We start from the raw sequence: 288,358 nt of genomic DNA on the forward strand, positions 1-288,358 counted from the left end.
CTAAGAGATGCCTTTACCTACGTTGCAGTGAGTCAAAATATGCTGGGGCAATGCACTTGAGCTAATCATTTATCTGTAAAAAAAGGAAGATAAAGAGGTTAGTCTCATAGACTCAGTGATCATCGGTTCTGTGAGCAAGGCATAGATGGGAAACAAGCTAAGGATAAAAGATTTGAATATTAAAACATAAGAGTATATATAAAAAATTTAACTCAAAGGAAGATTTGTGTCTTATATGTAAAACCAAGAATTTTAATGCAAAGTAATCAGTTCAATCAATGTATCAAAACCAGTGTAAGTGAAAGATTTCTACCTTTGAAATTCATTTAACATCCTTACTCAAATCAAACCAGCGTAAGCACGCATGCTACTGTAAAATCAAGCATTATCAAAGCTTATACGTAAACTCATAAATCAACTCATCCTTAAGGAATTAAATATAAAATCATCGTATAATTAAAGGAGTTACGAAAAACTTATGATTCTCACCATGCGGAAGAATGCATGTTTGAAAACCCAAAGAGATATCACTATCGAGTAGGTAATCATAGTAATCGACTTGTGGATGCGTTTCCATGTAAAAACATCTGCCAAGCCCCTCTCCACCGGATTCCCACATCCATGGTAGTTTGAACGATGTTGGCAGGCATCGGAGAAATCATGTGGTCACAACCACGTATATCAACTAGTGGCCTAGCCATGTATATCATCATAGACCGTGGCCTAGCCACATCTAACAGCCCATCGGTGACCCAAAGGTTCTCTAGCTAGAGCTCACTGGTGCACAAGGGTCACATTATCCCGATGTGACATTCGACCTACTCTCGAATCTTTCGGTTTGACAAAACCATTTAAAAGCAAATTGTGTTCTCAAAAGCTTATTTTAAATCTATTTCCAAAATACCAATCATAGTGACATGATAAAACCCCTTTTTGTAAGACTTTATAATGTAAAACCTTTACATGAGGTTTAAATATCAAATTAGCATGGTGAACATATAATTTATTCATGAACGCACATCACACAAACATTAAGGCACATTTTGACATAAACAATGGTAAAGAGCTTGTTTCCTGATTTCTAAAACCCTTTACATATATTGTTTATATATATATATATACAAAACTTTTCTAAAAGAATGGCATTCATAAGCACATAGCCTTCTACCAACTTATGCTGTCCATAATGGCACTTAAAGAAAACCAACACGTCTATTAAATGCATATCGATATATATAGTTTATGGAATTTTTTTGAAATAGACACCCCCTACTCACCTCACAATAGTGGGACATTATGTCACTATCGGTTCGGGTGCGTCTCTAGCTAATTCTACATGCTGGTCACCCATTATCTCCTCTGGTACACCGCCACGGCAAACTTTCCTCACTTACACATTTCCTAACAACAAAATTAAACTCAATATACTTAATTGTACACATATATGGGCAACACTTCAATCAATGAATCTTTAATCTAGGTTCACGTTTTTCATCCTTGTTATTCATAGTAATTTAGCATGCAATCTATGAACTTTTAACCAACCAAGTCCAATATAACATAATGTACTCACATTGCATGCTTACCTTCCGATTTTTATCTTGAATTCCACATATAGCTCACAATCCCCTCACATCCTCAGTCACCATTACTGCCACAAGTATAAACAATTAATACACATCTCATTTTTCCTTTCCACTTATGATCTCAAGATTAAAACACCTACCCATCACTTATCTTGCTCAAAATCACCATACTTCTAAGTTCCACCTTATGCATGCACCCAGTTCATTTGAATCCTTAAAGATTCTTGCTATCATAAGCACAATCCCACATTACATTTGGTTCACAAGGCATGCATTCAAACAAAATGATAACTTTCACCTTTCTTACCTTAGAATCATCAAGCCAAACCTTCACTTTCTCCTTCAAGCTCCAACAATGGCATGCAAGAGAAAACCTTTTTATTTTTCTCCAATCTTTTCTAAAACTGAGCCTCCTCCAAGCCTTTTTCTTCTTTCTCCTTCCTTCCCTCTTTTCGCTTTCAAGGCCGATTCTCTCTTTTTTTCTCTCAAAGGTGAGGATCTCTCAAGGAAAACTCACTTTGTTTTCTTTTTCTTTGGTATGGGCTGATATAACAAGAAATGAGCTTGAAATGGCCTTATGAAAGTTCCCATTTCCTTTCCATTTCTTTCATAGGCGGATTGCCCAAGGCTTGGTAACTTTTGGTATTTTTCTTTTTCTTTTATGTGGCTAAATATCACAAGGCAAAAAGCTTTGAAACCTTACTTTTTCACTTGAATGGGTAGATTCTCCAAAGTTCCCCATCAACTTAAATTTCCTTATTTTGTTTTCTTTCCATTGAATGTTATGATTATGTCTTTTTCTTTTCAAGTCACATTGCCAATCTTGCTTTGTTTACCATGGGCTATCTTTGCCAAACCATGGTTTTCTTTCAATTAAATACTCTTTATTCTTTTTCTCTTTGTCATCTTCCACATGGTGGGGGGGTCTCACATGTTCCCACTCCCAAACTCTTAAATTGACTTCTTGTCACAGCTTAAAACCTAGGCCATGACTGGCTCATGGGCGCAATGGGCATAGCCCACTAAGCCCAAGCAAGCTTCTTTATATAATCGAGTTCATCATTTCATCAATCATACATCACCATTTCTAAACCACAATTCTTAACTATACATATTTCAGTAATATAACATAGCAACCGAATATTTATATTTGTAATATCCCAAAGTATTATCATTCATTGCCATCTCATAATGGCATCATCAATCAGAATATACATATATCGTTTGCAAAATGATCTTAGCACTTCACATATATCATTTGCAAAAAGACTCTTGACGACCAGCGGAGTGACTTTGGATGGGGGATATGGCTATTGAATGCCATGATACCTATCAAGGGTGAACACTAGTGGACCCCTCAGTCTATGACCCAACTACCTCTGGATCTGAAAACATGAAGTTAAAAAGAGTGAGTATAAACCTAGTGAGTGAGCATAGGAAGGGAACAAGCATATGATACGGAGAGTTTTCGAAAACATGATGCACCCGTTTTAAAACAATGCAATTTGTATATCATAAACCACTCGATGCCATGTTGACGGTTAACTTGTTTTAGAACATTTATGAAGCTAAACTTTCAACTTTCAATACAATCACATAATATTTTCTCTAACATTTTTATGGTATGTGTAAACATGTATACAATCACTGGTCATGTGTACTCCCACACCGCACATAGCTAGAATCATCATCCTCCGGTCATAAGCTCATGTGCACTCCCACACCGCACATAGATGGAATTATAACCCACAAGTCCTTAGCTCATGTGTACTCCCACTCTGCACATAGCTAGAATCATCTGTCATCACCAACATGTGCCCTCCCACACCGCATATGCGCAGTTACAATTATCACTCAACATTACATTTCAATGCATGGCACATGTAACAACATGCAACAAGAATCTTTGAATAACAATACATCACATGCCACAAATCAATTGTCAATTCAACATAATATTTCAAATACGTAATTCATCACATTATACGTATCGCATAATATAGGTACACATGAGTTAGTCACATTGCACAATTTCACAATGTAAAGACATACCAACAAGGGATTGTTCCCAGGCACATTTTTAAAGCAAGGACAAATAAAGTTTTCAAATGATTCATTCAAACACATGTGCATTTATTTCAAAACATTTTTTTTTTAATGCAAGTTCACTCACATTGGTAATGCCACCTTACAAAATTGACACCAACTTTTGTTTACTCCAAGTTAAGTCTTGAAGTGCCATTAAAACCTATATTTGCCAATAATCAATAGTAGCCTCAAATGCGTCATAAATTTGAACTTAATAATTCTAATAAGCATACGCTTGATAAACTACATTCTAGCCTAATTTTTAACCTAGAATTCTAATCTAATTCTCAAACCCATCATATCAGCTATTCCAATTTAAAGGTTCTTTACCTTGGTGAGCTTGGAGGCATAAAGATCAACAAAAACATAATATTTTCAAGAAAAAGAATTTGAAGAAATTAGGAAATAAAATCTGAAAATATAACCGATAAATTCATAAATTCCAAGAGTTGAAAATATATACCTTTTAGCCTTAAAATGGAGATTTTAAGTGAAAATTCAAGTGTTGGTGATGGTGGAGTAGAAATAGAAAAATAAAAGAAAGAAAGAGATATTTTTTCTTCTCTCTCCTAGGGTTTAGTTGTGCTGGAAAATGGAGTTAGAAGTTATAGGTTTGGTGCCCAAGAAGTTAGGAGAAGGAAGGAGTAAAAAAAGAAAGGAAAGGAAAAGAAAACATGGAAAAAAAAATGAAGAAAATTTGATTTTACATGGTGAAGTGAAAATGGCATTGGATGCATGAAGAAGAATAAGCTCCTGGAAGTGATGAGAAAGTGTTGAAACTTTAGCTATTTATCTCTAAAGTTAGTCAAAGTTTTACGTAATTTACAAAAATGATCGTTTTTGTTCTTTTGGTGCAGTGCTTTCACTTTAACAAGGATTTGGGCCACTTTTTGATTAGAACTGGGCAAAGTGGTAAACATCAAAGTTGTGGACCTACCTCTTGCTTTCTAATGGTCTAAAAGTAATGTCATTTGAACTTCTGTAGTGGGAGATATGCTTGAAAAATTGAAATATATGCAAATAGAGCAAGTGTCCATTATGCACCTTTCTTCACCAATTGAAATTAATTTTTGATCCTACTCCTATAAAACATGAAATAAATATAAATAACATAAAACTATCATTATTAACTTAAAATAAACATTTAAACACAAATTAGACTAAACTAATAAAATAAATAAAAATACATAAATTTGATCCTAAATCTAGTCTAACTTAGAATAATTAGGTATTTAATCTCCCATGAAATATGTGAATTTGATGTACTCATTAGTCTACCTCTAGTTATGCATCTACGAAGGTCGAGGTTTCACACCTCTATGGTCTTAATCTTGTTGTTATAGTCATATTAACCACCGTTTTAGGTCATGCGGCATTATAATTCATTTCAAGGGGATGATGAGTATCAATTCATCGAAATAGTTGACTTCGAGTAATGACACTATAACATGAACTAGAATATGTGAGAATCAAATTTGAGTTTTACTATTTCTTAAATCTTAATCTTACACTTATGCATTTGCTTGTAGTAGAACCGAAATCCTAATAAATAATGGACTTGTGTTTAATCTCCTTATAATCTTTGATTTACCATGAGTATGACTATCATAAAGCATTGATCTAGACTGCATATTTTGGCATTATAATCGAGATGAACATCTAGGAACATATATCTAGATAATGGAGTTCATAGCATTAACATCACTTCTAGTGATTTCAGAAAGATTGGTGATTAATCTCGACTTAGTGGATTGATGAGTTAGCTACCCATCACATTTGGATACTCAAAAGATTAGATCTAGAGTATTGAATCAGTAATTGGATGAAATTTAAGATTAGAGGACAAAATTGACATAAAACGTAAAATGGTAATTTCACTTTTAGTCATTGGATGGTTATAAGGGTTCACAATATAAGGTTTGTAATTGGACAACTAATAATTAATATCAAGTATTGAATTGTTTCTTGTAATTATAGTTAATGTGAGACCCAACCTCTGTAGGCCTGTAACTAAGCATAGATGTAATAATACGAGCCAATGGTAGTTTCGTCATTTTCTCTAATAAGCTCCTAAAGTAAGTTTTAAACAATATTATGGCATAAGTAGGCTTAAGGCATTAATGGATTGTGAAATTAGGGGCAAAATGGAAAGGAAACCAAAATTTTGACGATTTTCATGGTAGGGGCAAAATGGTCATTTTCCACCTTGGGTTACAATTTTATGTTTTCGTGACCCTGAGTATGTCTAGACCATTATGGACCTTGTCTCAGTGTCAAAAGAACAAAAAGATTGCATAAAAGATTGGAGGAGAATAAGTTAATTGGTGGAAGGGCATTTTCGTAATTTTATGGGAATGGATAAGTTTGGCCTATAAATATCTTGAAATTTCCAGCACCTTCTTGAATTTCCAGTAGCTGGTCTTTTTCTTCCCTTCTCCTCTCTCACGTTTCTTCAATTCCTCCATGGGAGTTTTCTTCAAGCTTCCATAAGTTTCTCTCTTTAGCTTCAATTTTCATGCTTTTAGCGCACCCTTCCATAAACCCTTGTGCTATTTCATCCTCTCACTTTAAAACCCTTGATAAATCTCATTTCTGTACTTTCTCTCACTACCTGAACATTTTAGAGAGAGAAAAAGAGAAAAACCCCATTGATTTGGAAACAATTGGAAGAGAATTTGACTACAAAGGAGCCCTAGGGTAAGTGACGAATTAAGCTTGGTTTTTTCTGCAGAAAATGGCTAGTAATTGGGATTTATGAGCTGTTTTGTTGTTGACTATGTTCATTACTTTTTAATGATTAAGATAGTGAACATAGATAGCCATTTAATGTGGCAATTGAAAGCTAGCTAAGAGATAGCTTTTAGGGTTCATAGTGTGTAAATTCATCTATTGCTTATGCTAATGTGATCATAAATTCTAAGGAAGCCCCATCATCTCATTTGGACAATTAGGGGAATTGGAGTCATCTCAAGGCTCTACAATCAATTGGTGAGTGGACTGCCTTCAAAACTTGTTTTGGGAAATATAATGTATTTGCCACCCATTTGAATGAATTATCAAGTTTTTCATAAAGACAAGTGCCTTGGGAACAAGCTTTTGCAAAATGGTTTTATATTGTGAGATGTGAATGCAATGGATTCATGGACTATTGTAGTATGATGATATATAAATGTGTGTTGTGCATGATGAATGATATTGTGTATAATGACTGTAACCGTGTGTGTGCACTATGTGGGGGGATGCACATGCCGATGATAATGGTGGCATGAGAGATGGATGATGACAGTGCCTGTGTGCACGATGTGGGGGGGTGTACACGATGGCACTGATTGTGCATGATGCGGGGGGATGTACATGAGCCGGGTGTGTTTATGATGATGTTGATGTTTATCTATGTAATTATGCACATCTAGACTTATGAATTGAAAACTTATGAATGTGATGTATGATTGATATATATATATGAGAAATTTGATACATTGCACTTTGCGAATTTTCATGTGTTGTATGTTTATTTTGTTGGTTTAGTAGGATGGCATTTTTGTTGAGGGAGGGGAAACTTTTCTCTTGTTATTCTGTTTTCACTACAGCGAAATTCATTCTCGCTATAGTGAGAAACTCTCAGGTTTGAAAAACTTCACTAAAACTGGTTCTCGCTGCAGCGAGATAGTCACTGTAGCTTATCGCTGCAGCGAAAAGAAATCTTGCTGTAGTGAAAAGCTCTTTGTTTCATCAGCTAAATTTCGCTGTAACGAAAAACCTTCTGTTTATGGGTTACAATTTTGCTGCAGCAAGATTTAATCTTGTTGCAGCGAAAAACCTTCTGTTTTGGTCTCCTATCTTGTTCAATTGTTGCCCTATCTTTCACTTCTTTGCTACCATATCGGAGTATGGACTTCCAACATTAAGGATTAAATGAGTTAAGTTTAAAATAGGGAGGTTTAGTGAGAAACCCTCGGCCAGTTGAGAAACCCTCGTTCAGCTAATAACTAAATCCTAACATCGCTACAGTGAAGATTCGTTGTCATATTTGACTTGCTTGTGTAATATTGAAGCTTTCATTCTTCAAATGGTTCATTATGTACGGGTTCATGATTTTCAAATGATTAATCATTTAAGGGCTTGATGAAGGGTTTTGAATAAGAATAGAAACAAATTGCATTGTTTTGAAAAAGAATGCATCATGATTTCATTAAAGATTCCTTATGGTATGCTTGTTTCTTTTCTTGTTCACTCACTGGGTTTATACTCACCATTTTCAACTTCATGTTTTCAGATCACGAGGCAGCCGGTAACTAGGACGAGGTGTCCTTGTAGACTTGTATCCATATTTTGGCAGGTGTCTCGGCATTCAGTAGCTATACATTCGTCCGAGTTCCTCCGCTGGAAGTCGAGTATTCTTTTGTTGTGTATAAACGAACCTAATGTAAATTATTAGAATACATGCTGTAAACAATGTATGTATATTTTAAATGAGTAATGCCAATACAAGTTGGCAATGTCTATCACCATTTTGATTTAAAGTTATAAATTGTGACTTAGCAATATTTGATGGAATGATGAGTGGGATAAATAGATAGGCTTGCTTGGGCTTAATGGACTACGTCTATTGGGCCCTTGCGCCAATCATGGTCAAAATTTGGGTCGTGACAGTTAATCCAAGAGTGCAACTATGAATCTATGGTGGATTGATTTCATGGTTAATAAGCTTGAATTATTTTCAATGAGATTAAAAATAATTCTAAGTTTATTGGAGCTTGGAATTTCTATGTCCAACTAGATTCCCCACTTAGCTTTGTGGAATTCAACTTGTTTAAGTTGGAATACATGTTTTAATTTGATTAATTAAATTAAGTACAAAAATGGTAGCTTTAACATGTTTGTCTTAATTTAGACAAGAAAATATATTTGGTCTCAATTTAGACAAAAAAATATGTTTGTCTTAATTTAAGACAAGAAAAATATTTTTTGCCTTAATCTAGACAAGAAAACATATTTGTCTCAATTTAGACAAGATAAAATATTTTTGTCTTAGTTAAAGACAAGAGTTGTCTTAAATTAAGATAATGTTAGGAGGATTCTTGCAAAATGAATCTAGACATCCATATCGATAGAAAGAGACTCCATGTTTGACTATCACTTTTTTATTCATTATTAATTCTTTTTAAATAAAGATGGATAATAATAAAATAAGAGTTATTATTCAATAAAGAGTTTTATTTTATCAAGAACTCTAAATGATAATTAAAGAATTAAATTATTTATTTTTTAATTTTAATTTTGATAATTATGGACCATGTTTGATGCTTCTATAACTCTAAATGGATGGTCAAGATTGATTCAAAGGTGTTTCATTTTTATTAAACCTTTAAGGCAAGAGTTTTAATAAAAAGAGAAGAAAAAGAATGTATTTTTTCTTAAAAAAGTTCAACCATCACTTCCCTTCACCTTTTCCAAACTTTTCCAAAGAAAAGAGAGACAAAATTGGTTGCCATCTTGTAGTCTTGCATTCCACATGTTGTCCACTCAAGGTTCAAGTTGAAAGTATTCTTGAAGAATAAGTGGTAAACTTGTTTGGTCGAGAAATCATTAATTGGTGTAGTGGTGTCTGAAAATAAGAATCTCTCACAGCCCAAATCCGGGGCCATGATTGAAGCAAGGCCCTAATGGGCTCAGCCCACTAAGCCCGAGCAAGTCTTTTTATGCAATCCCCTATCATCATTCCCAGCCATCATTTCTAAAACCACATATTGTAATTCTCAACTATAAATATTTTAGTAACATTTTATAGCAACCCAATATTCACATTTGTATTATGTTAAAATAATGTCACTTGTTTGCCAACGTATAATGACATCAGTAATCAAATATACATATTTGATTTTTAACATGAATCTTAGTGGTCTACATTACTTGTACGTATACACAAACATAAGACTCTTAACCATCAGCGGAGTGACTATGAGTGAAGGTACAACTACTGAGATGCCATAGTACCTACTAAAAAGGCGAGCATACGAAGACAACTTAATCTAAGTCCCAACTACTTCCAAATCTAAAAACATGAAGTTTAAAAGAGTGAGTATAAAACTCAATGAATGAACATAAGAAAGGAACAAGCAACCGATACGAAAAGATTTTGAAAACATGATGCACTTTTGTTAAAAACAGTGCAATTTAGTTTAATTTCTTGTACAACCCCATAATTCAACCTTTGATTATTAAATCCCTTAATGTTGAAAGATCCATGGTAAACCATGAAGTTGAAAAGAATGAAAGTTTCAGCAAATGTCCAAGCAAGACAAGCAAAATAAAGGGTTTTTCGCTGCAGCAAAAAGGCATTCTTGGTTTGCATATGTTTCAGTTTTTCAAGCATATCTTCCACTACAAAAGTCCAATTGACATAATTTTTGGGTCATTAGAAAGCTAAGAGGCTGGGATACAATTGCTGTTTAACATTTTTCCCAGTTCTGATCAGAAGGTGGTCAAAAACTTTGTCAAAGTGAAAGTACTACACTAGAATTTTGGAACCACCCGAGAGTTTATTGCATTCTCATTGCAATGAAATTTAGAGCATGGATTAAGGCTGCGTACTCGAGAGTTTCTTGCTTCAGTGAAAATGAATCTCGCTGTAGAGAGAAATAGAGCAATGTAGTTAAAGGGGTTTTCTTACATCAAAAATTCATTTTCTTGCTGAAATGAAAAGCAATTTGGGAGCAATTAACAATGCCAACATACAACACAATCACAAATATTTTTATGAACTTTCTATAACATATATATATATATATATATATATATATATACATAAACACGCATATCACCGCCACCTCACCCAGCTTATGTGCAACCCCTATATCACGCACATAGTTGGAGTCATCGTGTGCACCCCTACATCACACACAACTAATACCATTGTGTGCAACCCCCACATCGTGCACAACATTATCATCCTCCACACTCCCACACCTTGTCATCATCGCATGTGCATCCCCCACATCGCGTACAATTAATGCCATTGTGTGCAACCCCCACATTATGCACAACAATGTCATCCTCCACACTCCCACACCCTGTCATCACCGGCATATGCATCCCCCACATCATGCACATACACGGTTATATTCATTACAAAATATTATCTACCAATGTATAATACATATATATATATATATATATCAACATATAAAGGGATTTCACAAATCCATTACAATCACAGTTCATAACCGAAAAACGTTTCATCAAAGGCTTGTTCCTGTACGCATTTTAAAGAAAAGACAATTTAAACAATTTAAATGATTCGTTCAAATCTATATGCATCTACCCAAAGCATTTTAGTGTAGGTTCACTCATCGGTATTTGTTAAATCTTTACCCAACTTCAACTTCCTCTAATGGTCCAAATGGGGCTGTGGGGCTTCATTAGAACCTATCATCACAATTAACTTAATTCACATAACTATAAATTCTAAAAGCTATCTCCTAACTAGCTTCCAATTGCCATTAAGTGGTTATCTATTTTCACTATCCTAATCACTCTAAAATGAATAAACAACCTCAACTACAAAACACTCACAAGTTTAATCACTAGCCATTCTCAACACTTAAAAATCAACTCTACTTCATTACTCACCTTGGTAGCTTTGTAAGTGAATTCCTTTCCAAGAATTTTCAAGCTATTATAGAAGCTCTCTTTTTCTTTCTCTAAAACACCTAGCTAGTGAGAGAAAGTATGGGAGTAAGACTTTTTAAGGGTTTTAAGGTGAGAGAGTGAAAGAGCATGAAAAACCTTGTAACAAGGTGTGTAAACGCATGAAATTTAAGGTTCGTTTGAGAGGGTGAAGGAAACTTTGAGATAAGCTTTTATGGAGGATGAAAGAAACGTGAGATGAGAGGCATAAGAAGAAGAAGTTGCTGGAAAAATGAGGAAGCTGTTGGAGAAATGAGATATTTATGCTATGGTTGACTAAAGTTTCATTTATTTACAAAAATGCCATCCAATAGCTACCTTTGCCTTCTCTCTTTCCTTTGGTTCAGCTTTTTACTCTTTTGACACTGAGGCAAAGTCCATAATAGTCTAGAAATACTCAAGTTTACGAAAACTTAAAAATTTCTACTCGAGATGCAAAATGACCATTTTGCCCTTACCTTGGAAATCATCATTATTTTCATTTCCTTCATTTTTTTGTCCTCATTTTCATCATTGATTTATATCTTAGGCCTACTTAGGCCTTAATAATGTTTGAAAGCCCATTTCTAATGGCTCACTAAAGAAATGAAAAAATTACCCCTAGTCCGTGTTGTTGCGTCTACTTCTAGCTACGAGTCTATAAAGATCAAGGTCTCACAGTATACATATATAGCTTGACAAATGAGTCTTAGTATTTCACATCCAGTATTCATATATACATAGTTAGACTTTGACCATCAGCGAAGTGACTCTAGGCACGGTTGCCAACATTTAGTGTCACGGTAAACCTACCGAGCAGTGGATAGGGAAGAGCACCTTGTCCTAGGACCTAGTCACCTTTAACTCAGAAAACCTAGAACATGAACTTTAAAAATGTGAGTATAAACCTAGTGAGTGAACATAAGAAGGGAACAAACAACGTTAAGGAATGTTTAGAAATCATGATGCACTTAAGTTCAAAAACAATGCAATTTGGTTTAAGCTCTTGTTAAAACATCTCATTTCAAACTTGATTAATTAATCCCTTGATGTTGAAAATCCATGATTAACTGTGATGTTAAAGAAGTAGAAAATATGGCAAAAACCAAGCAAGGCAGCAAGCTTGACATGCAGCGAGAAGCAGAACCGTGGCCAACCTTGCAAAGCCGAGAGTTTCTGGCTGCTGCGAGAATCAGAACAACCAAGGAAAAGTTTCTTTTCATAACAAAAAGAGGCCATTTGCTGCAATACAATTCAATTTGAAAATACTTAGCAAAATTTCAAGGTTCAACATGCAAGTTCTGCATACATTACAACCACATCTATATTCATAACTTTCTCCAGCACATGCATATATGCATATATAAACACGAATACCACCACCTCACTCAGCCAATGTGCATTGCATACATGCACAAGGCAATATCATCATGTGCATTCCATACTCGCACATTTCTATATCATCGTGTACACTCCCTACTCGCACACTTCAATATCATTGTGTGCACTACCTACTCACACACTTCAATATCATCACACGCACTCCTGCCCACATCATTACTGGCATGTGCTCTCCCTCCTCGAACACGTGCGGTTATATTTATTACATGATATTACCTATCAAGGCACAACGCACATATATATGTATATCAACATAATAAAGGAGTACGTGGACTCAACGCAGTCACTGATAATTCTATTTTATAGAATTATTTTAGTCCAATTTTATTAGTAAATATTAGCTAAGTCCTCAATTTTCAATTATAATTTAATTATTTATAGTTTTTTATAATTAGCTTATTTTTTTTAGTGAGTTATTTTAATTTTATGTTATTACTTTTAATTTGGTTATTATTTATTAATTTTTATATTTTTCTTAGGATTAAAAGTAATTGGGCTTAATTTTGGAAAGTAAGTTGTTGAAAGACCCGAAATCTACTTGCATATGCTTCAGTATTTTGCTCATATCTCGAGCTACAGAACTCTAAATAATGTGATTCTTAGACCATTGGAAAATTGAGAGCTACAACTTTTATGAAGATTACTTTGCCCAGTTCTGCTACGAAGATAGATAAAATCGCGTAGGAAAATTACTGGGTGTATTGTGCCGAGAATGGACATTTGTAAAGACTGATAATTGATTTTTAGGCCTTTTATTACACTTTGAAGCCCAATTAAACCCTAGGTCAACTTAAGGAACTGTAGGTTAAGTCTATTAGTATAAATAGGATATGTTTAACAACTTTGGAAACAACTTTTGAGAGATTCAAGAAGCTAGAAGTTGAGGCTAAAATTTTGAGATCAAGACGGCAATTATTGTTTTGTTTTCTTCCTTGACTTTTAATTTTCTTGTTACTTTCAACAGTTGAATTTATTATAATGTTATTTGTTTTTGCAATTATGAGTGGCTAATTTTTTTTCTAGGATTGCAATTGAACTCACATGTAATCTAAGTTTTTAATCTCTTTCTTCCTTATTTTTAATGGGATATGAATTGTTTATTCCAATTTGTTCTTAATGCTTTTAATTGCTTGGCCACCAATTAAATTGATTTAGGAACCTAAAGAAACTTGGGAAAGGGAGTTTAGGGTAGACTAAAATTGGGATAGCATATGATCATATTAATTGATTTGCGTATAGGATAGGGATATACCTATAGGCCATATATAGCCTGATTAGAGCATGAACTTCATGAATCTGTTTTAATTTCAATTCACATAAGGATATAGTGTTTTGGTTAAAATGGATATTTTTATAAGATGAGTCAAGAGACCCTTATAAATAATTTAGGACTCTAGGTTAGTAATTCAACCCATTGAAATAAGTTAAGGAAGAGAGGTAAGATTTAAATGAAGTGTGAGGGATATTGTAATACTAGGCTTATTTGATTTGCTTTTTACCTAATTATTTTGTTGCTTTAATTTTTAATTGAATTAGTTTTAGTTAATTAATTTAGTCATTTGAGTTTGATTGTTTGGATAAGATTAAATTATTCTAATTTTAGTACTTAGTAAATTTTTAGATCAATTCCTTGTGGGATCGATACTCTGCTTGCTAATGTACTATCTATTTGATACGTATACTTGCGTAGTAGAATTTTAACTGACAAGTTTTTTGCACCATTGCCGGTGAATTGTTTTTAAAATTTTTACTAATACTAATACCAAGCAATTTGGTCTTACTTTGAATTTTATTTTCCTTGTTTTAATTTTAGATTTTGTTTGCTTGTAAATATCTTTGGTCATTGTATGCAAAGAAGAAACAACTTGAATCTTGCTCCTTTTGATCTTGAGATAGAAAGAACTTTTAGAAGACGTCGAAGGGAGAATTTGCAAGTTGCAGTTTTAAATCAGACAATGGCAGAGGATAACAATAACAATGGCAATAATGCCATAAATCTAATTCCCGAAGCAAATAGAGCACTGCGAGATTATGCTGTTCCTTTGTTGCAAGGTTTGCACCAAAGCATTAGGAGACCTTCCATCAATGTAAATAATTTCGAAATTAAACCAACTTATATTCAGATGATTTAGTCTTCAGTCTAGTTTAGTGGGTAACCTAGTGATGATCCTAATTCTCATTTGGTCAATTTCTTGGAGATTTGCGATACCTTTAAATACAATGGAGTAACTGATGATGCTATTAGATTGAGACTATTTCCATTTTCTCTAAGGGATAAAGCAAAAAGCTGGCTTAATTCACTGCCCAATGGGTCTATCACTACATGAGAGGATTTGGCTTAAAAGTCTCTTGCAAAGTTTTTCCCACTTGCAAAGACTGCAAAGATGAGGAACGATATCACCTCATTCACACAATTTGATGGTGAGTTCTTGTATGAAGCTTGAGAGAGGTTTAAAGAACTACTGAGAAGATGTCCACATCATGGGATTCCTAATTGGTTGCAATTTTAGACATTCTACAATGGGTTGGTTGTGTGAGATCTTGACCTTTATAGACTCGTAAATAGAAGTATACGCGATATCCCTGATCAGGGGTAATTTCATCATTTCCTTAGTGAGCTCATAAAAGTAAGATTTTAAGCAATATTATGGCCTAAGTAGGTCTAAGGTATAAATGAATGATGAAAATATGGGTAAAATGACAAGGAAACAATAATTTTGATGATTTTCACAACAAGGGCAAAATGGTCATCTTTCACCTCGAGTTAGAATTTTTAAGTTTTCATGAACCCGATTATTTCTAGACCATTATGGACCTTGTCCCAATGTCAAAAGAGTAAAAAGATTGCATAAAAGATTGGAGGAGAATAAGCTAATTTGTGGAGGGGCATTTTGGTAATTTAATTAGAGTGGATAAGCTTGGGCTATAAATATCTCTTTCTTTCAGCAGCTTCTTGAATTTCTAGCAACTTCTTCTTCTTCTCCTCTTCCCATCTCATGTTGCTTCCATCCTCCATGGAAGCTTGATATAAAGCTTGGATAATTTTCTCTCTCTAGCTTTACTTTTCATACCTTTATGCCCTTTTGACTAGAACCCTTATATTCTTTCACTCTCTCACTTTAAAACCCTTGAAAATCCTACTTACATGCTTTCTCTCACTAGTTAAGTGTTTAGAAAGAGAAACAGAAAGAAAACCCTATAATAAGCTTGGGAATTGTTGGAAAGAATTTCAAAGTCACAAAGCTATCAAGGTGAGTAGTAAATTAGAATTGAATTTTAAGTGTTGATAATGTTTAGTGATTGATTTGTGAGTTTATTGTTGAGATTGTGTATTGACTCTAATGTGATTAGGTAATGAACATAGATAGCCATTTAAAATGGCAATTGAAAGCTAGTTAAGATATAGCTTTTAGGCTTTATAGTGTCTAAATTAACATAATGCTAATGCTAATGTGATTTTAGGTTCTAACAAAGCCCCATTACCCCAATTAGATCATTAGGGGAATTAGAGTCAGCTAAAGGCTCAACAATATACCAGTGAGTGGACTTGCATTTCAAACTTGTTTTGGGGAATATGAATGATTTTATCCAACTTGTCTTTGAAAATGTACCTTGGGAACAAGCCTTTGGTGAAGTGATTTTATATTGTGAAAATGTGCTATACAATGGGTTATGTGTTATCAAAATAGATAATATGCATGATATGCATTGGGTGCTTATTTGTATGTTGATGTGGACCCCGCTATGTGCAAGTAGGAGTGCACATAAGTCGTTGCTAACCCAGCTATGTGCGAGTGGGAGTGCGCATAAGCCGTTGCATATGAGATGATGATGATGAGAGGGTGTACATGATGATTGATATATATATATATATATATATATATATATACATATTGGTATATGGTTGAAATGAAAAAATGTGAGCATTTGATTTGTTGAAATTAGGGAGTTTGCATGTGTAACATGTTGCTTTTGTTATTCAGTAGGATGGCTTTGTTTTAAGGGAAAAGAAAACTTTTTTCTTGATGTTCTGATTCCCGCTGCAGCGAGATTCATTTCGCTGCAGTAAGAAACTCTTGGGTTTTTAGAAAGTGGCTAGCTGAAAACTCACTACAGAGAGAAAATACTGTAGCATTCTCACTGCAGAGAGAAAGTTTCTGTCTTTGGGTAGAAATTTCACTACAGTGAGAATGAATCTCGTTGCAGCGAAAAACTTTCTGTTTTGTCTCACATTTTGATCAATTGTTGCCCTATTTTCCACTTCTTTGCTACCATATTTGAGCATGGATTTCCAACATTAAGGAATAAATGAATTAAGCTTAATATGAAAAGGTTTGGTGAGAAACCCTCGGCCAGTCAATAAACCCTCGGTTAGTTGATAATTTAAATCAAGTGTCGCTGCAGTGGAAAGGCATTCTCTCATGAATGCTATTAAAGTTTTCACTCTCCAAATCCTTGGTTGAATATGGACCCTTTCATAAAGTTATTTACTCATGTGGGGTTTACATAAGGGGTTTGAATAAGAACAAAAACAAATTGCATTGTTTTGAAAAAGAATGCATCATGATTTTGTTAAACATTCTTTATGGTATGTTTATTCCCTTTCTTGTTCCCTCACTAGGTTTATACTCACTGTTTTCAACTTCATGTTTTCAGATCATGAGGCAGCTGGTAACTAGAATGAGGTGTCCTCGTAGACTTGTATCCATATTTTGGTAGGTGTCTCAACATTTAGTAACTGTACATTCGTCCTAGTCCCTCTGCTGGAAGTCGAGTATTCTTTTGTTGTATATAGACAAACCTAATGTAAATTTTTAAGATACATGGTGTAGACAATGTATATACACTTGTTTGGTATGCCAGTATGAGGTGGCAATTGTTTAATATTATCTTGACCCTAAGTTATGAAACGTGACTTAGCAGTTTATGATGGAATGATGAACACGTTAGATTAATAAGCTTGCTTAGGCTTAGTGGACTACGTCCATTAGGACCATGCACCGGTTATGGCCCGAAATTTGGGTCGTAACAGGTTGGGTCAATTAAAACCACAATTGATGCTGCTGCTGGAAGGGCATTGATGAGTAAGAATGCTGCAGACGCTTATAATTTGTTGGAAGAGATGGCTTCAAATAATTATCAATGGCCTTCAAAAAGGTCAGGTTCGAGAAAAACTGTTGAAGCCTATGAGATTAATGCAATTGGTAACTTAGTTACGTAAGTGGCTGCACTACTCAAGAAATTTGTCAAGCCCAACCTTATAAAGTACTTGCCATGTCCTTTATGTGATTGACAATATGCTTGCATACTTCGAAAGCCCCGAAAGAAATCGTCAAAAGTCGATATTGTACCAAATGGTACTATTAAGTTGAATTAAGCCTCGAACTAGTCTAAATAGAGATCTTAAGATGAAATTGAGAATTTTAAAACCCCAGAATGACTTAAAATGATGATTTGGAATTCGAGGACTGAATTGGAGTCAATTTGGAATTTTCATGATCTAGAGGCAAAATGGTCATTTTGCCACTTGAGGTTAAGATGTGAGTGTTGGGGATATTTTTGACTAAGATCGATCATTTGGAGTATAATTTGAGTTTGAGAAGTGAAAAATTTTAATTTCGACATTTTTCCGAGCATAGGGGTAAAATAGTCATTTTGTTGCCGAAGGGTAAAATAGTCATTTTGTTGCCTAAGGGCAAAATCGTAATTTTACACCACCTAACACTTGTCCAGCACATGGATTTTACCCAATATTATCATGGATAATTGAGGAAATTTAAGTGGTGGAGAGAGATTGCTTAATGGCTAAGTATGACACATGGACCAATGGAATTGTGACATGTGTCAAAATCTCATCCATTTATTACTTTCCTTATAAATTAGCACAAAATCAGCCCATTTCTCACCCATATGGCCGCCCAAAGCATGAAGTGAAGAGGAAAGGAAAGAACACAAACCTAGGTGGGAAAATTGAAGAAAAAGTGTGGGATTTCAAGGGATTAAGCTAATAAAGGTAAAATTTTATGATTTTATCTTGTGATTTACACTACCCATGCTTTCTTTTTCATTTTCCATGCTTAGAACTCAAGTTTTCATGATGAACCCATGCTGGTTGAATTTGGGAGGAGAGGTTTTGAGCATTGATTTTGCTAGATTTCAAGCTAATTAAGTGTTTTTGGTTGTTTGGTAATGGAAAGTATGAAAATCTAGCAAGGAATCACTTTGTTCTTTACAAACCCACAAGAGGCCGAATTTTTTAGGGAGGATATTGATGCTGAAATTGATGATATTTCATGATATTTTGGTGGTATTTAATGATTGGTGAGGCTAGAAATTTAATGAGAAATTTTGGCATGAAAATTTGAATTTTTACCTAATGTATAGACATGTGCGATTTATGGTTCGGACTGATAAATTAAATCATATTCATAGTCATTGAGGTATTTTAAGTATAATTGGAGTGTAGAAAGTGAAAGAAATTGATTTGGAGTTAAATTGGAGGTTTTAGCTAATTACACCGAGAATAGTGCAAATTAGGTCGAATACCGTATTTAAACGGCTATTCGAACATTTTGCATCACATTTCGTGCATTCATATGGATTTATAGAGCCTAAAATAGTTTATGATAAATTGACACAATTTATTGAAATTCGTGTCACGTATGATGTATAGGTGGTGAGCCCTCGAACAAGGGTAAAGAGATTGTGCCCCGAAGATCGAAAATATGAGTATATCGAAGTCCTAGTACTGTGAGTAACCTTACTATCGTCTTAATTATCTAAAGTATGTTTTATCCGATTTTGTGAATTTTATGGAAAATGAATTAAATTATTAATTTTTTGGTTTTATAAATAAAATGTATTTAAATGAAATGATTTTATAAATTGTTTTCAAATTAAATGATGGCTTTGAAAGTAGAGTAATTGGAGACCACTTGATGTGTTGTAAATTGATTGTTTAAATTGATTGACTTATGATAAATCAGGCATGATTGGCTGGTTAGCAATTGTATTGAAATACGGATTGTTTGTTTGCCTTGAAAGGCTGTGAATTACAATAATTGCCATATCATGTTATTGAATTTTATTGATTGGTGGGATAATTATTAGCTTACTACAGTGGGCGGGTTTTCGTGGACCAGCCTATTAGAGGGGCACAGTAAACCTCGTTATATCTTACCTCAGTATGAGGTGTGGGTGGATAACTCCTAAGGCTAACACTTTTAGAGTTTACTTCACGTCAAACCACCACGTGAGGGGGAACTCAGCCAACGCCAAGGAACGACTATATTTTTAAAATAAAAACATGATTTATGAGTACATAACTTTTTAATAGCCTTGGCGAACTTGGTTTAGGATAGCCCACGGCCAAGGTATCCCTGATGACTGAGTATGATAGTGATTTTGGCAAGAGCCAAAGTTTTAAGAAATTCATAAGCCATGTTAATTACTCGATTTATATGAATTGATTTTATTTGGTTGAAACAAGTTGAAAGGTGATGAATTTCAGTATGTTAAATTGTTTTATCTATCTCCATTTACTCGACTTTAGATGGTTTAGATGGTATCTGTTTACTCACTGGGATTTTATAATCTCACCATCCTCCTTTCTAAGCATTTCAGGCTCGAGGTAGCCTATGGATAGCAGATATCGTCAAGGATTATAGTTGGCTCTACTACTCGAAAAACTGTAGGTTTATTGCCTTTGTGCACTTTTGTTCGTTGTGGGCCCACGAGTCACCGTAAAGTAAATTTCATATCCCGGTTATTTGCATTATAGTACATATGAATTTATTTAGCTTTTATATTACAAAAATTATTTACTGATGACTTTATAAACGTTGTTTTACAAGAAATTAGAATATTTTATTGAATATTTTTATTTTATTCAAATAGTTGCAATATCATTTTTAATAAATGTTTTAGACACCCAAATTTATTTTAAATCATGAAATATGTGTTTTCCACTCATCTACTACATTTTTAGTCGGGTTCAGAAAATTTTGAGGAAAAATGACAAAAATGCCCTTATGAGGCAAAAATTATTTTTTCACGGTTTTGAAAGGGAAAAAGCTTGAAATTCTTTAAAAAGAAGGTTTGGCGATGATTACTCACAGGGGAGATGAAAAAAATTGTACTAAAGCCTTGCGGGGTTCCAGTTGGCACTTCGGGTAACGAATGTCTACTAGGGACTTCACGACAGTTGTCACAAGCTCGAGGGGAGTACCGGGTCGTGACAAAATTTGACACATTAGGAGTTCATGCAGTTCAAAATTCATTTGTAGTTTGTGAGATGTGTGGGGATGGCCATTCATATAATCAATGTCCATACAATTCTGAATCAGTCCAATTTGTGGGGAACTTTAATAGGCAGCATAATAACCCTTATTCTAATACATACAATCCTGGTTGGAGAAACCACCTTAACTTTTCATAGAACAACAATGTCGGGCCTTCCAATTCAAACCCCAATGTGCCTCCTGGTTTTCAACAACAATCTAGACCATCGATTCTTGAAAAGAAGTCCCAAGTGGAAGAACTTATCTTGTAATATATGTCTAAGACTGATGCCATAATTCAGAGCTATGGAGCCTCTTTGAGAAATCTTGAGACCCAAATAGGATAGCTTGCAAACTCCATCAACAGTAAACCCCAAGGTGCCTTACCAAGTGATACACAAGTCAATCCCAAAGGTAAGGAATATTGTAATACAGTTACACTTAGGAATGGAAAAGAAGTGAGAGGGGTGAATGAAAAATCAATTGTATCTTCAAAGAAGCATATAGATAATGACAAGGCAATTGTTGAGAAAGAAGTTGAAGTGGAAAAGACAGATAATGGGCAAGCTAAGAATCAAGGGGATTCTCAAGCAATTTATCCTCCACCACCATTCCCACAAAGGTTGAAAAGGCAAAAGCTTGATAAACAATTTGAAAAATTTCTCAATGTTTTCAAGAAGCTCCACATAAACATCCCTTTTGCTGAAGTTTTAGAAAACATGCCAAGTTATGTTAAATTCTTGAAAGACATCTTAACCAAGAAGAGGAAACTAGAAGATTTTGAAATAGTGGCACTTACTAAAGAGTGCAGCATAATAATTCAGAACAAGCTTCCACCAAAACTTAAAGATCCAAGGAGTTGTTCTATACCTTGTACTATTGGTAGATTTAAATTTACTAAAGCTTTATGTGATTTGGGTGCAAGTGTTTCAATCATGCTTTTGTCAATTGCCAAGAAAATTAGACTTAATGAGATACAACCCACCACAGTTTTTTTTGCAATTAGCAGATAGAACAATCAGGTATCCTGTTGGGATTATTGAGGATGTATTGGTTAAAGTTGGGCATCTTTACATTCCGATGGACTTCATTGTGCTTGAAATGGAAGAGGATCTGGAAATTCTTTTAATCTTGGGCAGACCATTCTTGGCCCCTGCAAGTGCAATCATTGATGTAAGAGAAGGCAAGATAACTTTCAAAGTTAGAGAAGAGGAAGTTGAGTTTAACATTTTCAATGCAAATAAAAATCCTAGCTCTACAAGTTGTTGCTATAGAGTGGAGTTAATTGATGAAGGGAAAGGTGAACCTATTTCTCCACCTACAATTGAGCAAGCACCAATCTTTGAGTTTAAGCCACCACCTCCGCTTGTCAGACCCAAGCAGTTATCAATGGAGCATCCTCCACCACCATCTAATTATCCTTTCGTGATTGGACAACAAGTAATGATGCTTTCTCGATCATACTTCAAGCTTTTTTCATGGAAACGCAAAGAAATATGGTGGGGTCCTTTCAAAGTAGTAAAAGCTTATCCTTGTGGAATAATTGAGATTTATAGTGAGGATATGGGAACAATCATGGTTAATGGGTTGAGCCTTAGACCTTATTTGAAGGATGAAAAACTGAAAAAGAGGGTGCTATAGTCAAGCTAGTGACTATAAAACGAGCGCTTCTTGGGAGGCAACCCAAGCTCCTCAACCCTACTTGTTTTTATTTTATTTTATTTCATGCTTTTTACTTTATTTCTTTTAATCGATTTTTTTATGTTCCCTATTGCAAGTCATTGGATTCAAAAAAATCAAAAAAAGAAAAAAAATTTTGTTAAAAAAATAAGAGTCGCTGCCCTTATAAATGAGTGTCGCAGCCTTAAAATGAAGAAATTGGCCAACTAAAACAGAAGGTTTCAGCGTCGCACCCTCAAAAGCAGAGCCACGATGCTAAATAAAAGGTGGGCAAACAGAACAGCTGAGCACCGCGGTGCTCAACCCTGAGAGCGACGATGCTTAAACCCGAAGCGTAATGCTTTGGGTGAAAATTTTTATTTTATTTTATTTTTTTTCTTCTTCGGTCGCCATCCCCACTCCCATTCTTCCCCCTTTGGCCAATTGCTTGCCTTTCTCTGTTTTCTCTTTCTCACTCAAACTTTTTACATTTTTTTTACTTAGATTTTTTTTATTTTTTTTATTTTCCATTTGAAATTCTGCACTCCTAAGGTAAGTACTTCTCCAAACATTTGGTTTTCAATTATTTTGTGTAGAGAAAGGATGAGGTTTGTCTTAATGGCAAATTTTATAATTTTTTAACCTTGAATAAGTCCATTGTGCATGTTTGTTAATGAGTTTTTCAGACTTCCTCATGATTAATGCTTAGAATGCCAAAAACTTTGAAAATTAGTGCTAATTTCTTGTTACCCATATATTGAATTCATGGACTTTTTGTTTGCTGCATACATAATTGATGAATATTTTGTTGCTGAGAGTAGATGATGGGTGGTGACGATGCGGAGGACATGGAGACTGCAGCTTTAGAGTAGGGGAGTATTCTTGTCCTTTTTCTTTTATTTTCCTTTATCACATTGAGGACAATGTTTATTCCAAGTTTGGGGGAGTAGTTTAGCATTTTGTTAGTTTATTTATTTTAGTAGTTTTATTTTAAGATATATTTTGCATGTTTTATTTACGTCTTGCATGTTTTATTGTGTTTCAAAAAAAAATTTTGAGATAGTTGCACCTCATTGATGATTGTCCCAATCCTAGGATGATATTTTAATTATCTTTTGATTCTTAGCTTTTGGGAAGCACTTAGTTATGATTTTTTTTTGTGTGATATTCTTGTGTTAGCTTTATTTTAGAATGTGACTTCCAAGAATTTGAGCACTATACTCTTTTACTTAGAATTTTTGTGTGATTTAGAGAAATTTTATGTTGATGAAAAAGTATAGTGAAGTCAAGAATTCTAGAATTTGTTTGATTCTCTCTCGAGGCGAAATCTTAGATTAACACTTAGAATAGGAAGTGATTTACGCCATCTTTGGATCGTTTGAGCCTTTTTGAGCCTACCTTGTTATATTTATCCTTAGTCACCCTTTTTGAGCCTAATTTACCTTTTTTTTAATTACACAGTTATGTTAGCCTTGACTTGTCTATTTAAATCTAGCAATTTGAACCTTTCACCCTCTAAGTATTTTAATCTTTCTAAGGAATGGTTTGAGCTTAAAGATAAATTGAGGGAGAAAAGTGAAAAACAAAAGAGAAAAAAAAAGTGATGGCTGTTAGCAAAATTACCCCTTGTTTATAATTGTCAAAAATAAGTTTGGGGGTTGAAAAAAGGAAAAGAAAAGAAAAGAAATAAAGTGTGTTGTACAAAGGAAAGTTTACTTCAAGTTTGAAGGTGCCATACAAAAAAAAAACTTTTTTTGAGCTCTTTATATGATCTAGATTGATTAAGTGCTTAGAGTGAATTTGAGCCTAAATATATCTTTTGTCATACTTTGACCCTAGCCTTACATTACAAACTTGATAAAGACCTATTGATCCTTGAATAAGTGTTAATCTACATTAGTGGAGAGAGAGATGAAAAGTAAACTTATGGGATCTTAGTACTAATCTATGCTTAGATTTGGCATAAATTAATTTGAATTGCATGATATTCTTGGTAAGAGAGCATTCGCACACACATGAAAGTCCATTCAAAAAGTAAGTTTTCATTTGAATTGATGCATGAATTTAAGAATTAGTTGTATGTTACCTTAAGTTGGAATTTGAGTTAATTTCTGAGGAAAAATTGGGAAATCATGATTTGGTACTTCTATCTTTTGTTCAAGAATTTTTTTAAAGTTTAGTTTTCTTCTTGTGATTTTCTTTTGCTCGAGGACTAGCAAAATCTTAAGTTTGGGGGTGTGATAATTTTATTTTATAGAATTATTTTAGTCCAATTTTGTTAGTAAATATTACCTAAGTCCTCAATATTCAATTATAATTTAATTATTTTTAGTTGCTTTTATAAGTAGCTTATTTTTTTAGTGAGTTATTTTAATTTTGTGTTATTCCTTTTAATTTGGTTATTATTTATTAGTTTTTATATTTTTTTTAGGCTTAAAAGTGATTGGGCTTAATTTTGGAAAGTAAGTTGTTGAAAGACCCAAAATCTACTTGCATATGCTTCAGTATTTTGTCCATATCTCTAGTTATAGAACTCCAAATGATGCGATTCTTAGACCATTGGAAAGCTAAGAGACATAGATAGAACTTTCGTACAGATTACTTTGCCCTGTTCGGCTTTGAATATAGAGAAAATTGCGTCAGAAAATGACTAAATGTACTGTGCCGAGAATGGAAATTTGTAAAGACTGATAATTGATTTTTGGGCCTTTTATTACACTTTGAAGCCCAATTAAACCCTAGGTCAACTTAAGGAACTTTAGGTTAAGTCTATTAGTATAAATAGGATATGTTTAATAATTTTGGAGACAACATTTGAGAGATTGAAGAAGCTAGAAGTTGAGGCTGAAACTTGGAGATCAAGACGACAATTATTGTTTTGTTTTCTTCCTTAACTTTTAATTTTCTTGTTACTTTCAATTGTTGAATTTATTATAATGTTATTTGTTTTTGCAATTATAAGTGGCTACTTTTTTTTTCTAGGATTGCAATTGAACTCACATGTAATCTAAGTTTTTAATCTCTTTCTTACTTATTTTTAACGAGATTTGAATTGTTTATTCCAATTTGTTCTTAATGCTTTTAATTGCTTGGCCACCAATTAAATTGATTTAGGAATCTACACAAACTTGAAAATAGAGTTTATAGTAGACTAAAATTGGGATAGCATATGATCATATTAATTGATATGCGTGTAGGATAGTGATATACCTATAGGCCATATGTAGCCAGATTAGAGTATGAACTTAATAAATCTGTTTTAATTTCAATTCACATAGGGATATAGTGTTTTGGTTAACATAGATATTTTTATAAGATGAGTCGGGAGACCCTTATAAATAATTTAAGACTCTAGGTTATCAATTCAATCCATTGAAATAAGTTAAGAAAGAGAGGTAAGATTTAAATGAAGTGTGAGGGATATTGTAATCCTAGGCTTGTTTGATTTGCTTTTTACCCAATTATTTTGTTGCTTTAATTTTTAATTGAATTAGTTTTAGTTAATTAATTTAATTATTTGAGTTTGATTGTTTGGATGAGATTAAATTGTTCTAATTTTAGTACTTAGTAAATTTTTAGATCAATTCCCTTTGGGATTGATACTCTGCTTGCTAATATACTATCTATTTGATACGTATACTTGCATAGTAGAATTTTAACTGACAGTCACATTTTCACAACACAAAAATTTCATCAAGAGCTTGTTCCCATATACATTTTGAAGAAAAACACAATTAAAACTTTTCAAGTAAATCATTCAAACATATGTGCATTTACCCCAAACCATTTTAATAAAAGTTCACTCACCGGTCCTCGTTGATTCTTAAATCGACTCCAACTCCCCCTAATGGTCCGAATGGAGATGTGGGGTCTCGTTGGAACCTATCACACATAATAGCATCACAAATCAACTCAATTCACATAACCATAATTCTGAAAGCTATGTCCTAAATCATGTTCTACTAGTTATTCCTAGCTAGCTTCCAACTACCATCAAGTGGCTATCTATTTTCACTATTCTAGTCACACTAAAATGAATAAACCACCTTAACTACAAAACACTCACAAATCTAACCACTAGCCATTCTCAACAACTTAAAAATCAACTCAATTTTCATTACTCACCTTGGTAGCTTTGTAATTGAATTCCTTTTCAAAAGCTTTCAAACTATTGTAAAAAATCTTTCTTTCTCTCTTTAAATGTCCAACTAGTGAGAGAAAGTATTAAGGAAAGGCTTTTCAGGGTTTTAAGGTGAAAGAGTAAGAGAGCATAAAGAACTTTGTAAAAAGGTGCACAAAAGCATGAAAATTGGGGTTAACCTGAGAAAATTTATGGAGGTCTCAAAGCAAGCATCCATGGAGTGTGAGAAAACGTGAGAAGGGAAGAAGAAGAAGAAGAAGTTGTTGGAAATTAGAAGAAGTTGCTAGAAACTTAGATATTTATGCCTAATGTTTATCCCATTTCTTGAAAAAATTACCAAAATGCCCTTAACAAGGTCACTTTGTCTTCCCTTTACCTTTATACAATCTTTTCACTTCTTTGACACTGAGACAAAGTCCATAATAGTCTAGAAATACTCAGGTTCACGAAAACTTAAAAAGTTCGACTCGAGATGCAAAATGACCTTTTTGCCCTTACAGTGAAAATTATCAGTGTTTCTATCTTTTTATTTATTTTACCATTGTTCATTTATTCCTTAGATCTATTTAGACCTTAATAACATTTGAAAGCTACTTCTAGGAGCTCACCATGACAAATGACGAAATTACCCTTAGTCCGTGTTATCGCATCTACTGCTAGTTACGGGTCTATAAAAATTGAGGTCTCACAGTCCTCTTGTCTCCTTGGTGCCCAAAATTCCTTATTATGCCTCAATTCACTTCCAAATCATTTTTTTTATCTCGCAAATTCTTCCTCGATAAAAATATTATTATTTTATTATTATTTTTTCGCATGTAAAATATTTTATCCTAAATTATTCCTTTCATCTTTCATCACTTTTAAACATTATAAATAACCTCAATTGGCATCCAATAAGCTTTATTAGTCACCATATCAAAGTACAGGGTATTACAGAATCTCAAAATAAAAGGTATGGTTTTTGCTATTTAATAGATTCTTTATTTTTTTTAAGATGTGATTATATTACTTGCAATAATAATGATGTGTGTTTCTACTTGTGTAATTGGATTACTTGCTTCCTTTATAAAAGAAATTTTAGAAATCCATTCTTTATATGATCACATTAATCCACTAAGATCCAACTCCAACATTACATGCACCTTGATACACCCACACTAGCACGAAAGTCGAAGTGATCGAATGAGAGAGTTTAAAATCATTGAAAGGGTTTGTCCCCTATGTTGAAAACTAATGCATAGTAGAATATTTACATACATAGTAGATTCATAAACAATTTGAAAATGATTGTGTTATCTCATATCACAAATCATTATCAAATCAAGTTCTTGATCATATTCTTTGAAAACCTTGAAACTCAAATCCTTTGATAAATCATTTATGGAAATTACATTTCTGTCACAGCCCAATTTCTCGAGCCATGACCAGCGCATGGGCCCAACGGGCATAGCCCACTAAGCCCAAGCAAGCGTCTTTATGCAAATTCCAATTATCATTCCCATCCATCATCTTTAAAATGAAGTGCTGTAACTCTCAAAAGTAAATGTTCCAGTAATATTTTATAACAACTGAATATTCATATTTATATTATATCAAAGTACTGTCATCATCGATCCAACATATACATACTTCATTTATAACATGACTCTTAGTAGTTTACATTACATATACATGTTCACAAGTAATTGACTCGAGACCGTCAGCGGAGTGACTTTGGGTGAAGATACAGCTACTGAGATGCCATAGTACCTACCAAGAAGACAAGCATATGTGTGTGACTCAATCTAGGTCCCAACTGCCTCCAAATCTGAAAACATGAATTTTAAAAACGTGACTATAAAATTCAATAAGTGAACATAAGAAGGGAACAAACAATCAATAGGAAGAATTTGGAAATCATGATGCACTTGTTTCGAAAACAATGCAATTGATTTAATTTCTTACTAAAATCCCCTCATTTCAAACTTTGATTAATAACCTCATAGTGTTGCAACAGCCTATGATCAATCCATGAAGTTAAATGGGTGAAAAATATGTCAAAAACTGAATAGGCTAGCATGCAGGACAGAATGTTTCTAGCTGCAGCGAAGTTCATTCTCGTTGTACCGAGAAATAGTACTAGTTTGCATATGTTTCAGTTTTTCTACTATATCTCCTGTTACAAAAGTCCAATTGACCTGATTTTTAAACCATTAGAAAGATAAGAGGTAGGGCTACAACTTTTATGTTTATCACTTTTCCCATTTCGAAGAGAAAGGTGGTCAAAGTCTTCATCAAACTGAAAACACTGCATTAGAAATTGATTGTTTCTCACTGCAGCGAGATTTATTTTTGCTGCAGCGAGTTTTCTACTGCCAAAAAAGAATGTTTCTCGCTGCAACAAGAAGCAAGGCACCAAAGTGAAAAAGTGACCTTTTTTGCACTAAAAACCCATTTGGTGCTGTAATAAAGATCAATTTCCAAGAAAATGAAAATTTCTCAAGATTCATCATGCCAAATTTCACATGCATTACAACCATATACCGTTACTCATAAACTTCCTATAACACATATATTAACATATGTATATATATAACCATCATCATCATGCACACCATCCCATCATCATCAGCTCATGTGCACTCTCTACTCGCACATGGCTGTGTCATCACCAGTTTATGCGCACTTCCTACTCGCACATAACCGGTTCATCATTAGCTTATGCACACTCCCTACTTGCACATAGCCGAGTCAATATCATTACACAACAATATATTCATACGTATATATATATCAACATAATGTAGCAGTATATGAATCCATAATAGCCACATATCACAACACATAGATAATTTATCAAGGGCTTGTTCCCAAGGCACCCATTCTTAAGAAAAGTTTGATAAAATCATTTAATGTCTTGTGCAAACACATTCACATTCCCAAAAATACTTTGAAATGCAAGTTCACTAACCGGTCTTGTTGTTTCTTTTGCTTGACTCTAACCTCATCTAATACTCCAAATGGACATGTGAGGCCTTGTTGGAACCTATACACACACAACATCACAACCGATCCAATTTACATTAATATCACTCCAAAAGCTAGTTTCTAATTCAAATTCTAGTAGTCATTCCTAATTGGCTTCCAACTATATCAAATGGCTATTCCTTGCACTACTCTAATCACACTAAAAATGAGTAAACAACTCAACAATAAAATAGCTCATAATCTTAATTACTATCATTATCAACAACTTAAAACCAAGCCTAGTTCATCACTCACCTTAAGGTTTCTTTGTAGTTGAATTCTTTTCCAATAGCTTCCAAACAAATGTAGAAAATCTCTCTTTCTCTCTCTAAAACCTCCAATTAGTGAGAGAAAGTGCTGAACAAGGACTTTTTTTGAGGGTTTTAAAGTGAGAGAGTGAAAGAGCACAAAGGTTATAGTCAAAATGGCACAAAGGTATGAAAATTAGAGCTAGAGAGAGAAAGTTGTGATAGTTTCATATCAAGCTTCCATGGAGGATGGAAGCAATGTGAGATGGAAGAAGAAGAAGGAGAAGTAGCTGCTAGAGAATGAAGAAGCTACTGGAAGAAAAAATATTTATAGCTCAAGCTTATCTATTCCACTTGAAATTACGAAAATGCCCTACGCACATTAACTTGTTCTCCTTCACTCCTTGGTGCAATCTTTTTGCTCTTTTGACACTAAAACAAGTCCATAATGGTAAAGACATGCGCGGGTTTACGAAACTTAAAAATTTTCACTCGAGGTGAAAAATGACCATTTTCCCCCTGTGTTGAAAATGATTAAAACTTCTAGTTTTCTTCGTGTTTTCATCATTACACATTATTTATTCGGTCTTATGCCTATTTAGACCTTAAAATATCATAAAACCTTCTTCTAGGAGCTTTTTAAAAGAAATGACGAAACTCCCCCTAGCCCATGTTATTGCGTCTATGCGTAGTTATGAGCTTATAGGGGTTGAGGTCTCACAATTTCATCATGTATAAATATTCATTTCCATAGAAATCATACTCACTTTACATATTAAAATACTTGAAAATGTGTATCCACTCACCTAATTAGACATCTAACCTCTAACTCCAATCACAACTCCATTACGGCGAAATCGAGTTTTTAACCATTCTTAGCATACAACAATCATCACAATCATTATCTAGACTTAAAAATTCATAATAATCATTTCTAACATTTTCAAAACTATTCGAATTCAGCTAAATCTAAATTTCTAGCTTAAACCCATTACTAATTAACCATATAAATCTTTAAAAACCCATAAGTCCTTCATCCTTACCTTAAGTGAGCTTAGATATTTAGTAAAACCACAAAAACCTTGAGCTTTAGCAACCCACAAAAAAATCTAGCATCAAAATAACATTTTAGTACTAAAAGCTCAAGATCTAAAGATTTCAAAGTTAAAAACATCATCTTTTCCTTAAAAACTCAAAACTTGTAATGACCGCTCCTCGATCGCTACCAACGTTCGAGACTTTCGGGACAACCCGCCAAGTCTCTAGCAAGCCTTATTAGAAACTCTTGTAAGTTCATTATATTCGTTCCACCATTCTATGTAAATGCTTTGATCCCTATAACTCCTTGTGATATGATTTGGAAAAATAGTAATAATAGATTGACTTAACCTTTATTCGCATAGTTGTTAAAAAAAAATACATTGTAGTCTAAAATCTCAAATTTGTACGTTTATGTTGAGACTAGTGTCCATTTACAAAAATAAAATGCATTACAAATGACTTGACCTCTAATAGTGGAGCGACTTAGGATAAAGTGCTAAAAGATGCCTTTACCTATTCGCGGTGGACAAATAGTGCCGATGGATACATGCTAAGCTGATCACTTATTTGTAAAAAGGGAGATAAAAGGGTGAGTCTCAGAAACATAGTACTCATCGACTCCGTGAGCAAGGTGTAAATGGGAAACAAGGTAAGGACAGAAAATTTGAACATTAAAACATAAGAGTATACATAAACAATTTAACTCAAAAGGAAGATTTGTGCCTTACATGTAAAACCCAAAAATTTCAATGCAAAATAATCATATCAATCAACATATAAAAGCTAGTGCAAGTAAAAGATTTCTACCATCGAAGTCATTTAACATTCCTTATTCAAATCAAACCAACATATGTACACATGCCCTTGTAAATTCAAGCATATTCAAAGCTTATACACAAGCTCATAAATCATCTCACCTTCAAGGAATTAAATACAAAGTCATCGTATAAATAAAGGAGCTGTGGAAAAACTTGTATTTCTCACCATGCGAAAAAATTCATGTTTGAAAACCCAAAGAGATGTCACTCTTGAGTAGGCAATCGTAAACAACAACCTGTGGACCCACTTCCACATATTAACATCCTAGAGGCCCCCATCTATCGAATTCCCATAGCCAAGGCAGTCTCGATGTTGTTGGTGTACATCAGAGAAATCATGTGGTCATAACCACATATATCAACTTGTGTCCTAGCCACGTATATCATCCCATGGCCTTGCCACGTATATATATCATAGATTGTGGTCTAGCCATGTCTAACAGCCTATCGAAGACTCAAAGATTCTCTAGATAGAGCTCACTTGGGCATAAGGGTCACATTATTCTGATATGACATTTAACCTACTCTTCAATCTCTTGATTTGACATAACCATTTATAAGCAAGTTGAGTACTCAAAAGCTTATTTTAAATCTATTCCCAAAATACGAATCATGGTGACATGATAAATCCATTTGCAAGACTTTATAATGTAAAACCTTTGCATAAGGTTTAAATATCAAATCAGCATCGTGAACATAGACTTTATTCATGAACGCACATCACACAAACAAATAAGGCACATTTTGACATAAACCGTGGTAAAGAGCTTGTTTCCCAATTTCTACCTTTTACATATATAACTTATATATATATACAAAACATTTCTAAAAAGCATGGCATTCACAAGTGCCTAGCGTTCCACCAACTCGTTCTTTCCACAATAACAATATAACTCAATTGCAATCCATTTAAAAATTGCCTATTGAGACTAACAACACATGCTATCCACAATTGCACTTAAAGAAAACTGGCACGTTTATTAAACGTATATGAATATATAGTTTATGGAACTTTTGAAATAGACACCCCTTACTCACCTTACAATAGCAGGACGCTACATCGCTATTGATTTCGGTGTGTCTCTAGCTAATCTTACTTGCTGATCACTCGTTACCTCCTCTGGTACACCACCACGATAAACCTTCCTCACAGTAGTTCTCAATGTCATTGCAAGCATCCACTTTCAAACTTACATCTTCCTTTCTGTAACTATACAATTTAATGCTTTTTTTTATAAGATTCATAGCAGATTCCTCTTGAGTATTTCCTTGTGAATACCCACCTTAAGCTTATGTCTCCCAACATATGACCACATAACCCGTGGTTTAGCCATTAGGCTCCTTAGCAAGTTCCAAATACCACATTACATCAATATGCATATAAGATATTCCAAAGTAATATTAACTTTTATTCTTCCCACATATAGTTTGGTACATCCTTTTCCAAACTTTAATACATTTTCGAAACACTTAATTACTTATTTGTTCATTAACCTTTCATGCACATTCATTCCAAAAAGAATACACTTATTCTCCAAGTTATTTGAATGCATACTCATTTATTCATACCTCAATTTATGTTCATAGGTTTCTAGTATGGCACATAATTGGCCTTGCCTTGTTACTAATCTTTTTCTTCTAACTATGTCAAGATAAAATTTGTAAATCCTCATAGCAATGTTTTAGCTATATTAGCTCATTTGTTATGCCAACCTTATAATCTTTTATTCCCAATTTCTTCATTTAGTAGTGGCATTCCTTTATCAAGGTCTCATACTTTCATCTAAATTTCCATTTACTCTTGCCTTAGCCTTTGACAAGGCTTTATCTCTTGTCTCCTTTATTTCTTAGGATTTGACTTTAGTCAACATAGTGTTCATCTTAATACTTCACATTGCAACTTATCTCAATGTAGCCATCTTAAGAACTTTCAACTTCTCTTTTAATTGCATGCCAATATATAAGACAATAAAGAAACTTTTCTATTCATTCATATAAACATTCTCGAAAACACTTAAAACCCCAAATAACAAGCTCAACCATTTGGCTTTCCTCTAAACCTATACCAAAATTTCCATAACCAGTTGTATCTTCCCTTTTGCTTATCATATGTACTAAGCCAAGTCAATATTTTCAAACTCATATTATCCTTTAACACTTATCATCAATCAAATAGTCCTATTTTAGGACATCTTTTCCATATTTTATAATGAATTTACAATATATATAACACCACACTCATAATTATTCACCATTTATAACATCCCACAATTCTCATTACCTATAACCAATTGTCTTTCTTGTCTTGCAACTCAAATAGTTTACTGACTTTCAACTTAAAATTATTATGGAAATAGTTCATCTTGGTCAACACCGTATGCACACATTATTATTAATTCAAGAACTCATCTTCCTTATTTCCTTAATTACTTCCAATAATATATATTGTATCAATCATCATTTTATAATGTCTTGGCACTATATGCCTCCATTCTTGCCATCTATCGTACGCCACAAGGATCAATTAGAAGATTTTCATACTTCTAGCAATGCAAATCCCAATAAAAAATGCATGAAAAATTTCAAACACTCAACAAATCATTAGATTAGCTACTACATAACTTGTTCAAACCAAATGAAAATCAACCATGTTTCAAATCCTTCAAACACATAAATCACAACTACAATTCAATCCAACTACATCAACGTAGTCTCATAATCATACTACTTCCAAATAAACAATTTAACTTTACTAAGAACTATTGTTATCTAGAGCCGTACGCATTGATGGATCATATTCCAAATCGTCCTAGGCCTCTAAAGGATCCTCCTCATCCTCACCATTATCACCTTGCTGTTCATTCATATTTTCTTCCCTACTAATGGGTGCAGCATGTCAAGCCCAACCCTAAATTATCTACCATGTTACACACGAGACTGATAGAGTGATTGTATATTTGAACAGCCCTGGAAGAATATTTAAAAGTCGATATTGTGCTTAAAAGTACAAGTAAGTTGATTTATACCTCGAACTAATTAAAATAGGAATTTTAAGGTGAAATTAAGAGTTTCACAATCCAGGGATGACTCAAAATGGTAATTCGGAGTTCGAGAATCAATTTGAAGTCAAACTGAAATTTTCACTATCTAGGGGCAAAATGGTCATTTGCCACCTGAGGAAAAAATGGAAATTTTAGAAAAGATTTGTTTTGGTCCCATTTGACTTATTGGAGTATGATTTGAGTATTGGAGTATAATTTGAGGTTTAGAAGTGAAAAATTTTAATTTCGGTATAATTTGGAGTATAGCGACGAAATGGTAATTTTGCCACTCGGGGGCAAATCGGTAAATTTTCACCCTCGACACTTGTCAAGACCAAGGGATTTTATTCATTATGGAAATGGATAAACATGAGAAATGTGTGGTGGAGAATTAAAGAATTAAAAGTCAAATATTTAAAATTTGAACCAATAAGGAAATGCCATGTGTCATGCTTTTATTATTTTATTATTTTCTTATAAAAAAGGCATAAAAATCAGCCCATTTCTTTCATATGGCCGGCCAAACCAAGAGCAAAGAAAAACAAAAGCCCTAGGTGGAGAAATTCAAGGGAAAATTGGTGAAAATTCAAGGAAACAAGTGACAAAAGGTAAAATTTCTTGATTTTGACTTGTGATCGACCTTTCCCATGCATATCTCCTCATTTTCTATGGTTAAATTACATGTTTTCATGATGAATTCATGGCTGGTTGGAATAGGTACGGAGAGAGAATGATGTTAGATTGATTTGATTCTAAGTTATGTTAGTGTTTTTAGTTAGTTAAGCATGTTTAGAAACAAAACAACAAGAAAAGAATCCATTTTCCCCATGAACCTTCAATGGTCGAACCCTATTTGAAGTGTAGAAGTAATGAATTTATTTTGTAATCAAGTGACTTGGATGAAAAATTGATGAAATGATGATTTATGGTGAGAAAATGGAATGGGAAAATTTTTAGTGATAGTGCACCACAATGGCCGAAATTTTCAAGAAGAATTGTGAGGGTTGTTAGGCTGAATTTTAGATTATTGGAATTGTATTTGCTGAATTGAAATATTAGAAATGAAATGGAGCAATTTGAAGCCAAATCGGGCACAATTGTCATTTAATCGGGTAATAGGCCGAATTAGGTTAGCACCGCATTTAAGCGGTAGTCGGATAAGTTGCATATCATATCATGCATATACACCGAGCCTGAATTGATTTTATAATGGTCAAGCATTGACGTTGTGAATTATGTATTGTACATTGTGGATAGGTGGTGAGTAAATTACACTGGTAAAAGTACAGAGATTGTACTTGGAGACTGGGATTAGGAGTACATCGACTCTAAGAACTGTGAGTAAAGTTATTATTTTGTGGCATCCCCCTCGGGGCCCACCGTCCAGGTATTATATGGTCTGCATTTATTCTCTGGGCCCCGTTACAATAGTTCTGGCCCATGAACCTTTCAGATCCCGCGGATCGAACCCAATACCTTTTGCTTCCCCCAAAAGGGATGTATTTAACCATTTCAGTTGCCAGAACTTTTGCAGCGGGGCCTAGAGAATAAACCCATACCATATAATCCCTGGATGGTGGGCCCCGAGGGGGATGCCACACAGCACCTCTCCCACAACTAAGAGGAAAATCCCGAACAGCAGATACTTTCCTTGGACGATAACCTCTGACGGCTACTTCTTCCACTTTCTCCTTGTCTTTTTTTTTAGGATCATTTGTTTCATACACCATCCTTTCAAGGCTTCTCCATCTCTTAAATATTATTTCACCTCTCGAGGGAAACGATCCAATAGGAATTCGGGTGAAGTTGTTTACTAGGTTTTCACACTCTTGCACATAACGGCTTCGAGTAGTGGAATCCATTGATCCTTCTTTAGTACTATGGGAATCATTCTCTCTCTCCTCGTTGTTGCTTATGTTGTGTCACAGGGGCACCTCAAAACCTGTACATAATCATGCATTAATTCTTAACCTTTTACGTACTAAGACAAAGGTAGGCTTCTGAATGAATAAGAGTTTATGTAGCCTCTTTCCCTTGACTCGTGTTGTGCACCCACAATCCAAGGACAGGACTCTACACTAACTTTAACAACTCTGCTAACAGACATAGGAAATCCTAGGACTTAACTAAACCTAGGGCTATGATACCAAGTCTGTACTGATCGCTCCTTGATCACTACCGACGTCCGAGACTTTTGGGAGAACCCGCCAAGTCCTGAACAAGCCTTATTAAAATACCCTTTTGCCCCTTCTATTCTTTTGAAAATGACGAAATGTATCAATACTTTTGGTCCATGTAGCGATACATTTGGTTTTGGAAAAATTGTATCGGTACATAATGAATATGTATCGATATATGTTCATTAAAAACCCTTTCTGGGCTAAATGTATTGATACATATGAACATATATTGATACATTTGAGATGGAATGTAATTTCTGAGATAAATTACATATAAAACTCGTTGTTCGTTTATTTAGATTAAATACCATTTAAGTAATTGTCTTCAAATTGAGAGTAAAAAGCAAAGAAGGAAAAATGGACATTTACTTAAGTGGTATTTAATCTAAATAAGCAAACAACCCTGTTTCGATTCAATAAAAATATAAAAAAATAAAAATCCAAAATAATTAAACTCTAAATTTTGGTTTCAAGAATAAAATCGAAAAAAGTTCGACTGAAATTAAATTTTTAGCTCTCATTTACCATAGCTAACGTACTCCAAAAATTATGAAAAAATCATTTTTTATCATCTAAATATCAAGGGAATCATTACCATTAATTTCTTTTTAGTTCGAAAAGATTGTTCTATAAAATCACTTATCTTGACCTTTTTCAGACTTAGAAAAATTTCTACTTCAAAGGTGCTGACAACTAAGGTGACAATGAATTCTTTTTGAAAGTTAAAACTTAATTTGATGTTCAAAACATGAAATCTTTATACTCACTTGAGGGTTTCTTAACTTATCCTCTTACTTAGGGTGCGATTTCACAGATATAATCTCATTAAAAATAATATCAAGTTTAATAAAAAAGAAAATTTAAGTGATAATTAATGGTTTTAATCATGATATTTCTACAAAGAAACTCTATAAAATATTGGAATTTTTTTTTATCGAGGGGGAATTCAAACTTATCAAATAATCAAGTAATAAAATATTTATATATATTTCTTAACATCATAAATCTTTTACACTTAAACGTTTGGCTTATTAATATGTATATATATCATCTACTCAAAGCTTTGTAGTTTTTAATTTTTTTTTCAATTTATTTCCTAAACACCTCAATTTTATTCAATTTAGGCCACATACTATACATTTTTGTTCAATTGAGTCCCTATGATGTGGCACATATTTTTTTGGAAAATATTTTTTCTTGATCTACCATGCTAGCATGTCAGTGCCATGCCATCATTCAGTGCCACGTGACACTGCTACATCATCATGTTAATGCCACATGGCACTACCACGTGAACATTGATGTCATCACTTTTAATAGCAAAATTAAACACCATTAGAGGCAGGGACTAAATTGTTCCAATTCCCAAAATTGAGGGACTAAATTGATCAGAGTTTGAGTATGAGGACTAAATTGATGAAAATTCATGGGTATAGGGACTATTTTGGTAATTTGACCATAAATTAATTGTCACAACCCAAACCCGGGGGCCATGACCGATACACTAGCCCTGCAGGCAAGCCCACTAGACTAAAGCAAGCTTTAGAGTTCATATTCAAACATACATAGGCCAAGGGATTCAATCATCAAATATTCATAATAAATCTGAGTCAAATACAACATCCTTGGTTTAATTTCCATACAAATGTTTCTAGGGCCTTATGTTGGCCATCCGAATGGGTTCATACATATTAACCCTTAATACATAACATAACATGGCACTCAGTGCCTACACACATTATCCACAGCAGAAGATATTGACCGGCTTAGCGAAGTTATCAAAATAGAAGACCTATCAGGTGCCAAAATTGGTCTGTCTGCAGATGATCTTTGCCATACTTCTTCATGGTCTATTTATCTACACAAAGTATACAAATGGGTGGGTACTATAATATTTAGTGAGTAGTACAGATAATTAAAATCAATTTTATTCAGATATACATCAAATGTATAATAACTATATTGCACTCTCAGTGTGTCCATATAATCTTTCAATACATCTCTAAATATACGAGAATATAGTTGTCCCTAGGTTCACTAAATACGGGGGGTACATCATCCTCCCCAAAGTCATCATTATCATCACATATCGCGGGGTTTACCCTCGAAGCCAACCAACTCGTTTAAACCATTCTCCACGGCGCACTCTAGCTGCTAGAGCATCACATGAAAGTCATATCATATGTACATCAAGCCTCTCATGGTTATCTCCCGTCATACACAAATCAAATCAATGAGTGGTCCTCCCTTGAAAATAATCAAATCACGCTCGGTGGCCAGCTTTGAAAAATCAAATCACACTCAGGGCAAAGCCGTTAGAAAAGAAAGAGATCACACATGTGTCAAAGTAACAGACGAAAAACAAATCATCGATTGAAGTAAGCTTCTACAGCCAACATCCCTTGGAGCAATCTCAGCATATGGCATCACAATCATTATTCGGAGTAATCTCTAAACGAATGGCATCATACACTATAGGCGAGAATCAAAGGCGGGATATCAACCACTCTTCTACTTACCACCGCCCTTGAGGCATGGATATAGTCACACAGCATTGGACTCCACTCATCCACGAATCAGATCAACGTTCGAAATTCATCCCTCAGACAGAAACACAAATCCATAATTAAGGCCAACATGCCTTTATCATCCACATTTTCTATATAAAACCTTAATTCACATCTCTTAGGGTTCAATCATCTTAAGCTCGGTTAGATTCTTAATGCCTTTAAGTCTCCAAAGCCTCATTCAATCAAATCACCCCAACATAAGAATCCCCTAAGGTAATCCAGTCCAAGGGGTTCAATATAGCCTACAAGCTTCTTATTTTAGGCTTACACTATAGTACCTCGTATTTTGATACGATAGCTAATAAAGTTTACGGATGCCAATTTAGGTTGGTTACTGAGTTAAAAGGATAATTCAGAAGTGAACTCATGAAATCTAGATCTCTATAGACACATAACTAGAAGTAGACATGATAATGCAAACTAGGGGTAATTTCGTAATTTCTCTTGGTGAGCTCCTACGAGTGGGTTTTTTTTATGCTATTAAAGTCTAAATAGGCCTAAAGAATGAATAAATGATGTGTAATGATGAAAACACGAAGAACACTAGAAGTGACAATAATTTTCACAACAGGGGCAAAATGGTCATTTTGCACCCCGAGTAAAAAATTTAAGTTTTCATAAACCCGAGTAGTTTAGATCATTGTGGACCTTGTCCCAGTGTCAAAAGAATAAAAAGATTGCACAAAGGATTGGAGAAGAACAAGTTAACTTGCTAAAAGGCATTTTCGTAATTTATAAGGGAATTGGATCAATTTGAGCTATAAATATCTTCTCTTTCCAGCAACTTCTTCAATTTCCAATAGCTTATTCTTCTTCCTCTTTCCATCTCATGTTTGTTTCCCCCTCCATGGAAGCATGGTATGAAAACTTCATAACTTTCTCTCTCTAGTTCCAATTTTCATACCTTTGTGCACCTTTTCATGGAATCCTTATGCTCTTTCACTCTTTTACTTCAAAACCCTTGAAAAATCCCACTTTCATATTTTCTCTCACTAGTTAGGTGTTTAGAGGGAGAAAAAGAGAGAAAGCTCTCATAATAGCTTGGAAAATTTATTGGAAAGAATTTCAAAGCTACAAGCTACCAAGGTAAGTAGTGAATTAGAAATTATTTTTTTGTGTTGGGAATGATTAGTAAGTAGACTTGTGAATGTTGTAGTTGAGGTTATCCACTCATTTTAGAGTGATTAGGGTAGTGAAAATAGATAGCCATTTAAATGGCAATTGGAAACTAGCTAAGAGAAAGCTTTAGACTTTATAAGTATGTGAATTGACAAATTGGTGATGCTAATGTGATGATAGGTTCCAACGAAGCCCCATCATCCCATTTGGACAATTAGGGAAGTTAGGATCAGCTAAAGGCTCAAATAATGCCGGTGAGTGAACTGTATCTCAAAACTTGTTTTGGGAATGTGAATGAAATTGCACAAACATTTGAATGATTTATCCAGCTTTTCTTAAAAACAAATGCCTTGGGAATAAGCCTTTGGAAACTGTCTTTATGTTGTGACATGTGGTTGGTTATGGATTTATGCACTATTACATTTTGGTGGTGTATATATATATATATGTGGTGTGCATGATAATTGATATTGTGTATGATGATTATAACCGTGTGTGTGCACGATGTGAGGGGATGCACATGCTAGTGATGGCGTGGTGAGGGAAAAGGATGATGATAGTGCCCGTGTGCACGATGTGGGGGGATGTACACGATGGCACTGACTGTGCACGATGTGGGGCGATGCACATGATGACTCCGGCTATGTGCATGATGTGGGGGGATGTACATGAGATGGGTGTGATGATGGTGATATTGGTGTTTATCTATGTATTTATGCATATCTATGTTTATGAAATGAAAGCTCATGAATATGATATATGATTGAAATGCATGTGAAATTTGATATGTTAAACTTTGGGAATTTATATGTGTTTCATTTTGCATTTGTCCTGTGAACAGGGTGGTCTTTCCTTGAGGGAATGGGGAATTTTTACTGTTGCCCTATTTCTCGCTGCAGCAAGAAACTCTCGGGTTTCAAGGGTTTCACCAAACATGGTTCTCACTGTAGTGAGAAAGTTTATGTTTTATGGCATGAATCTCGCTGTAGCGAAAAACTTTCTATTTCGCTTAGTATCTTGATCGATTGCTGTGCTATTTTCCACTTCTTTGGTACCATTGTTGAGCATGGACTTCCAACATTAAGGAATAAACAAATTAAGTTTAAAATGAGGGGCTAAGAAACCCTTGGCCAGCTAAGAAACCTTCGGCCAGTTGATAATTTAAGTTAAATGTCACTGCAGCGAGAATGCCTTTCCACTGCAACGAGGACTCGTCATCTACTTGACTTGATTTGCATGAATGTTATTAAAGTTTTCATTCTTCAAATCTTTTGTTGAGCATGGACCCTTTCATTAAGTGATTTAATCAATTGGGATTTTCTTGAGGGGTTTTGATAAGCATTAAATTAAATTGCATTGTTTTTGAAACAAGTGCATCATGATTTTCAAATGCTTCCTATTGATTGCTTGTTCCCTTCTTATGTTCACTCACTGAGTTTCGTACTTACGTTTCTAAAATTCATGTTTTCAGATTTGGAGGCAGTTGTGACCTAGATTGAGTCGCACACATATGCTCGCCTTCTTGGTAGGTACTATGGCATCTTAGTAGCTGCACCTTCACTATGGTCACTCCGCTGGAAGTTTAGAGTCCTTTTCGTTGAACATATCTAACTTGATGTAAATTGTTAAGATATATATATATATATATCTTAAGTAATAGACGTTTATGTTGATTAATGTTGCCATTACGAGATGGCACGAATGGCATTATTTTGAATCATAAATATGAACTTATGGTTTCGATGGAAAAGTATTGGAATACTTGTTGATAAGAATTATGAAATACAGTTGTAAAAGCGAGTGATCAAATCGATGAATGTAGTCACATAAATAAGCTTGCTTGGGCTTAGTGGGCTATGCCCATTGGGCCTATACGTCGATCATGGCCCGAGATTTGGGCCGTGACATACACAACATAGGCCACCCATGTGGTTCACATCACAACGCAATCGCATGCAATTCACATATATACATATACACATATATTGTTCTCTAGCCTAGGTTCATTCATCTAGGACGATGTACAAAATCTAGTACTAGTGCAATGCACTTATAATGAGTTATGCATCACGTGCATTTAGCTCAAATCCCACTCACAAATGATAGTAAGAGGCACTTTCAACCAAGCTCTAATCCTTAGCCTTTGATCATCATCTAGCTTGCCAATGAGTCGATTTAACTCTGTTTTCCCCTTTCGAACACATCAGAACGTCAAAAGATTAATTATTCCTGGCTTTTGAAAAATGCCAACTTTTCACACAATGAACTAAATCTTAGCAATCCAACTATTCAAGCTCAAATTCTTCATTAATGAGCTAAACCCATACTTTGGAAGTTCGATCGCATGAGTCTTAGCTCACAAATTCCTTAATCCAAGCTAAAGAGGGAAAAATACAAAATCTGAAACAAAAGTCAGATTCGAAATTATTAATCAATTAAACTAGAAAATAATTGATAAAAACGTTAAACCTTATCCCCTAAAATGGTTTTCCAAGCTCCAAATAGCTTCAAACGGCTCAAAAATTCATCTTGCAAGGCTAGGGTTTTAGACTTTTTAGAGAGAAAGAGGGAAAGAAAGAGTTAAGAGAAAAATTTTGGTGAAATGGCTCGAAATCCCTTTTTTTTTTTTTTGCCTTTTCTCTCTAATGTATTGATAAATTGCCAAATTTGCCCTAATTTTGAATGAATGTATCAATACATTAGGGCAATGTATCGATACATGTCGAGTATAATGGCCTTGGGTGCTTTCTGCTTCATATGTATCGATGCATGTTCATCTTTGGCCAAATCTATCGATACATATGAGAATGTATTGATAGAATGTTTTACCCCAAGCCTTTGTTGTTCATCTTGCCAAGAATGTATCGATAGTTTCACCCTTGTAGGCTGTTCCAAGCTCCTTAAACTTCCAAAAATTCATGTTTAACACCCCAAAATCATTCCTTGTTAATATCACACCTCAAATTGTTCATTTAACTTAATCTCTTACACATATAAATCCACAAACACAACATCAAACTTGGATCAAAACCTCAAATTATGGGATTCATCACATATTCCCTCAAATTTGCCTAAGTGTCAATTTGTACACTCTTAAACACTAGACATACATATCCTACCATCAAAGTTCTCAAAACTCCACATATTTCATAAATCATTCTTAGTTTACATAAAAAATTGAGGGGTGTTACATTAATGTACCTATTATGGAATCAAGTAATCAAGTAAGAAATATTTATATATATTTCTTAACACCATAAATCTTTTACACTTAAACATTTGGCTTATTAATAAGCTTATGTATGATATACTCCAAGCTTTATATTTTTCAAATATATTTTTTTCAATTTAGTCCTTTAATATCTCAATTTTGTTCAATTTAGTCCCTATACTGTATATTTTTGTTCAATTTAGTCTTTATGACATGACACATATTTTTTCTTAAAATTTTTTTTCTCATTCTACCACGTCAGTGTTGCCACGTGGCACCACAATGTCATCATGTCAATGCCATGTGGCACTACCATGTCATCATGTTGGTGTCACATGGCACAACCATATTAGCAAATCTACCATATTAGCAATACATCAGCATTGACACCATCACCTCTAATGGCATATTGGGATGGAGTTAAACCAAGAACTAAATTGTTCCAATTCCCAAAATTGAGGGATTAATTTGATCAGATTTTAAGTACAAGAACTAAATTGACAAAAATCCATGTGAATAGGGACTATTTAAATACTTTGGCCATATATAAATATGTTAGTTCCATTCAAATTATGTTAAATAATGAAATCGAGTCATTCGAGGTTTATTTCATTTCAAATTCAAATAATTTTAAGTTCAGGTACAAGTTAAAACAAAATTAATAATTAAATTTTGCATTTTTAGTGTTGTCTTTAGATTATTATGACTTTTGATCAAATCAGTTTTGGGTTCAAATCATTTCAAGTTCAAATTCATTCAACTTCAAGTTTTCTTGAATTTGGGTTTCTTTAGAATATGGTCTTTGACTTTTTGATCCATTCGAGTTTGATGGAGTTCAAGTTTGGATTTTTTCAAGTGGATGTTTGTGACTAACAATTATGATGGGACTTCATATATTTATTCAATTTTTAGACCAAAATTAGTGACAACATTGTTACAATTCTTTTTCAAATTCCAATCAAATTTGTGACATGAATTGTGATAGTTTAGTTATTGTGATTGAATTTAGTGACGAAACAATTCAAACTTAATTTTTGTTATTTTGTAATAGAGTTTGGTGATGGAATGACCCTAAATTTAGGTCATGTTTTCTATTTGAGTCAATTTTACGTTCAAGTTATCTCAAGTTCAAGTTGTTGACTTTTTTAAAGTTAAATGGAATTAGATTAGGACAAGTTATCTAGAATTAAGTCATTTCAAGTTAATTATTCAAGTTGTTTGAATTTAAGTCAATTCAAGTTTAAGTTATTTTAGATTCGGGTTCCAATTCAGATTATTGACTTTTTTGAAGCGAAATTTTGCAAAGAAAAATTGAAAAAGCTAAAAGAGTCGAGAAAAATAAAGAAGAAGCTATGAACTAGAGAATCAATGGCAACTATACCATAACAGTTGCATTTTCATTTATATACTCTCCAAAATATTTGCAAAGCCCTTAAATTCATCCTTGGGAGACTAAATCGAGGTAAGTCAGTTAAGCATAGAAAACAATGTATTGTTTTCTATGCAATAGCAACGGTAACAAACTTAGAATAGCAAATATTGCTATTAAGCCTTTAACAGAAGCAACAAAACTACAGGATTAATGTGCGTATAGGAAAAATAAAAGAACATGACTTAAATGACACAAAAAAGTGTTGCATAACTAAACAAGACAACCACAATGGCTCAATTGTCTATCATTTTGCCACAACTAATTAGAAGAAAGAAAACGACATTACAACCAACGTTTACACACTTTAAACTTGACAAGGAAATAAATGACACCGTTTGCAAGAAAGCCTTCTTCAATCTTCAGTCATCATTTAATTCTCACCATATTTATCTGCTACTAAATTCCAAAAAAAGGGTCATTTATTCAATACAGCCCCATGATCCTTGATCAGGTGAACTCCCAAACATGTTCTCAAATACTCAAACCTCTTTCTTCCAAAGCCATTAGTGAAAATATCCGCTAGTTATTCATCAGTATGACAATCCTAGAAGTCAATACCATTCTCCATCACAACCTCTCTCAATGCGTGGTATTTAACCCTAATATGTTTTGTTTTACCATGTTGAATAGTGTTTCTAGCTATAGCAATTGTATATAAATTGTCAACATAAATTAGAGTACCTTTCTCTTGTTTGAACCCCAACTTCAGTAGTATCTTTCTCCACCACAAGGCATGATTTGCAACAGCAGCACAATCAACATATTTTGTTTCAACTAAAAACTGTGCTACCATAACTTGTTTTTTTGCATTACATGTAAAGATTGTTAGTAAGAGCCCTACAAGCCAATCTTTGGTCGTATGGGAATTACATTTTGAGTTATACATGCATAACATTTTATTAATTTATAATAATTATTAGGTAGTTTTTTATCCATAAGTTTGTGATTTAATTACTTTTTGTACTTATGTAGATAGAGCCCATGGAACTATATATGCCTTGTAAGGAAATTGTACTAAGATACAATTATGAAATCCTGATGCATCAAAGAATTGTTCATAAAAGTTCCTGATAACTATATTATTGAGATGGAGAATTAATAATGCTCAAAGATCAACACATGCTATGTTCATTTCATGAGAAGTAAGCCACCACTTTCATAGGTTGAAGTATGAAGATTCTTGGAACTAGCATGTGGGTGCTTGCCATTGGAGAGCGAGTTCACTGAACATGACCCTGTTGGGATGAGCCCTGCAGCCAATTGAGATTAGTTAAGGCTTGATTCTGATCATGCAATAGTTCATGTTGAATGATTAGAGGTTTTCCTTCATCAATAAGACATTAATTATAATGAGTTATAAGTCTAATTGGATGAAGTCCATGAGATTAATATGCCTTGCAAGGAAACTATAATGGGTTGCAGTTATGAGATTCCTATGCATCAAAGCATAATCTCAAAATGTTCCTGGTTAATGTATCATTGAGACTGGACATCAATTATGCTTAGAGACTGGTATATTCTATGTTTCTTACTTTGGAAGTAAGCAATCGATCTCATAGATTGAAGTATAACGATACTTGGAACTATAATATAGGTGCTTGCCTAGGAGAGCAAGTTCACTGAACATGACCCACCATGAGAAATGCATTTGGTAATACACTCTAGTGTCTATGCAACATTTCTCATGTGTTAGTTGTGTAAATACTCCCTAGACTTAAGACACCAGGTTGTCTTATGTGTGGAGTGCTATGCTTTGATTTCATCCTTATAGGTGCCTAACCAAGGATGCCAAAACATGATGCTTTTGAGTATAGTATGAAGCATGTGAAGGCAAATGAGTGGTCAAGATAGGAATCATCACCTTAAGTGTTTTAGAGGACATATCCTATCAATTCTTGGTTAACATTAGCTTATTGAAGTCCTTGGCCAATGCAACATGAGATTATGAAAAAGGTTTCATAACTTTCTATAAAGCTAATGCTATAATTGCAGGAACAAATATGGAGGTCAATAAGAGTAGACACTGTGCCAAGCTCTTATCATCTCCGGGATATATGATGAGGGAATGAATTACACTAATAGACTGTACACTGAAAGGTTGTCAAAGAACCCTTTGACTTTCCCAACAATTGGGTGGCCATGATGCAATGCTAGATGCCAATCTTGGTCTATGGAATTGATTATAAACTAATTGATTGAAATTTATATTAATCAACTAAGTCATTAATCAACTCCATTGCCAACATGTTGGGAACCTAATGGGTCACACACAATGATTGTATTTGAATTAAATTGGGAGAGTGACGATTTAAGTTAGACTTAAATCACATGCTAGGTAATTAACTTCTATAAACTTAATTAAAAGAGTTTAATTAAGTTTTTGGCATAATTATAAATAGTTATAACTATAAGGCCTTGATTGCAAAATATAAAGGAAATTAATTTTGATTTTAATTTCCAAGGACTTAATTAAAAGAGTTTAATTAAGTAATAGGCCCAATATTATAATGTGTTATAATATTGAGGGCTTAATTGCAAAATTGAAGTTATTTTAACCTAACTATATAAGTTATATTTTAACTATTTTTCCTTATGAGAGTTTTTCACAATTGAAGAAAACGTAGTTTTTGTCAGAAAAAGAAAAACGTTTTCTTTCTTTGCCACCAGTCTCTTTATGTGAAAGAGAAAATTGCTTATGAAGCAATTTTCAAGAGAGGATTAGCTAAGATTGTGAAAAAGAAGAAAAGGGCAATTGTTGTCCTCTTTGCTAGCACAAAGTATAGTTAAAAACTCATTCCTTGTTGAAGGTTCAAGTGCAATCGTGTGTACTACCATTGGAGGCCAAGCACTTGATTGGCTAGGGTTTTTGCTCCTTGTGGTGCTCGTGGGATTACTTCGAAAAGTGCCATCGTGATTACGAAATGACATGGCAAGGTAACTTTCTCAACAATAATTTATTTTGTGCTTTTATGTGTTAAATATCACCAAGGCGATCCATGGATGGAGGCATGTTTTGTTGTTTAGTTATAAAGTTTTTAATTTTCTTTCCGCTGCATATTTTGACCGTGCCATGTTGGTCCCTATAATATGTGCTAAGGAGGGGTGAATAGCACAATTTGGCTCTTGACAAGATTTGAAACTAATTTCCAGAACTTAAGAAAACAAAAAATAAAGTATAAAATGCATAGCAATTTAGAGTGGTTCGGTTCAAGACCTACATTCACCACCTTGATTATCCAACCAAGGACTTTCTTACAAACTCACTAACAACCGGTGAAATTCACAAGCTTCCACCAAGCTTTTACAATGGCTTTTACCAAGCTCAGTCAGAACCTTTTACACTAGTTTTTCACGAGTTTAACTAAAGTCCAAAGTGGTTTTCCAAGGCTCAACCACAACCTTTAACAATCAAGCTATCCTGAGCTTGAACAACCCCTTAGAGTGACTCCCTCACTCTAAGAATACAAGAGAAGTAGTAAAAGAAAGTACCTATGATCACTGGATGATCTGATTGGTACAAGATTGAGTGCTAAATACAAATGCAAAGAGTAGGAATTTAAGTGTAGACAAGTGCAGTGAAGCTTTTCTAGTTTTTCTAGTTTTTATAGCTCAAATCTCATTCAAGGCTTCTCAAAAACTTGTTTCTTATTGTTGGAAGACCCTTTTAGTCTACTAACTTGGTTGACTAAGTTGATTTTGTTTCTAGTTTACAGATTCTGGCAGAGGGCACTTAGTCGACTGACTTGGTTGACTAAGATGGTTCTATTTTTCAAACTCTTCAGCCCGCTATTTCTCCAATTTGAAATTTGGTCCACCAATGTTCTTCCTTGTTTCACCAATAAGCTTCCTCGTTGTTATTTAGTTACATCTTTGTTGATTTTATCCCTCTTTTTCCTTCAAAAATACTCTTTGAAGAGTTAATAAATTAATTTCATATATTAATTTCATATATTAATTTCCTACACACTCAAGTAAAGGTATTAGACACAAATAAATGGGAATGTTTTATTATCATCAAAAACTAATGGAGCCAACAATCTCCCCCTTTTTGTTGATGACAAAACACTCCTTGGTTAACAGCATAGTGTCATTTTAAATTTTTTATAATTTTCTGCAAGAATTGAAGATTGCTCCCCCTAAGTATAAACTCCCCCTTAGTGTGTGCATATTTTGCTTTTGCTTTTTATTTTTTTTACTTCAACCAATTTTATTCTCGTCATATAGAAAATGATATTGTATATTTAGAGTATACATATGTTCAACAACATGGACTGATTTGCAGCATCTAAGTATTAGCAGATCATCATTAAACTTTTAGCTTTAAGTGTTGACAGATTTTAATCACTATTCCAGTAGCTGTCAATCAGCTTATTGATTTCAGATTTTGTATACATTATCCATGTTTCAATTGATATGTTATCTACACCATCTATATCTACTTTCAAACAAAAATTATTCACAATGGCACAATAAAAATCAATTATCAGCATATAATTCAATATCAATGCAGTAGCAGATTTTGTCAACAGCAGTAAAAATACCAAAGATAGCAAAATATTAGCAGATTTCAATTTCCAGCAATCAAACATTATAATCATATCAACATCCATTTGTTAAACAACCATATAGATAACAAGATTAAAACCAAGTGTTCAAGTGCCACCATGGCACAAATAACAGTTAACCAACAAGTATTCTGAAACTGCCCTAGACTATTTTTGCTTCCTATTTCCTATTTTTCTAAGTTCATTCATCTTTGATTCTGTCTTCTTTCCTTTCCTAGGTTCCGTCCTGGTTCCTCTACCCTAACATTTTTTTTTAATTCTTCTGGTTTCTGGTTCCTACACCCATTCTATTCTACTCCCCCTTTTTGTCAGCATCAAAGGGAGGGGCTTTTATTCATCTGATGTGTCAAAGGGTGAGGATTCAATGTTGTAGAAAGGGTTGAGAGGAAACGGAGAGCGCTCTCAGAGAGGTGATGACTGTCTTGGGGAAGGTTCTGGGGAGGACTTGTCTGAGACAAGGATTGGAGAGGAGGCTGAAACTGGTTTGGATTTTTCTGCCAACCTGGAAGACTTTCTTCTTTTAAGAAAAGCTGTCTTGGTTGCCATTGTCTTCCTGCCTTTGGTTGGTAGTTTTGCCTCAGTTGGTGGTGCTGTAGTGGCTTTAGCTTTCCCTGCTTTTATCTTTACTCTAGCAGTTGATGCAGATTTCTTTCCTTTTCCTACACCTTCACCAGCCTTTCAAGATCTGTCCTGGCAGTGTCCTTTTCAGTTTCTTTCTCCTTAACCATTTGGTGGAAGAAATCCATGATGGAGACTTCCTCTGAGTTTGGGGGAAAGGCCTGATGTTTCTCTATCTTTGAATGATTTTTTGCTTTGAGGTTCAGGGAAGGTTGTCTTGGTTGGTTGATCAACCCCTTGGGGTGAGTCTTCAGTCTGTAGAGCAGGATTGGCAGATTTGTAAGTGGAACCTTCAGCCTGAATGCTAGAACTTCCAACAGAAGGCGCTAATTTTTCTACTAACTTAGCTAAACTTTCAGCACCTTGTTGAACAAGTGTAGTGCTGGATTGGGTAAAACTGTCTACAGCCACAGGTTCAGATGGCATGTTTTCCTTTTCCTTCAATTTGTTTTCCAACTCAGTGATTTTATCTTCCATTTTCTGTAGCTTCATTCCTTGGTCAGTCAGCTTACCATTAATCCTCATAAGTAAATTAAAAATCACTTCTTTCAAAAATCTAGAAGAAGCTTCTTCAGGTTGAGCAAGCAGACTATGATCTTTTCTTGGGTTTTCTCCATCGAGCACATACCCCATTTTAACCAAGCTGCCATACTGAGTAACTTGATCTCTGGTTTTTACTAGGTCCATATCATACCTCTTTGCCCATATTCCCTTCTTTTGCACAAGGGATGTAATCACATTCACATACGACAGATTTACCTTATCAAGTCTGCAGGCACTTCTCATTTTCTCAATCATAAATTTTCCCAAATTCAAAAACACCCCATTGAAAGCATGCTCCATCAGCCAAAGGTCATGGAGGCTGATGTAGCTAAGGCTTCCACTTCTACCTTGTATAGTTGCTGCTATGAAGTAGTGTAGAATTCTGATATGAGGGCTGATTATCAAACCAAATTTACTTTTTGAAGAATATTTTTCTTTTTTTCCAATGATGATCTCCCACAATGAGGAAGGATCATATTTTTCAGGCAGCTCAAATTCACCTTCTTCTCACTCTATTTTCAGCAGATTCTCTAAATCTTCAGTAGTCATAACAAACTCTTTCCCATTCAGATAAACAGTCAAACTATCTTGTGAGACCTTGACCTTTATAGACTTGTAAAGGGGAGTATACGCGATATCCCTAATCAGGGGTAATTTCGTCATTTCTTTACCAAACCCATAAAAGTAAGTTTTAAACAATATTAAGGCCTAAGTAGGCCTAAGGCATAAATGAATGATGAAAATATGGGTAAAATGACAAGGAAACAAAATTTTTGATGATTTTCATAACAGGGGCAAAATGGTCATTTTTCACCTAGAGTTAGAATTTTAAGTTTTCATGAACCCAAGCATGTCTAGACCATTATGGACCTTGTCGCAGTGTCAAAAGAACAAAAAGAGTGCACAAATGATTGGAGGAGAATAAGCTAATTTGTGGAGGGGCGATTTGGTAATTTCAAGGGAATGGATAAATTTGAGCTATAAATATCTTGTTTCCAGCAGCTTGTTCTCCCATTTTCCAGTAGCTTGTCTTCTTCTTCTTCTTCCATCTCATGTTGCTTCCAACCTCCGCGGAAGCTTGATATAGAGTTTGCATAATTTTCTCTCTCTAGCTCTAGCTTTCATACTTTTGAGCCCTTTTGACTACAACCCTTGTATTCTTTCACTCTCTCACTTCAAAACCCTTGATAAATCTTATTTCCATACTTTCTCTCACTAGTTAGGCATTCTAGAAGGAGAAAGAGAGAATTACACCATTTGTTTGAAAGCTATTGGAAGAGAATTCAACTATAAAGAAACCCTAGGGTGAGTGATGAACTAAGCTTGATTTTTAGCTGCGAATAATGGCTAGTAATTGGGATTATGAGTTGTTTTATTGTTGAGTATGTTCATTCCTTTTATAGTGATTAAGATAGTGAACATAGATAGCCATTTAAAGTGACAATTGAAAGCTAGTTGAGAGATAGCTTTTAGGGTTTATAGTATGTGAATTAACATAATGGTGATGTTAATGTGATGGTAAGTTTCAAGGAAGCCCCATCATCCCATTTAGACAAATAGGGGAATTGGAGTCATTTAAAGGCTCAACAATATACCGGTGAGTGGACTACCTATCAAAATTGTTTTGGGAATATAACCGTTTTGTACAAAGTATTTGAATGATTCTAAACAACTTTTGTTAAAACAAGTGCCTTGGGAACAAGCCTTTGATAAATCAATTTTATGTTATGACATGTGGTTATCATGAATCTCTATGCTGCAGCATTATATTGATATACATATATGTTTGAATATAGTGTTGTGTAATTATATTGACTCGGCTATGTGCGAGTAGGGAGTGCGCATAAGCTGGTGATGATGATGATGTGATGGTGTGTTTGATGATGATTGGTATACATATGCATATATACATATGTAAATATGTGTGTTGTAGGAAATTAATGAGCAATGGTATATGGTTGTAATGCATGTGAAACTTAACATGCTAAACTTTGGAAAATTGTCATGCGTTTCATGTTGGTTTGGACATTTCAGCAGAGTGGTTTTTCTTTGGGAAGAAGGGCAAATTTTTCATTGGTGCCTTGTTTCTCGCTGCAACGAGAATTATTTTCACTACAGCAAGAAACTCTCAAGGTTTGAAGGGGTAGACTGGCCGAAAACTCGCTGCAGTGAGAATGCATTTTTCCTGCAGCGAGAATGACACTATAGCTTCTTGCTATAGCAAAATTCATTCTTGCTGCAGCTAGAAACGTTTTGTTTCTGGGTCACAATTTCGTTGCAGCGAAATTCATTCTCGCTGCAACGAAAAACTTTCTATTTTGTCTTCTATCTTGTCCAATTACTGCCCAATTTTTCACTTTTTTGCTACCATACCTGAGCATGGACCTCCAACATTAAGGACTAAATGAGTTAAGTTTAAAATGAGGAGGTTTAGTGAGAAACCCTCAGCTAGTTGAGAAACCCTCGTTCGGCTAATAACTTAATCCCAACGTCGCTGCAGCGAAGATTCATTGTCGTATTTGACTTGCTTGCGTATCATTAAAGCTTTCATTCTTCAAATGGTTCGATATGTATAGGTTCATGATTTTCAAATGATCAATCATTTAAGGGCTTGATGAGGGGTTTTTAATATGAATGGAACTAAATTGCATTATTTTGAAACAAGTGCATCATGATTTTAAATTCTCCCTTGCTGTTGCTTGCTCCCTTCCTTGTTCACTCATTGGGTTTATACTCATCGTTTTCAACTTCATGTTTTCAGATCACGAGGCAGTCGGTAACTAGAACAAGGTGTTCTTGTAGACATGTATCCATTTTTTGGTAGGTATCTCGGCATTCAGTAGCTGTACATTCATCTGAGTCCCTCCGTTGGAAGTCGAGTATTCTTTTGTTGTGTATAGATGAACCTAATGTAAATTATTAGAATACATGCTGTAGACAATGTATGTATATTTTAAATGAGTAATGCCAGTACGAGTTGGCAATGTCTATCACTATTTTGATTTAAAGTTATAAAATGTGACTTAGCAATATTTGATGAAATGATGAGTAGGATAAATAGATAGGCTTGCTTGGGCTTAATGGACTACGTCTATTGGGCCCTTACGTCGGTCATGGCCTGGAATTTGGGTCGTGACATATCTTCTACATAATCATCGGAATCTATTAATTCCTTTCCTTTCAAAGAAATTCTAGAATAAAACTCTTTGACCAGACTTGGACTATAAGACCTATTCTTAAAGGTGATGTAACCTTTTAGTTTTAGTTCATCAAAGTATTCAGATAGACTGGTCTGGATTTCTACATTTTCCTTAAAACTCTTTTAGTCAATGAATTTTCCACGAGAGATTGATGCATTCTCGATATTTTTGAATCTATACTCATGCAGCTTATTCCTAAATTTCAAAGAAGAAGAACTGGTACCTTTGTGGAATGAGGGCTCTGTTTCTCTTTTTTTGCCAGTTTTTTACTTCTTTTTTCTAAGTTTCTCAAAGATTTCTTTCACTGAACCAGGCATGATTTTCAATTTCTTCTTTACACTTTCAGTTCCTATTTCTTCCTCCATTGGCCTTTTCCCTTTCTTCTTTTTTGATATCTCTTTGCTTCGAGATGTTCTAACCATGTTGGTTGCAAAAATTTCTGAGGGTTTGAGTCGGTTTCAGAGGCAAACATGGAGATTTAGGTTTTTGTCTCTAGAGTAGAGAGTTTTAGGGGAGAGAGGAAGAGAGGTAGTCTGCAGTTATTGCAAAGAAAGAAAACTACTCACCTTCCATTAAGTACTGCCTTATTTTATTTCTTCATAATTTCAAACTTCCCTCTAAAATTTGGTTAATTACCCTTGACAAGTTTTTTTCATTTTTTTTGCACCTGGTAAACACATATTTTTACCACATTTCACTCTTCTTTCCCAATACTCACTGAGTCTTGTTATTTAAGGCTGTCAAACCACTCTTAGTTGATTGAGAAATCGTTAGTCAACTGAAAGCATTTTGTTTCTTATGAGAAAGCCAAAGGTTTTCTTATAATTCCTTTACACTAATTATCCCTAAATTTCTTCTAATCTCACAAAATTTATCTTCACTCAGAGCTTTGGTAAAAATGTTTGTTAATTGATGTAAGGTATTCATAAATTCTATCTTAATATCATTTTTCAACACATGGTCTCTAATAAAATGATGTATAATTTCAATATGCTTTGTCTTAGAGTGCTGCACAGGACTTTTTGATATATTGATTGCACTTGTGTTATCACAATATACTTGTACATTATGCATAGTTATTCCATAGTCTTTCAATTGTTGCTTGATTCAAAGGATTTATGCACAGCAGCTACCTAATGATACATATTCAGCCTCTACTGTAGATAGTGCCGCTGAATTCTGCTTTTTGCTAGACCAAGACACAAGCATCCTTCCTAAAAATTGGCATGTTCCACTAGTGCTTTTTTTATCAATTCTACTACCAGCAAGGTCAGCATCAGAGTATCCAACTAAGTTAAGAGTTGAGTTTCTAAAGTACCATATTCCTAGTTCTTAAGTGTCTATGAGGTATCTAAAAATTCTCTTAACAACTGTTAGGTGTGATTCTTTAGGTTGTGACTGAAATCTAGCACACAGCCACACACTAAACTGAATATCTGGTCTGCTTGCTGTTAAGTAGAGAAGAGAGCCGATCATACCTCTATAGAGCTTTTGATCTACATCCTTACCTTTTTCATCTAAGTTGAGTTTAGTGGATGGACTCATTGGTGTGGAAATTGATTTCAACTTTAGCATATCAAATTTCTTAAGCATATCATTAGTATATCTTTCTTGGTTGATGAAGATTCCTTCCACACTTTGTTTGATTTTAAGACCAAGGAAGTACTTCAACTCTCCCATCATGCTCATCTCAAATTCACCTTGCATTTCCTTTGCAAAGTTCTCACATAAAGCTTCATTAATTGCACCAAATACAATATCATCCACATATATTTGCACAATAATTAAATCATTTAGATATCTCTTAATGAACAATGTAGTATTGATGCTGCCTCTATCATACCCTTTCTCAACTAGAAATTTTGAAAGCCTTTCCCACTAAGCTCTAGGAGCTTGTTTCAATCCATACAAGGCTTTATGAAGTTTGAAAACATGATCAGATTTTTCAAAGTCTTCAAAACTAGGTGGTTGTTCTACATATACTTCCTCTTGAATTAATCCATTTAAGAATGCACTTTTAACATCTATTTGGAACAATTTAAAATCCATGAAACATGCAAAAGCTAGCAACAACCTTAGAGCTTCAATCCTAGCAACCGGAGCAAAAGTTTCATCATGATCTATTCCTTCTTCTTGGTTGTATCCTTTTGCTAGCAACCTAGCTTTATTTCTAACTACATTTCCTTGCTCATCTACCTTATTTCTAAATACCCATTTTGTACCAACAATAGGGTGATTTGACGGTCTAGGTACCAATGACCATACATGACTACTTGTGAATTGGTCAAGTTCTTCTCGCATGGCCATTATCCAACTCTCCTCTTTTTCAGCTTCTTCAAAGTTTTTAGGTTCAATTCGAGATATAAAAGCTGAAAACTCACATGTTTCTCTAGTTGCTTTCCTAGTTTTAACTCCTTGTGAAATCTCACCAATTATTTGGTCTTTCGAGTGATCTCTCACATATCTCCAACTCATTGGTAGATCATCATGCTGATTTTCTGCTCTTTGCAGATTTTTTAGAGGTGGAGTTTCATTTTCTCTTCTAGGTGAGCTTTCTTCATTATGCTTGTTGTTGTCTAAGCACATTTCCTCCATTTGTTTTTCTAGTACTTTTACGTCGTCGTCGTCATCATGAACTTATTTTTGCAATGCATTTAACTCATCAAAAACTACATGAATTGATTCTTCAATGGTCAAGGTCCTTTTGTTAAAAACTTTATAGGCTTTTGAGTTTAAGGCATATCCTAAAAATATTGCTTCATCACTCTTTGCATCAAACTTCCCTAGGGGCTATTTTCCATTGTTCAATACAAAGCATTTACAGCCAAAACTCCTAAGATGAGAAATATTTAGTTTCCTACCTTTATAAAGTTCATATAGAGTCTTTGAAAACAAGGGTCTTATTGAGACTCTATTAAGGATATAAGCTGTTGTATTTACTGCCTCAACCCAAAGATATTTAGGTAGGTTATTCTCATATAGCATGGTCCTAGCCATTTCTTTTAAGCTTCAGTTCTTCCTCTCTACAACTTCATTTTACTAGGGTGTTCTAGGTGCAGAAAAATTGTGATCCAACCCCTTTTTATTGCAAAACTTTTCAAACTAATCATTTTCAAATTCTCCTCCATTATCACTCCTTATGCTAACTATGGCTAGTCCTTTTTCATTTTCAACTTCCGTACAATGACTTAAAAATGCTTGTAGAGCATCATTCTTATGAGCAAGAAAATACACCCAAGTATATCTAGAATAGTCATCAACTATTACAAAGTCATAAGATTTTCCTCCTAAGCTAGTTGTGCTTATTGGACCAAATAGATCAATATGAAGCAATTCAAGAGGTCTAGATGTTGACACAATTTTCTTAGACTTGAACGAATGTCCTAACTTGTTTTCCTAGTTAGCAAGCATCACATATCCTATCATTTTCAAATTTTAACTCAGGCAGTCTAGTGACAAGATTCTTCTTAATTAATTTTGACATACTATGCATGCTCACATGTCCTAATCTCCTATGCCACAGCCAACTATCATTTTCAGCATTTGCGACAAGACATACTTCACTATTCACTTCAAGATCTTCAAGAAAAATTACATACATATTCTTCAATCTATTTCCCATAAATGAGATTTTATTTGTGCTCATATCTATCACTTCACACTTAGTTGAATCAAAGCACACTCTAAATCCTTTATCACATAATTGACTAATATTTAGTAAATTATGCTTTAAGCCTTTAACCAACAACACATGACTAATTTGAGTTTGGGAATTCTTACTAACCGTACCTATACCATGTATTCTTCCTTTTGAATAATCTCCAAAGGATATGGTTCCTCCTTTTCTCTTATCCAATTGAGCAAACAACATTTCATGTCCTGTCATGTGCCATGAACAGGCACTGTCCAAGTACCAAGGCTATTTCTTCTTAAGTTTAGCTTTTGAACATGTCTCCTTTAGGTCCAGCTCAACCTATAAAACATAATTTCAGTTTTTCTTTATAGGTACCCATACTTTGATGGGTCCTTGCATGTTAGTTGCAACAAAGGATCCCTTAGGAACCTAGATTTTCTTAACTTTCTGCACTGTTCTTTTCTTAAAACACTCATGTGATAAATGACCATGTTTATCACAATTGTAACATATAGGTAATGCTTTAGCTGAATTTTTATTGTGGTATACATCTCTTTTTGAAGATTCATTTTTCAAACATTTAAAATGTGAGACCCTGTCAAGCTCGATTAAAGACGGTACTGTACCGAGTGGTACAACTAAGTTAAATCGAGCCTTGAACTAGTTCAAATAGAAATTCTAAGAGGAATTTGAAAATTTTAAAACCAACAGAATGGCTTAGAATAGTGATTTGGAGTTCAAGGTCCAATTTGGAGTCCATCAGAAAATTGACCAATTAGGGACAAAACGGTCATTTTACCATTTGATGATAAATTGAGATTTTTAGCCAAGATTTGATCACATTTGACCAAGAATAATTATATGAAATATAATTATGATTATTGGAGTATAAAATGATTTTTAGCAGTGAAAAATTATGATTCTCGGTATTTATGGAGCACAAGGGCAAAATGGTAATTTTGCCACTAAAGGACTAAACGAAAATTTTTTTAAAACAATTTTTGCCCCATTTGGTTAATATTGATCAATATTAGTGTTATTTTAGGTTGAAAAGTAGAAATAATGAGATTCCGGTACATTTCGGAGTAAAAGGGCAAAATAGTAATTTTTTCACCCCAGGGGCAAATCGGTAAATTTTTCACCCCAGCAATTGTCAAGATCAAGGGATTTTAATTGTGGTAGGATTGGATAAATACCAGAATATTTGTGGTGGAAAATTAAGAAGAAAAAGTCAAAAAGTTAAAAATTGGGCCAATAAGCATGTGACACATGGCATGCTTGATTATTTTATTATTTTCTATAGAAATCATCCCATTAAATCCCCAATTCCCTCACCATATTCGGCCTAGGCATCCAGCAACAAGAAAAAAGGAAGAACAAAAGGAAAAACAAGAAAACCTAGGTGGAAATTCAAAGAAAAAGTGAAGAAATCAAGGAAACAAGCTAGGTAAGTTAAAATTTCTTTAATTCTCCTTGATACCTAGCTTACCCATGCTTTTGTTCTTGTTTTCCATGGTTGAATATTGAGTTATCATGATGAATTCAATTCTGAAAAATGGGTATGGAAGAGGAATTGTTGTTGGAATAATTTGATTTTAGACTATGTTAGTGTTTAGGGATAGTTAAGCATGGTTATGAACAAAAACACAAAAGAAATATTCAATTTCTCTAGGGTTCCTTGTTGGCCGAACCATGAGGGCTGAATATAAATGGGGGATTGTTTTTATTTCAAGGAAAATGGCATGGAAAATGATGAAGTAAGGTGAAACGGTTATGTAGAAAAAAATTCGATGCTAGTACACCAAATGACCAAATTTTTTCTATAAGGAATTGTGAGGGTTCTAATGCTGAATTTGGCTTTATTTAAATGTATGTGGTAAATTAAGGCATTAGAGGAGAAATGAATTAATTTGGAGGTGATTTGGACACAATCGCCGATTAATCGGGTGATCGGTCGAATTTAATCAATACCGTGATTAAGCGGTAATCGGACATATTTTTGCATTTACATATCAAGCATTAGTAGTTTAAATTAATTTATATCAATTTAGGGACAATATAGTAAATTCCTCGACTTTGTTATTTGTCAAGGTGGTGAGACGTCCGGAAAAGGCAAAGGAATTACGCCTGAGGATTATTAGTCAGAGTTCACCCGGAATCCGAATTTTCGACACATGTGAGTGGACTGCCTATCAAAATTGTTTTGGGAATATGACTGTTTTGAACAAAGTGTTTAAATGATTTTATGCAATTTTTCATGAAAATGAATGCCTTGGGAACAAGCTTTTGAGAAAAGGTTTATGTTATGAAATGTGATTATTATGGATTTCTATGTGGCTGCATTATGTTGATATACATATATGCTTGAATATAATGTTGTGTAATTATGTTGACTCGACTATGTGCGAGTAGGGAGTGCGCATAAGCCGAGGATTACCCGGTTATGTGCGAGTAGGGAGTGCGCATAACCCAGTGATGACCCGGTTATGTGCGAATAGGGAGTGCGCATAACCCGATGATGACCCGGCCATGTGCGAGTAGGGAGTGCGCATGAGCTGGTGATGATGATGATGAGCTGGTGACGATGATGATGGGTTGGTGAGATGATGATGATGGGTATATATATATATATATATACATATGTAAATGTGTGTGTTATAGCAAATTGATGGACAATGATTTATGGTTGTAATGTACGTGAAATTTGACACATTATACTTTGAGAATTTTCATGAATTTTATGTTGATTTTATTAGTTTAGCAGGATGGCTTTTTGTTGAGTGAGAAAAAAATATTTCTCTTGTTGCTCTGTTTTCATTGCAGCGAAATTCATGCTCGCTGTAGCGAGAAACTCTCGAGTTTGGAGGGTTTTTAAATAGGAATGAACTAAATTGTATTGTTTTGAAACAAGTGCATCATGATTTCAATAAACATTCCTTATGGTATGCTTGTTCCCTTCCTTGTTCACTCACTGAGTATTGTACTCATGTTTTATAAAAATTCATGTTTTCAGATCAGGTGACTGTTGGACCCTAGATCGAGGAGTCCTCGTAGTTCATCTCCTAGGTATGTGACTGGCATTCGATAGTAATCCCTTTTATTGTAAATGTCTCTGCTGGAAGTCATGGGTCCTTTTGTATTATGAATACAATCTAACAATGTGAATCTGTGTATGCAATGTAAATTGCTAAATACATGACTGGTATAGTGCATGTATATTATTATCTATAATGCCATTGTGTTTTGGCTATGTTCACACCCGAAAAGAAAGTGTGTGTGTATGCATGATATGATAAATTTATTAAGCAAAGGTAAATGGATAGGCTTGCTTGGGCTTAGTGAGCTATGCTCATTGAGCTCATGCGCCGGTCATGGCCCGAGAAATTGGGTCGTGACATAAAAGCTGTATTTTCATCAAGAGTTATTGTCATAGCCCAAATTCCCAGGCCATGATCGGCCCATGGGCCCAATGGGCATAGCCCACTAAGCCCAAGCAAGCCTCTTTATGCAATTCCGATTATCATTCCCATCCATCATCTTTAAAATGAAGTGCTGTAATTCTCAAAAGTAAATGTTCCAATAATATTTTATAACAACTGAATATTCATATTTATATTATATCAAAGTACTGTCATTATCAATCCAACATATACATACTTCATTTAGAACATGACTCTTAGTAGTTTACATTACATATACATGTTCACAAGTAATAGACTCGAGATCATCAGCGGAGTGACTCTGGGTGAAGATACAGCTATTGAGATGCCATAGTACCTACCAGGAAGATGAACATATGTGTGCGACTCAATCTAGGTCCCAATTGCCTCCAAATCTAAAAACATGAATTTTAAAAACGTGAGTATGAAACTCAATGAGTGAACATAAGAAGGGAACAAGCAATCGATAGGAAGAATTTGGAAATCATGATACACTTGTTTCATAAACAATGCACTTGATTTAATTTCTTACTAAAAACCCCTCATTTCAAACCTTGATTAATACCCTCATAGTGTTTCACAAACCCATGATCAATCCATAAAGTTAAATGGGTGAAAAATAGGTCAAAATCAAGAAAGGTAGCAAGCTTGGCAGCAAGTTTCTTGCTGTAGCAAAGTTCATTCTCGTAGCAGTGAGATTCAAGGGCCAAAATAGAAAGTTTCTCGCTGCAGCGAGAAACAGTGTCAGTTTGCATATATTTTAGTTTTTCGACCCTATCTCAATCTACAGAAGTCCAATTGACCCTAGTTTTTGACAATTAGAAAGATAAGATAAAGGGCTACAACCTTTTATGTTTACCACTTTTCCCAGTTCGGACGGGAAGGTGGTCTAAATCTCCATCAAAGTGAAGGTACTACATCAGAACTTGAGAGTTTCTCGCTGCAACGAGATTTATTTCTGCTGTAGTGAGTTTTCTGCTGTCAAAACAGAATGTTTCTCACTGCAGCAAGAAGCAGGCCACTTAAGTGAAAAAGGGGCTTCCTTTGCACAAAAAATCCATTTGGTGCTGCAATAAAGATCAATTTGTAAGAAAATGGGAATTTCTCAAGATTCATCATGCCAAATTTCATATGCATTACAACCATATACCATTACTCATAAACTTCCTATAACACACATTTTTACATAGGTATATATATATATATATACCCATCATCATCATGCACACCATTCCATCATCATCATTTACACCATCCCATCATCATCAGCTCATGTGCACTCCCTACTCGCACATGGCTGGGTCATCACCGATTTATGCACACTCCCTACTCGCACATAACTGGGTCATCATAGGCTTATGCGAACTCTCTACTGGCACATAGTCGAGTCAATATCATTACACAACAATATATTCATACGTATATATATATATCAACATAATGTAGTAGTATATGAATCCATAATAGCCACATATCACAACACAAAGATATTTTAGTAAGAGCTTGCTCCCAAGGCACCCATTCTTAAGAAAAGTTTGATAAAATCATTTAACGTCTTGTGCAAACACATTCACATTCCCAAAAATACTTTGAAATGCAAGTTCACTCACCAGTCTTGTTGTTTCTTTTGCTTGACTCTAACCTTAACTAATACTCTAAATGGATATGTGAGGCCTTGTTGGAACCTATACACACACAACATCACAACCAATCCAATTTACATTAATAACACTCCAAAATCTAGTTTCTAATTCAAATTCTACTTGTCATTCCTAATTGGCTTCCAACTATATCAAATGGCTATTCCTTGCACTACTCTAATTACACTAAAAATGAGAAAACAACTCAACAATAAAACAGCTCGTAATCCCAATTACTAGCCATTATTAACAACTTAAAAGCAAGCCTAGTTCATCACTCACCTTAGGGTTTCTTTGTAGTTGAATTCCTTTCAATAGCTTCCAAACAAATGTGGAAACTCTCTTTTTCTCTCTTTAAAACCTCCAGCTAGTGAGAGAAAGTGCTGAACAAGGACTTTTTTGAGGGTTTTAAAGTGAAAGAGTGAAAGAGCACAAGGGTTCCAGTCAAAAGGGCACAAAGGTATGAAAATTAAAGCTAGAGAGAGAATGTTATGAAAGTTTCATATCAAGCTTCCATGGAGGATGGAAGCAACGTGAGATGGAAGAAGAAGAAGGAGAATAAGCTACTGGAGAATGAAAAAGCTGCTGAAAGAAAAATATATTTACAACTCAAGCTTATCCATTCCACTTGAAATTATGAAAATGCCCTTAGCAAGTTAGCTTGTTCTTCTCCAATCCTCTGTGAAATCTTTTTACTATTTTGACACTGAGGCTAAGTCCACAATGGTCTAAATATACTCGTGTTTACGAAAACTTAAAATTTTGACTCGAGGTGCAAAATGACCATTTTGCCCATGTTGTAAAAATTATTGCCACATCTAGTTTTCTTCAAGTTTTCATCATTATACATCATTTATTTGGTCTTTATGCTTATTTAAACCTTAAATATCAAAAAACTTCTTTCTGGGAACTTATTAGAGGAAATGACGAAACTACCCCTAGCTCGGGTTATTACGCCTATGCCTCGTTATGAGCCTATAGAGGCTGAGGTCTCACATTCTCCCTCACTAATAAAAATTCGGTCCCCAAATTTAAATTTAACTATAAGGAAACATACCTCTAAGCGTCAAATAGGCGGGGATATTTTGTCTGCATCTCCTCCTCGGCCTCCCATGTTACCTCATCGAATTCAAATCTACGTAGGGTGAAGAATCAAAGTTCTCAAGTTCTGCCACATCACTCTCGTCGGGCATTCTTAACATAGAATCTTGGTTTATGCATTATATCAACTTCCAATCTTTATAGAAAAGTCAATGATGTCATAATATATAATTATGTGTACTACTCTTGTTAGATCAAAACAATATCCTTCTATATCTTATGAATAGAATTCAAATATGCTATTAATTTCGGTCACACCTCAATCAAATCATCCTTAAATCATCAATCATGCATGTTTACTTAACCATCCACAATTCCTCTACTTTGATCTTTTATCAAACCTTCCAACATTCAAGCATTTATTCCACCATTGACTATGGGTCTAAATGGTCAGCCAACCTCTATTCCGTTTCACATACCTCCATACAAATTCCATTCAAGCATTTCATAATACATAAGAATCAAACACTCTTTATTTATTCATATATGTTTCACATCACGGATGATTCAAATCCGGTAACCATTAGTAACCATCTTCCCAAAAACAAACTCTAATACTTTCATGTTCGAGTGCTCACTAGATAAATCTTAACTTATACCATAAGGCATTTCAATAAATTATGACATTCCACATACCCCCTTATAATCTTAACTAATCTCTTTAATCAATAACTCAACCTCTCAAGATTAAAGTTGCTCAAACTTTTCCCTTTAAAATTCCTTTCCAAGTCTCATTTTGATTACTAATCATTTCTACATTTCCGATGTCATAGCTAATTTGCTCGTCATCAATCACCCACAACATATCTAACTTGATATTTCTCAAATTTACTCCAAATGCTAAATCTTGTAACCTTATTAGTTTATCAGTCCGAAGATGAAATTTGACACTTACCTCTTCTTAAGTGTACTTTAAAATCAAGGAATCATTTACTAAGACCTTTCCGAAATCAATTTCTTTAGCCTTTTTTTTTTCCTTAGAAAATTAAGTCCATAATCCTTTATTTTGAATGATGGGCTCTATGCCAATCAAGATAGATTTTACACTTTTAATTACACGAATTCAAATGCACACCTTTTCGCATAAGCTATAAATTTTTTCCCACATCTTTATTTATCAAAACTATATATATTGAAGCTATACCAAAATTGATACATCATTTTCCACTGCCCCTTAGGATATTAAATTCATGTCATACTTTCCTATTTATATACTTCATAATAACCTAACAATTTCTAGCCCATAGTTAAGCTAGTTCATATACCAAGCCTCTCAAGTTATATCAAACACCAAGTTTTATCACCATATAATAGAATTTGATGAACTCATACCAAAAGTATAAACACTTACTTTTAAGCTAACAGAATTATAATCCACTTGTTCACTGCCAAAATCAGAGATAAATTATCTTAATCATTGTCTAGCACTATAACCATTGATAGAATATCATCATCGAATCGAATTATAACTAACTTCGCATAAGCTTTTATACCAATATGCAACATATATATCCATACAGATATATTTTCAAAAATTTTAACTTCGAATAGCCTTAGGCATATAAAGCTCAATAAGCCATCCGTAAAACCAAAATAACCAACAATCAAGTTTAGAATCATTTCTTCTCTTGGTTGGTTAGATCATGCCCATCATATGTGGTGAATACACAAAGCTGATTTCAATATTCCATTCTCATACAAGAGTCAACCACTAATTGGCACCATCTCCAAACACCAAGTGTTTTATAAGTCAATTTTCTTAGTCAAAATTCATATTGTAGTATTCCAACTTTAGGTCATGTCTCATTACCAAAACTTTACTCATATACGAGTACTTGAATTTTCAAATCATCGTCCTTCTTTTTTTTTTCTAAGTAGATCTCCATAATTCCCGTAACATATTTCTATTCCCTTACCAAGGGTAGTATCATTTAATCAAACCATATCACCCTCCTTTTCTCAACATTTGAAGTATAATTCAACCTTCCACTATCTCTATTAGGCACTTTATCTTGATAGTTACTCAAAATAAATTAGAACTTGTGGGGAAGCACATTTCACAATTTATGATTTGCATCTACAATTATGTCGAGACCAGAACCTCATCGGGTCCACAAAATGGTAGGATAATCATTGCCTCAAACCAGTATTTCCAAGTATACTTATGCTTGTATCATATCTTCATACTTATGTGACATGTCAGTCACGAGCCTAACTTAACTATATAGCCATTTGCTCTTTGAGCTTTAATGTTTTCTCATTGTGAAAAGTCTTTCGAATTTATCTCATCAGGGTATTCACAAGGTGGATACATGTCCATATCTTACAGTTCAAGGCCTAAAGCATTGAACACAACCTCATCATTGATGTTCTACGTTATATCATATAATACAAAATATAATCTAATAACTATGACAATGAAATTCTAAAGTTCCACCTTTATCTACCAGTCATAGCTTCTTTTATGAGCACATACTTTACAATGCTTGATTGTTCACAAGCCACTCATGGCCATCCAATTTCGACCTCTTATAGCAAGTCAAGCTAATTATTTTCTTATGCTTTTACATACACTTCCAAAACACTTAAACACTTCTTTTAATAGGGTTCCATTGAGAACTTAATCAATCAAAGGCTTATCTTCAAAGCCACTCATAACTTTAATCGTTCATTGTATGCCCGATAACGCTTTAGCTCACGACCCCACTGGACATTATTTTAAAATCTCCCAAGGTGTCTGTGTTCTTGGTTCGGATCATACCATCTAACTTAGTATAATGGCATTAATTATCCTTAAGCTCTTTATGCTCAGCATATCAACATCCATATTTCTCCCTCATTCATGTTATTGACCTTGTAAGGTATATGTGGCTTTTTAACCTTTCACAATACATTCCATATTTATGCTAGGGCATTCTCAGTCTCATGCCAAGCATATAGTCATGTAACCATAAATCAAGATAAACTCCCCTATGGGATATCTCCATCCATATGATGCATGGGGATCACAAGATGTACAACTCCAAGTGTATGCCTACATATTGATAACCTCCATTTTTTTCAGGGTCATAAAAACCACAATTTGCAAAACTAGCTTTCTATCACAAGTTTGCAATCGAAACATTAGTCTCAACATATCTCACTTTGGGCATACTTCACTACTAGCATTCACATACCTTTACCATAACATTCAGTGCAAATTGACTAAGCAATGAACTTCAAATTTACGCTTAGATACACATATATCAAATTGTACACCACTTAGTGTTGAGATCTTGACTTTACTCATCAATTCTTAACCAATTACATCCATAAGATAAACAATTCAAATAATTTTTTGTATCTTGCCTTTGCAATCATAAGATTAAAATTTCTTAAGCTTGGGATGCAGAAACTTCCTCTTAAAGCATATCCAAAAATCCACATGTTTTAAGTCCCTTACCTTTGGAGAAGTCACATTCAAGACAAATCATTTACATCATAGGTTGCATATTGAACCAAATATATTTTTAAATTGACCTTCGAAGCAATTCATATATCAATCTTCATATAAAACTCCATATGGCACATAGACTAAATTTGTCATTTCCATGTCATTTAATTTCAAACTACTAAATCCATATCTAGTCCTTTAATCCTTTGGCTCCACACTAAACATAGCAAAATTCAAGCTCATCCTTAGAGTACATCATTTACTAGCCTTTTACTTCATGACCATACATCAATTATAATAATCCGTGATTTTCACCCTTGAGCTAATTCATGCAATTATAACCATAAACCACAATAATTCAATTCAAGCCTTAGAATCTCACAGTTACTTAATTAGAATCAAAACCAACCCCATTTAAGCTACTATACACATATTCCATACTTATACACTTATAAAATATTTCAAAAGCCCACACCATTTCTATAGGGGCATGTCAAGCTCAAATAACACATTGCATTTACCTCTGTGCACGTAAACATTGGTTTACATTTTTCCTTGATACTTAAATTTATAAACCTCAAGTGAGTCATAATAATCACTATTCATTCCAATCAAAATACAGCTCTTATTACCATTATCGTATGTCCTCCCTATATTGACCTCAAATTCAATCCATAGTCTTCAAATTTCTTCCCATTGACAATCATGGCTCAATGGTTAACTCCACCAAATAAATGAGCTACTTCGAACTTATTAGTTCAACTCCAATTTCCTCCATCTTTAATCGGAGGGATTTATTATTACATTAACCTTTCATTTTGGAGCATTTACTTAAAAATCCTTCCAATAATGGTTTGTATCTCGGGTGGCATCTCAAACCCGAGTAGCGATACCATTTATGCCCTTTACATGACGATAACAAAAGGGTAGGTTACTAGGAATAGGAGTTCATATAGCTTCCGTCTATGACTTGTGTTGTAGTCACAAACCATAGATAAGACTCTACATTAACTCTGACAACTCCGCTGACAGACACAAGAATCCCTAGAACTCGGCTAAACCTAAAGCTCTTATACCACGTTTTTCACAACCTAAATTCTCGAGCCATGACCGACTCATGGGCCCAATAGGCATAGCCCACTAAGCCCAAGCAAGCCTCTTTATGCAATTCTGATTATCATTCCCATCCATCATCTTTAAAATGAAGTGTTGTAACTCTCAAAAGTAAATGTTCCAGTAATATTTTATAACAACTGAATATTCATATTTATATTATATCAAAGTACTGTCATCATCAATCCAACATATACATACTTAATTTAGAACATGACTCTTAGTAGTTTACATTACATATACATGTTCACAAGTAATAGACTCGAGATCATCAGCGGAGTGACTCTAGGTGAAGATACAGCTACTGAAATGCCATAATACCTACCAAGAAGACGAGCATATGTGTGCGACTCAATCTAGGTCCCAACAGCTTCCAAATCTGAAAACATGAATTTTAAAAAGGTGAGTACGAAACTCAGTCAGTGAACATAAGAAAGGAACAAGCAATCGATAGGAAGAATTTGGAAATCATGATGCACTTGTTTCAAAAACAATGCACTTGATTTAATTTCTTACTAAAAACCCCTCATTTCAAACCTTGATTAATACCTTCATAGTGTTTCACAAACCCATGATCAATCCATGAAGTTAAATGGGCCAAAAGTAGGTCAAAATCAAGCAAGGTAGCAAGCATGGTAGAAACTTTTATGCTACAGTGAAGTTCATTCTTGCTGCAGCGAGATTCAGGGGCCAAAACAAAAAGTTTCTCTTTGTAGCAAGAAATAGTGTTAGTTTGCATATATTTTAGTTTTTCGACCATATCTCAAGCTACAGTAGTCCAATTGACCCAATATTTAGACAATTAGAAATCTAAGATACAAGGCTACAACTTTTATGCTTACCACTTTTCCCAGTTCGGAAGGGAAGATGGTCAAAATTATCATCAAAGTAAAGGTACTATATCAGAACTCAAGAGTTTCTCGCTGCAACGAGATTTATTTTCGCTGCAGCGAGTTTTCTACTGCCAAAACAGAATGTTTCACGCTGCAGCAAGAAGCAGGGCATCTAAGTGAAAAAGGGGCCTCATTTGCACAAAAAATCCATTTGGTGCTTCAATAAAGATCAATTTGCAAGAAAATGGGAATTTCTCAAGATTCATCATGCCAAATTTCACATGCATTACAACCATATACCATTACTCATAAACTTCCTATAACACACATATTTACATAGGTATATATATATATATATACCCATCATCATCATGCACACCATTCCATCATCATCATGCACACCATCCCATCATCATCAGCTCATGTGCACTCCTTACTCGCACATGGCTAGGTCATCATCGGTTTATGCGCACTCCCTACTTGCACATAATCGGGTCATCATCGGCTTATGTGCACTCCCTACTCGCACATAGTCGAGTCAATACCATTACACAACAACATATTCATACGTATATATATATCAACATAATGTAGCAGTATATGAATCCATAATAGCAACATATCAGAACATAAAGATAATTTATCAAGGGCTTGTTCCCAAGTCACCCATTCTTAAGAAAAGTTTTATAAAATCATTTAATGTCTTGTGCAAACACATTCACATTCCCAAAAATATTTTGAAATGCAAGTTCACTCACCAGTCTTGTTGTTTCTTTTGCTTGACTCTAACCTCAACTAATACTCCAAATGGACATGTGAGGCCTTATTGGAACCTATACACACACAACATCACAACCAATCCAATTTACATTAATATCACTCCAAAAGCTAGTTTCTAAATCAAATTCTACTAGTCATTCCTAATTGGCTTCCAACTATATCAAATGGCTATTCCGTGCACTACTCTAATCACACTAAAAATGAGTAAACAACTCAACAATAAAACAGCTCATAATTCCAATTACTAGCCATTATCAACAACTTAAAACCAAGCCTAGTTTATCAGTCACCTTAGGGTTTCTTTGTAGTTGAATTCCCTTTCAATAGCTTCCAAACAAATGTTAAAAATCTCTTTTTCTCTCTCTAAAACTTTCAACTAGTGAGAGAAAGTGCTGAACAAGGACTTTTTTGAGGGTTTTAAAGTGAGAGAGTGAAAGAGCACAAGGGTTCTAGTCAAAAGATAACAAAGGTATGAAAATTAGAGTTAGAAAGAGAAAGTTGTGTGTAAACCCCGACCCTATAAACACATGTCATGACATACATGCACTGAGCAGCATGTTATTACGCTATGGAAATCCCTAAGAATAGACGAAATCCGGTATTGTACCTAACGGTACACTTGAATTGATTTAACCTCGAACTAGTTCAAATAGGAATCTTAGGATGAAATTTAATATTTTACAGTCCAGGAATGACTAAAAATGATTGTTTAGAGTTTGATGGTTCATTTGGGGAAAAATTAAAAATTTTGATGTTTAGGGGCAAATCGTCATTTTGCCAGCTAAGATAATAATTTGATCATGGAGTGAAATTTTTGACCAAGATTAACTATTTGGAGTATAATTTAATGATAGGAAGTGAAAATTTTCAATTCCAGCAATTTTCGGAACATAGGGGCAAAATGGTAATTTTGTCACCTCGGGGTAAAACTGTAATTTTCAGCACCCAAAACTTGTCAAAATCATAGGATTTATTTATTTTTGGTATGAATAACTATGGTATTTCAAGTGGTGAAAAATAGAAGTTTAAAGGATGAAATATTAAAAACGAGCCAATGAAAAAGTGACACATGGCACTTTTTAATTGTTTAATATTATTTTAAAGGAAAATCAGCCCATTTAAACCCCACATCAGGTGATGGTCGGCCATAAGGAGAAAATAAGAGAGAAAATAGAGAGGAAAGGAAGAAAAGAGAAAAACCAAACGACAAGTAGAAAATTCAAAGGGGAATTCGCGTTTTTTGACCGTTTACGAGTCTAACGATAAGATTTTTTTACTTTAGCTTGATTTCTACCTTTCCTATGCCTTTGTTTCCATTTAGCATGCTTGAGGAGAGAGATCAAAAACTGATACCAAGGGCTGGCCAAATTTCAAGGGGGAGGATTTTGAATTTTTTAGGTTTTGATTCTTAGTTAAATTGGTAGTTTTAGTTAGTTAAATGTGTATAGAAATCAAATTGGACAAGAAAGCATAAAATTCTCACAATACCCACCCTTGGCTGAATATTCAATGATGTACAATGATGATGAACTCATTTTTATTCTAAGAGAAATGAAGAAAAAATGATGAAAAATGATTAAATGTGATAGAAAAACAAAGTGGAAAATTAACTGAGTTAATGTCCCATTTTTGGCCGAATTTTCCAAGGAGAAAAGTGAGCTGATTTTGGTGATTTTAAAGGGTTATTGGCTGATTTTTAATGGTTAGAAATGTTGGAGAAAAAATGGGACAATTTAGAGCTAAAATAGAGCGCGTTAGCAATTTATCGGGTAAAGTGCTAAAAATAGGTTAATACCGCGTTTAAGCCGTTTTAGGCTATTGCATTTCATACCATGCATTAGTATAGGATTTAACTCAATTAAATAGTGATTTAGCATCAATGTGGTGAATTGTGTAATTTGTGCAATGTGTCTAGGAGGAGAGCCTTCCGGTAAAGACAAGGAAGTCGTACCCGACGAACAGTGATCGGGGCACCTAGAAAGTATTTAATTTGTACAAACTGTGAGTAAACCTATTATTATTGTAAATTATCTAGAGTTGATTTTTAAATGCTCTTTATGTATTTTATGAAATGAAAATGAGATTAAAATGGGACTTTTGATGTTTTAGAAATAAATGTGACAAATAAATATATTGTGTTGATTATCTGAAATAAGAAACTTTTGATTATGAAAGTGAGTAATTGGAGGCTACCAATTGTCTTGAAAAATATATTTTTCTATGAATGGCTTATGATATATGAGTATATGTGGCTATATTTTATAATTGTATTGAGAATTTATGTAAGCTGTCTTTTACTATGCAGGCTGGGTAAATAAATAAAAGCCACGTTATATTATCGAAATTTTATTAAAATTGGTGGGTTTAGTCACTACAGTGGCGGGTTTCCGTGGACTGCCTATTAGAGGGGCACGGTAAACCCAGTTATATAGTTACTCTGAATGCATAGGCGATGAGGGTAACTCCCAAGGTAGTGTTAGAGCTCACTTCATGTCGAACCCCCACGTGAATGTGTAACTCGGCCAACGCTAAGGAATGACTTATTTTCAAAACTAACATGTGTTTAACATGTAAATATCTTAACAACCTTGGCGGACTCAATTAGATGCCTCTGCCAAGGTATCCCCGAGGACTAATTTTTGGCTTGAGCCCTGTTTCTAATAAAAGTCATAAGCCTTAACAACTGTTTTGGTAAATTACAAATATTTTATGGTTTAAGAAATAAATTGAAAACCTTATGAAATGGTTTGTGATTTGTTGTTTAAACTTGCCTCCATTTTACTTGCCTTTAGATATTTATGATAATGTCTGTTTACTCATTGGGATTGCAAAATCTCACCCACCTCCTTTCCAAATATTTCAGGCCTGTGGTAACTTGTAGATACCCTATTTTGTCGAGGATTCCAGTTGACCCCTCTATCTCATAGACAGTAGGTTACTATCACCAACGCTTGGTGTATTTATGGGCCACTTGTCATTGTAATTATTATTGTACATTATAACTTTATAAATTATTGTATGTATGAATTTATTTTACTTACACGTGATTCTATAAATATTGTTTTATATAAAAATACTATATTTTAATCAATATTTTGAATAGTAATATTTGTTTATAAATCCTTTTAAAAAAATTTTATCTTTTGATTTACTTGAGCCAGAAACGACTGGTAATTGTTTAAAACGGAATGTTTAACAACGATTGCTCACAGGAAAGGCAAGAAACTGATACATAAGCCTTGCGGGGTTTCGATTGGCCTTCCGGGTAATGAGTGTAAATCGAGACTTCGCAGCGGTTGTCATGGGCCAGAGGGAGGTTCCGGGTCATGACATTATGAAAGTTTCATATCAAGCTTCCATGGAGGATGGAAGCAACATGAGATGGAAGAAGAAGAAGGAGAAGAAGCTGTTGGAAGAAAAATATATTTATAGCTCAAGCTTATCCTTTCCACTTGAAATTATGAAAATGCCCTTAGCAAGTTAGCTTGTTCTTCTCCAATCCTCTGTGAAATCTTTTTACTCTTTTGACACTGAGGCCAAGTCCACAATGGTCTAAATATACTCGTGTTTATGAAAACTTAAAAATTTTGACTCGAGGTGCAAAATGACCATTTTGCCCCTGTTAAAAAAACTATAGCCACATTTAGTTTTCTTCGTGTTTTCATCATTATACATCATTTATTTGGTCTTTATGCTTATTTAGACCTTAAATATCAGAAAACTTTTTTCTGGGAACTTATTAGAGGAAATGACGAAATTACCCTTGGCTCGGGTTATTATGCCTATGCCTCGTTATGAGCCTATAGGGGCTGAGGTCTCAGAATTATTTGCAAAGCTTCAAACTTGTTTTCAAGCTCTTGTTTTAAAAACTCAAAGTCTTTTTTTGAGTGTTTTAACTCAATTTGCAAAATATTTCTTTGCTCAAAAACAGAAGTGAATTCTTGTTTGATTTGTTCCAAATCATTTTCAAGTGATGCGACCTTTTTCTTTAATGATTTGTATTTTGAAAAAAGTTTTTCAAATTCATCATACAGGCACTCATACTAATATCGTAAATCATCATAAGAATTAATGCAGGGGGATGAAGGTACCTCTGTTTCATCCTCTTGTGCCATTAAACAAATGTTTGCTCTTTCTTCAGATTTTTCATCATCAGTTTCAGAGCTTGATGTGTCACTGTCCGACCATGCAGCAACCACCATTGCTTTCTTGGATCTCTTATTTTTCTTGGGGATTTCATCTTTCAGCAATGGACACTCGGACTTGTAGTGACCAGGTTTCTTGCATTCGTAGCAAATCATCTCCTCCTTTTTTGTTGGAATCATTTTTGTTCTTTATTTTCCATGAAGCACCTTAGTCTTTCTTGAAACCTCTTCTAGGTAGCCTTCGATTTCTTCTGCTCAATAGCTTTCTGAATTTTCTTGCAACTCGAGCTAATTCTTCATCATCATCACAAGAAAGCTCTTCTAGCTATTTTTCAAGAATGCTAGCTTTAAGTGCAATACTCTTTTTCTTTTCCTTTGCTTCCTTTTGATCTTCTTCCTCTTCTTCCTTAAGCTCCATCTCATGAGTAAGAAGACAACCACAAATCTCATTGAGTGTGATGATGTTCAAATCTTTAGCCTCTCTAATGGCAGTCACTTTTGGCTTCCAAGATTTTGGTCGGCATCTAAGCAGTCTCTTAACTAATTCATGCTCAGGGATAGGCTTGCCTAACTAACTTAATTTATTAGTGATGTTTGTAAACCTATCAAACATGCTAGTGATGTCTTCACCAGGCTCCATTTTGAACATTTCATAATTATGTGTTAAGAAAGCAATTTTGGACTCTTTTACTTGAGAAGTCTCTTAATGGATTATTCTAAGTTTTTCCCACACTTGTTTAGCTGTGGTACAACTTGAGACTTTGTTAAATTCAGTAAGGGTCAAGGCACAATGTAATGTGTTGATAGCCTTAAAATTTATTTGAACTTTCTTAGTTTCAGCCTTAGTCCATTCAAACCTTGGCTTGGGCATCAACTCATTTGTCACTACATTCACGGTTGAGGGCATAAAGGGTCCACCAGTTATGACATCCCACATTTCATAGTCTATAGCCTTAATATAGATAGACATTTTTATGCTCCAATAAGAGTAATTAGAGCCATCAAACAAAGGTGGTCTATTTGTTGATTGTCCCTTAGCAACTGTGGCTTTTTGTTGAGCCATTTGGATCCTCCCAAAGGATGTTAAGCCTTAAAAATAGGGAACTAGCTCTGATACCAATTGTTTGTCCCTATAATATGTGCTAGAGAGGGGGAGAATAGCACAATTTGGCTTCTGACAAGATTGGAAACTAATTTCTAGAACTTAAGAAAACAAAAAACAGAGTATAAAATGCACAACAATTTAGAGTGGTTCGGTCCAAGACCTACATCCACTACCTTGATTATCCAACCAAGGATTTTCTCACAAACTCACTAACAATAGGTGAAATTCACAAGCTTCCACCAAGCTTTTACAATGGCTTTTACCAGGCTCAGCCACAACCTTTTACACTAGTTTTTCACGAGCTCAACTAAAACCCAAAGTGGTTTTCCAAGGCTCAACCACAACCTTTAACAATCAAGCTATCCCAAGCTTGAACAACCCCTCAGAGTGACTCCCTCACTTTAAGAATACAAGAGAAGTAGTAAAAGAAAGTACCTATGATCACTAGATGATCTGATTGGTACATGATTGAGTGCTAAATACAAATGCAAAGAGTATGCATTTAAGTGCAAACAAGTGCAGTGAAGCTTTTCTGGTTTTTCTACTTTCTATAGCTCAAATCTCATTCAAGGCTTCTCAAAAACTTGTTTCTTATTGTTGGAAGACCCTTTTATACTTGGAGATGCAACTTTGATGGCAGTTTGGCAGTTTATATCCGTTGGAAACAATTGAGGATGAGTTCTAGCCGTTAATCTGTCTTCTAGTGCTCTGATTCAAATTGCAGACAGAGAGCTCTTAGTTGACTAACTTGGTTGACTAAGTTAATTCTGTTTCTGGTTTGCAGATTCTAACAAAGGGCACTTAATCGACTGACTTGGTTTACTAAGATGGTTCTGTTTCTCAAATTCTTCAGCCTGTCATTTCTCCAATTTGAAATTTGGTCCACCAAAGTTCTTCCTTGTTTCACCAATAAGCTTCCTCCTTGTTAGTTAGTTACATCTTTGTTGATTTTATCCCTCTTTTTCCTTCAAAATTACTCTTTGAAGAGTTAATAAATTAATTTCATATATTAATTTCCTGCACACTCAAGTAAAGGTATTAGACACAAATAAATGGGAATGTTTTATTATCATCAAAAACTAATGGAGCCAACATGCCATCCACAACCAAACCCATCAGACCCACCATGAGAAGTGCATTTGGTACCTCACTCAAGTGTTTATGCAATACTTCTCATATGTCAGTTGTGTAAATACTCCGTAGACTTGAGAGACTAGGTTGTCTTGTATGTGAAGTACTATGTTTTGACTTCATCCCTACTAGTGTCTAACCAAGGATGTGAAAATAGGATGTTTTTGGGTACAATATGAAGCATATGAAGGAAAATAAGTGGTCAAGATTGGAATCATCACCTCAAGTGACTCAAAGGAAAATATCTCATTAGTTCTTGGTTGACATTAGCTAAATCAAATACTTGGCCAAGGTGATTAGGAGATTATGAAATGAGTTTCATAAGTCTCCATAAAGCTAATGATCTAACTGTAAAAACAAATATAGAGGTCAATAAGAGTAGGCACTACACCAAGCTCTTATCATCTCCGAGATATATGATGAGGGCATGAATTATACTGATAAATTGTACACTAAAAATTTGTCAAAGAATCCTTTAACTCTCTTAATAATTAAGAAGCCATGATACATTGCTAGATGCCAATCTTGGTCTATGGAATTTAAATAGCTAATGTTAAATTGAATATGATTTATTTAAATTAATCAATTAATAAAGTTATAACTCAATTTCATTGCCAACATGTTAGGAATCTAATGGGTCACACATAAAGATTGCAATTTAGATTAAATTAAGAGTGTGATGATTTAAGTTAGACTTAAATCAAATTCTTGGTTCTGGCTATTAAGAACCTAATTAAAAGAGTTTAATTAGGCATTAGTTAAATATTATAATTGTTATAATATTAAGGATTTATTTTTCAAATTTTAATAAGTCTACTAATTAAATTAAATCTAGATATAAATATCACATTATACGCACTCTTTTCTGAGGCAATAAAAGAAAAAAAAACTAATAGTGTTTCTCTTGAGTGCTACCACTTATGAGAGAGTTTTTCGAAAAACTTCTTCATTCATTCTTTACTAGAAATCAAAGAAGAAAAAAGGATAAATCATTGTCCACTTGCTAATACAAACCTGTGGCATAAAGCTCACTCCTTAAGAAGGATCCGTTGCAATTGGGTGTGCAACATTAGTGGCCAAACATTTAACTGGTTGAAATTCTTTTGTCACAGCCCAATTTTCGAGCCACGACGGGCGCATGGACCCAATGGGCATAGCCCACTAATCCCAAGCAAGCTTATTTATATAACCTATTCATCATTCTATCAAATGCTCCTAAAGTCACATTTCATAATTCCAACCTACAAGTACTTTAATAATGTGCTACAACAATCAAATACTTGCATTTACATTAACCAAAAATAATGTTAACCATTGCCAACTCATAGTGGCATTACCAATCAAAATATACATATATTGTCTAAGACATATATCTTAGTAATTTAGATCGCGTTTATCTATACACAACAAAAAGATACTCGACTTCCAGCAGGGTGACCTTGGTGAAGGTACACTATTGAATGCTGAGATACCTACCAAGGAGACGAATCAATGAGGACACCTTGAACTAGGTTCCAATTGCCCCCTGATTTGAAAACATGAAGTTAAAAGCAGTGAGTATAAACCCAGTGAGTATAAACCCAGTGAGTAAACAAAAGAAGGGAACAAGCAAACGATATGAAGAGATTTCGAAAACATGATGCACTTTAGTTACAAACAATGCAATTTAGTTTTCTTTCTTGTAAAGCCTTTTAATTCAACCTTTGATTATTTAATTCCTTAGCATTTAAAATCCCTGATAAACCATGAAGTTGAAACGAATGAAAATTTTAGCAAATGTCCACGCAAGACAAGCAAAACAGAGGGTTCCTCGCTGCAGCGGAAAGGCATTCTCGCTGTAGTGAAATTTAGACCAAAATTCCAAACCACCCGAGAGTTTCTCACTGTAGCGAGTTACAGGACTGCAGCCAGCCTCCCAACCTGAAAGTTTCTTGCTGCAGCGAGAAACAGAAGACCAGGAAGAAATTTCTTATTATATCAAGAAAAGGCCATGTTGCTGCAATAAAAAACTCAGTTTGAAATTACTCAGCAATATCCAAGGTTTAACATGTAGGATTCCACATACATTACAACCATATACCATATTCATAAACTTTCTATTGCATAAGTATATATATATATATATATATATATATATATACATATATAAACACAAATACCACCACCGCCTCACCCAGTTCATGTGCAACCCCCACATCGTGCACATCGTCCACACTTCCACACTCGTCATCACCAGCATATACTCCCCCACATCGCGCACATGCACAGCTATATTTATTACACAATATTAACTATCCATAGACAACATATATATATATATATATATATATCCACATAATATAGGAGCACAAGGATTAATCATATTACACATTCACAATATACAACATTTTATCAATGGCTTGTTCCCATGCAATTTAAAGAAAAACCAATAAAATATTTCTAGTGGTTCAATCAAGCACATAATCATCTACTCCAAAACATTTTTTACTACAAGTTCACTCACCGGTCCTCGTTGATTCTTAAATCGACTCCAACATCCTTTAATGGTCAAAATGGGGATGTGGAGTCTCGTTGGAACCTATTACACACAATAACATCACAAATCAACTCAATTCACATAACCACAATTCTAAAAGCTATGTCTTAAATCATGTTCTACTAGTTATTCCTAGCTAGCTTCCAACTACCATTAAGTGGCTAGCTATTATCAATATTCTAGTCACATTAAAATGAATAAACTACCTCAACTACAAAACACTCACAAATCTTGCCACTAGCCATTCTCAATAACTTAAAATCAACTCAATTTTATTACTCACCTTAGTAGCTTTGTTATTAAATTCCTTCTCAAAAGTCCTCAAGCTAGTATAGGAAGTCTCTCTTTCTCTCTTTAAAACACCTAACTAGTGAGGGAAAGTATCAAAATAAGACTTTTGAGGGTTTTAAGGTGAAATAGTAAAAGAGCACAAAGGACTTTGTGAAAAGGTGCACAAAAGCATGAAAATTGGTGTTGACTTGAGAAAATTTATGAAGGTTTCAAAGCAAGCTTCTATGGAAGGTGAGAAAACATAAGAAGGATGGAAGGAAGAAGAAAAGCTACTAAAAAAATGAGAAGAAGCTGTTGGAGAGTTAGATATTATGCCAAATATTTATCTAATTCTCACATAAATTACCAAAATGCCCTTAACAAGGTCACTTTGTCTTCCCCTTACCTTTATACAATCTTTTTACTTCTTTGACATTGAGACAAAGTCCATAGTAGTCTAGAAATACTTGAGTTCACAAAAACTTAAAAATTTAAACTCGAGATAAAAAATGACCATTTTGCCCCTAATATGAAAATTATCATTATTTCTATCTTCTTCATTCATTTTACCATCATTCATCTATTCCTTAGGCCTAGTTAGACCTTAATAACATTAGAATGCTATTTCCAGGAGCTCACCATGAGAAATGATGAAATTACCCCTAGTCTATGTTATCGCATCTACTTTTAGTTACGGGTCTATAAAGGTCGAGGTCTCATATCTTTAACACAAGAAGGAATTTATATTTTTCAACACAAAAAGGAATCCATTTGATTATAATATCAATTGGAAAGGTAAACACCTTTTTCTAATTTTCTATAGTGTTTAACTTTGTATTAAGTAACTAAGGTGGTCCAAAGATAGGAGGCATGGTTTTTATTTTGTTTCAATTTTTGTTATTCCGCTGCGTTGATCCTCTAATCATGTCGTTTCTAGCAAAGACAACACTACCAAATGACAAACAGAATCCTCTTGTGCTTTTGAGTCATCCAATAAACTAGCCCAATCACCATCACTATAGCTTAGTAACTAACTGCTTTCATGTTTAAATTTCTCAAGCCTAATTTGAGTGTGCCTTTGACATACTTGAGGATTCTTTTTGGCATAGTAAAGTGGAACTCTGAAGGGTCTTCATAAATTTGGATAATAGACTCATAGCAGATATGATATCAAGCCTAGTTGCTGACAAGCAAAGAAGAGAACCAACAATACTTTTGTAAATCAATCCATTTGTTTTGGAATAGCCATCTTCTCTACAAAAGTTTAACCCAAAGGCAAGTGCAGCATTGACAACCTTGCAAGATCTTATATTAAATTTGTTTAATAGATCCTTTTCATACTTGGCCTAATGTAAACAAACCTTATCAGTAGCTTGTACAACTTCAATTCCCAAAAAGTATGTCATTAACCCTAAATCTGTCATTTCAAACTCATTCATCAATTGAGTTTTAAACACCTCTAGATATTCACCTCCAAGATTAGTGATCAAAGATCATCAACATAAAGTGCTACTATAAGTAACATTGAGTCCTTTGAGCTTTTTATATATAATGTAAACTCATTTACACTTCTTTGGAACCCTTGATTCATGAAGTGTTTATCAACTCTTTCATACCAGGCTCTAGGTGCCTACTTCAAGCCATACAAGGCTTTGACTAATTTATGGACCTTATTTTCAGCTCCTTTCACATCATAACCCATAGGCTATTCCACATAAATGTGCTCAGATAGATATCCATGAAGAAATGTTGATTTGACATCCAAGTGATATATTTTCCATCCCTTTTTAACTGACAAAGCAGCAAGCATTCTAATGGTGTCATGTCTTGCCACAAGAGCAAAAATTTCCATATAATCAGCCCCATGCACTTGAGCATACCCTTTAACAGCTAGTTTTGCTTTGAATTTGTTCACTAAGCAATCCAGATTGAGTTTTGTTTTGAATATCCACTTGATTCCAATCATATTCTTATTTTCTAGCCTATTAAACAAGATCATTTTCTATTTTTGGTAATCATTTCCATTTCAGTATCCATTACAGCTTTCCAATTGCTGTCAAAAATAACTTTTTGACACTAGTAGGTTCTAATACTACAATGTTACATTTGTTGCAGATGTCTTCTAATGATCTTGTACCTCTAACTGCATTGCCTTCAGCTTTAATATCTAATAAGTCATCATATTTTCAATCTGCACATGATTTTCATCAAACATAACCACATTCCTTAAACTTTCCACAATTCTAATCTTTTAATTCCAACTTTGCCCTTCATAAAAAAAATGACATCCATGCTTATGAACACCCTTTTTAATTCAAGATCATAAAGTCTATAACCTTTAGACAATTCACTATAGCCATATATGCATAGCTGTAACAAACTTAGAATCAAGTTTGGATCTCTTTTCATCAGGAATTTTGGCAAAGCATACATAACCAAAAGTTCTCAAGTGTGAAACAGATGGTTTGTGTTCATACCACATCTCAAATGGAGTTTTTTGAGTTATGACTCTTGTATAAACCCTTTCAATTTATAATTGGTAGTATTTACTACTTCTACCCCAAATTGTTCTGGTGGATTCCTCTTATATCATAGACATCTACCCATTTCATCAAGAGTTCTATTCTTTCTTTCTGACTTACCATTTTGTTGTGGGTTGTAAGTCATAGTAAGCTGATGTTGAACACCAAGGTCTACCAGAAATGTCTCAAACTGCCCTGTTGTGTACTCAACTCCATTGTCCCCTCCCAATGTTTTAATGTTCAGATTGGTATAGTTTTCAACTAATGCCTTGAATTTTTTGAAATGAACTAGGCCTTTGACTTCTATTTCATAAAGTAAACTTAGTAGAATCTTGTCAAATCATCAATAAAAGGAATATAAAATCTACTACCACTCAATGATGGAGTTTTTATTGGACCACTTATGTCAATATGAATTAAATCCAATTTCTGAGTAGCTCTCCATCTACTGTCCTTAGGAAAGGTCTTTCTTGTCTCCTTACCAGACTAACATGTTTGCCAGAGTTTGTCTAGTTTTGTGATTCCAAGTAGGCCTTCAACAAGCTCTTTTGAAGCCATAAGTGATAGTGAATTATAATTCTCATGTCTTAACTTTTTGTACCAGAGTTCAAATACATCCTTTTCACTATAAAAGAGTTAAATGATAAGTTTCAAATAAGTTCAAAAGATAACAATTTTTTCATCTCAACAGTAAACAACTCAACACCTAGAAAATCAAAAACAGTATAATATTTAACCTTGAATAGTAAAACATGATTACTATCTACCAACTAACCTAAAATAAGCAAATTTTGACTTGCCTCAAGGACATAATGAACACTGGTGATGTATTTTGTAACTGATACAGTTCTTACAACCACAATACCAGTACCAATGATTTTCAAGAAATCACAATTTCTAATTTTAACTTTAGATTCAAAACTAGTATCAAGTTTAGTGAATTAAGATTTGTTGCCAGTAAGGTGATGTGAACAACCATTATCAATTAGCCAAATACTTGTTTTACCAGAATCCTCACTTGTTTTGGTCATGAACAAGACTTTTTTTAGCTTTTTCAGTCTGTTTAGCTACAGGAGCTTAGCCTGAACTTTATAATTTCTTAGCTTTGCAGAGTTTCTCAACGTCTCCCATTTGCTAGCATGTATTGCCTTGAACATTAGGCCTATACCAGCAATATCTTGCTGCATGATTTCTCTTCTTACAATTAGGGCAAAAAAAGTGTTTACCTACTTACTTACCTCATTTCCCTTCACCAGTTTTGTTACCTTCTGCTTCAATCTTCTTAGAGCTATTTCTTTTGACTTTTAGACCTTTAGTCTTTATCACTAAGGCATTTTCAACCAAATTTTCTCTTCTAAGAGCTCCTTTGATCTTAGGCTAGTAAAGCTCATTTACTAAGATTTGAGTTCAGTCGCTAAAGTCTTCTAGAGAAGACATTTTAGCTTTAAACCTCTCTAGTAGACTTATAAGAAACTTATTTACAACTCTTCTCTTTGCCATTTCTTCTCTAAGGAGTCTCAATTGGTTCACAACCTTCAATATTCTATCTACATAAGCCTGAATTCCTTCTTTATCCTTCATCTTTAGAAGCTCAAATTCCCTTTATAGATTCAGTATCTGCATCATCTTGGCTTTGTCATTCCCTTGAAACTCATCCCTCAATGTGTCCCTAACAAGTTAAGGATCATCAAAGTTTATAATTCTTGCAAATATAGCATTAGAAACTGTAGATTGAAGGTAGGACAAAGCCTTATACCTTTCTACAACCTCCTCACTATGCTGCTTTATTTGTGCCAATGTAGGATTTGTAGGCCTTTGTATCGAAAGTTCTCTCGTTTCAACTACTTCACAGAGATCAAAAGCTTTGAGATACGATCCCATCTTCACTGCCTAAATCTGGTAGTTTAAGCTTGAGAAAATTCGTGGTGATGAAGTTAAAGAAGCCTGCAGTAGCCATTGAAACTTAACTCTAATCAACTGATGAACTTTCAAGAGCTGATTTACAAAACCAGCAATAGGTCCCTTAAGAATGATGCTTTGATACCATGAATAGGTTTTGAAAAGAAACTTTTTGAAGAAAAATTGAAAAAGCTAGAAGAATAGAGAAAAAAAAAAGACGCTACAAAGCAGAGAATCAAAGGCAACCACACCATAGCGGTTGCATTTTTCATTTATATACTCTCCAAAATATTTGCAAAGCCCTTAGATTCAGCCTTGAGAGACTAAATTGAGTCAAGTTAGCTAAGCACAAAATGATTGCACAAAACGATAACGAACTAAGAATAGCAAATATGGTTGTTCAGCCTTTAACAAAAACAACAAAATGATAACTCTAATGTGCATATGGAGAAAATAAAAGAACATGACTTAAACGACGCAAAAAAGTGTTGCACAACTAAACAAGACAACCAAAATGGCTCAATTGTCTATAATTTCACCACAACTAATTGAAAGAAATAAAATAACATAATAACCAACTTTTAGACACTTTTAAACTTGACAAGGAAACAAATGACACCATATGCAACTAAGCCTTCTTCAATCTTAAGTCATCAGTTGATTCCCGCCATATTTAACTGTTACTGAATTTCTAGATAAAGGGTCATTTCATCAACATTTTTGTGATGAAATCGAAATAGATTTGATTTGAATTGGAATGAATCGAAACATTTTTTGTGGTTTGGATCAACTTTGCGAGCTCTATCCCTCTTTATATCTGTAGTTCAAATCCCCAAAAACCATGCATATCCATAGGTTCTACTATTTGGGAGGATAACGCTTATATAAGTAAATAAATTTTGAAAATTAATAATTTGAATAACAAGATGGAAACACCCATTTTTTGTCATTTCCTAGTTAATTTCCTCTTGCTAAACATGACCAGTTTTATTCACGCCGTTAATTGTTGATCACTATTTAATTATTATCCTTACTCTGTTATGTAATCGAAAAATTCTTCATTGCATCCCTATAAATACCTGTGACTATCGAGTTACAATGCAATATTACTAAGTTATGTGATCGAAAGATTCTTCATTGCATCCCTATAAATACTTGTGACGTATCGAGTTACACTGAAATAGTACTAAGTTATGTAATCGAAAAATTCTTTACTGCATCCCTATAAATACATGTTTAATGTAAGATATGCTGTCTAATTAGGCAATATGGCTGTCCGGGTTCCGATACTATAATTAGCGGAGATTTTGGACAGCTGTAATGAGGCTGCGAATGCATGGAACAAATAAAATAGGAATTTGGAACTTGGAATACTAGTATGATTTATGGCCAGGTATTGGAATTTGGAATTTGGTTCGGTCTGGACAAGGAGCGTGATTGGACAAATAAAATTGGAGACAATCTGGTAATTTAATATGTACGATTTATGACCTGGTTTTGGAATTTGGAATTTGGCTCCGTCTGAGATCTTATATTTTAACCTAAATTTCAATAAAAATTAATGAAATAGTACATATGAGGTTCCATGACTATTATCTCGGGTATTTTTCTATGAACAAACAATAAAAGAAATGACTTGGCAATAAAAAAATTATGACCCAAATTGTTTTTGAAAACTTATTTCAACTGTATAAATGAAATATTTTTCACTATTAAAAATTAATCAAAATAGAAGTAGGATGGCAAAATTTAAAGCAATTGAAGTACGATGGGAACATTAAACCATAATATAGTGGCAAATTAGGTATATATCCCTATTTCCCTTAATTTCTTGTAAATTTTCCATGAATCAAACAAAAGCTTTACCATTCTCAGGTGATTCTTGTAGTTAAACAAGACATTAAAAGTGTTTGTTGGAGTTCAAGGAGACCCCAGCCGTTACAGGTAGCTAGCCAAACCTAATACAAACAGAAATGGAGGGCTTAGTGGCTAGCCAATTTTGTGAGATAATCTGGTGATTTAATGTGCGTTATTTTTTTCAAAGGTAAAGATATTATCAATAAAACAGGGAAGGAATCAATCCCTGTGCAATTACGACCAGAAAACAGCACAACAACAAAACAACTCGACCAAAGGATGAGAAAACACAACAGAGGAATCCGACCTGGCCAAAACAGGAAAAAAAATAACAAGAAACAGCCCTGCAAAAAACAACCAAGAACACGAACCAGAAGGCACAAGAAAAAAGCCCATCAGCAGGGGAAACACGAAGAATCAATATGGGTAAACAACAAGACACAGAAAAGCAGCAAAAATCGTGATGAAATCAGAAACTCTGCCGACCCCCTCCTTAGCCAAGCAATCAGCAATGCTATCACCAGAACTTGGTAAATGAAAAATCTCCCAATTGATCACTTTAGAACTGATGCTCTTAATCTGAAACATAATGTTACGAAAATGACAAGGAACAGTCCCTGGATCACGAATCCACTTAACCACATTTATTGAATCGCTTTCAATAATAAGATTATGAGAACTCATCCATGTTGAAGCAGTAAAAAGAAGAAATGCTTCTCTGACAACGAGTAACTCAGACATATTTACATCTCCCCAACCTGTAGATTTAGAGAATTGCATCTTTAATCTACCTTCACTGTCTCTAAGAACACCACTAATCCCAGTCTCACCGGGGCAACTTTTAGAAGCTCCATCCATATTGAATTACCAAGAACCGGTGGTTTTCACAAATATTTTCCTTAGCCAATTTCTTTGAATTATGATCAGGTTTTTTCCTTTTGGGCTTCCGGATATTCTTAAGTCCGTATTTAGTGTTTTATGGGGTTTTTTTCAATTGTTTTATGTTATTGTAAGCATAAAATACAAAGTTTTCTACTTTGACAATTAGCTTTAAAAAAAACATTGATTGTTGATTGTTTATAGTCAAATCGAGTTAGATCCTATTCGAATTTGAGTGACAATACAATAAAATAGAATTTTAATCACACTTCTTTAAGCGATATATTTTTTTATATAGTAAAATTTTAAAAAATGTACCTATTTAAACTTTTAGCTTCGCTTTTTTCATATTTAGTAGTAATATAAAGAAGATTAATATTTAATGTATGACAGTGTATAGGTTTCTATACATTGTCTGCTTACCAAATGCTGTCACCTCATTAATAAGATAAAACTAAAAATCTTAAATAATTATATTTAAATATTAAAAAGTTTTTTAATAATTAGTTAAATAAAAAAATTCTTTTTTTTCTCTCTTTAACTCCCTTACAACGTCCTTTGATTATTCTCTTCTTTTTAATCCTAACTTGATTATCTTCTACTCCCATTCTTCTTCTTTTAGCATTAAAATTAAGTTTGCAAAATTGTTCAACTTCAAGAGATTTTCATATAATTTTTACATTTTTAAGTAATTTTTACAATTGATTTAGAGTTATAATGTGATAATCAATTTTTTTCAAATAAATAAATTAGGGTTTTACTTTTAATTTGAGTTAGGATTTTGATGTGATAACTAATAAAAGTGGTAAAAGTAATTAACTAAGATCAATTTAATATCAATTAAAATTCTAACAAAAGTTATGACAAAATTTTTTCAAAATTTTTTCAACACTAATACTATCCCACAGCCACAATTTAAGGAAGGATTCGTTATCACAATTGGTGGTCAAATCAGTCAGTTGCCCACCCCATTTGGTAGCGGTCTTTTTTTCTTTCTCTTTTTCTCAACAAAAAGAAAATCTCCACATCAAATTTTTTACTTTTTTTTCTCTCTCTTAAGGTTTCAGCAACATACCTTCTTAAGAATTTAATAAAATTTTACTTTGGATGCCTATGGAAGAACCAGAAAAAAAAAAAGTGAAAGAGGTTGGGAAAAAGTGAAATATTTTAATTTGTAATTTTAACAGAAGAAGAAGGGATGAAGAAGATGGAGTTAGAGAGAGATAAAAAAAAAAAAGCAAAACAATAAGATAACATTGTGGGGGAGTTGGAGAGAAAAGAAAAGAGATATTTTTGTTTTTTATTTAATTAATTATTAACAACTTTTTAATATTTAAGCTTAACTCCTTGAAAATTTTTAGTCTTATCTTATTAATGAGGTGGCAACATTTGGTGAGCTGAAAGTCAGTACACTAAATACAAATCTATATAAAAAAGTATAGCCTTTACTAATGTATGCAACTTTTATTATTACATTTGATTCATAGTGGATCTAAAAATTTATATGGTGAACACAAATCTATAAAAATATTTTATAAAATATAAAAAATATATTATTAAAAATATTTTTAACAACATATTTAAAAAATGTGCTGTATTAAATCAAATTTATTAAATTATCAAACTGGTTTTACGAGTTCGGATCAAATGGGCTAGCTCTATCCATCTTTCAATCCGTAGTACAAATCTCCAATGGTCTATGATGCCTATCCATCAACATGATTTACACGTGGGTTCTACTATTTGTTGGCATAATGCTTATATAAGTGAATAATTTAAAAATTAATTATTTGAATAACAAAACCAAAAGACATATTTTTTATCATTTTCTACTATCCAATTGCTAAACAAGATCAGCTATTTCTGCTATTAGGTTATGGATAAATTCTTCAGCATCTCTATAAATACCTGTAACCGGTCGAGTTACAATGCAATATTAATCATTTTAATATTATCATGGAAGCAAAAGGTATTGAACGGCGATCAGCAGGTAACCTTCCTACTGTTTGGGATGGTGAACTCGTCAAGTCCTTTACCACACCCTACTCAGTAAGTTTACTTTCATTAGATGCCCAAGCTTCATCACCTTAGAATTACTCTGTGTTTAACCTGTACCACTTTATTTTGGCTAACCTTGCAGTTCGAGAGCCATGGCACTCGTCTTGAGGAACTTAAGCAAGGTGGTAGGGATTTACTTGCTACCATGAAGGAACCACGTGACCAACTGGATCTGATCAACACACTGCAACGCTTAGGAGTGGCTTACCACTTTGAAAAGGATATCAAGGATATTCTTGCTAAACTTGTTGATGCTAACATTGCCACTGATCTTTACACTGTTGCCTTGCAATTTAGACTAACACGTCAAAATGGTTTCTTCATTAGTACAGGTTATATGCGCAAAATGCTATCGTTATTTTTAATATATAGTTTTAATTTTTTGAATAGCATTTCATTAAAGGACATTATATCTAATTTATGGTCATTCTTTTGATTTTTATTTGTGCAAGTTTTCAAATTTGAAAAGTTTGTCATTTCGTCATCGATAACCTTATCAAACCCCATACTAAAACTTAAACATAATACTTGTCCATTTCCTATCAACTAAAGTTTTGAAATAATTGGACAGCCAACTTAACATGATATTAGAGCTTTAATTTCGAATCGTAAAAGATGGTTTTTCTCCCTTTAATATTGTTTCAAGTGTTTGGTTACAAATTAAACTTTGCAATACTTCTGTCATTCTTTTTGGTCGCAGGTTATTTCAACACTTGAGTCCACCTGCAAGCCCATTAAATATTCATATGAATTATATGTGAAGGAGCGTGTTAGAATTTAACTACAATAATCAATTTAACATGTCATATTGACTAACAAGGCTCAAATGATAGTGTAAACATCTTTTTTATTTTTAATTTTACTCCTTAGTTATTTATATATAATTTTTGACAAATCTGATTTATTTTGCTTTATTGAAATTTATGGCAATAAATATATATCCATGAATACAATATCTTTTACCAACCTATACCTACCTCTCTTGAAAGGAATAGTTTGTCAATGTAAAAAATGACGGGACCAGATGCTGTTACATAGTTTTGCATTTGTAGGAAGGGCATACATCCCTACACGGGATTCCCCTCCTTGTTTATTTAGGCACCATACATACTCAAGATACGGGGTGAAAATGTGCAGATGTGTTTAATAAGTTCATGGAGAGAGATGGAAAATTCATGGACAGCTTACGGGAAGATGTTATTGGGCTATTGAGTTTATACGAAGCTTCGCACCTTGGGATGCCAGAAGAAGATGTTTTAGACGAGGCCCTGAATTTTAGTACAAAACATCTGTTAGTGTTAAGAAAGAAGATGGATGGAAATAAAGCTGAGCAAATACAACAATCACTGGAATATCCACTGCACTGGAGGATGCCCTGGACAGAAGCACGAGATTTCATTGCTATCTACCAATATGATGCTAAGATGAATTCGGTTTTGCTCGAGCTTGCCAAGTTGAACTTCAATATCATGCAATCTGTTTATCTGAAGGAGCTGCAGGAACTAGTGGAGTAAGATCTATTACAAAATAAATCTTAAAAGGAAAAAAATAAGAACTGTTAAGCAAAGATTGTTATCAGGATTTGAAATTACCATTACTTGATATCATTAATTAGTTAAATTACATTGGTAAGAAATCATATTTTTAAATTACTATTACTAGATATCATTAGTTAAATTAGATTGAAAATAAATAAGATATTAAAATGTTATAGTTTTTTTTATGGGTAAAAATAAAAATCTGATAGTTAAGAAATTTAATTTTCTCATCAACTTAAATCATTGAAATTGTTACTGTTTTTCAATTGATTGGGCAGGTGGTGGGAGGACTTGAACTATAAGGAAAGGCTACCTTTTGCTCGGGATAGGCTACTTGAGTCTTATTTTTGGACAATAGGGAGTTGCCCTCCGGGGCCCCAATTCTCCAGATATAGGAGAAACCTCGCGAAATTCGCATCCATGGTAACAGCCTTAGATGACATATTTGACGTATATGGCTCACTCGATGAGCTTGAGAAGTACACGGATGCAGTAAATAGGTGAGAAATTTAGATTTTCAACGACTTCTTTCCTTAGTCATAGCAAAGCTCTTGAAAATTTGTGTTCATTCTATGTACACGTTTCCAAACTCTTTTAATTACAAACTTTTCCCAAATTGCAGATGGGATCTTAATAAGGCAATGGAGGAACTTCCAGAGTACATGAAAGTATCCTTCTCAGCGATGTACAACCATGTTAGTGAAATGGTCCAAGATGCCTTGAAAGATAATGGCATGGATATTTCACCCTATATTAAGGAACAGGTATGTTCATAAAAAGAATAAATAAATATAACAAGTTCGATACATAATGGAAAGGCCAAATAAAATATTATTTATTTGACCTTCTTGAACTTTTATGGAAATTAAGATAAAAAAAAAAACCTTTAGTTTTAGTCTATTTGTTAGAAAATATTTCAAAACAATTTTGCAAATTAATTGATGTTTATGATTTTTAATGCCAAAGAGTAAAAAAATAAATCATAAATAATAATTTATCAAATATGAAAAAGAATATTAGATGTTTAAAAATATGACATAATTTTAAAGAACAAATGAAAATTATGCACGGAGTACGTACATAATGAGAACTTTATGTATTAATTATAATTTACACTGACTAGTTGACATTCAATTTTTGTAGTGGTCTTGTTATGTTAGAGGATATCTCAAAGAAGCACGATGGTTTCACAGTGGATACACTCCAACGGCGGATGAATATCTTGAGAATGCTTCGGTCTCGATTGCTATATCTATATCCATTGTCTATGGCGTTTTTGGTGTGGCAGGACACTCTATAAACGAATATTTGTCAGAATTTGTGGAGCATTGGTCTGCCTCTGACTTAGTTAGGTTGCCTGCCTACATTATTCGACTCATTGATGATTTAAACACTGCCGAGGTTAGTTCTTACATGCATTGCTATTGCTTTATTGCTGTACCAATTTAACATTTCAGCAAATCTCTCTCGCTTGTCTACCAAACTAGTGGCTACCTATTTTATTATATATTTCAATAATTCGTTAAGTCAGATATTACTTATCTTTTGAAGATTGAAATGAAAAGGGGAGAATCAATGAATTTCATCCATTTTTACATGACCCAAGAAGGTGTTTCGGAAGAAGAAGCACGTGATCATGTCAAAGCCTTGATAAGAAATTTGTGGAAAAAATTGAACAAAGTAATAGTTAAAGATTCTCTTCGAGCACCCGACATTGTGAAAGTTGCTGTCGAAATGACACGATGTACTCATCGGATCTACCAATATGGCGATTGGTTTGGCATTCAAAGCAAAGAAAATCAAGATTGTGTCAAGTCAATCCTTGAGCCCATTCCGATGGAACAATGTCATCAAGCTTTACTGAAATAAGCTTTTGAAATTTCAGCCCAAGAGTGGCTTCATAAGTTGATTTTATGCTTTATGAGGTCTTATGAATAAGAGGTTGCTTATCTTTTTCTAATTGATTCTTGCTTGCTGCTATTGCCATGTTGTATTATTTATTGCACTTAGTTCTAATAAATTATATTTATGCTTGAAGGAAAATTTGTTAAAGCTATCAGGGGCCCTATGTAGTACATATTGAATCAAAATATTAAATGCAATCTCCATTTCCAAATGGATAGTTGGTCTTGCTCTTAGCAATTCTGATGTAATTAGGAAAAGCACTACTAACCATAAACATTTTCCCATTATATATCTACTTACATCTATAATCTGGTTGTGTGTGTCATAATGTGGGGGTTCGGAAACCCGACTGTTTGATATAAAATAGAATTATTACCAATCTTGTTTGTCTGTGTTTGATTGACCACCTGTTTGAATTTACTTTATATAATGTTACCTCTTTTTTTTTTTTTTTGAAAGCTAATGACTTTGAATTAATGAAGAGAACAACAAAAGCAAACACATAAGCGTGGCCTAAATAGCCTTCCCATGTGATCTCAAAAACTTCAGATGAGCAAAAATAAATCTGCTATAGTAATTATATAGCTTCGTCAACAACTCTTCCTAACAACACCTTTTACGATATTGTCACTATCTATTTTTAGGGGTCCATGACTAGCACAAAAACATAGAGGTGGGTATAGCCCACTAGACCTAAGCAAGCCTCTTACATTCATATTATGAAACTCTTACCTTTTATGAAATGATGTTGTTTAAACTTAAGTAAATGTTGGACAGATTTGAATGAATTATAGGTTAATGTAATTGGAATGTTGGTTGAGTTTTTCCAACTATATTCACATGAACTTCCTGCTGTGATGTTGTTGGATTAATTGGTATCAATGGTTGAAAGTATGATTAGATAAGGAAGCCAAAGGAAAGTAATTTTTGCAAATAAGGCATGAAGGGTCGATCCCATGGCAAGGACGGGTCGATCTAGAGAGGTTTTAAGCTTGATATAGCTATTGGAATAGCCAAGGATCAACCTCCATGGACAGGTAAATCGATCACCACAGCACAAGGTGCTTGTATGAGTGTTGTTGAGTTTTCACACGAGTGCACGGTATCGCAAATAAGTAATATAGTAACAAGTAGAGTACTGTTTCCAATAGGGATTTGTTCCTAAAGTTTTACTAAGTATTAAAATTTTATAACAAATCAATCTTATTTAAATAACTGAAATTTTAAGAAAATTAATTAATACTAAATAAAAATAAACACTAAATTAACTATCAAAAATTAAAGTTACTTGAGAAAGACCACTGACTAAAGACCTAGGATTATGGGTTCATTTAATACTTTATCTGATACCAATTTCTCTTATTATTTACTTTCCTGGGTGGTTTTACTAACTTAAAATCCAATGCTATGTACAAGTCTCCATCTAGATGCTTGCACAAATAACTAACTTAATTAGTTAACTATATGTTTATAGGAATCAATTAAATTAAGTTCATTAAGCTAGTGTCCTAATTTGGCTATATATGGCAATTGGCATATGTCTACCCACATCATGATCACCTAAGTGGCATGAACATGCTCTATTCAAATCCTAGTCAATCTAAAATCTCTCTGTCGAGTCTCAATTAGACTTACAAATTAGTTAATTGTTTACCAAACAATTAAAAGCATTAAGAACATATTTGAATAAGCAAAACTATATCCATTCATGATAAATAAAAGAGAAACTAATATTCAAACTATATGTTAAAATCCACCATAATCCTCGAAAAACAAATTAGTTCATGATATCTAAGTAAAATATTATCCAAAGAAATTTAGCCATGAATTCAAGTCAAAGGAAATAAGAAAAACACAAAATAGAGAAAGAAAATAATGTTGAAGCTTTTTTATCTCAAATCTCTCTCAATTTCTCTTCTTCTCTTGCTTGATTCTTAGCTCCAATTCTCCAAACTAGTTGTTGTTGTTGTCTCTCTAAAATTCTTTGAAAAAGTCCCTTAAATAAGCACAAATTAACTTGATTTCCAAATTTCCCGTTAGACAATTATTTTTGGAAATAGGCTCCAGTGCTGTAGCTCTCAACATTTCTAACTTTGAAGTTTGCCACAAATTCCTTTCAGTGCCATGGCTCTCAAGTGTTCTATCTTTGTTTTACTTTCTTGGTGCAGTACTCTCTATTTGACACAAATTTTAACCACTTTTCAATTGAAAAAAAGCAATGTGATAAACAGAAAAGTTGTAGTCCTTCCTCTCAACTTTCTAGTGGTTAAAGAATCACATCATTTGAAGTTCTTTAAAGAGAGTTATGGAAGAAATACCGCAACATATTCAGCAAATTCTGCACCTAATCATTCTGCACATTTCACTTCCATGAAGGTTTTTACAGTTGAGAACATTCAAAATAGAGAATAAATTACTGATTTCTCAAAGTAAGACTTTTGATATGAAAATGAGCTCAAATTACTCAGATTAAAAATAATTCAACATGCATTAAACTAAATAAAGAAAAATATAAAAATTACCTAAAATTAACTTGAAAACACAAGGGCTTAGCTATTTTTTTATAGTCAAAATGCAGCAAAATAACTCTATATCATACAGTTATTACACCCCAAACTTAATATTTTGCTAGTCCTCGAGCAAAAACTAAGAAAACAAAATAATATAATTGAAAACATTAAACTAACAAAATCAGATGCACCAATTCATTGACAACATTTAATTTCCTCATAAACTATCCATTGACAACATCTTATTTCCTCATAAACTATCTCGTTTTTTCAATTCAAAGTAAAACATAAATATTATCTAAATTCACATTATATTCAAATGCAAGCTGATTTTTGGATAAATTCTCATGTGTGTGTGTGTGTGTGTGAAGTCTCTTGCCATGAATCTCATGCACTTTGGATAAGTTTATGCTCATGCAAACTTTAAACTAGTTTAAAATTTCATAAGGTTGTTTTTCATCTCCCTCTCCACTAATGTAAGCTAATAATAAATTAAGGATCCTTAGGACTTTATTTAGCTTGTAGTGTGTGGCTAGGGTTGAGCTAGGATATGGGATAATATATAACTTAAGTCACTCTAAACACATAATTGTTTTAAGACCTATATAGCATCATTATTTTTCTTCACTGAGTATGCCCTTTTTCTTTCAATTTCACTTTTCCTTCAACATAATATATATTTTTTTATTTCAACACCCCTAAACTTGGTTTTTTCATTAATAATGGGATGAATACATTAAAAACCTTTTGCATGTTTCTCTACATTTCATCATTTCCACTTTTTTTATCAAATAGTCTAAACATACATTTCCTAAAACAATATATATGCTTAGGAGTGAGGGTTGTAAAAATGGGAGAAATTTGTCAAAGGTTAAGCTAATTTTATTTATGGGTTAAATCAAAGAAAGGACAATTTAAGCTCAAAATGGCATACTAGGGATAAAGATGTAAAAAAGTTGGTTTAAAAGGCTCAATCAGTCCAAGGATGGCCTAAGTCAATTCCCTAACTAAGTATAGCGATATGATTTTGCCTCGAGGAAGAATTAAATAATTTATAAAACTCTAAACATAGTTCTAAAATCTTCATTTACGTAAACTTTCTCTAAAGAGACATGATATTTCAAGATAAGAGATGTAATGCCCAAGTATGAAAATTTCATCCGATCATGATGCTAAGATAAGACTTCACATGACATTGAAACAATATTCATGATTACTAAGAGTAAAAGATTAACAAGATAATTAGTTATCATTTTCAGATTGGTGAATCAATTTTATTTGTGCCCTAATTTAGCTTTAGTTTTTCAACAATTTCCTAAATTCACATACTCCTAAATTATCATGCTAAACAACTTAATTTAACTTCAATACATAAAAATTTTACACATAAAAATTTAAACCCGCCCCCCCCCAAAAAACACTTAAAGTAAACATTGTCCCTAATGTTATGAAAAATAAAGAAAAGAAAATACTCCTTTAAATCGTGGTTGCACCCTATTACTCATCCTCATTGTAGTACCCTGTATTTTGATATGGTGGCTAATAAAGTTTACGAATGCCAACTGAGATTAATTACTGAGTTAAAAAGGGTAATTCAGAAGTGAACCTGTGAAATCTCGATCTCTATAGACACATAAGTAGAAGTAGACTCGATAATGCAGACTAGGGGTAATTTCATAATTTCTCTTGGTGAGCAAGTACGAGTGGGTTTTTTTGATGCTATTAAGGTCTAAATTGGCCTAAGGAATGAATGAATGATGTTTATGATAGTAAAATAAAGGAAGAAGATAAAAATAATGATAATTTTCACGGTAGGGGCAAAATTATCATTTTGCTTCTCGAGTCTAACTTTTTATGTTTTCGTGAACTTGAGTATTTCTAGACTATTATGGACCTTGCCCTAGTGTCAAAAGAGTAAAAGGTTGCGCAAAGGATGGGAGGAAGACAAAGTCACCATGTTAAGGGCATTTTGGTAATTTATGTGACAAATGGATAAACTTTAGATATAAATATCTAAAGCTCTAGCATAGCAACTCTTCTTCTTTTTCCCCTATTTTCTCTCCATTTCATGTTTTCTTCATCTTCCATGGAAGCCTCCCATGGTAACCCTAAACCTTGTGTTTTTCTACACTTTTTCATAAAGTTTTCATACTCTTTCTCTTCTACACCTCAAAAACCCTTAAAGGTCTTTCCTTGGTATATTTTCTCACTAGCTGGATGAGTGGAGAGAGAGAGGGAGATTGTCCACAATAGCTTGGAAGCTTTTGAAAAGGAATTCAACTACAAAAAAACCACCAAGGTGAGTAATGAATTAGGTTTAATTTTCAAGTTGTTGATAATGGCTGACAATGGGGTTTGTGAGTGTTTTATCATTGAGGTTGTTTATTCACTCTTAGGGTGACTAGAGTAGTGTGAATAACTAACCACTTAATGGCAATTGGAAGCTAGTTAGGAATAACTAATAGAACTTGATTAGGAAAAAGCTTTTGGAATTATATTAAAGCCAATTTAGGTTGGTTGTGATGTTATGTGTGTATAGGTTCCAACAAGGCCTCACATGTCCATTTGGAGCATTAGCCGAGGTTAGAGTCAAGCAAAAGAATCAACAAGACCGGTGAGTGAACTTGCATCAAAGTGTTTTTGGGAAATACATATGCGTTGGGATGAAGCATTTAAATGATTTTACTTGGTTTTCATTAAATTATGCATGGGAACAAGCCCTTGATAAATGTTTTGATGTTGTGAAAATGTGAAATGTGTAAAAAGATGAATCCATGTGCTCCTATATTATGTTGGTATGTATATATATAAATATGTGTTGTGCATTGATGAATAATGCTGTGTGATAATGATGACCCTACTATGTGAGATGTGGGAGTGCACATGAGCTGATGGTGACCCGGTTATCTGTGAGTAGGGAGTGCGCATAAGCCGATGATGACCCGGTTATGTGCGAGTAGAGAGTGCGCATAAGCCGATGATGACCCAACTATGTGATAGTAGGGACTGCTCATAAGCCGATAATGATGACCCGGCTATAATGATTAATGAAGCGGGGTGGTGTATGTGTTTATATATGTTTATATATGTAATATTTGCAAAGCCTTTAGATTCAACCTTGGGAGACTAAATCGAGGCAAGTCAGTTAAGCACAAAATGATAGCACAAAACGATAACAAACTCAGAATAGCAAATATGGTTGTTCAATCTTTAACAAAGGCAACGAAATGATAGCACTAATGTGTGTACAGGGAAAACAGAAGAACATGACCTAAACAACACAAAAAAGTGTTGCATAACTAAACAAGACAACCAAAATGGCTCAACTGTCTACCGTTTCACTACAACTAGTTAAAAGAAATAAAACAACATAATAACCAATGTTTAGACACTTTTAAACTTGACAAGGAAACAAACGACACTATATGCAACTAAGCCTTCTTCAATCTTCAAGCATCGGTTGTTTCCCGCCTTAGTTATCTACTATTGAATTTCTAGATAAAGAGTCATTTTTTAACATTTTTCTGATGAAATCGAATTTGAATGAATTGAAACATTTTTTTTTTTTTACTTTGGATCAACTTTGCAAACTATCCCTCTTTAAATCTAAAGTTCAAATCTCCAACACCCTATTTAGGCAGGTAGTGCACAAAGTCTCTGTTACCATCTAGTTCACCTCACATGAACAATCATCAGCTGCGTGAGTGGCACATCGGCCACACCCACAATCTTTGAGTGGTTCCACCTCACTCAAGCAGATAATGATCAATCCCCACTATCGTCATAAGATTCCTTAATCTTAGGATTGTTCTCTTCCTTAACTTACATCACAAACACATAAAATTTCTTAAATCACCATCATACTTAGCCCATTGTGTATATGACTTTCTCAACACGTACATCTCATGGCATATATTTCCATAATCTCACGGATCATCCTCATTCTTAGTCCATAGTGTACATGATATCTTAAACACATACAACACATGACATACATGTCATAAACTCATAAAACATTCTCATGCTTAGCCCATAGTGTACATGATATTCTTTGCGCATACAATTCATGGCATAAATGTCATAAACTCATAAATGGAACTAATGCTCCCATTAAACCTTACATGCCACATCATGTCAAGCATGTACATCATATCATTCGTCTTGGCATTACATGCATCTCGATATACCCACACTAGCCTAAAAGCCAAAGTGATTGAATGAGAGAGTTTAAAATCATTGAAAGGCTTTGTCCCTCTATTGAAAACTAATACATAATAGAATATTTACATACATAGTAGATTTTGAAACAAGTTGAAAATCATTGTATCATCTCATATTACAAATCATTATCAAATCAAGTTCTTCATCATATTCTTTGAAAACCACTTGAAAACCTTGAAACTCAAATCCTTTGATAAATCATTTATTGAAATAACATTTTATCATGCATAAGCATTCATTTCAATAGAAATTATGTTCACTTTACATATTGAAATACTTGAAAATGTATATCCACTCACCTAATTGGAAACCTAACCTCTAGCTCCAATCACTACTCCTATGCGGCAAAATCCTTGGAGTTTTCAACCATTCTTAGCATACAACAATCATGACAATCATTATCTCGACTCAAAAATTTGCAATAATCATTTCCAACATTTTCAAAATTATTCATATTCAGCTAAATCTAATTTTCAAAATTAAACACATTGCTACTTAACCAGATAAATCCTTAAAAACCCATAAGTCCTTCATCCTTACCATAGGTGAGCTTAGATGTTTAGTAAAACCACAAAAACCTTGAGCTTTAACAACCCACAGAAAAATCTGGCATCAAAATAACATTTTGAGTTCTAGAAGCTTAAGATTTAAAGATTTCGAAGTTAAAAATGTCATTTTTTCCCTTAAAAACTCAAAACAAAGCTTTTAAATCATAAAAAATGGTGATTTGGACCAAAAATGGGTGGAGAGAGCTTTAGAGTTAAGGGTTTACCTTGCAAAAATGGCTGAAGGTTGCAAACCGTTGGAACATGCTAGTTATTTATAGTTTTGAGGGTGAAAATACCTTTTTGCCTCTTTTATTTTTTGGAAAACGACGAAATGTATCAATACATTTGGCCCGTTATTGATATATTTGGTTGTAGGAAAATTGTATCAATACATTATGAACAAGTATCGATACATGTTCATTAGAACCCTTTTTTGGGCTAAATGTATCGATACATCATGAACATGTATTGATACATTTGAGACAGAATACAGTTTTTGAGACAGATTGCCTATAAAACCTATTGTTTGCTTATTTAGATTAAATACAATTTTAGTAAATGTCCTCAATTTTCCTTCTTTGCTTTTTACTCTCAATTAGCACCCCTATTTGAACTCAATTAAAATATCAACAAAATCAAACTCTGAAGGAATCAAAATCTAAATTTTGGTTTCAAGAACAAAATTGAAAAAAGTTTGACTAACGTTAAATTTGTGGCTCCCATTTACCATAGCAAACATATTCCAAAAATTATGAAATATTCATTTTTTTGTCATATAAATATCGATGGAATTATTACCATAATTTTTTTTATTTCAAAAAGATTGTTCTATAAAATCACATATTTGACCCCATTCGGACTTAGAAAATCTTTTGCTTCAATGGTGACAAACAACTAAGGTGACAATGAATTCTTTTTTAAAGTTGAAACTTAATTTGATGTTCAAAACATGAAATCTATATGCTCACATGAGGGTTTCTTAACTTATCCTTTTACTTAGGGTGGGATTTCACAAATATAATCTCATTAAAAATAATATCAAGTTTAATAGAGAAAGAAAATTTAAGTGATCATTAATGATTTTAATCATGATATTTCTAAAAGAACTCTATGAAATATTGGATTTTTTTTATAGTGTGAGAATTCAAACTTATCAAATAATTAAGTAAGAAAATATTTATATATATATATATATATATATATATATATTTTAACACCATAAATTTGTTACATTTAAACATTTGGCTTATTAATATGTATATATATCATCTACTATCATGACCCAAATCCCGGGCCATGACCGGCGTTTGAATTTAATGGACATAGCCCACTAAGCCTAAGCAAGCCTATCTATGTGACTCCATTCATTGATTTTATCATTCGTTCTTACAACCGCATTTCGTAATTCTTATCAACGAGTATTTCAATACTTTTCTATCGAAACCATATATTCACATTTATATGATTCAAAATAATGTCATCTGTGCCATCTCGTAATGGCAACATTAATCAACATAAACATCTATTGCTTAAGATATATATATGTCTTAACAATTTACATCAGGGTATGTATGTTCAACAAAAAGAACTTTAGACTCCCAGCGGAGTGACCATAGTGAATGTGCAGCTACCGAATGCCACTGATACCAACCAAAAGATGGACATACGTGGACACCTCAATCTACGTCTCAACTACCTCCTGATCTGAAAACATGAATTTGAAAAAGGTGGATATAAACTCAGTGAAAAAGGGAATAAGCAATCGATAAGGAGAACTTGGAAATCATGATGCATTTGTTTCAAAAACAATGCAATTGATTTAATTTCTTACTAAAAACCCCTATTTCAAACTTTGATTAATAACCTCATAGTGTTGCAAGAACCCATGATTAATCCATGAAGTTAAAAGGGTGAAAAATATGTCAAAATCAAGCAAGGTAGCAAGCATGATAGCAAGTTTCTTGCTGCAACGAGAAACAGCCTTAGTTTGCATATGTTTTGGTTTTTCAAGTATATCTCCTATTACAGAAGTCCAATTAACATGATTTTGGAACCATTAGAAAACGAAGAGGCTGGAATACAACTTTGAGGTTTACCACTTTGCCCAGTTCTGATTGGATGGTGGTCAAAATATTTGTCTAAGTGAAAGCACTGCACTAGAACCTGAGAGTTTCTCGCTGTAGCGAGAATCTCCAGAAAATTTCTTGCTGCAATGAGAATCAAGCTAGTGTAACCTCCCTCCAACCCGAGAGTTTCTTACTACAGCAAGAATGAATATCGCTACAGTGAGAAATAGAACAATTTTGTTAAAAGGGGTCTTGTTACATCAAAAGCCATTTTCTTGCTGAAATGAAAAGCAAGTTGAAAGTAATTAACAATGCCAACATACAACATAATCACAAATATGTTCATAAACTTTCTATGACATATATATATATACACACATTATCATGCGTACCATCCCACCACACTCCGCTGATGTGCACTCCCTACTCGCACATAGCTAGGTCATCATCAGCTCATCTGCACTCCCACTCGCACATAGTTGGGTCATCATTATCACACAAAAAGGAACATCCAATGCATAATATACATATCAATATAATGTGATAATGCATGAACCATTTATATGGCACATTTTCACAAGATAGAAACATTTCACCAAAGGCTTGTTCCCCAGGTATATTTCTTGAAAGCAAAAGAAAATGAACTTTCAAATGATTCATTTAAACATGTAGGCACTTCCCCAAACATTTTGAAATGCAAGTTCATTCACTGGTATTTGTAAAATCTTTACCCAACTCTAACTTCCTCTAATGGTCCAAATGGAGCGGTGGGGCTTCGTTAGAACCTATCATCATAATAACATCACAATTTACTCAATTCACATAACTATAAATTCTAAAAGCTATCTCCTAACTAGCTTCCAATTGCCATTAAGTGGCTATCTATTTTCACTATCCTAATCACTCTAAAAAGAATAAACAACCTCAACTACAAAACACTCACAAGTCTATTCACCAGCCATTCTCAACACTTAAAAAACAACTCTAAGTCACTACTCACCTAGGTAGCTTTGTACTTGAAATTCCTTCCAAAAAATTTCAAGCTATTATAGAAGCTCTCTCTTTCTCTCTCTAAAACACCTATCTAGTGAGAGAAAGTATGGAAGTAAGACTTTTCAATGGTTTTAAAGTGAGAGAGTGAAAGAGCAAAAGAGGTTCTATGAAAAGGTGCATAAAAGCATGAAAATTGAAGCTAGCTTGTGAGAAGTTATGAAGGTTTCAAAACAAGCTTCCTTGGAGGATGAAAGTAACGTGAGATAGGAGGAAGAAGAAGAAGAAGCTGTTGGAGAAATGAAAAAGCTACGGAAACAAATGATATTTATAGCTAAAGCTTATCCAATCTCTTCTTAAATAACAAAAATACCCTTAACAAATTGGCTTGCTCTCCTCCAATCCTTTGTGCAATCTTTTTACTCTTTTGACACTAGGACAAGGTTCATACTGGTCTAAAAATACTTAGGTTCACAAAAACTTAAAATTTTGACTCGAGATGAAAAATGACCATTTTGCCCCTATCATGGAAATCATCATTATTTTTATTTCCTTTATCATTTTACCCTTATTTTCATCATTCATTTATGCCTTAGGCCTACTTAGGTCTTAATAATGTTTGAAAGCATACTTCCAAGGGCTCACTAAAGAAATGATGAAATTACCCTTGGCTTGTGTTATCGCATCTACACCTAGTTACGGGCCTATAAAGGTCAAGGTCTCACATCTACTCAAAGATTTATATTTTTTATTTTTTTTAATTTATTCCCTAAACACCTAAATTTTATTCAATTTAGTTCATGTATTATACATTTTTGCTTAATTTAGTTCCTATGACATGGCACATATTTTTCTGGAAAAACTTTTTTCTTGATCTGCTATGTTAGCATGCCAATGCCAAATCATCATTCAATGCCACATGACACTACCACCTCATCATGTGTTGGGTTTGGCTATGGACGACATGGTAAAAAATAAGTAGTGGAAAGAAAAATTAAAACTTTAAAAACAAAACATACCTCCACCCATGGATCACCATGGTAATATTTTATCACATAGAATGGCATATAAAATCATAAAATCATAAGCTAACCATGCCAACAGTCTTCTTATCGGAATATCAATCTCCTAATTTAATTCAAATGCAATCATTGCCTATGACCCATTAGGTTCCTAAAATGTTGGCAATGGAATTTATTAATGACTTAATTTATTAATATAAATTTCAATCAATTAATTTATAATCAATTCCATAGACCAAGATTGGCATCTAGCAATGCATCATGGCCACCCAATTGCTAAGAGAGTCAAAGGGTTCTTTGACAACCTTTCAGAGTATAGTCTATCAGTGTAATTCATTCCTTCATCATATATCCTAGAGATAGTAAGAGTTTCGTACAATGTTTACTCTTATTGACCTCCATATTCATTCCTGCAGTTATGGCATTAGCTTTATAGAGACTTATGAACTATTTTTCATAATCTCCAAGTTGTCTTGGCCAAGGACTTTAATAAGCTAATGTTAACTAAGAATTGATAGGATATGTCCTCTAAAACAACTTGAGGTAATGATTTCTATCTTGACACTCATTTGCCTTCACATGCTTCATACTATATCCAAAAACATCCTGTTTAGGCATCCTTCGTTAGGCACCCGTAAGGATGAAATAAAAGCATAGCATTCCACATATAAGACAAGCTAGTGTCTCAAGTCTAAGGAGTATTTACACGACTGAGACATGAGTTATGTTACATAGACATAGGAGTGTACTACCAAATGCTCTTCTCATGGCGGGTCATGTTTAGTGAACTTGCTCTCCTGGGCACGTACCTCCATTTTAGTTCCAAGTATCTTTATACTTCAATCTATGAGATCAATTACTTACTTCCAAAGTAAGAAACATAAGATGTACTAGTCTCTAAGCATCATTGATGTCTAGTCTCAATGATACATTGACAAGGAATATTTTGGGATTATGCTTTAATGCATAGGGATCTCATAACTACAACCTATTATAGTTCCCTTGCAAGGCATATTAATCTCATGGACCTCATTAAATTAAACTTATAACTCAATATAATTAATGTCTTATTGATGAAGAAAAGCCTCTAATCATTCAATATGAATGATATCATTGCATGATGGCACCAAGTCTTGACCAATCTCAATTGGTTGTAGGGTTTATCCCAACATCATGTTAGTACCACATGGCACTGCCACGTCAATGTTGACATCATCACCTCTAACAGCAAAATTATACAACGTTAGGGGCAGGGACTAAATTGTTCCAATTCCAAAAATTGAGGGACTAAATTGATCATATTTTGAGTATAAGGACTAAATTGACAAAAATTCATGGGTACAAGTACTATATGGGTAATTTCACTATAAATTAATGTACCTACTATGGAATCAAATAATCAGGTAAGAAAATATTTATATATATTTCTTAACACCATAAATCTTTTACACTTAAACATTTGGCTTATTAATAAGCATGTGTGTCATCTACTCAAAGATTTACATTTTTTAAAATATATTTTTTAATTTAGTCCCTAAATACCTCAATTTTGTTCAATTTAGTTCCTATATTGTATATTTTTGCTCAATTTAGTCCCTATCACATGGCATAGATTTTTTCTTAAATTTTTTTCTCATTCTGCCGTGTTAGCATTGCCACGTGGCACCATAATGTCATCATGTCAGTGCCACGTGGCACTACAATGTCATCATGTTGGTGTCACGTGACATTGCCATGTCAACGAATCTACCACTTTAGTGCCACATTAGCATCTACGACATCACCTCTAACTATAAAATTGGATGGAGTTAGGTGTAAGAACTAAATTGTTTCAATTTCCAAAATTGAGAGATTAAATTGACTAGATTTTGAGCACAAGGACTAAATTGAAGAAAATGCATAGGTATAGGGACTATTTAAATACTTTGACCATATATAAATATGTTACTTCCATTCAAAATATGTTAAATAATTCAATCGAGTCATTCGGGGCTTATTTCATTTTGAATTTGAATTCGAATCATTTTAGGTTCAGGTTCAAGTTAGAACAAAATTATTAATTAAAATTTGGATTTTTAGTGGTGTTTAGATTATTACAACTTTAGATCTGATCGGTTTTGGATTCGAGTGATTTCGAGTTCAAATTCTTTCAACTTCAAGTTTTCTCGAATTTGGGTTTCTTTAGATTAAGGTCTTGGACTTTTTGGTCCATTCGAGTTTGATGGAGTTCTAGTTTGGATTGTTTCAAGTGGATGTTTGTGACCAACAATTGTCATGGGACTTGAGACATTTATTCAATTTTTAGACCAAAATTAGCGACAACATTGTTACAGTTCTTTTTCTAATTGTAATCAAATTTGTGACATGAATTGTGATAGTTTACTTACTGTGATTGAATTTAGTGGTAAAACAAATCTAAATTAATTAAGTAATTTTATATCAGAGTTTAGGAATGGAATGACCTTAAATTCAAGTCATCTTTCTGTTTGAGTCAGTTTTATGTTCAAGTTATTTCAAGTTCAAGTTGTTGAGTATTTTAAAGTGAAATGGAATTAGATTAGGACGAATTATTAAGACTTAAGTTATTTCAAGTTAATTATTCGAGTTATTAGGGTTTAAGTCACTTCAAGTTTGAGTCATTTTAGATTCGAGTTCCTATTTAGATTATTGACTTTTTTGAAGAGAAACTTTCTAAAGAAAAATTAAAGAAGCTTGAACAATAAAGAAAAATAACGAAGAAGCTATGAACTAGAGAATTAAAGGCAACCACACCATAACAGTTGCATTTTCATTTATATATTCTCCAAACTATTTGCAAAGCCCTTAAATTCAACCTTGGGAGACTAAATTGAGGTAAGTTAGCTAAGCACAGAAAACAATGTATTATTTTTTGTATAAGAGCAATGGTAACAAACTCAAAATAGCAAATATGGCTGTTAAGCCTTTAACAGAAGCAACAAAACGACAGCACTAATGTGCATATGGGGAAAATAAAAGACCATGACCTACACGACACAAAGAAGTGTTGCGCAGCTAAACAAGACAACCAAAATGGCTTAACTATCTTTCATTTCACCACAACTAATTAAAAGAAAAAAAATGACATAATAACCAATGTTTAGACACTTTTAAACTTGACAAGGAAACAAACCACACCGTATGCAACTAAACCTTCTTCAATCTTCAGTCATCAGTTGATTCCTGCCATATTTATCTGTTATTGAATTTCCAAATGAAGGGTCATTTCTTCAACATGGCCCATGATCCTTGATCAGGTGAACTCCCAAACATGTTCTCAAATACTTAAACCTCTTTCTTCCCAAGGCTTTAGCAAAAATATCAGTTAGTTATTCATCAATATGACATTGTTGTAGGTCAATATCATTTTCCTTCACAGCCTTTCTCAATGTGTGGTCTTTAACCTTGATATGCTTTGTTTTGCCTTGCTAAATAGGGTTTCTAACTATAGCAATTGTAGATAAATTATTAACATAAATCAGAGTACCTTTCTTCTATTTGAACAATAGTACGTTTCTCAACCACAAGGCATGATTTGCAATAGCAACACAAGCAAATGTATTCTACTTCAATTGAAGACTGTGCTGCCATAACTTTTTTTTCCACATTCCATGTAAAGACGACACTATCCAATGAGAAGCAGAATCCTCCTATGCTCTTTGAGTCATCCAATGAACTACCCCAATCACTATCACTATAGCCTAGTAACCAACTGCTTTCATGTTTTAAATATCTCAAGCCAAAATTGGGTGTACCTTTTGTCAAGACCCAAATTTCGGGCCATGACCGACGCATGGGCCCAATGGATGTAGTCCACTAAGCCCAAGCCAGCCTATTAATCTGACATGTTCATCATTCTATCATAAACTGCTAAGTCATATTTCATAACTTAGGATCAAAATAATATTAAACACTTCCACCTCATACTGGCATACTAAACAAGTGTATATACATTGTTTAGAATATGTATCTTAATAATTTACATTAGGTTTGCCTATACACAACAAAAGAATACTCGACTTTCAGCAAAAAGACTCGGACGAATGTACAGCTACTGAATGTCGAGACACCTACCAAAAGATGGATACAAGTTTACGAGGACACCTCGTCCTAGTTACCGGCTGCCTCTTGATCTGAAAACATGAAGTTGAAAATGGTGAGTATAAATCTAGTGAGTGAACAAGGAAAGGAACAAGCAACAATAAGGAAGAATTTAAAATCATGATGCATTTGTTTTAAAACAATGCAATTTAATTTCATTCATATTAAAAACTCCTTATCAAACCCTTAAATGATTAATCACTTGGTAATGATGAACCCATACATAACAAATAAGTTGAAAAATGAAGGCTTTAGTGATACGCAAACAAGTCAAGTGTGACAACGAATCTTCGCTGCAGTGACTTTGGGATTTAAGTTATTAACCGAACAAGGGTTTCTCACCAAACCTCCTTATTTTAAACTTAAATCATTGATTCTATAATGTTGGAAGTCCATGCTCAACTATGGTATCAAAGAAGTGGAAAACAAGGCAGCAATCGAACCAAAAGAGGAGCAAAACAGAAAGTTTTTTGCTGTAAAGAGATTCAATCTCGCTGCAGCGAAATTTTGGTCACAAAACAGAAAATTTCTCGCTGCAGTGAGAAGCTACAGTACCTTTCTCGCTGCAGTGAGTTTTCGACCAGCCAACCCCTTCAAAACCCGAGAGTTTCTCTCTGCAGCGAAAATGAATCTCGTTGCAGTGAGAAATAGAGCATCAAGAAAAAGGTTTCCTTTTACTCAATAAAAGGCCATCCTGCTAAACCAACAAAATCAACATGAAACACATGAAAATTCCTAAAGTGCAACATATCAATTTCACATGCATTTCCATCATATATCATGTTCATGAGCTTTCATTTCATAAGCATAGATATGCATAAATATATAGATAAACATCAATATTATCATAATCACACCCGGCTCATGTACATCCCCCCACATCGTGCACATGGGCACTATCATCATCCATCTCTCATGCCACCATCATCATCGACATGTGCATCCCCCCACATCGTGCACACACACAGTTACAATCATCATACACAATATCGATCATCATGCACATCACACACATATATATATCATCATAATGCAATAATGCATGAATCCATAGCAATCACATATCACAACATAAAACCATTTAGCAAAAGCTTGTTCCCAAGGCACTTGTTTTATGAAAAACTTGATAATTCATCCAAATGTGTGGCAAATACATTCTATTCCCCAAAACAAGTTTCGGAGATAGTTCACTCACCGGTATATTGTTGAGCCCTTAGCTGACTCTAATTCCCCTAATGATCCAATTGGGGTGATGGGGCTTTGTTAGAACCTACCATCAAATTAACATTACCATAATTTCAATTCATACTTATAAACCCTAAAAGCTATCTCTTAGAAAGCTTTGAATTGCCACTTTAAATGGATATCTATGTTTACTATCTTAATCACTATAAAATGAATGAACATTATCAAAAATAAAGTAGCTCATAATCCCAATTACTAGCCATTATCCATAGCTAAAAACAAAGCTTAGTTCATCACTCACCCTAGGGTTTCTTTGTAGTTGAATTCTCTTCCAATAGCTTCCAAACAAATGGTGTAATTCTATCTTTCTCTCTCTAAAATGCCCAACTAGTGACAGAAAGTATGGAAATAAGATTTATCAAGGGTTTTGAAGTAAGAGAGTGAAAGAATACAAGGATTCTAGTTAAAAGGGCACAAAGGTATGAAAATTAAAGCTAGAGAGAAAATTATGCAAGCTCCATATCAAGCTTTCATGGAGGTTGGAAGTAACGTGAATTGAGAGGAGAAGAAGAAGAAGAAGTTTCTGGAATTTCAAGAAGTTGCTGGAAGGAGAAGATATTTATAGCTCAAATTTATCCATTCCTTTGAAATTACAAAAATGCCCTTGACTAGTTAGCTTGTTCTTATGCAACCCTTTGTGTAATCTTTTTACTCTTTTAACACTAAGACTAAGTCCATAATGGTCTAAACATGCTCGAGTTTGCGAAACTTTTAAAAGTTTGACTCGGGTGCAAAATGACCATTTTGCCCCTATTATGAAAATTATTGTCATTTCTAGTTTTCTTGTTTTCATCATTACACATCATTTATGCGATCTTATGCCTATTTAGACCTTAAAATATCATTAAGCTTTATTCTGGGAGCTTATTAGAGAAAATAACGAAACTACCCCTGGCCTATGTTATTGTGTCTATGCCTAGTTACAAGCCTATAGAGGTTGAGGTCTCACACCTTTGACATACCTAAAGATTTTTTTTGCTGTAGTAAAGTGTAACTTTGAAGGGTCTTAGATAAATTTGGATAATAGACTTGTAGTAAATATGGTATCAAGCCTAGTTGCTGACAAGTAAAGAAGAGAACCAACAATACTTCTGCAAATTAGTCCATTTGCTTTGAAATAACCATATTCTATGCATAGTTTTAACCTTAAAGCAAGTAGAGTATTGACAACTTTGTAAGAGCTCATATTAAGTTTGTTTAATAGATCTTTTGCATACTTGGCCTAATGTAAACAAACCTGATCAGTAGCTTGTACAACTTCCATTCCCAAAAAGTATGCCAGCAACCTCAAATCTGTCATTTCAAACTCATTCATCATTTAAATTTTAAATTCCTTCAAATATTCACCTCAAAGACCAATGATCAAAAGATCATCAACATAAAGTGCTACTATACGTAACACGGAATCCTTTGAGCTTTTTTTATATAATGTAAACTCATTTACACTTTTTTGGAACCCTTGGTTCATGAAGTGTTTATCAACTCTTTCATACTAGGCTCTAGGTGCGTGCTTCAAGCCATACAAGGCTTTGACTAATTTATAAACCTTATTTTCTGCTCCTTTCACGTCATAGCCATTAGGTTGTTCCACATAAATGTCCTTAGTTAGGTATTCATTAAGAAATGCTAATTTGACATCCAAGTGATATATTTTCCATCCCTCCTTAACTGGACAAGCAACAAGCATCGTAATGGTGTCATGTCTTGGCATAAGAGCAAAAATTTCCATATAATCAACCTTATACGCTTGAGCATATCTTTTAACAAGTAGTCTTGCTTTGAATTTGTTCGTTAAGCCATCTAGATTGAGTTTTGTTTTGAATATCCACTTCATTCTAATCACATTCTTATCTTCTGGCTTATCAACCAAGATTAATGTTCCATTTTTTGTAATCATTTTCATTTCATTATCCATTACAACTTTCTAGTTGTTGTCAAAATTGGCTTTTTGACACTAGTAGGTTCTAATATGGCCATGTTACATCTGTTACAAATATCCTCCAATGATCTTGTACCTCTAATTGTATTGCCTTCAGCTTCAATATTTGATAAGTCATCATTAGTTTTAATCTGCACATGACTTTCATCATACATAACTACATTTTCTAAGCTTTCTACAGTTCCAATTTTCCAATTCCAACTTTTTTCTTCATAAAAAATGACATCCCTACTTATGAACACCTTTTTGATTCAAGGTCATAAAGTCTATAACCTATAGACAATTCATTATAGCCAATATCCAAAGCTGTAACAAACGTAGAATCAAATTTGGATTTCTTTTCATCAAGAATTTTGGCAAAGCATACATCCCCTAAAGTTTTTAGGTATAAAATAAATGGTTTTTGTTCATACCACATCTCAAATGGAGTTTTCTGAGTTATGATTCTTGTGTAAACCTTATTCAATATATAATTAGCAGTATACTACTTCTGTCCAAAATTGTTTTGGCATATTCATCTGATATAACAAACATTTACCCATTTGAGCAAAAGTTTTATTCTTTCTTTTTGACTTACCATTCTGTTGTGGGCTATAAGTCACTATGAGTTAATGTTGAGCACCAAGGTCTACCAGAAATGTCTCAAACTGCTTTGTTGTGTACTCAGCTCTGATGTCACTTCTTAATGTTTTAATATTCATATTGGTATAGTTTTCAACTAATGCCTTGAACTTTTTGAAATGAACTAGACCTTTGACTTCTGTTTCATAAAGTAAACCTAGTAAAATCTTGTCAAATCATTAATAAAAATAATATAAAATCCACTACCAGTCAATGATGGAGTCTACATTGGACCACTTATGTTAGTATGAATCAAATCCAATTTTTGAGTAATTCTCTATTTGCTTTTCTTGGGAAAGGGATTTTTTGTTTGCTTACCAAAATGACATGCTTGGCAAAGTTTGTCTAGTTTTGTGATTCCAAGTAGGCCTTCAACAAGCTCTTATGAAGCCATAAGTGACAATGAATTATAATTCACATGTCCTAACTTTCTGTGCTAGAGTTCAAATACATCCCTTTGACTACAGAAAGCTAAATGATTGGTTTTAGATAAGCTCGAAGGATAACAATTGTTTTCCATCTCAATAGTAAACAACTCAATACCCAGAGGACGAAAAATAGTACAATATTTGCCCTTGAACAGTAACGCATGATTACTATCTGTCAATTGACCTACAGTTAGCAAATTTTGACTTGCCCTAGGGACATAATGAACACTGGTGATGTATTTTGTACCTAATACAGTTTCTATAGCCACAGTAGCAATACCAATGATTTTCAAGAAATCACCATTTCCAATTTCAACTATAGATTCAAAACTAGTATCAAGTTTTGTGAACAAAGATCTGTTGCTAGTAAAGTGATGTGAACAAGCACTATCAATCAACCAAATACTTGTTTTACCAGAATCCTCACCTGTTGTGGCCATGAACAGGACCTTTTCAGCTCCTTCATTCTGTTCAGCTACTACAGTTTAACCTACACCTTCTGATTTTTTAGCTTTGCAGAGCTTCTCAACATGTCCCATTTGTTGGCATGCCCTGCATTTAACATTGGGCCTATACCAACAATATCTTGTTGTATGATTCCTCTTCTTACAGTTAGGGTAAAGAGGGTATTTATCTACTAACTTACCCTGCTTCCTTTCACTAGTTTTTTTACCTTTTGCTTAAGCCTTCTTGGAGTTATTTCTTCTGACTTTTAGACCTTTAGTCTTTGCCACTAAGGCATTTTCAACCAACTCTTCTCCTCTAAGAGCTTTCCTTTGCTCTTGGGCTAATAGATCATTTATGAGCTCATTTATTGAGATTTTCGTTAAGTTCTTAGAGACTTATAGAGAGGATATTTTAACTTCAAACCTCTAGTAGACTTATAAGAAACGTAATCACTACTCTTCTGTCAGTCACTTCTTCTCTAAGAAGTCTTTATTGGTTCACAACCTTTAATACTCTATTTGCATAAGCTTGAATTCCTTCTTCATTCTTCATCTTTATAAGCTCAAATTCCTTTGATAGATTTAGTATCTAAATGATCTTGGTTCTGTCATTCCCATGAAACTCATCCCTCAGTGTATCCTAAACAAGTTTAGGATCATCAAAGTTATAATTCTTGCAACTATAGCATCAAAAATTGCAGATTGAAGGCAAGACAAAGCCTTATGCCTCTTTGCAGCCTCCTCACTGTGCTGCTTCATTTGTACTAGTGTAGGATCTGCGTGCCTTTGTACTAGAAGTTCTCCAGTTTTAACTATTTCCCAAAGATCCAAAACTTTGAGATACGATCTCATCTTTACTGCCTATATCTAGTAGTTTAAACTTGAGAAAATTAGTGGTGATGAAGTTGAAAAGCCTGTAATAGCCATTGACACTTAACTCTAATCAACTAATGAGCTTTCAAGAGCTGATTTTCAAAACAAACAATAGGTCCCTTAAGAATAACGCTTTGATACCATGAAGAAGTTTTGAAGAGAAACTTTCTGAATAAAAATTGAAAAAGCTAGAATAGTAGAGAAAAATAAAGAAGAAGCTATGAACTAGAGAATCAGAGGCAACCACACCATAACGGTTGCATTTTTCGTTTATATACTCTCCAAAATATTTGCAAAGCCCTTAGATTCAGCCTTGGGAGACTAAATCAAGGTAAGTCGGCTAAGCACAAAATGACAACACAAAACAATAACAAACTCCGAATAGCAAATATGGTTGTTAAGCCTTTAATAGAAGCAACAAAATGATAGCATTAATGTGCATATAGGGAAAATAAACGAACATGACTTAAACGACACAAAAAAGTGTTGCACAACTAAACAAGACAACCAAAACAGCTTGACTGTCTATCGTTTCACCACAACTAATTAAAAGAAATAAAATAACATAATAACCAATGTTTAGACACTTTTAAACTTAACAAGGAAACAAATGATACCATATGCAACTAAGCCTTCTTCAATATTCAATCATTAGTTGATTCCCGCCATATTTATCTGCTATTGAATTTGTAGATAAAGGGTCATTTCTTCAACATTTTTGTGATGAAATCGAACTAGATTTGATTTGAATTTGAATGAATCAAAACATTTTTTTGTGGTTTGGATCAACTTTGCGAGCTCTATCCTTCTTTAGATCTGTAGTTCAAATCCTCAGTAAACATGCATATCCATAGGTTCTACTATTTGGTAGGATGATGCTTATATAAGTAAATAAATTTTGAAAATTAATAATTTGAATAACAAGACGGAAACACCTATTTTTTTTATCATTTCCTACTTAATTTCCTCGTGCTAAAACATGACCAGTTTTATTCCCGCTGTTAATTGTTGATCACTATTTAATTATTATCCTTTCTCTGTTATGTAGTCGAAAGATTCTTCATTGCATTCCTATAAATACCTGTTTAATGTAAGAATGCTGTTTAATGTCGGCTTTAATTTATAAGGATTTGAACATGCTCTGAACCCGGACAGCCTTATTGCCTAAAGAGCCTTGTCTTGGCTTCCGACAGTATAATTAGTGGAGATCTTAAGACAGCTGTAACAAGATCTTAAGACAGCTTTAATTTGGAACTTGGAATACTAGTATTGGAATTTGGAATTTAGACAGTATAATATGATTTATGGCCAGGTATTGGAATTTGGAATTTGGTTCGGTCTGGACAAGGAGCGTGATTGGATAAATAAAATTGGAGACAATCTGGTGATTTAATGTGTATGATTTATGACCAGGTTTTGGAATTTGGAATTTGGCTCGGTCTGAGATCTTATGTTTTAGCCTAAATTTGAATAAAAATTAATGAAATAGTACATATGAGGTTCCATGACCATTATCTCGGGTATTTTTCTATGAACAAAAAATAAAAGAAATGACAATTGGCAATAAAAAAAATTATGACACATTGTTTTTGAAAATTTATTTCAACTGTATAAATGAAATATTTTTTCACTATTAATTTTTGTTCAAAAATTAATCAAAACAAACGTAGGATGGCAAAATTTAAAGCAATTTAAGTACGGTGGGAAGATTAAACCATAATATAGTGGCAAATTTGGTATATATCCCTATTTCTCTTGATTTCTTCTAAATATTCCATGAATCAAACAAAAGCTTTACCATTCTCATTATAGATGATTCTTGTAGTCAAACGAGACATTAAAAGTGTTTGTTGGAGTTCAAGGAGACCCCAGCCGCCACAGGTAGCTAGCCAAACCTAGTATAAACAGAAATGGAGGGCTTAGAATTTCGTGATTAAATCATATTCAAGTAAAATTTTTGTCAGCTATAATTATAGAGCAGCCTTATTGCGATACTATGATAAGAGCCTTGTCTTGATTTCGGACGGTATAACTAGTGGAGATCTTAGACAGCTGTAATGAGGCTGCTACGGTTCGGACAGCTACGGTGTAACTAGTAATTTTCTCTGACGGAAGAGATTTTCTCGGACAGAAATTTGGCCCGGTCTGGACAAGGAGCGTGATTGGACAAATAAAATTGGAGATAATAAGGTGATTTAATGCATATTATTTGTTTTAAGGTTCATTTCAAAAATACCCCTCATAAATAAGGTGATCTTGAAAATAGCTCTCGTTATAATTTTAACTATTTTTTGTCAAAAGAAATTAATTTTGGATAAAATTATCCTTAATAAAACCGATTCATATGTTTAGATCGCGCCTCAAACAGAGTCATATCCTTTGAGCTTTATTCGCTAGACCATTCATCTTTAGAGCATTTCTTACCAGAAAGAAAAACTTTTAAGCATTTTGAGCATTTTAGAGTAGTTTTTGATACACGAAGAAAAACCTTTGAACGTTTTGAGCATTTTAAGCATTTTGGAGTGGTTTTGATACATGAAGAAAAGCCTTTAAGCATTCTTCGCTAAGTAGGCATATTTGTTGATTATATTGTTAAATGGAATATGTTGTGTTGTTTAAAATTGTTGATTTTATAAAATGGAATTCAGTAGTTTTGGTTGTTTTTAAGTTTTACGTAATTAGTTTTTGGACATTGCGTAACTATTTTTTAAGCATTGTGTGACTAATTTTTAAGTATTACGTGACTGGTTGATAGGCATTGTGTGACTAGTTAGTAAGGCATTGCGTAACTAGTTTTTAGGCATTGCCTAAAAATCAGTCACGTAATACCTAAAAGCCAAAGACGCAATAATTAAGTCACACAATACTTAAAATTCATCTCACAATACTTAAAAATTGGTGATACAATATCCAAAAACCAGTAATTAAATAGTTAATAACTAATTGATTTGCTTGCTCACAACTAGATTTAAGTTGCCAAAGTCATACAATATTCTAATTTACAGATATGTCTAATCAATTTCAACTCCTTAACTTTGGGATTTTAATGAATATCAACCAATAAACTCAAGAATGTAGAACATATACTTCGATGTCATCTTTACTTTTTGGGATAGCGAGAAAGAGCTGGATGGTGAGATAGACAGTATTTGGCAAGAAAGAGAAATCGAGATTTAATTTTGAAATTTTTATCTGGATGACGGGAATAGAAAAAACCGAAGCTATTTTAATTTATATGAAATTATTTAAAAAGCATTATTGTCCAGTCATACCAAAAATTGGCTAAAAATAATTAAAATTATAATAAATGATATTTTTGAATTGGACTTATGAGAAAGATTATCTTTCACAATTTTTTTTTTAAAGGTCAAGATATTATTAATATAACAGGAAAGGAAGGAATCCCTGTGCAATAACCATCAGCAAACAGCAAAACAACAGAACAACTCAACCAAAGGATGAGAAAACACAACAGACGAATCCATCTTGGCCAAAATAGGAAAAAATAACAAGAAACAGCCTTGCGGAAAACAACCAAGAACTTGAACCAGAAGGCACAAGAAAAAATGCCCATCAACAAGGGAAACACGAAGAATCAATATTGTCAAACAACAAGGCACAGAAAAGCAGCAAATATCATGATGAAATCAGAAACTATGCCGACCCCCTCCTTAGCCAAGCAATCAGCAATGCTATTACCAGACCTTGGTAAATGAAAAATCTCCCAATTGATCACTTTAGAACTGATGCTCTTAGTTTGAAACATAATGTTGCGAAAATGCCGAGGCACAGTCGATGGATCACGAATCCACTTAACCACATACATTGAATTACTTTCAATAATAAGATTATGAGAACTCACCCATGTTAAAGCAGTAAAAAGGAGAAATGCTTCTCTGACAACGAGTAACTCAGACATATTTACATCTCCCCAACCTGTAGATTTAGAGAATTGCATCTTTATTCTACCTTCACTATCTCTAAGAACACCACTAATCCCAGTCTCACCGGGACAACTTTTAGAAGCTCCATCCATAGTGAATTTGAGTTGACCAAGAACTGGTGGTTTTCACAAAATATTTTCCTTAGTCAATTTCTTTGAATTATGATCAGGTTTTTTCCTTTTCGGCTTCCAGATATTCTTAAGTCCGTATTTAGTGCTTTATGGGGTTTTTTTCTATAGTTTTATTTTATTGTAAGTATAAAATCCAAAGTTTTCTACTTTGACAATTACTAATAAAATTGCATACCTTTAAAAAAATTTTGATCGCTGATATTTTCTAGTCAAATCGAGTTAGAACCGATTCGAATTTGAGTGACATTACAACAATATTGAGTTTTAATCACATCTCTTTAGGTGACATATTTTTTTATATAGTAAAATCTTAAAAAGTGCACCTATTTAATATTTAGCTTCGCTTTTTTCACATTTAGTAGTAATATAAAAAAGTGTAACCTTTGTTAGTGTATGCAATTTCTATGATTACATTTTATTCTTAATGAATCTAAAAATTTATATGGTCAAATCAGATTTACAAAAATGTTCTTGAAAACATAAAAAAAATATTCTTAAAAATATTTTTAGCAACAGATTTTAAAAATACGCTGCATTAAATCAAATTTGTTGTAGTGTCGAATCAATTTTTCAAGTTTAGATCAAATGGGCTAGCTCTATCCATCTTTCAATCCCTAGTACAAATCTCCAATGATGTATGTTGCATATCCATCAAAATGATTTACACATGGGTTCTACTATTTGTTGGCATAATGCTTATATAAGTAAATAATGTAAAAATTAATTATTTGATTAACAAAACCGAAAGACATATTTTTTATCATTTCCTACTTTCCAATTGCTAAACAAGATCAGCTATTTCTGCTATTAGGTTATGAATAAATTCTTCATTGCATCTCTATAAATACCTGTAACCGGTCGAGTTACAATGCAATATTAATCATTTTAATATTATCATGGAAGCAAAAGGTATTGAACGGCGATCAGCAGGTAACCTTCCTACTGTTTGGAATGGTGAACTCGTCAAGTCCTTTACCACACCCTACTCAGTAAGTTTACTTTCATTAGATGCCCAAGCTTCATCACCTTGGAATTACTCTGTGTTTAACCTGCACCACTTTATTTTGGCTAACCTTGCGGTTCGAGAGCCATGGCACTCGTCTTGAGGAACTTAAGCAAGGTGGCAGGGATTTACTTGCTACCATGAAGGAACCACGTGACCAACTGGATCTGATCAACACACTGCAACGCTTAGGAGTGGCTTACCACTTTGAAAAGGATATCAAGGATATTCTTGCTAAACTTGTTGATGCTATCATTGCCACTGATCTTTACACTGTTGCCTTGCAATTTAGACTAATACGTCAAAATGGTTTCTTCATTAGTACAGGCTATTTGCGCAAAATGTTATCGTTATATTTAATTTATTTTTTTAATTTTTAGAATAGCATTTCATTAAAGGACATTGTATCTAATTTATGGTCTTTTTTTTTTTTATTTGTGCAAGTAGTCGAATTTGAAAAGTTTGTCATTTCGTCATAGATAACGTTATCAAGCCCCATATTAAAACTTAAATATAATAATTGTCCCTTTCCTATCAACTAAGGTTTTGGAATAATTGGACACCTAACTTAACATGATATTAGAGCTCTAATTTCGAATCGTAAAAGATGTATTTTTCTCCCTTTAATATTGTTTCAAGTGTTTGGTTACAAACTAAACTTTGCAATACTTCTGTAATTTTTTTTGGTCGCAGGTTATTTCAACACTTGAGTCCACCTGCAAGCCTATTAAATATTCATATGAATTACATGTGAAGGAGCGTGTTAGAATTTAAATACAATAATCAAGTTCTTTTCTATTAATTTAACCTTTTAAAATAATTGATCATTCAATTTAACATGTCAGATTGACTAACAAGGCTCAAATGATCATGTTAACATCTTTTTTATTTTTAATTTTACTCCTTATTTATTTATATATCATTTTTGACAAATCTGATTTATTTTGATTTATACGAAGCTTCGTACCTTGGGATGCCAGAAGAAGATGTTTTAGACGAGGCCCTGAATTTTAGTACAAAACATCTGTTAGTGTTAAGGAAGAAGATGGATGGAAATAAAGCTGAGCAAATACAACAATCACTGGAATATCCATTGCACTGGAGGATGCCCTGGACAGAAGCACGAGATTTCATTGCTATCTACCAATATGATGCTAAGATGAATTCGGTTTTGCTCGAGCTTGCCAAGTTGAACTTCAATATCATGCAATCTGTTTATCTGAAGGAGCTGCAGGAACTAGTGGAGTAAGATTTATTAAAATATAAATCTTAAAAAGAAAAAAATAAGAACTGTTAAGCTGAGATTGTTATCAGGATTTTAAATTACCATTACTTGATATCATTAATAAGTTAAATTACATTGGTAAGAAATCATATTTTTAAATTACTATTACTAGATATCATTAGTTAAATTAGATTGAAAATAAATAAGATTTTAAAATGTTATAGTTTTTTTTATGGGTAAAAATAACAATCTGATAGTTAGGAAATTTAATTTTCTCATCAACTTAAATCATTGAAATTGTTATTGTTTTACAATTGATTGGGCAGGTGGTGGGAGGACTTGAACTATAAGGAAAGGCTACCTTTTGCTCGGGATAGGCTACTTGAGTGTTATTTTTAGGGGTCAACAGCTCTTCCTAACAATACCCTTTATGATACTGTCACTATCTGTTTTTAGGGGTCCATGACTTGCACAAAAACATAGAGACGGGTATAGCCCACTACACCTAAGCAAGCCTCTTACATTCATATTATGAAACTCTTACCTTTTATGAAATGATGTTGTTTAAACTTAAGTAAATGTTGGACAGGTTTGAATGAATTATATGTTAATGTAATTTGAATGTTGGTTGAGTTTTTCCAACTATATTCACATGAACATCCTACTGTGATGTTGTTGGATTAATTGGTATCAATGGTTGAAAGTATGATTAGATAAGGAAGCCAAAGGAAAGTAATTTTTGCAAATAAGGCATGAAGGGTTGATCCCATGGCAAGGACGGGTCGATCCATAGAGGTTTTAAGCTTGATATAGCTATTGGAATAGCCAAGGATCAACCTCCATGGACAAGTAGATCGATCACCACAGCACAAGGTGCTTGTATGAGTGTTGTTGAGTTTTCACATGAGTGCACGGTATCGTAAACAAGTAATATAATAACAAGTAGAGTACTGTTCCCAATAAGGATTTGTTCCTAAAGTTTTACTAAGTACTAAAATTTTATAACAAATCAATCTTATTTAAATAACTGAAATTTTAAGAAAATTAATTAATACTAAATAAAAACAAACACTAAATTAACTAACAAAAATTAAAGTTACTTGAGAAAGACCACTAAATAAAGACCTAGGATTATGGGTTCATTTAATACTTTATCTGATACCAATTTCTCTTATTATTTACTTTCCTGGGTGGTTTTACTAACCTAAAATCCAATGCTATGTACAAGTCTCCATCTAGATGCTTGCACAAATACCTAACTTAATTAGTTAACTATATGTTTATAGGAATCAATTAAATTAAGTTCATTAAAATAGTGTCCTAATTTGACTATGTATGGCAATTGACATATGTCTACCCGCATCATGATCACCTAAGTGGCATGAGCATGCACAATTCAAATCTTAGTCAATCTAAAATCTCTCTGTCGAGTCTCAATTAGATTTACAAATTAGTTAATTGTTGATCAAGCAATTAAAAGCATTAAGAACATATTTGAATAAGCAAAACTATATCCATTCATGATAAATAAAAGAGAAACTAATATTCAAACTACATGTTAGAATCCACTATAATCCTCGAAAAACAAATTAGTTCATGATATCTAAGTAAAATATTATCCAAAGAAATTTTGCCATGAATTCAAGTCAAAGGAAATAAGAAAAACACAAAATAGAGAAAGAAAATAATGTTGAAGCTTTTTGATCTCAAATCTCTCTGAATTTCTCTTGTTCTCTTGCTTGATTCTTAGCTCCAATTCTCTAAACTAGTTGTTGCTGTTGTCTCTCTAAAATTCTCTAAAAAAGTCCCTTAAATAAGCACAAATTCACTTGATTTCCAAATTTCCCGTTAGACAATTATTTTTGGAAATAGGCTCTAATGCCCCAGCTTTCAACATTTCTAACTTTGAAGTTTGCCACAAATTCCTTTCAGCGCCACGGCTCTCAAGTGTTCTATCTTTGTTTTACTTTCTTGGTGCAGTACTCTCTATTTGACACAGATTTTAACCACCTTCCAATTAAAACAAGGCAATGTGATAAACAGAAAAGTTGTAGCCCTTCCTCTCAACTTTCTATTGGTTAAAGAATCATATCATTTGAAGTTCTTTAAAAAGAGTTATGGAAGAAATACTGCAACACATTCAGCAAATTCTGCACCTAATCATTTTGTACATTTCACTTCCATGAAGCTTTTTACAGTTGAGAACATTCAAAATAGAGAATAACTTAGTGATTTCTCAAATTAAGACTTTTGATATGAAAATGAGCTCAAATTACTCAAATTATAAATAATTCAACATGCATTAAACTAAATAAAGAAAAATATAAAAATTACCTAAAATTAACTTGAAAACACAAGGACTTAGCTATTTTTTTATTGTCAAAATGCGGCAAAATAACTTTATATCATATAGTTATTACACCCCAAACTTAATATTTTGCTAGTCCTTGAGCAAAAACTAAGAAAACAAAATAATATAATTGAAAACATCAAACTAACAAAATCGGATGCACCAATTCATTGACAACATTTAATTTCCTCATAAACTATCCATTGACAACATCTTATTTCCTCATCAACTATCTTATTTTTTCAATTCAAAGTAAAACATAAATATTATCTAAATTCACATTATATTCAAATGCAAGCTGATTTTTGGATAAATTCTCATGTGTGTGTGTGTGTGTGTGAAGTCTCTTGCCATGAATCTCATGCACTTTGGATAAGTTTATGCTCATGCAAACTTCAAGCTAGTTTAAAATTTCATAAGGTTGTTTTTCATCTCCCTCTCCACTAATGTAAGCTAATAATAAATTAAGGATCCTTAGAACTTTATTCAGCTTGTAGTGTATGGCTAGGGTTGAGCTAGAATATGGGATAATATATAACTTAAGTCACCCTAAACACATAATTGTTTTAAGACCTATATAGCCTCATTATTTTTCTTCACTAAGTACACCCTTTTTCTTTCAATTTCACTTTTCCTTCAACATACTATATATTTTTTTTATTTCAACACCCCTAAACTTGGTTTTTTCATTAATAGTGGGATGAATACATTAAAAACCTTTTGCATGTTTCTCTACATTTCATCTTTTTCACTTTTCTTATCAAATAGTCTAAACATACATTTCCTAAAACAATATATATGCTTAGGAGTGAGGGTTGTAAAAATGAGAGAAATTTGTCAAAGGTTAAGCTAATTTTATTTATGGGTTAAATCAAAGAAAGGACAATTTAAGCTCAAAATGGCATACTAGGGATAAAGATGTAAAAAAGTTGGTTTAAAAGGCTCAATTAGTCCAAGGATGGCCTAAGTCATTTCCCTAACTAAGTATAGCGATATGATTTTTCCTTGAGGAAGAATTAAGTTATTTCTAAAACTCCAAACATATTTCTAAAATCTTAATTTACATAAACTTTCTCTAAAGAGACATGATATTTCAAGATAAGAGATGTAGTGCCCAAGTATGAAAATTTCATCCGATCATGATGCTAAGATAAGACTTCACATGACATTGAAACAATATTCATGATTACTAAGAGTAAAAGATTAACAAGATAATTAGTTATCATTATCGGATAGGTGAATTAATTTTATTGGTGCACTAATTTAGCTTTAGTTTTTCAACAATTTCCTAAATTCACGTACTCCTAAATTATCATGCTAAACAACTTTTAACTTGAAAACATATAAATTTTACACATAAAAATTTTAAACCCCCCTTCCCAACAAAAACTTAAAGTAAACATTGTCTCTAATGTTATGAAAAATAAGGAAGAGAAAATACTCCCTTAAATCGTGGTTGCACCCTACTGCTCATCCTCATTGTAGTACCCTGTATTTTTGTATGGTGACTAATAAAGTTTACAGATGCCAATTGAGGTTAACTACCGAGTTAAAAAGGGTAATTCAGAAGTGAACTTGTGAAATCTCGATCTTCATAGACACATAACTAGAAGTAGACGTGATAATGCGGACCAGAGGTAATTTCGTAATTTCTCTTGGTGAGCTCGTACGAGTGGGCTTTTTTTATGCTATTAAGGTCTAAATAGGCCTAAGGAATGAATGAATGATGTTTATGATGGTAAAATAAAGGAAGAAGATAAAAATAATGATAATTTCCACAGTAGGGGCAAAATTATCATTTTGTTTCTCGAGTCTAACTTTTTATTTTTTCATGTGCTTGAGTATTTCTAAACTATTATGGACCTTGCCCTAGTGTCAAAAGAGTAAAAGGTTGCACAAAGGATGGGAAGAAGACAACGTCACCATGTTAAGGGTATTTTGGTAATTTATGTGAGAAATGGATAAACTTTAGATATAAATATCCAAAGCTCTAGCAAATTTCCAGTAGCTTTCAACAATTCTTCTTCTTCCTCCCCTCTCTTCTCTCCATTTCATGTTTTCTTCATCTTCCATGGAAGCCTCCCATGGTAACCCTAAACCTTGTGTTTTCTGCACCTTTTCATAGAGTTTTTCATACTCTCTCTTCCACACCTTAAAAGCCCTTAAAGGTCTTTCCTTGGTATATTTTCTCACTAGCTGGACGGGTAGAGAGAGAGAGGGAGATTGTCCACAATAGCTTGGAAGCTTTTGAAAAGGAATTCAACTACAGAAAAAGCACCAAGGTGAGTAATGAATTAGGTTTAATTTTCAAGTTGTTGATAATGGCTAACAATGGGGTTTGTGAGTGTTTTATCATTGAGGTTGTTTATTCACTCTTAGGGTGACTAGAGTAGTGTGAATAACTAGCCACTTAATGGCAATTGGAAGCTAGTTAGAAATAACTAGTAGAACTTGATTTGGGAAGAGCTTTTGGAATTATATTAAAGCCAATTTGGGTTGGTTGTGATGTTGTGTTTGTATAGGTTCCAACAAGGCCTCACATATCCATTTGGAGCATTAGTTGAGGTTAGAGTCAAGCAAAAGAATCAACAAGACCAGTGAGTGAACTTGCATCAAAGTGTTTTTGGGAAATACATATGTGTTGAGATGAAGCATTTAAATGATTTTAATTGGTTTTCATTAAATTATGCATGGGAACAAGCCCTTGATAAATGTTTTGATGTTGTGAAAATGTGAAATGTGTAAAAAGATGAATCCATATGCTCCTATATTATGTTGGTATGTATATATATGAATATGTGTTGTGCATTGATGAATAATGTTGTGTGATAATGATGGCCCTACTATGTGTGATGTGGGAGTGCACATGAGCTGATGATGACCCGACTATGTGCGAGTAGGGAGTGCACATAAGCCGATGATGACCCGACTATGTGTGAGTAGGGAGTGCACATAAGCCGATGATGACCCGGCTATGTGTGAGTAGGGAGTGCGCATAAGCCAATGATGACCTAGCTATGTGCTAGTAGGGACTGCACATAAGCCGATGATGATGACCCGGCTATGATGATGAATGAAGTGGGGTGGTGTACGTGTTTATATATGTTTATATATGTATATGTGATAAGGAGTTTATGATTATAATATTTGATTGAAATGAATAATGAGAAACTTGATTATTGTCAATGTGTTCACTTTGATGTGCAATATGGTAGGAATGGATTTTGTGGCATGTGAAAATCCCTTAATTGTCATCTGCCCTGAATCTCGCTGCAGCGAGAAACTCTCGAGTGGTGGGGACACAAACCAGCCTTGTTTCTCGCTGTAGCGAAAAAGAATCTCGCTGCAGCGAAAATAAATCTCGTTGCAGCGAGAAACTCTCAGGTTCTGGTGCAGTTCTTTCACTTTTACGAAGATTTTGATCACTTTCCTATCATAACTAAGAAAGGTAGTAAACATAAAAGTTGTATCCCTTCCTCTTGTCTTTCTAATGGTACAAAAATCAAGTCAATTGGACTTCTGTAGTAGGAGATATACTTAAAAAACTGAAACATATGCAAACTAAGACTGTTTCTCGCTGTAACAAGAAACTTGCTGTCATGCTTGCTATCTTAGTTGATTTTGACATATTTTTCACCCATTTAACTTCATGGATTCATCATGGGTTTTTGAAACACTATGAGGTTATTAATCAAAGTTTGAAATGAGGGGTTTTTAGTAAGAAATTAAATCAATTGTATTGTTTTTGAAACAAGTGCATCATGATTTCCCAGTTCTCCTTATCGATTGCTTGTTCCCTTCTTATGTTCACTCACTGAGTTTTATACTCACATTTTTAAACTTCATGTTTTCAGATTTGAAGGAAGTTGGGACCTAGATTGAGTGTCCACGTGTGCTCGTCCTCTGGGTAGGTACTATGGCAACTCAGTAGTTGTACCTTCACTCACAGTCACTCCGCTGACGGTCACGAGTCTGTTACTTGTGAACATGTATATGTAGTGTAATCCGTAAGGATCCATGTCATAAGTCAAATATGTATATTTGATTACTAATGCCACTATGAGTTGGCAAACGGGTGACATTATTTTGATATAATAAAATGGTAAGTATTGGGTCACTATAAAATGTTATTGAAATATTTATAATTGAGAATTGAAATATGTGGTTTTAGAAATGGCGGTTGAGAATGATGATTGGGATTGCATAAAAAAAAAGGCTTACTTAGGCTTAGTGGGCTATGCCCATTGGGCCCACGCGTAGGTCATGGCCCAAGATTTGAGCTATGACACTCATCATCCTCACTAAAATTGTCATCAGAGTCTGAATCCATAGGCAATGAAGGGAAAGTTGTGATATCTATCCCGACATGCTCTGTGTCATGAACTGCGCTCCTTCGCCAAAGTATGTAATAGTCTATGTGACACTTAAGTGGACACTTCCACACAAGTCACCTGATACTTGGTTATATCTTATCAAACATTAATAATAGTAACAAATCAGACTAAGAGAATCCACATCAAAATCAAAGGGCATATCGAATGCCATATATGCAACCACTGAGCCATAAAAAGAAAAAATGTTTTATTAATGTGAAAATAATTACAAAGGGACCAAGACACACCATCGTTGGTGTAAAACCCGACCCTATAAACACATGTCATGACATGCATGCACTGAGTAGCATGTTATTACGTTAGGAAAGCCCTTAAAAATAGACAAAACTCGGTATTGTACCTAACGGTACACTTGAGTTGATTTAACCTCGAACTAGTTCAAATAGGAATCGTAGGATGAAATTTAATATTTTACAATCCAGGAATGACTAAAAATGATTGTTCAGAGTTCAAGAGTCCATTTAGGGAAAAATTGAAAATTTTGATGTTTAGGGGTAAAATCGTCATTTTGCCACCTAAGATAATATTTTGATCATGGAGTGAAATTTTTGACCAAGATTAATTATTTGGAGTATAATTTAATGATAGGAAGTGAAAAATTTTAATTTCGGCAATTTTCAAAACATAGGGGTAAAACGATAATTTTGTCGTTCCGGGGTAAAAACAATAATTTTCACCACCCAAAACTTGTCAAAATCATAAGATTTATTAATTTTTGGTGTAAATAACTATGGTATATTAAGTGGTGAAAAATTTAAGTTTAAAAGATGAAATTTTAAAAACGGGCCAATGGGAAAGTGACACATGGTACTTTTTAATAATTTAATATAATTTTAATGAAAAGTCAGCCCAATTAAACCCCATATTAAGTGATGGCCAGCCATAAGGAGAGAACAAGAGAGAAAATAGAGAGGAAAGGAAGAAAAGGGAAAAAACAAAGGAAAACTAGAAAATTCAAAGGGGAAATCGCGTTTTTCGTCCGTTTACGCATCTAACGGTAAGATTTTTCGACTTTAGCTTGATTTCTACCTTTCCTATGCCTTTATTTCCATTTAGCATGCTTGAGGAGAGAGATCAAAAAGTGAAACCAAGGGCTGGCCAAATTTCAAGGGGAAAGATTTTGAAATTTTTAGGTTTTGATTCTTAGTTAAATTAGTAGTTTTAGTTAGTTAAGTGTGTATAGAAATCAAATTGGGCAAGAAAGCATGAAATTCTTATAATACCCACCCTTGGCCGAATATGCATTGATGTACAATGATGATGAACTGATTTTTATTCTAAGAGAAATGAAGAGAAAATGATGAAAACTGGTTAAATGTGATAGAAAAACAAAGTGGAAAATTAACAGAGTAAATGTCCCATTTTTGACCGAATTTTTCCAGGAGGAAAGTGAGCTGATTTTGGTGATTTTAGAAGGTTATTGGCTGATATTTAATGGTTAGAAATGTTGGAGAGAAAATGGGACAATTTAGAGCTAAAATGGAGCGCGTTAGCAATTTTACAAGTAAAGTGCCAAAAATAGGTTAATACCGTGTTTAAGCCATTTTAGGCTATTGCATTTCATACCATGCATTAGTATAGGATTTAAGTCAATTATATAGTGATTTAGCATCAATGTGGTGAATTGGGTAAGTTTTGCAATTTGTTTAGGAGGAGAGCCTTTCGGTAAAGGCAAGGAAGTCGTACTTGATGAACAGTGATCGGGGGACCTAAAAAGCAATTAGTTTGTACAATCGGTGAGTAAACCTATTATTATTGTAAATTATCTAGAGTTTATTTTTTAATGCTCTTCATGGATTTTATGAAACGAAAATGAGATTAAAATGGGATTTGTGATGTTTTAGAAATAAATGTGACAAATAAAAATATATTGTGTTCATTATGAAATTGAGTAATTGAAGGCTACCAATTGTCTTGAAAAATATATTTTCCTATGAATGACTTTTGATATATGAGTATGTATGGCTATATTTTATAATTGGATTGAGAATTTATGTAAGTTGTCTTTTACTATGCAGACTGGGTAAATAAATAAAAGTCACGTTATATTGTCGAAGTTTTATTAAAATTGGTGGGTTTAGTCAGTGCAGTGACGGGTTTCCATGCACTGCCTATTAAAGGGGCACGGTAAACCCAGTTATATAGTTACTCCGATAGTAGAGGCGAGGAGGGTAACTCTTGGGGTAGTGTTAGAGTTCACTTCACGTCGAACCCCCACGTGAATGTGTAACTCGGCCAATGCCAAGGAACGACTTGTTTTCAAAACTAACATGTGTTTAACATGTGAATATCTTGACAACCTTGGCGGACTCGGTTAGATGCCTAGGCCAAGGTATCCCCGAGGTCTAGTTTTTGGCTTGAGCCCTGTTTTTAATAAAAGTCAGAAGCCTTAACAACTGTTTTGGTAAATTACAAATATTTTATGGTTTAAGAAATAAATTGAAAACCTTATGAAATGGTTTGTGATTTGTTGTTTAAACTTGCCTCCATGTTACTCGCATTTAGATATTTATGATAATGTCTGTTTACTCATTGGGATTGCGAAATCTCACCCATCTTTTTTCCAAATATTTCAGGCCTGTGGCAACTTGTAGTTACCGATTTTGTTGAGGATTCCAGTTGACCCCTCTATCTCACAGACAATAGGTTACTATCGCCAACACTTGGTATATTTAGGGGCCACTTGTCATTGTAATTATTATTGTACATTATAACTTTGTAAATTATTGTATGTATGAATTTATTTTACTTACATGTGTTTTTATAAATATTGTTTTATATAAAAATGCTATATTTTTGTCTTTTGATTTACTTGAGCCGGAAACAACTGGAAATTGTTTAAAACTGATATGTAAGCCGTGCGGGGTTCCGATTGGTATTCTGGGCCTGAGGGAGGTTTCGGGTCCTGACAATTCAGTTGATATTAGAGCTTTTGGTTTAAAAGCTTATGGTTTTGAAAGAAGTTTTTGATTTTTGAAGTTCTTGGATTTAAAGTTATTTAAAAATAAATTACAATGTCAGTGTGGCCCAGTTAAGATTAGTTAGTTGCATGTAGTTACATATAGAGTCTTAAGTCGTCTAAACCAATTTCGTTTTTCTTGTAGATCATTATGCCTCCTCGACGTGAGCTACCACCTATCACTAGATCTACCAGTAGGGGAAGAAGTCACCCCAGACAGAGTCGGCTGGATTTCATAGAAGAGGAGTCGGCTGCATCTTCTTGTAGAGCAGTTCCTACTGTTGAGTCTATTGACATTCCTATACCTCCTCCACCACCTGTTGCTACTCCTGGCGTACCTGCCATGTCACCCGAGGTAGCTCAGGCATTAGCGGCTTTTCTTGCTGCTCTTACGGGTCAAGCTCAGGCTGGTCCAATTCCACCCGCTGTTTCCCCTGTAATAGCCCCAGTACCACCACCTCCTATTCCACCCTAGACACCGGATGTCTTCATTTCTAAGAAATTGAAAGAAGCTAGACAGTTAGGTTGCGTCTCGTTTACTGGTGAGTTGGATGTGACCGTAGCTCGAGATTGGGTTATTCAGGTATCAAAGACACTGGTAGATATGGGATTAGATGATGAAATGAAATTAAAGGTGGCTACACAGTTATTTGAGAAGAGAGCCCGTACCTGATGGAATTCAGTAAAGTCTCGCTCTTCTATATCGCTGACTTGGATAGATTTCCTTCAAGAGTTCGATGGTCAGGACGGCAGCTATTTCCATCAGAAAGAGAAAAAGAGAGAATTTTTGAGCTTGAAATAAGGGAACATGACCATTGAGGAGTATGAAACTTGTTTTAACAAGCTGATGCTTTAAGTACCTGAGTTGGTGAGATTGGAGGAAGACATGGTAAACTACTTTGAAGAGGGACTCCGTAATGAGATACGGAAGCGTATGATAGTGACTGGCAAAGAGTCATATAAGGAAGTTGTGCAGATGGCCTTACTGGCTGAGAAGCTCGACACTGAGAATAGATGGATCCGAGCTGAGTTTGCAAAGAGAAGGAATCCGCCTACGTTCCCGGGTCAGTCTTCAAAGAGAGGTAGAGATTCGACATCGGCTGCAGGAAGTACTATCTCAGCGTCTGTGGCATCCACTAAACCTCCATCTCAGCAGTCACAGCTGAGATCTTCTAAATTTGATCGGCCAGTGAGGAGTAGTCAAGGGGGGACTTCAGGAGGATTAGACAGATGTCGTAATTACGGAGGATTTCATGTTGGGTCATGTAGAAAGCTTATAACGTGTTTTCAATGCGGCCAACAAGGGTATATCAAGAGAGATTGTCCTTAGTTGAGATGAGGTACAGTAGCTACTTTTACTCCTCCGACTCGTCTTAGTATACCATGAATAGACACTTTGAGATCACAGTCTAGATAGGGCCTAGTGATACGGTCAGGCATGAGGAGTAATACCCCAAAGCAGCCATCTTCCAAACCGCAGCCTCAGATTTTGACCAGGGTTTTTGCAGTGACTGAGGATGAAGCCCGAGTTTGACCTAACGCAGTGACAGGTACTATGATTGTGTTTGATAGAGATGCACATGTTTTGATAGATTCGGGCTCCGATAGATCATACGTGAGCATATCATTTGCATCATTCTCAGATAAGAACCTATCACCATTAGAGGAAGAGATTGCAGTGCATACTCCTTTAGGCGAGCGGTTAGTAAGAAATACGTATTATAAAGACTGTGGTATTAAAGTTGGGGAAGAAGAATTTATGGGTGATTTAATCCCTTTGGAGATTCGGGACTTTGATTTGATCTTGGGTATGGATTGGTTGTCCACTCATTGAGCAAAGGTGGATTGTTTTAAGAAAGAAGTGATTCTCTAGAGTTTAGAGGGAGTAGAAGTTGTATTTATTGGGGAGCATCGAGTATTACCGTATTGTGTAATCTCGGCCCTCAAGCTTTGAAATTGGTGCGAAAGGGATATCCAGCATATTTGGCTCACGTGATTTATATATCAAGGGAGGAACCTAAGTCAGAGAATGTCCCCGTAGTAAGTGAGTTCCCTGATGTATTTCTTGATGAATTATCAGGACTTCCTCCCGATCGTGAGTTCGAATTCACCATTGACTTACTTCCTGGTACTGCTCCAATCTCTATTCCTCCATATAGAATGGTTCCGGCAGAGTTAAAGGAGTTGAAAGTACACTTGCAAGAGTTAGTGGACAAGGGTTTTATACTGCCTAGTACATCGCTGTAGGGAGCACCGATTTTATTTGTGAAAAAGAAAGACAGTACACTTTGGTTATGTGTAGATTATCGACAGCTTAACAGAATGACCATTAAGAACAAGTATCCATTGCTAAGGATTGATGATCTTTTCGATCAATTACAGGGAGCTACAGTATTTTCTAAGGTTGATTTGAGGTCTGGGTATCATCAGTTGAGGATTAAAGAACAGGATGTACCCAAGACAGCGTTCAGGACTCGGTACGGTCATTATGAGTTCTTGGTCATGCCTTCGGGTTAACTAACGCACCAGCAACTTTTATGGATCTCATGAATAGGGTGTTCCACCCTGACTTGGACAAGTTTATTGTGTTCATTGATGATATCCTGGTTTACTCGAGAGATAATGATGAGCACGCTACCCACTTACGTATAGTATTACAGACTTTGCGGGAAAGACAATTGTATGCAAAGTTTTCGAAGTGTGAGTTTTGGTTACAGGAAGTGGTATTCTTGGGACACGTAGTATCGGGAGCTGGAATATATGTTGATCACAAGAAGATAAGAGGCAATTTTACAATGGGAACAACCTAAGACAGTGACGGAGATTCGTAGTTTTCTCGAATTAGCCTATTATTATCAGAGGTTTGTTCAGGGGTTTTCCTTAATAGCAGCTCATTTGACTCGTTTTACTCGTAAAGGAGTTAAGTTTGAGTGGGATGATGTTTGTGAGAGTCGATTTCAGGAGCTAAAGAACCGGTTAACCTCTGCTCCCATTTTAACACTTCCTGTTAATGGAAAAGAATTTGTGGTATACAGTGATGCATCTAAGTTGGGGTTAGGGTGCGTACTGATGCACGATGAAAAAGTTATGGCTTATGCTTCTAGACAGCTAAAGAGGCATGAAGCAAATTACCTTACCCATGATTTAGAGTTAGCAGCAGTGGTGTTTGCTTTAAAAAATCTGGAGGCATTACTTGTATGGTGAGCATTGTCGGATATTTACGGATCACAAGAGTTTAAAATATTTGCTCACTCATAAGGAGCTTAATTTGAGGCAAAGGCGATGGTTGGAGTTGATAAAAGATTATGACTTGGTGATAGACTATCATCCGGGAAAAGCGAACGTTGTAGCTGATGCCTTAAGTCGTAAGTCTTCATTGTCTTTAGCCGCACTTCAGAGTTGTTATGTGCCAGCATTTTTAGAGATGAAATCTCTTGGGGTCTAGTTGAGAAATGGTAAGGATGGATCCTTATTGGCAAGCTTCATTGTGCGACCTTCATTACTTAATTAGATCAAGGACATTTAGAGGTCTGATGATGAGTTAAGAAAAGAAATTCAAAAATTGACTGATGGGGTAGTCAGTGAGTTCAGATTCAGAGAAGATAACGTTTTGGTGTTTAAAGACCGAGTTTGTGTTCCTGAGGGAAACCAACTTAGACAGGCGATCATGGAAGAAGCCCATTCTTCTGCCTTTGCATTACATCCTGGAAGCACCAAGATGTATAGGACTATCAAGGAAAATTATTGGTGGCCAGGTATGAAATGAGACGTAGTAGAATTCATAGCAAAGTGTCTCGTATGTCAGCAAGTTAAGGCGGAGCATCAGAGGCCAGCAGGTACACTTCAGTCTTTACCTATTCTCGAGTGAAAATGGGAGCATGTAACTATGGATTTTGTTTTGGGACTACCGCGAACACAGAGGGGAAAGGATGCGATCTGGGTGATCGTAGATCGGTTGACTAAGTTCGCTCATTTTTTAGTTGTCCATAGTACATACTCTATTGAGAGGCTGGCTCAGCTCTATATAGATGAGATTGTGAGGCTACATGGAGTTCCCGTTTCTATAGTGTCAGACCGAGATCCTCAATTCACTTCTCTATTCTGGCCGAAATTTTAAGAAGCTCTCAGAACCAAATTGAAATTTAACACTACTTTTCACCCACAAATGGATGGTCAGCCAGAGAGGACTATCCAGACTATGGAGGATATGTTGAGGGCTTGTGTCATGGATTTTCTTGGGAGTTGGGATAGACACTTGCCATTAGTGGAATTTGCTTACAACAACAGCTTCCAGTCTAGCATTGATATGGCACCGTGTGAAGCTTTATATGGAAGGAAATGTCGTACTCCACTTTGTTGGGATGAAGTGGGTGAAAGAAAGTTAGTTAGTATAGAATTGATCGATCTAACTAATGACAAGATCAAGGTTATACGAGAAAGGCTAAAGGTAGCCTAAGATAGGCAGAAGAGTATGCAGATAAATGGAGAAAAGACTTGGAGTTTGAAATCGATGATAGAGTTTTTCTTAAGGTTTCTCTGTGGAAAGGTGTGATTCGATTTGTGAAGTGGGGAAAACTTAACCCGATGTATATTCGACCAATTCGAATCATTAAGAGAATTGGACCAGTGGCTTATCGGTTAGAACTACCTCCGGAGTTAGATCGGATCCACAACGTTTTTCATGTCTCCATGCTTAAGAAATATGTACCAGACCCCTCTCACATCCTTGAAGCACCTCCGATCGAGTTGCATGACGATTTGAAGATCGAGGTGCAACCTGTGAGAATCTTGGATTGAAAGGATCGAGTATTGAGGAACAAGAGTATTTCAATGGTCAAAGTGTTGCGGAAAAGTGCTCGAATGGAGGAAATGACATGGGAACTAGAGCATCAGATGAGGAACCAATACTCGCATCTATTTGTCGAATCTTGTAAGTGAAATTTTGAGGTCAAAATTTTATTTTAAGAGGGGTAGAATTGTAAAACCCGACCCTATAAACACATGTCATGACATACATGCACTGAGTAGCATGTTATTACGCTAGGAAAGCCCCTAAGAATAGACGAAACCCGATATTGTACCTAACGGTACACTTGAGTTGATTTAACCTCGAACTAGTTCAAATAAGAATCGTAGGATGAAATTTAAAATTTTACACTCTAGGAATGACAAAAAATGATTGTTCGGAGTTCGAGGGTTCATTTGGGGAAAAATTGAAAATTTTGATGTTAAGGGGCAAAATCGTCATTTTGCCACCTAAGATAATAATTTGATCATGGAGTGAAATTTTTGACCAAGATTAACTATTTGGAGTATACTTTAATGATAGGAAGTGAAAATTTTCAATTCCGGCAATTTTCAGAACATAGGGGCAAAACGGTAATTTTATCGTCTCAGGGTAAAAACCGTAATTTTCAATACCCAAAACTTGTCAAAATCATAGGATTTATTTATTTTTGGTATGAATAACTATGGCATTTTAAGTGGTGAAAAATTGAAGTTTAAAAGACGAAATTTTAAAAACAGGTAAACGGGAAAGTGACACATGGCACTTTTTAATGATTTAATATTATTTTAATGAAAAGTCAGTCCATTTAAACCCCATATTAAGTGATGGCTGGCTATAAGGAGAGAACAAGAGAGAAAATAGAGAGGAAAGGAAAAAAAGTGAAAAACCAAAGGAAAACTAGAAAATTCAAAGGGAAAATCGCGTTTTTCGTCCGTTTATGCATCTAACAGTAAGATTTTTTGACTTTGGCTTGATTTCTACCTTTCCTATGCCTTTATTTCCATTTAGCATGCTTGAGGAGAGAGATCAAAATATGAAACCAAGGGCTGGCCAAATTTCAAGGGGAGAGATTTTGAAATTTTTAGGTTTTGATTCTTAGTTAAATTAGTAGTTTTAGTTAGTTAAATGTGTATAAAAATCAAATTGGGCAAGAAAGCAGGAAATTCTCACAGTACCCACGCTTGGGCGAATATGCATTGATGTACAATGATGATGAACTGATTTTTATTCTAAGAGAAATGAAGAGAAAATGATGAAAAATGGTTAAATGTGATAGAAAAACAAAGTGGAAAATTAACCGAGTAAATGTCCCATTTTTGACCCAATTTTTCAAGGAGGAAAGTGAGCTGATTTTGGTGATTTTAGAAGGTTATTGGCTGATATTTAATGGTTAGAAATGTTGGAGAGAAAATGGGATAATTTAGAGCTAAAATGGAGCGCGTTAGCAATTTAACGGGTAAAGTGCCAAAAATAGGTTAATACCGCGTTTAAGCTGTTTTAGGCTATTGCATTTCATATCATGCATTAGTATAGGACTTAAGTCAATTATATAGTGATTTAGCATCAATGTGGTGAATTGGGTAAATTTTGCAAAGTGTTTAGGAGGAGAGCCTTTCGGTAAAGGCAAGGAAGTCGTACCCGACGAACAGTGATCGAGGCACCTAAAAAGCAATTAGTTTGTACAAACGGTGAGTAAACCTATTATTATTGTAAATTATCTAAAGTTTATTTTTAAATACTCTTCATGGATTTTATGAAACGAAAATGAGATTAAAATGGGATTTTTGATGTTTTAGAAATAAATGTGACAAATAAAAATATATTGTGTTCATTATGAAATTAAGTAATTGGAGGCTGCCAATTGTTTTGAAAAATATATTTTCCTATGAATGACTTATGATATATGAGTATATGTGGCTATATTTTATAATTGCATTGGGAATTTATGTAAGCTGTCTTTTACTATGCAGGTTGGGTAAATAACTAAAAGCCATGTTATCTTGTCGAAATTTTATTAAAATTGGTGGGTTTAGTCACTACAGTGACGGGTTTCCGTGGACTGCCTATTAGAAGGGCACGATAAACCCGGTTATATAGTTACTTCGATAGTAGAGGCGATGAGGGTAACTCCGGGGTCGTGTTAGAGTTCACTTCGCGTCGAACCCCCACGTGAATGTGTAACTTGGCCAATGCCAAGGACTCGGTTAGTTTTCAAAACTAACATGTGTTTAACATGTAAATATCTTGACAACCTTGGCAGACTCGGTTAGATGCCTCGGCCAAGGTATCCCTGAAGACTAGTTTTTGGCTTGAGCCCTGTTTTTAATAAAAGCTATAAGCCTTAACAACTGTTTTGGTAAATTACAAATATTTTATGGTATAAGAAATAAATTGAAAACCTTATGAAATGGTTTGTGATTTGTTGTTTAAACTTGCCTCCATGTTACTCACCTTTAGATATTTATGATAATGTCTGTTTACTCATTGGGATTGCGAAATCTCACCTACCTCCTTTCCAAATATTTCAAGCCTGTGGTAGTTGGCAGATACCGATTTTGTCGAGGATTCCAGTTGACCCCTCTATCTCACAGACAGTAGGTTACTATCACCAACACTTGGTGTATTTAGGGGCCACTTGTCATTGTAATTATTATTGTGCATTATAACTTTGTAAATTATTGTATGTATGAATTTATTTTACTTACACGTCTTTCTATAAATATTGTTTTATATAAAAATACTAGATTTTTGTCTTTTGATTTACCTGAGCCGAAAACGACTAGAAATTGTTTAAAACTGATATGTAAGCCTTACGGGGTTCCGATTGGTATTTCGGGTAATGAGTATCAATCGGGATGTCATGGCTGTTGTCATGGATCCGAGGGAGGTTCCGGGTCGTGATAGTTGGGCCATGGGGCAACCTCAGATGATTCGTTATAAACAAACCTTTACTAGTGAGGTAACCCAATGATCCATCGATTGCTCACCCTCATAAAGAGTTATGAGATTTTACATGTATTCTACCAATAGACATTATAACACTTGAAATGAAGACATTCATTTCCTAAAAGGTCTTTCCCCCTAAAGATATAACAAGTATTTTTAGAGATGTCATTACGAGCCATTACAATGTTTGAAAGAGGGAAATTTTCCCCACAAGTACAAAAGACTAAATCTCATAGATAACTCTACTCTATCATAGTCCTATACACGGTTGGCTTATGACATCCTCCCACACTCCATCTGTTGATGTCCTCGTTGAATGGTAGGCTTGAAATTCTTTAATCTTCTATTAGAAGGCACGAAAGTCGACTTCTTTCTCCCAAGTGATCTCCTTTGGCCCCAAACCTTCCCATTTCACTAGGTACTCTTGTGTTGATCGTTGGTTGATTGACGTCATCCTCCTTGCCAAAATCTCCCCCATTAAGCACTGTGATGGTGGCTTAATGCTAGTGATAGCTCTTGTGGCTTGACACTTACTTGCATTTATTGGATTTGCACGGAATAGCTTTAAATTGCTAACGTAAAACATGAGGCGTACCTTTATCCACTTGGGTGGATCAATCCTATAAGAAGTCTTCCCCACCTTGGCTACAATCGATATTGGACCTTCATACTTTCGTATTTGTCTTTGATCTTTTTTCCTTAGGAATCGAAGTTATTCAAGTACCAACTTCACTAGCACCAGGTTTCCCACCTTAAAGTGTTGCTCCCTTCGACTTTTATCTACCCATTTCTTCATGCTGTTGGAGGCTTTCTCTAAATAAGCTCTGACGATTTCAGTGTTTTATCTCCACTCTTTAACAATGTTGAATTTTCGTGTACTCTTCTTGTTATATGATCTCATTGAAGTATGAGAAAGCTGAGGTTGTTGTCTAATGATGACCTCGAAAGGGGCTCGATTGGTGGTTGAGCTATTATATGAGTTGAAACATAGTTGAGCCACATCTAGTAGGGTGGGCCAATTCTTCTGGTTCGCCTCTACAAAGTGTCACAGATATGCTTCCAATGACCTATTGAAGCATTTTGTCTGACCGTCTGTTTGTGGGTGATAATTAAAAGATATGTTGAGTTCTAACCCCAATAGCTTGAACGACTCTTTCCATAAAAAGCCTGTAAACCTTGACTCTCTGTTGTTGATAATGCTCTTAGGAACACCCTAATATTTTACCACATGTTTAAAAACCATGCAAGCCATTTCTTCTGTGAAGCCAAACTTCTGCACTAGAATGAACATCAGTACGTAGAAAATTGATCCACCATTGCCAAGATCGCTGTCATATCTCCCACTTTAGGAAGTCTTACAATAAAGTCTAAAAAAAATGCTTTCTCATGGTTTGGTTAGCACTAGTAGAGGTTTGAGCATCCTTATCGGTTTCTGTCTATCTACTTTGTCCTATTGGCAAATGAGACACATCTTCATATAATCCATTACATCCTGTCACATATGAGGCCAATAGCAACCCTGTTTTAGTAGTACAATGATCGATTACCAACCTGGATGCCTTGCTCAAGGAGTGTCGTGACATTCCCGCATTAATTTCTACGTAAGCTTTCCTGCTCTTGGAACAAATATGCGTGGTCCCTTCGTTAATAGGAGTCCATTTTCCACCCAAAAGTATTTTGACCTTCCACTCTCCACCAACTTTCTAATGGCCATTACTTGGGGGATCTCAATGCAAAATTTTCTCAATCAAATTATGGATATTTGTCGTTACTCTACTAGCTGTCATAGGTGTGATCACCCTTAGAGTTGCAAATTCGACCTTCTTATCGAGGGCGTTTGCCACACAGTTCACTTTTCTAACTTTATGTTTGAAGGAAAAATCATACTCGGCTAGGAACTCTTGCCATCTCCCCTGCTTAGCTGTAAGTTTTAGTTATATGAAGAAGTGACTTACGATTGTATTGTCAGTCTTAACCACAAATTGTGATCCTAGCAAGTAGTGTCGCTAGGCTCGTAAACAGTGAATCACTGCAAGTAGTTCTTTCTCCTGTGCCATGTATCTCTTCTCAACTTCATTCAACTTTCGAATTTTGAATGTAATCGGGTGTCCTTCTTGTAGCAACACTCCTTCAAGGATAAAGTTTGATGCATCTGTCTATACCTCGAAAGGCTTTGTAATATCGGGGAGTAATAAAACAGGACCGTCATCATCATGTCTTTCAAACCTTCAAAGGCTTCTTGACACTGCAGCATCCAACTTCACTTTTGTCCTTTTTTCAACAATTCTGTCAGTGTTACTATCCTTTTTAAATATTCTTTGACAAATCTTCAATAATAATTGGTTAGCCCTAAGAAAGAGCAAAGCTTAGTTGTATTCTTAGGGGTGGCCCATTCTTTGATAGCTTTTACCTTCTACATGTCCATCCAAATGTGCCCTTGTACAATTATGTGGTGAAGGAACTAGATTCGGGTTTATGCGAATGCACATTTCTTCTTTTTTACATATAATTGGTTGTCGTATAGCCTTTGGAAGACTTGCCGTAATTGTCGTTGATGCTACTATAAGGTCGAGTTGTACACCATAATATCGTCTAAGTAGATTACCACAAACTTGTCTAGATAATCATGGAACACCTGATTCATTAGTGTGCAAAAGGTAGCAGAGCATTGGTTAGTCCAAAAGGCATAACAAGAAATTCAAATGCGCCATACCACATTATGCAGATGGTTTTCGGCTCATCTCCCTCTGCTACTCTTACTTGATGGTATCCTAATCTCAAATCTACTTTGGAGAAGTGCTTTGCACATAGGATATTTATTCTTAATTGTGACTTTATTCAAAGCTGAGTAATGCATGCGCAATCATAAACTCCCATCTTCCTTTTTCTGAAAAAGTACTAGGGCTCTAAAACGTGCTTTAGATGGTCAAATAAATTTGGCTTCAATTAGCTAGTTTAATTGTTTCCTTAGCTCCGCTAACTCTTAAGGAGCCATCCTATATGGCCTTTCTATCGACAACTTGACTCTTGGAAGTAATTCTATCCCTTGATCGATAGCTCATCGAGAAGGTAGGACCCTTGGTAGTTGTTTTGACATCATATCTTGAAATTCTTCCAAAACCCATTTCACTTATTTAGGTATTGCATTTGTGTCATCTTCACCTTTGTAGATAGGCAAGCCACGTAAAAGAGCTTACCTTTCTTGATCCCTTTCTTAAACTGTATAGTTGATATCATCTTCTTCTCACTTTTAGGTAAAATTGTAGTTGGTACCACACATGGTCATTCTCCAAAAGAAGTTCAACAACTTGCAGCCAGGAAAAGGATGGCTTGTGCTATTGTCATAAAATCCAAGCCCGAGACAAAATGAAAGTAATCTATAGTGTCTACAGTCAAGTTTATCTTCTTTTCCCAATAACGAATCTTAATCTTTACGTTTTTGGCATTTCCCATGATAGCCGAAGCTAGCAAGTTGACTACTTTCATCTATCCAAAGTCCTTCTTAACTTTAAGATTGCATCTCTTTACCTCTTTAGAGGTGATGAAGGTGTTTGAGGCCCCCATGTCGAGCAAAGCCTGGTACTTTTCTCATTCAACAACACCTCTACATATATTAAACCTTTTTGAGGCTTCTTCTCCATCTTTACTAGTTGTGCTTGTAAGGTGCTGAGGAAATGAATAAAACCCACTCATGTTGGCTGTTTCTCAGTTTCTTCGATTGTGGTGTAGGGTGGGGGTGTCTCAACATCGGTAGTGCATATCGTACTGAGAGCTGCTCGGTGAGGATAGTCAGCTACTCGACGAGGTTCATTTTATAAAAAACAAGTTACCGAAGGTCGTGGCTTGAAGTTCCATAGCTTGTTTGTTCTTGGTTGGGATGAGTCTCTAGCATGTGGTTTTCTATTACCTCCCATACTTAAGAATCTTCTTGCTCTCGAAAATTTTACCACATTGTTTAAGCTCGAGCTACTAGTCCTGGATGAAGGGTCCTTTATTTTATTAGAGTTTTCACTATAATCAGTAAGGTGCTCAATAGTCGCCATCACAAAAGTCAAATATTGTACTTTCTATCGCTGTAACTCCGTCTGCGCCCATGGTTTCAGACCCTTGAGGAAATAAAACAATCTATCTTTTTCAATCATATCCTTGATATCTAACATTAAAGTAAAGAAGTTCTTCATGAACTCTCGCAACTTTCATCGTGCCATACACTCAACATTCTCAGGGAAAAACTGGTTTTTCAATTCCTACTTTAGGTCCTCCCAAGTGTTGATGTGGCACTCACCATCAATGAATTTGGAACGCCACCATAACTTCATGTCCCTAGCAAGATACATTGAAGCCATCGCCAATTTTTCCTCCTCTGACGCCATGTGCACAGCTCGAAAATATTGCTCCATATCAAAAAGAAAGTTATCCAACTCTTTAGCAGCTTTTTCCACTTCGTATCGCTTAGGTTTTGGCACTTTGGCCCTTTTACCTCGATCTCCTAAACTTCCACAAGCATTACCTGTAGTAATAACTGAAAGATTTATCTGAGCTTTCAATTCTCCAATCTTGCCTTAGAGAGTGCTCAATGCATCCTTGGTCTCATTACTCAAGGTATTAATCATCTTGGACACTTTTTACTGGACTGTCTTAATTTCATCTATTCGCTTGCGTGGAACCATCTGAGCTTTTACTGCAGCCATCGTAGCCTCTAGCTTATCAATCCTCTAATGCACCTCTGGTGCACTTCGCGTGGTCACCATTTTTACTCTTTAGATCAGCATGTCTTGCTCATGCTCTGATACCAACTGTCACAAATTACGCTCCTTCGCCGAAGTATGCGATAGTCCCTGTGGCACTTGAATGGATGCTTCCACGCAAGTTAGTCGATACTTAGTTACATCGATGAAACATCAATAATAGCAACAAATTAGACTTAGAGAATCTGCATCAAAATAAGAGGGCATACAAAATGCCATATATGTAACCACTGAGCCATAAAAAGGAAAACTGTTTTGTTAATATGAAAATAATTACAAAAGGACCAAGACACACCATCGTTGGGCCATAGGGGTAGCCCTAGATAATTCACTACAAACATACCTTTTACTAGTGAGGCAGCCCAACAATCCGTCTACTACTCACCCCCTATAAAGAGTTTGCAAGATTTTACACATATTCTATCAATAGATATTACAACGCTTGAAATAACGATAGTCCTTTCTTAAAGTGTTTTTGCCCTTAATGACTTAACATGTATTTTTAAAGATGTCATCATGAGCCATTACAATGTTCGAAAAAGGGACATTTCCCTTACAAGTACAAAGGACTTAGTCTCTCAAACAACTTTACCCTTATCATAGTCTGATTCAAGGTTAGCTCATGACACTTTGCATAGGCATTCATCAGTTGCTCAAGTGCCCACTTCTACCTTTCTTGGTGGTCCATACGACGATCAATCCGTTCCATCCATTGAGTTACATTACAAATTGGAGCTCATTGTAAAGGTTACATAGCAGCCTAAGAAGAACTACCAACCACTACTGTGGATTCTTCCAATTGCCTTAGAATTGCAATGGTGATTGGAATTTTAGGTTATTGCAACTAATCATTATCATTCCATCATACACCAGCTTTTCCACACAAAGCAATTAGCAAAGGAGGAAATCCTATACCATCTCGTTTGATTTAGCCTGTTTGAAGTATAACATGAGAAATAACCTTCCTGATGTATATGGATTTATGAGTCAGAATACCGTAGATAAGAATTGTTAGTTAAAATTCTACCTATGTAAGTATACGTATCAAAAGATAATATATTGTTAAGCAGAGTATCGATCTCACAGAGAATTGATCTATAATATTACTAAATACTAAAATTAGAATAATTTAGTTTTATTCAAACAATTAAAATCTAAATTCTAATTAAACTGAAAAGTACTCAACTAAAACTAATCTAATTAAATCTAATTAAAAATTAAAGCAAAACGACAATTGGGTAATAAGCAATTTTAAAAAGTCTCATAAAAATTGTAGCTCTGTCTCTTAGCTTACTAATGGCTCAAGCAATGCATCATTTGGACATCTAGAGTGCGAGTTATTGTCAACAAACTAAAGCATGTACAAGTAGAATTCTAGATCCTTCAAACAACTTTCTTTCCAAAATTAAACCATATTCCCTTAAATCCTACAAAAGCATAATAACTAATAAATAATAGCCAAATTAAAGTAAAAAAACATAAAATAAAAATAACTAAATAAAAAGAAACTAATTATAAAAACAACAAAAATTAACTAAATTCTAATTGAAAATTAAGGACTTAGTTAACATTTAATAACAAAATGGCACTAAATAATTCTATAAAATAGAATTATCATGAATTACGCAATCCTTTGTAACATTGCTGATGTGGGTACATGAGAGCAATCTCGTTGCCATAAAATGTAACTGCACTTTTAGCAACTTCTTCATTGCACTTTGTTTTAACGAAACAGGCTCTCCATGAGACGTTTTCGTTGTTGGGTGAGGGCTGATCATACATCAAATGCAAATAAAACGCAACAAAAATAAATTTAAAAATTAAATTTACTCCTCACCCTCTTAGAATCTTTTTTATGCTAAATTGAGTACAGAATTAAATTAAAAAATATAAGTATATGATCAAATCACTTTACATAAATAACAAAGGTTGATGAATCCTTTGTTAAACCACCAAATCAGCCTTCAAAAAGCTCAACCACCTCAGTCCGGTTGTTGCAGACCAAAGCTGTTTAAGGAATCCTTGTGCAACCTCTAATGGTGATCCACACCAATGAATAAGAAACTCCTTCTATAAAGATTAGGAGTGCTAAGCCTTGACAATGTGCTAGCAAATATGAGTTTCATAAACTCAAAATCCAAACAAAATTGTGGGGTTGAACACACAAAAAATAAAGTGAATGAAAAACTATTTTTCTTCACACAATGAACAGTAAGACAAAAGAATTTCTAATGTGTCGTTCACTACCTTTTTTTTTTCAACCGTTTTCCACACTCTTGTTTGTAGGCTTTGGCAAGGTATTTATACCTTGGATTAATTTTAAACCCTAATTACAAAACTATTTTGTAATTACCAATTAATCCAATAATTTGATTAAATAATTTAATTAAGTTCTTAAGAAGCCCAATTAACTTAATTGTTTAATTTAATAAATTAGGCCCAATAACTTAATTAAACAATTTAATTAATTAAGCCCAATAATTTAATTAAACAATTTTAATCAGCTAGGCCTAATGACTTAATTAAACAAATTCAATCAATTAGGCCCAATAACTTAATTGTTTAATTTAATTAATTAGGCCCATTGACTTAATTAAATAATTTAATTAATTAGGCCCAATGACTGAATTAAACAATTTAGTTAATTAAGTACAACTTAATTAAACAATTTTAATCAACTGCTTGAGAAGCTCATAACTTCTAATTTGATTAACTCCAACTTAATCACCTCTCCCATTTTATTTTCAACATTCATTTTAGGTGCGTGACCCATTAGGCTTCTAACATATTGGCAATGAACTCATAATTCTTAAGCTAAACTTAGAATTGGATAAATTTAAACTACTTTAAATTTATCATTAATCAAGTTAACTACCTAGAGTTCATAGACCAAGATTGGGATCTAGCAATCCATCATGGCCATTCAAATGTTAGAAGAGTCAAGATGGTTTGACTCAATCTTTCAGTGATCAGCCTTTCAATGTAATTCATTCCTTCATCATATATCTCGAAGATGATAAAAGCATGGTGCAATGTCTACGTTTATTGATCTTCATATTCATTCTTAAAGTTTGATCATCAGCTTTATAAAGACTTATGAAACTCCTTTCATAATCTACAATTCGCCTTGGTCAAGGACTTCAGTAAGCTAATATCAACCAAGAACAACTAGGATATGTCCCCTGCATCACTTAGGGTGATGATTCTTATCTTGACCACTCATTTGCCTTCACTTGCTTCATGCTATACCCAAAAGCATTCTATTTCGGCATCCTTGGTTAGGCACCCGTAGGGATTAAATCAAAGCATAGCACTCCACACATAAGAAACCCTTGTCACGACCCGATTTTCAAGCCTTGACTGATGCATGGACCCAATGGGCGTAGCCTACCAAGGCCAAGCAAGCCTACTTATATAATCCTGCTCATCGTTCCATCAACTATTCTTAAAGTCACATTTCATACTTTCAATCTATAAGAACCTAATTAATATGCTATAGCAATCAAAACAGCATTTCACATTAACCTAAATAATGTTATCCATTGCCACTCATGGTGGCTTACCAATCAGAATATTCATATATGCTTTAAGGCTTTCATTTTAGTTTTTTACATCACATGTAGGTATTTACAAACAAAATGACTCTGGGCTTCCAACGGAATGACCAAGGTGAGGGGACGACTACTGAATGCCAACATACCTACCAAAGAGATGAAACTACATGGACACCTCAGCCTAGGTTCCAACTGCCTCTTAATCTGAAAACATGAAGTTGAAAACGGTGAGTGAACATAAGAAGGGAACAAGCAACAATAAGGAAAGTTGATAATCATGATGCACTTATTTGAAAACAATGCAACTTAGTTTAAGTTCTTATTAAAATCCCTCCATTAAACCCTTGGTTATTAAATCATTTAATGATGAAGGAACCATATTTAGCATGAAATTTGAAAGAGAGGAAATTTCCAGAAATCATTCCATTTCACCCAACTCATGTGCATCCCACCACATCGTGCACATAGCCGGACAGTATCACCATCCATCTCCCTCACTACCGTCATCACTAGCAAGTGTACACTCACCCCGCACATGCACGGTTGCATTTGTCACGCAATGGTACCATTTCTGACATAGTATAAATATATATATCACCATCATACAAAAACATATGGATTCATCCTTTTACACATTTCACATTTCACAACATCAAACATTTTATCAAGGGCTTGTTCCTAGGCAATTTTAAAGCAAAAATCGATAAAATTCCCAAATGATTCATTGAAACACGTAAACATTTTCCCAAAATATTTTGAAATGCAAGTTCACTCACCAAACTTTATTGATGTTTCGGTGGGCTTTAACTTCGACTAATGGTTCAAATGGGGTTGAGGGCCTCGTTGGAACCTATCATGCACAAAACATCATAGCCAATCCAATTTACATTAATATCACTCCAAATGCTATTTTCCCAAATCAAGCTTCACTAGCCCTTCCTATCTATCTTCCATTACCATTTGATTGGCTATTCAATTATCTACTTTAGTAACACTAGAAATAGCTAAACAACTTTAGCAATACACAATTCATAACTTTAATTATTAGCCTTTATCAACAACTTAAAACCAGTCCTAATTCATCACTCACCTTGGTAGATTGTAATGAAATTTTTTCCCAAGAGTTCTCAATCTATCATGAAACCTCTCTTTCTCTCTTTACAAAGTTCAGCTGGTGAGAGAAAGTATTAAAGAAAGACTTTTAAGTGTTTGTTTAAGGTGAGAGAGTAAAAGAGTATGAAAAACCCTACAACAGGGTGTGTAAAGCACAAAAATTGAGGTTAGTTTGGGAGAGTGATGGAAGCTTGAGAGAAGCTTTCATGGAAGAGGAGAGAAACGTGAGATGGGAGGAAGGAGAAGAAAAAGTTGCTGGAGAAGTGAAGAAGTTGCTAGAAGAATGAGATTTTTATAGTTAAAGCTTATCTAAATCTTCATGCAATTATAATAATGCCCTTAACAAGGCCACTTGTCTTCCTCCTTTTCTCGTACAATCTTTTACTCTTTTGACATTGGAAAAAGTCCAAAATCCTTTGAAAAGGGACCCTTAAGTAGCCCCCAAAAGTCTTAGCTTAAAAAATCCCCTAAACTTGTTATTTATGGAAATTACGGTGAGGGTCGCGATTCTCAATTTCCAGCACTGCGGCACTCAAATGTTCTGTTTGAATCTGTTCTCCTAGCCTAGTACTTCCATTTCAACAAAGATTTTGACCACTTTCTTGTCAAAACTGGGCAAATTGGTGAACATCAAAGTTGTAGCCCTACCTCTTGGCTTTCTAATGGCTTAAAAATCATGTCATTTGGACTTCTGTAGTGGGAGATATTCTTGAAAAACCAAAATATATGCAAATAAAGCCACAGCCCATTATACACCTTTCTTCACCAATTGAAATTATTTTTGAATCCTACTCCTATATTTTTGAATCCTACTCCTATAACGACATAAAATAATTATAAGTAATGTAAAACTAGCATCATTAGCTCAAATTAAACCTTTAAACATAAGTTCCACCTTGAGTTACGCGTCTATGAAGGTCGAGGTTTCACAAACCTAGTGTTTCAAGTCTAGGGAACACAACTGACACATGAGAAGTATTGCATAAACACTTGAGTGAAATACCAAATGCACTTCTCATAGCGGGTCATGTTCAGTGAACTTGCTCTCCTAGGCAAGCACCTACATTCTAGTTCCAAGTATCTATATACTTTGAGCTCTGAGATTGGTTGCTTACTTCTCAAGTAAGGAACATAGAATGTACCAGTCTCTAAGTATCATTGGTGTCCAGTCTCAATGATACATTGACCAAGAACATTTTGAGATTACGCTTTGATGCATGAGGATCTCATAACTGCAACCCATTACAATTCTCTTGCAAGGCATATTAAACTCATGGACTTTATCCAATTAGACTTATAACTTGTTATAATTGATGTCTTATTGATGAAGGAAAACCTTTAATCATTCAACATGAATGATGTTATTGCATGATTGGAATCAAGCTTTAACCAATCCCAATTGGCTGCAGGGCTCATCCTAACATCTCCCACTAGCACAAACCCAATTGCTACCTCATCGTATATGGATTCAAATCCATCTATCAATCGTGTCTCCATATAGACTCGCTTGTTCCCTTCAATATGGTTAATTGCTTTTATCTATCTTCATGATGTCCACATATCACATCATGTCATATTACTATATCTAGATCTAATGAGACCCAGGTTCTACTATTATGGCTCCATTGTTACATTAATAATGTTCAGAACCCTTTATTAGTTCCATGAACTAGCGATCTAAATATCTTCCTATTTGAGCCCTTTATAATAGGATTTATATGACTTTATTTATATACACGTATAATCCCTTTTGCTTCTTGGGACCATTCCAACTAGACTATGTTGTATGCATCATATGCATGCGTCACTCTATGTTATGCCATTTGGCCCCTTTAAACTTTTTATTGTCATTGGGCTCCCACTAAATCCAAGATCTTTTATGAGAATAATATTCAAACTCTTTTAAACATCCCATGATGTATATACATCTCAATGTATGCTTGTAATCATATTGGTTTGGAATATCATAATGGGCTTTTACGTTGGAGAGATATGGACCAAATCATATTGTAATATGAAGTTGCTTTCTTTCTTGAACATTCATCTATATGTTTTGCTCTTAAGAAAGTTCCATTTTATATGAATCAAAATTCAATCGTTTGATCAATTGAACATATTTCATAATTGATCAAATATCATTGCAAGGATAAACATGAAGCTAGGATAATTAAATATGACATAATTATTCCAAATAATTATTCAAACTGGAAACATATAAGCTTCCACATCCAAATGCTAAAGACAAATGTTTCACCAGCCATTCCCATGGCAATCAAATAATTAATGTTTCAAAAACATCTAAATAAATTATCCAACATGTCAATATAAATAGGAATGTAACCATCCAATGTGGCATCTAATGCTTTAGGTCCATCCATGTGGTCACCTCCTTAGCCAAGATCCTACTTATCTTTATCTTTGGTCCCTACAATATGTCAAACATATGACAACCAACTTTGAGGTATCATATACCTTTAATAGACAATGTAGAATTATTTAGCAAATGGTACCTGAATCAGAAACTTCAATAAGCTTCTTTTTTTTGCTCACAATAGCTAGGTACTCCTTGCAGTTCCTCCTCCAATGTCCAAGTTTGCCACAATGATGGCAAATATCCTTTTCTTTGTTTTTTTTCACACCTCCCTTAGGCTTCAAGGCCTCCTCATTTTGGGATTTTACCTTCTTCCCTTTTTGGGCTTTCTTCTTCTGTTGCTTCGTATAAGCCTTGGAAGAAGAAACAAGAAGCAATGATTCCTTATCTTTCCTGATGGACCTCTCTGTCGTGTCTAGCATATTCAAAAGTTCGGGAAGAGTGGCTTCCAATCAATTCATATGGAAGTTTAACACGAACTGACTAAAGCTATCAAGAAAAGATTGTAGAACTAAGTATATACTTAGCTCATGATCCATTGCTAATCCCAATTGTCCAAGTCTTTCGATGAGTCCAATCATCTTCAGCACATGGGGTCTAATAGAACTGCCTTCTGCCATCTTGCATCGGAATAGTTCTTTAGAGATCTCATATCCCTCGGTGCGCCCCTCCTTATCGAACAATTCTCTAAGGTGAAGACTCATGGATTGGACATTCATATGTTCATGTTGCTTTTGGAGCTCAGGGGTCATACTGGCTAGCATCACACATGCTGCCTGATCACCGTCATCCTTATGACGTTGATATGCTTCCTTATCCTCAGCACTAGCATCAGTAGTAGGGACTGGTGGAATAGGAGTGTCAAGGACATAGGATTTCTTCTCCTGTTTCAAGACGATCTTGAGGTTCCGAAACCAATCGAGGAAGTTTCGGCCAGTGAGTTTGTTTGCATCCAAGATGCTACGCAGTGACAGATTATTAGCCATGTATATAAATTATGCCTAAATAGATAAATTAAAGCAATAAGTAAACATCATGCATAAACTATTTAAAACAAGGTTTTAAAATTTTAAATAGTTCTCCCACTATTTTCTACAAGATGATAACCCTTCATATCACCTCAAGAGATCTCTACTAGGATTCTCTTAGTGGGCTACGATCCCATCCACATAGTCATGGCCTTGAGTGTGCTCAACAAACCATGATAGGTAGATTAGGTAGGTTACTGAGCTTATCAATTGTATCTCTATACAACTTGTAAATCAGCTAGGTGGCAACACATTGCCCAAACATATCGTATATGTTTCGCCTAGCCTTTGCCTCTAGTTTCCATAATAATCAAGTTTCCAAGCATCCAGATTTTATGAAACTAGTTAAGTAAGACCCACCAATAGCTCAAACATACTCGTGTAAAAGTGTGGCCTTGAGTGTGCTCAACAAGCCTCCGATTAAAAGAGTAGCTAGGTTTTCTTGCTATATGGTGGAAGGCAACTTAATCATATGTGGCATGTGACTCAGTATTTACCGAGGGATTTTATCCTTTTTGTTTTATTAAGGTCTCATTTGATTAGCATGCATAGCATTTAATATATCGCATAAAATTAAATCTATCACATGCTGTTCTACTAAGATGGTTATGGACTTTTCCACTCTAGTTATGAACATATAAAGTAAACATGCTCAATATGATGATGATCTTGCATTTCATTTGAAAAATGTCACTCAACAATTGAGGATCATAGTTCAAATCATTTGGTGCTTAGGTTTGAAAAGATTTAGTAATTTTTTTTTAAATTACTTAATAAAGGAATTGATCATATCAAGGCCTTTAACTAGCTCAAATCATATTTGAATTAATTCTATTAGTAAGTTCTTTCCAATTAAACTTCTTTAATTAGAAATCTAAACCAATTTAGAAAACTTCCTAATTTGAGTATGTATCATAAAACATTTTAAAAGGTTTCAAGATTCAAATCATGTGTCCTAAATATTTTAGGAAGGTCCTTATCCACTTTTTAATCTTGTATTATCCATTCACTAATTGTAGAGTTCTAATCATTATTAGAAGTACTAATTTATTAGTAAATTTATCTTAATTAAAATCTATCCTAATCGGATTAGGATGTCATCAACTCAAGTTGACTTTCAATTTTAATTAAAATTATCTAATCTAATTAGATGTGGATAAATTTAAATCATAATCCCTTAATTTAGGGAGTCCTCATCAAATTAGGAAGACTTAATATTTTTGGAGATTTAATATCAATCAATTTAAAATTGATTGATTCCACCAAGGATTCAAATTCCTTGATTTTAGGCATGTATTGCTAACATTTAGGAGGCAAGATCAGCTAAGGAAAGAATCCTTCCTGATCATTGAGTGTCCAATTTCTCCAGGAAACAACCTCTTTCCATAAAGCGATTGCATCCATGGAAATGGAAGGTGAAGCATCCATGTGTGGCAGCACCATGCACAAACTTTGTCATGAGTGCCCGTTTCACATGTAAAGGACATTCCTTTAATTTAGTTAAGTGTCCAGCCACTCAAAAATTAATTCAAATTCCAAAATTTATCCTTTAATTGAACCTTTCAAATGAGGATAATATTCTGAAATTTTCAGAATTAATTTTGCAAGATTATCTTGCCATTCAAAACCGATTTCCAAGCTATAATTATTCTGTAAACTGTTTTCAAACTTTCAATAATTAATAGCCTAAATCAGTTTGTTTGGCCATGAAAATTTCCAGAACTAATCTTCATTGAACATTTTAATAAAGATAATTTTTCTGGAATTTTTCATAATTAATTTTCAAGAGTTTATTGTCAATTAAAACTGAAATTCATGCCAAAACAGTGAGCTGGACAGAATTATATGTGCACCAATTTTCTTGCTCGAAATCAGCATGTTTGAACATGATATTTTCCAGAAATAATCTTTATTGAACATTTTAATAAAGATAATTTTCCTGGAATTTTTCAGAATTAATTTCCAAGACTTTCTTGTTAATTAAAACTGAAATTCATGTCATAACAGTGAGCTGGACTGCTTTCACTTTTTGCTCCAATTTCTTGCTTAAAATCAGCCTATTCAATCAAGAACATTTCATGATTCGCTGTCCACGTATCCAGCAATAAATGTGTAATGATTACATATTTTATTTTCTGGAAATTAAGCACAAATCAAAGCAGAATTCTACACCTAAAACAGTATGTCTGCTGCCTTGCAAGAGAGCCTCCAAAACCGTGCCATATGGTGTCCCTTTTTCTTGTGCTTCCTTAGCACAATGTAAAACACACATTAGTTAAGTCTATATATGATTCAAATAAGTTAAGATAAGATTAAAGGAGGGTACAAAGGTTGCTGGACAGAATTAAATGAAATTGGCAAAGCAGATTTTTTTTGAAAAATCGATTTTAGCAAAATCGCACCAAATCAAAATACAAAACAAATATTTGTTAATCAAGCATCCATTGAACATGAACAAGCACTCAAATGGCATGAAAGGGGCTCTGATGCCACTGTTGGGTGAGGGCTAATCATGCATCAAATGCAAATAAAACGCAACAGAAATAAATTTAAAAATTAAATTTACACCTGACCCTCATAGGATCTCTTTCATGCTATATTGAGTACAGAATTAAATTAAAAAATAAAAGTATATGATCAGATCACTTTACCTAAATAGCAAAGATTGATGAATCTTTTGTTAAACCACCAAATCAGCCTTCAAAAAGCTCAACCACCTCAGCCCGGTTGTTGCAAACCAAAGCTGCCCAAGGAATCCTTGTGCAGCTTCTAATGGTGATCCACACCAATGAATAAGAAAATCTTTTTGCAAGGATTAGGAGTGCTAAGCCTTGACAATGTGATAGCAAAGATGAGTTTCATAAACTCAAAATCCACACAAAACTATGGAGCTGAACACACAAAAAATGAAGCGAATGAAAAACTATTTTTCTTTACACAATGAATGGCAAGACAAAAGAATTTCTAATGTGCCGTTCACTACCTTTTCTTTTTTTCAGCTGTTTTCCACACTCTTGTTTGCAGGCTATAGCAAGGTATTTATACCTTGGATTAATTTTAAACCCTAATTATAAAACTATTTTGTAATTTCCAATTAATCCAATAATTTGATTAAATAATTTAATTAAGTCCTTAAGAAGCCCAATTAACTTAATTGTCTAATTTAATCAATTAGGCCCAATAACTTAATTAAACAATTTAATTAATTAATCCCAACAATTTAATTAAACAGTTTTAATCAACTAGGCCTAATGACTTAATTAAACAAATTCAATCAATTAGGTCCAAAAACTTAATTGTTTAATTTAATTAATTAGGCCCAATGACTTAATTAAACAATTTAATTAATTAGGCCCAATGATTAAATTAAACAATTTAGTTGATTAGACACAACTTAATTAAACAATTTTAATCAAGTGCTCGAGAAGTTCATAACTTCTAATTTGATTAAGTCCAACTTAATCACCTCTCCCATTTTATTTTCAACATTCATTTTAGGTGTGTGTCCCATTAGACTTCTAACATATTGGCAATGAACTCAACATATAATTCTTAAGCTAAACTTAGAATTAAATAAATTTAAACTACTTTAAATTTATCATTAATCAAGTTAACTACCTAGAGTTCATAGACCAAGATTGGGATCTAGCAATCCATCATGGCCACCCAAATATTAGAAGAGTCAAGATGGTTTGACTCAACCTTTCAGTGATCAGCCTTTTAATGTAATTCATTCCCTCGTCATATATCTCGAAAATGATAAAAGCATGGTGCAGTGTCTACTCTTATTGATCTCCATATTCATTCTTAAAGTTTGATCATCAGCTTTATAAAGACTTATGAAACTCATTTGAAAATCCTTAATTCGCCTTGGTCAAGGACTTCAATAAGCTAATATCAACCAAGAACAGCTAGGATATGTCCCCTTCATCACTTGGGGTGATGATTCCTATCTTGACCACTCATTTGCCTTCACATGCTTCATGCTATACCCAAAAGCATCCTGTTTCGGCATCCTTGGTTAGGCACCCGTAGGGATGAAATCAAAGCATAGCGGTCCACACATAAGATAAACTGGTGTCTCAAGTCTAGGGAGTATTTACACAACTGACACATGAGAAGTATTGCATAGACACTTGAGTGAAATACCAAATGCACTTCTCATGGTAGGTCATGTTCAGTAAACTTGCTCTCCAAGTCAAGCACCTCAATTCTAGTTCCAAGTATCTCTATACTTCAACCTATGAGATCGATTGCTTACTCCTCAAGTAAGAAACATAGAATGTACCAATCTCTAAGTATCATTGATATCCAATCTCAATGATACATTGACCAGGAACATTTTGAGATTACGCTTTGATGCATAAGGATCTCATAACTGCAACCCATTACGGTTCCCTTGCAAGGCATATTAATCTCATGGACTTCATCTAATTAGACTTATAACTTGTTATAATTGATGTCTTATTGATGAAGGAAAACCTTTAATTATTCAACATGAATGATGTTGTTGCATGATTGGAATCAAGCCTTAACCAATCTCAATTGGCTGCAGGGCTCATCCCAACATTCCATTAGGCTATCGCAACACAAAGCTCCAAGATGATTGCATCACAATCTTGATGATACCTTATATATTTCCCATATTCATCATTTTCAAGATTTGGAGTTCCAAAGAATTCGTTGATGGCTTAAATGTGGAATGGTGCCTATTTGCCATAGACAAAAACAACCTCATCAACATGCTTAAATACATTTGAATAGAACTTCCTTACCACTAGCAAAACTGTAGCTTCAGGTTAGGCACAAAATCGTTGCCAGTGTCATTCTTCAATCATCTGATATATCTCCTCATAATGGATTAGAGGAATTTTTAAACCTCATTTAGGGATGGGCACCTTGTTAACCAGTGAAGTATAATATCTTGTTGAAGCATCAGCTGAGACAAACTTCATTCCTTTGAACATGCCACTTGAACTTGGTTTTGAAAACGTAGGTGCCGTTACTATAGAAATGCCAAAAAACCAACCAAGATAAAATCCAACCAAAATAACAAGAGTTTAAGTATTTCCAAAATCTAAAAAGAATTTGAGCTTAAAATATAATAAGTGTGTAAAAGAAACCAAACCAATTTGTTTCAACACAAATTATTTTCAAAATCACCACATGTGTAAAATGCCATAGTCTATTTGTTTCCTAAGCTAAAATTGCAATTATTGCTACATGCTTGTAACACCCTGTACCCTCGTATAGAAGACAATGTGAACTTATCGACAACACGAAGGGTCAATTAACGTAAATTTAAGTGCGAAAGAGTGGTGATGGGCGAAAGGAATATTTTCAAATAAAATATTTTGTACCTAAGAAAATAATAATTAAATAATAATAATTTTATCGAGCATGAATTAGCAAGTTAAAAGGTGATTTGGAAGTGAATCAAGGTAAAGTGAAGCACTTTGAAACCCGAGGAGACAAGTGGAAAATTTTGGAATAAAATATTATTTTATTAATAAAATACTATTAAAATATTACTATTTTATTTGTTGTAGAAATAAGTCAGAAAGGAGGAGTATATGGTTAATGTAAGTGAGGGAGAAAAAGTAAGAATGAATTTTGAGGAAAAATGACATAAGCGAGGCCCACGTGCCTTTATTTAATGAAGTAAGAGCGGGTAAGTAAATAATTAAATATTATGGTGATATATTGGTGGAGTGCAAATTTGATATTTTATTTGTACTTGTGCAAAGGAAGAAAGATAAAAGGAAATTGGAATTAAAAGAAAGGATTGAAGGACCGAATTGTAAAGGATGAAAAGTACGGAGGGTTGAATGGTAAATAAGGAAAAGTTGAGGACTTGTGTCCAATTGCAACATTTGAAGCTAAATGGAAATTAACTAACTAAGGAAAGTTAGATTATGTGGGATAATGAGAGGTGCATGTAAATTCACTATTACATGCAAACTGTAGCATGCAAAAAGGAGGAAGTTAGTGGGGAACATGCGGGGAACCCCACCATACATAGTAAAAGGAAGAATAAGACTAAATCTATCTGCATGTAATGAGATTGGTTCATTAGGTGGCCAAATAAGGAAAAAAAGATGTGTGGTGCATGTGACTTAAATAATTTAATGAATGATCAAATAAAATATAATGTAAAGTTTGTGCATGAAATGTGATTGGAGGAATAAGGTGGTGCAGGAATAAAGAAATGAAGAAAAAAAGAATGAGAGAGTGAGGTGGCAGATGGAGAGGGAATGAGGATGGATTTTGGGCCAATGGGCAAGGGAGGAAATTGGTGCATGAAGCACCATTGGATGGCAAAGTGGCCAAATGAAATAAGAAGAATAAGAATGCATGTGTGTTTTGATTGGCTCGTGAGGGTGGCCAAATGAAAACAAAGGAAAATTTGTCCATGAAATGTGATTGGTTCCAATGGGCGATAATATAAATATTAAGTTGCAAGAGTGAAGGAGAAATGTGAAGAGGGCTTTGGTGAGACTTGAGGGCCAGCCATTTAGAGAAGAAAAGAAAGGAAATGAAGCTTGAAAGGTTCCACCCGAGAAGAAGAAAAAAAGAAAGAAAAGAGAGAAAGAAAGGGAAGGCTCGATTTTGCACAAAATCAAGAGGAACTGTGAGGTTTCCTCCCTCATCTTGTAGATTTCTGCTAATTCATCACCCAAGGAGTCTTAAATACACAAGAAAGAAGCCACGGAGGGTTGATGAAGTTGTAGAGCTCGGTTTCAAGAAATAAGAAAGATAAGGTAAGGATTTTGGTTTTAGCTTGAGTAATCTTTGAAGATGAGTTAGTGACTAAGAGAAATGTCTTGTGGTAGCAAAAATTGACTTGATTGGAGAAGATTTGGTGACATGCAAGCCATCAAACCCGTGGGTGCATGACGGACTCAAAGTGGATAAGAAATGGTAAGCATAATATTATAATTTAAGGCCTATGGTTAGTTAAATATTGTGAAGAAATAATTGTGCAAAATGTTGGCAGCTTGGAAGACCAATGAGGTTGCATGCAAGGTTAAATCCATAACAAAGGTAAGGCATGCAATGTGTAGTGTTTATGTGATGCCTTGGGTACGGTTAGAAAGCAATTATGTTAGTTGAAAGCTTGGAAAAATGAAATGTGCAGACATGTGTTGTTGTAAAAGGCTTAAAAGATTAAAAATGTTGGTGCGCATTAATGAGCATTGATGTGGTGCATGGTGGCAGCATGTAAATGTAAATAGTGGTGCATATAAGCTTAGAAAATGCTTGGTGAAATTAGATTTACAGTTGTTATCGTATGCATGAATAATAGTATGAAAACAATAAGTTTCCGGTGCATATAATATAAAGAATTACGCAAGCAAAAGATAAGAATACCTTTAGTAAAAATGTGTCAAGATGTATATGAATATGCAAGGTTAAGTGAGAAAGAATGGTGATTCTAGCAAGATGTAAGTTATTAAAATGATGATTGATGCTTAAAGAAGAAAGATAAATGGGAATGATGAACACTAAGTATATTAAGCTTCGCTTATTGCTAGGAAGTGTGCAAGTGGAAAAGAATATCATGGCAATTAACTAAAGGAGGAAACATAACCAGATAAGTGGCAAAGTGATATCTCGCCATTGTACGGTGAGTAAGGAGTGTCTATTTCAAAATCTCCACACTATATATGGATTTATGTTAACAAATGTTTCCAGTTTTCTTAATTGCAATTGTGGATAGTAGGAGCTAGTGGAAACCATAGGAAATTGTGGATGTAAGTGATTTGGAAATTGTTTGTGTAGAATATATATATACATATGTAAAGAGTTTTAAAAATCGGGAAACAAGCCTTTCTGCACTATTTTACATCAAAACTCCGTGCCTCGTATTTTTGTGTGACATGCATAGTTATATGCATTCATTAAATGGTCTAAAATTAAAATTTTTGAGAACCAGTTGTAGTTTGACTCTTATACTAATGTTTACACCATGCCATTTAATGTGAAAAGCAAGCTGAAGGGTTATCGAACCTTGATTTCAAACGATTTAAAGGAAAATCCTCAAAAAACTTGATTTACTTTTGAAAATAGTTTTGACAAATCCAGAGTGTAAAGAGTTGGTCGAATGTCACATCAGGATAGTGTGACCCTTGTGTACAAGTGAGCTATAACTAGAGAACCTTTGGGTCACTGATGGGTTGTTAGACGTGGTTGGGGCCATGGTTTGTGATTATACGTGGAAGTGGGTCCACGTGTTGGTTATAATGATTACTTACTCGAGAGCCTTGAGAGTTTTTAAAACTCGTACTCTTTTGCATGGTGGAGAGTTAATGTTTTTTTGCAACTCCTTTATTACTTGCAAGCTTTCAGTGCTTTATAAGTTGATTTTGAGTTGATACACATGGTCGTACATGATTATTTTTGACATACCACTCATTTTGGGAGCATGTGTACTTTTATACGGTTGTTTGTTTTTAATAAAAAGAGATGATTTCAATGACTGAAAGTTTTATTTTGCTATGCTTGTTTTCAGCATTGTGTTCCCACGAAAGATATTGTATTATGATTTTACAGCATCACTTTTACAGGGCACAAATACCCTCTTTGTGATTGGTTTTGTAAGATTATCATTTTTATTCTAATTTTACTATTCAAAATTGTCTGCTTTATGCTTGTTTCCCATCTACGCCCTACTAACGGAGTCGATGATCACTGAGTCTATGAGACTCACCCCCATATTTCCCTTTTGCAAATAGTGATCAGCCTAGCGAGCATACATCGGCGATCATTGACCACCACAGATAGGTAAAGGCATCTCATATCATCTTATTTCGTGTTGCTCTACTGCTAGAGGTCAAGTCATTATAATGTTTTTTATTTTTGTAAATGGATACTGAACTTAATATAAATATTCAATTGGGAGTTTTAGACTATGATGTATTTACTCCCAGTTATATGGAATAAAGGTCAAGTTGATTTCTTATGTCTATTGTTCAAATCATGTCATAGGAGTTATATGATCTAAAGCCATAACATAGTTTGGTGAACAAGTATAGTGAATTAATGAGAATTTCTAGTAAGGCTTGTTCAGAACTTGACGGGTTCTCCCAAAAGTCTTGGACGTCGATAGCAATCGAGGAGTGGTCGTTACAATGCCCATCATCCACCAAGCAAATTTCTGCCAACTCACACCATAAGCAACAAGACTTTCAACATATGCATTATCAAGCACACAAAATTCTATGAATCCAACCCATAATCAACAATAATTTCACTATAATCATTATCAATTAAACAACAATTCACCCCACCCAAAGCATAATCAAGAAGCAAATCTTCATTCCTGTCATCAACCACATATAAATTACCCATTCAATATGTAAAATCTATGGAATCTAGCAAAGGCAATTACTATAAAAAAATTTCTCAAAACAAATGAAAATTGTTGAAGAAAACACTCACTTGATTGAATATATGGAAAAACAAGGAATGGTGAATGAGTTGGTGAATAAGATGACTGCACACACTTACAACTTGAAAGCACAAGTGGGTGAGTATTATGGAGGCAAAAACTAAGGAAGCAGGAGTTTTTGGGAGCTTAGGTTAAATGTATAGGTGATTGGAGAATGAAAAAGGAATGATGAAAAACATGTTTTAAACAAGGTTGGTGTTAGCCTTCAACCCAACACCATAGCTCTCATTTTGTTTGCACTCAAAGCATTAAGCTTCAGGTTTCAATGTCGTGACGCTCAAGCTTTCTATTTCTAGCAAACTTAATTCCTTATTCCAATGCCTTAACTCTTAATGTGAAGGTAGGGGCTCTCAACCATTCTATTTTGGACATTTTTTTCTTCATTGCTAGCTTTGCGACTCTGAGTAGTGAGGGCCGCGACACTTAACCATTCTGTTTATGAATAGTATGTTACCTGCTTTCATAGCCACGACTCAGAATGTGAGGGTCGTGGCTTTCTTTTTTTTTTTTTTTTATTATCACTTTACTCTATTGTATCCCTAAGAGCTGCAAATTTAAACATAGAATAGAAAGGAAACATCAAATGATAAGGAAAAAAATTGTAAATTACTAAAACTAAAAAAAAAAATACTAAAGTAAACTAGGCTGAGAAACTTGGGTTGCCTGCTAGGAAGCACTTCCTTTATAGTCATTAGTTGCACTCTTTTAAGCTTATTTAAGATAGGAGAGATAGATGGAAGATTGTTGACAATTAATATTTCCTCCCTAGTAGTGCTTCAATTGTTGCCCATTCACCTTAAATGTCTCATTTGTTGACCTATCTACTATTTCTACTGCTCCATGGGGAAACACCTTGGATACAATTAAAGATCTGGACCATCTTCGTTTGAAATTGCCTAGAATAGGTTTAATCATGAATTGAACTATAACACATACAGGCCTGGCTTGAAATACTGCTCAACAATCCTTTTATAATGCCATCGCTTCGTCTTTTCCATGTATAATTTGGCATTTTCATAAGCATCTAATGGAATTTCATCTATCTCATTTAATTGAAGCAAATGCTTCTCACCCATTGCCTCCAAATCAAAATTTAATTTCTTGATGGCCCAAAATGCACTGTGCTCTAATTTAACTAGGAGGTGACACGTTTTTCAAAATAACCAATTGATATGGGACATACCTATCGGAGTTTTATAAGCAGTCCCCTACGCCCGTAATGCATCATTAAGTCATCTGGCCTAATCATGCCTTGATGGTGATACCACTTTCTCTAAAATTCTCTTGATTTCTTAGTTTGACAATTCAACTTGTCCATTTGTATTAGGGTGATAGGTCGTGGCAGCCTTATGTGTCACTCCATACTTAGTGAGTAATGCTATAAAATACTTATTACACAAGTGACTCTTTTTATCACTCACAATAGCTCTTAGTGTATTGAATCTAATGAAGATGCTCTTCTTCAAAAATTTCATCAGCACCTTAGCATCAGTTTTAGGTAGAGATGAGGCTTCCACCCACGTTGACATATAGTCAGCAGCCACCAAAATGTAATGATTATTGAATGAGGATATAAATGGTCCCATGAAATCAATTCCTTGAACATTGAAAATTTTTACTTCAAAATTGTTGTCGAACGACATCTCATGTCATCTGAAAATGTTCCCCACTCTTTGGCATCTATCACAATGCAAAACAGCCTTATGAGCATCCTTGAACAGTGCTGGCCAATATAAACCTGATTGAAGAAATTTGACTACTTCTCTATTTCCTCCAAAATGGCCCTCATATTTTAACGAGTGACAATGTTTCAACACACTTTCAACTTCCTCATCTAGAATGCAACTTCTTATCATTTTGTCAGCACATTGCTTAAACAAAAATGGTTCATCCCACATATATAATTTAACATCACGTAGAAATTTCTTTTTCTGCTAAGAAGTTAAATTTGGAGGGAGAAACTTACTTACGATGAAATTGACATAGTCAGCATAACATGGTAAATTCTTTTGACCAACATGTAACAATTGTTCATCCGGCAAAGTTTCGTTGACCAAAATGAAGTCCTTACCTTGGTTATCATGCTCTAACCTTGCCAAATGGTCTATTACTTAATTTTTTGAACCTTTTCTATCTTAAATTATCAAATCAAATTCTTGTAGCAATAGAATCCATCTTATTAACCTTGGCTTGGCATCCTTTTTAGAAATCAAATACCTAGTTGCAGAGTGGTTAGTATCAACAATAACTTTAGTGCCAATCAAGTATGTACGAAACTTGTAAAATGCATACACAACAACTAATAATTTTTTCTCGGTGGTGGTGTAGTGCATCTAAGTTTCACTCAAGGTTTTACTTGCATAATATATAGAATGAAAAATTTTATCTTTTATCTGCCCTAACACTGTACCTGTATCTCACAACCCAATTCTAGGGCCATGACCGATGCAAGAGCCTAATAGGCATAGCCCACCAGACCCAAGCAAGCCTCTCTTTCTTTAAGATCTATTACTCAAAATTTCTAATGAATGTTTTTTCAAAATTAAACAGTGAGAACCAAGTATATATATATATATAACATCCCCAACATAGGGTTATCATTCTTCAAACCCAACCGATAGGGGTAATCAATCAACATACAAAGTGCAAAACAATCTCATAATTTACATTTCAGTAAATATATACACTAACAAAAGACCTTGACTATCAGTGGAGTGACTTTGGGTGTGGGTGCCGCTACAAGATACCATGGTACCTATCAAATGGAGAATACAAATGGACACTTCAATCTAGGTCCCAACTACCTCCAAATCTGAAACCATGAAGTTAAAAAGAGTGAGTATAAACCTAGCGAGTAAACATAAGAAAGGAATAAGCAAACGATATGGATAGCTTTTTGAACACGTGATGCACTTGTGTAAAAACAACGCAATTTTATATATTATCAACAAAACTCGATGTCGTGTTGTTTTTCAACTCATTTTAAAACATTTAGGAAATTCAAGCAAGGTAAGCATAGCAGAGCGAATCTTGCTACAGCGGAACGACATTCTATAGCATATAGTACAATCACATTTTTTATTTTCATAACTTGTCTATAGCATATATATATATATATATATATACACATGTACACCACCGCCGCCTTACTCTGCTCATGTGTACTACCTACACGCACAAGGCAATATCATCATGTGCACTTCCTACACACACATTTCAATATCATCATGTGCACTCCCTACATGCACATTTCAATATCATCACACGCACTCTTGCCCACATCATTACCAGCATGTGCACTCCCGCACAACACACCACCGGCACCGTCACGTGCACTCCCACACCGCACATGCACGGTTATAGCTATTATACAGCATTATCACTCAAAGCATAACACACATATCCACATAATATAGGAACACATGGTTTCATTATATCACATATTTTACCACATAAAAACATTTCATCAAGGGCTTGTTCCTATGCACGTTTTAAAGAAAAGTTCGATAAAACATTTCAGGTGATTCAATTAAACACATATGCATTTATCCCAAAACATTTTAATGCAAGTTCACTCACCTTACGATAGCGGGATATTACATCGCTATTAGTTCGGAGCCATATCTAGCTATTTCTACTTGCCAATCGCTCGTTATTTCCTCAAGCATGCCACCATAGTCTACTATCTTTACTTTTGCACTTCCTAGCAACAATCATGAATCCTTATTCAACTAACTTATATCTTGACACATTTTTACCATAGTTGCCTTTATCCTTTACTTGCGTACTTCTTTAAATTATAATTATCGGCAACTTCGTTATGACTGTAGCACCCATATTAACCTTTTTTAACCATTTTCATTCAAATTCGTCTTATATTTCCACTCATAATCCGCATATATGGCAGCAACAATCATCCTCACTTTCACTCAATTGTTTCCAAGCTTACAATTAATATAATTGCCTTTCATCCATACCCATGACATCACGATAACCCTACATATTGCTCACAATCATTCTCACCATATTAAACCAATCATATGCTTCAAATTGTAGAATTAAGCTTACCACTTGGTTTTAGATCAAATTTGACCCAACAAAATTCATAATTTCCTCACACCCATGGCCACCATAGCTACCACAAAATGGTTCACACATTATTTCTCCAAAGATTTAACCAACCATGAGCTTAAAACACAAAAATCCTTACCTTATGTTTCTTGAATCCTGAGACCCACTTGATATTTCTTCAATTACTCTTGAATAACTCACTACCCAAGCCTCTCACTTTTCTCTCATTTCTTTCCTTAGCCAATTCTCTCTATTTTTCCTTTCAAATGCATGGTGGCAAGGTGAAATGGCATGGAAGCTTGAAAATGGCGTTGGGTGGGTGAAAATGGCGTTGGGAGCATGAGGTGGAGGAGAAAATATCTTTGGGCTAAAGATAAGAACCAACCATGGGATAAGAATGAAGGAAGCTTTGACCACTAATGGTAAAATTACCATTTTACCCTAGAAGGTTCTCACCCTTTTTAATTGTATCCTCCCACAATCTTTTAATTCTAATTTCTTTCCATTTTTCTTCCTTAACACTTTTATCAATAAAATATCAAGTTTATGCTTCAACGTGGTATCATCACAATATTTAAATATATACTTACCCGTGACAACTTTATTTAATAAAGACAAGCGAGTCCCATTGACCTCATATTTTTCTAAAATTTCCTCGTTCCTCTTCTCCCCCACTTCGATTGACCATATACTCCTTCTTCATGGAAAAATTTCGACACTGAATAAAATATTAATATTTTAATATTATTTTATTTTAAAATTTCTCACTTGTCTCGTTGGCACCCAAAATGTCTTATTATGCCCCGATTCACTACCTAATCACTTTTTATATCATTAATTCATTCTTAATAAAAATATTATTATTTAATTACTATTGTTTCCCGTGCAAAATATTTTATTTCAAACTATGCCTTTCACCCTTCATCACTTTTAAACACTCTAATTAATCTCAATTGGCATTCGATAAGCCTTATTAGCCAACATATCAAAGTACAGGGTGTTACAATGTAGCTGATCACTAGCATCACATATAAGCTCAAATAGGAGTGACCAATCAAGAACTACAATAATTAGTGCAGATGTTAACTTTTTTTTTCAATTCTATGAATGCAACATGACACATCATCAAATTTAAATGGGAAATCTTTTTCTAAGAGATTGCACAAAGGTTTAATAATTTTAAAAAACTCTGTAATGAATCGCTGATAAAAACCAACGTGTCCAAGGAAACTACTAATACCTGTTATTGAGGTTGATGGTGGAAGCTTTTTAGTGGTCTTAATCTTCACTTTATCCACCTCCAATCCATTGCTTGACACCTTGTGACCAAGATGCCTTCTTATACTATAAAATGGCACTTTTCCCAATTATTACCCAGTTTGCCTCTTAATATCTTTGCAACACCTTATCAAGGTTTAACACGCATTCATCAAAATTATTACCAAAAATCAAGAAATCATCCACAAATACCTATAATAATTTCTCCACCATATTAAAAAAGATAAAAATCATGCATCGTTGAAATGTGGCTAAAGCATTGAACAACCCAAGTGGCATATGTTTAAAGGCAAAAGTACCATAGGAACATGTGAAGGTTGTTTTCTCTTGATCTTCTGGTGCTATGTCACTTTGATTATATCTTGAGTACCCATCCAAGAAACAATAGTACTCTTTTCCAACTAACTTGTCCAACATCTGGTCAATGAATGGTAATAGGAAATGATCTTTCCTTGTAGCCTTATTTAGCTTCAAGTAATCCATGCACACTCTCCATGCAGTTACTATTTTTGTGGGAATGAGCTTATTGTTTTCATTTGTAACCACTATCATCCCACCTTTCTTTGGTACACATTGCACTAGACTTACTCACTCACTATCCAAAATAAGATAAATGATGCCAGCATCTAGCCATTTGATTATTTCCTTTTTTACCACTTCTTTCATGATTGGATTCAATTATGAGACCTTGATCTTTATAGACTTATAGCTAAAAGTAGACGCGATATCACGGACTAGGGGTAATTTCATCATTTCTTTCGTGAGCCCCTTGAAGTATGCTTTCAAACATTATTAAGGCCTAAGTAGGCCCAAGGCATAAATGAATGATGAAAATAAGGATAAAATGATGAAGGAAATAGAAATAATAATGATTTCCAAGGTAGGGGCAAAATGGTCATTTTTCACTCAAGTTGAAATTTTTAAGTTTTCATGAACTCGAGTATTTCTAGACTATTATGGACTTTATCTCATTGTCAAAAGAGTAAAAAGATTGCAAAAAGGATTGGAGGAAGACAAAGGTAACTTGTTAAAGGCATTTTCGTAATTTAAGTGAAGTTTGGATAAGTTTAGGCTATAAATATCTCATTTCTCCAGCAACTTCCTCATTTTTCCAACAGCTTCTTGTTCTTCTTCCTCCCATCTCACATATCTTCATTTTCCATGGAAGCCTCCCTTAAAGCTTCCATAACTCTCTCTCTCTCTAGCTTCAATTTTCATGCTTTTGAGCACTTTTTAATATAACCTTTTGTGATCTTTCACTCTCTCATCTTAAAACCCTCAAAAGTCTTTCCTTCACATTTTCTCTCACTAGTTGGAAATTTTAGAGAGAGAAAGAAAGAGAGAGAGAGAGAGAGAAAGAGAGACTTTCCATGATAGCTTGAGTATTCTTAAGAAGGAATTCAACTATAAATCCACCAAGGTGAGTAATGAATGAGGATTGATTTTAGGTTGTTGATAATGGCTAATAATTGGAGTTGTGAGTTGTTTTATTGTTAAAGTTTGTTTATTTATTTCTAGTGTTACTAAAGTAGAGAAAATAGATAGCCACTTAATGGTAAGTGGAAGCTAGTTAAGAGATAGCTTTTAGAATTATAGTTATGTGAATTGAGTTGATTTGTGATACTAATGTGATGATAGGTTCCAACGAAGCCCCACCGCCCCATTTGGACCATTAGAGGAAGTTAGAGTTGGGTAAAGATTTAACAAATACTGGTGAGTGAAATTGCATTAAAATGTTTTGGGATTAGAGCACATGTGTTTGATTAAATCCATTGAAATATTTTATCTGTTTTGCTTTAAAATATGCATGGGAACAAGCTTTTAATGAAACGTTTTGCGTTGTGGAATGCGACTGTGATGAATCCATGTGCCCTGTGTTATGTTGATATATATATATATCTAAATATATATATGATATGTATTGACAGTAATATTGTTTGTAATTATAACAAAACATATGCACGATGTGAGGGAGCACGTGCCGATGATGACGGGTGCGAGAGTGTGGATGATGATATTGCTTGTGCGCGATGTGGGGGATGCACGCGGCAGTATTAGTTGTGCACGATGTGGGGAGATGCACACGACGACTCCAGCTATATGCACGATGTGGGGGTTGCACATGAGTTGGGTGAGGCAGTGGTGGTATTGGTGGTTATGTATGTATGTATGTATATATATGTTATAAAAGCTTATGAAAATAATTGTGATTGTGTTGCATGTTGGCATTGTTAATTGCTCCCAAATTGCTTTTCATTTCAACAAGAAAATGGCTTTTCATATAACAAGACCCTTTTTTACTAGATTGCTCTATTTCTCGCTGTAGCGAGGTTCATTTTTGCTGCAACGAGAAACTTTCGGGTTAGGGAGGGTTACACTGGCCTGGTTCTCGCTGGTGGTTCCAAAATTCTATATCAGTGCTCTCAATTTGACGAAGATTTTGACCACCTTTCATTCAGAACTGTGAAAAGTGGTAAAAATAAAAGTTGTAGCCCAGCCTCTTATCTTTCTAATGGTCTAAAAATCATGTCAATTGGACTTTTTTAGTGGGATATATGCTTCAAAAACTGAAACATATGCAAACTAAGACTGTTGCTCACTACTAAGAAACTTGTTGTCATGCTTGCTACCTTGCTTGATTTTGACCTATTTTTCACCCATTTAACTTCAAGGATTGATCATGGGTTTTTGCAACATTATGAGGTTATTAATCAAAGTTTAAAATGAAGGGTTTTTAATAAGAAATTAAATCAATTGCATTGTTTTTTGAAACAAATGCATCATGATTCCCAAGTTCTCCTTATCGATTGCTTGTTCCCTTGTTATGTTCACTCACTGAGTTTTATACTCACATTTTTAAACTTCACATTTTCAGATTCGTTGGTAGTTAGGACCTAGATTGAGTGTCCGCGTATGCTTGTCTTCTTGGTAGGTACAATGGCATCTCAGTAGCGGTACCTTCACTTAAAGTCACTCCGTTGACGGTTGAGAGTCATTTGTTTGTGTACAGGTATATGTAATGTGAACTACTAGGAGTCATGTAATAAATGAAGTATGTATATGTTGGATTCATGACGATGCCCTTATGAGACGGCAATGAATGACAGTACCTTGAGATAATACAAATATGAATATTCGGTTGCTATAAAATATTACTGAAACATTCATCGTTGAGAATTACAACACATGGTTTTCAAGATGATGGATGGAATGAGGAATAGGATCTCATAAAGAGGCTTGCTTGGGCCTAGTGGGTTATGCCCATTGAGCCCATGCACCGGTCATGGCCTGAGATTTTAGGCTATGACGTCAATTTTCTTAGATGCTCGATAGTGGCTCTGTGATTATCCTTCAACAAAATTTTGGGCATGCATATTAAACAACTTATACCTTTAATATATGCTATTGTCTAACCAAGTGCCTTTTTATGCTTTCTTAGAACTCTTAGCAGCTTATCTTCCTACTTGTTAGTAAGATTAGATGCAACAAAAATCGAAAGAGTATATAAGTCTCCAAGATATGTATACCTCAAATGATGATGCAATGGTTTGAGTTCTAATTTAAAAGGTTCTTCAATTAAGGTCTTCGCTAGTGAAAATGAAGATGTAGACAAATTTAATAGCTTAAATTGAGTTCCCAACACAAGAGATGGGGCATTCAATGCATTAACACATTTTATGACATCCTCATCATTTGACTCAGATTCAGAAATCAATGATACTTCAAGTGGGTCAATAGGATGACTTTCCATGAAGACTTTATTTCTGGCCTTGTCTGTCACACTAACTGCAAAACACTCATCATGATCATCAGTAAACTTTAAAGATTTAAAAATATTGAATGTTACCTCTTGAACTTGTACTCACAAGGAGAAATCTTTCTTCTCAACATCAATGAGTGCTTTAGTAGTGTGTTAGAAAGGTCTCCCAAGGATAATAGGAACCTTTTCCTCCATATCAAGATATATAAAGTCCATCAGAAAGATGAATTTATCCACCTTTACAAGCACATCTTTCACTATTCCTTTTGGATAGATGAAAGTTCTGTTTGCTAAATGTAGAGTCATAGTCGTGGGTTTAATCTCCTCCAAGCCCAACTTATAGTAAATTGACAAAGGCATCAAATTAATACTTGCCCCTAAATCACTCAAAGCCTTGGCAAAGAATAAAGCACCTATTATGCTTGGAATAATAAAGCTACTTGCCTTAAGCATTGGAAGGAGTTTATTCTGAATGCTTGCACTACACTCCTCAGTGAATGTTACTGTCTCAAATTCACCTAACCTCATTTTCTTGGATAAAATTTCTTTAAGAAATTTAACATATGAAGGCATTTGCTCTAAATGCCTCTGCAAATGAACTATTGATGTGAAGCTTTTTAAACACCTCCATAAATTTCTGAAACTAACTTTCCTCTTGTTGCTTCTTGAAACGTTGAAGAAAAGGTGGTGGTGGTAAAATTACCTTAATCTCTTTTACTTGACACTGCTCACTAGAACTTGCAATCTATGTGTCACTCTCAACACTGTTGTCATTCTGTTCAGCTCGTTGTGGCTCACTTTCAACTTCCTTACCACTTCTCAAAGTGATGGCCTTGACATGTTCCTTAATTTCTCTTCTTATATTTGTTTTTATAACACTAGGTAGTGTTCCTTGAACTTAGTTGTTTAACAAATTGGCAAGTTGACCAACTTGAGTCTCGAATGTTTTGCAATGATGTTGTTTGACTCTGAACGAAAAATGCTTGACTTTGAATGATGCTATCATGTTGTGTCATGTACTGCATTAGTAAATCCTCTACAATTGGTTTTTTATCTAAGATAAGCATTCTTGCTTGTTGCTGGAATCCTATAAATGCATTTAACCTTGAAGTTGAGTATGATCCTTGATTATTGGTCCAAAAGAAGTTTGGATAGTTCCTCCACCTTGGATTGTAAATGTCAGGGTATGGGTAATTCTGCTGTCTATTCCTCACAAATTACACTAGTTCTATCAAACTTGGACACTGATGGCTTGCATGATCATCTCCAAAATACTCACAAGCTACAAAAAGACCTTGAATGGAGTTAGTACCAAAAGATTCAAGTGTTTTAGTTAAAACTACTACCTGTGCAGATAGTGCCAAAGTGGCATCTACATCATGAATTCCAATTACTCTCCTATGCATTGATCGCTCTGTTGGCCATTGGTAGTATTTTGCAGCCATATTTTCTAACAAATCATATCTTCATCAATTGATTTAACCATTAAAAGTCCTCTTGCATGGCATTAATGGTAGTTCAAACATGACCACTTAAATCATTGTAAAATGTTTGCACTTGAAGCCACTTTAGGAAGCCATGATGAGGACAACACCAAAGTAATTCTTTACATCTTTCCCAAGCCTCGTGAAATGATTTAGAATCTTGTTACTTCAATGATGTGATATCATTCCTCATTTTTGCTCTCTTGGCCAAAGGAAAGAAATTAGCAAGGAACTTTTGAGCAAGATCATCCCTTGTTGTTATTGAGCCAATAGGGAGCACATTCAGCCATGCGTTAGTTTTATCGCTTAATGAGAAAGGGAAAAGCCTTAAAGGAATTACATCATCTGTGACACCATTGTGTTTAAAAGTATCACATATCACCAAGAAGTTGGATATATGGCCATTTGGATCATTATTTAGTAGACTCCCATACTGGATTGAAGTTTGAATCATGGTGATGATGGCCAATTTGATCTCAAAATAGTTGTCTTGAATAGCCAACCTTCGAATGCTGGATGGAACTCCTTGCACCAATGGTACATCATAATCCCTTAAGAATGATTTTCAGCTACTACTCACTCTTGGATTTGTTGCTCATCTTGTTGATCATCCATTGTATATGTTTGAGCAAAACCTTGTTGATTTTCTCTTCGAAGTCTTTGGAATGTTCTCTTAATCTTTGGATCATAAGGTATAATCTCCAAGCTTTTTGCCCTTCTCATACAATGATGAAACAAACCTACAAAAGAAATAAGAAAAACTTAAATTATGAGTAATTTGTGAAATTTTAATATTAGCAAATAGAAACAACAAAATTGTCGGCTACGACACCAAAAACATGTTGTTGATTTTTCATGCAAGTGCACATTATCGTAAACAAGTAATATAGTAAAAAGTAGAGTATCGTTCCCACAGGAATTTTGTTCCTAAAGTTTTGCTAAGGACTAAAATTTTGTAACAAATCAATTTTATTTAAGTATCTAAAATTTTAAGAAAATTAATTCAAACTAAATTAAAGCAAGCACTAAATTAACTAACAGAAATTAAAGTAACATGAGAAAGATAATAGACTAAAGACCTAGGATTATGGGTTCATTCAACATTTCATCTAATACCAGCTTCTCTTATTATTTACTTTCTAAGGTGGTTTTACTAACCAACAATCCAAAGCTATGTACATGTCTCTATCGAGATGCTTGCACAAATACCTAACTTAATTAGTTCACTATATGTCTATAAGAATCAATTAAATTAAGTTCATTAAGCTAGTGTCCTAATTTGGTTATGTATGGCAATTGACATATGTCTACTTGAGTTGTAAATCAAATCACCTAAGTGACGTAAACATACACTATTCGAATTTTAGTCCAATTTAAAATCTCTTTGTCGAATCTCAATTAGATTCACAAATTAGTTAATTGTTGATTAGGCAATTAAAAGCATTAAAAAAATTTTTGAATAAGCAAAACTATACCTATTCATGATACATAAAAGAGAAACTAATACTCAAGCTACATTTTGAAATCCACCATAATCCTAGAAAAACAAATTAGTTCATGATATCTTAGTAAAACATTATCCAAATAAATTTAGCCATGAATTCAAGTCAAAGGAAATAATAAAAACACAAAATAGAGAAAGAAACTAATGTTGAAGCTTTTTTTATCTCAAATCTCTCTTAATTTTTCTTGTTCTCTTGCTTGATTCTTAACTCCAGTTCTCCAGAATAGCTGCTGCCACACTCTTTCTAAACTTATTTGAAGAAGTCCCTTAAATAAGCACAAATTAACCTAATTTTCAAATTTCCCATTAGACAATTATTTTTTGAAACAGGCTCTAGTGTCACAGCTATCACTTGAGAGCCGAGGCTCTCTACAATTCTGACTTTGAAGTTCGCTACAAATTTCTTTTAGTGCCATGGCTCTCAAGTGTTATGTCTTTGTTTTACTTTCCTAATGTAGTATTGTCTTTTTGACATGGATTTTGACCATCTTCTAATCTAAACTAGGAAAAGTAATAAACAACAAAGTTGTAGCCTTTCCTCTCGTCTTCTAGTTGTCTAAGAATCACCTCGTTTGGAGTTCTGTAGAGAGAATTATGGTAGAAATACCGCAATATGTTTAACAAATTCTACACTTAACCATCTTGCGCATTTCACTTCCACAAAGCTTTTTACACTTAAGAAACTTCAAAATAGAGATTAAATCAATGATTTCTCAAACTCAGACTTTTGATGTGAAAATAAGCTCAAATTACTCAAATTAAAAATAATTCAACATGCACTAAACCAAATAAAGAAAAGTATAAAAATTACTTAAAACTAGCTTGAAAACGTAGGGATTTAGCTATTTTTTACAATCAAAATGTGGCAACATAACTCTATATCATAGAGTTATCAATGAGGTTCTAGAATTATCCAAGATCAACCCCCCTTTTAGAGGAGGGTCGATCCCTACATGTAAAGCTCTTGGAGTAGCCTTTAGAAATGACTAAGATCGACCCCCATGGAAAGGAGGGTCGATCCCAACAAGGGAAAACACTTAAAAAGATTTTTGTAAATTCTAAGATCAACCTCCAATGACAAAAAGATTAATCCCTACAAGCTAAACTTCAAAATAGGCTATTAAAACCCCCAAGGATTGACCCCCCTTAAGTCAAGGGGTCGATCCCTACACCATTAGGCAAAAAAATAAAAACCTACAAATTGACCCCCAAGGATAATGAGTCGATCCTAAGGCTCCAGGTTAAAAAAAATATAAAAGCTAGTCGTCATTCTTCAATCATTTTTCACTTCCCTTAACTCCCAAACACTTTCTCTTTCTCTCCAAACCCTCATTTAGCCTTTATGGACTCCATAGAGTAAAGACCTAGCTTCCAAATTTTTTGGAGTTTAATATATGCATTTGCACACTTAGTTTAAGCAAACAAATACAACACATTCCATAATCAAATTGTCCAAACTGAAAAAAATATCATTTGAGGCAACCTAACATTTTGGTTCAACATTCCATTCAACCAACTTATAATTTCAATATCTTTCAGGATGCTGCATCCTAATGTTTCCAACAGCACAGAATAAATCTCTACTTTGGATTACAAAAGGTCAAAGAAGGTTCAGATCAATGTTGGAAAGAACATATGGGAAAATGTTTAATGGAAACCTTGAATATGCCAATATTTGGTATAAAATTGTTCAATTACAACTAACTGCCAGATCAGAAATATAATTGGTAGATGTAGCGATAAAGAATCAAATGTAATTGAATAATTACTCGCTTTGGAAGCAAAAGTTCAATCAATCTCTCCTTTGTTGTCAAGTTGAATGAAAACTTACTGTTACATAACCTCACACTGAAGTCAGTAGGGTTTTTTCTATAACTTTAGTTAGATAAGGGAAGTGATCAGAGTACAAGAAAATAGTTCCCTGCCAAATTAACTCTGCCAAGTCCTTAAAGTTGGGCTTCATCTCAGCATTGTTTGTGCTATTGTCAATCTAATATGAATTTCACCTGATAATGATAAATAAGTAAACAACATCCTGAGAAGGAATGTATGCCAACTACTTTCATCCATTTTAAAATACCATATGAACCTCTACCAAGCATTTAAATAGCTGGGAGGCATCTCCCTGTATCATAATTGAAGCAAAACCATAAAGAAGAAAAGAAGGCAACTAATTAACGAATAAATTGTTAGAGAATAACCCCTGCATGGACACGTGCAAGCTTTTGGACAGCATGATCTGTATGCTTACTAATTGTCAATATTTTTTATGTTAGAATAGAACAATGTTTTGCTGTTTGCATCTAATTTGATCACTTGTTAAGCGATTTGTTACAAGTGTTACATACACTAACATTTTGTAACATATATATGATCATTGTGTGATCATCATGCATATAGAAGAATTCTCTGCTTTTGTCCAGCAACTTACTAGTTCTCTCTTTCTCAAGTCATAGTTTTATATCATGATAGTAACATGGTATCAGAGCACCTCCCGATTCTTGTAGGACCTTAGATAACTTCCTTTCAATACTCATGTGTTCTTAGTGGTTCTGCTTTAACTTCTTGTTCAAGAATTAGTTTCTTTTTATAATGACAACTCCAAACATAACTCATCAACCTCCACCAGTCTCTGATGGCTCCAATTATGGAGTTTGGGCCGTGAAAATGAAGACTTACTTGAAAGGTTATAACCTGTGGAATGCAATAAAACAAGATGTTGAACCACAAGCACCAAGGGAGAATGCTCCTGTTGCTCAAGTTAAGCAATATGGAAAAGAAATTGCAAAAAAAGTTTAGAGCTCTTTCATTCATTCAGTCTGCTATCTTTGAGGATATTTTCAACAGAACCATGGAATGTGAAACAGCTAAGGCAACTTGGACAAAGCTACATGAAGAATATGTTGGGACCTCTAGAACAAGGCATATGCAGGCACAGAACTTGAGAAGGTACTTTGACATGATGCGAATGAAGGAAAGTCAGTCTTTAAAAGAATATATAGACCAAATTCTTAAGCTTGCTAACCTAATAAAGTTGTTTGGTGAAGAGCTTAAAGAAGTTCGAGTAGCTAAGAAGATTATCAACAGTGTACCAAGGAAGTTTGAACCTACAATAGCATCCCTATTGCAATCAAAGGACCTGTCTGACATTTCAATTACAAAAATTGTCAATGCCTTGCAAGCTGCAGAACTGAGATTATCAGCAAGAGATGAAGCTTTTGGGGAGAAAGCCTTTCTTGCTAAAGGAAAAGGCAAAGGCAAAGCTGAGGCTTTTACCAAGAAAAATTACAAAGACAAAGATAAGAAGATTACTCAATCTGGTCAATCCTCAAACAAGAAAAATAAGTTCAAGCCATGTTCCTACTGCAAGAAAAGGAATCATACTGATGATTACTACTGGTTTAGGCCAGATGCAAAATGTAAAATATGTAGTCAATTAGGACACACTGATAAATTATGCAAGAACAGAACAATTGAAGATAAACCTGCACAAACAAATGAAAGCTCAGAATTAGCTGAAGAAGTGTTGTTCATGGCTCAGTCAGATTTTGCAAGTGACTTTGGTAACTGTGAATGGCTCCTTGATAGTGGCAGCTCACGGCATATTGCACTTTTTGAAGCTATGTTTGTTGATCTTGATAAGAACCATCGATCAAAAGTCAGAATAAGGAATGGTGGTTACCTACAAGCATATGGTATAGGGAAGGTTCGAATACAAAGCTCAACTGGACACAAGTACATATATAATTTTTTGTTTATACTTTCTTTTGCACAAATTCTGAGTGTTGAACAATTGTTAGAAGATAGTTATGTTCTGTTTTCAAAGATAAAGCTTGCAGAATTTATAACCCCTCAAGTGCATATCTTATGACTATACCAATGAGGAATAGATGTTTTCCTATTAAACCTAAACATCTATGCTTGCAAGTTGAGGAACAATCTGTTTCACTAATTGATCTTTGGCACAGAAGACTTGGTCACTACAATTCCAAGACCTTGGAACAAGTCAGCAACTCAGTTATGCTTGATAAGCTTCCAAAGTTATCCAATAATGCTTCAATATGCAGTGTATGTCAGCTTGGTAAGATTTCAAGGAAACCTTTCCTTTGAGTAGTACCAACAGAACCAAGTCAAAGCTTGAACTTATTCACTCCGATATAGGTGGACCTCTAAGTGAGGAATCACTAAATGGCAGTAAGTTTTATCTTCTATTTATTGATGATATGACTAAATGGAGTTGGATTTTCTTTATGAAATTCAAGTCAGAAGTCTTTGCTTTGTTCAAAAACTTCAAAACCAAAGTTGAACTTGAAACTGGTCATAGAATCAAAATATTGAGGACTGATTATGGTTGTGAATATACTTATAATGAATTCACTCAGTTCCTCAATCAGCAAGGGATAGTTCATCAACTTACTGCTCCATACACTCCTAAGCAAAATGGAGTCAGTGAAAGGAAAAATAGGACAGTCATGGATATGAGCATCTTTCTGTTATATCAGAAGAGGATGCCTCAAAATTTTTGGGTAGAAGCTGCAAATACTACTGTATGTTTACAGAGTTTGTTACCAACTCATGCCCTGAATAACCGAATCCCTTTTGAAGCATGGTATGGTTTCATGCCCTTAGTTACTCATTTGAAAGTGTTTAGTTGTGTATGTTATGGGCACATACCAAATATCTTGTAAAACAAATTGAGTGAAAAAGCTGAATCAGGAGTATTTGTTGGCTATATTACTTAAGCTAAGGCATACAGAATCTATTTGCCAAGCAAAAATAAAGTTGTTGTGAGTTGAGATGTAGTGTTTGATGAAGATTCCAGCTGGAACTGGAATGAACCTCAACCTCAACTGTCATCTCCAAGCCAACATGATAAAATTTTTGCTTTTGATACTCAAATTGAAATTCAAGAAGATGAGAGTATAGATGATATGCCAGTTAGGGGAACCAGATCACTTGAAGACATTTATCAGAATAGCTTGGTGACTATTGAAGAACTTAGTTGCTATACTAAAGCTTATAAGGATTCTATTTGGTTTAAAGCTATGTAGGAAGAACTTCAAATGATCTAGAAAAATGGCACCTGGTCTTTGGTTGACAGACTTGAAAATAGAAACATCATTGGTGTCAAATGGATATTCAAGAAGAAGTTAAATCTTGATGGTTCTCTTAATAGATACAAAGCTCGGTTAGTGGCCAAGGGCTACAGTCAACTACCTGGTGTTGATTATGGAGAAACATTTGCTCTAGTAGCTAGGTATGACACAATTCGATTATTGTTAGCTCTGGCTGGTGCACTTAAGTGGAATGTCTATCATTTAGACATAAAATTTGCATTTCTCAATGGCATCTTAAAAGAGGAAATTTATATTGAACAACCTGAAGGGTTTGAACTTTCATCAGGTGAGAACAAGGTATATAAGCTTCACAAGGCTTTATACGGATTGAAGCAAGCACCAAGGAGATGGTACAGTAGAATCAATGACCACTTGATTCATCGAGGCTTTGTTAAAAGTCAGAATGAAGCCACATTGTACACTCTTGAATCAGGTAACAAATTGCTATTGATAGTGTCATTATATGTGGATGATCTGTTAGTTACTGAAAATTGTGAAAAGGCTTTGGAAAATTTTAAATCTCAGATGCAAGCAAAATTTGAAATGACTGACTTAGGACTTATGAGATATTTTCTTGGACTTGAAATTCATCATTTGAGAATTGGTATTTGGTTATCTCAGCAAAATTATATCTTTAAGGTGCTCAAGAAATTTCAAATGTCAGATTGCAAGTCTGTGTCAACTCCTTCTGTTGTAAACAACAAGCTTTGTGCAGATTTTAGTAACCAACTTGAAGACCCTTTTGCATATAGAAGACTAATTCGATGCCTGCTTATATTTGTGCTTCAAGACCAGATATACAATTCTCAGTGGCATTTTTCTCTTGATTTATGCAAGTACCAATTGATCAGCATATGATTGCTACCAAGAGAATTCTAAGATACTTGAAGAAAACAGAATTTTATCGGATTCATTATACCAAGTCAACAAAATTTGAATTGTTTGGATATACTGATTCTGATTTTGCATGAAGCAGTGAAAATGCAAAGAGCACATCAGGTTATTTATTTACACTTGGTAATGGTCCTTTTTCTTGGAATTCACATAAAAAACCTGTTGTAGCTCAATCTTTAGCAGAATTTGAATATGTTGTTGCTACTGCTGAGGCTGCAAATCAAGCTTTTCGGTTGAGGAAATTACTTATGGACATCAAATTGGAGCAAAAGTTTCCTACAAATTTGTTTATTAACAATAAGTCTGCCATTGCTATTGTAAAAAATCCTATCTGGCATGGCAAGACTAAACACATAAATGTGAAATTTCATGCCATTAGAGATACAGTGGAAAAGAATGAGATAAATATCCAATATTGCCTTCCAGAGTTACAGCTAGCTGATATCCTAACCAAGCCTCTTCAGAAGTCAAGAGTTGAATCTCTCAGAACCAAACTAAATCTCTCCATTGCAAGTGTTAAGGGGGAGTCTTAGAGGATAACCCCTGCATGGATACGTGTAAGCTTTTGGACAGCATGATCTATATACTTACTAGCTGTCAATATTTTTGATGTTAGAATAGAACAATGTTGTGCTGTTTGCATGTAATTTGAACACATGTTAAGCGGTTTGTTACAGGCGTTACATACACTAACATTTTGTAATATATATATGATCACTATGCGATCATCATGCATATAGAAGAATGCTCTACTTTTGTCCAGCAGCTTACTAGTTCTCTCTTTATTTCTTTCTTTCTCAAGTCATAGTTTTATATCATGATATCAACATAAATGCTAAAACTTTTACCCATTGCTTTTGTTTGTGTCTGTTAGGGGGTTACTGACAAATAACGACGCCTTCTAGCTCCAGATAAACATATGTCATCATGATTTGGTGTACAATACATAAAATCACAGTTGGAAGCTGCAATAAAATGAAAAGTCTCTTTCTGGCTAGTGTTGCTCTGCCACCTTTAGTACTAATTCTTGTTCTTTATGTCCCACTTTGTTTGGATTTAAAGGCTCCCTACAGGATAAACAAAGATGCATAAAAGAACCATATTGCTTTAGTAAAAGATCTTTGCTCACCGATGGCCATTTTTCAACCAAATAACGCCACTTTCTTCCTTTCAACCTCCTCTCATCTTTAATCAGACTAGCTTTCCCCAAAAAAAAAAAAAAAAAAAAGCCCTTGATCTAAGAAAAATCAAACAAAAGCTTTACCATTCTCATTTTAGATGATTCTTGTAGTCAAACAAGACATTAAATGTGTTTGTTGGAGTTCAAGGAGACTCCAACCGCACAGGAAAATATAAACAAAAATGGAGGGCTTAGTGGCTAGCCAATTTCGTGATTAAATCATATTTAACTAAAATTTTTGTTAGCTACACTTGATAGCGAAACCCCAAACTACATAAATTAGTTACCGATAGATTGCCAACCCTTTTATTGTATCATTAGCCAGATGTTGAGTAATGTCAATCCATTAATACTTGTTAGTGGTCGAGTTACAATGCAATATTAATCATTTTAGTACTATCATGGAAGCAAAAGCTATTGAACGGTGATCTGCAGGTCACCTTCCTACTATTTGGGATGTTGAACTCGTCAAGTCCTACACCACACCCTGCTCAGTAAGTTTACTTTCATTAGATGCCCAAACTTCATCACCTTAGAGTTACTTTGTGTTTAACCTGCACCACCTTAGAGTTCGAGAGCCATGGTAGTCGTCTTGAGGAACTAAAGCAAGGTGCTGGCGATTTACTTGCTAGCATGAAAGAACCACGTGACCAACTGGATCTGATCAACACAATGCAACACTTAGGAGTGGCTTAACACTTTGAGAAGGATATCAAGGATATTCTTGCTAAACTTGTTGATGCCAACATTGCCACTGATCTTTACACTGTTGCCTTGCAATTTGGACTTATACGTCAAAATGGTTTCATCATTAGTACAGGTTCTATGCGAATAATGTTATTGCTATATTTAATTTATGATCATCCTTTCTTATTTTTACTTATGCAATTAATCAAATTTGAAAGTTTGTCATTTCATCCTAGATAAACTAATCAAGCCCTGTGTTAAAACTTAAAACTTAAATAAACTAATCAACTAAAGGTTTGGAATAATTGGACACCTAACTTAACACACTACAACAAATTTGACTTAAAACAGCACATTTTTAAAATTTGTATTAAAAATATTTTTAATAACACTTTTTTTATATTTTTTAGAACATTTTTGCAGATTTGACTTCACTATATAAATTTTAGATGTATTATGAATAAAATGTAACAATAGAAATTACATACACCAGCAAACGTTGCATTACTTTATATTAGTATTAAATGCGAAAAAAATGAAATTAAAAATTTAAATGGGTACAATTTTTAGGATTTCACTATACAAAAAAAAGGTTACTTAAAAAAGTGTAATTAAAACTCAATTTTATTGTAGTGACATGATATTAGAGCTCTGATTTCAAATAGCAGAAAATCTGTTTCTCTCCTTTTAATATTGTTTCAAGTGTTTGGTTACAAATTGAACTTTGCAATACTTCTTTAATCCTTTTGTGGTTGTAGCTAGCTTCTTTCAACACTTGAGTCCACGTGGAAGCCCATTAAATATTCATCTAAATTACATGTACAGATGTGTTTAACAAGTTCATGGAGAGAGACGGAAAATTCGTGGACAGCTTATGAGAAGATGTTATTGGGCTATTGAGTTTATACAAAGCTTCTTACATTGGGATGCCAGAAGAAGATGTTCTAGATGAGGCCCTGGATTTTGCTGGAGCTTCCCAAGTTGAACTTCGATATCATGCAATCTGTTTATCTGAAGGAGCTCCAGGAACTAGTGGAGTAAGATCAATTAAAATAAATAAACTTAAAAAGAAATGAATAATAAACTGTTAAGTTAATATTGTTATCAGATTTTTAAATTACTATTACTTCATATAATTAATTAGTTAAATTACATTGGTAAGAAATCAGATTTTTAAATTACTATTACAAGATATCATTAGTTAAATTAGATTGAAAATAAATAAGATTTTAAAATGCGATAGTTTTTTTTTTAATGGGTAAAGATGAAAATGCGACAGTTAAGAAATTTAATTTTGGCATCAACTTAAATAATTTAAATTCTTACAAAATAGCATTGCTGTTAAATGGATATATATATATATATATATATATGATTTAATGGAAAATGTTCCTAAATCTCAAATAGGTAGTATTGTCTCTCTTGTAAATTGTAATAAAGCCTACAACTTGAATTAAGTTGATTTCTGTATGTCAAATTTTTGACATTTTTTCAATTGATTGGGCAGGTGGTGGAAGGACTTGAACTTTAAGGAAAGGCTACCTTTTGCTTCGGATTGGCTAACTGAGTGTTATTTTTGGGCACTGGGGAGTTGCCCTCCGAGGCCCCAATTACCCATATTGAGGAGGAACCTCGCGAAATTTGGATCCTTGGCTCACTTGATGAGCTTGAGAAGTACACGGATGCAGTCAATACGTGAGAAGTTTAGATTTTAACAACTTCTATTTAAAACTTTCGAAATTTTGTGTTCATTCTTGTACAACATTTCAGGTAAAAATGACAAACTTTTCCCAAATTGCCATTTACAACCGTTTACAACCATAAGATGGGATCTTAATAAGGCAATGGAGGAACTTCCAAAGTACATGAAAGTATCCTTCTCAGCCATTTACAACCATGTTAGTGAAATGGTCCAAGATGCCTTGAAAGGTTATGGCATGGATATTTTACCCTATATTAAGGAAACGGTACGTTCATTAAAAAAAAATGTAAAAGTTATGGTACATAATCGAATGGCCAAATAAAATATTATTTATTTGTTTTTCTTGAACTTTTATGGAAATGAAGAAAAAAAAATTTAGTCTATTTGTTAAAATAATTTCAAAACAATTTTGTAAATTACTTGATGTTTTACAATTTTTAATGCTGAGGAGTAAAAGCAAATCATAATAATAATTGATAAAATATAAAAGGAATATTAGATATTTAAAAATATGACTTAATTTTAAAGAAAGATATATAAAGAAAAAATGAAAATTATGCACGCAGTACATACATAATGAGAACTTTATTTATTAATTATAATTTATGCTGACAAGGTGACATTCAGTTTTTGTACTGGTTGTGTTATGTTAAAGGATATCTCAAAGAAGCACGATGGTTTCACAGCGGATATACATTATCCGACTCATTGATGATTTAAACACTACCGAGGTTTGTTTTTTACATGCGTTGCTATTGCTTTATTGTTGTCAGCTGCTGACACTTGCTGACGAAATCTCTTTTTCCACTCCAAAAACGAATCGTAAATGTAATCAAAATCTTTTTATTGATTTAATCAAGTTGCAGATTTGCAAGGGAATTATTTTTATTATTTTATAAAATAATAAAATTATTTTTTGTTAAGTCACATATTGCTTATCTTTTGAAGGTTGAAATAAAAAGAGGAGAATCGATGAATTTCATCCATTTTTACATGACTTAAGAAGGTGTTTCGGAAGAAGAAACACGTGATGATGTGAAAGGCTTAATAGGAAACTTGTTGAAAAAATTGAACAAAGTAATAGTTCAGGATTCTCTTCGAGCACCCGACATTGTCAAAGTTGCTATCGAAATGACACGATGTATTCATCGGATGTACCAATATGGCAGTTGGTTTGGCATTCAAAGCAAAGAAAATCAAGATTGTGTCAAGTCAATCCTTGAGCCCATTTTCATGGAACAATGTGATCATGCTTTACTGAAATAAGATTTTCAAATTTCAGCCAAAGACTGGCTTAATAAGTTGAGTTTATGCTTTATGTGGTCTTTGAACAAGAGGTTGCTTATCTATTTCTAACTGAGTCTTGCTTGTTGCTATTACGCTATCTTGTGTTATTTATTGCACTTAATTCTAACAAATTATATCTATACTTGAAGGAAAATTTGTTAAAGCTAGTAGGGGTCCTATGTAGTACATATTGAATCAAAATATTAAATGCAATCTCCATTTCAAAATGGATATTTGGTCTTGCTATTAGCAATTCTGTTGTAATTAGAAAAAGAACTACTAACCATAAACATTTTCTCATTAGGAGAAATTTTTTTTTAGCCCTTAAAAATAACGTGTTCTTGTAAATAAGCCTTCAGATAATTTTAACTATTTTTAGCCACAAGAATAGATTTGGAGACAAAAATGCCCTTAATGAGCCATCTTCGTTGACCCGCACTCTCAAATAGGTGGAAAATGGGAAAATAAATATGCAAAGAATTTGCGAACATCTAATTTTGTGCAAAACATCTATTTTTTTTCGTGAAGCTTATGCAAAGCAAAATAATGTTGCATGAGATGGTTTTTCAAAGATTTGGGACATGGCATTCAGATAATAGGAGAATAGTGATATTAAACCGAACGAGGAACCAACCGTGATGAATTGAATGCTTGGAGAATGATGTGAAACTAGAAATCCCTGATACGGTGGTGAATCGAAAGGAGAAATATGTGAATCCAAACCATGAAATGGTCGTGCTACAGCAGGCCATATGTGAGACGGCTATGGCAGGGCAAGGTTTAGAGTTTGTGAAATGGCATGTTGGGAATGTGTGACACGACATGATAGGAATGTGTCACATGACTATGACATGGTAGGGTTTAAAGTTTGTGACATGACATGGTTAGAATGTGTGACTCAGCTGTGACACGACAGGCTTAAGAGTTTGTGACAAGCCATGTAGGAAATCTATGACACGCCAGCGTTTAGAGTTTGTGACACGCCATGGAGGGAATCTATGGCATGCCAACATTCAAAGTTCATGGCACGCCATGGAGGGAATCTATGATATGCTAGCATTCAGAGTTCGTGACACACCATGGAGGGAATCTGTAATATGCCAGTGTTCAGAGTTTGTGACATGCCATGGAGAGAATCTGTGATATGGTAGGGTTCAGAGTTTGTCAGACTCCGTGGAGATCTGTGACACGTCAGGGTTTAGAGTGCGTGTCACGACATGGCAATTTATGGGTGACACGACATGGTTTGAAAAAGAAAAAAAAGCAAGAAAATAACGAGGAAATTGATTGGATTTCAACTGAATGAATCCAATAAATGAATATTTATATAGGAAATTGTGAGGCCATTTCATTTTAATTAAATATTTTTCATTAATCGTAAACGTTTGTGTGAAGAGGTTCATTCCTCATTCCGCATTCCTAAAGATACTAGAGTGTTTGACTTTCTTCTTTGCAAGCTTGACAACACTGCAGCAACAATGTCGGTTATTAGTGAAGAGGTCAGTCAGTTTGAAAATAAAACCTTTAAAACTTTCTTCTGTTCATTGATTTTTTGCTGGGTTTGTGTGATATGTTCGTGTTTTTTCAATCTTTTTCAATTGCTATGTTTAAATTGTTTTCTTCCCGATTTATTGGTCATACCAAAGTTTTGAACTACAACAGATATGGCGTGCAATGGGTAAACTATTTTTTGGGGTTTTTAGTGTGTCGCGACATTGGTTATTTTAGCAGTTCATGTAACAAGTCAGTAATTACACTGATTGGCGTGTCACACGCCATGGGTATTTTAGGCCAGTTCGTGTAAGGACATAATAATTATAGTCATTGGCGTGTTACAACATTTGACTTGATACGCATGGCGTGTTACAAAATTTTACGTTATATGCATGGCGTGTTACAACGTTTTACAATATATGCATGGCATGTTACCACATTTTACGTTATATGCATGGCGTGATACAACATTTTACATTATATTCATGATGTGTTACAACATTTTACGTTATATGCATGGCGTGTTACCACATTTTAAGTTATATGCATGGTGTGCTACCACATTATGGGTTAACTCACTCGTGCATGTGTGCCATGTTTTGCAGATGCAGTCTAGGCAATATGAGGATCATGACAGTTTGCTTATTATGCTGAGGGAGAAATGTGTGTTCAATGTCGTTATTAACACCCACTGTAAGTGGTCGCAACTGCATTACATCAACAAGACTCTCAAAGAGAAAAGGAAGTACAATGTAGTGAAGTGTACGTGCTTCAGAATGCTGCTTGACGTATATCCACAAGGCTACTTCTCCACTGGTCTCCTGCATAACATCATGATTCGTCGAATCAGTGTGACAATTCAATGCAACATGAGCTATGGTTTGCCATTGGCAAAAGCAACGTGGGCATATCAAAGTAAGAGTTCTACCTTATCACTAGACTGAAGTTTGGTCGAATGCCCGATGTGTTCACACGACTGTACGAGGTTGTTGTGGATGGAATTCATACGCGATACTGGAATGGGCAACAAAGCGTTAAGCTACAGGCCTGGCTTAATACGTTGCGCAGAGGTGACTTTCAGCAATAGGGAGACACGACCAAGATGGCACTCATCTTGATCGCGAATAACATTTTATTTGGTCAAGGCTACCGTAGATGGGTGACTGTAAAACTCGACCCTATAAATACATTTCATGACATACATGCACTGAGTAGCATGTTATTACGCTAGGAAAGTCCCTAACAATAGACGAAACCCGGTATTGTACCTAACGGTACACTTGAGATGATTTAACCTCGAACTAGTTCAAATAGGAATCGTAGGATGAAATTTAATATTCTATAGTCCAGGAATGACTAAAAAAAAAGATTGTTTGGAGTTCGAGGATTCATTTGGGGAAAATTGAAAATTTTTATGTTTAGGGGCAAAATCGTAATTTTTCCACCCGCAGATAAATTTTGAGATTTTGAGAGAATTTAGATCACATTTGACAAATTGGAGAATGGTATGAGTATAAGGGATGAAAAATATGTCTATGGGCAATTTTTCAGTTTTTTGGACAAAAATGTAATTTTTGACTTTTACAGGGGCAAAAGTGCAGATTTAAAAAATTACTCCACCAAGACTTTGGATAAGTCTGAGAATTTTATCGCTATGAATATGTGGGACAAGTATATGGTGAAAATTTGGAAACAAATGGATGGCTAGAATTTAAGGAATTAATAAAACAAAAAAAATGAATAAAATAATATTATAATATTTTAAAGGAAAAGTCAACCATTTAAACCCCATTTTAAGTGATGGCCGGCCATAAGGGAGAACAAGAGAGGAAATAGAGAGGAAACGAAGAAAAGAGAGAAAACAAAGGGAAACTAGAAAAATTCAAAGGGAAAATCGTGAATTTCGTCCGTTTACGCGTCTAACGGTAAGATTTTTCGATTTTAGCTTGATTTCTACCTTTCCTATGCCTTTATTTCCATTTAGCATGCTTGAGGAGAGAGATCAAAGAGTGACACCATGTGCTGGCCGGAATTCTAGGGGAGGAATTTTGGAATTTTTAGGTTTTGATTTTTAGTTAAATTCATAGTTTTAGTTAGTTAAATGTGTATAGAAATTAAATTGGGCAAGAAAACATGAAATTTCCACAATACCCACTCTTGGCTGAATGTTCAATGACGTACAATGATGATGAATTGATTTTTATTCTATGGGAAATGAAGAGAAAATGAAGAAAAATGATTAAATGTGATAGAAAAACAAAGTAGAAAATTAACCGAGTTAATGTCCCATTTTTTGGCTGAATTTTTCAAGGAGGAAAGTGAGCTGATTTTGGTGATTTTAAGAGGTTATTGGCTGATATTTAATGGTTAGAAATGTTGGAGAGAAAATGGGACAATTTAGAGCTAAAATGGAGCGCGTTAGCAATTTATCGGGTAAAGTGCCAAAAATAGGTTAATACCGCGTTTAAGCCGTTTTTGGCTATTGCATTTCATACCATGCATTAATATAGGATTTAAGTCAAATATATAGTGATTTAGCATTAATGTGATGAATTGAGTAAATTTTTGCAATGTGTCTAGGAGGAGAGCCTTCCGGTAAAGGCAAGAAAATCGTACCCGACGAGTAGTTATCAGGGCACCTAGAAAGCTTTTAGTTTGTACAAACGGTGAGCAAACCTATTATTATTGTAAATTATCTAGAGTTTATTTTTAAATGCTCTTTATGTATTTTATGAAACGAAAATGAGATCAAAACGGGATTTTTGATGTTTTAGAAATAAATGTGACAAATAAAAATATATAGTGTTAATTATGAAATTAAGTAATTGGAGGCTGTTAACTGTCTTGAAAATTATATATTTTCCTATGAATGGCTTATGATATATGAGTATATGTGGCTATATTTTGTAAGTGCATTGGGAAATTTATGTAAGTTGTTTTTACTATGCAGGCTGGATAAATAAATAAAAACCATGTTATACTGTCGAAATTTTATTAAAATTGGTGGGTTAATCACTGCAATGACGGGTTTTCGTGGACTGCCTATTAGAGGGGCACGATAAACCCAGTTTCATAGTTACTCCGGTTGTAAAGGCGAGGAGGGTAACTCTTGGGGTAGTGTTAGAGTTCACTTCACGTCGAACCCCCACGTGAATGTGTAACTCAGCCAAAGCCAAGGAACGGCTTGTTTTCAAAACCAGAATGTGTTTAACATGTAAATATCTTAACAACATTGGCGGACTCGGTTAGATGCCTCGACCAAGGTATCTCCGAGGACTAGATTTTGACTTGAGCCATGTTTTTAATAAAGGTTATAAGCCTTGACAACTGTTTTGGTAAATTACAAATGTTTTATGGTTTAAGAAAGAAATTGAAAACCTTATGAAATGGTTTGTGATTTGTTGTTTAAACTTACCTCAATTTTACTCGCCTTTAGATATTTATGATAATGTTTGTTCACTCATTGGGATTGCAAAATCTCACCCACCTCCTTTCCAAACATTTCAGGCCTGTGGTAGCTTGTAGATATCTGATTTTGTCGAGGATTCCAGTTGACCCCTCTATCCCATAGACAGTAAGTTACTATCACCAATACTGGGTGTGTTTATGGGCCACTTGTCATTGTAATTATTATTGTACATTATAACTTTGTAAATTATTGTATGTATGAATTTATTTTATTCTCATGCTACAAAAATTATTTATGTATAGTTCTATAAAAATTGTTTTATAAGAAAATAAAATATATTATCAAATATTTTTATTTAGTTTAATTAGCCAACTTTTCACTCTAAATGAATGATTTAGATTACAAAAATTTATTTTAATCGGCAGTGGATATTTTTCTACCATACGTTGTATCTATATCAGGTTTTGAAATTTTTTGGTGAAAATGACCAAAATACCCTTATGTGGCAAAAATTTTATTTTGATTGTTTTCGATCTAAAATAGTTTATATTTTCTTAAAACTCGATATTTAACAATGATTGCTCATAGGAAAGGCAAGAAACTGATTCATTAGCCTTGCGGGGTTCCGATTGGCATTCTGGATAATGAGTGTCAATCGGGACGTCGCGGCGGTTGTCATGGGCCCGAGGGAGGTTTCGAGTTGTGACAGTTACACCTTGGCTCTTGTTGTTGGTGGAGGACATCAACGCTTGGAATGTCTTCCTATGGGGTCACTATGTTTGAAGGCTGACCTTAGACTACCTTTTCAAGGGGTTCAAAGTGCCTTCCTCGACCGTGCAGAAGGATCATTTATGGTACAACATTTACAGATTGCGTGAGTGATACAAGTACTATCACGTAACATTTTTTACTATCCTTTTGACATAATAGTTTATGGTTGCAATTGTTTATCATTTACGGTCTGATAATGGTTACATTTGACTTGCGATTTTGGGCAATGGAGGCAATTCTGGCCTTGTGAAAGATAGTTGCCCCCTCTACTCTGAATGACGTCTACCCATGCATGTGCAGATGGCAATGCAACTAGAAGCCAAAAAACTTCTACAAGGTAGTTGAGATGTTGAAGTCATCTTAATAGGTGAGTGAACAGCTACTAATTTCTACTATGAATTTCTATAATAATTTTCCCTAAAATTTAATCACGGTCCCTATTTTGCAATTGTGGGCAGTGGAGACCTTGGAGCCCACCCCGAATTAGGCCAGTCAGGATTATTTTGTTGACAATGATGTCCAGTTATCTAAGGGCCACCAATACATGCCAATATGGCACATGGAGGATCATGCGGACTAGGGCTTAGGTGCGAGGGAAAAGAGGAGAAACTTAAAGCACAAAAGAGCCACTGGTTCCATGAAGCGGAGATGCACCACCGCTACTGTCGTTGATGAGCTGTCGGTCTCTGACTTAATGGAGGAAGGTGACGACCATGGCAATGGCAATGAAAAGCCGATAAGAATGGTTCTAAAGGTTTGTGTTCAACAATTCCTTATGTGATTATCGAATAACATATCTGTGTTTGCAGTTGGACCATGCGACGACAGCTCCTTAACCACAGATAGGTCTTCCTCAAACTCATAATGCTAACGAGGAGCTGGTAAGGATTGTTATAACGGTTTGTGTTCAACAATTCCATATGTGATTATTGAATAACATATCTATGTTTGCAATTGGACCATGTGATGATAGCTCCTCAACCAATAAGAGGTTCTCCTTAGACTCACAGTGTTAATGACTTGTTAGTAAGATCGGTTCTAACAGTTTGTGTTCAACATTTCCACATATGTTTATCGAGTAACACATTAATTTCTGTTATTGCAGTTGAGGGAGGTGACCAAAGCTCCTTAACCACCAATCGGTCCTGCTCAACCTCAAGATGGTAACGAGTCGTTGGTAAGGATATTAAAGTTCTAATGGGTAATGTTCAGCAATTCCATATATGATTATTGAATAACTCAGTAATATATGTTATTGTAGTTGACCCATTCGACAAGAGTCAATGATAGAGTAGTCACGAAGCATTAGCTGTGATGGATCATGCACCGGTATAAAAAAGACATGTTGGAGCTGAAGGCTTCAATTCAGTTGTTGACTCTGGCAACGCAAACATTTGAGGATCGTACCATTGCTCGGATTCTAGGTAGCTTGAAATCACAGGTACGTTATTTTATCTTCGCTCATATATTGGTCGTTTACGTTTAGTAGGTGTAGTTCTATTTTTTATTCTCGATTTATGGTTTTTGGCATTATATGACCTAACGAATTTTCCTATTTGTCTCATTCTGTAGGGCGATCCTTCATCTCACGGTGCTGGTGAGGGGCATGATGATGCTGATGATGGGCACCTTGATGAACTTGGTGTGCACATTCACGATGACGTTGCTGGTGCTAACGGAGACCCTGTTCCTGAGGTTGATCTGGATATTGATGCATCTGCAGAAGGGAAGGGGGACCTTCACTCAGTCGTGGCTAAAGGAGAGCATCTTCCTTAAGTTGATGCATTAGTGGAGGCAGTAGTAGGAGGGGACCATCTTCCTCAGAGCACTCTTGAAGCTAGGGCTCACAGTTGTTATCACTAGAGTCATTTGATGTCTATCATCGTCCAGCACAAATTTCAGACCTAACTGAGCGAGCACAGGTGAAAATTGGGAGCAAATACAGGGCAAGCCCATACATTGACCCCTCAGTGAGCTGTCGAGATGTAAAGAGCACAACGGTTGAAGCATATGAAGCTTTCAAGAAAAACGAGTGCGCGAGGTAAGCTCTTAAATAACATTGCAAATATTGTTTTTTAATGAAACATTAATCCACCAAGGCATTTCAAACTCATTATGTTACATATGCAGGCGTAACATCGGGATCTTAGAGAATCAAGGGGCTGACTTTTTCACAACATTAAAGGATCCCAAACAAGAAATGACTAGTGAACATATAGACGCATGTCTTAACGTACTTTGTAAGTGAATGATAGGGCCGAAGTCGAAGCTGTACATTACCCGTGCATGTGTGGTTGACACGATATTCTTCGTAAGTTTATTTGAAAATTTTTTAAGTCTGAAAATACTAAGTTTTTTATTGCATTAAGTGTAAGCTACTGTATACATGCTTCACAAGACACCATCCATATGCTACACACCTCATTTCCAATTGAAGATGCCCGGTCGACTATGGATATTTCAGATGAGTTGCAGGCATACGTGGAGAGTGAGAAGCCGACATACGACAAAAAATGAGATGATGTCGATTTCATCATCGCACCTTGCAATGTGGGTGGGCTTTGGGTGGTAGCAAAGATCGACTTGGTGAGGTAGACGATCAAGGTGGTGGACTCCGCAAGAACTTCAAATGCTAAGGATAACGGAGTGCGAGCGGCTTAAATGACACCCCTTACGACAATTATCCCAATCATCTGCCAGCAACCTAGTTATTTCAACAAAACACGTCAGAAGACACGAGATTTAACGCCGATGCCATTGGAAATTCATTTGCCAAAAGTTGAAGTGCATCGGCAGAATGATATTGTCAGTTGTGGGATGTTCATGATAGGGTACATTGACAATATTTTGCAATTGAAATCGATCAGAGTTAAGTAGAATATGATTGCAAATATGTGTCGCCAATACGCTCTAGAAATTTTTTTCAACAGTTGTGAGAGCGAACCCTCAACATATCAACCCTTGTCTTTACATTTTTTGTATATACAATTAATTTTATTAATTTTAATGTTCGTACATTTTATACATTACTTTTTCTTTCTCAATTCAAACATAGTGCCTTTAAATTAATACTGCAACCACACGGCGTGTCACACAATTGGGGCATGGCGTGTCACCCCTAAAAGCTGGAACAAGTCAGCGTGTCACGCCAAATATCTGGTTCCGCTCAACATCTCACCACAATTGGGGCATGCCGTCTCACCCCACAATATAGCAAGAAGTCAATGTGTCACCACAAAAATCTGCATGCACTCAGCATGTCACCACAAGATGGGGCGTGCTGTGTCACCCCACAATACTGCAAGAAGTCAATGTGTCACCACAGAAATCTGCATGCACTCAGCGTGTCACACCAACTATCTGGTTCCACTCAACGTGTCACCACAAGATGGGGCATGTCGTGTCACCCCACAATACTACAAGAAGTCAGCGTGTCACCATAGAAATCTGTATGTACTCAGCGTGTCACACCAACTATCTAGTTCCACTAAGCGTGTCACCACAAGATGGGGCGTGCCGTGTCACCCCACAATAATGCAAGAAGTCAGCGTGTCACCATAGAAATCTACATGTAATCAGCGTGTCAGCTTAGCATAATATATTTTTCAGGAATTTTCGTCCTTATATTTCAATTTTATTTTTAAAATGTTTTAATTTAATAAAAATTAATTATGATGATTCATTGATGAAATTTGATTGGATGATCCATAAATTTTTTAAATTTGTTTGGTCAAGTCATGTGTTTTAATCTTAAATTTCATATCATATATTTTTAATTAGTCCAAAGTTTTCTTTTTCTAGACTTGCATCCTTTGAAGTAAACTCCTTGGTACAATATTATTATTATTATTTTGATAAGTGATTGGCTTAAAATTCTATATGGAGGTATTAATAAGATAAAATAAACGTTGTAATTAAAAAATTACAAAAACAAATTGAATATGAGGATTTAGAAAGCTACTAAAGTTAGATGAATTAATTTTATATCTCTTAAGAGATTTGATGGTAAGAACATAAAATGTTAAATCAAATGAAATAGAAAGGAATTAAAATAAATCATTAATTGTTTAATACAAGTCTTAATAAAATGTGAGAAAGGGGATAATAGTATAAGGACTTCGCAAGTCTATTTAGTGGTCAAAACTACGGACAAAATGAAATGAATAATCAAATAATATATCTACAAAATTAATAAAAAAATAAAGACTCATCTACAAGAGGAAACTAACAAACACAAAATCCAAATATGAATGTGTGAAACCTTGACCTTTATAGACTCGTAAAGGGAAGTATACGCGATATCCCTGATCAGGGGTAATTTCATCATTTCCTTAGTAAGCCCATAAAAGTAAGATTTTTAAACAATATTATGGTCTAAGTAGGCCTAAGGCATAAATGGATGGTGAAATTAGGGGTAAAATGGAAAGGAAACCAAAATTTTGATGATTTTCACGATAAAGGCAAAATGGTCATTTTTCATCTCGGGTTAAAATTTTAAGTTTTCATGAACCTGAGCATGTCTAGACCATTATTGACCTTGTCCCAGTGTCAAAAGAGCAAAAAGATTGCATAAAAGATTAGAGGAGAATAAGCTAAATTATGGAGGGGCAATTTGGTAATTTAAGTGGAGTGGATAAGTTTGGCTATAAAATATCTTGAATTTCCAACAGCTTCTTGAATTTCTAGCAACTTGTCTTCTTCTCCTTCTTCCCTCTCACGTTTCTTTAAAACCTCCATGGAAGCTTGATATGGAGCTTGCATGATTTTCTCTCTCTAGCTCTAGTTTTCATACTATTGAGCCCTTTTGACTAGAACCCTTGTATTCTTTCAATCTCTCACTTCAAAACCCTTGATAAATCTTATTTCTATACTTTTTCTCACTAGCTAGGTGTTTTAGAGAGAGAAAGAGAGAATTACCCTATTGATTTGGAAGTAATTGGAAGAGAATTTGACTACAAAGGAGCCTAGGGTAAGTGATGAACTAAGCTTGATTTTTAGCTGTGAATAATGGCTAGTAATTGGGATTATGAGCTGTTTTATTATTGACTATGTTCATTCCTTTTATAGTGATTAAGATAATGAACATAGATAGCCATTTAAAGTGGCCATTGAAGGCTAGCTAAGAGATAGCTTTTAGGGTTTATAGTATGTGAATTAACATAATGGTGATGTTAATGTGATGGTAGGTTTCAAGGAAGCCCCATCATCCCATTTGGACAATTAGGGGAATTGGAGTCATCTAAAGGCTCAACAATACACCGGTGAATGGACTTGCATTTCAAACTTGTTTTGGGGAATGTGAATGATTTTATCTAACTTGACTTTGAAAATGTGCCTTGGGAACAAGCCTTTGGTGAAGTGATTTTATATTGTGGAAATGTGCTATACAATGTGCATTAGGTGTTTCTTTGTATGTTGATGTGGACCCGGCTATGTACGAGTAGGAATGCACATAAGCCATTGCTGACCCGACTATGTGCGAGTGGGAGTGCACATAAGTCGTTGCTGACCCAGCTATATGCGAGTGGCAGTGCACATAAGCCATTGCATATGAGATGATGATGATGGAAGGGTGGATATGATGATTGATATCTATATATATATATATATATATATATATATACATATATGGTATATGGTTGTAAATGCAACAATGTGAACTTCTTAAAACTTTGGCTCGTGCCGAAATCATTATCATACTCAGTGATCAGGGATACCTTGATTGAGGGCTATCCCAACTGAGTCCGCCAAGGCTATTAAAAAAATTCACATTTCGCATAAATCATATTTTTATTTTGAAACATATAGTCGTTCCTTGGCGTTAGCGGAGTTCATCATCACAAGGTGGTTCGGAGTGAAGTGAACTCTAAAACTGTTAGCCTCAGGAGTTATCCACCCGCGCCTCTCATACTGAGGTAAGATATAACGGGATTTACTGTGCCCCTCTAATAGGCTAGCCCATAGAAACCCACCTACTGCAGTGGCTAGTTAAATAACCCACCATATAATAAAATTCATTCTAGCATGACATGGCAATTATTATAATTCACAGCTTGTCAAGGCTAAATACACATTTCATATATTTCAACATAAATACCAATTTAGCCATTCATGCAAATATTATCATAAGCCATTTATTCAAATCACAAATCTACAACATACCAGTGGTCTCCAATTACTCTATTTTTCAAAATCGTTATTTCGTTTCAAGACAATTTATAAAATCATTTTATTTAAACATATTTTATTTGTAAAACCAAAAATTAACCATTTAAACTCATTTTCATAAAATTCCACTAAAATCAATTAAAATCATACTTTAGATAATTAAAATGATGATAAGGTTACTCACAGTATTAGGAGTAGAAATACTCCTATCTCCTGCCCTCGGGTACAATCTCTTACCCGAAACAATTGACTCGCTAGCTATCCATAATCCATGACACAAAATTCAATAAATTGTGTCAATTTATCATAAATTATTTCAGGCTCTTATCCATGCGTATGCACTAGATAGGGTTTGAAATGTCCGGACAATCGCTTAATTATGGTGTCTGACCTAACTCGCCTATACACGATGTAAATTCCTAAAATCCCTAATTCAACTCCAATTCCATCTATTTCAATTTCAATTATCCAATTATATCCACAACACCTCAATGACTGTGAATTTGGTCCAATTTATCAGTCCGGACTATAAATTACGCTTTTACCCCTAGTGGGTAAAAATTTCAATTTATTGCACCGAAAATTCCCATTTAATTTTCAACCTCATAATTCATCATTTTTTCACCCAATTCTCTTAAAATAAAGTCAACCTCATCCTCACATACCATTGGCTAGATTCGGCCTAGAGAAATTCAGGGAGAAAATAAATATTTTTCTTGTTGTTTTACTCATAAATATGTTAAACTAACACTAAACACTAACATAGCTCAAAATCAAATTTATCTAACAACTTTCTCTCTCTAAACCCATATGACCAGAATTGAAATCATCCTCAAATCACATGATTCAACCGTGAAAAATGATGGGAAATGCATGGGAAAGGTAAAGCACAAGACAAACTTAAGAAATGTTACCTTTTTTTCACTTGATTTTTGAAATTTCACCAATTTTCCTTTTAAATTTCTTGGCTAGGGGTTTATTTTCTCCTTTCTCCCTCTTGTTTCTTGCTTGGCCGAATGTTGAAGAAGAAGAATGGGTTATGGGCTGATTTTTTTATGCTTTTTTATTAGTTTAATGAAATAATATTATTTTATTCATATTTGAATATTTTATTAATTCATTTTTTTTTTTACCCATCCACTTGTCCTACTTTTTCCACCATACATTCCCTTTGACTTATCCAAGTCTTAAGTGAAATTTTCAGATTTTTCCAAAGTTTTGGTGGAGTAAATTTTTCAAAATTACACTTTTACCCTCGAACTTTTCAAAAATTACCTTTTTTGCCTCAAAAATTGAAAATTTGCCATAATGCATAATTTTCACTCCTCATACTCGTTTCACACTCCAAATAATTAAATTTCATCAAAATCCTTTCAAAAATTAAATTTTCGATTCTAGGTGGCAAAATTACCATTTTGCCCTTATACTCTAAAAATATCGAAAACTCATATTTTCCACTACTAAATCTTCCAATTGTACTTCAATACTCATATCATACTCAAACATGTCAAATGGGGCTAAGAAAATCTTTTCTAAAATTCTCATTTTGTCCTCAAATTGTAAAATGACCATTTTACCCCTAGATAGTGAAAATTTCGGTTTGACTCCAAATTGATCCTCAAACTCTGAATTACTATTTTGAGTCAACCCTAAACTGTGAAACTCTTAATTTCACCTTAAAATTTCTATTTGAACTAGTTCGAGGCTTAATTGACTTAATGGTACCATTAGAGGCAATATCATCTTTTAACGATTCCTCGAACTTTCTAAATATACAAACATTCTATTGAGCATGTAAATGACGTCGTAATTATTTTATAGAACAGGGTTTGACACCTTAGTTCCCAAAATACCTTATTATACCTCAATTCACATCCGATAAGCTTTATTTGTCACCATATCAAAGTATGGGGCATTTCATTTCCGCTATAGTGAAGATTCATTGTCGTATTTGACTTGCTTGTGTAATATTAAGGCTTTCATTCTTCAAATGGTTCGTTATGTATGGATTCATGATTTTCAAATGATTAATCATTTAAGGGCTTGATGAGGGGTTTTTAATATGAATGGAACTAAATTGCATTGTTTTGAAACAAGTGCATCATGATTTTAAATTCTCCCTTGTTGTTGCTTGTTCCCTTCCTTGTTCATTCACTGGGTTTATACTCACCGTTTTCAACTTCATGTTTTCAGATCACGAGGCAGCCGATAGCTAGGACGAGGTGTCCTTGTAGACTTATATCCATCTTTTGGTAGGTGTCTCGGCATTCAATAGCTGTACATTAGTCCGAGTCCCTCCGCTAGAAATAGAGTCTTCTTTTTTAGATGTATAGACAAACTTGGTGTAAATTATTAAGATACATGTTGTAGGCAATGTACACTTAATTCGTATGCTAGTATGAGTTGGCATTGTTTAATATTACTTTGATCCTAAGTTATGAAATGTGACTTAGTAGTTTATGATGGAATGATGAACATGTCAGATTGATAAGCTTGCTTGGGCTTAGTGGACTATGTCCATTGGGCCCATGCGTCGGTCATGGCCCGAAATTTGGGTTGTGACATATATACCCATATGCGGTTAAGGGCAAGAGGGCCTATAGATTTATTATATTTCATTTGATGGTGCCTTAGAGATTTGAAGGCACTTAGAATTATATTAAGCTTAAAGATGGCTGAAGCTCGTTGAATTTGAAATATTATTTGATATGGACATATGGAATGTCACAGGCACGATGGCCTAATTTGTGGATATGTGTTCCGTTAAAGTGATGAATTCTGGATATTGATTTGACTTTAGGTTGAGTGGAGTCCCATGCCCTATAACTTTGTGTGCCTATAGGGATGGTGGTAAGTAAGGACGATGGCATTTGTCACGACTCGGTACTCCCTTCGAGCCCGTGGCAATCGTCGCGGTGTCCCGATCGACACTCATTACCCGAAATGTCAATCAGAACCCCGCAAGGTTTTAATATCAGTTTCTCATTTCCCCTGTGAGGAACCGTTGCAAAATATCATGTTCTAAAAGATTTTAAGCTATTTCCAACTTAAATCAATAAAAAAAATTATTTCTGTCACACAGGGGCATTTTGGTCATTTTTTCTCAAAAATCTCGAAACTAGCTAAAAATATAGTACGCAACTGGAAAACACATATTTCATAATCAAAAATAAGTTTAGATATCTAAAACATTCATTTAAAGTGAAATTATAACTATTTGAATATAATAAAAATATTCAATAAAATATTCTATTTTCTTATAAAACAATATTTATAAAGTTACCGTTAAATAATTTTTTGCAGCGTAAAAACTAAATAAATTCATACATATTGTAATACAGATAACCAAAGTATAAAATTTAATTTATAGTGACACGTGGGCCCACGAACGACCAAAAGTATCAAAAGCGGTAAACCTATAGTTTTTTAGGATGCAAGTCCAACTGTAGCCCTCAACAAAGTGAGCTATCTACCAACTATCCTGAGCCTGAAATGGGTGGAAAGGATGGTGGTGAGATTATATAATCCCAGTGAGTAAACAAATACCACCAAAATATCTAAAGCTGAGTAAATGGAGACAGATAAAATAGATTAGCATAAAAATGATTCTCAGCATTTCGAACTCATTTTAATAAGATAAAATAGATTCATTTCATTAAAATAAACAACGAGGCTTATGATTTCCTAAAAAGTTTGGCTCGTGCCAAAATCATTCTCATACTTAGTTATCAGGGATATCTTGGCCGAGGGCTATCCTAACCGAGTTCGCCAAGGCTGTTAAAAAGTTATGTACGCATAAATCATGTTTTTATTTTGAAAACATAGTCGTTCCTTGGCGTTGGCTGAGTTCACCCTCACGTGGTGGTTTGGCGTGAAGTAAACTCTAAAGTTTTAACCTTAGGAGTTATCTAACAGCACCTCTCATACTGAGGTATGAATATAATAGGGTTACCGTGCCCCTCTAATAGGCTGGTCCACGAAACCCGTCCACTGCAGCAACCAATTATAACCCACCATATAATAAAATTTGCAATAACATGACATAGCAATTATTTTATTTTACAGCCTCTCAAGGCAAATCAACAATTCATACATTTTCAGCACATTTACCAATTCAACCATTCATGCCAATATTATCATAAGCCATTCAGTTCAAACCATGATTTAGAACACAGTAATTAGTCTCAAATTACTCCATTTTCAAAACCATCTTTCAATTTCAAGACAATTTTACAAAATCATTTCATTTAATCACATTTTGCTTATAAAACATAAAGATTTACCATTTAAAATCATTTTCCATAAAATCACAAAAACGAGTTAAAATTCACTTCAGATAATCAAGATGATGATAAGGTTACTCACTATTTCGAGAGTCGAATTTCAAGTACTCCGATTCTTGATCCTCGGGTACTATCTCTTTACTTTTGCCAGAATGCTCACCACTTAGACATAATGCACAATAAGCCATTTACTACATTTGTGCTAAATTGTTATAAAACAAATTCAGGCTCTATACTAATGCATGAAATGGGATGTAAATTGTTCGGATTATCGTCTAAACACGGTGTTCTACACAAATTCAATTGTGTACCTAAATAAAATGGTATTGGCCTAATTCGATCTATCACTCGATTAATTGGCCAATATGTCCAATTCAACTCCAAATAATTCTATTTTTCTCTCAATACTCCAAATCATCAAACACAAATTAAATAACTTGAAATATGGCAAAATCATCCTCACATTTCTTCTTGAGAATTTCGGCCATGGTGAGTGCATCAACACTATGATTTTTCCTACTTGATTTTCTTACCATAATTCATCATTTCCTAACCAATTCACTTGAAATAAAATCAAATCCACCATCAACACTCTACAAGGAAGATTCGGCCAATGATGAACTCATGAGGAATATGTGAATTTCAAGCTTAATTCTTACACTTAACACCATAAACAACTAAAAACATCCATATATCTTAAAAATCTACCTAAATCATCATCAAATTCTCTCTCTTGGGGTTTGATCAGCACACTATACTTCATGATATCTTGTGATTCAACCATGAAAAATGCAAAATAATGCATGGGAAAGGTAGATCACAAGTCAAAATCAAGAAATTTTACCTTTGATTACTTGATTACTTGAAATCCACCAATTTTCTCTTGAATTTTCACTCTAGGGTTCTTGTTCTTCTTTTCTTCCTTTGCTCTTACTTTGGCTGGCCATATAAATGAGAAATGGGCTGGTTTTGTGCTGATTTATAAGGAAAATAATAAATGGATGAAAATTTGACACATGTCACCATTCCATTGGTCCATGTGTCATACTTACCCATTAAGAAATCTCTCTCCACCACTTAAATTTCCTCAATTATCCATGATAATATTGGGTAAAATCCATGTGCTGGACAAGTGTTGGGTGGTGAAAAATTACAATTTTGCCCTTGAGGTGGCAAAATGACTATTTTGCCCTTATGCTCAAAAAAATGCCAAAATTAAAAGTTTTCACTTCTCAAACTCAAATTATACTCCAAATGATTAATCTTAGTCGAAAATTTCATCCAACACTCACATCTTAACCTTGGGTAGCAAAATGACCATTTTGCCCCTAGGTCATGAAAATTCCAATTTGACTCCAAATAGGTCCTCGAACTCCAAATCACCATTTTAAGTCATTACGGGCTTTTAAAATTCTCAATTTCATTTTAAAATCTCTATTTGGACTTGTTCGAGGCTTAATTCAACTTAATTGTACCATTTGGTACAATACCGTCCTTTAACGATTTTCGAGGTACCCAAGTAAACAAACATGCATTCTTATGTAGGAATGGCACAGTAAACATATTATAGAGCTGGGCTTGACAGCATTAATCTCGCTTGTGATTTTCGCCTGTAGTGCTTTAAAGGCATCCATTGAGATTACTCTAAGTGATGGCAACTGTCGGGCTATTACTTTGGTCGATCATATGATTCTCCGTTAGCTGCCTTATTTTTAAGTGTGATTTGTTCTCCACCCGTTGCTTAGGCATGTGCATGATTCGATTCTCTACTGATTGGCCAGTAAGCGTGATTTGACTACGTCTAGCGTAAAACCACTCATTTGATTTTGTTTGACTATGATAACATATATCAAGTATGGCATGATATGATTCGAAATATGAATAAGTGGTCACCACTGTGAATGATATTTGATGAAATGCTTCGGAATAAGCAATTATTTGTAAATATGTCACACATGGTGTGCCATTTGAATTGTATAAAGGTTGTATGATACAAACCTGCTATGATAGCCAATGTATGACCTTGTGAGAAATGTCTAAGTTATTGTATACAAATTATGTGTCAAGGGTAACACTTATGCATTTGAATTTGAATGTTATTATGAAATCCCTTGGTTATGTATCTTTGGAAATTCTGAGGCTTACTTGGGTCTCGCAGGCTTCCCTTGTTGAACTCATGCGTCGGTCACGAACCCTCGGGTTTAGGTTGTTACAAGTGAGAAGACACCATTGTAGTAGTCTAAAGGTAGCTCATCACCATCATTGTCACCAACGTCATCTTATGTTAAGCAGAGAAATATGAGTGGGCAAGGTAAGGTTAAAAATTGACATTTCATGCATCTGCATTTTGATATAAATTAATCCGACCATAATTTCTTCGTGGTATATTACATGCACAAGCGCAATGTCGGGATATTAATGGATCAAGGTCTATAGCTTTTCATGCATTTAGAGAAGCCCGACAACCAAATGAGGTCTGAACAAATCGATGGATGCGTCAATGTCATTTCCAAGCGCCTTATAGGTTCAAAGTTGATTTTGTCAAGTAAGCATTATTGTGCGGTTGATACGGCATTCTTCATAAATTTAGGTTTAAGGGTTCTGTAATTATGATAATCTCTCTATGTGTTGTAGTTACTGATGGCTAACAACTTTGAATTTTGTTTACAAGACATCATCCACATGTTAAGCATTCAATATGTGGAGAAGTTTGACCCCATGAATGCGTAAATTTCGCTTGGGTTGGTGTCTTATGTGTAGGGTAATTTACCAACCTAAGAAAAAAATGGACAGATGTTAATTACATTCTCACCTCATGTAATGTGGATGAGCATTGAATTTTTGTAAAGATTGACTTGGTGAATTTAGGGATAAAGATGGTGGACTCTACACAAACTTTTGCTGCTATTGCCTCTAGACTGCATCAAAATCAAATGCAATGCCTTAGTACATTGATGCCCATCATCTACCAGTAATCCAATTATTTCAATTATACGCGGCACAAGAAATGAGATTTAATGCCAATGCCACTAGAGATATCGCCCTTAAAATCTGTAATACATCGACAAAGCGATCACTACAGCTATGAGATGTTTACTGTTGCATATATTGAAGACATTCTGCTATCGAGACAATTCAAAGTCAAGTAGAAGATGATTGTGAAAAAGCAGAAGGAATTCGCTTTAGAAATATTTTCAAACTGTTGTGAGGGTGAAGTCGAAAGTTGGAAAAATCAATGTTGATTGAGCATTTCTGAATATATTTACTTGAATATGTGTAGAGTTCATAACTTAATTGAATGTGTGTGATAGCAAGCATTCATGACAGCGTCGTTTGAAATGAGTATGCTAAATTATCAAATTAAGGTTAAGGAGTTATTTGATTGGTGTCATTAACGAAGGAAGCAGTTGACCATTAGGAATGGTGTTTGGCAGTTTAGCATGTTAAGCTTGGCGTTTTGCCTTTTAAGTTATTAGAGTTGGCGCGTTGCGTTTTGCTTTAAGGCTTGGCGTATTGCATATTAGCATGTTAGGCATGGTGTGAGGCATATTTGCATTTTAGGAATGGTGCATCACTTTTCCACATTTTATGCATGGTGTGTCACATATAATGAGGTTGTAATATGGCGTCTCGCATTGTCGCCTATTCATCTGTTTTGCTCCAAATGAAATCATTAACCTAATCAATAATCTTATATGATTACCCTTTAACCACCCTCGTCCAAAATCTTAGATCTGCCACTAAGTTTGGGTATATAAAAAATAACAAATAACATACCTATTGACATACCTAATGGTAAGTGCAACATGATCTAATTACTATAAAAGCAAAAGAAAATAAATATACTAGAATTTAGCACACTCGTTACATGGGAAAAAAAATCGATGTTCTAAAAAAAATAAAGAAGTAGAAGTTGCACAATAAAAAGGGGTAGTTTTTCTCTGTGCATGTGAAACAAAATACAAAATAAAAAAATCTATTTTATAGGAAAAGCGTAAAGACATATATATATATATATATATATATATATATATAACTTTAAACTATTTGATGTAGTTATTTTATTTTTAGATAATTAATCAATTAAGTTTTATCAAATTCAATAATTGACATTATATTAATATATATATATATATATTAAGTTAGTATTACTTAATTGTATTATCAAATTCAATAATTGACATTATATTAATATATTAAATAAACTGATAACTAACATCAACTTATTATTTGAAAGTAATGAAACAAAAAATTTGTAAACCTTAGTTTTAGGAATCACATTTTCCCACAGTTTTCTAACCTTCGGTAGTTGCCTATTCTTGCCAACCCAAACCTCGCATGGAAAACCATTTCCCCTCCTTTTTATTCATTCTTACCTTTGAGGATGTGGATGAAATCCAAAATTATCCAATTGCCTTGCTTCAAAGCTATCACCGGGTCGACCAAAATTACCTTTCATTGGAAACTTGTAATCTAGTTTTTTACTGTTGCTCATCAACTTTATAAATTCATCTATGGTACACTACTTTAAAAAGTTCTTAAATTACTTTAAAAATTTTGAACAGACTTTTATTCTTATATTTCGTTCAATCAACCTCTTATACTTTTATTTTAGATTAAATAAGCTTTTGTAATTAATAGTTAATTAAATACCATTAGTCAAAACGTCGTCTATCATTTTATACTTACATGATATTGATGTGATGCTAACGTAGATAGTGAAAATGTCACGCGATCATGTCATCATGCTCTGTCACTATCAATTATGATATGTCAACATATCATGTCACTGCTATGTGACCTAAGATGACAAGTAACTTTTTAATAAAGATAGTTAATCAATCGTAAATTATAAGAATTTATTTGACCCAAATTAAAAGTAAAGAGTTTGATTGAACGTAATAAAAGAATAAAAACTTATTTAATTTTTTTAAATAGTTCAAAGACTTTGTTAAGTATTATACTTTCATATATTTATACATATACACATACGAAAATACACATATATATATTTAGACATAAAATTATTAGTTTATAGATCACGATGGCATTTGCATGTATTTATGTGTATTTTTATTATTAATTAAGAAAATTTATTTAAAATTTTCAGTGATAAATAAATCAATCAATTAATATAAAATGATGCATAAGTTTGAACTAACAATTTTGTCCTTTACGTAGAAAGTTCAAACATATAATCATGTCCCATAGGGGAAAAGAAAAGGAAACAAATAGTCATGTGCTAACAGAATAATTGAATCCTACCCAACAATCAATTGATTTCTTATGGATTTGTCGACACAAAATAGTGGAGAAAATTATGAAGGGCAGCAATCCTTGTTTTTTCTCTTATTTTCATCTTATTTTTTCTAATCTTTTTGTATATTTATTTCTTTGTAAACCTTATAATTGTTTGTTTTTGCAATTTTGGCATTTTTGAAATTTTGTTAGGACTCTTTTCAATATGTACTCCTTACAATTTGAGTGACACGTGAGACAGGACAAATGAGACCCATACTAAGTGTAACTCAAATTTGATATCACGATTACTTCAGGTCCCCATCATTATCTTCTTCTTTGGCATGTTCTTCCTAATGAGCTGGTTGAATCGTACATCTAGCATCTACAGCCAAACTTTCTTGGTCTCACATGCTTGACTCGAGCGTAATTCACATCTTCTTAATAGGATTCTTTTCATGATTCGTCATTCTCAAAGGATAAGAGTGTGGAGGTTGGGAGTCTGCCATGAATGAAGAAGAAGAAGAAGACCCGAGACCCACAGCATGTGATATGCTAATATTTATCCTTTTATATTTTATATCTTTTGTTTAATTGTGGAATACAAACCGTTTTACTTTTACATTCTTGCATTCAACTTCTTGCTAATTCCAGTAAAATAAAACGCAAAAGGGTCATTTGATTGGGACATATAACATGCAAATTGCATGCTTCATGGAAAGCAATCATAAAATATCAATAAAAGCACTGTTCAGCTGCTGACAAAACATATGAAATGAGACCACTAAAATCAAGTTATATACTTGGCACAGCATTTTCCCCATAGTTTCACCCCAAATCTCACCCTTCCAACCCAAGTTTCCAAGTAAGAGAGGAGATTCATAATCAATAAAGGAAACTTCCCCTCCATTTAATTCTTTCCCACTGCTCGCATGGAAAACCAACTCCCCTTTTTCTTATTCCTTCTTACCTTTCTCTTCTTCACATTCAGGGCTTTGAGGACATGGATGAATACCAAATCTAGTGGCTCTCCATCAATGCTACCACCAGGTCCTCCAAAATTACCTCTGATAGGAAACTTGCACCTTCTTATTGGGACTCAACCTCATCGCTGCCTTGCCCGATTGGCTCAGAAGTATGGTCCAGTGATGCTTCTGCAACTTGGGGAAGTATCAACAGTTGTGATTTCTTCACCAGAAGCTGCTAAACAAGTGATGAAAACCCACGACTCTGTTTTCTCTGAGAGGCCTTTTCTCTATGCTGCACAGTTCATTACTTACAACTTTAGAGATATTGTATTTGCCCGTGGAGATTACAGGAGACAAATACGCAAAATTTGTGTGCTGGAGATGTTAAGTCAGAAACGAGTTCAGTCATTTAGACCAATCAGGGAAGAAGAGATATCTAATTTAGTAAGAACCATCTCATCGAAAGCAGGATCGCCCATCAACCTTAAGAACTTCTTGTACTCTTCAACAGTCAACATATTTTCCAGAGCAGCCTTCGGTGGGAAATGTAAGCACCAGGATGCATTCAAGAAACTTCTTCCGGACATTGTAGTGTTGTTTGGAGGTCTCAGTGTTGTTGATGTCTATCCTTCCGCAAAATTGCTCCATCTGATCAATGCCATGAGGCCTAAAAATAAAAAACTGCATAACAAGGTAGATGAGATTCTTGAAAGCATCATTTAGGAACATAGAGCTACAAAATTAACAACAATGACAGGAGAAAGTGAAGTAGACGACCTCGTTCAAGTCCTTCTGGATATTCAGGATCGTGGAGCCCTTGAAGTTCCCTTATCAACCAGCAGCATCAAAGCTATTATTCTGGTTAGTGAATTCAAAGTCTGTTCCTTTATAGTCAATTGCTTTTTTTTTTTTTCTCTTTTCTATATTTTGGCTAGGTGCGATCATAATGTTGACACACACAAAATCAGTCTTTTGTGCATGCTTAATTGAAACTTAATAATCCTACCTATTTCAGGATATGTTCCTTGCGGGGGTTGAAACCTCATCTACAGTTGTAGAATGGGCAATGTCAGAAATGTTAAGAAACCCTGAAGTATTGAAAAGGGCACAGGCAGAGGTGAGGCATGTGTTTGCTGGTAGAAGAGATGTTGATGAATCAGGCATTCATGAGTTGAAGTACCTCAGACTAGTTATCAAAGAGACACTAAGATTGCACCCTCCAGCTCCTTTGCTACTTCCAAGAGAATGCCAAGTGAACTGTGAGGTTAACGGATGTGTCATACCTGCCAAATCTAGGATCATAATTAATGCATGGGCAATAGGACAAAATCAAAATAACTGGACTGACGCTGAGAAGTTTTATCCTGAGAGATTTTGTGATAGTTCAATTAATTATAAGGGAGGAGACTTTGAATTTATTCCATTTGGTGCTGGAAGGAGGATGTGTCCTGGTATGTCGTATGGTATTGCAATTGTAGAGCTTATACTTGCAAATCTGCTTTACCATTTTGATTGGAAGCTTCCTAATGGAAAGAAGCCTGAAGATTTAGACATGACTGAACATTTCCGTGCTTCATTGCAAAGAAAAGATCTGTGCTTAGTTTCCATACCGCATCATCTGTGACTTCAGAACAATAATTGCGACATGCTTTAAGCGAAAAAAGGAACTTTGCTTGAAAAGAAGAATGGGGCAAGTTTTTGCAAATTAGAGTACGCACTAAAAATCTAGTTCATCTATGTATCAGAACCTGCATTTGTGCACTGTCTGTTGTGCCCCATTCCCTAGTGGTTTTAGCTTCCATCTTTATGTTGACTTGATTTGATCTGGCAGTGAAATTCATTTTGCTAAACCAAATTAAGCACACCATTATTTGAATATGCAAGACTACATGGAGTTTGTAGTCCTGCTCATGACAGATTAAAATATGAGACAAGCATGAACACAAAACTTTTGCATGTAAAACAAAGAAGAAGAAGATGACGATTATGATAACTAAAAGATTTTATGTTCTGACATTCCCATTTTCAACAACCAAAAGGGTTGACAGAATCTTCGTTGCATTTCTAGAGACAACAGTCTTTACACAGACAGATGATAATAATCCGACATCTAGGAAGCCTGTGAGTGATTACCATGACAGCTAGGAATTTGCAAATTAATGCTTCACACTCACACAGAATAGTTTCCAAATACCAGGCAAAAATGATGAAGTGAAATCATGCTCGTACACTACAGATATTACTTATCCAGAATTCTCCTGATCAAACTTACAAACAGATCAAAATGTCATCCTCAACTTGATTATTGCTCCACAATTGGGTTTAATAGTAGTTGAAGGTATTGAAGCAAAAAGTTTTTCATCAATTGTACAACTCCTCGAGATAGTAGTACATTAAACTAGTAAAGAAATGGAGAATCTCAAAATGCACAACCTGGTTAGGAGACTGTTGTTTAAGAGCCATAGAGAGGCAGGGAACAGTTAGTTCGGACCTGACCTTGGAATCCTGTCAATACATCGAGTACAGATATCTTTACCATATCCCTGGCAAAGTCTGTTCTAAAGGCTGATCCATTACCAAAGGCATAATCCCTTACATATCTAGCAGTCTTCTCACCAGCCATTAGTTGTTGATCAGAAAAGAGGAGTCCTCTACCCCTTACCAAGTTCTGATAAAAGTGATTGTCAAAACCAGCTCCGGAGGAAATTGAAGTTAGTCCTTGGAAGACAGTACTTTCCGAGATAGATGGATTTGTGGCAGTAGGAGACATACCATTGCTGCTGTCACGAATTTCTTGACAATTTATTCTCATTTCATTGAGAAAATCCAATGGAACGCTTGGGTCTGGCTGTCCAGTCCCTAAGAAATTGTAGAGGCGATTCTGAATAAACTCACAGCTAATTTTTCCAATATTATGTGCCCCTTCAGATAATCAGAAAGAACCATTATGACATCTTAAGTTTCACTTTTCAAGGACCATATAGAGGGAGATAAGGTTAGGGGACAAAAATTCCAGGTATATACCTAAAAGACTGACTGTCTCTCTTTCATCAAAACCTTTAAGGCCAAAGAGGAAAAGTGTCTCCGAGAGGTTACCATCAGGATTTGGAATCTCAGCAACTGCTTCATTGAAGTAAGACTGAATGCTATCCCTTCTACCCGTGAATACAGGATAAAATGGGCCACCAACCTGTGATTCAAACGGAAGATAGTGCATTAAGAAACCAGCATACTTTCAAATATATAATGATAAACTCTGAAAGCAACATTGTTTCATGATATAAGCATTGAAAATAAATATGAATGAGTATCCGCAAAGAGAACCACGCACGCAGTTATCTGGATTGGGTAACATGTTCAGCTACAATCTTAGCTTCTTTTTCTCTCTTTGGTTTTCAGAATACAAAAGGAAGGACAAAAAGAAAGACGTCCAAAGAACAATAGCATGTCTCCAAAGTCCAAACAATTCAGTTTTGAGATGTACCAAATAGAAAGCCCTATCAGTGAAAGCATCATACTCTTACTGCTAATATTGTAAAAGATATTAATCCTCCTCCCAATATCCAATTCCAATCTACATCTGTTTGTCTTCATGCTAATGACATATTAATTCAAGCGTAATGTGAAATCTAAAATCATTTTGAAGTTTCAGTACTCTTGAAGTTTTGGAAAAAGTATAATCATGGGCAATGACAAAAAGGGCATAATACTGAGAGAAAGAAGCATATATGTAAAAGCCTATATCTGTTAAACAGCCCATTACAGTTATACTACAAAACCAACTTAAATTGCTATACACTTTGATTTTTGAGCAACCAGTTAGAGGAGTAGCCCAGAGTATTTAACCAGAGTCTCCATTTACAAAATTGTGCAGAGAGAAGTACTCTTTTACCAGTCTATGCCTTACACACCAACACAAGTATATATCATACTCAAAACTAAAACGACCCCTCCAATTTTTGAACCTTGATATCCCTTGAATGGAAGAGGAATTTCAGAAAGAAAAAGAACATCTATGAAGAGAGAGATTAAACAGACCAGAAGAATGCCATCTCTGGTGGCAAGTGCAAGTACGTCAGCACATGATACTACTCCAGGACAAGCCTTTTCAACCTCCTCCTTAATCAAATCTATTATGTCAAAACCTTTCAATGTCCTATTTGGCACAGCTTGCCTCTCAGTGAAATTGCTTCGTTCACCTTTGCTGTCAGTTAAGATGACTGAAGCATCACAACCCTGATTCAGAAAAAACCTCAACATTAAGAGCTATATCATGATCAAAAGTAGCGCAGCAAACCATTGGAGCAATAGAAAGAAAAATATACTCTGTCAAACAATTCAGATAAAGACTACGAAATATAAAAACAGGTGTAACAGCAACATCTAATCAACAAAACTGCCCAAAAAGATGTAAGAACCTAAGAAACTTGAAATCTTTAGAATAGCCAGAACAGCTAAAGTTAACTACTGTAAAGGCAAAAGGCAAGAAATTAAGTTTCTTTTAATGTTAACCCTAAACCCACACAGTCAACAGCATATTAATTAATTGCAATTGTGGGAAAACTCACAAAACTTCAAACCCAAATTGCTATTAACAGAGCAATGCTCACATCAAGAAAAGCTAATTTACCTTGACAAAGCAGTCATGAAAGAAGAGGCGCAATAGAGCAGCAGGAACATCGTTATGCCGAGAGACGATTTCAGCCATTTTCGACCTGACAATGGTTTCAGCTTGCGGACATGTGTTCCTATAGAAATCGTAGTCAAGGTAATTGCCTCTGCTGGTTATTGTTGTTGTTGTTGTTTCCTCATCATTTTCTTCTTCTTCTTCTTGATCTTCTTCTATATTATCAAGGTAAATGTTATGGAATCCATCCCAAGAAGGAACCTTCACTTCATTTATTGAGCGTTTCAGGGAGATTACGACTGCGATTGTAAGCAGTACCGAGGCCACTCCGATCGACAAACCCCGCATTCTTTCTCCTTTCTTTTTTCTTGTCGGTTTCTGGAAACAGAGATAGGAGAAGGCGCGGGAAGAGATTCTTGTGACGACCACCAAATTGCCCTTTTCTTGTAACTACTTTCATTCTTCTTTTTGTTTTTTAGTTTTTTTTTCTTTAATACTTTTTTATGGTTTAAGTAGTACCTACATTATAAGTAATAGGCAAAAAAAAAAAAAAAGTTAATTCACAATTCTTTTGAAAAGATGCATCACAAAATTATAACTCAGTCAAACTCATTCAATATTGTATATATTCATTTCGGTTACAAAATCAAGACCACTAATTGAAAAAGATAGGAAATCAACTAATTTGAAAAACCAAATTGGAAAATTGAAACCAAAATATCTTTTAAAATTCGTGTAATTTCATCTAAATCCAACTACAATCGTCATGAGACAATTCTTTTCAAGAATAAACACGTGGCATCAGAGAAGAACTTTGTACGTTAGAATCAATATTATAAATAAATAAAATATATATAAGAGATGGAAATAAAGTGCAAAAAAAATTAAAAATAAAGACTTGTTGGGTTATATGGCCCAATGAGTTAAGAATAAAATAATATTTCTTGGAGTTTACTTGGGTTGTATTTAATGTTAGCCTAATGTTTTCCTTTGATGTTGCGTTTTTTTACTTTCTTTATTTTTTTAATCCACTTATCAAATAACAAAGAAAAAGGCAAATTCTTAGGCACTCACGTGTTTGCCTAATCAGACTCTTTGGTAGCGATAAATATCTGTGAAGCGTAAATTCTTGCTAAATTTGGGAGAAAGACAATAGCCATGCACTGACCATCAGTGGTTGATTTTAAGAGATGAAAAATGCACAGGCAAATTTAGACGTATAACTCCAAAATTAAATTTTGGTAGATAAAACTTTTCATCATCAAATTTTGACCAGTGAGAATTTTATTGAAATGAAGTTGAGGCTTCTAATGTTCAATAGGAAAGGGAGGAGGCAAACCAAAATGAACCCTAACCTAACTTGCAAATACAATATGTAGTCGTACTTGTACAGACATGGAATGCCTTTTCTCAAATAGGAATGGGCTCAATGAGCACTTTGGTAATGTGGTCTTTCAAAATTTTCTCAGACATGGTAAATCCACCCTCATCCTTGTATGTAAGATCTATTACACATGCAATGTTACGAACACGATTAAGGATTTCCATTGGGACGGTCGTTGGCCTCATATGATCTTCATTAAGCTCATTCCAAGCAATGACAAGTCTTTTTCGAAATTCTTCAATAGCTTCTTCCTTTGAAACGCCATATTGCTTCATATAACATTTGATTCCACAAGCAACTAGTCCTCTCTTTTCCTCATCCTTCCATCATATCAAAGGGCATATAGTTAGCTAAAACTATAAAGCTTATTTGGTCGAATGAGAGAATATGGTAATTAGAATATTTTTCTATTTTCCCTTTGAAAATAAAATTATAAATATTACCTCATTGGTTGCGATGTCATCATAGAGACGGGCAATTATTTTTATTGCTGCAAGAGATTTACTGTCACCTTGTCTCAACCATTCAAAAACATTGGCATCTGCTTCTTCCATTCCGACCAAGACTTCAGCAATCACTAGAATGGCTGCACTTGAATGTAATGCAATGTCCAAATACTCATCGAATGTTGGCATATAACCTTCATGCGTCCACTGAGCTTCAACCAGGTAGGAAATAACAATTTTCTTCAACTAATTTACCACAAAAAGGTAAAGTCTCAGTGTCAACTCCAGTACATTGAGCCCTTAAGCATCAAAGAAATAACAAGGTGCATGTTTTTTTTGTCCCATGTTTTATTGGGCATAGAGTTTTTAGTCAAATGAGAAGTCTTCAATAAAAAATGTGAAATTTGAAACCATAGGGACAAAAATCATAAGTATGCATAGCTTTGGAAGTAACATATACACAACTTTACTCTAAGATATATGCTTCTCATCAATGTAAATAAAACTATCGATAATTGTGTAACTAGGTGGAGGATAAGAAAGAATGATCACCTCATCTTTGGTAAAAGACATGCTGTAACATCTCCCATCCATGCTCACCATTCTATCCACTTCATCATAAACATTAAGGAGTGCCCCATAAAGAAATTTCAAATAATCTGCGGGCAGCTGATCAAGGGCACTAATATCCCACCTAAACATGAAGAATTTACTTGATCAGACATCATCGAAAGAAAAAAAAAGAAAAAACCTTCCATATGTGAAACAAATGGAAAGAAAGACTTGTATAAAAAAGGAAAGGATAAAAAGGGTACCTTTGTATTGCATCTGTGAAACATTGGAGTTCTTCGAAGGTACCATATGCGTCATAGGTATCATCTATAAATCCTAAGATGATCAGCAGCTTAGTGAATATGTTTCGGGCAAGTGCATAACGTGGCTCGAAATAAAATCCAACTGTCCAAAAAAAGATCTCCACCGTTCTGTTTCTGGCGTAAGAAAGTTGTGATGCTATGTTCAAGTCTTTGGACCAACTGCAACACAAATAATAGAGTTTGCAATCAATTATCATCTAACATGTTTATCTCAAAAGAAGAATACCTTGCACCTATCATCCTTAAAGCTTAGAACTAATATTAACCTCGAAAGGATGCTTAATTCTTGCTGGTGTAGAAATTGGACTTGGTTAAAATCATATTTTGCGAGCTTGAGCAATGTTTCATTGGGCGATTCTTCTTTTTCATAGAAAGTTATATATTGCCTTGCTTCCACTCTCGGCATGCCTTTGTGATAAGGTCGGTTCAAAGCGTTTCCTATGTATTCTCTAAGATGGGGACTTGATTGGTCTGTCAAGGACTCTAAGTGCTTCGTTGTGAAAGCAAGGGCTTCATCTAAAATTTTCTCGCCATTTATTCTGAACTGGCTAGCTTCATACAAGCTTAGGATGCCCTTGACATCACTAGCTAACACTTCCTTGAACTCACCATCACCCTCCTTAAACTTGTTAAACACATCTGATACAAAATCCAATATTGGATTAGCTAGCATCCTTCATTGCATGCTAGTGATAAAAAATGTTCTTAATAATGGCTTAAGAATCACGTCAATTGTACTTTAGGGTTGAAATATATGCTTGCATCATATTCAGTACATGCATACTATTGTAGTGCTCTGATTTAGACAAATATTGTTGTCATCATCCGACCAGAACTGGGTAAAGTGGTAAACATAAAAGTTGTATCCCTTCTTCTTAGCGTTCTAATGGTCTAAGAATTACTTCATTTTGGAGTTTTGTAAAAAAAGATATAGTCAAAATACCGCAACATATACGAATGAAGCCATCAACATACTTACGAAGATTTTCATCAAATTTCTTACAAAAGCAATAAGAGAAATTAGCAATACTACTCTTAAAGTAATTTAAAACAAAATAATATAAAATTAAATTAAAATAATTTAAATTAACCACTCAATAAGTAATCAAACGTAAACTAAAAAAATACCTAAAATGTAAAAATTTGAACATCAAATCTCGAAAGTATAGCTACTTAAACCCTCAAAATGTGTCAAAATAACTCTATATAATAGAGTTATTAGTCGTTTCACATAATCTCAGCATGTCATGTCACATATTCCCCCATGTCATGTCACATATTCCCTCCATGTGGTGTCACATATTCTCACCATGTCGTCTCACATATTCCCTTTATGGCGTCACATATTCTCCTCATGGCATGTCACATATTCTCAACCTGGCGTGTCATATATTCTCACCATGTCGTCTCACATATTCTCACCATGTCGTCTCACATATTCCTTCCATGACGTGTCACACATTCTCACCATGTCGTCTCACATATTCTCACCATGTCGTGTCACATTTTCTCACCATGGTGTGTCACCTATTCTCAACATGTCGTGTCACCTATTCTCAACATGTCGTGTCACATATTCTAACCATGGCGTGTCACATATTCTAACCATGGCGTGTCACACATTCTCTCCATGGTGTGTCACATATTCCCTTCATGTCGTGTCACATATTCTCACCATGGCGTGTCACATACTCTCTCAGTGTCGTGTCACATACTCCCTCAGTGTCGTGTCACATATTCCTTCTATGGCGTGTTGCATATTTCCTCCGTGGCGTGTCACAAATTCTCACCATGGTGTGTTACGTGGGAAATTTTTAAACATGGGAAATTTTTAAACATGCCATCAAATATAGTTCAATGAAGAAGTCTCATTAAGGGTATTTTTATCCCAAAATTTTATCTCTTGGCTAAAAACAGTTAAAATTAAGAGGAGGGCTATTTCTAAAAACAACTTATATTTGAGGGCTAAAAAAAAATTTTAGCCTTATTATTATGACTTATTTTTGAAGAATAAATAATAAAATGGTCAAATTATCTTTTATTATAATAAAATTTATTTTCATCAAAACAAAAAGTTTCCTTTATTATAAATTAATAAATTAGAAAAAATTATTTATTTCTATAACTCAATAATATTTTTTACTTTTTGTTTTCATTAAATATTAAAATATTACAAATTTATTATTAAATTATTAATATGATTTTTTATTTTAATTTTTTTATTGTTTCTTTATTTTATTTCTATTTTTAATCTTTTAATTTTTATTTTCATTAAAAATATAAATATTAACAATTTATTAATAAATTATTAATATAATTTTTTATTTGTATTTGTTTTTATTTTTTCTTTATTTTAATTTTCTATTAGTAAGCTATAATTTTTTATTACGCATGGACAGATGACAAAGTAGTTGATATGAATATGTAACTTACTATCAAGAGAAAGCTAAGTTTGTTATCTTTTAGCAATTGAATAACCAAATGTTTATAAATATTTATTATCAAAATTATATTTTTCAAAGTTGAATGATTAAAATAAAAATTTTGAAAAATCGAATGACATGAAAGATAATGTACTATTTAAAAAAAAAAAAAAACCTTTACTGATAATGGAAACGAATAATCTATGCCTATGCACACGTGCAAACGATTAATTGTTGCTTTTTCTTATTACATGAAACAATGTCGACAGATCTCCTGCAGCAGCAACTTGGCTGGCATCAACGTGTGAAAAGGAATCCCAAGGATTCATATTTTTAAAATAATTTGATAGTGAGCTGGAAAGCTAGTGAAGACGAGCCATTGCATGAACATAGCTGATACAATGCATTTTGAAGAAGCATTTCAGATTCCTCTTGTCTCCGACTTGTACGCTGCAAGTTTGGTTATATTTGAAATCTTTGTTCTTTCCATGAAACTGACGTCCGTATAGTGCTTTGTACATGAGAAGTTATATTGAAAATAAACATATATTAAACTCAATTTATAACAAATTTATTAAAAACTTACTTAAATATTAAATATTTAGATAATTATATAATTCTACAAAGAGTAAATGGTATAATAAACATAATAAATATATACTTAAAAACTAAATATATATTATATCCATCATTTAGCTATAAATATAAATGGTATCCACATAAATATTATAATTCAGAGCTACTAAGAGAAGGCCTTTTCTCTAGCTAGCTAAGGAGAGAGAAACTTACATCTTTGTCTTTCTTTCCAAGGGGGGTGAAAAAAAAAGTGGCATTTCTTCTGTTTTCCTTGAGCATCATGGAGCTTCAATTTCCTTCCTTCACCGCCCTACTCCTCACCTCTCTTTTCGTGTTCATGGTACTAAAAGTTCTGAAAAGATCGAAAGCCAACAACCCCCCAGCAAGGCTTCCTCCAGGACCACGAAAACTTCCTTTCATAGGTAACCTGCATCAGCTCATAAGCTCTCTGCCCCATCACACCCTCAGAGATTTGGCCAAGAAACATGGACCTTTGATGCATCTACAACTTGGTGAAGTTCCCAGCATTGTAATATCTTCTCCGGAAATTGCAAAAGAGGTTTTGAAAGACCACGCAACCACCTTTGCTCAAAGGCCTTATCTTCTTGCTTCTAGGATAATGTCATATGATTCTGTAGGCATTATATTTTCACCCTATGGAAACTATTGGAAACAGTTGAGGAAAATCAGCACGATGGAGCTTTTGAGTCCAAGTCGCGTTCAGTCATTTCAATTCATCAGGGAAGAAGAAGTTTCTGCTCTCATCAAAACCATATCTTTGAATGAAGGATCCCCAATTAATCTCAGCGAGAAAATTTTCTCAATGATATATGGGATAACATCAAGGGCAGCCTTTGGCAAGAAAAGCAAAGGCCAAGAAGAATTCATAAGGATCATAACAGAAACTACAAAGCTCGCAGGTGGTTTCTGCTTAGCTGATATGTATCCTTCTAATGAGCTGCTTAAACTGATCAGTGGCGTAAGGCTTAAACTTGAGAAATTGCAACGGGCTTCTGATCGGATACTTGAAGACATAGTTAACGAGCACAAAGAGAAAACAAACAGTACATCAGAAACGGGCAAGCAACAAGGAGAGGAAGATCTTCTTGATGTTCTTCTTAAACTTCAACAGAGTTCTGACCTTGAAATTCCTCTGACGAATGACAAAATAAAAGCAATTATCTTGGTTAGTATCATTTTCTCTCATGTATCTACAGATCAACTTCTATCATAACTTCTTTAGTAGCCATAAGCTTTCTAAGAACAAACCTTTTTTTGCTTTTTGAAAAGCTATCTAAAAACAAATTCGATGACTTGAAATGTTTATTTATTTTTGTTGAATTATCTTTTATAGTATATAAATTAACGGTGATGCACCACTCAGAACAATTACCTATATGGACTGAAGTAAAATCATCTTTTGAATTGTATGGACAATGAGCTTAACATGTTTTTGCAATGCTCTGAGCTGATGAGTGCGGCTGTATATGGGCTTGATTAGGGTTGTGGCGTTTGTTTTCTTGAAGGAAGAATATAGGTTTATAGTGCGGAGCCCATGGTGACAAGGGTGATTTGTACAGTTTTACAGGCTGACATGTAAACTTTTGAAGGGTTACGGAATTAAAGTAACCCATCTTTAATGAAATACTTTTGGCTTATAAAAAATTGTGTGCACAATGAAGCGAAGTTGACAATCTGTCCATTCAAACTCAAATTAAGTTTCTATCAGAAAATTACAATATGTTTATATAAAATTCGTGAAAACATAAACAGCAAAAAACTAATGATAATGTATCATCTTGTAGGACATTCTGGCGGCTGGGAGTGAGACATCATCAACAACAATGGAGTGGGCAATGTCAGAAATGCTAAAAAATCCAAAGGTGATGAAACAAGCACAAGCCGAGGTGAGACAGGTTTTTGATAGAAAAGGTAACGTGGATGAAGCTGGTATTCATGAATTGAAATTCTTGAGATTAATAGTTAAAGAAACCTTGAGGTTACATCCTGCTGCACCTCTTCTAGTACCAAGAGAGTGTGATGAAAAGTGTGTAATCAGTGGATATGATATACTTGCAAAGACTAAAGTCATTGTTAATGCATGGGCCATAGGAAGAGATTCTTGGTATTGGAAAGATGCTGAAAAATTTAACCCAGATAGGTTCTTGGACGGTTCTATTGATTTTAGGGGAACAAATTTCGAATATATTCCATTCGGTGCTGGGAGGAGGATATGTCCAGGCATATCATTTGCACTCCCCAACATTGAGCTACCCCTTGCACAATTGCTATACCATTTTGATTGGATGCTCCCAAATGGAAGCAAATGTGAAGACTTGGACATGACTGAATGTTTTGGCCTATCTGTAAGAAGAAAGAATGATCTCTTCTTAATTCCCATTCCTTACCATCCTTTGCCTAGTGAGTAAACTGTGTTAAACAAATTTTAGTTACCTTTTATCTTTTATTATCCGCTATAGAATTGATATTGTAAGCAAGAATAAGCAAGTTCTGCAAAAGCTTATTGAGACTTTTTTCTAAGCTATGTTGCAACAATTTTCAATTTAAATCGTACTTTTAAGTTTGCGCAAATATTTAGTATTATAACTAAGTTATGAGGGGAATGAATAAAAGCACTAGCATCAAGCAACACCAACAACAACAAAAGCAAGCAGGGGAGCTACAAGCAGGGCTGTCTATCTTCCCCGAACTGGCAGCCTTTTCACGTCTAGCATGGTCTCTAGTAGTAGGTGTATGTGGTCTATTAGTAGTCTCCACGGGAGCCTCGTGCTCTGTCGCATCTTTACCACTAGCTCGTGTCCTAGGCGACATATCTCATTTAGACAACAACAATCATATACTGTAAGACTCAAATCTATAAACTCATAGTAATTCTAGACATAACTCTTACGCATAAAGTAGGTCAAAAAACAAGGAGTTATATGTAGGTCTCCCATTTTCGATTTGTGCCTAGGTACATAAAACAAAAACAAGATTCCTACATACGGCTCTAAACATTCTGTTGACAACCAAGGAAAACTTAGGACTCTATGAACCTAAAGCTTTGATACCAACTTTGTCACATCCCATTTTACGATGGGATATCACCAGCGCATAGGCCTAGACGGGTATAGCCCACTAAGCTTAAGTAAGCCTCTTTAATATTCATCATTTCGAAAGCATATATAAAGTTTCATAAGCATACATTGTTATAACATGTATGCAATCATAGGCATCATACACAGTTAAAGAACCTCTCAATATAAGCAATGTATGTGCAAACATCTAATAAAACATTAAAGTGTCACTATCTCAGTGCACAGTATCATATGAACATTTATTAACACCCTCAACTGTCCATTTAGGCTCTCCAACCAACTCTATACATTTAATCATAAAATTCATAATGTAAAGTGCCTAAACATTGGCTGCATTATCATAACATGTTCATAATTCGTAAACATAAACATAAAGATAAGACTGACTCATCAACAGAACATGACCGACCCTCTAGGCATCAAGTGGCTATTAGACATCTAACACAAGATGAAAACTAGACACTTGTATCCATGACACTAGCTACTACAAAATACTATCATTAATCCATAATGAAAATAGTGACGAAAAATAACGTGTGAGTCACAAAGACTTTGTGAATGGATATGGAGAAGGGGACAGGCCAAAGGGAAGAGTTTTTCGTAACCATGTGTGAAACCCCGACCTCCATAGATGCTTGACTTGAGGTAGACTGATAAGTGCATCAAATTCACATATTTAATGGGAGATTAAATACCTAATTAGTCTAAGTTGGACTAGATTTATGATAGAATTTAGGTATTTTTATTTATTTTATTAGTTTAGTTTAATTTATATTTAAATGTTTATTTTAAGTTAATGATGTTAGTTTTATGTTATTTATAATTATTTTATGTTTTTATAGGAGTAGGATCAAAAATAATTTCAATTGGTGAAGAAAGGTGCATAATGAACTATTGCTCTATTTGCATATATTTTGGTTTTTCAAGAATATATCTCACTAAAGAAGTCCAAATGACATAATTTTTATACCATTAGAAAGCTAAGAGGTAGGGCTACAAGTTTGATGTTGTCTACTTTGCCCAGTTCTGATAGTAAAGTGGTCAAAATCTTTGTCACAATGAAGGTACTGCACCAGAAGAACAAAAAGGGCATTTTTATAAATTATGTGAAATTTTGATTGACTTTAGAGATAAATATATAAAGTTCCAGCACCTTCTTCATCTTCCTCTCATTTCTTCTCTCATTTTTGCAGAACTTTTCATCCTCCATGGAAAGAAACCTTAAAACCTCCATAGCCTTCACATACTAACTTCAAAATTCATGTTTTTGCACACTTTTTCATAGGGTTTTTCATTCTCTTTCACTTTTTCACCTCAAAAAAAGTGTTTTTTCTTTGTACTTTCTTTCACTACTGAACATTTTTTAGAGAGGGAAACACTTCAAATTAGCTTGAAAACTCTTGAAGGAGTTTTCCCCTTTTAATCCTCACTAAGAAAATTCAACTACAAGTCCACCAAGGTGAGAAATGTGTTAGGGTTGATTTTAAGTTGTTAAAGATGGCTAATAATTAGATTTGTGGGCTGTTATATTTTTTATGGTTATATTGTGTGTGATAGGTTCCAACGAGGCTCCACATGTCCATTTGGAGAATTAGTTGAAGTTATAGTCGATCAAAAGAATCAACAAGGACAAGTGAGTGAACTTGCATTAAATTATTTCTGAGAAATACATATGTGTTGAGATGAAGCACTTAAATGATTATATTTGACTTTTTTTTCTCTAAATCATGCTTGGGAACAAACCTTTGATGAAACGTTTTATGTTGTAAAATGTGGAATGTGATGAACCCATGGTTAACTATATTCTGAAGATATATATGTTATGCTTTGAATAATAATATTGTGTGATAATTCTAATTGCGCGTGTGTGGTGTGGGAGTGCACATGCTGGTGATGACGAGTGATTCTAGCTATGTGCGGTGTGGGAGTGCACATGAGCTGATGAGCCGATGGTTGTATACATGCTTACACATACCATGGAAATGCTAGAGAAAATATTATGTGATTGCAATGAATGTTGAATGTTGAAATTGTTAATTGCTTCCAAATTGATTTTCAATCCAACGACAAACTCTCTGCCTTGCCTGTCTTGCTTGGATATTTGCTGTAGTTTTCACTCTTTTCAACTTCGTTGTTGATCATAGATCCTTCACTCTAAGGGATTAAATAACCAAAGGTTGAATTAAGGGGCTTTACAAGAAATTAAGCTAAATTGCATTGTTTTTAACATCAGTGCATCATGTTTTCTATAACTTTCCGTATCGTTTGCTTGTTCCCTTCCTATGTTCACTCACTAGGTTTATACTCACTCTTTTAAACATCATATTTTCAGATTCGGAGGCAGTTGGGACCTAGATTGAGGTGTCCACGTATATTCATCTTTTTGGTAAGTACCATGGCATTCAGTAGTTGTACCTTCACCCAAAGTCACTCCGCTAGTAGTCAATAGTCTTTTGCCCGTGTATACATACATGTGATGTAAATCACTAGGATTCATAGTATAAACAATGTATATATATTTTGATTGATGATGCCACTATGAGTTGGCAATGGATGATATTATTTTGGATGATCTAAATATAAGTATTTGATTGCCATAGTATATCACTGAATATTTTATAGTTGAGAATTACGAAATGTGACTTTAGGAATGATTGTTGAAATGACGATCGGGGATTACATAAAGAGACTTGCTTGGGCTTGTGGGCTATGCCCATTGGGCCTATGCGCTAGTCATGGCCCGAAAATTGGGCTGTGACACCACGCAATTGTAAATACATATGATTCATAAAATCAGCATCATTACCAAAATGATCATGTAACATAGCATTTAAAACATCCCTTAAATAACTTTGAATGGAAAACAACTTTGCTTAAAACATTAGAACTCATTTATCTTGGAAAACCTCTTTAAAATCACTTGGAAATAATTTTTTGTAACAATTCTATTGATACATTTTGAAACTTATCGATGCATGCAAGAAATCTATCGATACTTTTGAGAGTGTATAGATACATTTCACACAGAACACCTCTTGTAGCATTCTGTTGAAAATGTATCGATACATGCTCCACATGTATCGATACTTTTTCCACAAAATTCAATTTTCTAGGCAATGTTTTGAACCTAAACCATTCATAAGTCTTTCCAAAATTATAGGATTATTCCTTAAGCTAAGGTTTTATCTAACCAAACCAATATCACCATATTATAATGTGAATGACATTTTCGATAATCATTTATCATAAAATAAGCATTTAAACATAAGTCATCAATCAATACTCATTCAATCATTCCTCAAACTCATTAAACTCATTCATCATAACATTCCATCTATGAATGGGTCTGCCTTATTCTGACAAATAGTGGTTTAACCTCCACTATTTCGAGTTCCTAGCAAGCTCTCGTGAATGGCACCTCAGCCTCATCCACGATTTATCAAGTGGTCCCACCCCCTTTAGACGGGTAGTGGTTAAAGTCCTCACAACCATCTAGTTCACCTCACATGAACAATCATTATAGTTGTGTGAGTGGCACATCGACCTTATCCACAATTATCAAAAGATCTCTTAAGCTTAGGATCGTTCTCACCCTTAGCTTGCATCATGAATAAGAACAAACTCTTATTCTTATAATCTGCACTTGAGCATTTAGCTCATTAGTTGGTACATGATGCCTTACTTAAAGAGTAAATTCGAATCCCTGTTCCCTTAATTAGAAAAAAAAACCTCTTATTCTTATATTTCATTCAATCAATCTCTTATGCTTTTATTTTAAGTTAAATAAGCTCTTATGACTAACGGTTGACTAATTGTCATTTGTTAAAACATCGTCTATCATTTTATACCCATGTGGCGTTAATGTGATATTGACTTGGATAAAAAAAATGTCACATGATCATATCATCATACCACATCAACATACCATGTCACTATCAATTATGACATGTGATATAAAATAACAACTTTTTAATAAAAATAGTTAGTTAACCGTATGTTATAAAAGTTTATTTGATCCGAAATAAAACTAATTTGACATAGAATTATTACTTTTTATAGATCACGATGACATTTGTACATATTTATGTGTATTTTTATAAATATTAAATAAATTAAGTTAATCAATTAAGTTAATATCACTTAATTGTATTATCAAATTCAATAATTGACATTATATTGATAAAATGTTAAATAAACTGAAAACTAACATCAACGTATGTTTGAAAGTAATGAAACCAAATATTTGTAAACCTTCAAGTAGTCGCCTATTCTAGAAAATCCAACCCAAATCTCTCATGGAAAACCGTTTCCTCTCTTTTCTATTTATTCTTACTTGTAATCTAGTGTTTTACTATTGGTTATCAACTTTAGAAAATAAGTTCATATAGGGCATAATAGTTTAAAAAGTTTTTAAATTACTTTAAAAAAATTGAACAAACTCTTTTTTTTATATTCCATTCAATCAATCTCTTATACTTTTGTTTTAGGTCAATTAGACTCTTATGACTAATGGTTGACTAATTACTATTAGTCAAAATGTTGCCTATTATTTTATACTCACGTGGCGTTAATATGATGTTGACGTGGATGATGAAAATGTCACATGATCATACCATTATACTATATCAGCATGTTATATCATTATCAATTATAACATGTTAACATATCATATCACTACCATGTGACATAGAATGACAAGTGACTTTTTAATAAAGACAGTTAGTTAACCATAAGTTATAAGAGTTTATTTGACCCAAAATAAAAGTAATTTGACATAAAATTATTACTTTTATAAATCATGATGACATTTGTATATATTTATGTGTATTTTTATTATTAATTAAGAAAATTTATTTAAAATTTTCAGTAATAAAATTTGACATTTTTATAAATAAAATAAATAAATCAACAAATTAATATAAAATATAAAATTTGATGAAACTCATATACAGTTAAATTTTTAAACTTAATTTAAAGATTCAGACTTTGATTTTGACCTTTAAACACCTTCCATAAAAGGACCTTTAAACTAATAATTTTGTCCTTTAGCAAGAAAGTTTAAACATAAAATCATGTCCCATACGGAAAAAGAAAAGGAGATTTATATGATTAAATACTATATATGTTTATTTTTATAAACAAAATAATTAAATACTACCCAACTTTCAAATGATTTCTTATGGATTTTCTCACCTGTCGGCACAAAGTAGTGGAGAAAGATATGGAGGAAGGGCAGCAATCCTTGTTTTTTCTCTTATTTTCGTCTTTCTTTTTCTAATTTTTTGTACTTTTATTTCTTTGTAAACGTTATATTTTTTTTTGTCATTTTTGGCATTTTTGAAATTTTATTAAGATTTTTTTTGAGAATTATTCTATTTCATTTTACTAAGACTCTTTTTAATATGTACTTCTTACACAATTTGAGTCACACGAGCCTCAAATGATGGACAGGACAGATGAGACTCGTATTAAATGTAACTCTGTTCGAATGATCCAAAAACAAGTTGCAAAATTAAATATAATTAAATTATGTAAATTCAATTAAAAAATGGGGTAATTTAATTATTAAAAATAAAAAAAATAAAGCATCCTGTCTATATCTATTAAGTTGTTAACTGTTCTCCGCAACTTGAGTTGATTGGCTATCATTTATACTTGGAATGATCTATGCTTAATCAAGAACGTTGTAGCTTAATTATTCTTGATATGTTTGGAAATTTGTAATTAGGTAAAGCATTGGATGTGCTTATGTGTTTAATCTTTGGTCTTGATATTTTACCAACTTTAAACAACTATTATTCATGGATTATAAACTTATGTTTCGATTTTATATAGGCACACTCAATCTCGTTTAGTTATCAAAATTAAGTTAAGAGGTGATCATTTTCTTATATTTCAAATACTAGAGACGGCTCAATAACTTAAAAAGTTTAAAGTAAAATATTCAAATGAGGTCCTTTTTATTAAAATTAAAAAAATTTTATTATTCTAGCATTTTTAGATGAAAATTTCTACTTAAACTTTTATAATCAAGTTATTCTAATATTTCTTTAATAACTTCTGATTCATTATTTTTATTACTTGTAAAAAATTTATCAAGTACCCTTTTTGAAATTGTATTAAACTTTTAATTTTTTTTTAAAGTTTTGAATAACTAGATTCATATTTTCAATTTGAGAACGCATCAAATGTATGTGAAATTGAATCACAACTCATGAGAGATAAAGGCCACATCTTCGAAGATCTCATTCTCACTATCACTCCACGTCTCGATCATTGTCTTCTTCTTTTGCTTCCGTAGGTTTTGTTTCTTTCGCATGAACTTGTTGAATCCTATTATGTCTAGCATGGACATTGCTTTATCTCCTCATGATTTCTATCTACAACCAAACTTTCATGATTCATCTTCTTAAATGGAATCCTCTCATGATTCATCTCATAGGTTAAAAGAGAACTCAGTAAACTTATCTAACTGTAACATACGAAGACTCTGAACTCTTGATATGATGGTCACCTTGGCCTGGCATGACTTGGACAAGCTATTTAATATCTTTTTCACTTGCTCAATTTTGGAGAAAGATTTCCCAAACAATTGTTCAAAAATCGAAAGGTTATGAATTCATTGAGTAATTAACAAGTTGAACGAGAAACACTGAGTTAACAAAAAACCAAAAACACGTGAGAGATGAGAGGAATTGCAGGAAGCCTTGCAAAGTCACAGCTCACTTTTTATTAAACAAATATAGTACATCTAATTACAAGAGAGAGAAAAACATAAAATATAAAAAACCAAAAACACGTGAGAGATAAGAAGAATTGCAGAAGCCTTACAAAGTCACAGCTCACTTTTGATTATGCAAATATAATATTTCTAATTACAAGAGACAAAAAAACATAAAATACCAAGTGATGTGTCTAGTACTTAGTGGCCTATAATGTCATAACACGTAGCCAAACTACCCCAATAAAAATATTACACTAACTGCAAAGTTGAATAAAAAACTGACAACACAATATTAAAAAATAGCAAATGATAGAGACTTTAATCTTTTCCATGCTGCAACAGCTGTGGGGCACGACTAACACCAGGATTTTATTCTTCTGGTCCACAAGTCGAGCCATGGGTAAATCTTAAGATTGAAAAAGATAACTTTACACCTCTTTTTTTCGATAGTTTCACGTGTAAATCTTTAAGCCAGCTAGACAAGAAAAGCTTTAGCTTTCCATTATATAGTAGTTACAATTTGCTTGTTCACAATCATTGGTAGAAAAGTTAGCATTTACTTTTATACTAGTAAATATTTCTCATTATATCCAATAAAACTTACATTTTTCCATTACTCTTCTTGTTAATTTTAGCAAAACAAAACGTAAAAGATACACTCGAACATTTAGTTCATTACTTAATATATTATCTTTTACTTAAAGAGTAGAGTTTGAATTTTTTTTTTCTTAATTATAAAAAAAAAAGGGCAAAAGGTCATTTGGTTGTGGCATATAACATGCAAATATCAATAACAGCACTGTTCTGCTGTCGACAAGATATATAAAATGAGACGCCTAACAGCAAATTAAATACTTTCGGCACTGCGTCTTCCACATAGTTTCACCCCAAATCTCATCCCTCCAACCGAAATTTCCAAGTAAGAGAGGAGATTCATAATCAATAATGGAAATTTCTCCTCCATTTAATTCTTTCCCTTTGCTCGCATGGAAAACCAACTCCCCTTTCTCTTATTCCTTCTTACCTTTTTGTTCGTCACATTCAGGGCTTTGAGGACATGGAGGAATACCAAATCTAGTAGCCTTCCATCAATGCTACCACCTGGTCCTCCAAAATTACCTCTGATAGGAAACTTGCACCTTGTTATTGGGACTCAACCTCATCGCTGCCTTGCCCGATTGGCTCAGAAGTATGGTCCAGTGATGCTTCTAAAACTTGGGGAAGTATCAACTGCTGTGATTTCTTCACCAGAAGCTGCTAAACAGGTGATGAAAACCCACGACTCTGTTTTCTCTGAGAGGCCTTATCTCTATGCTGCACAGTTCATAACTTACAACTTTAGAGATATTGCATTTGCCCGTGGAGATTACATGAGACAAATACGCAAAATTTGTGTGCTGGAGCTGTTAAGTAACAAACGAGTTCAGTCATTTAGACCAATCAGGGAAGAAGAGATATCTAATTTAGTAAGAACCATCTCATCGAAAGCAGGATCGCCTATTAACCTTAAGAACTTGTTGTACTCTTCAGCACTCAGCATACTCTCCAGAACAGCCTTTGGTGGGAAATGTAAGCACCAGGATGCATTCAAGAAACTTATCCCAGACATTTTAGCGTTGTTTGGAGGTCTCAGTATTGTTGATGTCTATCCTTCCGTTAAATTGCTCCATCTGATCAATGCCATGAGACCTAAAATTAAAAAACTGCATAACAAGGTAGATGAGATTCTGGAAAGCGTCATTCAGGAACGTAGAGCTACAAAATTAACAACAATGACAGGAGAAAGTGAAGTAGACGATCTCGTCCAAGTCCTTCTGGATATTCAGGATCATGGAGACCTTGAAGTTCCCATATCAACCAGCAGCATCAAAGCTATTATTCTGGTTAGTGAATTGAAAGTCTGTTCCTTTATAGTCAATTGCTTCGTTTTGTCCCTTTTCTATATTTTGGCTATGTGTGATCATAATGTTGACACTCACAAAATCAGCCTTTTGTGCATGCTTAATTGAAACTTAATAATCCAAGCTATTTCAGGATATGTTCCTCGGCGGGGGTGAAACCTCATCTACAGTTGTAGAATGGGCAATGTCAGAATTATTAAGAAACCCTGAAGTATTGAAAAGGGCACAAGCAGAGGTGAGGCATGTCTTCGCTTGTAGAAGAGATGTTGATGAATTAGGCATTCATGAGTTGAAGTACCTCAGACTAGTTATCAAAGAGACTAAGATTGCACCCTACAGGTCCTTTGCTACTTCCAAGAGAATGCCAAGTGCACTGTGAGGTTAACGGATGTGTCGTACCTGCCAAATCTAGGGTCATAGTTAATGTATGGGCAATAGGACAAGATCAAAATTACTGGGCTCAAGCTGAGAAGTTTTATCCTGAGAGATTTTGCGATAGTTCAATTAACTATAAAGGAACAGACTTTGAATTTATTCCATTCGGTGCTGGACGGAGGATGTGTCCTGGTATGTCGTATGGTATTGCCAGTGTAGAACTTTTACTTGCAAATCTGCTCTACCATTTTGATTGGAAGCTTCCCAATGGAAAGAAGCCTGAAGATTTAGACATGACTGAGCTTTTCGGTGCTTCATTGCAAAGAAAAGAAGATTTGTGCGTAGTTCCCATTCCGCATCATCTGTGACTTCAAAGTAATAATTTCTACATACTTCAGCAAAAATGATAACTATATGTTCCTTTCATGTTTGAGACAAAACTTCACATGTATTTCAGTTTAACAACTCTCGTTTAGTATCTTTCTTATTTTAATAAATATTAATAAGAAAGCTTTCTTTCATAAAGTTTACTTTTAATTACTTGTTTTACTTCAATGATGTATTCCAACTGTTATAGCATGTTTGGTGAAGTTATTTTTAAACTTCACATGTATTCATAAAGTTTACTGAAGCTTTATAACAAATGCCAAGTTATTTTTAATTCTTGAAAGATATCATGACCAAAAAAAGGAAATTGGAAGATTTTGAGACAATTGCACTTACTGAGGAGTGCAGTGCTATAATCCAGAATAAACTTCCACTTAAGCTTAAGGATCTAGGGAGTTTTTCTATTCCTTGCACTATTGATAGTTTTTAAATTTCTAAAGTTTTGTGTGATTTGGGTGCTAGTGTTTCAATAATGTCTTTGTCTATTGCTAGAAAACTTGGATTTAAAGAGATACAACCTACTGCAGTTACCTTGCAATTAGCAGACAAAGCAATCAGGCACCAAGTTGGGATTATAGAGGATTTTTTGCATAAAGTTGAGCATATATACATTTCGGTAGACTTTGTTGTGCTTGAGATTAAAGATGATGTTAAAATTCCTCTTATTTTGGAAAGACCATTCTTAGCCACAGTTGGAGCAATTATTGATGTGAAGAATGGCAAAACAACTTTCAAGGTTGGGAAATAGGAAGTACTATTTAATTTGTTCAATGCCACTCAGTATCCCTATACAAATAGTTGCTGTAAAATAGATTTAGTTAATGGAGGTAAAGGTAAGCCTATTCCACCACCTTCAATGAAGCAAGCATCAACTTTTGAGACAAAACTGCCACCACTTTCTAGTTATCTTGATTTTTTGACTGGACAGTGAATAGTATTTTCTTATTCACAACTCCATCTTTTGCCATGGAATCTTAAACCATATTGAGTGAAAACCTTCAACGTGGTAAAAGTTATCCTTATGATGTAATCAAGATTTATAATGGGCTTACCAGAGCAGTCAAGGTCAATAAAGAAAGTCTCGAGTCCTATAAAGTAGCGCAAAACAAGGTGTCATAGTCAAGCTAGTGACTATAAAGAAGTGCTTTTTGAGAGGTAACCCAAGCACTCTAACTTACTCTCTTTTATTTTCTTTATTTATTTAATTATTAAATTATTAACACTTTATTTTTATTTTACAAGTAAATTTAAATCCCTATAGAAACTGTAAAAAAAATTCAAAAAAAAATTTCAAAAAAAGGGTAGGCTGCAACCTCTTAGACTCCAATTGACGCTAGTCGTGGCCTCCCGGACTCTAATTGACATGGCCATGGCCCATTGGGCTCTAGGTTGAGGCCTCGTTTAGAAAAAAAAAAAGGTGAAACCATCAAGGCCATGTCTCCCATACAGGAAAGTCGTGGCCCAACGGCCTACTAAAGTGAGGGTCGAGACCTTGCTGCTTTCTATAACGTGGGCCACGGCTCCCACTAAAGCTAGGTCATGCCCCTTATTGATGTGGGTTGCCAATAATGGGCAACGCACTACCCAAACAAACCCCCCTTTATTTGGGCTACCACAACAAATGAAGCTCTCACTTTCCAATATAAAACCCCCGTTTTCTCACACTAGCTCCGTCCCATTTTTTCTATGTAAATGTTTGAAATTTTCTATCTTCTCTCCTACCCATTACTCTCCACTCACCATTATTCCCCTTTCATCTTCATTCCTCTATACCCATTACCCAAATTTATTTTCAACACTTTTGCTCAAGATTTCAAGTAAGTTTCAACATTTCTTTTATTTATTTTTTATTGTTGTTATTTTTTTCTTTTCTTTTTTTTATTTTTAAGAAATATTGTTAACTTTCTTCACATTATTTATTTTCTTGAGAAATTGTGTTAGTTATTGATGATTCTTGAGTCATTGTGCTTAATTATTTTTGAGTATGGCAAATTCTTTAGATTTGTGCTCTATAATTCTATGGTAACTTGAAATTAGGACTATGGAAAAATTGAGAATGGCACCTGACCAAGCAAGACAAAATTCTAGTGGTTTGTTTGATCAAATCCAATGTAATCAACATATAGACCACATGTTTCAATCTTATGCTGCTTTTATGGGAATGGACATGTTTACTCTTCCACTGGCATCTAATCCTCCTAGGGGTGCCAACGAGGTAGAAGACAATGAGGACAATGATGTAGACAACAATGGAGATGAGGAGGAGGATTAGAGTTTCTCCAGATTCATCCAACCATCAGAGAAGTATTCTTTACTTTTCTTTTATTTTTTTTAACATTGAGAACAATGATTAGTTTAAGTGTGGGGGGGTGAATTTATTTTTTTGGTGGTGAATATTTTGTGGAAGTTTTAGGTTTAGTTTTATTTGCATGTTTATCTAGATTTATAAATAATTTAGGATTAGTTGGTAAATGAATTTCTTATTTGTTTGAATTTTAGGAATCAAGAATAAAGTAATGCTAATTTTTTCAATGATTTCTCTATCCAATGATGATAACTAGTTATCTTGAATTCTTTGCTTTTAGTGAATTAGGTTTTTATTTGGTTTCATGCAAAATTTTATTGTTAAGTATTATTGCTAGAATGTGATTTTCATAATTTTGAGCACTTTATCTTTTGCTTTGAATTATGGTGAATATCTAGAGGAGGTTTATATTGATGTGAATTTTAAATTATGTCATGAATTCTAGAATTTACTTGATTCTCTCTCGAGGCGAAAGCCTAAGCAATACTTAGTTAGGGAGGTGATATAGGCCACCTTTGGACTGTTTGAGCCTTAAAAGCCAACCTTGTTAAATCTTTATCTCTAGTGTATTCCTTTGAGCATAATTTCCCTTTTCTTTGTTTAACTACATCAAAATTAAGCCTAACTCTATATAAAATTTCCAATTTTGCAACCCTTATTCCTAAGCATGTATATTGTTTTAGGAAATATAAATTGAGCTAAATGTTGAAAAAGGTGGAAAGGTGATGTTGAAGTGAAAAAAAAAAGTTCAAAATATGAAAAATAACCCCACTACCTACAATACAAAGAAAATAAGTTTGGTGGTGCGAAATTGTGAAAAAAAAAAAAACAAAAGATGTTGAATGAAAGTAAAGTTCAAATGTGGAAGAAAAGGGTACTTGGAGAAGAAAGATAGAGCCCTATATATAAGTCTTAGAATAATTATGTGCTTAGGGTGATTTAAGCCACATTATTATCCTATATCCTATCTTGACCCTAGGCATACATTACAAGCTTTATAAAGTCCTATTGATCCCTCGCTTGGTGTTAGTCTACATTAGTGGAGAGAGAGATAAAAAGTAAACCTATGGAGTTCTAGTACTAATTTGAAATTTGTGTTGGCATAAACTTATCCAGAGACCATGATATTCTTGGTAAAAGATTTCGCACACACACGAAAATCTATTTGAGAATGTGCTTGCATTGGAATTGAAACATGAGTTTGAATGATGCCTATATTTTTCCTTAGGCTAATGATTGATAGACATACTTTTGAGGAAATTATGGAGAATCATTGAGTTGATGCACTTTATCTCTAGTAAGAGTAACTATATTTATTTTGTTTTCACCATCTGAAATTTATTTTCGTAAGTTAGTTGTTTTTCGATGTTTTTCTTAAGTACTAGCCAAATATTAAGTTCGAGGGTGTGATAACTCTATAATATAGAGTTATTTTGACTTAATTTTGATAGTGTTTTAACTTAGTTCTTGTAATAATGCATAGAAATTAGTAGGTTTTATTTAATTATTTTAAATTAGTTAATTTAGGTGAGTGAATATGATCTTAGATAATTTTATGCTTAATTTGGTGTTAATGTGATTAAGAAAGGTTGTTATTGATTTATTTGTGCTTTTGTAGGTGTTTAATGAAGGAAGACTATTAATGGAAGAAGGAGAGCAATTTCAAGATGCAAACTTCCACTACAAATGTTTCGGTATTTCGACCATCACTCTTTCTACAAAGCTTTAAATGAGATGATTCTTGGACCATTGGAAAGATAAGAGAAAAAATACTACAACTTTCATGTTTACGACTTCGCCCAGTTCAGCATGGAAGGTGGTCAAAAATCTTGTCAAAGTTTGATTACTATAGCAGTCCTAAAGCAATTACAATTTATGTTAATTAATTGGTCGAGGCTACGGCTCACATAGTCTGATGAGGAAATCCTGATCGGAATTGACTTCTTTCTTCACCCAACTTGCCATAACTTCAAAGCCTTATAAAAACAACCTTTACAAAGATAACGAAACACCGGATTAAAAGCTATGAATCAAGCCATAAAGTCATTGAAGCTAACAAGAATTTGAAGGATTCAAGGAGATTTGGAGATCAAGATTGCAATTCTTGGATTTTGCATCTTTTTGTTATTCTCTTATTTTCTTGGTTTTGTTTTTAATGTTTAAACTTTATTTGATGGTGATGTGTGACTTGATGGGGAGCCAATTTAATTATCTAAGATTATGATTGAACTCAATACATAGTTTGATTTTTTTATCTCTCTTTTGCTCATGTTTGATAGATTTAAGTTCTTTATTTTATTCTATTTTTAATGCTTCTAGTTCCCTAGTTACCAATTAGAATGAATTAAAAACCTAGGTTAAACCTTGACGAAAGAGATTTAGGTAGACCTTGAATAAAATAGCATATGATCAAATACACTTAGATGATTAGGTGGTTTGATTGGCATACAAGGTAGACATCCACCTATAAGCCATACGTAGCCAAAATTAGAGCACGAACTTAATGAATCTATCTTTAATTTAATTTGCATAGACGTATAGTAAATTAATTAAGAGATATATTTTATGAAAAACTCAACAAAGACTTGTAAATAATTTAAGACTCTAGGTTAGAAACTTAATCCATTAAACTAATTTGAGAGAGAGAGACAATAATTAGATGAAGTATTGAGGGATATCATAATCTTGGTCTAAAAGACAATCAAGTTTAGAAAAGTAATTTTGCTAAGTAAATTTAGAGTAGTTTCAGTCTTTAAGTTTTGCTTTTTAATTCAATTTTTAGTGTTTGGATAAAATTATGGTGTGTAATTTTAGTAATTAATAGTAAGAATTAATTCAATTCCTTGTGGGATCAACACTTTACTCACCATTATATTATCTTTGCGATATGTGTGCTTGCATGGGTAGAAAATTGAATAGCACCTAGATTTGTGAAACTCAAATTTCCTCGATATAATGGCATAGATGATGCTATTAGATGGATTTGCAAAGCTGAGCAATTCTTTGAATATCACCAAACTTTAGACAAGGAAAAAGTGTCATTTGCCTCTTTCAACTTGGATGGAGATGTTCAGCTATGGTATCCATTGTTGAAGGAAGAAAATCTTTTTATAGCTTGGGAAATTCAAACAAAGTCTACAAAATAGGTATGGTCCTACCCAATTTTAGGATTATTTTGGTGATTTTCCTATGTTTTAGCAAATTGGGTCAATCAAAAACTATCAAACCCAGTTCAAAAGATTATTGATTCGTGCAAGAAGGTTGACTCAAGCTCAACAAGTTAGTTGTTTCATGAATAGTTTAAAAGAAAACATCCAAGTTGATGTACAAGCTTGCAAACCAAACTCTTTATCTATGGCAATTGGCCTAGCAAGACTGTATAAAACTCGAAGCCAATTTAAACGCCATACACAATAGGGCACACATAAGACAGGGGTAACCTAAGCTACAAATCCACAGTCAAACTCCATGCCCATTAAGAGGCTTAGTCCAAAAAAGCTAAAAGATAGGTGAGATAAAGGTCTTTGCTTCAATTGTAATGAAAAATTTGGCCTGAACATCAATGCAAAAAACTTTTTTTGTTTGAAAGGAGCTGGTCTGATGATGATGATGTTAATATGGAATTGGAGGATGAGGATGAAATACCAAAAGTTTCTATCCATGCTATAAGTGGGATTTGAGGCCCGTAAACCATAAAGGTGGTTGGCAGAATAGGTTAGAAGCAAATTTTGACACTAGTAGACTTAGGAAGTACTTATAACTTCATGGGCCATAAGATGGCAACCAGAATGGGACTCAAACCACTTATGCAAGGGAAGCTAGAGGTTTGCAAATGGAGACAAGCTGTAAAGGAATTTCTATAGAAATTTAAGGTATTCCACTCATAATATATTTTTATTTATTACCCTTGGAAGGTTGTGATGTAGTTTTGGGAGCGCAATGGTTAAGGACGCTAGGACCAATTTTGTGGGATTTTTCTATCTTGACCATGCACTTTAAGCTGAAGGGGAAGGATGTTAATCTAAAATGGTTGGAGCCATGTGTAAATAGATGGGTGGATGAGCATCAATTGGCAAAAATCCTAAAAAGGGAGAAGAAAAGGGTGCTATTACAGATCAATTTCATGACGAAGCGAAAAAGGTAATTTTGGACCTCATACTCACCTAGAAATTATTAATTTAGATTTAGAAAGAATTTTTCATAATTTTCAAGACCTTTTTAAAGGAACATACTGGTTTGCAACCCTAGAGGTCTCATAATCATAAAATTCCTTTAAAGCCTAGTAGTGGACCTATTTTTGTAAGACCTTATCAATACCCCCACTTTCAAAAGGTGAGATTGAAAGTTTAATAGCTAACATGCTTGCATCTAAGATAGTTCATCTAAGTCAAAGCCCATATTCATCCCCTGTGTTGTTGGTAAGGAAGCATGATGGCTCTTGGAAGCTTTGTATTGATTACAGAGGGTTAAATCAGAGTACCGTGAAGGATAAGTTTCCCATACCAGCTATTAATGAGCTACTCGATGAGCTTCAAGGTGACAGGTACTTTACTAAATTAGACTTGAAATCCGAGTATCATCAAAATTGTATGCATCCTCATGACATTTCGAAGATAACTTTTAGAACTCATGAAGGCCATTATGAACTTTTGGTAATGCTGTTTGAACTTTCGAATGCCTTGTCAACATTTTAATCTCTAATGAATGAGGTGTTCCAGCCTTACCTTCGTAAGTTTATGTTAGTATTGTTTTGATGACATTTTGATTTACAGCGATTCATGGAATGATCATATGAAGCATCTTGATCTTGCATTCAAAATTCTGAGGACTTACAGGTTTTTTTTGTCAAGAAGGAGAAATGTTGCATTGCTCAACAGGAAGTGAAATACTTAGGTCATGTTATGTTTGAAGGAGGGGTAGCGGTGGATCTAGATAAAATTGCAACCATGCTCAAATGGTCAAAGCATAATATAGTTAAGGCATTAAGGGGATTTTTGGGACTTATGGGTTACTATCATAAACTTATCAAGGATTATGGTAAAATAGCTGCACCATTGACTCAATTATTGAAGAAGGACAATTTTCAATGGACTTCCCAAGCAGAAGGGGCATTTGAGCAGCTTAAGAGAGCTATGACCCAGGCACTGGTATTAGCTCTTCCTAACTTTGGGCAACCTTTCATTGTCAAATGTGATGCATCTGGAATAGGCATTAGGGGATTCTTATGCAAAATCAAGGGCCTATTGCTTTCGTCAGCCAAGCACTAGGAGGTAAAAATTTATTTTTGTCTACTTATGAAAAAGAGATGATGGCTTTAATTATTGTAGTAAAAAAATGGAGGCCATACTTGCTGGGAAAAATGTTTATTGTTCGGACAGATCAATAAAACCTGAAATATTTATGAGAACAAAAAATTGTTACAGAAGCTCAAGAAAAATGGTTAGCTAAATTGATGGGATTTGACTTTCTCATAGAATATAAAAAAAGGAGAGAGAACCTCGTTGTAGATTTGTTATCTCGAAGGCATGAGGAAGGGGAGTTGGCTACAATATCTTCTCCAATACCACTTTGGTTGAAGAGAATTAAAGAAAAGGTGCAAAATAATCACACTTTGCAACATCTAGTGCAGTTATACCAAGAAGGAGAAGTTGTAAGTCATTGGGAATATAAGGAAGGTGCACTTTAATTTAAAGGTAAAATTTATTTGGATGTTAATTTATCTTTGGTGCCTACGATAATGGAAGTCATGCATTCAAGCACTCACGAAGGTTACCATAAGACTTTAGAAAGGGTGAGATCAGTTTTCTATTGGCCAGGCATGAGGAGGGCTGTTCGTGACTACATAAGGCTTGTGATACTTGTCAAAGACAAAAGACTGAAAGTCTTAAGCCTGCTGGATTGTTGCATCCACTCTCAATTTTGATTGAAGTATGGGCTAACATATCCATGGTCTTTGTGGAAGGTCTTCTTAAATCAAATATGAAGTCTTTGCTTTTTGTGGTAATAGATAGGTTCTCTAATTTTGCTCACTTTATTCCGATTTCACATCCATATACTGTTGTTTCAATAGCTAAAGTCATTTTTGAGCATATATTTAAATTATATGGAATGCTTAAAAGGATTGTGTCTGATAGGGATGCCATCTTCACTAGTGTATTTTGGAGAGAGCTATTTAAGTTGCAGGGAACCAGTTTGAATTTCAGCTTAGCTTACCATCTGTAAACAGAAGGGCAGATTGAAGCCATTAATAGAGCAGTAGAAATGCATCTACATTGTTTTACAAGTCGTAGACCTCATGAGTGGGTTCATTGGATGCCTTGGGTGGAGTATTGTTATAATACAAGTGTTCATTCTTCAACAAAAAAGGCACCCTAAAAAATTGTTTATGGCAAACTTCTTTTGACATTATTATCCTATGTTCTAAGCACCTCAAAGGTGGAAGCTGTAAACCAAGAGTTATAGAGCAAAGACCAAGTCATTCAAGAGTTAAGAGAGTGCATAAATATGGCCTAGAAACGCATGAAAAAATTTATGGTGACTATATAACTAAGAGAAGCTTAATACAAGGGATCTTATTTATTTCATGCTATAGCCTTATCACCAAGTGTGAGTAGCATTGCAAAAAAGTCTCAAGCTATCCCCAAGATATTACAAGCCATTTGAAGTTTTTAAGAGAATTGGAGTAGTGGCATAGAAACTCAAATTGCTAGAAAATTCAAAACTTCATCCGGTGTTTCATGTTTTGATGCTTAAGAAAAAGCTGGGAACTAATGTAAATGTGACAGCCTCTCTACTGACTGTTCCAGTAGATGACAGACCCATTATTTTGTCACCACAAGCAGTTCTTCATCATCGAAAGAAAAAAGGAAGAAATGAAGTATTAGTTCAATGGTAGGGCCTTTCTCCAGCTAATGTTACTTGGGAGGACCTTCAGGAACTTTAGTTAAGATTTCTAGATATGGCCCTTAAGGACAAGGGTGTTCTTTAGGGGGAAAGAATGTCACATACTAGCTTGCCTATTGAAGTTATTTTTAAAGAGTAAAAAAAATGTGTCCAATTAGTAGTTTGACTAGTCTTGAATTATTGAGAAATAAATGGAGTAGTTGTAGAATTTTTTGAGATAATTTCATTACTTGTTGTTAGAAAATTTTTAAAAAGGTTAGTTGAAGTCATTGTTATAAATTGTTAAGGCATTCCAGCAATAAGAGCATCTCTTTTTTATTCAATTATTGGTACTTGGAGGTTCTTTCACTCTTTCAAAGCAGCCACCTGTTTACTTACTTTGTTCAAATAGGTAGACAGAATAAGCTATATTCAGTACCTGCTCATTTTCTTCTTGTTTCTCGTCTAGCTTCAAGGTCTATTACTTTTGGACGCAACATAATTCCTCGTTAAGGACTTTAATAGCCGCTCCATAACAATGAGAGTGAAAAGATTGTTATGTACATGATGGAGGATTCTTAAAGTAACCTTCCTTAATTAGGGAATGGAAATTTCATCTAAAAAGATAGACCCACCTCCCAACAATGATATCAAAGTAAGTTTTGGCTTGCTTTCATCCTTTTCATTCGTGAATTAAATATGTATATGTGTTGTATATTTTAGAAGCATGTTTTAGTTGATGACCCAACATGATTGTGTTTAATTTAAATTACCAATATATGATTTATTATGTATAAATCTGCTATAGATATGTTGTATTTTTTTATTAGCTTTTTAATGATATATTATATGTATTTTTTTATATATTTATGTAATGAAAAAATGTTATGAATTTGTTTTTTTGAAACTAATATGGGGAAGGAGTAGATATTAATCTAGTGCAAATAAGTGCATTTGTATAGAGCCACATAATGCCTTATGGAATAAAAAATTCATATTTTTTATTCGTATTTTTTGTAGGACTATTATATTATTCACTACTAGTTTAGTTTTTAAGTTCCACAAACGAAGTAAGAATATCACCATAAATGTTTTTATTCATCATATTAACTTTTAATTTAATAACATCTATAACGTAATATAAAAGGAATCCTCAAAAAGGCTCCCAAACAATGCCATGTGTTGACCTAATCAGTAGACACGTGGATGCATAAGAAGGCTCTTATGAGGTTTGTTTTTGATGGGTCACATGGACTAGGTGGGTTATGTAATACCCTGTACTTTGATATGGTGACTAATAAAACTTATCGGATGCCAATTGAGGTTAATTATAATGTTTAAAAGTGATGAAAGATGAAAGGAATAGTTTGGGATAAAATATTTCGCACATAAGGAAATAATAATAAAATAATAATATTTTTATATAAGAAGAATTTACGAGATAAAAAGAAAGTGATTCGAAAGTGAATTGAGCCATAATAAGGTATTTTGGGCACCAAGGAAACAAGAGGAGATTGAGACCTTGACCTTTATAGACCCGTAACTAGCAGTAGACGGGATAACACGGATCAGGGGTAATTTCGTCATTTTTCATGGTGAGCTCCTGGAAGCAACTCTCAAATGTTATTAAGGTCTAAATAGACCTAAGGAATAAATGAATGATGGTAAAATAAATGAAGAAGATAGAAATATTGATAATTTCACAGTAGGGGCAAAACAGTCATTTTGTATCTAAAGTCGAAATTTTTAAGTTTTCGTGAACCTGAGTATTTCTAGACTATTATGGATTTTGCCTCAGTGTCAAAAGAGTAAAAAGCTGAACCAAAGGAAAAAGAGGGCAAAGTCAATTATTGGGTGGCATTTTTGTAAATAAATGGAACTTTAGTTAACCTTAGCATAAATATCTCATTTCTTCAGCAACTTCCTCATTTTTCCAGCAGCTTCTTCTTCTTCTTTTTCTTCCTCCCATCTCACGTTTCTTTCATCCTCCATGAAGGCTTATCTCAAAGCTTCCATCACCCTCTCAAACTAACCTTAAATTTCATACTTTTACACACCTTGTTATAGGGTTTTTCATGCTTTTTCACTCTTTCACCTTAAAACCCTTTAAAAGTCTTACTCCCATACTTTCTCTCACTAGCTAGGTATTAGAGAGAGAAAAAGAGAGAGAGCTTTTATAATAGCTTAAAAATTCTTGGAAAGGAATTCACTTACAATGCTACCAAGGTGAGTAATGAAGTAGAGTTGATTTTTAAGTGTTGAGAATGGCTAGTGTTTAGACTTGTGAGTGTTTTGTAGGTGAGGATGTTTATTCATTTTAAAGTGATTAGGATAGTGAAAATAGATAGCCAGCTAATGGCAATTGGAAGCTAGTTAGGAGTTAATTGTGATGCTATTGTGATGATAGGTTCCAACGAAGCCTCGCCGCCCTATTTGGACCGTTAGAGGAAGTTAGAGTTGGATAAAGATTTAGCAAATATCGGTGAGTGAACTTGAACTAAAATGCTTTGGGTAGATGCACATATGTTTGAATGAATCACTTGAATTGTTTAAATGGTCTTTTCTTTAAAATGCATACGGGAACAAGCCTTTGACGAAAATGTTTTTGCATTATGAAATGTGATTGTATTGAATTTCATAATGCAAAAACATTTTCGTCAAAGGCTTGTTCCCGTATGCATTTTAAAGAAAAGACCATTTAAACAATTCAAGTGATTCGTTCAAACATATGTTGATATATATATATATATATATATGTATTGTACATTGGTAGATAATATTATGTAATGAATATGACCGTGCATGTGCGCGATGTGGGAGACGCACATGCCGATGATGACAGGGTGTGGAAGTATGGAGGATGACATTGTTGTGCGTGATGTGGGGGTTGCACACAATGGGATTAGTTGTGACCGATGTAAGGGAAGCACATGTCAGTGATGACAGGGTGTGGGAGTGTGGAGGATGGCATTGTTGTGCGTGATGTGGGGGTTGCACATAATGGCATTAGTTACGCGTGATGTGGGGGTGCACACATTGACTCCAGCTATGTGCGCGATGTGGGGATTGCACATGAGTTGGGTGAGGTGGCGGTGATATGCATGTTTATGTATATATATATGTTATAGAAAGTTCATAAAAATATTTGTGATTTTGTTATATGTTGGCATTGTTAATTGCTCCGAAATTGCTTTTCATTTTAGCAAGAAAATGGCTTTTTGATGTAACAAGACCCCTTTAACTAAATTGCTCTGTTTCTTGCTATAGTGAGATTCATTTTTGCTGTAGCAAGAAACTCTCAGGTAGGCAACCTTAATCCATGCTCTGAATTTTACTGCAGTGAGGAATTTCACTACAGCGAAAATGAATTTCGTTGCATCAAGAAACTCTCGGGTGGTTCCAAAATTCTGGTCTAGTGCTTTCAATTTGACAAAGATTTTGACCACCTTTTGATCAGAACTTGGCAAAGTGGCAAACATTAAAGTTGTAGCCCAGCCTCTTAGCTTTCTAATGAATTAAAGATTATATTAATTGGACTTCTTTAGTGGGAGATATGCTTAAAAAACTGAAACATATGCAAACCAAGAATACCTTTTTGCTGCAACGGGAAAACTCTCTATTTGCTTGTCTTGCTTGGTCATTGCTGAAATTTTCATTCTATTCAACTTTATGGTTTATCATGGATCTTGTAACATTAAGGGATTAAACATTCAAGGTTTGAAATGAGGGGTTTTAACTAAAAATTAGACTAAATTGCATGTTTTTATCGTAAGTGCATCATGTTTTCTAAAACATTCCTTATCGTTGCTTGTTCCCTTTTTATATTCACTCGCTGAGTTTTATACTCACTCTTTTAAACTTCATGTTTTCAGAGTCGAAGGCAGTTGGGACCTAGATTGAGTTGTCCACATATGCTCACCTTCTTGGTAGGTAGTATGGCATTTCAGTAGCTGTACCTTCACCCACGGTCACTCCACTGACGGTCAAGAGTCTTATGCTTGTGTATACATATAAGTAATGCAGACCACTAAGATTCATACTAAAAATCAAATATGTATATTTGATTACTGATGCCATTATAGGTTGGCAAACGGGTGACATTATTTTAACATAATACAAATGTGAATATTGGGTTACTATAAAATGTTACTGAAATATTTATAGTTGAGAATTACAATATGTGGTTTTAGAAATGATGGCTGGGAATGATGATCGGGATTACATAGAAAGGCTTGCTTGGTCTTAGTGGGCTATACCCATTGGGCCCATGCGTCGGTCATAGCCTTGGATTTGGGTTGTGACAAACTTGGGTTTAGAGCGCTAGGTTTAGTCGAGTCCTAGGAATTCTCATGTCAGTCAGCGGAGTTGTCGGAGTTAATGTAGAGTCTTGTTTATGGCTTGTGACTGCAGTACAAGTCATAGACAAGAGGCTATATAAACTTCTATTCTTAGTAACTTACCCTTTTGCTAACCTCATATAAAGGTCATAAGTGGTGCCACTGTCTAGGTTTGAGATGTCACCCGAGACACGAGTTATTGTTGGAAGATTTTAAGTAAACGTTCCTAATAAAAGGTTAGTGTGATGGTATATCCCTCCAATTAAGGATGAAAGAAAGTGGAGTTGGATTAATAGGTCTGTAATAACTTGTTCATTTGGTGGAATTAAAGGTTGAGCCCAAGATTGTCATTGGAAAGAAAATTTGATGACTATGACTTGTAATTGAGGTCAATATAAAAGAACACGTGAGATAATGGTAATAAGTGGCGTACTTTGACTGGAATGGCTAGTGATTGTTATAAATGAAGTATGGTCATCAAGAAAAAAGCTAGCAAACCGAACTGCTTTAAGGATGAGCTTGAATTTTCTATACTTAACATGAAGCCAAAGGATTAAAGGATTAGTTGTAGATTTGGTAGCTTGAAGTTAAATAACTTAAAAGTGTTGATTTTAGTCTAAATGCATATGGAGTTTTATGTTTGAGCTTAGTATACAAGTTGCTTTAAAGATCAATTTAAAAGTTTATATGGTTTAGCATGCAACCTATGATGTAAATGATTAGTTTTGAATATGATTTCTCCAAAGGTAAGAGATTTAGAAAATGTTGACTATTGGATAAGCTCGAAGAAAGAGCTTCTGCATCCTAAGTTTACGAATTTGGATCTTATGGCCGCAAAAGCGAGATGCAACGATTAAGTGAATTATCCACCTTACCAATGTTAACGGTTAAGGATTGATGAGTAAAGTTAAGCTCACAACGCGAAGTGATGTACACTTTGATATTTATGTACCTAAGAGTTATTTAGAGATCATTGGTTAATCAAATTTGCACTAAATGTCATGGTAAAGGTATGTGAATGATAATAGTGCAATGTTTTCAAAGAGTGATTTTGATATACCACCAAATGTGGAATAGATATGTTGAGATTAATGTTCCAATCACAAACTTGTGACAGAAAGCTAGTTGTGCAAATTGTGGGTCTCTTGATCATGAAATATATGGAGGTTATCAATATGTAGGCATACACTTGGAGTTGTACATCTTGTGATCCCCATGCGTCATATGGAAGAAGATATCCCATAGAAAGACTTAGCCTAATTGGTGGTTATATGACTATAAGCTTGGTATGAGATTGAGAATGCCCTAACATGTATGGGGAGTGTATTATGAAATGTCGAAAGTTATTAAGATGAATAATGGGAGAAATCAGTGAGACTATAGGTGACACTTTGAATGGTTAACGTGATTAAGTTAAGGATTGTAAACTTAAGTATGGAGGGAATTATAAAAATGATGCCATAACATTATAAAATGATAATCTGACACAAATATAATCATTGGAGGTAAATTATGGAACTTGGGAAAGATTAATTCTTGATTTGATAAAGATCATGAATGTAGAATGTGGAGAACAATGAACTATTTTTATGATCATATGTATTGAAAGTGAATAACTATTTGAGATACTAGACAAGAAAGATAATTAATTATGGATGGTAAGAATTGTGGGATTCCATAAATAATGAATAATTATGTGTGTAGTGATATGTATATTGTGAATTCATTACACCATATGGAAAGGATATCCTAAGGTGGGACTTAGTGATTAAGGATAAGAGTTATAGGATAATATGAGTTAAAAGAATTGACTTGGCCTAGTGCATATGATAAGCAAAGAGAAGATATACCTGCTTATGGAAATTGTGGTATAGGCTTAGAGGAAAACCTTGTAGTTGAAAATGATTAGTGTAGTAGCCTTAAAGGTAGAAGAATCAATTTGATGAGGTAAATTCCAGCAGCTGCAACGTCGCAGTGCTAACTACCCAACGCTGTCGCGTTAAGACTTCCTCATGGCTGAAAAGCACAAGCAAATGATGAGTGGCATGAAGATAAAACTCACAAGTTGAACTATGGCCATTAGTCTTAATGTTGAGCTTTGTTATTTAGAGTTTTAAGTGCGCTGGAAAAGTGTTTAGATGACTAAATTGAAAGGTTTCTTTATTGCCTTATATATATGGGCATGTAAGCAAAGGAAGGAGAAGTTAAAGAGTTCTTAAGATGGCTACGTTGAGATAAATTACCATGTGAAGAATTAAGATGAATAATATGTTGACTAAAGACAAATCCTAATAAATAAAGTAGACAAGAGATTAAGGCTTGTTAAAGGCTGCGCGAAGGAAAAAGTGAGTGAAAAGTTGGATGAATATATGAGATATTGATAAGGGACGTCAAAGCTAAATAATGATAGTGTGAATTAAGAATTACAAGCGTGACATAGAAAATAAGTTAATGTAAAGTATCGTTATGAGGAATTATAAATACTGTCCTGACTTAGTTGAATGAAAAGGATTGGTAACAAGACAAGGCCAATTATGTGGCATACTAGAAACATATGAGTATAAACTGAGGATTGAATAAATGAATATGCATTTATATATCTTAGAGAATAAGTGCTTACCTTTGTAATGATATGCTCGGAATGTTAACGAGCAAATAAGTGATTAAGTGTTTCAAGAAAACATGAACATTCTTGAGAAGGAATTACCAAACATACGCGACAAACATAATAAATGGAATTTTGAAACTTGCTGAGGAGCCTGACGGCTAAACCATGGGTTAAGTGATTATAGGCAGTGAGACATAAGTTTAAGATAAGTATTTCCAAGGAAATACTCAAGAGGAGTTTTGCTATGAATTTTGTGGAAACAAGCATTAAGTTACATGGTTACAAAAAGGAAGCTGTAAGTTGAGATTGACACTCACATTGACATTAAAAGGTACTAGCGAAGAACCTTGTTTCAAGTCTTGCAATTTCAAGTGCAAATTATGAATTGGTTAAGGGAGACTGATGTTATATTGGTATAAAAGAATAGTATAAAAGATGATTGGAGGTAACCTTGATAATGAAGTTGGACAATGAAAACCTCTTAATGTATTATGAAAATTGGAATTTGGAAATGCATAAGCTATGCATGATTCAAATAAGTCTAAGTCTTAAGTGACTGATTAATCATGAATTGCAAAAAGGATATAATCTATATGTTAGAGGCATGAAAGATAATTGAGAAATAAAGATGACTTTTAGAGATTGTGGTATTGCATAGACAATAAAACTTAAGTATATAATTGGAAATGATAAGAAAGAAGTATAAGCATGTAAATGATGTGAAGTTATGTGTAGGCATAATGAGAATTCATATGGAATACGTAAGAGATAACTTGTGGTAGACGCAAGTGGAATAGTGATTTAAACATATAAAAAGGGTAACCTGAAATTGATTATACCCTAATGTTTATAGATTAAATATGAGAATTATTATAAGAAATCTTGGTTATGGCAAACAACAAATAAATGGAAACTTAGTTTAAAGGCACTTGAACACAAAGATCCCTACACATAATGAAGAATATTGACATTTAGAAGTGCGTGTACATACGTATGTGTGGCATTGATGACTTGGCCAACTAAAATGAGGAACTATTTTTAGAGATTCGAGATTTGAACTCGATATATTTGATGAGTTGTATGGATAATACAATGATAAGAAATCCCATCAAAAGTGGAACTATATTGATATAAGAAATTTTGGAGAAATATCCAAGGAAATGATATCAAGGAAATGTAATCTATGGTGTGGTTAAGCCATATAAGATGGATTAGTATGATTACAAAGATTTAAGTTGCATAAATACGAAATAAACATGAAAAGTGAAGGAATGTTAGAAATATGTGTAGGAATGAATAGGGTGCGTTTATGAAGCCATAAGTTATATAATGGTGCATGGGGATAAGGTTAATGAATGATGAGAGGTTTGGCAAAAATCGAGGTAAAGGTATGTTTAGGGTTAGTAATATAATTAAAGGCATACTTGGGATCTTAATGATAAGAAAAAATAATTGAAAAGGGTACTGTGGTTTGGACTTAAAGATGATAATAGATATAAGATACATACCCTGATCTTGTAAAGTGTTCTAGTCAAATTGAAGGTAATGAAGTGCGTAAATCAAAATTCCCTATGAAGAAGGAAATGGAATAAAATCATTAAGGGAGATTAACAACCCGACGTTGAGGAAACTTTGAGGACGAATTTTATATGAGTGAGGGAGACTGTAATACCCCGTACTTTGATATAGTGACTAATAAAGCTTATCAGATGCTAATTAAGGTTAATTATAATGTTTAAAAGTGATGAAAGATAAAAAGAATAGTTTTGGATAAAATATTCTGCACGTGAGGAAATAATAATAAAATAATAATATTTTTATCTGGAAAGAATTTGTGAGATAAAAAAAAAGTGATTCGAAAGTGAATTGAGGCATAATAAGGTATTTTGGGCACCAAGGAGACAAGAGGAGTGTGAGACCTCGACCTCTATAGACTTGTAACTAGTAGTAGACGCGATAACAAGGACCAGGGGTAATTTCGTCATTTCTCATGGTGAGCTAGTGGAAGTAGCTCTCAAATGTTATTAAGGTCTAAATAGACCTAAGGAATAAATGAATGATAGCAAAATAAAGAAGAATATGAAATACTAATAATTTTCACGATAGGGGCAAAACAGTCATTTTGCATCTCGAGTCTAAATTTTTAAGTTTTTGTGAACCTGAGTATTTCTAGAATATTATGGACTTTGCCTCAGTGTCAAAAGAGTAAAAAGCTAAACCAAAGGAAAGAGAGAAGGCAAAATCAACTATCAGATGACATTTTTGTAAATAAATGAAACTTTAGTCAACCATAGCATAAATATCTCCTTTCTCCAATAGCTTCCTCATTTTTCCAACAGCTTCTTCTTCTTTTTGCTCCCATCTCACTTTTCTTTCATCCACCATTAAAGCTTCTCTCAAAGCTTCCATCACCCTTTTAAACTAACCTTAAATTTCATGCTTTCACACACCTTGTTATAGGGTTTTTCATGCTCTTTCACTCTCTCACCTTAAAACCTTTAAAAAGTCTTACTCCTATACTTTCTCTCACTAGTTAGGTGTTTTAGAGAGAGAAAGAGAGAGAGAGCTTCTATGATAGCTTGAAAATTCTTAGAAAGGAGTTCACTTACAAAACTACCAAGGTGAGTAATGAAGTATAGTTAATTTTTAAGTGTTGAGAATGGCCAGTGATTAGACTTGTGAGTGTTTTATAGTTGAGGTTATTTATTTATTTTAGAGTGATTAGGATAGTGCAAATAGATAGCCACTTAATGGCAATTGGAAGCTAGTTAGAAGATAGCTTTTAGAAATTATAGTTATGTGAATTGAGTTAATTGTGATGCTATTGTGATGACAGGTTCCAACGAAGCCCTGCTGCCCCATTTAGACTATTAGAGGAAGTTAGAGTTGGGTCAAGATTTAATAAATACCGATGAGTGAACCTGCACTAAAATGCTTTGGGTAGATGCACATACGTTTGAATGAATCACTTGAATTGTTTAAATTGTCTTTTCTTGAAAATGCATACGGGAACAAGCCTTTGACGAAACGTTTTTGCGTTATGAAATGTGATTGTAATGAATTTGCAAAATCCCTTTATATGTTGATATATATATATGTATTGTACATTGGTAGATAATATTGTGTAATGAATATAACCATGCGTGTGCACAATGTGGGGGATGCACATGCCGGTGATGATAGGATGTGGGAGTGTGGAGGATGACATTGTTGTGCATGATGCGGGGGTTGCTCACAATGGCATTAGTTGTGCGCGATGTGAGGGTGCACACGATGACTCTAGCTATGTGCACGATGTGAGGGTTGCCCATGAGCTGGGTGAGGGAACGGCGATATGCATGTTTATGTATATATATATATGTTATAGAAAGTTCATAAAAATATTTGTTATTGTGTGGTATGTTGGCATTGTTAATTGCTTCCAAATTGTTTTTCATTTCAGCAAGAAAATGGCTTTTTGATGTAACAAGACCCCTTTAAATAAATTGCTTTATTTCTTGCTGCAGCGAGAAACTCTTGAGTAGCAGCCTTAATCCATGCTCTAAATTTCGCTGCAGCGAGAATGGATTCTTGTTGCAGCGAGGAATTTTGTTCAGGGAAAATGAATCTCGCTATAGCGAGAAACTGTCAGGTGGTTCCGAAAATTCTGGTACAGTGCTTTCACTTTAACAAAGATTTTGACCACCTTCCGATCAGAACTGGGAAAAGTGGTAAACATCAAAGTTGTATCCTAGCCTCTTAGATTTCTAATGACCTAAAAATCATGTCAATTGAACTTCTGTGGTAGGAGATATTCTTGAAAAATCGAAACATATGCAAACAGAGAATGCCTTTTCGCTGGAGCGAGAAAACTCTCTGTTTGCTTGTCTTGCTTGGTCATTGGTGAAATTTTCATTCTATTCAACTTCATGGTTTATCTTGGATCTTGTAACATGAAGGGATTAAACATTCAAGGTTTGAAATGAGGGGTATTAACCAAAAATTAGACTAAATTGCATGGTTTTATCATAAGTGCATCATGTTTTCTTAAACATTCTTTATCGTTGCTTGTTCCCTTCTTATGTTTACTCACTGAGTCTTATATTCACTCTTTTAAACTTCATGTTTTCAGATTTGGAGGCAGTTGGGACCTAGATTGAGTTGTCCACGTATGCTTGCCTTCTTGGTAGGTACTATGGCATCTCAGTAGCTGTACCTTCACCCACGATCACTTCGCTGACGGTCAAGAGTCTTATACTTGTGTATACGTATAAGTAATGTAGACCACTAAGATTCATGTTAAAAATCAAATATGTATATTAATTACTGATGCCGTTATAGGTTGGGAAATGGGTGACATTATTTTAACATAATACAAATGTGAATATTGGGTTGCTATAAAATGTTGCTGAAATATTTATAGTTGAGAATTACAATATGTGATTTTAGAAATGGTGGTTGGGAATGATGATATTTGAGACCTTGATTGAAGTGTCCAATTGTATTCGCCATTTGGTAGGTACCATGGCATCTAGTAGCGATACATAGTGAGTGAACAAAGGAAGGGAATAAGCATTAATACGGGAGGTTTTAGAAAACATGATGAACTACACTTATGTTGAGAACAATGCAATTTAGTTTCATATCTTGTTAAAACCCCTCAATTCAACCCTTGATTATTTAGTGCCTTAGTATTGAAAGATCCATGATCAATAATGAATTTAAAGAGTAAAAACTATGGTAGAGTCCAACTAAGACAAGCATGGCAGATTGAATCTCACTACAGCGAAAAGGCACTCTTGTTGTAACGAAATTCAAGCAAAATTTTGAACCAACGACCCGAGAGTTTCTCGTTGCAGTAAGAATGAATTTCGCTACAGCGAAAATCTTGGCTTGTCAAGCCCCCACCACCTGAGAGTTTCTTACTGCAACGAGAATGAAATTTCACTACAGCGAGAAATAGGGCAATTAAATTAAAAGAATTCTTGTCACAACGAAAATCCATTTTTGCTACAGTGAAAATCAATTGGAAAGCATTTGTCAAATTTTAACATTCAATGTTCAATGCAATCATAATATATTTTCCATAACCTCTCTATATATAACATATATAAACATATATGCATCTACTGGCATCACCCCAACTCTCCCCAAGCTCATATGCACTCCCACATCGCACATAGCTAGGCCATCATGTGTACTCCCACACCGCACATTACAATATCATCATCAGCATCGTGTGCACTCCCACACCGCACATGGCATAAATCATGAACGTGTGCACTCCCACACCACACAGTACTGGCACCGTCATGTGCACTCCCACATCGCACACGCATGGGTATAATTATCACACAATAGTACCATTCAATGCATAACATACACATCAAGATAATGTGGGAACACATGAACTAATCACATTGCACATTTCATAGTATAAGAACATTTCATCAAGGGCTTGTTCCCAGTTACATTTTAAAGCAAAAAAAAAAAAACAAATAAAATTTTCAAATGATTAATTCAAACACATATGCATTTCCTAAAACAATTTAGTTGCAAGTTCACTCACTTGTCTTTGTTGATTCTTTAATCTACTCCAACTTCCATTAATGCTTCAAGTGGAGATGTGGGGTCTCGTTAGGACCTATCACACATAATAACATCACAACAAACTCAATTGACACGAAAGCTATTTTCTAAATCAAACTTAACTCACTACTCACCTTTGTGTTTTTGTAGTTGAATTCCTTTTCAAGAGTTTTCAAGCTATTATGAAAAGTATCTCTCTCTCTCTAAAATGTCCAGCTAGTGAGAGAAAGTATTGAGGAAAGACTTTTAAGGGATCTTGAGGTGTAGAAGTGAAAGAACATGAAAAACCCTATGACAAGGTACATATAAAAACATAAGATTTGGGGTTACCATGAGAAAATCATAGAGCTTTCAAAGGAGGCTTCCATGGGAGATGGAAAACATGAAATGGAGAAGAGATATGGAAAGAAGAAGAAGAAGTTGCTGGAAGTGAGGAGAAAGCGCTGGAGAGTTAGATATTTATGCTTAAAGTTGACTAAAGTTCCACTTATTTACAAAAATGCCATTGCATAGTTGACTTTACCTTCTTATTTCCTTTGGTTTAGACTTTTTACTCTTTTGACACTAAGACAAGGTCCATAATAGACTAGGATTACTTGAGTTCATGAAAACTTAAAAATTTAGACTCGAGACCTAAAATGACCATTTTGCCCTTATTGTGGAAATTATCATTATTTCAATTTTCTTCATTTATTTCATTATTCTATACCTCATTCATTTATTTTTTAGGCCTACTTAGACCTCAATTATATTTGAAAAACCCACTTCTAGGAGCTCACCAAGAAAAATGACAAGATTACTCCTAATCTGCGTCATTGTGTCTACTTCCGCTACACGTCGATGAAGGTCGAGGTTTCACATTCATCCTCAATAAAAATATTATTATTCAATTTTTATTTCTTCGCATGTAGAATATTTTTCTCCAAACTATTCCTTTCACCCTTCATCACTTTTAAACATTCTGATTAACCTCAATTGGCATCCGATAAGCTTTATTAGCCACCATATCGAAGTACGGGGTATTACAAATATATTTTAAAGCAAATACTAAACCTAAGCCCAAAAACAAATCTAACTCCATACTCCCTAGTTTTCAAACTCATGAAATGCTTTTAATCCATGCATCCCTATTTTCTCTCTTTCTTTTTTTTTTTCTACTTTTTCTCACATAACTCCTACAATTTTGTGAAACTGTCACAAAAAAAACCATTAAATAGCTTTTACATAAGATCACGTAGAGATTACATCTCTGCCTTATCTTTTTGTTTGTATATTTAAATTCGTAGGTGTAAATATGTTCTTTTTAATGCTAAAAATTTTCGCAAGGCCTAGCTACCCTGTAATCATTTTATTAATAATTAATAAAAATAAGTACAGTAAGGAGGGGGATCGAAACCTTAGCTCCAGAATTACATGAGTCAAGAGAGAAATAATTCCTAATACAGGGATTACCATCTTTGCTATAATTGCTATTGCAAATGATAAGTAATTTACCTGTGTACAAGGATCTACAGTAATTTTCAAAAAAGTAAAATTACAATAAATAGCCAAAATAATAAACAGGAGTACTACTCCTTTACATTTATTTAATTCTAACACATAGTAAACCAAGTTTATCTAATTTCAATATACCTCGTAAAGTCCCAAAAGCCTCAACGAAAACATGAAGATTCTGACGATCATGCCCAAGGTTGGCTAAAAGATCTATCGAATGATTACCCTCATGGTGGATATGGGATATCCAATAAGAGAATTGTGCAAGCAGTTTGTTAATAAAGGCCAATACATACCTGCTATCATGCGATCCATGATGACCCCTTTTCAGCATTTGAATTACTACCATAACATCCATCTCAATCTAAACCCTCGGAATACCATAATCTCGGCACAAAATAAGTCCTCTATGTAAGGCTAATAATTCCACAAGAATGGAATTTTTTGCTCCAAATTTTTCAAAAAACCCAAACACCGATGTCCTTATATGATCTCATAAAAGACCTCCACATGCTGCGTTCTGAAAATTATGTTTAGAGCTACCATCAACATTTAACTTAAACTCACCTATTAATGGTTTTGCCAAGAGAATATGTTTGGAGGAGGTGAAGAAGCCTTTTGAAATTCCAATTCCCACATTCGAGCAGTCTATAAATCACCCCTCCACTGCCATCTTTGAAATTGCCTCCCTTTAAGTAGCTGGTGAATAAGTATCAGAATCCTCCACATTACTCTATTTGAATACATGCCTAGGTTCCTATGTTTCGCATCATTTCGTTCAACCCATAGGAACCAAAAAATGAATAAAGGTAATAACGTGTAGATGTGCCCATGCTTGGTATAATCACTTGGGATTACCCATGCCTAAAAAATATAAAAACATTATGTGGGTTAGTAATGTAGATTTGGAAGAATTTTGCAAAATATGACCAAACCTGTGTAGCTATAGGGCAGTTCCAAAAGACATGAAGAAGTGATTATTTTGAGTGGCAAGATTGACATTTAAAAGCTAGATGGAACCCTTTGGCTTACAACCTCATATCCACTAGAATCCAATCATGAAAAAGTCTCCATAGAAAAAAAAAGATAGTTAGAGAAATACTTTTGTTCCAGATAAAGCTAAAAATAGAATTTATCAAATGCTGTTGTTGAATTAAATTTTGAGTAGACTTAGTAGAAAATTATCCATCCGAAGTGGGAACCCAATATGCTATATCCACACTAGTAGCATCAATTGGGATATTCAAGATATCATCAACAATCTCCTTCAGCAGAACATTGACTAACTTATCCACATCCCATTCATTATTAGTATAGAATTCACAAACTTTTGTCATAGATGAAGCAAAGGAAAGGAAACGATTTATCAAAGGTTCGTCACCCATCCAAAAATCATGCCAAAAGAATAACTCACCTCTCCCAATCCTCTACAATACGTATTGTTCCGTAACCAGATAGCAAGCTTGCATCCTTTTCCAAGTTTGTGAATCATGGAGTTTCGGTTGAATATACCTTGGAATATGACCAACACAATATTTAGCCTTCATGAATTTTGTCCAAATGTTGTTTCAGGTTTGAAATCTCCACCAATGTGTCATGCTAAAGGCTTCAAACACAACACCCAAGCCTCGGATATCTAATCCACCTTCAAAAGATGGAAGAGTTATTTTATGCCACGCAGCTCAGTGTATTTTCTGAGTACCTGTCGAACCTCCCCATAAAAATTATTGAATTATCTTTCAATTTTCTCAATTACACAAATCGAAGGCTTTAGGACCTGAAAAAAATAAATGGGTAGAGAAGATAATACACTTCGTAATAAGGTAATCCGACCACCTGGGGAGAGGATTTTGTTTTCCCATCCTGTTATATGATCATGTATCTAGGCCACAAGATCATCAAACAACATTACCTTTTCAACCCTTTGTAGAGAGGTGCCCCCAAGTATGTGACTAGCAAACATTTATGAGAGAACCTAGTAGTCTGAAAGATAATCTGTCTTCTTGAGTTTGCCACATTTTTGTGAGTGATGAAGCGACTCTTTTGATGATTTATTTTCTGCCTCGAAACTTCCTCATATTCTTGCAAATATGATAAAATTCTCTTTAAGGTAGACTTCACATCATTGGTAAATATAATAATCTCATCTGCAAATGCCAAATGGCTTACTTGCATTGAACAACTAGACAAATAATGGATGGAAGGATATTGGGCAATCAAGGCGTTCAGACCACGAGATAAATATTTCGCTGCTAAAATAAATAAATAAGGGGAGATGGAGTCCCCTTGCCGTAAACCCCTTTCAGATTTAAAGTATTCCCCTGTATTGCCATTAATCAACAAAGAAAACCAGTAGTTGGAGATGCATCGATCAATCATGCTAATCCATTGGGAACTAAAACCAAATTGTTGTAGCATACGATAAAGAAAATTCCAATCATACTGGTCATAAGCCTTCATCATATCTAGCTTAAGAACCACATTACTTCTTCTGGCCTTTCGGTCAATCTTCCCTACTAATTCTTGAGCTAGTAATATATTATCACTGATCAATCTACCTCTAACAAAGCCACTTTGATTTTCTGTGATAATAGAAGGTAGTACTTTTGCAAGCCTAATAGCCAATCTTTTTGTAAAGATTTTGTTCAAGACATTGCAGAGACTTATTGGCCTATATTCACTCCATTTCGAAGCATTATTGTTTTTGGGCAGAAGAATAAGTGTCGTGGATGTGATTCCCCTTGGAAGAGATGCACCTTGGAAAAAATCCACCACTGCATCCAGTAGATCATTTGCAATAATATCCCAACATTGTCGATAAAAGTATGAAGAAACGCCATCACGACCATCAACACTATCTTTGTCAATATTAAAACTACCTCTTTAAGCTAAACCATGGAAGGAACTGCACATAAATAAACATTGCCAGTCTTGAAAATAATGGGAGGAATTACAAAATCTTGGTACCTGGCCATATTACATGGTTCCTTCTTCATAAAGGAAGAAAAGAATTCTACTGCAGAGGTTTTCACTAGATCCGGCTCTTCCATCCAACTCCCATCTGGATTTTGTATTCTGAATATGTGGCTTTTTACTCTCTTTTTCTTGACTCTCATATGAAAAAACTTGGTGTTTTTCTCCCCCTCCACTAACCATTTTACCCAAGATTTTTTTTTTCCAAAATGATTCCTTCATACTAAGAGATCAGTTTAGCGATGCATAAGCTTTATTCATGGAAGCCCTATTCTCAACCAACTGCTCTTGTTGGAAAAGCATTTCACTCTTTGCCACTCTTTCTTCAGCTAGCTTCAAGTTGTGGAAAATATCTCCAAATTCAACCTTATTCCACCATTTCAGCTGTTTTTTGAATCTAAGCTGTTTACCCCAAAATGCTATCATACTTGTCCCCTGAATAGGTAGATTCCAGTTCATCTCTACAAATTTTTTAAAGCTGTGGTGAAGCACCCATGCATGTAAAAACTGAAAAAAAAGGAGCCTTAGATTGGGACCTTGAACACGATATTAATAAAGGACAGTGGTTGAAGCCGTCTGCAACGACCTCTCCCCGGTTGCTGCTGGAGTCCAAGACTTTCGAAAAAGACCCGCAAAGTCTCAAACAATCCTGTCTAGAATTTACTCGTTAATCCGCTACATTCAATCACCATATAATATTGATACTTTCATATACTAAATTGAACCATAAATACAAAAATCAATACAAACTTTTTCCTTTTATTCGTAAGTATATGCATTAAAATCTATAATCTCCAAATTAATGATTATATGAAAATTTAGATTTCGTTTACAACTTAATAAATAAAATGCTACGACTTGACCTCAAACAGCGGAGCAACTCGGAATAAAATGCTAGGAGATGCCTTTACCTATTCACGGTGGACTAAATGCATCACTGACTACACGCTAGGCTGAACCCTATTTGCAAAAGGGAAAATAAAAGGGTGTGAGTCACATAGACTTAGTGATAATCATCGACTCAGTGAGTAGGGCGTAGATGGGAAACAAGCAAACGATAGATCAGTTGAATATAAAAATGCAAGATTATAAAAGCAATTTGTTTCAAACGGGGATTTGTGCCTTATATAAAAATCAAAAATTTCTTATAAAGTATAAATAATTGAGGTAATAAAATCTTTCGCATCAAAATATATTAATAATCATTTTTGAATCGAATCAATAAAATTTAGCAAGCTCCCGCAAAACCAAATAATATTTAAAATCATGCACATATCATAACTCGCCCCATATACGAGGAATTATAGATTCATTTCACAGATAAACAAATAGGGAAGTTGTAAAAAACCGTTTAATTCCATTTTCACCATGCAGAGAAATATAATTCATAATATTAAAACTTATTTCAACTCATATAAAACCATTACATTTTTGTCAAAAATAAACAACATGGCTTATGACTTTATTAAGAAAAACTTGGCTCATACCAAAATCATTTTCATACTCAGTTGTCAGGGATACCTTGGCCTTGGGCTATCCCAATCGAGTCCGCCAAGGCTGTTAAAAATTCATGTACGCATAAATCATATTTTTATTTTGAAAACATAACCGTTCCTTGGCGTTGGCTGAGTTCACCCTCACGTGGTGGTTTGGCGTGAAGTGAACTCTAAAGTTGTACCTCGGGAGTTACACTACACCCCTCTCCAACCGAGGTAAGAATATAACCGAGTTACTGTGTCCTTCTAATAGGTTGGTCCACGGAACCCGCCCACTACAGCAAGCTAAATCCACCATACAATCAAATCTCAACCGCATGACATGGCAATTATATCACAATCCAGCCTCTCAAGGCTAAATACACAGTTCATATATTTCAACACAAATACCAATTCAGCAATGCATGCCAATATTATCATAAGCCATTCAATTCAACCATGATTTATAACAGAGCAGTTAGTCTCCAATTACTCTTGAATTTCTTGGTTAAAGTAACATCACCCTTTAAAAGAATTCAAATTTTATCTTCAAGGGGATATTTTAAATCTTTCTCAAAATATCAATCCCCACATCAGGTTAAAACTCTCTTTTCGTAAAGTGTTCATTGTAAATATTTGCATGATATTTTGTATCAAAATAGCATGGTGAATATGTAATAAATTTCATGAATGCACACCACACAAACAATAAGGTACAATTTCCTTTGATGTAAATCTTTTCGAAAAGCTTGTTTCCTGTTTAAAACACTTTACGTCTAATATATATATATATATATATATTTCAAATAATTTCTAAAAATAACTTACACCCACAATTCCTTAAAATTCTATCAACGCATGCTTTCCATAAATTTTGCACTTCACGTAAAATATACGTACATGTATATATATACGAAATTTTTAAAATTAACACCCCTTACTCACCTCATAATAGTGGGAGATTACTTCACTATTGATTCGTATGCGTATATAATTATTCCTATTTGTCAGTCATATACTTCGTTCGGCATGCCTGCACGACAAACTTTCCTAGCAACAATTTAAACTCAGTATACTTGATCACACAATTGTATGGGTAGCAACTTAATTAAAAATTCCTTAAGCAACTTCCATATTTTTCATCCAAAATATGCACAATATTAAACTACCCATAAACCTTAAAATATAACATTAACCTACCATTGGGCCTTTTTCATTTCTTTATGACCTTTGGCCCCCCCCTTCATGGGCTTTTCTAATTTTTCCTATTTGGGCTAAGCCCATTTATTTCCTATTGGGCCATGCCTACTTATTTTTTATTTTTTTTTCTCTTTTCAACGTTTCTTCTTCTTTTCTTTTTTTTTTCTTTCCAGCCTGTCACTCCCTTCACCATCGTGGCTTCCTCTCTTCACCACTGTGGCTTCCTCTCTTCCTTTCCTCTCAAAATTGGTCACTAAAAGCCTCGTTTTCTCACCCTTTTCGCTGCCATTTTCTACTCTAAAATCAGCAGACTTCCAACTCAAATTTCTAGCAACAAAACTTTTCAATTTTGGCAGCACAAAGATGTCCAATTTTCTTGCACAAACAACCAGCAAACAGCTCTAATTGTTTTGCACAAATTGGCAGCAAACAACTCAAATTTTCAGCAACCAAAGTTGTCCTTCAATGGCAGTAAAAACCTCTAAAATTTCTAGCAAAAAATTCACACAATTTCAGTAGCAAAAACCCTGAATTTTCAGCACCAAAATCAGCCATAAAAACCTAAAAAGTTCTAGCAATTAACCTAAAAAAAATCAGCCTTCTTACCTCAAAATTGTCATCTTTTTCTTCCCCTAAAAATTGCTACAAAAAGCTCTCTTTTCCTCCCTCAAAGTGCAGTAAAACTGTGCCAAGAAAAGAGCAAAATTTTCATTCCTTTTCTCTTCCTCTCCCACGATTTTTCTTTCCTTTTTCCCTTCCTTTCTTTTGCTCGACTTTTGGTTCTTTCTTTCTTCTTCATAACCGACTTCTCTCTTCTATCTCTTTTCTTCTTTCATCTCACATGGTCGACCCCACCTTCATTTCTACATTCTTCTCTTTTGTCTTCTTTACTTTTTGTCTTTCTTCCTTTATTTTGTTTTAATTTTTTTCTTGCTTGTTTTTACTCACATGGGATTGAAATTGAAAGTAAAAAAAACTTGTGCACCTTTTCCATCCGCCACACACTTTTCTTTCTTTTGTTTTTGTCCTCATTCCTTTCTTGACTCATGTAGCCACTCATGTACATATAAAAATATTGTTTGACTTTTCAACATCTTTTCTTCATTATTTTATCATCCATTTTATTTTCATTTTATTTTTATTTCTTCAAAACAATAAAATTTACATATTATGCCTTAACTTCATTTTATTTAACACACCTCCCTCAATTTTTCATATTTTAAAATTAATTCTTCCAACACGTATAAAAATTCCAATTTCCTTCTATCTTCCTTTTCTTACACGTGTATAATCAAAATATCGAGATCGCATTTCAACGCATATCACCATAATATTTAAATATTTACTTACCCACGTTAGCTCGATTTAATAAAATCACGCTGACACAATTATTGTTGTTTTACTTCAAAATTCTTCTTTACTTCTTCTCCCCCACTTAAATTAGACATATTCCATTTTTCATGACTAATTTCGACAACATATAAAATATTAATATTTTAATATTATTTTATTAAATAAAATATTATTTTATTTAAAAAATTTTCACTTACCTTCTTTGATCGCGAAACACATCATTACATCTCGGTTTACTTCCGAATCATCCTTTAGCTTACTAATTCCTCTCCAACGAAAATATTATTATTTAATTATTATTTTTGCACGCGCAAAGCATTTTATTCTTGAACGTTCCTTTCATCCTTTGTTGCTCTTTAGCATGCCAGTTCACATTAAACGATCATTCGTTTAATCAATAAGGTCTTATTTGTGTCCAACAAGGGTATGGGGTATTACACCATCCCTATTCAAGTGCTAGATTCTAGTTGTATCAAAGAAATCTGCACACTAATGGTTATAAACCATTCTATCCACATGCTGAAACATGTGGTTATTGGTCCAAGCAAAAGGATTTCCTTCAAAGCCACCATCCATTAAGCCACAATCTAATAATCTTGTAGCAAAGTCTTTCATTGAACCATCCATATAACCGCTCCTCATGGTGTAAGATAGCATTGAAATCACCCTCCACGATCCATGGTGTGTGTATATTAACAGGCAAGCTCCTCAAACAATCCCATAGTAATACCTGTTAGGACCTAGTACATTTTACATAAATAAAAAAAGTCAACAATGGTAGTTCTAGCCATGGCATGGAGAGCTTCACATGTAAGCATTGTACATGGTCAAACAACACTTCACAGCTCAAATCAAAAGAGTGAAAAAGCCATGTTTTTTTAGAGCAGTTTATGAATACTTTCTCAAACCCCAATTTTCTTCTAATAAATTCAGCTTTAAAAACATCAACCATGGGCTTCAATATAACTAAAATTTTAATTTTATGCAAAAGCTTCAATTTCTTAATTCTTCTTTGAATTACCGTACCTGAGATACCTCTCACATTCCACACTAGTGCACTAATCATGGAAAGGTTCTTACAGGAAAACATACAGAGATGGCATCATTATTTGGAACCCCATCATTTTCTTTCATGCCCATTGCATCCTCTGATGCAGAGCTAATTGTTCTCCTAAGTGAAACTGCACTATCTGAGTTTTGCCTATGCCTCACCAGCGGGTGTACTTCTAGTTTCGCAAGGTGGGTTCCTAGCTCATATCATGGGATATTCGAACATTCATCATTGCTTTCCTCGGTATCCACTACTTCTATAGCTGGCATTTGGTGTCCATCCCTTTTTTCTTCCTAGCTCACTTCAACAGGCTCATGTGGCTTTTGTAAAATCCGTATCTTTGAGCCATCAACATTTTAGCACTTGTTATCGAAACTGGTCGAACTACTTGTGATGCTTGCTCGAAATATTATTTTTGACTCTCCGAATACTGCCCAACCTTTGATTTTGTTGTCTGCACCAATTCTGTTTCCTTCTTTTTCTTTCTATGTTTTCTGGTTGTGACATTTTAAGAATGATTTATTGCCCATTAAATGTAGTCAAAATCACTAGAATAATGAATACTCACCGAAAGATCCTCCCCCATTTGTGAGCTATCCAATACTCTATCCTCAGTTGAGTGCCAATAATGATCTACGCTAACCCTTCGTTGATCCTTACTTTTGACTATTTTATTACTTTTTGAACCACTAGAATCTCCTTTGCCAACTTGTATTGGTTTCCCAATTGCTGCAGGATCGGCTGATGCAGGTTTGGTTGCTGTTGGAATGTTTTTAGCGAGCATGGCACTGTTCAAGTGTTCTGTTTACCCCTGTTCTGTGTGCTTCTTCGGGTCTGCCCCTTTACATAAATCGATCAAACAAAATCTATTGGACAGTGACACCGGTTCCTTCCTTTGATCCCCTTCATCAAATTTGCAACTCGTGGCATCTTTTACTCTGCCTTTTCTAGGTTTGCCAGCTGGCTGCCATTGCAAGCTCTGTTTCAATTGAACCGTCGGTTTCGGTTCATTTCTTTTCTCTTCTTTTTATAGTGAATCTACTTCTCCCTTGTTTGACTCTCTTCCATATTCTCTCAAAGGCTTATTCCCTAGAGGCTTCCCTTGCTTTTCAAGCCGATTTCCTAACACCAAACAATTAGAAATCGCATGTCCTACCTGACAATAATGATCACAATAATTCGACATTTTAGCAAATTCAACACGCTGTGCATAACCTCCTGTAATAGTCTCAGTGACCCGATCTTTCACCATAATCCAAACTTGATTAATTGGGTCTTTCTTGCAATCATATTCCATGCACACCCGAGCCACGCTAAGTCTAGAACCATTCGCGGTGGCCTCATCAATAAACAAAGGCTTCCCTATGGTTTTGGCAATTAATAGTAATGTCAATTTTTCATAAAGATGGGTTTTTCGGTTAGGAAAGGAGATCCAAATAGGAATAATCATCGATTCGTTCTCTGCTTCAAAATTGGGACTCCACTATAACACCCGTATTTTCTTATTCACAAGAAACCATTGCTGCTTAATCCAAATTCTGTTAAAATCTTGTTCATTTGATAAATGAATCCAGATATGCTTATAGTCTAACCAACGTATGGCATAAGCACCCACAAGACCGATCCCCTTGAAGGCTTGATGGATCTCTTGGAGTTTTGGCATGTGACTTAACTTCCCAATGAGGGAGTGCATGAACGGTTGGGCAAGTGTCCGAATCTCATCCTCAAGAACGCCGTAGCAGGTCTATCCTTGTGGATAATTGGATCTCGCGATGAAGGGATCATAGGCTGCTTGTCTCCCGCGGTTATAGAGAGGAATGACTTATTGAAGGCTCGGGGTGAGAGTGGCAATTAGTCTTTGTCTTGCATGGCTTACGGGAAGCCATGAAGGATATGAGGCTAAGATGTCAAGCCCGGCTCTATAATATGTTTATTATGCCATTCCTACATAAGAAATGCATGTTTGCTTACTTGGGTACTTTGAAAATCGTTAAAGGACGACAATGTACCAAATGGTATAATTAAGTTCAATTAAGCCTCGAACTAGTCCAAATAGAGATTTTAAGATGAAATTGAGAATTTTAAAACCCTAGAATGACTTAAAATGGTGATTCAGAGTTCAAGGATCGATTTGGAGTCAAATTAGAATTTTCATGACCTAGGGGCAAAATGGTCATTTTGCCACCCGAGGTTAAGATGTGAGTGTTGGATGAAATTTTTGACTAAGATTGATCATTTGGAGTATAATTTGAGTTTGAGAAGTGAAGAATTTTAATTTTGACATTTGTCCGAGGATAAGGGCAAAATAGTCATTTTGCCACCCTAAGGGCAAAATTGTAATTTTACACCACCCAACATTTGTCATGCCCATGGATTTCAGCCATTAGCATTTTGTATCATGGATAATTGAAGGATTTTATGTGGTGGTGGAAGAAAGCTTAATTATTAAGTTTTTAAACATGGACCAATAACATGGTGACAAGTGTCAAGCTTGGATTATTTTATTATTTGGCTTTGAAAATCAGCCCATAACCCTCCTAACTCGTTTCTCTTGGTCGGCCAAAGGAAGAAAAAGGAAGAAAAGAAGAAGAACAAAACCCTAGCTAAGAAATTCAAGGGAAAATCACTAGATTTCAAGGAATCAAGACATCAAAGGTGAAATTTCTTAACTCTAGCTTGTGATCTATCTTTCCTATGCATTCTTTTGCATTTTCCATGGTTGAATCACAAGATATCATAAAGGATTCATGGCAGATTGAATTTAAAGAGAGAAGATTTAATGATTATTTGGTTAGATTTTGAGATATTTTAGTGTTTTTTGTTGATTTATCATGTTTGAAAGGAAAACAAGTAAGAAAAATCACATATTCTTCATGGATTCTTCATTGGCTGAATATTCCATGTGGAATATTGATGATGAATTTGATTGAATTTCAAGTGATTTGATTAAGAGTGAATGATTTATGGTGTGAGAATCAAGCATGAAAAAATTATATTGTTAGTGCACTCACCATGGCCAAATTTTCTAAGAGAAAATGTGAGGATGATTTTACCATATTTCAAGTTATTTAAATTGTGTTCATTGATTTGGAGCATTGGGAGAGAAATGGAATTGTTTGGAGTTGAATTGGACGTATTGGCCAATTAATCGAGTGATAGATCGAATTAGGCCAATACCATTTTATTTAGGTACATAATTAAATTTATATTGAACACCGTATTTAGGTAGTTAACCGAGTATTTCACATCTCATTTCATGCATTAGTATAGAACCTGAATTAGTTTTATAACAGTTTAAAGCTGTCACGACCCAATTTCCCGGGCAATGACCGGCGCATGAGCTCAATGAGCATAGCTCACTAAGCCCAAGCAAGCCTATCCATTTGCCTTTGCTTAACAAATTTATCATATCATGCATACACACACACCTTTTCTCGGGTGTGAACATAGCCAAACCACAATGGCATTATCGATAATAATATACATGCACTATACCAGTCATGTATTTAGCAATTTACATTGCATACACATATTCATATTGTTAGATTGTTTTCACAATACAAAAGGACCCATGACTTCCAGCGGAGACAATTACAATAAAAAGGATTACTATTGAATGCCAGACACATACCCAGGATATGCACTACGGGGACTCCTCGATCTAGGGTCCAACAGTCACCTGATCTGAAAATATGAATTTTTATAAAATGTGAGTACAATACTCAGTGAGTGAACAAGGAAGGGAACAAGCATACCATAAGGAATGTTTATTGAAATCATGATGCATTCGTTTTCTCAAAACCATGCAATTGTTTTAGCTCTTTAAACCCCTCATGTAAATCCCACATGAGTAAATCACTTTACAAAAATCCATGCTCAACTATGGTACCAAAGAAATGGAAAATATGGCAAAAACCCACAAGTTAGCAAAATGGACAGAAAGTTTCTCGCTGTAGCGAACTTCATTCTCGCTGCAACGAGAACCAGAACATCAAGGAAAAAAAAAGTCTCATTTTTCCCTTAAAACAAGTCATCCTACTAAAATAACAATAGCAACATGTAACACATGTAAACTTCCAAATTTCCACAAAACAAATACTTACATATTTGCATTTACAACCATATACCCATCATCAACATGCACACCATCCCATCATCATCATCATACACATCATCCCATTATCATCATCTCATATGCAACGACTTATGCTATTGTCACTAGGGGGTGGGAGATCACGAAGCATCCCCCCCTTCACTCGGCAAGAGGTGCACTTCACTCCAGATCACGAAGCAACGGAGCAGTCCCTTCCCTCCTCCTCCAAGCTCTTGGGTGGAGAGTCATACTTCGCCATAGATCATACCTATCAAAGCACTCATAGGGTGGAAGATCACGAAGCATCCAGCCCTATAAGCTATGGGGGCAACAACGACTTATGTGCACTCCCACTCACACATAGCCGGGTCAGCAACGGCTTATATACACTCCTACTCGCACATAGTTGGGTCAGCAACGGCTTATGTGCACTCCTACTCGCACATAGCCGGGTCAGCAACGACTTATGTGCACTCCTACTCACACATAGCCGGGTTCAAATGAACATGTAAAAAAGCATCCAATGCATATTATCATATTGTGATAACACATAAACCATTGTATAACACATTTTCACAATATAAAATCATTTTACTAAAAGCTTGTTCCCAAGGTACATTTTCTAAGACAAGTTGGATAGAATCTTTCATATTTCCCAAAACAAGTTTGAAATGCAAGTCCACTCACTGGTATCGAAAATCCAGATTCCAGGTGCACTCGGACTAATAGCCCTCAGGCGTAATTCCTTTGCCTTTTTCGGACGTCTCACCACCTTAACAAATAACAAAGTCAAGGAATTTACTAAATTGTCCCTAAATTGATATAAATTAATTTAAATTACTAATGCTTGATATGTAAATGCAAAAAAATGTCTGATTACCGCTTAATCACGGTATCGATTAAATTCGACCGATCACCCGATTAATCGACGATTGTGTCCAAATCACCTCCAAATTAATTCATTTCTCCTCTAATACCTTAATTTACCACATACATTTAAATAAAGCCAAATTCAGTATTAGAACCCTCACAGTTCCTTATAGAAAAATTTGGTCATTTGGTTCACTAGCATCGAATTTTTTCTCTACATAACCGTTTCACCTTAATTCATCATTTTTCATGCCATTTTCCTTGAAATAAAAACAATCCCCCATTGATATTCAGCCCTCATGGTTCGGCCAACAAGGAACCCTAGAGAAATTGAATATTTCTTTTGTGTTTTTGTTCATAACCATGCTTAACTATCCCTAAACACTAACATAGTCTAAAATCAAATTATTCCAAGAACAATTCCTCTTCCATACCCATTTTTCAGAATTGAATTCATCATGATAACTCAATATTCAACCATGGAAAATAAGAACAAAAGCATGGGTAAGCTAGGTATCAAGGAGAATTAAAGAAATTTTAACTTACCTAGCTTGTTTCCTTGATTTCTTCACTTTTTCTTTGAATTTCCACCTAGGTTTTCTTGTTTTTCCTTTTGTTCTTCCTTTTTTCTTGTTGCTGGATGCCTAGGCCGAATATGGTGAGGGAATTGGGGATTTAATGGGCTGATTTCTATAGAAAATAATAAAATAATCAAGCATGCCATGTGTCACATGCTTATTGGCCCAAATTTTAACTTTTTGACTTTTTCTTCTTAATTTTCCACCACAAATATTCTGGTATTTATCCAATCCTACCACAATTAAAATCCCTTGGTCTTGACAAGTGCTGGGGTGAAAAATTTACCGATTTGCCCCTGGGGCTAAAAAATTACTATTTTACCCTTTTACTCCGAAATGTACCGGAATCTCATTATTTCTACTTTTCAACCTATAATAACACTAATATTGATCAATATTAACCAAATGGGATAAAAATTGTTTGAAAAAATTTTCGTTTAGTCCTTTAGTGGCAAAATTACCATTTTGCCCTTGTGCTCCATAAATACCGAGAATCAAAATTTTTCACTGCTAAACATCATTTTATACTCCAATAATCATAATTATATTTCATATAATTATTCTTGGTTAAATGTGATCAAATCTTGGCTAAAAATCTCAATTTTATCATCAAATGGTAAAATGACCGTTTTGTCCCTAATTGGTCAATTTTCTGATGGACTCCAAACTGGACCTTGAACTCCAAATCACTATTCTAAGTCATTCTGTTGGTTTTAAAATTTTCAAATTCCTCTTAGAATTTCTATTTGAACTAGTTCAAGGCTCGATTTAACTTAGTTGTACCACTCGGTACAATACCGTCTTTTAATCGAGCTTGACAGGGTCTCACATTCTCCCCCACTAATAAAAATTCGATCCCCGAATTTAAATTCAATGTAGAGTGGCTTACCTTTACATATTGAAGAGGTGTGGATGCTTTGTCTACATCTCATCGTCAGCTTCCCACGTTACCTCCTCGCTAGTGTGATTTCGCCACAACACTTTCACTGAGGCTACATCCTTTAAACAGAGGTTTTTAACTTGCCTATCAAGGATAGCTACCGGTTGTTCCTCATAGGTTAGATCATCTTGCAACTGAATGGTTTCATACCGTATTACATGTGATGGATCTGGGTTGTACTTCCTAAGCATGGACACATAAAACACGGGATGAATATTTGAAAGGTCTGGCGGTAAAGCTAAACGATAAGCCACCGCTCCAACCCTTTCTAAGATCTCGAATGGCCTTATATACCGAGGACTTAACTTCCCTTTCTTGCCAAACCCAATTACCCCTTTAGTTGGCGAAACTTTAAAAAATACATGATCTCCTACTTGGAACTCCAAGTCTCTCCGTCGGTTATCAGCATATGATTTCTGTCTACTTTGTGCTGTTAACATCCTCTGACGGATCATGTGTATTTTCTCGGTTGCATCCTGCACCAATTCAGGCCCCAAAAGTTTCCTTTCTCCCACCTCTAGCCATCCAATGGGTGACCTACATCTTCGTCCATATAAGGCCTCAAATGGTGCCATTTAGATGCTAGTTTGGAAACTGTTGTTGTAGGCAAATTCCACTAAAGGTAGATATTGTTCCCTTCTGACACCAAGGTCTATCACACAAGCCCTCAACATATCCTCCAATGTCTGTATGGTCCGTTCAGACTGTCCATCAGTCTGAGGGTGGAAAGCTATGCTGAAATCCAACTTAGTGCCCAATGCTTTTTGCAACTTTTCCCAAAACCTACTAGTAAACTGAGCTCCTCTGTCAGATACTATAGAAATGAGAATACCATGTAGTCGCACTATCTCATCCACATAAACTCGAGCGTATTGGGCAGCCCCATAAGTAGTCTTAACCAGAAGAAAATGAGCTGACTTTGTTAACCGGTCCACTACTATCCAAATTGAATCATATCCCCCACTGGTTCGAGGCAAACCCGTTACAAAGTCCATAGCAATATGTTCCCACTTCCACTCGGGTACTGGTAATGGCTGTAGTAGCCCTGCAGGCTTTTGATGCTCGACCTTAACCTGCTGACAAACCAGGCACTTGGAGACAAACTCAGCTACATCTCTCTTAAGTCCTTCCCACCAATACACCTCTTTCAAATCTTGATACATCTTTGTAGCCCCTGGATGTACCACATAAGCTGCCATGTGAGCTTCTTCCAATATTTCTCTCCTCAACCCGCCACCATCAGGCACATAAAGTCTGGTTCCATACCTCAACACTCCATTTGTGCCTTGCGGTAGGCTTAACACTGGAGCTGTGGTGAAACATGCCTTAAGCTTCTCAAAACTATTCTCACAAGCATCAGACTACTCAAATTTTGTATCTTTACGTGTCAGCTTAGTCAAAGGGGCAACTATTTTGGAGAAGTCCCTCACAAAGCAATGATAATAGCCAGCTAAACCCACAAAGCTTCTAATCTCCGTAACTAATGTTGGCCTTGGCCATTTTTCCACTGCTTCAATTTTCTTTGAATCAACTTGTATCCCATCCTTAGATACCACATGCCCCAAGAATGCAACACTTTCGAGCCAAAACTCACACTTGGAGAACTTAGCATACAATCGATGTTCTCTCAAAATTTGGAGCACTATCTTAAGATGCTGCTCATGCTCCTCTCGACTCTTTGAATATATGAAAATGTCATCAATAAACACCACCACAAACTTATCTAAATAAGGTTTGAACACTCGATTCATGGAATCCATAAAGGCTGCAAGAGCATTCGTGAGCCCAAATGACATCACTAAGAACTCATAGTGCCCATATCTTGTGCGAAATGCGGTCTTGGGTATATCTTCGTTCCGGATTCTCAACTGATGGTACCCAGATTGCAGATCTATCTTAGAAAAACATTGTGCTCCTTGTAGTTGATCAAATAAATCATCTATCCTTGGGAGAGGATATTTATTCTTCACCGTTACTTTATTAAGCTGTCTATAATCAATGCACAACCTAAGTGACCCATCTTTCTTTTTCACAAATAACACTGGTGCTCCCCATGGGGATACACTAGGACGGATGAAGCCTTTATCCAACAAATCCTCTAATTGATCCTTAAGCTCTTTGAGCTCTGCCGGTGCCATTCTATATGGGGGTATGGATATAGGTCTAGTGTCGGGAATTAAATCTATGCAAAATTCAATCTCCCACTCGGGAGGTAAACCTGGTAGCTCCTCGGGAAATACATCCACGAACTCCTTCACCACCGACACTTGACTTACATTTTCAACCTTCGCCTGAGTATCCCTTACAACAGCCAAGTAACCTATACAACCCTGTCGTATTAACCTTCTGGCAGAAATGACCGATATCAAATTGGTTGGAGCATTACTCCTATCCCCCTGAATACTAAATGATGATTCACCGGGGAAATCAAATCTAACCAATTTATGATAAAAGTCCACACTAGCATGACGGGGTGATAACTAATCCATTCCCAAGATCACATCAAAGTCTAAGGTGTCTAACACCACCAAATTCACCAAAGTGTCCTTGTCCTTGACTCGTACTACACAGGACTCATATTCCCATTCAGCCACAAATATCTCCTTTAAAGGAGTAAACACTACTAATTGTTCCTCTCTCCTAACATGATCTCTACCCAACCGAGATGCAAAACATAGAGAGATAAAAGAATGAGTAGCACCAGGATCAAATAGTACCCGAGCATTCATATCACAACTTGAAAGAATACTTGAGACCACGGCATTGGATGTCTGGGCTTCCTACTGTGTTAAAGCAAACACCCTTGCCTGGCCTCTACCAACAGAACTCTGATGTCCGGATCCAGATGACCTGCCTTGAGAGGAAGTACCAACACCTCGACCTTTGGATCCACTAGCTTTCCTATCAGACGAGGCGGCGACTGAAGGAGCAAACGAAGCTGGCTGGGTGGAACCACGAGCAGAATCTTGTGATTGATGAGCCATCGTACAATCCCTCTTAATATGCCCAAGTTGACCACACCTGAAACAAACTCCCGTAGCACGAAGGCATCTTCCTCTATGTGGTCCCCCACAAGTATGGCAAGGAAGGATAAGTTGACTTCCTTGCCTCATATCTTGCTGTCTTCCAACACTGAAGGTTCTTTGTCCCACCACAATACTAACACTAGGCGAGTCACTCCCCTACTGGGGTAATCGTGAGTCCCTTTGTGGACCTTAATGGCAAAAAAATGAACCACCACTACTGAAATCTCTGTGGCCTTGATAACCCTCTATTTTGACCCTTTTTGCTCTATCCCTCACAACCCTACTCTCACTGGTTCTCATTTCAATTCGTTGAGCACAATCCACGACCGCAAAGTAAGTGTTGAAATCTCGGGAGGCCACAGCCTGAAACAATGGTTCCACTAATCCATCAACAAACCTTTGGATTTTCATCTCCTTTGTGGAAACCAAGTAAGGTGCATACCGAGACAGCTGCGTAAATTTTATATCATACTCCGACACCGTCATGCCCGGAGTTTGCACCAATGCCTCAAACTCTCTGGCTCGGGCATTTCACACACTGTGAGATAAAAATTGATCTAAGAAGGCTGTACTAAATTCACTCCAAGTCAGTGGTGTAGCATCTGTCGACCTACCCCTTCGCAAGGAGTCATACCATTCCTGTGCTACATCCTTCAATTGAAAAGCTACTAACTCCACTGACCTAACGCTAGAATACCCCATAGCATTACAAATATTCTCTAATACATCTGACCCCGTAAATGAGGGAGGCTTAAGCTTCAGAAAGTCAGTGAGTGAAACCTCCATCTGACCTCTGTCACCCTTGAGAGGTTGGCGATCTGTCTGGCCTTGGGAACTAGGGGACTCTTGCTCCACATGTCTCCCCTCTACTATCTCCTATATATCCTCCATACGGGTTGCCATCATTTCTACAACCCAATTGACTCCCTGCAGACCTGTCGCCAAGTCCTCAACAGTAATGCCTCTCGCCGGTGGCCTAACAGTATCACCTAAGGGCTGTCCCTCATCTCTCCTATTCACAAGCGTACTCGCTCTCACCGGCCTAGCGACCCTACCACGTCTACCTCTCCCCCTACGGGTGGGTGTCCGTGGCCTATTAGTCATCTTAGTAGGGGCATCTTGCTCCCCTAATTGTCTTAAGGTGGCCCGTGTCTTAGGTGGCATTCTTACCTAGACAAGAGCAAACACCTATCATTAACCATAGTTAAAGAGATAAGGTGGTTTCTAAGATTGGGAATCTATGCGGTCCCTTGGTCGTAAAATGTGCCGCGGTTCACACTTCACAACCGAAGTTCCCACATAAAAACCCGACACTCCGCTGGACCAACAAGTGAAAGCCCGAGGACCTAGACAAACCTAGAGCTCTGATACCAACTTTGTCACGACCCAATTTCCCGGGCAATGACCGGCGCATGAGCTCAATGAGCATAGCTCACTAAGCCCAAGCAAGCCTATCCATTTACCTTTGCTTAACAAATTTATCATATCATGCATACACACACACCTTTTCTCGGGTGTGAACATAGTCAAAACACAATGGCATTATCGATAATAATATACATGCACTATACCAGTCATGTATTTAGCAATTTACATTGCATACACATATTCATATTGTTAGATTGTTTTCACAATACAAAGGACCCATGACTTCCAGCGGAGACATTTACAATAAAAAGGATTACTATTGAATGCCAGACACATACCCAGGATATACACTACGGGGACTCCTCGATCTAGGGTCCAACAGTCACCTGATCTGAAAATATGAATTTTTATAAAACGTGAGTACAATACTCAGTGAGTGAACAAGGAAGGGAACAAACATACCATAAGGAATGTTTATTGAAATCATGATGATTCGTTTTCTCAAAACCATGCAATTGTTTTAGCTCTTTAAACCCCTCATGTAAATCCCACATGAGTAAATCACTTTACAAAAATCCATGCTCAACTATGGTACCAAAGAAATGGTAGCAAAATGGACAGAAAGTTTCTCGCTGTAGCGAACTTCATTCTCGCTGCAACGAGAACCAGAACATCAAGGAAAAAAAAAGTCTCATTTTTCCCTTAAAACAAGTCATCCTACTAAAATAACAATAGCAACATGTAACACATGTAAACTTCCAAATTTCCACAAAACAAATACTTACATATTCGCATTTACAACCATATACCCATCATCAACATGCACACCATCCCATCATCATCATCATGCACATCATCCCATTATCATCATCTCATATGCAACGGCTTATACTATTGTCACTAGGGGGTGGGAGATCACGAAGCATCCCCCCCTTCACTCGGCAAGAGGTGCACTTCACTCCGGATCACGAAGCAACGGAGCAGTCCCTTCCCTCCTCCTCCAAGCTCTTGGGTGGACAGTCATACTTCGCCACAGATCATAACTATCAAAGCACTCATAGGGTGGAAGATCACGAAGCATCCAGCCCTATAAGCTATGGGGGCAACAACGACTTATGTGCACTCCCACTCACACATAGTCGGGTCAGCAACGGCTTATATACACTCCTATTCGAACATAGTTGGGTCAGCAACGGCTTATGTGCACTCCTACTCGCACATAGCCGGGTCAGCAACGGCTTATGTGCACTTCTACTCACACATAGCCGGGTTCAAATCAACATGTAAAGAAGTATCCAATGCATATTATCATATTGTGATAACACATAAACCATTGTATAGCACATTTTCACAATATAAAATCATTTTACTAAAAGCTTGTTCCCAAGGTACATTTTCTAAGACAAGTTGGATAGAATCTTTCATATTTCCCAAAACAAGTTTGAAATGCAAGTCCACTCACCGGTATCGAAAATCCAGATTCCGGGTGCACTCGGACTAATAGCCCTCAGGCGCAATTCCTTTACCTTTTTCGAACGTCTCACCACCTTAACAAATAACAAAGTCAAGGAATTTACTATATTGTCCCTAAATTGATATAAATTAATTTAAATTATTAAAGCTTGATATGTAAATGCAAAAATATGTCTGATTACCGCTTAATCACGGTATCGATTAAATTCGACCGATCACCCGATTAATCGACGATTGTGTCCGAATCACCTCCAAATTAATTCATTTCTCCTCTAATACCTTAATTTACCACATACATTTAAATAAAGCCAAATTCAGCATTAGAACCCTCACAGTTCCTTATAGAAAAATTTGGTCATTTGGTGCACTAGCATCGAATTTTTTCTCTACATAACCGTTTCACCTTAATTCATCATTTTTCATGCCATTTTCCTTGAAATAAAAACAATCCCCCATTGATATTCAGCCCTCATGGTTCGGCCAACAAGGAACCCTAGAGAAATTGAATATTTCTTTTGTGTTTTTGTTCATAACCATGCTTAACTATCCCTAAACACTAACATAGTCTAAAATCAAATTATTCCAACAACAATTCCTCTTCCATACCCATTTTTCAGAATTGAATTCATCATGATAACTCAATATTCAACCATGGAAAATAAGAACAAAAGCATGGGTAAGCTAGGTATCAAGGAGAATTAAAGAAATTTTAACTTACCTAGCTTGTTTCCTTGATTTCTTCACTTTTTCTTTGAATTTTCACCTAGGTTTTCTTGTTTTTCCTTTTGTTCTTCCTTTTTTCTTGTTGCTGGATGCCTAGGCCGAACATGGTGAGGGAATTGGGGATTTAATGGGCTGATTTCTATAGAAAATAATAAAATAATCAAGCATGCCATGTGTCACATGCTTATTGGCCCAATTTTTAACTTTTTGACTTTTTCTTCTTAATTTTCCACCACAAATATTCTGGTATTTATCCAATCCTACCACAATTAAAATCCCTTGGTCTTGACAAGTGCTGGGGTGAAAAATTTACTGATTTGCCCCTGGGGTGAAAAAATTACTATTTTGCCCTTTTACTCCGAAATGTACCGGAATCTCATTATTTCTACTTTTCAACCTAAAATAACACTAATATTGATCAATATTAACCAAATGGGGTAAAAATTGTTTAAAAACATTTTCGTTTAGTCCTTTAGTGGCAAAATTACCATTTTGCCCTTGTGCTCCATAAATACCGAGAATCACAATTTTTCACTGCTAAACATCATTTTATACTCCAATAATCATAATTATATTTCATATAATTATTCTTGGTCAAATGTGATCAAATCTTGGCTAAAAATCTCAATTTTATCATCAAATGGTAAAATGACCGTTTTGTCCCTAATTGGTCAATTTTCTAATGGACTCCAAACTGGACCTTGAACTCCAAATCACTATTCTAAGCCATTCTGTTGGTTTTAAAATTTTCAAATTCCTCTTAGAATTTCTATTTGAACTAGTTCAAGGCTCGATTTAACTTAGTTGTACCACTTGGTACAATATCGTCTTTTCATCGAGCTTGACAGGGTCTCACAAAAACAAATGTAGTAAATGGCTTATTGTGCATTATGTCTAGGTGGTGAGCATTCTGGCAAAAGTAAAGAGATAGTACCTGAGGATCAAGAATCGGAGTACTCAGAATTTGATTCCCATTACAGTGAGTAACCTTATTATCGTCTTAATTATCTGAAGTATGTTTTTATCTGATTTTGTAATTTTATGGAAAATGTGTTTAAATGAAATGATTTTATAAATTGTTGTGAAATTTAATGATGACTTGAAAATGGAGTAATTGGAGACTACTTGCTGTATTGTAAATTATGTTTTGAATTGAATGACTTATGATAATGTGGGCATGAATGGTTGAATAAGTATTTGTGTTGAAAATGTATAAACTGTTATTTGCCTTGATAGGCTGGATAATGATAAAATTGCCATACCATGCTGTTGAATTTTTATTGAATTGGTGGGTTATAGATTAGTCACTACAGTGGCGGGTTTTTGTGGACCAACCTATTAGAGGGGTACAGTAAACCCCGTTATATTTTACCTTAGTATGAGAGGCACGTAGGGTAACTCATGAGGTAAAACTTTAGAGTTCACTTCACGCCAAACCACCATGTGAAGGTGAACTCAGCCAACGTCAAGGAACGACTATGTTTTCAAAATAAAAACATGATTTATGCGTACATGACTTTTTAACAGCCTTGGCAAATTTGATTGGGATAGCCCTAGGCTAAGGTATCCCTGACAATCGAGTATGAGAATGATTTTGGCACGAGCCAAGCTTTTCAAGAAATCATAAGCCTCATCGTTTCTTTGGGTGAAATGAATATATTTTATCTTATTAAAATGACTTCGAAATGCTGTGAATCATTTTTATGCTAATCTATTTTATCTCTCTCCATTTACTTAGCTTTAGATATTTTAGATGATATTTGTTTACTCATTGGGATTATATAATCTCACCACCCTTCTTTCCACCCATTCTAGGCTCAGGATAGTCGGTAGATAGCTCATTCCATTGAGGGCTACAGTTGGACTTGCATCCTCAAAAACTGTAGGTTCACAGCCTTCATTACTTTTAGTCATTCGGGGGCCCACATGTCATTGTTAAATGTTTTGAATACCTGGCTACTTGTGCTACTGTATGTAGGAATTTATTTTGCTTTTACGCTGTAAAAATTATTTATGTAGCGTTCTATAAAAATTATTTTATAAAAAATTAGAATATTTTATTCATTATTTTTATTTTATTCCATTAGTTATAATTTCACTTTAAATGAATGTTTTAGATAGCTAAACTTGTTTTCGGTTATGAAATGTGTAAATTTCTCTCATATACTACATTTTAGCTGGTTTCAAAATTTTTGAGAAAAATGACCAAAATACCCTTATGTAGTTGAAACTTCTCTTTGACCGTTTTTGAATTGAAATTGGTTCATATCACTTTAAAACATGATTTTAGTAACTAATACTCATAGGGGAAGCGAGAAAACTGATGTTAAGCCTTGCGAGATTTCGATTGGCATTTCGGGTAATGAATGTCTATCGGGACATCGTAACGGTTGTCACAAGCTCGATGGGAGTTCCGGGTCGTGACATAAGAGGTTTTCTCCACAGAGGTGCTTGGGTTGGATGCTGATTGCCTTGGGGGGGGGGGGTAGGGCGATTAGTGGTGTGTGGTTAAGGGGGTTTGGTGGTCAGCTAGTGGCCAAGCCATGAAGGGTAGGGAGTGGGGGAAATGCTTAGGAGTTGAAAGCATTTTCCATTATTTAGTTTTGTTCCCCTAGGTGTAAATATGTTATGCAAGAATGAAAATTAAACTTTAATTTCCCCTTACAACTCAGCAGATTTTTATTTTATAAAGATTCCTAGTAATTTATTGAAATATTGAGAATTTGAGTGCTACTCCAACCTATTAAGATTTGTAAACTTAACAATAACATTATTTTTTTTCCATGCACATTTGATGTGCGGTCCTTACTGAACGAGCTTCGCAAGCATGCATGATTGTTATCAAACTTCTTAAAATAATCATTCAATAAACAAAATACTATAATCTGAACTGAAATTTTCATTTTTGGTTGACGAAGCTGAACGGAATTTGAAGTTATAGGCAAATTTAAATACAATCTTCTCATGCTCATTTTTTTGCAAGTTGTGGCAAATAAGTATACAGAACTGCAAAAATACTCCAAACAATGGAACCCAATAAACAAAAAAGATGCCATGCAATATCTTTGGATGGTCAATTCATTCATCTCAACTCTATTAAACATTTTACTGCCATATTTCAACAAGCACTAATGAAAGCATATATATATGTATATATATATATATATATATATATTAGCTGAACAAAAGCATGTACTTACTAACGATAACAATGTTTTGGAAGAGCAAAATTAATTAAAAAAACTAATATATTATCATTTCAAAAATTGGGCTAATTATTTATTTATTTTCTTCATATTAACATGAATTGTTTAAACTTTCAACAGTTCAACTTGAATATTAGATGAACTCTCTAAGATGTATAATTGATTGAAAAGTAGTGCCACTTGTTGGAAAGCTACAAATAACTCACAAATTCAGTTTGTCACAAATATAGTAGTAAATTACAATTTGGGTTGCACAATTGGGATACCAATATATATATATATAATCTCCTTTATACTATAAGAACCTCTTATTGCTAGTGTTGAAACATATAAAGATTTCGATAAAAAAAAAGTCTTAATGTCAAAATTAAGTGTATTATTAAAAATTATATATTTGTATTTAAAAAAATTATAAATTTATGTGGAGTTTACTTATTGTGGATTACAAGGTTATTAGATTAGTTTGAACCATTGCTAGCTTTTTGAATGTAAACTAATGTCACAGCCCAAATCTTGAGCCATGACCAATGCATGAGCCCAATGGGCACAACCCATTAAGCCTAAGCAAACCTCTTTATGTGATCCTATTCATCGATTTATCAATCATACATCATCATATCTAAAACCACAATTCGTAATTCTCAACTATAAGCACTTCAATAATATACCACGGGAAACAAATACACATATTTGTATCATCCCAAAATAATGTCACCAATTGCCAACTCATAGTGGCATCATCAAACAAAATAGACATATAATGTTTGTAAAATAAATCTTAGTAATTCACATCATGTATACATGCACAAATACAAAAGACCCTTGACTACCAACGGAATGACTTTGGGTAAGGGTACTACTACGGGATGCCATGGTAAACCTACCAAAAGGTGAATATAAGTGGACACTTCAATCTAGGTCCCAACCACCTCTAAATCTGAAAACGAAAACATGAAATTGAAAAGAATAAGTATAAACCCAGTGAGTGAACATAAGAAGAGAAAAAGCAACAATATGAAAAGTTTTAGGAAACACGATGCACTTTTGTTAAAATAATGCAATTTATTCTTTCTCAATGCTATGATGTCTTTTAACTCATTTGGAAACATCTATGGATATCAACTTTCAACATTCAATTCAATCTCATTACATTTTCCAAACATCTCCACTCTACAGAACAGGTACACCTATGTGTAAGAATTCATGTATACATTATGTGCATATAAATATATAGATAATTCAAACATACACCAAGGTCATCCGCACACTAGTCAACAAGCCTCCACACATACAACTACCAACCTCAACTCAACTCATGTGCACTCCCACACCGCACATGGCAGGTATCATGTTCACTCCCACACCGCACATGGCATATATCATCATCATCGTGTGCGCTCCCACACCGCAGACCATGTCCTCATCATGTGCACTCCCACACCGCACATGGCAATATCATCATCGTGTGCACTCCCACACCACACACCACCTTTACCATCATGTGCACTCCCACACTGCACACACATGATTATAATTATCATTCAATATTATCTTTTAAAACATAACACACCTAACAACATCTGACAAGAATCTTTGCATAATAATATATTCCACAAACTTCATTATTGTATTGGTCATACACATAGTTACACAGTACGACATTCAAGGAAAATAATATTAACTGGTATGCCACTAATGTAAAACATCACAAAATTTCCAATGTATCACGCACTACAATTCAGTTAACAATTCAACATAATATTTCAAACATGTGATTCGCCACATTATATGTTTAAAAACATAGAAATATCACTCGTGAAAAGCTTGTTCCCATGCATAATTTTTAAAAGAGTCAACCAAGGATATTCAAGTACTTTAATCAAACACATGCGTATTTGTTCAAAACATTTTTAATGCAAGTTCACTCACTTGTCTTTGTTGATTCTTTTGATCAACTCCAACTTCAACTAATGCTCTAAGTCGAGATGTGGGGTCTCGTTAGAACCTCGGTGGACTTATAGTTGAATTTCCTTAATGAAGATTAAAAAGGGGAAAAATTCTTTTAAGAGTTTTCAAGCTATTTTGAAGAGTTTCTCTCTCTAAAAATGTTCAACTAGTGAGAGAAAGTGTTGAGGAAAAACTTTTTAAGGGTTTTTGAGGTGAAAAAGTAAAAGAGCATGAAAAATCCTATGAAAAAGTGTACAAAAAACATGAAATTTGGAGTTAATATGAGAAAGTTATGGGTGTTTCAAGGATGTGTGGCTCCATTAATTTTTGATGATAATAAAACATTCCCACTCATTTGTGTATAATATTTCTACTTGAGTGTGCAGGACAAAAATTGTATGCCAAGAATAAATAAATCATTCAAAGGCACATATCAAAAATCATATGAATAAGGAGTCACAATTGATCAACAAAACATAAGCCTCTTAGTTGGATAATGAAGGGTATTAGTTAGCTAAAATTCAAATTAGAAGTTGGCGGGCTCAAGAGGATTGAGAGACACAGAAGACTTAGTCGATTAAGAAGTAAGTCAGTCGACTAAGAACCTACTACAAAAAACCTGAACTTCAAGATAGAAACAACTTAATCGACTAAGAAGTAAGTTAGTCGACTAAGTGCTCACTGCCAGAAGCTGAGATTAGAAGACAGAGATGACTTTGTCAACTAAGACATATGTTAGTCGATTAAGAGCATTCTGTCTAAAAATTTGAATTGAACAGCAAAAGACTGATTAACAGCCAAAACTGCTACCAAACTGTTACCAACGGTCAAAAACTGCCTAACACTCATCAGAGCTAATTTCTCAAATATAAAAGGGACTTCCAATGGCTAGAAAGCTGATCTAAGGCTTCCAAGTCCAAAAAAAGCTCAAAAAACCCAAAAAAACTCTCAGCATACTTTCTGCACTTCACTCTTATCCTTGTAAAACATTCAAGCACTTCACTTTGTACCGCTTAGATCAAGTCAGTGATCATAGGTACACCTTTATTTCTCTTTTCCTTATATACTTAGAGTGTGCAAGACACTCTAAGGGAATTTATTCAAGCTTGGATTGCTTGATTGGGTGTATAGGTTCTAACTTAGCCTAGAAAAGTTAGTTTGGGTTTTGGTTGATTTCGGTAAAAACCATTGTAAAAGGTTGTGGCTGAGCCTGCTAAAAGCCATTGTACAGCTTGGTGGGAGCTTGGGAATTCCACCGTTTTTAGTGAGTGCATTTCAAAAATCTTTGGTTGAACAATCAAGGTAGTGAATGTAGGTCCTTGACTGAACCACTCTAAATTCTTTTGTATTGTCTACTTTGTTTTTGTTTTTATTTTCATTCTTTCTTAAATCATTCCCTCATCTTGCATAGAACCAGTCTTTATTGATCTTAAACTTGTCTTCAACTTAGAGCCAATTTTAGTAAAAGCTAAAAAATGCTATTCACCTCGTCTAACACATTTACTTGGGACCAATAAATGGTATCAGAGCCAATCCCTCTTTATCAAGGCTTAACATCCAAAGGGAGATTCCAATGGCTCTTCAAAAATAAATAGTTGCTCAAGGATAGTCCACAAACAAACCATCTCTATTTGATGGCTCAAATTACCCATATTGGAGTACTAAGATGTCAATATACATTAGGGTAATAGATTATGAGATATGGGATGTCATCATTGATGGTCCCTTTATTCCTCAACCTTAAATGTTGTAACCAATGAAATGATTCCTAAGCCAAGGTTTGAATGGACCGAAGCTGAAACCAAAAAAGTCCAAACAAACTTTAAGGAAATCAATACACTACATTGTGCTTTAACTCCCATTGAATTCAACAAAGTGTCATGCTGTACCATAGCTAAACAAGTGCAGGACAAACTTAGGATTACTCATGAAGGGACTTCATAAGTCAAGGAGTCCAAGATAGCTCCCTTAACCCAGAATTATGAGATGTTTAGGGTGAAACCTGGTGAAGATATCACCAGCATGCTAGATGGGTTCACAAACATCACAAATAAACTCAATCAACTCGGCAAACCAATTCCCGAACATGAAATTGTCAAAAGACTTCTTAGAAGCCTACCTAAAACTTGAAAGCCAAAGGTGACTGCCATTCGTGAAGCCAAGGACTTGAATGTCATAACCCTTGATGAAATTTGTGCGTCTCTTCTCACTCACGAGATGGAACTCAAGGAAAAAGAAGAAGAAGACAAGAGAGAAGCTAAAGAAAAGAAGAAAAGTATTGCCTTAAAAGCGAGCATCCATGAAGAAGAATTGAATATTCTATCTTGTGATGATGATGAGGAACTAGCTATGGTTGCAAGAAGGTTCAGAAAGCTTATAGGCCAAAGAAAATGGAGATTGGCTAAAAGAGGGTATAGAAGAGATCAAGGCTCTTCATGGAGAACCAAAAATAAAAACGAGTCTAACAAAAAGGAAGAGCTTATATGCTTTGAATGCAAGAAGTCATGACATTTCAGGTCAGAATGCCCCTTGCTAAAGGAAGAAACGTTAAAGAAAAATAAAAAATTGAAGAAGGCAATGGTGGTTGCGACTTGGTCAGATAGTGATACTTCAAGTTCTGATGATGAAAAGGAAAGAGTTAAAGAAAGAGCAAATTTATCTCTGATGGCAAAGGGTGATGAATCTGAGGTATCTTTAACTCTTTGTGTTATTTCTATTTATGAACTTCAATAGGAGTATGAATGTCTTTATGATGAATTTGAAAAACTTGCTTCAAAATGCAAAACTTTAAAGAAAAAGACTACATCTTTTAAAACATATTTAGAAAGGATTAAAGATGACTTCAAATCTATTTTTGAACAAGGAAACATTCTTCAAACATAACTAGAACATTCAAAAACTGATTTTGAGACTCAAAAATTGGAATTAGAAAATATAACTAAAGCTTTACAAAAAGCAATTGAAGAAAATGCTACTCTTAAGAATATGAGAAAAGAAACTTCAAAAAGAAATACATACTTCAAGAAAAATTCTGATAAGGTATCATCTAGAAGTTATATTTATAATAGAGTTGGTCATTTATCTTATGACTACTATAGAATAGGAATCATGTAGAAAACAAGAAAAATTTGGGTTCCAAAAGGATCCTATATTGCAGCTAACCTTTAAGGACCCATCAAGGTATGGGTACCTACTAAGAAAAACTGAAAATTTGTTTTGTAGGTTGAGCCAACTTGAAAAGACACATGCACAAGATCTCAACCAAAGAAGAAGGAGCCATGGTATATGGATAGTGGCTACTCAAGGCACATGACTGGAAATGAAATGTTGTTTGCTCAACTAGAGAACAAAAAATGAGGTACCATTTCCTTTGGTGATGATTCAAAAGGTAGAATCTATGGTATAGGAACCATTGGTAAGAACTTTCAAGCTCGAATTAGTCATTTGTTGCCGGTTAAAGGTTTGAAACACAATTTATTTGTTGGCTCCATTTGTGTTTGATGACAATAAAACATTCCCACTCATTTGTGTCTAATATCTCTACTTGAGTGTGCAAGACTAAAATTTTATGCCAAGAATAAATCAATCATTTAAAGGGACATATCAAAAATCATATGAATAAGGAACTACAAGTTATCAACAAAATAGAAGCCTCTTAGTTGGATAAGAAAAGGTATTTGTTAGCTGAAATTCAAATTAGAAGTTGGCGAGCTCAAAAGGAATGAAAGACAGAAAAGACTTAGTCGACCAAGAAGTGAGTTAGCCGACTAAGAGCCTACTGCTAAAAATCTAGACTTCTAAACAAAAACAACTTAATCGACTAAAAAGTAAGTTAGTCGACTAAGTGCTAACTGCCAGAAACCAAGATCAGAAGATAGAAATAACTTAGTCAAATAAGAGGACAGTTAGTCAACTAAGATCATTTTTCCAAAAAATTTGAATTGAGCACTAAAAGGCAAATTAATGGTCAGAATTGCCACCAAACTGTTTCCAATGGTTAAAAATTACCTAACTCCTATCAGAGCTAATTTTTCAAGTGTTTAAGAGGCTTCTAATGGCTAAAAAATGTATTGAAGGCTTCCAAGTCCAAAAAGAGCTAAAAATCAGCAAAAACTCATTGCACTTTTAGTGCACTTCACTCCTATCTTTGTATTTGAGATAAGCACCTCACTTTGTACCATTTAGAATAAGACAGTGATCATAGGTACACTTTTATTTCTCTTCTCCTTATATATTTAGAGTGTACAAGACACTTTAAGGGATTTATTCAAGCTTGGATTGCTTGATTGGGTGTATAGGTTCTAACTTAGCCTAGAAAAGTTAGTTTGTGTTTTGGTTGATCCCGGTTAAAACCATTGTGAAAGGTTTTGGCTGAGCCAGGTAAAAGCCATTATAAAAGCTTGGTGAAGGCTTGGGAATTTCACCGTTCATAGTGGATTGGTTTGAAAAATCCTTAGTTGAACAATTAAGGTAGCAGATGTAGGTCTTGGACCAAACCACTATAAATTCTGGTGTTATTGTCTGCTCTGTTTTTAGTTTTTCATTCATCTTTAAATCTTTCTTTTATCTTGCATTTGTCCCCAATTAAAAGTTAATTCTTGTAAAAGCCAAAAGGTGTTATTCACCCCCCTTCTAACACATTTGCTTGGGACCAACAAGTGGTATCAGAGCCTAACCCCTGTTATTAAGGTCTAACACCTTTAGGAAGATTCAAATGGCTCTTCAAAAATCTATAATTGTTGAGGGACAGTCCACAAATAGACCACCACTATTTGATGGCTCAAATTACCCATATTGGAGTACTAGGATGTCAATATACATTAGAGTAATAGATTATGAGATGTGGGATGTCATAATTGATTGTCCCTTTATTCCTTCTGTGAGACCCCAACTTTTATAGGCTTGTAACTAAGCATAGGTGAAATAATACGAGCCAAGGGCAGTTTCATCATTTTCTCTAATAAGCTTCTAAAAGAAATTTTTATGATATTTTAAGGCCTAAATAGGCAAAAGACAGTATAAATGATGTGTGCTAATGAAAACACGAAGAAAACTAGAAGTTTCAATAATTTTCAAAATAGGGGCAAAATGGTCATTTTTCACCTCGGGTTAAAATTTTAAGTTTTTATGAACCCAAGCATGTCTAGACCATTATGGATATTGTCCAAGTGTTAAAAGAGCAAAAAGATAGCATAAAAGATTGGAGGAAAGTAAGTTAATTGGTGAAGGGGCATTTTCGTAATTTTAAAGGAAAGGATAAGATTGCCTATAAATACCTTGAATTTCTTGCAGCTTCTTGAATTTTGCAGCAGCTGGTCTTCTTCTTCCCTTCTCCTCTCTCACGTTTTTTCACTTCTTCCATGGGAGTCTTCTTCAAGCTTCCATAACTTTCTTTCTCTAGCTCCAATTTTCATGCTTTTAGTGCACCCTTCCATAAACCCTTGTGCTATTTCATCTTTTCACTTCAAAAACCTTGAAATATCTTGTTTTCATACTTTCTCTCACTAGTTGGGCATTCTAGAGAGAGAAAGAGAGAATCACTCCATTGATTTGGAAGCTATTGGAAGAGAATCAAACTACAAAGGAACCCTAGGGTGAGTGATACACCAAGTTTGATTTTTAGCTGCAGAAAATGGGTAGTAATTGTGATTTATGAGCTGTTTTATTGCTTAGTATGCTCATTACTTTTTAGTGATTAAGATAGTGAACGTAGATAGCCATTTAAAGTGGCAATTGAAAACTAGCTAAGAGATAGCTTTTAGAGTTCATAGTGTGTAAATTGATCTATTGTTTATGTTAATGTGATCCTAGATTTTTAAGGAAGCACCATCATTCCAATTGGATCATTAGGGGAATTTGAGTCACTAAAGGTTTTACAATTAATTGGTGAGTGGACTCCCTTCAAAATTGATTTTGGGAATATGATGGATTTGACAAAGTGTTTGAATGATTTTATACAATTTTTCATGAAAATGAATGCCTTGGGAACAAGCTTTTGAGAAAAGATTTATGTTATGGAATGCGATTATTATGGATTTCTATGTGGCTGCATTATGTTGATATACATATATGCTTGAGTATAATATTGTGTAATTATATTGACTCGGCTATGTGCGAGTAGGGAGTGCGCATAAGCCAAGGATGACCCGGTTATGTGCGAGTAGGGAGTGCGCATAACCCAGTGATGACCTAGCCATGTGTGATTAGGGAGTGCGCATGAGCTGGTGATGATGATGATGGGATGGTGTGATGATGATGATGGGTATATATGTATATATATATATATATATATATATGTAAATATGTGTGTTATAGTAAATTGATGGATAATGGGTTATGGTTGTAATGCATATGAAACTTGACATGTTAAACCTTGAGAAATTGTTATGTATTTCCATGTTGGTTTGGACCTTTGGGTAGGGTGGTTTTTCCTTTGGGAGAAAGGTAAATTTTGCATTGATGCCCTGTATTTCGCTGCAGCGAGAATGATTCTCGCTGCAGTGAAAAATTCTCTGGTTTTGGAGGGGTACACTGGCTGGAAACTCGCTGCAGCAAGGATGCATTTTCGCTGCAGCGAGAACAACACTGCAGCTTCTCGTTGTAGCGAAATACATTCTTGTTGCAGCGAGAAACTTTCTGTTTTCTGGGTTGCAATTTCGCTGCAACGAGATTGAATCTCATTGCAACGAAAAATTTCTGTTTTGATCTCCTATCTTGTTCAATTGTTGTCCTATCTTTCACTTCGTTGCTACCATATTAGAGCATGGAATTCCAACATTAAGGATTAAATGAGTTAAGTGTGAAATGAGGAGGTTTAGTGAGAAATCCTTGGCCAGTTGAGAAACCCTCGTTTGGTTAATAACTAAATCCCAACGTCGCTGCAGTGGAAAGGCATTCTCGCTGCAGCGTAGCTCGCTGCAAAAGATTCATTGTCGTATTTGACTTGCTTGTGTAATATTGAAGCTTTCGTTTTTCAAATTATTTGATATGTATGGATTCATTATTACAATTGATTTGTTATTTAAGGGCTTGATGAGGGGTTTTTAATAAGAATAGAAACAAATTGCATTGTTTTGAAAAAGAATGCATCATGATTTCATTAAAGATTCCTTATGGTATGCTTGTTTCCTTCCTTGTTCACTCACTGGGTTTATACTCACCATTTTCAAATTCATGTTTTCAGATCACGAGGCAACCGGTAACTAGAACGAGGTGTCCTTGTAGACTTGTGTCCATCTTTTGGTAGGTGTCTCGGCATTCAGTAGCTGTACATTCATCCGAGTCCCTCCTCTGGAAGTCGAGTGTTATTTTGATGTATAGATAAACTTGATGTAAATTATTGAGATACATGCTGTAAATGATGTATGTATATGTTAAATGAGTAATGCCAATACGAGTTGGCAATGTCTATCAATATTTTGATTTAAAGTTATAAATTATGACTTAGCAATATTTGATGGAATGATGAGTGGGATAGATTAATAGGCTTGTTTGGGCTTAGTAGACTACGTCCATTGGGCCCATGCGCCGGTCATGGTCCGAAATTTGGGTCGTGACACCTTCAACCTTAAATGTTTTAACTAATGAGATGATTACTAAGCCAAGGTCTGAATGGACCAAAGCTAAAACCAAAAGAGTCCAAACAAATTTTAAGGCAATCAATACATTGCATTGTGCTTTAGCTCCCACTGAATTCAACAAGGTGTCAAGCTGTACCACAGTTAAACATGTATGGGATAAACTTAGGATTATTCATGAAGGGACTTCACAAGTCAAGGAGTCCAAGATAGCTTTCTTAGTCCACAATTATGAGATGTTTAAGATGGAACCTAGTGAAGATATCACCAGCATGCTAGATAGATTCACAAACATCACAAATAAATTAAGTCAGCTAGGCAAACCAATTCCTGAACATGAAATTGTTAAAATACTTCTTAGAAGCCTACCCAAAAACTGGAAGCCAAAGGTGACTGCCATCCATGAGGCCAAGGACTTAAATGTTATAACTCTAGATGAAATTTGTGGTTCTGTTATCATTCACGAGCTGGAACTCAAGGAAGAGGAAGAAGAAGAGAAGAGAGAAGCTAAAGAAAAGAAGAAAAACATTGCCTTAAAAACAAGTATCCTTGAAGAAGAATTAGATAGTCTATCTTGTGATGATGATGAAGAGCTGGCTATGGTTGCAGGAAGGTTCAAAAAGCTTATGGGCCAAAGAAAATCAGAGATTGGCTAGAACAGGGTATAGAAGAGATCAAGGCTCTTCATGGAGAACCAAAAATAAAAATGAGTCAAACAAGAAGGAAGAGCTTATATGCTTTGCATGCAAGAAGCTAGGACACTTCAGGTCAGAATGCCCCATGCTGAAGAAGGAAACTCCAAAGAAAAATAGAAAATCAAAGAAGGCAATGGTGGCTGCTACTTGGTCAGATATTGATACTTCAAGTTCTGACGATGAAGAAGAAAAAGCTGAAGAAAGAGCAAATTTATGTCGATGGCAAGGGATGATGAATTTGAGGTATCTTCAACCCCTTGTGATATTTCTATTGATGAACTTCAAGAAGAGTATGAATGTCTTTATGATGAATTTGAGAAACTTGCATCAAAATATAAAACTTTGAAAAGAAAAACTACTTCTCTTGATACTGATTTGCAAAAGATAAAACATGACTTCAATTCTATTTTTGATCAAAGAAATTTTCTGCAAATTGAATTAGAGCATTGAAAAACAAATTTTGAAAATCTAAAATTGGAATTGGAAAATGGAACAGAAGCTTTACAAAAGGCAGTTGAAGAAAATGCTAATCTTAAAAGTTTTAGGAAAGAAACATCAAGGAGGAACACACCTTTTAAGAAAAATTCTGATAATGCTTCATCTAGATGTTATAATTGTGAAAAACTTGTACATTTATCTTATGACTGTTATAGAAATAGAAGCATGTAGAAAACAAGAAAAATTTGGGTTCCAAAAGGATCCTATATTGCAACTAACCTTCAAAGACCCATCAAGGTATGGATACCTATTAGGAAAAACTGAAAATTTGTTTTGCAAGTTGAGCTGAACCTAAAAGACACATGTTCAAGAGCTTAACGAAGGGAGAAGTGTGAAACCTTGTCAAGCTCGATTAAACGACGATATTGTACCGAGTGGTACCACTAAGTTAAATCGAGCCTTGAACTAGTTCAAATAGAAATTCTAAGAGGAGATTCAAAATTTTGAAACCCACAAAATGACTTAGAATAGTGATTCGGAGTTCAAGGTCAAGTTTAGAGTCCATCAAGAAAGACCGATTAGGGACAAAACGGTCATTTTACCATCTGATGATTTAGGTGTGCATTTGGAAGTTGCGGAGACAAATGCTTTGCTAGCACACTTTAGAGTGAGGCCTATTTTAATGGACAGGATTAAAGAAGCACAAAGTAAAGATGAGTTTGTGACTAAGGCCTTAGAGGATCCTCACGGTAGGAAAGGAAAAATGTTTACTAAAGGCACAGATGGAGTGTTGAGGTATGGAACCAGATTTTATGTGCCTGATGGTGACAGGTTGAAGAGAGAAATATTGGAAGAAGCTCACATGGCAGCTTATGTGGTACATCTAGGGGCTACAAAGATGTATCAAGATTTGAAAGAGGTGTATTGGTGGGAAGGACTTAAGAGAGATGTAGCTGAGTTTGTCTCCAAGTGCCTGGTTTGTCAGCAGGTTAAGGCCGAGCATCAAAAGCCTGCAGGGCTACTACAGCCATTACCAGTACCCGAGTGGAAGTGGGAACATATTGCTATGGACTTTGTAACGGGTTTGCCTTGAACTAGTGGGGGATATGATTCAATTTGGATAGCAGTAGGCCGGTTAACAAAGTCAGCTCATTTTCTTCCGATTAAGACAACTTATGGGCCTGCCCAATATGCTCGAGTTTATGTGGATGAGATAGTACGACTGCATGGTATTCCCATTTCTATAGTATCTGACAGAGGAGCTCAGTTTACTAGTAGGTTTTTGGGAAAGTTACAAGAAGCATTGGGCACTAAGTTGGATTTCAGCACAGCTTTCCACCTTCAGACTGATGGATAGTTTGAACGGACCGTACAAACATTGGAGGATATGTTGAGGACTTGTGTGATAGACCTTGGTGTCAGGTGGGAACAATATCTACCCTTAGTGGAATTTGCCTACAATAACAGTTTCCAAACTAGCATCCAAATGGCACCATTTGAGGCATTATATAGATGCAGATGTAGGTCACCCATTGGATGGCTAGAGGTAGGAGAAAGGAAACTTTTGGGGCCTGAGTTGGTGCAGGATGCCACTGAGAGAATACGCGTGATTCGTCAGAGGATGTTAACAGCACAAAGTAGACAAAAGTCATATGCTGATAACCGACGGAGAGACTTGGAGTTCCAAGTAGGAGAACATGTATTTTTGAAAGTTTCGCCAACTAAAGGGGTAATGAGGTTTGGCAAGAAAGGGAAGTTAAGTCCTCGGTATATAGGACCCTTCAAGATCTTAGAAAGGGTTGGAGCAGTGGCATATCGTTCGGCATTACTGCCAAACCTTTCGAATATCCATCCCATGTTTCATGTGTCCATGCTTAGAAAGCACAACCCGAATCCATCACATGTAATACGATATGAAACCATTCAGTTGCAAGATGATCTAACCTATGAGGAACAACCAATAGCTATCCTTGATAGGCAAGTTAAAAAGCTCCGTTCAAAGGATGTAGCCTTAGTGAAAGTGTTATGGCGGAATCACACTAGCGAGGAGGTAACGTGGGAAGCTGAGGATGACATGCGGACAAAGCATCCACACCTCTTCGATATGTAAAGGTAACCAACTCTACATTGAGTTTAAATTCGGGGATCGAATTTTTATTAGTGGGGGAGAAGGTGAGACCTTGTCAAGCTTGATTAAATGGCGGTATTGTACCGAGTGGTACAACTAAGTTAAATCAAGGCTTGAACTAGTTCAAATAAAAATTCTAAGAGGAGATTGAAAATTTTGAAACCCACAGAATGACTTAGAATAATGATTTGGAGTTCAAGGTCCAGTTTAGAGTCCATCAGGAAAATTGACCGATTAGGGACAAAACGGTCATTTTACCATTTGATGATTTAATGGAGATTTCTAGCCAAGATTTGATCACATTTGACCAAGAATAATTATATGAAATATAATTATGATTATTGGAGTATAAAATGATGTTTAGTAGTGAAAATTTTTTATTCTCGGTATTTTTGGAGCATAAAGGTAAAATGGTAATTTTGCCAGTAGAGGACTAAATGGGAATTTTTATAAAACGATTTTTGCCCCATTTGGTTAATATTGATCAATATTAGTGTTATTTGAGGTTGAAAAGTATAAATAATGTGATTCCGGTACATTTTGAAGTATAGGGGCAAAATCGTAATTTTTTCGTCCCGAGGGTAAATCGGTAAATTGTTTGCCCCAGCACTTGTCAAGACCAAGGAATTTTAAATGTGGTAGGATTGGATAAATACCAGAATATTTGTGGTG

General features: G+C 34.6%; 5 protein-coding genes, 1 non-coding gene and 3 pseudogenes across 8 annotated transcripts; 6 read left to right on the forward strand and 3 right to left on the reverse strand.

The window, feature by feature from the left end:
* Positions 1 to 15,124: 15,124 nt before the first annotated feature.
* LOC148761753 (small nucleolar RNA R71) lies at positions 15,125 to 15,231 on the reverse strand. The gene has a single exon (XR_016027776.1). It is a non-coding gene; the product is annotated as a small nucleolar RNA R71 (small nucleolar RNA).
* Positions 15,232 to 88,661: 73,430 nt separating this feature from the next.
* LOC148761754 (putative terpene synthase 9) lies at positions 88,662 to 92,371 on the forward strand. Its single transcript, XM_088808425.1, has 7 exons — positions 88,662 to 88,781; positions 88,873 to 89,122; positions 89,928 to 90,300; positions 90,607 to 90,828; positions 90,951 to 91,092; positions 91,472 to 91,729; positions 91,880 to 92,371. The coding sequence occupies exons 1-7, from the start codon at positions 88,689 to 88,691 to the stop codon at positions 92,195 to 92,197; spliced, it is 1,656 nt and encodes a 551-aa protein (XP_088664551.1). The 5' UTR covers positions 88,662 to 88,688; the 3' UTR covers positions 92,198 to 92,371.
* Positions 92,372 to 118,344: 25,973 nt separating this feature from the next.
* Positions 118,345 to 184,669, forward strand: LOC108662815 (trans-ocimene synthase, chloroplastic-like; annotated as a pseudogene).
* Positions 184,670 to 204,526: 19,857 nt separating this feature from the next.
* LOC148761755 (melianol synthase CYP71BQ5 pseudogene) lies at positions 204,527 to 205,285 on the forward strand (annotated as a pseudogene).
* Positions 205,286 to 205,295: 10 nt separating this feature from the next.
* LOC148761756 (desmethyl-deoxy-podophyllotoxin synthase-like) lies at positions 205,296 to 206,417 on the forward strand. The gene is made up of 2 exons (XM_088808310.1): positions 205,296 to 205,423; positions 205,578 to 206,417. The coding sequence occupies exons 1-2, from the start codon at positions 205,313 to 205,315 to the stop codon at positions 206,184 to 206,186; spliced, it is 720 nt and encodes a 239-aa protein (XP_088664436.1). The 5' UTR covers positions 205,296 to 205,312; the 3' UTR covers positions 206,187 to 206,417.
* A 352-nt stretch (positions 206,418 to 206,769) lies between these two features.
* LOC148761757 (peroxidase 1-like) lies at positions 206,770 to 209,656 on the reverse strand. 2 transcript variants are annotated; one of them, XM_088808312.1, is made up of 4 exons: positions 209,193 to 209,656; positions 208,601 to 208,798; positions 207,587 to 207,752; positions 206,770 to 207,421 (listed from the first exon to the last, which is right to left on the reverse strand). In XM_088808312.1, exons 1-4 carry the CDS (start codon positions 209,535 to 209,537, stop codon positions 207,015 to 207,017), a joined length of 1,116 nt encoding a protein of 371 aa, XP_088664438.1. In that variant the 5' UTR covers positions 209,538 to 209,656; the 3' UTR covers positions 206,770 to 207,014. The 2 variants fall into 2 exon arrangements, with proteins under 2 accessions (XP_088664438.1, XP_088664437.1); XM_088808311.1 differs by having other exon boundaries at positions 206,770 to 207,484.
* Positions 209,657 to 210,599: 943 nt separating this feature from the next.
* Positions 210,600 to 212,567, reverse strand: LOC148761758 (putative terpene synthase 6). Its single transcript, XM_088808703.1, has 5 exons — positions 212,161 to 212,567; positions 211,835 to 212,053; positions 211,572 to 211,713; positions 211,017 to 211,265; positions 210,600 to 210,893 (listed from the first exon to the last, which is right to left on the reverse strand). Exons 1-5 carry the CDS (start codon positions 212,565 to 212,567, stop codon positions 210,600 to 210,602), a joined length of 1,311 nt encoding a protein of 436 aa, XP_088664829.1.
* A 2,580-nt stretch (positions 212,568 to 215,147) lies between these two features.
* LOC148761759 (ibogamine 10-hydroxylase-like) lies at positions 215,148 to 217,414 on the forward strand. The gene is made up of 2 exons (XM_088808309.1): positions 215,148 to 216,079; positions 216,699 to 217,414. Exons 1-2 carry the CDS (start codon positions 215,174 to 215,176, stop codon positions 217,320 to 217,322), a joined length of 1,530 nt encoding a protein of 509 aa, XP_088664435.1. The 5' UTR covers positions 215,148 to 215,173; the 3' UTR covers positions 217,323 to 217,414.
* An 8,180-nt stretch (positions 217,415 to 225,594) lies between these two features.
* LOC18594724 (desmethyl-deoxy-podophyllotoxin synthase-like) lies at positions 225,595 to 227,516 on the forward strand (annotated as a pseudogene). The gene is made up of 2 exons (XR_016027525.1): positions 225,595 to 226,598; positions 226,750 to 227,516. The product of XR_016027525.1 is annotated as a desmethyl-deoxy-podophyllotoxin synthase-like (transcript).
* Positions 227,517 to 288,358: the final 60,842 nt, after the last annotated feature.

This window comes from Theobroma cacao, chromosome 7 (assembly GCF_053813885.1).
Source record: "Theobroma cacao isolate CCN51 chromosome 7, ASM5381388v1, whole genome shotgun sequence".
Classification (NCBI taxonomy): Eukaryota; Viridiplantae; Streptophyta; class Magnoliopsida; order Malvales; family Malvaceae; genus Theobroma; species Theobroma cacao.

What these genes read in the sequence shown, in the direction of transcription:
- LOC148761754 (XM_088808425.1), top strand. Translation starts at nt 88,689, where the DNA reads ATGGAAGCAAAAGGTATTGAACGGCGATCAGCAGGTAACCTTCCTACT. An exon ending in TGGTTTCTTCATTAGTACAG is followed by an intron (nt 89,123 to 89,927) that starts GTTATATGCGCA and finishes GAAAATGTGCAG; the next exon opens with ATGTGTTTAATAAGTTCATG. An exon ending in ATGATTTAAACACTGCCGAG is followed by an intron (nt 91,730 to 91,879) that starts GTTAGTTCTTAC and finishes TATCTTTTGAAG; the next exon opens with ATTGAAATGAAAAGGGGAGA.
- LOC148761756 (XM_088808310.1), top strand. Translation starts at nt 205,313, where the DNA reads ATGACAGGAGAAAGTGAAGTAGACGACCTCGTTCAAGTCCTTCTGGAT. An exon ending in GCATCAAAGCTATTATTCTG is followed by an intron (nt 205,424 to 205,577) that starts GTTAGTGAATTC and finishes TACCTATTTCAG; the next exon opens with GATATGTTCCTTGCGGGGGT.
- LOC148761757 (XM_088808311.1), bottom strand. Translation starts at nt 209,537, where the DNA reads ATGCGGGGTTTGTCGATCGGAGTGGCCTCGGTACTGCTTACAATCGCA. An exon ending in CCAGAGATGGCATTCTTCTG is followed by an intron (nt 207,753 to 208,600) that starts GTCTGTTTAATC and finishes TTTGAATCACAG; the next exon opens with GTTGGTGGCCCATTTTATCC. An exon ending in AGAGACAGTCAGTCTTTTAG is followed by an intron (nt 207,485 to 207,586) that starts GTATATACCTGG and finishes GATTATCTGAAG; the next exon opens with GGGCACATAATATTGGAAAA.
- LOC148761758 (XM_088808703.1), bottom strand. Translation starts at nt 212,567, where the DNA reads ATGCTAGCTAATCCAATATTGGATTTTGTATCAGATGTGTTTAACAAG. An exon ending in GAATTAAGCATCCTTTCGAG is followed by an intron (nt 212,054 to 212,160) that starts GTTAATATTAGT and finishes TTTGTGTTGCAG; the next exon opens with TTGGTCCAAAGACTTGAACA. An exon ending in ATGACATCGCAACCAATGAG is followed by an intron (nt 210,894 to 211,016) that starts GTAATATTTATA and finishes ATATGATGGAAG; the next exon opens with GATGAGGAAAAGAGAGGACT.
- LOC148761759 (XM_088808309.1), top strand. Translation starts at nt 215,174, where the DNA reads ATGGAGCTTCAATTTCCTTCCTTCACCGCCCTACTCCTCACCTCTCTT. An exon ending in AAATAAAAGCAATTATCTTG is followed by an intron (nt 216,080 to 216,698) that starts GTTAGTATCATT and finishes ATCATCTTGTAG; the next exon opens with GACATTCTGGCGGCTGGGAG.